The sequence below is a fragment of the Lissotriton helveticus genome, chromosome 11 (assembly GCF_964261635.1).
Source record: "Lissotriton helveticus chromosome 11, aLisHel1.1, whole genome shotgun sequence".
Lineage (NCBI taxonomy): Eukaryota > Metazoa > Chordata > Amphibia > Caudata > Salamandridae > Lissotriton > Lissotriton helveticus.
Genome location: NC_136072.1, coordinates 1172942999 through 1173231356, shown reverse-complemented (window position 1 = coordinate 1173231356; position 288358 = coordinate 1172942999).

The following is a 288358-nucleotide window of genomic DNA, read 5'->3' as shown; positions in this document are numbered from 1 at the left end:
GGGGCATTCCTAGATTTACTAAAGCTAGTAAACCTTGAGGATGTGCCAAAATACTATGCCTTCCCCAGTGAGAGAGGCGTAACAAGGATAAATACCTTTATTTCTCCTCATTATTTGCTCTTTTTGCGTTTGTTGTATTCTGCCTCACACATAGAAGATGAAAGGGGCTCTAAGCATTGTTTTTCAGTTATACTCAGCTGAGACAGGATGTTAGTATTTTTTTTATGCAGGAGGTATCCCTTCCTGCACAGAAACAATCCAGCCTGTAACACAAGCGCCCTTGCACTACGGTGCACTATAGGCTGCCCAGAGTGTGACAGTGCTAGGTGGGGGCAGAAATGCTCCATATCTTTGTAAATATGGAGCATTTCTGCTCTCACCCTTTCACGCAACGCATCACAGTAACTTTGCATTATCAAGTCTAATGTTCGTGGGAGACCCATGTCCTTGTGTTCTGCATTGTCGTGACATCTTTCTTCATATGACGTTGACTCCTGTGGGAGGCCTGACTGCTGCCACATCTGGACGGTCAACCAAGCTCCACATACCAAGGCTGGCCACAGACGTCTCACTGGACCCTCAGACTGTGACTTCTTTACCAGTCTCCAGCCTCAGGATCAGCAGTGTGGTTCCTGTGCAGGGCCCTGGGAGCTGTGCAGGAGGTGATCCAAGAGAAATGAACCAAGCACTGACCTATGCTGACAGAGATGCTGACAGGGCAGATGCTCTGCTTGCTACAGAGTAGGATCAGCTCAGTGACTGCATTCCCTGATCACTGTGTGCAGACAACACACACCGAGAAGTCACAGAGCTACAGAGATGGACTTTCAGGAGGATTGTTAAACCATAAAACTCACTACATTTACGGAGCATCGACCAGAAGTGTCAAAGGGATACCCCATTCTGTGTATTGGGAATTGAGTTAATGCATAAGGGCCATCGTACTTTGAAGATAATACATTGTTAAATCAGTTTTTTTTAAGGAATATATTTCTTAGACATTGTGGTTTGTGACAGATCCATGTTTTGCCTGAAAGTTATTCCACAATTAAATAATATATGTGCATAACACGGAGTTGTGGCAATTCTTATGATGTTCTTTAATATCTTCTTCTGGTTTAGACTAAACTATGCCCCAGTTAGGCCTGGACTTCATTTCTTAAAATATTCCTGCAATTTCATAACGTTCATTCCGTGTTTATAGTTCTTGAAGAAACCACAGAGGAATCCTTTCTCTTACCTTCCAAGGCTCTTCCTGTTAGCCCTGTGTATCTCATTCATTCATTGTTGATGTAACTTATTTTGTTCTAACACCTCCAGTTGACATCAGGTCAGATGGGGCGAATCAATCTCATGTAGTGGGTTATTGTTAAGGTGGGAGGGATATATGACATTTAGGACTATTGCAATGCGATTTAATGAAATAATTATGCTTTTGCTCACAGGATGCTGACATTGCAGTTTTCATCATTTTCTATGGTGAAATTGGCTATATAAACTCTCACATTTGGGGGTAAGCCAGAGGCTTTGGTTTTCTACTAGGGTTGGTGGAACATTCTCTATTGAGTTACTATACATTTGAGACTTGGGGGCTGATTTAAATCGACGAAGTATCCTTACCGCAAAGATAATGGTCCGCCCACTCAGTTTAAAAGTGGGCGGGGCTAAGGCAAGACGACTGTACCTCCACAGTGTTTACAGTCATTCAACAGCCTGATTGAGTGAGGGCCATTGGAGGTTGGCCTCTATGGCCCCCACCTAATTTAGATGGGTGGACATACCGGTCAGTTTTCACTGCCCGTCACCGCCAGGAAAACCTTGGCGTGAAAGGTCAGTGAAAACGGTCAAATGACTCCATCGCTGTGGGAGGTAACTCCCGTGGCGAGGGAGGAATTTATTAAAATTTAAAAATAGAAAATCCTTCTTTGGAATTTTCTTTTTGAAAATATATAAAATACATTTTAATGGATGGCATCATCATGCCTACAGAGCTGTGCATCAAACTTAAAAAAGCATTGACAGGAACAGCTGATACGGTGGTTCCTGCCAATGCTTTAGAAGTGACCGCCAGCTGGGTAGTCATTTCTAAATGCTTGCAGCCGGGGACTTCGTGATGGAGTAAAAGCCTGTCCACCAAATTATAAACCTGGCCCTTAGTCTATTTTTCTGATTATGTTCATTATTGAATTATTCCGGCAACGGATGGCCTTCATGGCAATTGATTTCTATGTCCTTTAACTGATTTAATGAGCTTGCTGCTGAATTTCCATTCTTTTTTTTCTGTAATGCACTTAGGTTTTATAAACCTTCCTGGTTTTTCTAATTCTTGGTATTGAACTCCCTTTTAGAGTCAGGATTTTCAAGCTGACTGTATTTTGAAATGCTGTTTTGAATCTTGCTTCCAGGGGCAAATTAGCTCATAGTTCTTCAGGTCAACACCATCCCCAACTCCCAAGATGGGAGCCACTATTATGCAGATTATCTAAGCGATAGTGTGCACCCAATGTTCTAAACCACACCTCTAAGAGTAGACCTTGAATGTTTGTCTATTTCAACCCACAACATTTAAAGCCTAAAAAGGAGATCGGTGGCACTTGAGGGAGCTCACAGCAGCACCTGCTTTCTTTGTTCCAAAGAACAGTGGCAAAGCTCGATACCAGGACTTCCTACGGGACATGGCGGACCAGCTTGGCACTTCCGCCTCCACATTTATAGCTCACTGAGCTGCCTTGCACACTTCAACAGCAGAAAGAAGCTTAGAATGCACCACTTTGATTGGCTTGCTGTTGGATCATATGTGGATCTGTGGGTATTTCATGAAATATCATGCAGGTGCTTGCTGTGGCAGCTGCTGGTGGAGGGACCTGCTACCCTGCATACATATCTTATCAGCATTCCAGTGGTGTTTTTCCTCCAGATGAATCAGAGAGCCTTACAGCCTGGTGGCAGTCTTGCCCTAATCTTAGGGCCTATCAGGGGCTGGGGGGGGGGGGGGGGGGGGTGGAGCCTCAGATGAGACAATAGAACCAATGTTTGCTCCACAGGTCCAACCAAAGCCTGTGACAGCGCTGGGTGAGGGAGCAGCCGGATAAGGAGAGGAAGCAGGAAGCAAGGTAGATAGGGATGGGGGGCCCGATTCACAGAACTAACTTAAGACAAAATACTAAACTTACTACCATTTTGTTATTCACATAAGGCACTTACTCATTTTGGTATTCACAGAGGACCCTTACTCATTTTGGTATTCACAGAGGACACTTACTCATTTCAGTATTCACAGAAGTTAGGAGTCTTAACTTTAGGACTCCTAAATGCCTTCTGAGAATATCGAAAGTCCTAAAGTTAGGATTTTTCTCAGTTTAGGAGTCCTAAAGTTAGGAGTCCTAATTTAACTAATCCTAAACTGATTAAAATCCTAACTTTAAGACTTTTGGTATTCACAGAAGGCATTTAGTAGTCCTAAAGTTAGGAGTCCTAACTTTACTACTCCTAAACTAAGAAAATTCCTAACTTTAAGACTTTTAGTATTCACAGAAGGCATTTAGGAGTCTTAAAGTTAGGACTCCTAACTTTACTACTCCTGAACTGAGAAAAATCCTAACTTCTGTGAATACCAAAATGAGTAAGTGCCTTCTGTGAATACCAAAATGAGTAAGTGCCTTCTGTGAATACCAAAATAGTAGTAAGTTTAGGATTGTGTCTTAAGTTAGTCCAGTGAATCAGGCCCCATGAGACAGAAGCAAATCTGAGAAGTGCAAGAATGGGGAGGAGGAAGAAGGGGCAGAGGAAGAGGTGGAGCCTCAGAGGACACAGCAGAGTCAGTGGGGGTTCCTGAGCAGCTAAAGACCAAGGAAGAAGCAGGAAGCCAGGTCGACCAGGACCATGAAACATGAGTAAGTCTGAGAAGTGCAGGAATGGAAGAGGAGGAGGGGGGTGAGGAGGAGGAGGTGCAATAGCCTCAGAGGGCAAAGCGGAACCAATGAGGGTACAGGCGGAGACAAAGAAGAAGGAAGAAGCAGGAGGGAAGATAGACAAAGACCATGTGACAGCAGCAGGTCTGATAAGTGTGGGCATGGAGGGGAAGGAGGACCCTCAGAGGAAACAACTGAACCAATGAGGGCACCGGAGGAGCCAAAGAAGAAGGGGTGGTAAAACAGCAGGGGATGCCCACAAGAAGGAAGTAGTTATGGTGAGTGTGGCAAGGAAGGGGGATGGGCCTTAAACAAAGAACAAATGAATCTTTATTTTAGAATCTTCATAGCTAGGTAATGTACAGCTCATCAGCCGGGGCATGATGTATTGTCGCCAACTAGCGCTTCCCCACTATCACATTCCAGTACCATGGGTCTGACCAGGAATGGCAGGATCACCACGCATGTTGCTATGTAAGCAAAATAAATGGGCATGAAGAGTAAACTGACCTGCAGAGAGATCAGTAGATGTAATGTGGGTGAGGGAGGAGCCTGGAGGAGGGGCAGGGAAACAAGAGCTGAATGTGGACATTCCATGTCCACATATGGGGGGAGTGGGAGAAACAAGAGGGACCAGTGGAAGAGGCTGGAAGAACAGAAAGCTGCCTAGGCTCTTGCTGCAGGAAAAAGGTGAGCTTGAGCAGAGTTAGTCGGGAAAGAAGGGAAAGAACGGAAAGAACACAGCAGAACCAGCAGGGGTGGAGGAGGAGGGGTTTAATGGTGTCAGGTGGGTCTACACTGCAAAGATTACAACTCTCATTGGTGGAATATGTAGAGTTCTTTCTAGTAGAATGTATATAGGTTGCAAGGCAAGCTAGAATGTTATGATTGAAGCACTGAGAGAGAGAGCTGATAACTGATAGGAGATGAAGCTGAATGTACCTGCTCTCAACTTTTAATAAAGGACTTTTCCTGGACACTTTGCCTGGACAGCATCTTTACATTGGCGACGAGGATGGGATCCAGAAGTTTATCTGCGCAAGGGGCAGATTGCCAGAGTACCTTCACCCTTGGCTGACATTTAAAATGAAAATCATCTCCACAATGTGAGTAAGCTCTCGTCTAAAATTGATTAAATATAATATTAATTACATAAATATGTAAGGGGAAGATGTGTAGAGTTCTCTCTATTAGAATGTATATAGGTTGCTAGGCAAGCTAGAATGTTATGATTGAAGCACTGAGACTTTTCCTGGACACTTTGCCTGGACAGAATCCTTACAGCATACATGTGCATGAAAGGGTGGTCAGGTAACATAGCACAGGGGGCTAATGCACATGGTAAGTGATCCATGTAACATTTTACCTGAGGGTTACGGGTTGGTACTGCAGTGACCTCAACTCAACTTTTCATATTTCTGAGGTCAGACATGTGAGTACCAGTCAGTTGTACAATTTTAATATCTGCTATATACACAAAATAACATGAATGTTTGGTAGCAAGCACTATATATAACTGAACAAGCTCCATATAAAATGATACATACAGTGTTATTATCTTCAGAAACAGAGGTCATTTTGGAGCAAAAGGTGACAGAATAACTAAGAGATTGTAGAGCTGCCCACAGACATAGACACGTGGGCATAAATAACACATTTGGTACTCTTACCTTCACAGAGTATCCACCAGGGCCTCCTCAGTGGAGGGGCTGAGATGGCTGACATCTGCAGAGCTGAGCAGAATGCTGCACAGGCAAAATAGTGAAGACAAAGGATTGACAGGTGGCTCAACAGGGCAGCAGCTGGCGCAGGCCACAAACACAGCTACAGGTGGCCCACAAGGCACTCAGGAAACAAGCCCTGCATTACAAGGCGAAACAACAATAAAACAAACAGTACACAGACTCTGGACCGAACCCAGAAACAGGGAGTGCTGAGGAGAACAAGTGTCATCTGCAACAGCCCTGAGTGCACCACAAGCAGACCCAGGTGCTGCAACAAATAGAAGTTGGCAGGAGTTGAGCAGAAACTGAGAGCACATAACTACAGAGGGGGAACAAGAGGCAAAGCAAGGGGACGTATGGGTGAGAACAACAATGTAATCCCATCAAATGCTGAGTACTGACCCAGCATCAGAGCAGACTATGCACAGAACATCTAATGATAGCTGTAAAGAACAGGAGGCAGAGCTATCATTGGTGCAGCAGTTGCAGCGACACCGGGACTCAGGAGTGTGGGGGGCACATTGTCCCAACTATTTTTTTTTGTTTTTACTGCTCAAGGTGCAGGTCACTCTCCCTCCCTTTACCTGTTGGCTTAGTAGAACTAGTTCTAGGGACTAAATCAACAAATCCATCCACTCCAGGAATCTCTGTTTTACCTCATGATCAGAGGTTCGAATCCCAGTTAATTCACTCAGGCTTTCAACCTTTCATTAATAATAAAATGAGTTCCACTCAGTTGGCTAAAAATAGGCATATTTTATTCATCATAACAATGCCTGAAAGAGCAAACCTATGCTCTACACATATATATATTAAGCCCTTCTTTTTCTCTCTACTAACCTCCTACTCTTATAACACCTTTTCCTTGCTGCCTCCTTCCAAACCATTTTTTCCATGTTTGTTTTCTTCCTTCCTCTCTTCTTTTCCTTTCTTGTACTCTTCCTTGCTTTCATACCTCTTTAACTTTTTGCCTTTCATTTTTCCTTTCTTCCTTTCTTTCTCTCACCCTTCTTTATCATTTGCACCTTCTTTCTTTCCTTCCTTGCCTCTCTTTTTTCTTGTTTTGAGCCTTCCTTTCTTTCTCCCTTTCTTCTTTCCTTTCTTAGTTCCTTTCTTCTCCCCATCACCCATCAACTTTCTGTCTTGCAGCCGATTTTTCTATTCTTGCCTCTACTTTTCCTTTCTTTCCTCCCTTGCACTATGTGTCTCCATGTATGTTTGTTTCCCCTTTCCTTCCTAGTTGTGTAATTGCATCCATTCTCTCACTAGGTCCCTCCTTAACCCTGTCATGCTCATCTTTACTGTAAAATATATAAGTTCTTCCTAAGTGGACTGAGCCCTTTTTGAAAGTTGTGTATGATTTATAGCAGTGAGCAGGCAGGCTGACAAATTCAGGCCCCTCTTAGCCTTATAAACATCAGGGTATTAATTGATATTTCCATTATGCACTTTACAATACAACACTGGAGCAAATAACCTGACAGCACTTTGTTACAAGGCACTTATAAGCAATAGATTGAGTTTTGATATTTCGCAAAAGGCATTAATTGACCTTTTCGGGCATTAAAAATATTAAAGCGCATTCCTTAAGAGAAATCCATTCAATAGCACTTCACCCTAAAGTATTTCAATGTGAGATCATGATATTTCCATTTTTCTAGAGGTAATAAACATGTGGTTGAGGATGGTTAAGCATTGTTGCACTTTATAATGTATTCCTTGTATACTTTATGCTGATGAATTCATGGGATCTACTTTTTTCTTCTTTTGATGCTAACAGGCTTAAAAATGGCCTGAAGCAAAGAGCTAGTGAGGTCTGGAATCTTTGGCATAACCCTGCAATCACTGTTTGCAAGAACACATACATTTCAAATAGTTTGCAAAATTTTAACATGTTCAAATGTTTCCTTCACCTGTGCAGGGCACTGAGGGGTAGCAACTTACTTTTCCAAATATTTGGATCTAATAATATATAATGTTCTAACAGAAAGAGAAGGTAATTGTACTACCCGTATTTTCCGGCATATAAGACGACTGGGCGTATAAGACGACCCCCCTACTTTTCTTGTTAAAATATAGGGTTTGGGCTATACTCGCCATATATGACTACCCCTCTTCAATGGGTCAATGGGTATTGATATTAATGACCCATCCAACCTCAAATATGTTCAAAAGGCCTATCCATCCTCTATTGTGTTGTGATTCACTCACCCAATAAGCTAATAAAAGGCAGCGTAGGTCCCTTAGTTCTTTAAAATCAATTAATAATCCCAGCTGCTCTATTCAGGGAGTGAATGTATCCAATCTGTAAGGAAACAGAATTCAATTGTACACTGTACCAATGCTGTGCACTGTAACGTTGCACATTATTTGAAGGACAAAATTTACAGATCAACACACGCTCATTTCACTTGACACTGGGACACTGGCAATTACGACACCCGGCGTATAAGACGACCCCCGACTTTCAAGAAGATTTTCAAGGGTTAAAAAGTCATCTTATGCGCCAGAAAATATGGTATATGTGTCTAAACAGTTAATTTGAGTAAACATATACACTCTCCTAACAATGAAAATCCTGCCTCTCTCAACAATCTTTTTTTATGCCTCATGCTATTAAAAGGTGAAATTATTATGGGAGGAGATTTTATTTTGATTCAGGGTCCATTGATGGATTCATCCAGTTCAAAGAGGAAGCAAAATCAATCCAAAGTATCAAGTCTGACTGATCCACGAAGAAGCAAACATCGAGGTATAATCAAGTGCGCATGTTGTGGAAAAGTAAATTTTGCCGTGTTCTGTGTCCCTACGTGTCATCCATCATATGTTATCTGTGCATGATTAAATATGCATATGCATTCCCTATGTTCGATTAATGACGCAATTACAGTTGTGTCCATCTCTAGTATGTCAGTTTCCAGTTCTCGTGAATACTACGAATATCAGGCCTATGTAAAGTTACGTTGCCACGTTTCTCAGTGTGCACGTTATTCCATTGTAAAGTCCCCGTTTCTAGGCCTCAGAAGGGCCTGGACACCAGATTCAGCTCTTGTCTCCTGTCTCCTGAAGCCTCGCTGAGGAGCGATACAGCCCCCACCTGTATCCTCGACCCTTCACTTACTTCCTGCCTCGCAGTGCCCGGCTCAGCCTGGCTCTGCCTCTGAGTCTGCCAAGAGTATGTTATGATTCCAGTTATCAGTTCAGTCCTCCTTCTCTGCATTCCTAAAGCTACTGAATCGCATCAATAGTTTCCGTCATTGTCTAGCCTTTACGTCTCCATGTAAGAGAAATACTGCATTTAATGGTCATTTAATATTCTTCATCACGCACTACATGTAGAATAATGCATGCTCCAGTCTTAGAGTCCGTTAGCCTCTCCCCTCCTGACTCTTAGTTCATATCAACATGTTCTCTAAACATCAGATACTAGATACTGCTTAGGTACATGTCGCCCTGACTCTCCAGACTTCAGTCTCTGCTCCTAGCACAGAGTTCGAAGCCCCCAGCTTCTCCTAGTAATACGTCATTGCCAGTTTGCGCGCACCATCAGGTTAGAGGTCCCGGCTCCTCAGGTAGCCCCCTCCATGGTTTCCGCCCCATTCATGACATATTCTGTTACGTTTGCATCACATGTCTATGTATACGCCTCTGTTACACCCACTTTTCACCCTTATCTTTTGCGACTGCTATTGACCACACCCACTGCTCCGCCTATCGTATGTATTGTAATGCAACTGTTTTAGTATATATGATCGTGTATTGTTATTAAATGCGAGCGCGCTCATCCCAGATCCAGCCCCAGCAGCTGCTGGGCTCTGCCATCCTATTCCTATGCAGGTTGTCCTGTTCCTGTCCTTATGCTGTATTAAACCTGCAAAACTCCTACTACCTCGAATCTTGACTCTTATTTATTGAGCTATCTGTTATTCATTTATTCATCCAAAAATAGAGGTATTATTTATTTATTTACCACATAATGGCGCCCGAACAGGGACTTGCCCTTTCCCCACGAGCCGGTGAAGCCACGCCGGCCCCCTGACCCTCTGCAGCCGTGACGGAACCATACCGTGCACGTGCAGATATTTCTGCTTCAAGTATCCCTCAGGCCCACGGAGGAGACGGAGGAGGCGGTCCAGCATCCAGACGAGGCGGTGGAGGAACGCGGCGAGTCCCGACCAGAGCCCAAGCCGAGAGTCCAAGGTCCGAGGTATCCGGAGGCCCACCCGTAACAGAAGTCCGAAGTTCGTCCGTCCGACGTCGAAGCAGTCCAGTCCAGTCCGAGGCCTTCCGTTCTTGCTGCCCGGTGAGTACCGTTGCTGGGGTAGTATCTAGACAGGGTCAATCTGATTGACTCTGGTCCGTGGGTTGGTGGTACACAGACCCACAAACGAAGTGTTCACTTCGGTGGATGCGGGTCCTGACGTGTCTCTGTATGAGACCGGTAAGTTTCGTACTGTTTCAGCAGTGCATCTAGTTTCTGTTCCAGTCAGTTCTGCTCCCGAGAAAATTCATGTATTTTGTTTTCCGTATTCCAGGTAGTATTCTGTTCGAACTGTTATTCTGAATGTTATTCATGTATTTTAATGTCGTGGTATGAATGGGGAATAAGTATCGTGTTCATTGTGTATTGTATTGTGTCTAGATTACAGTCCAGTCATGCCCTTGTTTTCTAAGTTACGTCAGTTAAAAACTAGAAAGGGTCTGCTGGAAGCAGCAGTTCCAGTTCCGCCTAGGGACAGTCCAGGTCATTTTATGTATCAGAAGCATGGCATAAGTGCCATATTATATCTAGATTTATGGGTAGAGTATACCAAACAGTTAGAAGAAAAGTATAGATGGCCCGTATCGGGTACATGGGATGCCGAGTGCATCGTGCGAGTAGAAGAAGCAATATGGAAAAAGAAAGCCAGACAGTCACAGAAAGATGCCATCGAGTTATGGCGCAAAGAAGCTCATAAAAGAACCGAAAAAGAAATCAGAAAGTCAGAATTAAGTAGAGAATCCTTGGAACGAGCCCAAGAAAGGGAATTAATCGAGATTGGTGAACGAGTTAAAACCGAACAGTCAGACAGACAGAGGCATGCTCTTATTAAGGGTATGTATCCTCTTCTTGCCGAGGGCCTGCCAAAAGCGACCCCAGAGGCATCCAGTAATTTCCCGCCACCATTAGTTCCGACCAAGCTACGTCACAAACCGACCGCAGCTGATATTTTTATTTCGTCCTATTTGGACGACACAGTTCCAGAATATGCAAATCCTGTTCGCGCTCCGCCAGTCCCTGTAAATCAGGCACTTCCCGTTCCTCCAGACACCGGGGTACCCCTTGCAGTACCTGTTACGGTCCCCCCGGTCCAGCCCGCCATACCAGTTCAGCCCGCATTTCAATTTCCTGCCACACTAGTACGGAGAGGATCAGTCGACGATTCTAGTTTAGGGGCCGCAGGAGGAGGTACTCCTCAAACCCCGCCGCCACATAAGCGTTTAACGTCAGCCGAATTACATGCACAAGCGTCACAGCGTACGCCCAGGTATCAGTCTGTTGCAGAAATAAGAAAAGCCCTTAACGAATGTGGCTATGATCCAGTCCCAGGCGAGGATAGTATGGTTTTATATTCATTACGCGTAAGAAAGGTGACCGAGTATCTAGTCACCCTACCAGATATGAAAGAAGATCTAGACAGAATATATCGTTTCATCCGTACAGGGAATGATCCAGAAAGTATTAGTGATGTCATGTGCCAAAGAAAAGCTGAAGTCCAGCTCATGCTATTAAAGTTTTTGATTAATTGTCTAATACGAGAACAAGATTATCCGACCAAAGATCAAGCCGAAATGAGAACTCTGACAAAGTGGAGTGATAATATAGCCGAGGGTAAGCACAAGACTATCGGTGCTATAGAGAGTATGTATAAGAAGATTCGTAAAGAAATAATAAGGATACACGAACAACGTAAAGCAGCACAAGTAAGCGAGAAAGAAAGTAACTCTGATACTGAAGAGGTAGAGGACGAGAATCCCGACAGAATAGCGTATGTAGGAAAATCTAGATTTCCAGATCGCCATTTACGCCTAGAACACAAGTCTATTTTTCATCATCCAGCACCAGAACAAGGTTCTCTAGAACAAGTATTTCAAGCTACCGATCACATTCTGAAATCACGAATCGGTTATAGTGAGTTAAGTACTATGCATGAACAAGAACTGGTCCGATCAGCAGTCCGATGGATTACTGATTCTACCACTTTTCCAGACGAAATAGTGGCACAAATGTTTCTGAAAATGCCCCCAGCCGAGCAACGACTGGCGGGTATGTATATGATCCAGCACCTCATTACATTGTATGAGGGTCAGCACTCTGATCCAGGCCTGTTACATGATATCCTGAACGAGTTACTCCAGTATAGATGGAAAGGTTTAGGTACCGATTTAATCAGTGTCATTCTAGAACAGCGTCACAAATATAGAACGTTTTTGAACCCGCATTTTGTTCATGTCTCACCCCCAGAAAGTAAACCATTTTACATAGAGAGACAGAATCCGTTACGAGAAGTCCACCCAGTTAGAGGAACGGGTGGCGAACTAGAACGAGTGTTTGTTTACACCCCGATCACAAAGATGGAACTCTTAGAAATGAAAAAATTAATCCCCTGTCATGATAAAGATCCAGCAGGGTTCCATCGAGAATTAAAAGACATGCTCCGTATGGGAGAATACACGTATCCAGATATAATTAAAATGTTAAAGGTTCTGCTGCCCGCAGGGGTGTATGAAAAGCTCAAGGAAAAAGAATGGGAGGTGGGAGAGAAAAAGATCGATTGGGCAGTTCTAGAAGCTGAAGACAAGGCACGAGTACCAGGTACCGGTCTTGGAGCAAAATGTAAAGAATTACCTGAATTATTGATTCAAGTTTTACCCAGATTGTTGACAACGAGAAAGGAAGACTGGGATGCAATCTCAGCCTGTAAACAGAAACAAGACGAAGATATTAGTGATTATTATTCCAGATTTGAGAAATGTTTTACCATAAACAGTGGCCTCAAGACAAGTAGTGAGTCATACCCTCATCTTTTTGTTACTAAATTAGTCGAGAATTCAAGTCCACAAATTAAGAATCGAGTTTTGAAAGTCGAAAGTACCTGGCAAGCTAATACCCCGTCCCAGATGTTACAGATGCTCCAATACCACCAGAATAGAATCAGGGAAGAACAAGAACACGAGAGGAAGCGTATGAAAGACACGAAAATGAAAGTACTAGTTGCACAATCTGTTCCTCAAGACAGTCAGAAGAGGGGTCCGAATCAAGCCAGTCATCCTGCAGCTCCCGTTAAAGGGAACTGCAATTATTGTAAACAGCCAGGTCATTTTATAAACGAGTGTGCAGTTCTGAAACACAACATAGCCACTGGTAAGACTAAAGAAAGACCACGTCCGCCTAGACAAGAACAAGTTTCACAGATTCCTCAGCCACAGAATGCACCACAGACAGTTACAGCACCGCAGCCCATCGCTGCAACACAGCATGTTACACAGCAGATGTACCAGTATGCACAGTCTGAGTATCCAGAGTATCAGCCATATTCATGAAACAGCCTAGAGAGGGAGGTAGGCTTGCCTCTCATCGAGATACCTGTAGATCAAGAAGGTCCCTATGTTCACAGTCAAGTATTAGGGAAAGACAGAAAGTTTTTGATTGATACAGGGGCAAGTAGGACCACAATTAGCCACGCCGAAGTTCCAGGGGCTCCGCTCTCAGGCTCAAGAAATGTTTCCCTTGGATTTTCAGGAAAACCTGTCGTAAAAGAAATATCAAAGCCAGTTACTCTAGAAGTAGGTCCATTGTCCCGCACTACTGATCTGTTACTTACTAAGTCATGTCCAGAAAATCTGTTAGGCATTAAAACACTGAAAGAATTAGGTGCAGTTATATGCTGTTCCCCAGAGGGAATACGATTGTTCCTACGTGACTTCAAGGGTCACTATGTATTACGAGATTTTGATCCCAGATTGTCTAATGTTCTGCAGCATCTATGGGCGCAAGGTCCAACTGATGTTGGTTATATGCAAATCACACCCCATCGTGTGACTCTCAAGCCAGGTGTAGTGTTACCACGAATCAGACAGTACAGATTGCCACCTGAGGCTGTAGCAGCCTTATCCAAAATTATTGACGAGCTCATGGCTCAAGGAGTGGTTGTAGAAACTGACTCCAATGTATGCAATTCTCCGATCATTCCAGTCATGAAACGTACTGATCCAAATGCACCTCCAGTATATCGATTAGTGATTGACCTACGAGAGCTTAATAAATGTATTATTCCTCAGTACCCAGTTGTCCCAGACATCTCTTCCCTATTGACAGCCATCAATTCCGAAGCCACGTTCTTTACTGTAATTGACCTCAAGAACGCGTTTTTCAGTGTTCCCATTCATCCAGACAGCCAGTTTCTTTTTGGATTTTGTTTGAATGGAAGGAGCTATATGTTCACACGAGCTCCTCAAGGTTTCACAGAAAGTCCTAGTATTTACAGTCAAGCACTTAAGAGACAACTAGACAACATTCACATGCCAACTGACACTGCCCTGCTCCAGTATGTCGATGATCTACTGATCACAGCCCGTTCTGAACGTGCTTGCGAGCGAGCATCCCTTACAGTCTTGTATTTCCTAGCCGAGATGGGACACAAGGTGTCCCCTTCGAAGCTTCAATTCTGTGTCCAGCAAGTGGTCTACTTAGGACACTTACTGTCCAAGAGGGGTAGGCAGTTGACACCTGACCGTATTCAATTAATAGCGAGTCTTCCTCAGCCCAAGACCCAGAAGGAGGTACGTGCTTTTATTGGCCTTACTTCTTATTGCAGACAATGGATTCCTCAGTATGCATTTCTAGCCAAGCCACTGATACAGTTAACGACACAGGAGGCAGCCGTATCGACTGTCCTCCCTTGGACATCTGAACATACACTCAGTTTCAATGAGTCAAAGAAAGCCCTATGTCAAGCTCCAGTTCTAGCTACACCGAACTACAGTAAGCCTTTTACACTTTTCGTCACTGAACGCGAAGGTACAGCATTATCTGTTCTCACACAAGATCAAGCAGGACAATACAAGCCCTGTGCTTATTTTTCGAGCACATTAGATCCTGTAGCCCAGGCTCTGCCTGCGTGCCTCAAGTCAGTTGCAGCCACAGCACTAGCTATCAGACAAAGTGATTCCATAGTATTAGGACACTCCCTGACAGTACAGGTTCCACACTCCGTGGAAGTTCTTTTAAACCGAACACAAACTCAGCACTTGACAATTGCACGTTTAACAGGTTATGAATTGACACTGTTCCAGCCACACATAGAAATCAGACGCTGCAACGTTTTAAATCCTGCTACATTGTTACCATCAATTACTTCGAATTCTGCCACACACGACTGTGTGGAAGTAGTTAACATTATGACCAAGCCAAGACAAGATCTGACAGATATTCCACTACCAGATCCCGACCTGACACTTTATGTGGATGGTTCATGCATGAGGACTAGTACAGGAGAACTAGTAGCCGCGTATGCAGTGACTACTGACACTGAAGTTATTAAGACACACCGTATTGACACCCTGTCCGCTCAAGCAGCAGAGCTAGTTGCTCTGACACAAGCCTGCATACACGCTAAGAACCGGAAAGTTAATGTTTACACAGATTCACGCTACGCATTTGGAGTCGTACACGACTTTGGAGTGCTCTGGCAGGAGAGAGGTTTCATGACTTCTCATGGAACCAAGATTCAGCATGGTCTCCTTATTCAGGCTCTGTTAGATGCCATACATTTACCGACATCTATCGCTATCATGAAGTGCAAAGCACATACGAAAGTTACTGACATTATTTCCCAGGGTAATGATCTAGCAGATCGCACAGCCAAGCTTACAGCTCAGACACCAGACATTCCAGTAAATAAGACACCAACACACACTCCAGATCAGACTACATGTATGACAGTTAAAGACCCTACTCAAGATGTCATAGATATCCAGTTACATGCTACTCCCGATGAAATCAAGAAATGGTCTGAACAAGGAGGGGTACAGACAGATCAGGGATGGGTAACGAAAGGAAAAGCCACTTGGTTTCTCCCCGACTCTATGGTTCAAGTCATTATTAATACCGCACATAGTCCAGCACATTTAGGAGAAAAAGCTATGTTAGATAGTATCCAGAACATTTGGTTCAACAAGCATTTACGAGCTGCAGCCAAGCAGAAAGTCCGTACCTGTATGATATGTTGTCAGTTTAATCCAGGTAAAAGTGTCCCGGTGGAACAAGGTGGATTCCAACCTCCTGACCACCCTTTTGAAGTCCTCCAGATGGATTATATTCAGATGGAGCGATGTCGAGGTTTCAAGTATGTCCTTGTAGTTGTATGCGCTTTGTCCAGGTGGACAGAGGCATATCCAGTTCCAGATTACACAGCCGCGACCACTGCCAAGCAGTTGGTTCGTGAGTTCTTCCCCCGTTATGGACTCCCTAGGGTCGTATATTCTGACAACGGCCAGCCATTCTCCTCAGAGTTAATGAAACATGTTTCCCTTTTGTTAGGGTACCAGTGGAAGTTCCATTGTGTACGCCATCCTGAAGCAGCCGGTCTCGTAGAGAGACATAACCAGACTTTGAAAATCCGTATCGCAAAAGTTTGTCAAGAGAAAGGTGTAGACTGGCTAGTAGCTCTGCCAGTTGCTCTGTTCTACATGCGCATGGTCGCACATTCCAGATCAGGTCTGTCCCCGTATGAGGTCGTATTCGGCCGCCCCCCTAACATGTGGGGTACACCTAGACCCCGAAGTATTACCGATGTTTCAAGTAATATGCTGACAGATTACCTAGCTTCCTTGATGTCTGCCCTCAACTCTTGTCGTTCACAGGTTGCTGCCGCATTTCCAGACAATACCGAGGTGGCACCGCATGAAATCGTTCCAGGATCCATGGTCCTGGTGCGTAATTTCGATCGCTCAAGTCCGTTGGAGCCTCGCTGGAAGGAGCCCCGACAGGTCCTCCTCGCCACCCGTACAGCCGTGAAGTTGGAGGGACGCAAAGGCTGGGTGCACCTTTCGCACGTAAAGAAATTTTATGGACTGAAACCCGTCTCAAAGACCATTTCCCAGGATTTGAAGGATTGCCAAAGTACTATTCTCAAGGACTGTCCCGCAAAGAACAATGATACTGCACCCTCCCCGTTAGAGAAAACTCCGCAACAGGAGTATAAGTTGAAACTCCGGTCTAGTAAAATAAGTCAGCCAGTTTGATTGTCTAAGTCCTCCCCTAGGTGAAACGGTTAGACTGTTTCTGACATGTATAAAATAGACCCCCATAGTGAGAGAGTTAGTCAAAACTCAATCCGATGTATCGTTTTTCTATGTTTCATATTATTTCTCAGCATTATGATTTCCTGCACCAGTTATGCATTTTATCTGTATTTTTCAGTTTCTCATGTAAATAAGACTGCTAATGCTACAGTAGAACACACGTTTAGTGATCTGCCTCCTCATGAACTCTCTTACCGCCTCGCTATGCGTAATAATTCTTTCATCCGCATGTTACATTATTCACACCAGACCAGCAATGCCACAAATTGTTGGGTGTGTGGTCGACTCCCCCCTTTCCAGACACCGAAGGGAGTTCTGCCACTCTTTCCTTATCCATTTTCGCATAATGGTTCGTGTGGAGCATGGTCCACGTTAACGTCATCCTCAACAGATATGTCTTTTCTTAACAGTACATGTTTCCCAGACAAGCAAGGTCTTCCCCACAGAACAGGGTTAGATCTAGAAAACGAAGTTTACAATTTAGGTAATTATTCTTCGAATTTTATGGTCCTCAATGTTCAGTCTGATTGTACTCCAGACTTACCTGCTATTTCAGTACTACCAGTCAAAGGCGAATTATGTGTTAGAAATAATGGTTCCGTACATGTAGGACATAGCGATTGTACTACTATTGTCAAGTATAGTGACAGTGGGAAATCTATTTTCAAAGCTTCACGCCATTCTTATTTTATTTGTGGTCAAACTGCATATATTCGTCTGCCCCTCGATTGGGAGGGAACCTGTTACATTGCCTTCCTACTGCCACCAGTTTTCCTAGCCCCATCTGATTATCATAGAAATACACATCTAGTACACATTAGACATAGAAGGGAGTCCCCCATTGTCGATTATACTGAAACTGCCCTAGAACAGTATACAGATTTCAACAGAGGTTTCTTTTTCTTTATAGGACCTATCCAGAATAGTAAGCTAATCCGTAGGTTAACCAGAACCCTTGAAGCTGTAGTCAATGAGACTGCCTCTGCTCTAGGTAACTTAACCGAAGAGCAATCTGCTATGAGATTTGTCGTTTTACAGAATCGTCTCGTCCTTGACGTCATATTGGCCGATAGGGGCGGGGCCTGTAGAGTCATCGGATCTAGTTGCTGCATTTTCATTCCAAATAACGCGCCGTCTGTTTATTCAGCTATAACCAGACTCCATAAAATTGCCCATCTGTTACACCAAGATCCAGGCACCTGGACATGGTCCGGTTGGTTCTGGAACATAGTTTCCGCTTGGGGATGGAAAGTCTTGTCCTTTCTAGGTATTGCAGTAGCGATCATATTCAGCTGCTGCCTCTGTATACAATGTGGCCCTGCGATTTGCGGCATTTGTGCTACCTCTTGTATTCCTAGTCCCATGCCCCGTTCTAAATCCCGTTCCCAGAAAATTCGAGACGAGCAAATGATACTGTATGAAATGATAGATGGTATCATGAATATTGATGTTTCCTGATGGAAACGTAGTGACAAGGAGGGAATGTGGAAAAGTAAATTTTGCCGTGTTCTGTGTCCCTACGTGTCATCCATCATATGTTATCTGTGCATGATTAAATATGCATATGCATTCCCTATGTTCGATTAATGACGCAATTACAGTTGTGTCCATCTCTAGTATGTCAGTTTCCAGTTCTCGTGAATACTACGAATATCAGGCCTATGTAAAGTTACGTTGCCACGTTTCTCAGTGTGCACGTTATTCCATTGTAAAGTCCCCGTTTCTAGGCCTCAGAAGGGCCTGGACACCAGATTCAGCTCTTGTCTCCTGTCTCCTGAAGCCTCGCTGAGGAGCGATACAGCCCCCACCTGTATCCTCGACCCTTCACTTACTTCCTGCCTCGCAGTGCCCGGCTCAGCCTGGCTCTGCCTCTGAGTCTGCCAAGAGTATGTTATGATTCCAGTTATCAGTTCAGTCCTCCTTCTCTGCATTCCCAAAGCTACTGAATCGCATCAATAGTTTCCGTCATTGTCTAGCCTTTACGTCTCCATGTAAGAGAAATACTGCATTTAATGGTCATTTAATATTCTTCATCACGCACTACATGTAGAATAATGCATGCTCCAGTCTTAGAGTCCGTTAGCCTCTCCCCTCCTGACTCTTAGTTCATATCAACATGTTCTCTAAACATCAGATACTAGATACTGCTTAGGTACATGTCGCCCTGACTCTCCAGACTTCAGTCTCTGCTCCTAGCACAGAGTTCGAAGCCCCCAGCTTCTCCTAGTAATACGTCATTGCCAGTTTGCGCGCACCATCAGGTTAGAGGTCCCGGCTCCTCAGGTAGCCCCCTCCATGGTTTCCGCCCCATTCATGACATATTCTGTTACGTTTGCATCACATGTCTATGTATACGCCTCTGTTACACACACTTTTCACCCTTATCTTTTGCGACTGCTATTGACCACACCCACTGCTCCGCCTATCGTATGTATTGTAATGCAACTGTTTTAGTATATATGATCGTGTATTGTTATTAAATGCGAGCGCGCTCATCCCAGATCCAGCCCCAGCAGCTGCTGGGCTCTGCCATCCTATTCCTATGCAGGTTGTCCTGTTCCTGTCCTTATGCTGTATTAAACCTGCAAAACTCCCACTACCTCGAATCTTGACTCTTATTTATTGAGCTATCTGTTATTCATTTATTCATCCAAAAATAGAGGTATTATTTATTTATTTACCACAATGTCTATCCCAAACGCATAATTTAGCAGCTGGTTGTATTTCCTTTTATTTCATGAACTGTAGAATCCACGCAATAAAATGTTTATTGAAATGTTTTTCCTGATCCTTCTACCATAGAATTACACGTTCATTTTCCATCCAAATTCCAACTGCTTTCATGATGGACTTCAACAAAATATTATTGGAAGATGATAATTGGCTATGGCAGACAACTGGGTTCTGTAAAGACTATTTTGATAGAAACCAAAGGCCTGCCAATCTTTTCATGGACTGGGATGCCTTCAAGGCAATCCTGAAAGTACAAATACTTGGCTACAAATCTGCCAAATGGTCCATAATAAATGAATATAAAATTAATTTGAAAGCCTGGGCTCACCACTTCTGAGCCAAATATATTATCCATAACACTGCACAGGATAGGGCTAATTGGGAAAAATCTAAGTGGGAATTGCAAGATTATTAGTTTAATAAAACATAAAGAAACCTACCTTAAAGAATTCTATGTAGAGATTTGAGACCCCGATTCATAAAGCAAGGCAAAACAAAGGCTTAAATCAGATTTACAAAGCCATGCAAGGGGCGATTTGCACTGCCTTGTGAGTCTATCTAAAAAAAATGTAAGGCAATGTGGGGGCTTACGTTGCATTGCATTGCATTTCAAGGTGGTAGGCATTCCATGGGTGGTCCCATGCATTAACCTATGGCTCTGATGTAATTCCAGATTTATACCTGGGATTGCGTCAAAGCGGTATGCCTCCCAGAGGATGGCATAACAAGGCAAAAAATATGTTTTTCCTCCCTACTTCCTCTGTAGATTGTTTATGGGCAGAAAGGCATGCCTTCCTACACAAAGGCAACCCTGCCCATAAAGCATAACACAGTCACCATTGCACCAAGGGGTCAGGCTGCCTGCATTGGTGCTAGTCCGCGCACAGTCGCCAGCTCAAGGAGAGAGAAGAAATGATCTGTATCTCATGAAGGACTTTTTCTCCCTCCCTTTCCTGCCAGGCAGCACAGTAAGTAGGAAACTTTGCATTGCGTGGAATAGTAAATGTGCCCCTGAATTCACTGCTGCATTTTAAGCTCAGGTAATAATTGAAAAAGTGAAGTGGAATGCAGAAAGTTCCTTCAGGTGCCAACTTTCAGAGGACAGAACAACTGACATTAATGCTATAAACGAGATTTTTAAAGACCTCTTAAAAATATGCATTACACACATCTGTGTAGTATGTAGGAGGTAGTGTGTGGAAGACATTGTGATATGAAAGAGTTATTCAGCTCTGTGTTGATAAGTGAAAATGCTGCAAAACGCCACGTACTGCAGAGAAATATTGAATGGCTTTGCTTTACACTAACTTTGGTGCATGAATAGATTGAGCCAAATATACAAAGCTTTTTGAACCACCAAGAATTTGCAATCAATATATTCAACCGAGATCTGCGGATAGAGGGAGGCGTAAAGCTTAGTTTATGTTGACTAGAACCAATGTGAAAAATTCCAAGACAAGACTAAGGACACCAGAAGGATGCTTGGGACCTCATTATGAGTTTGGCGCTGGAACCCGACTTCCCTTGTTGTAATGGGGCGGTGGGAAGACTGCCAACACTGCGCACCTGAAAGTCAGGTGGTCCGTGGACCGCCACACTCATAAAAAAGCCCTTGGTCAGAGGGGTCAAAGCCACTACTGAGAAGCAGCTGGCATACAAGAAAGGACAATGGTGGTCAGTAAAAGCCACGTTATTGTGTATAAAAAGGAAGGGTGTGGATTAATCTGGTCGAACCTTGGCTTCTATTGGAATTCTCTACGGCATATTATCAAGCCCATTATTGCCGTTTTAGCGGCAGTTTCCTGCCACTAAAGTGGCGATAATTTTAACGCCGTTCCTTAATAATATGCCCCTGAGTTGTACAGGTCTGCCATCGCCCACAGCCGCTTTCCCTCTGCATGGCACCCACCGTGTGTTTGGTTTTGCAGACAGCACCGGTAAATCTGTTCCAAAGTTGAGTAGTGAAGTGTGTCCTTTTCTCTCATTTTATCTTGTTTAGCAAGAATGACATGTTTGTGATTTCCTGCATTCTATTGTGAGCCATCATTGACAAGATGTGTGACTTATTGTTCTCATTAAAGACATACAGTTTCAGCCAAGGGTGCTGCTCCTCACTTGATGTTGTTATTGATTTGGCATGGTGTGGTTGCTGGTAGCCAGACTGGTACAGCAGCAGACTGGTCATATGTATCACCTAGAATACTTTCATACCGCTCTACTTATCCCGAGGTTACTGCCACAGGTGCTTTTCAACTGACTACTAGGCCTGGGCACAATTTCAATTACGCCGGAGTAATCAAAGTAATTTGGGTAATTCAGCTTTACTCTTTGATGCGGAATTACCGATAATTATGCAATTACTCCTGCTTTTGTAATTATTGGTAATTTGGGGGACCTCCTACCACAAGGGTACATTTAGTGAGCCTGGATGTCCGCTCGCGCTTACTATTTGTGTTTTACTGCATTCAGCGCTATTTCTTAACACATAAGCCATCTTTGCATCCATTCAGCGCTAAACAAATAGCATTATTTCTACGAGTAAGTTTGGGGAAAATCTTACCCCAAGAGAATTTTTTGCGATCAACTGCTAGTCCCCGCTATTTGTGTTCTGCAAAATGCATTCTCGCGCCCATAATAGCATCAAGGAGGCATTTGTGTGCTACAAAATAGCGCTAAACACAGAATTACACTGCTCTCGTAATTCAGAATAATCTTTCAGAATTCACGGGTAATTCCACGTGATGGTGCTACACTGAATTACACAAGTTTTGTCCGCCCCTACGGATTCCCCCTTTTAACTCGGAAGATGTTTAATAGGTAACTCAATGTATGTCAAGAGGAAAGGCTAGTGCTATGGAGGATACCCCACTGGATTTTTATTAAATGTTCAAGTCGATTTGAAGTAATTATTCAATCAATTTACTGAATCATAGTTTAACCTTCTATCAATGTGAGTGTAATAATCCATTTGTTTTTTTGTTTTGTTTTTTAAGTTTGATTTTATTAAACAGTAAAGAAATACAAAGTAAATGAGAGCAGGGAAGAAACAGTCAATGCATGAAAATCAAAACGATTATACCAGAAATGGGTAAAGGGGAGTGAGGAATCATACAAATACATCAATAATCAAATACCTGAAATAATGACAATACCTGGAATAATGACAATACCTGGAATAATGACAATACCTGAAATAATGACAAGCAAGCAGTAAAAACTATAAAACAGATACATAAGTTAAATAAGAAAAGATAATTCAAGGTGGTTTGCATACTTCAGTAGAGTGAACATTGTGTGTGACGGAGGAAGGGGCAGAGGAGGAGATGTAATTCACTAAAGGAAGCCAAAGGAGATCTCGCTTAATTGCTAGAGAGACAGGGGAAACAAAATTAGTATCCAACCTGTGGTGAAAGCATATTGTATACCACCAGGACCGGAAGGAGACATTAGCGGCTTGTTTCCGATTGGAGGTGATATGGTGAAATGCAATGGCGATAAAGAGATCCATTACGAGATAGTGATTATGTGTTTGGGGAAGTGCAGGGGACAAAGAGCCCAAAAATATGTGAGTGGGAGAAAAGGGAATGTTGAAATGGAAATTTTTCTTAAGCTGAGACCAAACATTGGGCCCGATTCACAGAACTAACTTAAGACAAAATCCTAAACTTACTACTTTTGGTATTCACAGAAGTTAGGATTTTGTCTTAAGTCTGTCTTAAGACAAACTTAAGACAGACTTAAGACAGACTTAAGATAGGATTTTGTCTTAAGTATATCTTAAGTCTGTCTTAAGTTTGTCTTAAGACAAACTTAAGACAAAATCCTAACTTCTGTGAATACCAAAAGTAGTAAGTTTAGGATTTTGTCTTAAGTTAGTTCTGTGAATCGGCCCCCAAGTTCCAGAATTGAGAAATGGGAGGGCATTCAAAAAGCATGTGTTGTAAATTTGCTGATGGACAGGGACAAGACCAAAAGATAGGGAGAACATCTGCCGAGAAAGAGGACAAAACAGTGGGAGTAAAATGGGTGCAATTATAAATAAAGTAAAGAGTTTGGGTCGTGTTGGCAGCTCTAGAAGTCTTATGAAGTTTGAGCCAGATTTTGTCCCATAAAGCAATCGGCCAAGCTGAAGAGAAATCCTGTTCCCATGCTAGTTCAACCTTTGATTTGGGTCTGTCAGATTTGTTTTTTTTTAAATAGGGATACATACTGAGAATCCAACTTCATATTGCCTGCTCACCTTATTGAACACTGTTGATTACAAGATCATTATTAAATTATTAACTGACACAATTATTAAAAATGGGCCTTTCTTGAGCCACAAGACCGAAATGAATCTATTGAAGGATGACAATTTTTCTTCAATACAAATAATTTGATTTAAAGTATATATATATTTATACTCATAATAAACTTGTAGCAGCTACAATGGTTCTCAGTGTGGAGAACGCATTTGACCTCATGAGCTGGAAGGGATAGTGCGAGGAGCAGTGCCTGCCAGATCTAACGCTTAGAGGCGGCGACAGAGAGATGCATTACCAGACTCCTCTAGAATTCAGAGGTCTATAGAGAGTTGTGCCCTGCCAGGTAACTCTACAACTCAAAGACTTGTACTGGTGAGGATTGTTAGACCAGAGCACTACACAATGTTTACTCATAGGTAGACAAGAACAGCCAGGAAGCTCTACAACTCAAGAAGACCTGTGTATGTTAGCCCCCTTTAGGCAGCTGTACAAGCCAAGAAGGCGCGGTTATGTTAGGCCTGCCAGGCAGGTCTATAATTCCAGGCAAAATAGGGAGTTGTATACTACCAGCCCTAAAATTTACAAGCATAGGGAGGTGAGCATAGCCAGGCAGCCGTAAAACTGAAAGGCATAGGGAAGGAAGCACTGACAGGTAGCCGTGGACCTTAGATGCTTAGGGAGGTAAACAGTTCCAGTCAGATCTTCAACTGAAAGGCATAGGGAGATGAGAAGTTTTCCCAGCCATTAAAGGGAAGATCTTCTGGTGGATCCCCACCGAAACCAGGAAGATGGTCACCCAGGCCCTTGTCACCAGCTGACTGGCCGACGGGAACACCCTCTATGCTGGAACCACAGCCAAACTCCAGAAAAGACTCCAGCGCATACTGAACGCTTCTGCATGACTCATCCTGGACATCCCCCTTCACGGCCATATCTCTGACCACCTGAGAGACCTGCACTGGCTCCCCGTCAGCAAGAGGATCAAGTTCCGACTCCTCACCCACGCACACAAAGCTCTCCACAACACGGGCCCCAAATACCTTGTAGTATGTTTATCTAGGGACCTGTATCGATACTCCTATTTCTGACCCTTGTCCGGTTATAATTCACTAATATCCATACAACGGCACAGAAACCCGTTTCCAGATTAGTCATAGCGCATGCGGTCACATTGAGCAAGCACTATTCCTCCAGCCCCCTAGAAAGCACACCGAGTTCTCTAAACAAACCAAGCCTCCAGCAAACCTGGGAAATCCCCGCTGCTATTGTTTTGATTTCGTACGAGAACTCCTGTAAAGAATGTAAGAACGACCAATTCTTAATGACATCCTTATTGACGTCTTATGTCCATCCTTACGTCAAACCCGGCACCTTACAGGTATAAATATACCGACGCTGCCCTAAGTAAAGACACGGTGGTGTGAGCTTGGAGCAGCGACTACTTGCCGGAGAGCCCAGCCGATGCAGAGAGCCCACGGACGCTGACCCTCCCTTTTTGACGCGCTGAGGAAGACGCTGCCTTTCCTCTTGCCGAGGAATCCAGCCTCCAGCGTTTCCAGCTTGCCCTCGCGGGTAACTGGGATACAGAGTCCTGAGAAAGAGATACCAGCCCTCCTGCCTTCTAAAATCCCAGGTACTGAACTGACTAACCCCTTACAGAGAATTCTTGAGTCAGATTCTTGGCAAAACAAACTTAACTTAAACTGCTACTTACTTACTCCCTCCCATGTATTAGGCTTAGGTCAGGTACACCGGGGTAGGGGTAGTTAGAAGCACCAGTTAAGTACGATTAGTCAATGTATATATGTATGTATATCTTTTATCCATTTTAAAGTATCATATGGCTAAGAAACCATATCAATGCTTTTACAGTATTATTTTATAATCCTGCTTTTACTGTAGGCACTTTACTTAACTATAAGTATTGCAATTGTAGCGATTCATTTCTCTTGTATGAGAAAAGAGACTGATCAATAAATAACACCTTTTATTGAAAACGCCCTTCTCTTCTTTTCTCTACAATCTGGTGAAACTAAGTATGCACGTATTGACTGAGTAAAATAGCTGTCTTTTGTTTTCACACGACTCTAGAGATATACTCTTGATCAGGGAGAGCAAAGTTGTCATGTTCTATGGTTGTCAGAAACTAAATCCCTTCTTGTCTATCCAGGGAGGTTAAACTCCTCCTCGCCTATTCGAGAAAGTTTCTAGTGAACTCTGAGCTAGCTGGCACACAAAACTTAAGTCTAATATCGTCAGTAGAAGACCTAGTTAACCTCTGTCCTACGTCTATACTATTGAAGATATTATTCCAATGCGCAGAGCCTATTGGGATAATAGGAACTACACTACATGGCGCCCAACGGTTTGGTAAGGCGATAAATCTAACGCAAGGCATTAGAGTAACTCAGTCGTGCTTTTTCACACAGACCCTTTCTCCCATAAATACTCCAAAGACGTCTGGAGTGGGTCAAAGGTTAAAAATCCGCCAAACTTAGACTCCTATGCATGGTTTTTTGGTTTATTCAACGTTGAAGGATACAGTGTTCCAAAATATTGTGCACCTAATCTTTGTTTCCTTGAAAACCTGATCTGCAACAAAAAACCTTCCTGTCAGTAAAATGTCAGACAGCGAAGGAGAAAGGGAGGCGGCTAGAATAGCAGCTCAACTCCTAGCAGATGACACAAGTCTCCTGCAAACTGACCCGGACGCAATACTCATCCCGGTCAACATAAGAAAAACTATAACTCTTAAACTAATAGAAAATGGACTGACATCGAGAGGTGGTACAGTCATATTCGTAATTGAGGCACATGAATATCGGCAGACAGAGGTATTCTATTCAGCTTTCCAGCAGCAAACGCTGTAACAAAGGAATTCCACTATTACAAAATAGAGGAACCTCCGGAAGAGTACACTCCTTTCGAGGAGGTGGAAATACCACTAAAATACCAAGAGCACCTGCTCTGGTTTAAAGGCGCCCTAAAACATAATACCCACATCACCAGGCTCGGTCCACTAGGTAGACCAGGAGCAACGTGGCCGGTTCTAGCCAGCTACACACCACATCCAGACATTGAGAAAATGTCTATACCAGAACTTTTAACACAGCTTAAAATACTGTTTAAAATACATAGACAACTAGTCCAATATGTAATGCGGACTTCAACAGTCCAACCAACTATTAATGTTACACAGCTGACCCCTCACCAGGGGAACACAAATAAAATCACACCACAGAACATACAATCCTGTCTAGGCAAAGTACCCATTAAACAGAACAAATTCCATTCTGGTTAGCACAAAAAATCACTCAAATAGAGGCAGTATTTCCGGATACTACCCCTGTTGAGAAACACAGAATTCTGACTATCTGTCTTCCAATGGGGATCGCACCACATGTGGAGGACTGTGACACTTGAGGCACAGTCTTTGCTTCCATTTACACAAAAACACATGGTGTTCCGTCTATGGCGGTAATACCAGATGTGCTAAAACAGATTCAAAATGAATACGGTCCAGAGCCTGCTTTAACTCTGGGTATGAAATTACTGAAAGACTTCAAGCAGGTCTCAGCTTTATTGTTATCCAACATAAAAGGAGAAGCAGCATCTGTGGCGATCCGCCAGAAGTTGAAAGAAACAGATATAGCAGAACAACCATTTGAACTTGCCAGAATCATAGAAAAATCCTATGAAGAACTAGGAAGAGATAGTTTGGGTGGGAAACCAGTGAAACCCCAACTAACTGAAAATCCTGAAAAGGTATTTATTAAAAATAATCTGAACACTCCAAAAAAGAGCTGGGATGGAAACAAACAATCCACTCCCAAAGAAAAAAGATTCCAGTCCAGAGGAAGGTCTCCTCGGCGGAGAGAAAGATCTCCGGACCAAGGACACAAGTCTCCCCAAAGGGAGCCCTCTGAGAAAAGATACAACCTTAGAAATAGGGATAATTTGAAGAAACCTGATAGATATCAAGATATTGATACACGTCCCTCTCGATCTTTTCAGACTTCCTCGCAGAAATCGGAAAGAAGAGGACGGTCAGAACACAGTGAAGAGCACGTCAAGTCCAAAGACAAAGAACCTGCTCATCAAAGTAAAAAGTTACAATTTCCAAAGAAGAAGGTAGCCAGTATTAAAGTAATCAAACATGCCGAGGATACTGAGGACACAGCTGAAAAACGGAGAGTGGGCACAGACAATGCTAGACAGCGCAGCAGAAGTGAGCATAGCTCGCAAGATCCTGATGAATCATCTGGAGACAGTGGACACGAATGAATACATTCAGGTGGAAACTGCAGATACCAGAGTTAGCAAACCTCATAAAATATATGAAATAACATTGCATATAGAAGGAGATAAGACTAGGAAAATAAGGGGTCTATTTTGGGATAATCTCTCCAAAGGCTATGACATCCTTTTAGCTGAAAAAGACTGGCCACCGGAGTTTGTCAGGGAGTGCCCTCATTGCGAAGAAATGATTATGCCTGCCTTCTCAAATTACATTCCAATTCATAAAAAATATACACTTGCAAGAAAGTGGGCAGTAGCCCAAGCTCCTGCATTATATAAAAACCATGTGGGATGGGATGAGGACTCTCCTCCTCACAAAATCCAGTTAAAATCTCAACCAACTGCACAGAGGCAGTACCCAATTAAGCAAGAAGCTAAAAAACAGGTCAGGGAGATCTTAGATCAACTTGAATACCAGGGGGTGATTGAAACTTGCACCTCACAAATGAACAATCCTTTGTTTCCTGTCTCCAAACCAGATGATTCATATCGTCTAGTTTTGGACTACAGACACCTAAACTCATGTTGCAAAACTTTTGCAGTACAAAACTCACACAGTGCAGCACTAATGAATAGCATAGTGCGCAAAAAAAACAAAACAACATTAGACATCTCTAATGGATTCTTTTGTCAAAATATAGCACCTGAAAGCAGATATTTGACCGCTTTCTCAATAAATGGCTCACAGAAAAATTTCTGTCGTTTGCCACAGGGGTTCAAGAACAGCCCAGGATTATTCTCAGCAAGAGTAACAGAGTTACTACAAATATATGATGGTGAGGCATTATCTTATGTCGATGACATCTATCTAACAGATGATGACTTGGATACTCACTTGAAAAGAGTGAACACCATAATACTTGGGTTCGCAGCAGAGGGTTACAAATTCAACTTCAAAAAGTCAAGAATTGCCCATCTAATTGTCCTGTTTTTAGGATATGAATTATCAAGTGAAGGCAAAAGCCTGGCTGACAATTTCCTAGAGAAATGTGCTGTAATCCAAGCACCAAGAACGCTGAAAAACTTACAATCAATTCTAGGTTTCCTGAATTTCGGAAGAACTTACATTCTAAATTATGCAGAGAGAGTTAAACCTCTCTATGACCTAATAAAACCAGATTTTAAAGGAATCAATTGGACTCAAAAACACACAGAAATTTTGAGATCTTTACAAACAGACATGTTAGTTAAAACAAAACTGCAAACGCGCGATAACACACGCAACCTTGTTAAGTCAAAAAGAAACTTTATTTCGATTGATTTTACAATCATAAAAGTACATTATAGAAAATATTTGCAACAATTTTATAAAAATTTTCATAAGTACAATATTAACTAATACATAAGGAAAACATTAAATTAATCTTTAAACAGAATCGTCTGTACAATGGTGCCATAATTAGCAGTTGGATAAAAGCTGTATACATAGAAATTATGCACATAAAATTTACAATGCAGAAACCGCTAATTGAGATCGAATTTTCAGACATGCCTTTAAGAAGCAAGCTATACATTTTGCGACAAATTGGGTGTCTAAAAACTGTAGTGCCAAAAGAGCAGGTCTGCATCTTCTCAGTCCTGTTTGTCGGAGAAGTGGGACCAGCCAGTGTTTACGCGGGGTCTCGTAGAAACTACAGAATAAAATTGCGTGCAATGTAGACTGAGGGGTACAGTCATCACAGGGACATCTAATTAATTCACGTTGCCAGTCTAAGGGCTCAGGAAACGAGACAAGACGATAAAAAGAATCAAAACGAAATCTTGTTAAAACATATCTGTCATAATTTGACAAATAAAAAGTCAGATAGGGTTGTATGCCAGGGAAGGATTGAATCGCCATTAATTGGGTATTTGATTGTTTACCAATTTCTGAGCACATGCGAAGGTCTCTTAAATGGGTGACACATAGATTCTTCAAGGTCTTTCTGGGTATGTCCATTAGTGAGGGAGGATTGGTGAAAAAAGCTAGACAGTTCAAATCATTCAGAAAATTAAAAACATAAAATAGCCATGGAATCTTTTTCCAGTAGGTCAATGACAGACAGTCGGTTATTAGCGACCGGGAAAGACGACATTGCTCCTTGGTCCATATACGGTGCCAAAGGAGGATCGGTTGGTATCTAATGGTGTCAGATAGATAATCCAATCCGAGCTCGATATGACTGCCGTAATTAGGAGCACTTCGAGGGAGAGCTAATACATATTTCAAGAAGTCGTTTTCGGTTACTTGGAGCTCTCCAGCAGGAGCATAGCCCCATACGCCGCTCCATAAGTAGCCACACTTAAGCATTTGGCTTGGTAGATTTTAAGTATCTCAGCAGGAGCGGGCTTACCCAACTTCCTGGAAAAAGAAGTCAACGCTGCTGTTGTGCGCTGAAACTGCATTTTTTTACTGGTAATGGCAGGTTTCCAGGAGATCTGATCATCGATAAGGATTCCCAAGTAAGGGTATTTCCTGGCGTTTTCTAGTCTAGTATTGTCAATATAGAGAGGTTTGCATTTCTGAGCTTTCTTGCCAATATGCATAACGAAAGTCTTGGATTTACTTTTAAGCCAAGAGAAAGCAACCTTGTAATCCTTGTCATCCCAGGAAGATGCGGATTCACATACCTAACCTCTAATGAGGGAGAAACTGTACCAATAGCATACAAATCACATTTGTACACAAAAGCTGAAATGAAATTCAGCCCAACGGAAAAAATTCTAACCGCGGTACAGACTGCTGTAGCGAAAGAAAGAGCCCTAGCACAAGGTAAACGAATAATCATCGTGACACCAGTACCAGCCCCGGAGGCGGTAACAAAGGCAAGCATTCCGAATGCTAAAGCACTACATCCGAGATGGATACAGTGGGCTAATTCTCTTGCTGCAACAGACGTGATATACGAATTTGATCCTAATTTAAAAACACAAGAATTTCTCCAATATGAATTTGAATGTCCTCTGACGACCGAGATCCTGCCTCTTGAAGATTACGGCTGTATAATGTATACGGACGGATCAGCACAACCCGCAGTTGGGGGTAAACAAGCTTACAGTGCTGCGTGCGCGATTGTTAAAGGTCGCTGGCACGGAGGAAAATTTAGACCACTGGTCACTAAAACGCAATCTCTAGGAGATTGTACAGCTCAGCGAGCTGAACTACTAGCATTTAAGATGGCGCTTGAAAATACCGATCGCGAATTCCCCACACTCATAGTGTGCGATTCATATTATTGCGTTCAGTCTTACAATGAATACTTGCAAATCTGGGTTCGGAACGGCTTTAAAGATGCAAAAGGTGGCACAATCAAGCATAAAACACTTTGGGAACAAGTAGTTCTTTTACAAAAAGAACTACAAAAGACTCACGTGATACATACACTGAGTCATCAACGTGATGGCGTTCACGTTGCAGGGAATTCATTGGCTGATGAAGCAGCGAAGGCAGCTGTCCAAACGGCTTCCGTAGCTGCAATCACCCGGTCAAAAACAAAAATAGACAGCGAAATATTACAGGCTGTCACCGCTACGGTAAAAGATGTGATAGAAACACTCCCGAAAGGCTTTCCAGTAAAGTACTCATACATAACTGATGCGAATAACGTTCCATTTGCTCGAATCCCTGGAGTGGGGGATAGGGCAATTCCAAACATGGAATACAGGTTAGGGCTCATTATAGCGGCACACGAAGGGCTTGCTTCTGTACATGCTGGCGTTTCAGCCAGAGTATCGTTATTAAAACAGAGATACTGGTGGCCACAAATGAGAAGACAAACCAGGAACTATGTTCTAGAATGTGAAATATGTCAAAGAATGAAGGTATCAACAGTGAAACGACCAGCACAGACGCCCCTTCTAATCTCAGATAAACCATTAGCATGTGTTTACCTGGACCACTGCGGTCCCTTAGAAAGGGACGGCAACTATAAATATATCATGGTCGCAGTGGATTCATGCACGAGATTCATATGGATGTTGCCCCAGCGCTCGGCTGACGCCAGAACTGTTATAAAAGATTTGCGAGTCTTTATCGGCACATACGCAATTGGCATGCTACATTCTGATCAGGGTCCTGCTTTTAGTTCTCGAGCTTATAAGGAGGCCATGACCAGCATGGGCATTGCATTGCGGTACTCTTGTCCTTTTCATCCTGAGGGAAACGGAATTGTGGAAAGAAAAAACCGTGACATAAAGCAATCTATAACGGCAAAGGTATTAGGTTCAGACGCTGGGTGGGTCAAACATTTAATAAGTGTCCAACGTAGTCTTAATAATCTGCCAAGAAATTCTCTGAGAGGTCTCAGTCTGTACGAACTATTGTTTGGGACTAGAATGTTGATCCAGGACCTCAATAGTCAAACTTCAGTGGTTAAAGAAAAATGCTTTGATATCAAAGATCGTTTGGCTATTTTACAGGACTTAAACGAAAAAAGAAAAGACCTGAGCAACATAAAGTTGAAACAACAGCCAGCAACCACTGAAGAAAAACCACCTGTCCCAGCAAGGCCTGTCTGGATTCCAAAAATCGGGGATCTGGTCAGAGAGAAGATCGCGGTAAAGAAGGAATTTGGGCCTTCTTACAGAAAAGCAGTACCTGTCTTGGCTATCAACAGGACAAGATCAGTTGTATTACCGCCCCTTGCTGGTAAAAAGGAGAACCGAGTTGTATCCATCAACCTGGTTAAACCACAATCATGTGGCCGATAATAAGTAGTAGGCCAAGTGGACTCCCAAGAAGTAGTAGAACACCAAAGTTTGCTACAAACACAGAGGTTCAAACTGAAGGGCATATTACCAAGCAATAGCGATAATTATCGCTATTGCTTGCTTAGAGACAAAAATTTACCGCTGAGCTGCGGCGATTTTTATCGCAGATAAACCTTGGTATTACCAAGGTTTATCGCAAATGCGTTAAAAAACGGCCGCAATGCATGAATATCGCTGAAAAGTCAGCGATATTCATGCATTACCGAGCTAATGCTCTTAGCCATGTTATCCACCTCCCATTGGATAACATGGCTAAGAACTGCTCAGGGCAGGTGTTAGCTTTTGGAGATATTCGCGCTTAGCGCGAATATCTCCAAAAGTTGGTAATAGGAGATAGCGATGTTAGCGACTGTTTCCAGTCCCTAACATCTTGGCACGCCCACTTTGCATGTCATTAGTGATAATTATCACTGACATGCAAAGTGGGGCCCAAGATAGTCGCTATCTCCTACTAGCTGTCGCTAACTGGTGTTAGCGACAGCTAGGTAATAGGGAGATATTTTTATCTCCGCTTTCTTGGCTTTTAAACCCCCTTGATAATATGCCCCTGAGAGACTAATCACATTTGATAAACCTACAGTGAATCAACAAGGACTATGCAACAAAGCCATGGAACTTAAACCTCTTGAAACCCAAATCCAAACCTTACATCAAGAAACACCAATCTACAATGATGTAACCACTGACTATGCTAATGAAACAAAGCAAATTCCGAAAGCAAAAAGGAATCCAGAAGCAATTGAAACAATTGACAGAACAGCATCAGGCTACTTCATCAACTTCGATGATTTTTCTGAGAATCCAAGTGAACCTGAGGAACAGCCAACAACATCAAAAACTTTTAAAGACAAAGCAAAGGAACTCATTCATCAACTACAAGAAAACTATCTGATTTCTCCATGGATTGAATTTTGGGTGGCACAATGTATATTAGTCCTCATACTTTGGCTCATCATGGTACTATGCTTGGGACATTTTATTGAGGGAAAATATGTTACAATGGACACAGCAAGTCAGAAAATCAACTTGGTTCTGAAACCACACAAGTCTTCACACATCGAGAAAAGAGAACTTTCTTCAGTAAACTTCACAGCCAATTCTATACCCGGTGGGGTAGCATGGGACAAAACTGATTACGAAATATATGGCCCTGTCGAGCTCCTGAAGTATCCTCATCAATTCAAGATTTCATTAAGTGACTTTGTGAAACCAAGCACATTCGCTGATGATTGGGACTTTGAAAGTATTAATGATATGATGTCAGATCTAGTGATGTCAGCTAAATTTACAGAACATGATTATTTGCAAGGTTCATCTAATTATGACCAGATGTATTGTTACAACCACTATGGTAACCATTATCTGCATAAATCTGCTCAACCTAGAAATGTTTTTAATTTTAATCAATGGGAACATTGTGCAACTCCACCAAAAGGCAGTTCAAAAACATTTTATGATAAATTTTCATACTTCTCAGGGTTTAACACAAGTAATGCAGAAACATTTTATTTTAGAATGTTAAATAAAACAGGAATGAAAACCATGCTTATGAACACAAAATTAATCTATTCAGAGACATTTTTTGAAAAAATGAAAACATTTGGTTTTGATTTCTGGAACAATATTATTGAAACGAAAACAATCTGGGGTACAAAAGATTGGCAAGTGCAAGGTATAGAATCATTATTTAGAGCCTGCATGATCCCAGAACAAATTATATTTTTGAATGATACAATTCAACAGACTACCTGTCTTGGCCTAGCCAAAATTAAAGACTTAAACAAACCGTCTATTCCGAAACCAACACCAGACAGTAATCGCACTGAAGATGTTGAAATAGACGTTTCCCATATTTTAAACCAAAACAGAACACATCCTGATTGGAAAAAATGGTTGATCTGGCCCACAGACACAAATAACTGTCAAGATAGATTCCTGAACAAAATACAGGGGTTCAAATTGACCAGGCCAGACCCTAGATACTCCCAGAGACAACATCCAGGGATTATAACAACATACAGTGTAGGGAAACTCTGCCTCGAATGGCTACAGACATCCACACTGGTTGAAATTAAGCAACACTTGACTTTACTTAAAGAAGGTGCTGACTTGCGTGATTTCATTATGGGACCACGCAAACAGCGTCAAAAACGTTTCATAGCGGCCTCTATATATGCAGCTTACAACGAAGCTTGGAAAGAAACTCAAATTGAAACAGCAGAGAAAATACAGGAAATTGACCGTGTTAATTTGGAAAAATCACTTTCTGTTGTGGACAATGGGTTAATGACTCTGTCTTTCAGAATATATTCACTGGACAGTATTGTATCATCTGCAATCGATATAATAGAGCAAGACTTACTGATGTTGCAACACGGTCAGTCCCAATTGCGTTCTATTGTACAGCTTGGCTGGACGTTACAAAATCTGCGTTCAGGCTACGTGCCTTGTTGTTTAATCAACACAACGTCATTATTCAGTATCTTTAACCTTACTGATACACAAATCAGCTTGGCACAAAAGGGTGCAGAATATACAATTCTGAGCATTGAAAAACTTGAGAGATTACCATTGACAATGTCAGAACGACCTGTCATTGAATGGATAATACATGGAATCATAACTATTCCGATAACGACTTTCCAATTTCGATACTGCCAAAAATATATACCGGCAGGCCAGTATGAAAGGTTGGGTAAAGGATACATTAAGTCAACATGGAACTTACCTTATACACACACATGTTATAGTAATACAGGACAGAGTGTATTTCTTAGTGGTAATAATTGTGAAAAATCACTAAGTGGTATACTTCTGTGTCAGGGTATAAATTTACATGGGGCCTGTGAAGGGACTTCAAATAACCTTTCATGTCACCAGCTCGGCACACCTGCAACGCAAATAGAACCATTCTTTAGAAGACTTTCTAACGGGAGTTACATTCTAATTGTAGATCACAGATGTTGTGGCTTACTGCCAGGAAAACCTTATCTAGTAAGCGTGAGCTCCATGGTCACTTGCTGTGAGCGAGTATCATTTCCAAACGACACTCCAGACAGGGAGGGAAAAATTTGGCCCAGTTTGAATATCTCTTCTATTCGAATTGATACTTTAAGCAGAATGAAGACTGTGCTCCTACAGACGCCAGTACACTTGACGTCATCAAAAGAAACGTATGATCTCCAAGTTGCAAGGAGAACGGGAGAGATACATGCATTGTTATCAACAAATTGCCCCCTACACTTCGCAGAAATGCTAAGCAAAATCTTAAATATTTCTGATACAAATGGTATCGTGAGTGTATTTAAGACCGTTTTTTCGGGACTGTTAACTCCATTCAAAGCAGTCCTGGGAATATTTCCCAATTTTGTCCATAATGTCTTTGGCGGACTTCCACTCCTGTTGGGACTCGTAGCAGGCATCCTATTTTTGCTACTCTTGCTTCGTTATGGCAAGCCATGTCACAGACAAGACTCCAGCAACATTGGAAGAAACGATCCTAGCTATACGCTATCGGGACCGCATAACTAAAGTCCTTGGATTAGCCCGGCTAAGAGATCTGAATATGACCTGGTTTCTTTCGTTCAGACCCATATGGCAGGATTGTGTCTTACCTGTATTGAGATGCATGCTATGCGGCGAAGAATGCGTGTTGGACACCTGTCTTACACTACAATCAGAAGTACCATTGGATGCAAATACTTTGTTGGGTCCAGTAAAGGCTCATGCATTGTGCTGTCCCCAGCTGCTACCTATCCTGATGATGGCATTCGTGGAGACTTCACCACTACGATTGAAGGGTAGTGAAGTATAGGATGAGAGCAGCATCAACCAGGTACGACCTTCTGTAAGCAATGCTGACCGAAACATCACTGAAAGCGAACATGCGCACGACTGCATGATAGCGACATTTTCCAACTTGGTCGAACTTTCACCTGAGGCAGTAGACTGTTTTTTTGAGAGTCTGTCTGAAATGATGTTTTCACCAGAACAGAGAGAGTGACTTTAAGCAAACGTGCACACAGCGTTCCCTGAACTCTGAATTTGGCCTTCAGCTTTAAAAACAAAGCTACTGAGAACTTTTTTCCGTCTTCCCCTGAAAACGAAAACTTTTTTCCCAAATCCAAAATATTTACCTTTTTGGCACTTATCTTCTGCTTAAAGTAAAACTATTCTTAGAGAACAGAGCTTCTATTTTTAGGAACTCTAGAGACATTACATTACCTCAACCTCTAGCTTATTTACAAATAATTGTATTTATATGTGATGAAGTGGTCTCGCACTTTTTCTTCTGTATTAAGAGCCATTTCATGTGTTATTTTCGCAAATCATTCATGCTGATATAAATGTGCATCTTTTCTTGAATGATTACAATGCTTGAATGCATACAGTACCTATACTCATTTTCGTGTATTTCGCAATGCCATTTTTTCAAATGTAAAAAAATGTATTTTGGGGTGGTTCGGTATACACATGCACTATTAGTTATGTTTACTATTGCTTAGGTTAGTAAATATGGACATAAATGCATGGAGTGGGTGTAGTATGTTTATCTAGGGACCTGTATCGATACTCCTATTTCTGACCCTTGTCCGGTTATAATTCACTAATATCCGTACAACGGCACAGAAACCCGTTTCCAGATTAGTCATAGCGCATGCTGTCACATTGAGCAAGCACTATTCCTCCAGCCCCCTAGAAAGCACACCGAGTTCTCTAAACAAAACAAGCCTCCAGCAAACCTGGGAAATCCCCGCTGCTATTGTTTTGATTTCGTTCGAGAACTCCTGTAAAGAATGTAAGAACGACCAGTTCTTAATGACATCCTTATTGACGTCTTATGTCCATCCTTATGTCAAACCCGGCACCTTTCAGGTATAAATATACCGACGCTGCCCTAAATAAAGACACGGTGGTGATGAGCTTGGAGCAGCGACTACTTGCCGGAGAGCCCAGCTGATGCAGAGAGCCCACGGACGCTGCCCCTCCCTTTTTGACGCGCTGAGGAAGACGCTGCCTTTCCTCTTGCAGAGGAATCCAGCCTCCAGCGTTTCCAGCTTGCCCTCGCGGGTAACTGGGATACCGAGTCCTGAGAAAGAGATACCAGCCCTCCTGCCTTCTAAAATCCCAGGTACTGAACTGACTAACCCCTTACAGAGAATTCTTGAGTCAGATTCTTGGCAAAACAAACTTAACTTAAACTGCTACTTACTTACTCCCTCCCATGTATTAGGCTTAGGTCAGGTACACCGGGGTAGGCGTAGTTAGAAGCACCAGTTAAGTACGATTAGTCAATGTATATATGTATGTATATCTTTTATCCATTTTAAAGTATCATATGGCTAAGAAACAATATCAATGCTTTTACAGTATTATTTTATAATCCTGCTTTTACTGTATGCACTTTACTTAACTATAAGTATTGCAATTGTAGCGATTCATTTCTCTTGTATGAGAAAAGAGACTGATCAATAAATAACACCTTTTATTGAAAACGCCCTTCTCTTCTTTTCTCTACAATCTGGTGAAACTAAGTATGCACGTATTGACTGAGTAAAATAGCTGTCTTTTGTTTTCACACGACTCTAGAGATAGACTCTTGATCAGGGAGAGCAAAGTTGTCATGTTCTATGGTTGTCAGAAACTAAATCCCTTCTTGTCTATCCAGGGAGGTTAAACTCCTCCTCGCCTATTCGAGAAAGTTTCTAGTGAACTCTGAGCTAGCTGGCACACAAAACTTAAGTCTAATATCGTCAGTAGAAGACCTAGTTAACCTCTGTCCTACGTCTATACTATTGAAGATATTATTCCAATGCGCAGAGCCTATTGGGATATTAGGAACTACACTACAACCTCAACAGCCGCCTTGATTTCCACACACCCACCCGCCAGCTCCGATCCACCAGCCTCGCCCTCGCCACCGTCCCACGAATTCGCAGATCCACCGCCGGAGGAAGATCCTTCTCCTACCTGGCGGCCAAGACATGGAACTCCCTCCCCACTCACCTACGGCTGACCCAGGATCATCTCTCCTTCAGGAAACAACTCAAGACCTGGCTGTTCGAGCAGTAGCGACTCCCGCTCCCCCCAGCGCCTTGAGACCCTAGCGGGTGAGTAGCGCGCTCTACAAATTTGCTGATTGATTGATTGATTGAAAGGCACAGGGAGCTGAACAGCGGTGGTGGGGCAGGTCGCTGTGGTAGGAAGTCGACAGATAAAGGAATAGGTATTATTTATTTATTTAATTATACCTATTCTGTCGCCTGTTGACTCCCCCCACCCTGCCCTGTCCCCGCAACCTATTTACCTATGTTGGCCTCTGCTGGAGTTGAGCACTGATAGGCAGCTCTTCAATTGAAAGGCATAGGGTGCTGCACACTGCCAGAAGGTACTAAAATGGAATGCTGCTAGGCAACTGTTCAGCTGACAGGCATAAGGAGTTGATCAGCGTCAGGCAGCCGTAAAACTGAAAGGCATAGGGAGGTGGTCACTTCTGGTCAGCTGTAGAACTCAAAGGCATAGGGAGGTGGTCGCTTCTGGTCAGCTGTAGAACCGAAAGGCATAGAGAGGTGATCACTTCTGGTCAGCTGCAGAACTGAAAGGCATAGGGAGGTGGTCACTTCTGGTCAGCTGTAGAACTCAAAGGCATAGGGAGGTGGTCGCTTCTGGTCAGCTGTAGAACTGAAAGGCATAGGGAGGTGATCACTTCTGTTCAGCTGTAGAACTGAAAGGCATAGGGAGGTGGTCACTTCTGGTCAGCTGTAGAACTGAAAGGCATAGGGAGGTGATCACTTCTGGTCAGCTGCAGAACTGAAAGGCATAGACAGGTGATCACTTCTGGTCAGCTGCAGAACTGAAAGGCATAGGGAGGTGGTCACTTCAGGTCAGCTGTAGACCTGAAAGGCATAGGGAGGTGGTAACTTCTGGTCAGCTGCAGAACTGAAAGGCATAGGGAGGTGATCACTTCTGGTCAGCTGCAGAACTGAAAGGCATAGGGAGGTGATCACTTCTGGTCAGCTGTAGAACTGAAAGGCATAGGGTGGTGGTCACTTCTGGTCAGCTGCAGAACTGAAAGGCATAGGGAGGTGATCCCTTCTGGTCAGCTGCAGAACTCAAAGGCATAGGGAGGTGGTCACTTCTGGTCAGCTGTAGAACTGAAAGGCACAGGAAGGTGGTCACTTCTGGTCAGCTGTAGAACTGAAAGGCATAGGGAGGTGTTCACTTCTGGTCAGCTGCAGAACTTAAAGGCATAGGGAGGTGATCACTTCTGGTCAGCTGCAGAACTGAAAGGCATAGAGAGGTGATCACTTCTGGTCAGCTGCAGAACTGAAAGGCATAGGGAGGTGGTCACTTCTGGACAACTGTAGTACTGAAAGGCATAGAGAGGTGATCACTTCTGGTCAGCTGCAGAACTGAAAGGCATAGGGAGGTGGTCCCTTATGGTCAGCTGTAGAACTGAAAGGCATTGCGAGGTGGTCACTTCTGGTCAGCTGCAGAACTGAAAGGCATAGGGAGGTGATCACTTCTGGTCAGCTGTAGAACTGAAAGGCATAGGGAGGTGGTCACTTCTGGTCAGCTGTAGAACTGAAAGGCATAGGGAGGTGATCACTTCTGGTCAGCTGCAGAACTGAAAGGCATAGGGAGGTGATCACTTCTGGTCAGCTGCAGAACTGAAAGGCATAGAGAGGTGATCACTTCTGGTCAGCTGCAGAACTGAAAGGCATAGGGAGGTGGTCACTTCTGGTCAGCTGTAGAACTGAAAGGCATAGAGAGGTGATCACTTCTGGTCAGCTGCAGAACTGAAAGGCATAGGGAGGTGATCACTTCTGGTCAACTGCAGAACTGAAAGGCATAGAGAGGTGATCACTTCTGGTCAGCTGCAGAACTGAAAGGCATAGGGAGGTGGTCACTTCTGGTCAGCTGTAGAACTGAAAGGCATAGAGAGGTGATCACTTCTGGTCAGCTGCAGAACTGAAAGGCATAGGGAGGTGGTCACTTCTGGTCAGCTGTAGAACTGAAAGGCACAGCGAGGTGGTCACTTCTGGTCAGCTGCAGAACTGAAAGGCATAGGTAGGTGATCACTTCTGGTCAGCTGTAGAACTGAAAGGCATAGGGAGGTGGTCACTTCTGGTCAGCTGTAGAACTGAAAGGCATAGGGAGGTGATCACTTCTGGTCAGCTGCAGAACTGAAAGGCATAGGGAGGTGATCACTTCTGGTCAGCTGCAGAACTGAAAGGCATAGGGAGGTGATCACTTCTGGTCAGCTGCAGAACTGAAAGGCATAGGGAGGTGGTCACTTCTGGTCAGCTGTAGAACTGAAAGGCATAGGGAGGTGATCACTTCTGGTCAGCTGCAGAACTTAAAGGCATAGGGAGGTGATCACTTCTGGTCAGCTGCAGAACTGAAAGGCATAGAGAGGTGATCACTTCTGGTCAGCTGCAGAACTGAAAGGCATGGGGAGGTGGTCACTTCTGGTCAGCTGTAGAACTGAAAGGCATAGAGAGGTGATCACTTCTGGTCAGCTGCAGAACTGAAAGGCATAGGGAGGTGGTCACTTCTGGTCAGCTGTAGAACTGAAAGGCATAGGGAGGTGGTCACTTCTGGTCAGCTGCAGAACTGAAAGGCATAGGGAGGTGATCACTTCTGGTCAGCTGCAGAACTGAAAGGCATAGGGAGGTGGTCACTTCTGGTCAGCTGTAGAACTGAAAGGCATAGAGAGGTGATCACTTCTGGTCAGCTGCAAAACTGAAAGGCATAGGGAGGTGATCACTTCTGGTCAGCTGCAGAACTGAAAGGCATAGAGAGGTGATCACTTCTGGTCAGCTGCAGAACTGAAAGGCATAGGGAGGTGGTCACTTCTGGTCAGCTGTAGAACTGAAAGGCATAGGGAGGGGGTCACTTCTGCTCAGCTGCAGAACTGGAAGGCATAGGGAGGTGGTCACTTCTGGTCAGCTGTAGAACTGAAAGGCACAGCGAGGTGGTCACTTCTGGTCAGCTGCAGAACTGAAAGGCATAGGGAGGTGATCACTTCTGGTCAGCTGTAGAACTGAAAGGCATAGGGAGGCGATCACTTCTTGTCAGCTGCAGAACTGAAAGGCATAGAGAGGTGATCACTTCTGGTCAGCTGTAGAACTCAAAGGCATAGGGAGGTGGTCACTTCTGGTCAGTTGCAGAACTGAAAGGCATTGGAAGGTGAACGCTGCCAGCCAGGTGTTCAGCTGAAAGGCATAGGGAGATGACCAGTGTCAGGCAGCCATAAAACTGAAAGGCATAAGGAGGTGAGCACTGCAATCCCAGTCCCTGCGGATTGGCCACCCCAGGCAGGCCATTCATTTCAGTTGATTGCAGAGGGTGATGGCATTTCACCATCACACACTAACCCACTGCAAGGTGTGCATCTGGTAAAGGCGTGCCTTGTAAGAACTCTGGTAGGGACCATACATCACGAGCTGGAATCAGAGCTCCGTCACCCTCAGGGCTCAGAGGCAAGCCCTGGCTGCCAGAGATCACAGTCTCTGCAGACTGTGTCCACCGGCGACCTGTCCCCCCATTCAATCCCCCACTCCCTGCTTGTAAGTCAGTGGCCCTTAGACACGTCTCTCCTCCACCCTTCCCTGAGATATCGCCCTACAAAAGGGCTTATTTAGAGTGATGCGCAAGGTTTAAAAGCTGCCACAATCAAACTGTGTGCCCAATATCATACTTTCTGCTAGCCAAAGAAGGGAGTGGGCACTTCAAGGCCATCGCGACAGCTTTGGGTGGCCTGGCGTGGCCCACATTGTTAGTCTTGCAGGGGTAAGCTGGTAAATGCTTGTCTTGGTACTGACATTCCGCATTCCTGGCATGGGCAGTGTGTGGTGCAAGTTGTAGTGGTGTCCTGAGGTATGCCTTGGGCTCCGGCACATAGTTATTTATTTATTTATTTATGTATTTATTTATTTATTTATTTGTGTATTTATTTACAAATTAAGCACTGAAACTGTGGCTACTGTAACATCCCATTGCACTTGTTTATGCTGCAAGTACAACATGGAATCTAAAAGAGAAAGAATTACCAAGTGGTTTTAAAAGCAGAAAAAAACAGAGAAAGAACAAATCATTCATTTCTCTTATAACGTCCTGTAGTGTGACGTCACGGGAATCTACAGGGGTAAAGGTTACAGATTATCAGATAGGGTGTCACATTCTATAAATCTGGTTTATAAATATGCACTATGATGGGAGGGAGGTACTTTAAAATGAACCTATTTCATCAATCCCATGTGTGTCTTCTAAGCATTTTAAATGCCTGCCTTTTATGTAGAATTTAAGCTTCGGAACTCGTCCTTCTGGGTCAGGGAGTGAAAGCCTTCCAAAAACCGTTTCCATTATACCTTAAATCATCGGCTTCCCACATGAGGAGCTAACCAGGCCTGTCTCAGTGACTTTCCCCTTCATTTGCATTTTAATATGTTCATGATCCGTAGAGAAGGACGTACTTATGAATTATGACATCAAAGGCCATAAGAGTTAAATTTAATGCCCCGGTGACAGACGACGCGCCATTAAAACAGGGGCGAGGGGGGGCGGCAGCGCATTCTATGGGCCAACACTCCCCACCGCCACCTCCCACTCTGCTGTCAATCAGCCGCTGCATTTGCATTGGTGCCCATCACCCGTTCAACCAACCAGGCAATCAGCTACCTAGGAAATCCCTGCGTGAGCGGCACGCGCTCCCGGGGCAGCCGCCATTACTGGATGACACGCGCACTGCGCTCCGAGCGGCCTCACGTCTACGCTGGGGAAATAAGCAGAACTTAGCAACTGTGCAAGATACTTGTCCTCTAATCCCCCTCGCAGAGCTCAGATATTGAAACATGTTGTTGTGTCAGTGGCGGCTCTTCTGCTAAGGCGGAGGAGCGCCGCCCCACTGAACTAAAAGAAAAATTAAATGCTAATAACTATTGGTATTATCATTTTAGTTCTCCTATGTCAGTCAGTGCCTCTCAGGGCGGGGCTGGCAAGAATCAGGGGGAGGAGTGGTGTGCACTTCCTAAGTGAGCAGGACTGCTTGGCCAGCCCTCTTGGGTGAGACAAACAATCCTGTGCACTTTGGGGCAGATTTACAAGCCCTTTGCGACACTTTTACGCCGCTGTTGCATCACCTTTGTGACACAGCGGTGGCGTAAACAATGCACCACATTGCGACACATTTACAACATTAGGCATCTAGGGAGATGCGGCAAGTTGTAAAGCCCTGCGTCACATTATACCTGCGTCAGGTAAAATGTATGCAGGGTGGGTGTTCCGTCACAAGGAAGCCCCGTAAAAGTGGTGCAGTGAAATTGACAAGATTTCACGGAGTCACTTCTACGACACCACTGGATCAAAACCTTACGCCTGCTTGAAGCAGGCGTAAGGAGTGACACAAAACATTAGAAATAGACATTCCTGAGCATTGCTGGAGTTGTGTCGTGCTTGCGACACAACTCCAGCAATGCGTTACCGGTACGCCAACAGATGCGTGACGCATCTGTCAAACATTGCGCCACGGTGCACCGCATTGTAAATGCAATGCATCCATGGTAGCACAGGTTTTTTTTCGTGATGCACTTGAACTGACGCACCTCTGCTCATATGCAGAGATGCGCCAGTTCTTGTAAATCTGCCCCCTTGTATCTTCACCACCAGGCTACATTACACATCCTGGTGAGGAACATGCAACGCCTCCCATTCCCCTGTCTGAGCACGATCCACAGCACTCAGACCAATCACAACACTGCATTGCAGCATTGTGATTGGCCCAGGGGAGCTTGGGAGCCCTGATGCTCCCTGCTCCCCTCCAGGACTGCAGGAAGAAGGAAGATGACGGAGGAGAGGCGGCGGCCCGCCGTTACAGGAAAGTATTTTTTTTCTTCTTTTTTCGTAATCTTCTCCCCTCCCACCAGCCCCACCACCCAGGTCCGGTAGCAGCCACTACTGGTTGCATGCTAATGTTTTTCTCTATTGGAGTTCACTAATGCAGGTTTTCTCAACTTGGGTCCAAAGGACCCAAAGGTGGTACGTAACACTATTCACGACAAAAGTGATTGTTTTGAAAATTGAATGATACTGGCGGAATATTAAAATATGTATTCATAAAAAATAATAAAATGCTACTTAAATAATAAATAAATTTGAAATCGGATTCAGAAATTAAGTTGGTATCCTTAGATTTATTCATGAAATCACTAAGTTGAAGCACTTGTATGTATGCACCGTTAAAAAGAGAGCATGCATTAGGAGCAAATAAGGCAAAGTGATATGTTAGTCTCACTTTATCTTTCAGAAATATATTTCAAATTTCAAAACCCCAATTTACCAAGCTCCAACCTTCCCATTGACATTAAAATGTTGTTGTTTGACATATATATCAACATATAAGAAACGCAAGGCCTGGCTCTTCGACTGAGCTGTCACTCCCAAGGAGCCCAGATACCCCTCAAGGTGGCAGTGCTGCTCCTTACAAATGCTGTTTGAGTGATTGACTTATTTTTGTTTATGAATTTAATGAAATGTTTAACAATTCGTGTATTGATTTGATGTAAATGTAATTGTCTATTTTTGTGTATTATTTTGAAGTTGAAATTGTTGAAAGTGTTGAGGGCAGGTGTCCCCTACTTTCAGTAGTTGGTCATGTGGGGTCCAGAGAAGTCAAAAGGTTAAAAACTGCTGATCGAGTTGCGCTCCCTTTTAAACAAGCATTGGTAAAGCAAACATAACTCACTATTTCAGGTGTTTCTTATCTGTGGTTGTGGAGGTTTGTGAGAAGGTGGATGAGAAAAGGAGTCAAAGGGCAGATGGATAACTGGATTAGGGAATATATACAAGAAGGAGGTAGTGCATGAATGGATGTGTGAGTCCAAAATATAGGACTGTTGATCTCGGCGCGAACATGTTGGAACATGGAGTCGACTCCTTCTCTGAGTGGAGGGAAGCTAGGCATGGGGCAGAGGCAGACTTGGTTCCAGGGTCGGATTGGTAAGGCGGTCACTCGGGCAATGGGTGATGGGCCGGTATCTGGGTTGCATCTGTGGGACTTTTTCCGGACAGAGTGGCGGCAAATTTGGGCTGTGTCTTTGCTGTTCAGATGCACCAGCGGCACAGAGGGGAACTGAGCAGTCTTTCCGGATGCAGATGGGCCTCTATTTACCCTTTTACCAATGGGGTGGAGGTGTCATTCCCAGTCTCTTGCTGGACCGGCCCTTTAATGTAGGCAGATTGAGCAGGGGGCCTTGGCAGAAGTGGCCTCACTTACATTCAAGGGTGGTTCACCATTGTGAACTAAGCCATGAACAAAGAGTCCTGGCAGCATTTGCATTTTTTTTAAATCTAAGTGAAGTTAAGAAAAAATACCTCTTTTAGTGAACACCACCTTTCCTTCTTTTCATAATGCTTAAAACACTGAAGCAGTATTTTGCAAAAAAGCACAATCTACAAATATGGGCCAATTTTTTAGGGTGGCCATGCCTATTTTTTTTATCCCAATCCAACCCTGCTTGGTTCTGCAAGCAAGTTTGATATAACAAGGGCTCCTCATGGGAAACAGCATTTACAATACGGCAAGAACCATGCATGACTTTAAAGTCCAGCGCTTTCCCTACTGTTGCGCAGACTGGAGTTGGTATAGTAAATTTTTATTTTCTGAGGTCCAACGTTTTCCCCACTGTTGCAAAGACCCAAATTGGAATAGTAAATATTTTCTTTTCCAAGGTCCAACGCTTTCCCTACTGTTGCACAGACTGGATTTGGAATAGTAAATTGTACCTCTCCAAAGTCAACCGCTTTCCCTAAGGCATATCATTGTGACATTACGCGCGGTAAAGGAATGCATGGTAAAGACATATTTCTTGCAATGCCCGCGATGTAACGGCATGCGTGGTAAAGGCATGCGTGGTTTCAATGTACAACCGCTCCTTGCACCTCTGCAGCAGCAGTGAAAACAGAGTGGAAGTAGTAGGGGGGCTCGTTCTTGGTGAAAGGAATGAGGGATAATTCCTTTTATGGTCCAAAGGGAAGAAATAGATATCACGTATTGGGTTCAGCCGCATGTGGGTTTAATATGGAATCTGGAATTGCGTCTAGAACTCGATAGTTTGCATCAATTTTACTGTGAGGAAGGAGCAGTGCTTCCATAAAATACTTAAGAGATTTATGTCCAGATTTAGGCTGCTGCTGGTGCCAGAGGTCTTTGTTTTAATCTGAGCTCTATCAGTTGGTGCTTGGACCGCTTCCCTGCGCACTGTGGGATCTCCTTGTTTGTTACTTAAAAAATACACAGCCATCGGAACATCACTTTTTGTGACGCTCCGATGGCGCAAGAGCCACGTTTATGAGGCAGTAGTAAGCCACTTGTTTTGGCTTAATGCTGCCTCATAAATATTGTCCCCTTTCACGCAGTTTACTGCATGAAAGGAGCGTGCAATGAGTGTTGCTGGGGGCGGTCCCAGCACATCCATAGCATTTTGTTACTGCACCAGATTTACAAGAAATCGCAAATCTGAGGTAACGCCAAAAACTTTTGCCTTACCAAGGGAGGTGTAAGAGAGGCACAACGAGGAGAAATATCTTGATTTCTCCTCGTTTTTCCTTATTCTATGTGGGCTGCATTCTGCACACACGGGGGAATATTTATCATAGTGTGTCACAAGCAGCAAGGGGGCTCTATGTGTGCTGCATTCTACAGCACACATAGAAAGAGGGAAAAGCCTCTTGTGATTGTTTTTGTGAAGGCAGGTTTCCCTTCCTGCACAAAAACACTCATCCCCTCAACGCTGGCACCCTTGCACCATGGTGCAAAGGAGCCTGCGTTGGTGCACGGCAGGCTATTGTGCGCCGGGGCAGGAGAAAAGGACAGGAATGCGCCATATCTCATAGATTCAGCGCATAACTGTCCTTTTCTTCTGCTGTAGGGCAACGCAGCTGGAAGGCCTGCTGTGCTGCCCTGCGGCAAAATCCCATAAAGGAGGCCCAATTTTTAAGAAGAAACCTCTGCCTGCCAATTATTCATCCACCTTCCACAGTTTGGCGACGAGGGTTTCCTGTCTTCAGCTGCTGAAGAGAGTTCACCAGACTGTTTTATTTAAGCAGACTCTGCATGCACTTTTGACTTCTGTTAATTAATATCTTTTTGTGTCTATCTGCATGCATCATCGATTGATCATCTCGCCTGCAGAGAGTATTTAAAATCAATACGGTAAGTCCTTAAGCAGAACATATTTGAAAGGTACAAACAAAAAGACATTGTGAGTCAAGCATGTTTGACTGCTGACGTAAAGACGGTTACAATACAGTCATGTGTCCCACTGAAGGGCAGTGTCAAACATGAACTCTACCATAGCCTCACCTCATAAAGAGGAGTGTGCTTCAGTGTCACGCACCTAAAGTGCAGACAGGGACAGTGGCGGCTGGCAACTACGGAGAGTGGTAGAGCAGGAAAATGGGTTGTGGGTGGGTGCAATGCTTTCATGCTGTTAACTAGCATCAGGGTGGCGGCAGGATTGAAAGGAGTAGCCTATCTTGGCACTCGCAGGACACTGGAGGCCTGTGCTTGCTTTCAACCCGGCTGTCCGACACAGCTGGGTTGAGAGGCTTAAAGTGCGCATGTCTGTCTAGCTGTCACAAGACAGTTGGCCAAAGTGACATGCGCACTTTAAACTTAAGTGCACAGGCAGCGGGGAACGTCCTTTACAACGAAGTACCGTTACGACGCAGGTTTAACAACGAAAGTCATTACAACGACTTGCGCTGGAGGGCGCTGTAGGATAGGGAATAGTTTAATTTACTATCCAACACCTTCCCTACTATCCACGGGGACTGGAGTTGGAATAGTAAATTAAACTATTCACTATCCAGTGCCCCCCAACGCAAGTCGTTGTAACGACTTGCGTTGTAAAACCTGCGTCGTAACGGTACGCGCTGTAAAAGCACGCGTTGTTGTGTCATACATCCACAGGCAGCCCACCACTCCTCCCTGCTGCTGCCGCTCAGCAGGCCCCACCCCATCATGACACTCGGTTCGGGATGGGTTGATGAAAAATAAAATATTAATAAAATAACTTTATTACCATTTCATATTTCATCTGAGGGTCTTTTTGGGGGCATTCCCATTGGCGGGCGATGCTCCTCTGCTCTTATAGCGAAGCTGCCTCTGGACAGGGACAAGCTGCAGCACTTCTATTGAGCGCTGCAAGGCATATTTATCAATCGTTCACGCAACGCACCTAGCAAGACACCTTGCTGCACTGCGCTGCGTGAACGATCAGAAATATTCTGTATCTAAAATCATATGGTGCATTCCTGTTCTTTCCTTGCGCTGGACCACGTTTGGCTCACTAGCGCCAGGGCAGGCCCCCTTGAGTCATGGTGCAAGGGTGCGTGGCAACGCAGGTGGGCTTGTTTTTGTCCAGGAAAGGACGCCTTCCTGCACACAAAAAATCCTCTGTGGCATTTCCCTCTTTCTATGTGTGCTGCAGAATGAGGCACATGTAGGAAGAGGAAAATATGAGGAGAAATAAAGACATTCTCCTTGTTAAGTCTCCGTAGCATTTTGATGCATTCCCAGGTCTGCCACTAATGCTAAATCTTGCAATGCTAATTCAACAACAACAAGGGACCCCAATATTAGTCAGCAGGGACCTCGGGGAGCATACTTTTATCAAACAACATTGGTCCCCAACATTGGAAACTTTCAGCACAAAATGAAATATAGACAGAGTCAATCTATATTTTAGAAAGACATGTCCAGCCGGACAGTGGTCTTTCAGAGATTTTACTCAAGATTCATGTATTTAAATCACACGAAGTACCTTCCAACAATCAGCCAGTGTGGACCACAAGCCTGTGTCCAGTACTAACAGAGCAGGTACATAGGGTTGATGTAAACAGCAAAGAAGGGCTTTATAAGGCAAAGCAAGTTACTCTACCAACAATACAATTGTACAGAGTATCACAACTAAGCACTTCACATCCTATAGTAATCACAGTTTAGTTTTAGTGCTTATAAGGTCGACGGCGTTTCGGACCCTTAGTAAATCACAGGGTCCATCATCAGGACAAATACAATGAAAAGCCTTAAAGTTTTTTAGCCTCTAAATGCCGGAGTGCGTCAAGGGATAGAGGAGCACGCCAGGAAGAGAGATTCTTTACCGACTGATCCGGTCCCCTGGCAGCCGACGAACACCACAGATTACCGCGGCTCCCGCCGCCCGACTGTGGGTGGACGTGTCTGCATCCGCTACCCTCGGATCTAGCCTCTATCCCTTGAGGCACTCCGGCATTTAGAGGCTAAAAAACTTTAAGGCTTTTCATTGGTTCTGTGACAAACAGGTGTTTGAAAGTTGGTCTACAGTCGGCTATTGCTAATGGATTGGATGTGAAAGTCTACTCGAGGGGAAAGAGTTGGGGGCATAATAACAAGGGCTTTATTTCTGCTTTTTGTGGCTGTAAAAGCCCAAAAATAAGAGATAAAACTAGCGCCCTATCAGCAACAGGGTGCAAACACCCAAAATTGCATGTTAGTACCCTTTTACCGTACGCTTCCCCTTGCATCTCTGATTACAACGGGTGCTAGCCAGAGTAAAATAATAGGAGAAATGTCACTAAGCGACATTTCTCCTATTATCAAGGATATCGCTATCCCTGTTAGCGATAAAAAAAAGCAGCGCTAACCGCGGTTAACACTGCTTTTTTATGTCTCGTATTTTTCTAACTTAGCCATGATATCCTATGTATGATGGATATCATGGCTAAGTATGTCGATCCTTAACCTTGTGTGATTATCGCTGTATTTCCAGCGACAATCTCACAATTGGCAGCTGGCGCTCTGAATTTTATCGCTTTGGAGATAAGCGTTGCTGATAGCACACTATCTCCGCGATAAAATTCAGAGTTGGCCTGTTATCCTAGCGCTAAGAGTGCTTAGCGATAATTAGCGCCTGGCCTTGTTAATAGGCCCCTTGGTTTGTCTAAATACGCAAAATTCGACCACTGATGTTGCACCAGTTGCACTATTGCCAGAACTAAATTGGCAGCTGCGGCTGCTGTGGGATCCCAGGTCCCATCCCCCTCACTGTGTCCACACATCCTCTCTGCTCATAGGTTCAGCTTCAGGACTGTTAGTGACGCCTCTTCTACCACTCATTCCATCCGCTCACCCGTGTCCGCCATGCCGCATGTGGGCGCCCCAATAAGCTTGGCGCACCAACGAACATAAGGACTGGTCAGCCCAAGGAGAGCACAGCTGGGACTGCTGTGCCCTGTTCTGTGCTGCAGAATATGGAGAATATTTTTAACATCCACTTAATTGTGATATTTGGTTCAAATGACATATTTCTGAAAATACTTAAAGCACTAGAAATAATATGTGTAGTTCATGGGTTACAAATATGTCATGCTGTCAAACAGTATAGTCAACTACAGCTGAGTTCTGTTTTTTTAATTTAATATGTAAAACATAGTGGCTTTACCAGCCCGTTTCGAACACCTACCTTTAAACTCCTGCAACAAATATCCTGTCAGAGAGCCACAAGGCATGTGGGTAATTCTTCTGCATGACTGCCATGTTCAGTCTGTGGCAGTGCAGTGACCTGATCTTCCTGTGATATTTATATGACATGAATCCTGTGCAGCCTGTACGCAGAGGATAAGGGTGTGGGCTTCAAGTGTCGGCCACTGCTGCGGCTCAGTGGTGTGACAAAACCTCCTGAGGCCTCCCTGTGAGATGCTGTGAGGGGGACCCCAACATTCAATCACCCTGCCACCTGCTGTTTTCAAGCACCTCACTCACATATTCTGCATTCACCAAGGCACATCAAGAAATATTTTTGGTATAAAACACTCCTTGTGTAAATCTACAAGTCCTCCAAAAACATACATTCTTGGTGATGTGGGGGGATCCCAGGGCACAGACTCTCAAAGGGGAGAGGGAGAACAAATGTTCCCTTTGTGCTACTGATTAATTCATTCCCAGGGCACCAGTGGCTCTTGTATCTCATCCTTTACAGTTCTCACATTTCTCAAATCTATCTTTCTGGGTCTCATCTCTAGCTCTCATTCTTTCACCACCTTTTCTAATTCAAGCATATCAGCCAGTATTTCATTCTTCCACCATTTCTACTTCTCATCAACATATTACCCCCCTCTCACCTGCATCACTAGCATCTACTTCAGTACTTTCATTTCTGCCTCCCCACCCTGTTCTCTTCTCTCCTCTCGTTCCTATCTTGACTCCACAGTTGATTCCTCCATTTACATTTATTTCTTCCAGTTTCTCATTTACGTTCAATCTATGTCTTTCACTCTCATGGCTTTACCATGTTCTCTAACAGCCCCACTGTGTGTTCTTTCACATCTGTGACAGTTTTGTCCACTCCTGCTACTCAGAGTGACTTTGCACAGCCATCTCTTATTAGCTCAATCTAATGCTTAATTTATAAGAGAATTAGGCCTGATTCAGAAAGGTGATTTACACGTTTGTGTAATGTACACTTTTAAGCAAGTTTATAATTTTGGCTATTCACAAAATCGGAGTCTCTTTTACTACTACGAAATAAAGAATTCATTATGCCAACAATATAAACAGCCAACTGCTGATTTTTCATCATTCGACCACAGAAATAATGGAGGTAAAGGATAAAAATAAAACTTCAGAGGAAGTAATGCTAAATTAAATTACATTATTTTAAGTAGTAAAAAATATAAATAAATGTAATATCATATAAAAAAATTGCAGCAAGAGATCTCTCTTGCCATCAACTTTGGACCCAACCTGACCTACCCCCTTTATTACATCTTGAGAGCACTTTTTGAAAAATTGTTTTATTTACAGGAAAGTTTAAAGAACAGGCTTTCGATGTGGAATTTAAATGAATATGTGAAGTGGACATACGTTTTACACTGCCTCGGGCCACTACCAACCATAAGTGACCTCTGACTCAATGCCACGCCAGTGTACACATATAGGGCACATTATAACTCTCTGAATGCGCTCATGCCAATTTCAAAATATCATGCCTTTGAGACCTTTTGGCAGTGCCAATGGTTTTAGTCTTGTCATACTCCAGAGTGGCTGTTTTACAGCATGGCTAAAAGTATTAAACAATAAAAAGTGTTATGACGTGGCCAGCGCTAATGCACTTTAAAAATACAAGGTTATTGGTGCTTGCCATGTCCTACCACTTTTTAAAAATCTTTAGCTGCATGCTTCTCCCAGTCAACACAGAGGGGGGGCAAGAGAGAAACATGCAGGTGAGGGGGGGAGGGAAGATGAGAGAGTATGGGGAAGCACACAGACTACAGAGGGTGGGCTGGAGAGGCAGGGAGCACGTACATGGACAATGCAGTGTGGGCGGATAGGGGTTGGGTCAAGCACACCGAGAGCAGAGAGCGGGTGGCAGGGGCAGGATCAACCACACGGACAACTAAGACAGTGTACGGGAGGTGCGGGGACAAGAACACAGGCAGTGAAGGTGGGGGGAGGGGCTTGGGGAAGCACATGGATAACAGAGGGTGAGCAGGAGGGGTGGGAAGGCACACGAACAGCATATTCTGGAGGAAGCATCAAGATCATGGACAAGGGAAGGGGGCCGGGAGGGGTGGTAGAAGCACGCAGACAATGCAGGCTGTGTGCAGGGCTGGAGCAAGCACGCAGACAATGCAGGCTGTGTGCAGGGCTGGAGCAAGCACGCAGACAATGCAGGCTGTGTGCAGGGCTGGAGCAAGCACGCAGACAATGCAGGCTGTGTGCAGGGCTGGAGCAAGCACGCAGACAATGCAGGCTGTGTGCAGGGCTGGAGCAAGCACGCAGACAATGCAGGCTGTGTGCAGGGCTGGGGCAAGCACACAGACAGTGGCGGGAGGGTGATTGGCAGGGACTGTGAGGGAACATGGAGGAGGAAGAGTGAATGAATAGACAACCGAAAAATACACACTCTCTTGTAGAGTCCTTAAAAAAAAAGCAGCGTTTGAAAAAGACACTGTAATTTGTCTGTGCTCCATGGGAGGGTTACACAACAGGAAGGAATCCTAAAGAAGCTGACAAATAAGAAGCAAACAAATGAGAGTGACAGTGAAGCCAACCAATGGTAAGCAATGGGCGGCCTCTAAACCCTCTGTAAGGTAACAAAAAATCCTGCAGGAGACGGCTCATGCGCTTTCTTGGTCGAGACCTGAAAAGTACTGCACCCCTCCATCTGACATATTTACCCACTTTAAATGTTCTCAGAAGACATGTACATGTGAAAATACTGGAGGGGGATGAATGTAGTACAAGGTGGTCGATGTTGAGTCTCTAAGGGTTGGAGGAAAGGAGTGAATATTCCCAGTCTGTTGGGGGGGGGGGTCTGTTTTAGGTGGATATGAGAATGCAACAGGCCAATAGGGTCAGCAGACCTGCCTGAACAAAGTCATAGCAAGGGTGCCGGGAGCCATCATGCAAGCAAGCAAGGTTAATCGGTTCCTCAACTTATGATTCTTTGATAACCAACAGTTGCAATTAATACCCAGAGCAACTGCACTTAACAAATCAAAACGATTGTAAAGCAGGACATTTACATGATCTCATTGAGTCAGCATGTGGATTTTAAAAAATGTGGTGATTGGAACTTATGATATGATGTGCACTGTGTGAGTGTTTGCTGAAGAATAAAGTAATACTTAACCGCAGCTCCCATGTGGCAGATTCCTAACTAAAGTCTGCCTTAAGTCTGTCTTAAGACAAACGTAAGACAAAACCCTAACTTCTGTGAATACCAAAAGTAGTAAGTTTAGGATTTTGTCTTAAGTTAGTTCTGTGAATCGGGCCCTTAGTTTTAAACTGCTCCGTACCACCAGTGTTTTCCTGGTGATAACGGGCAGTGAAAAACAGCTAACTGTATGCCCATCTAAGTGGGCAGCAAACAAATATCCTTACTCCGTCCGTTGTTCAGTTTGGCTGTGGCTGAGACGGAGTAGGCTCCCCTATTTCCAAATTATGGTCCGCCTGCATCTCTGTTCGTCGGGCAGACCATTATATTGGCAGTAAGGAAGCCATTGCGACAAATAGTGCTCAACACCAATATATAGATCGGACTGTATATTTTTACCAGCTTCACCTTACACTTCAATTGCAAAATGTCCCTCAAAATGTACCACATAATCCTTAAGACTTTATAAAGCTGCCATAGAAATGAGAACATCATTTGTTCAAACTTTGTGCTTTTATGAAGAACACGGTCTTTTATTTGGATGCATCTTGAATCCAACATCAGACACTATCTCTTATCTTACTCCTTAACATTCTTTTCCGTCCCCTCTTTCTACCTTTGTGGCTGTTTTCTGTCTTTTTCTTCCTCGGGAGCCTTGGGACGAAGTTTGCCACCAGCAGCTACATTCTTTCTATACGGATGCTGGAGAGGCGGCCATCTTATTGCCATGTGGGTTCAAGTGTGGAATCAATCTTGCCCACTGTTCTCCACGCACTGCTCTTTGTCCAACTAGCAAACCCGACTGAACCTCACAGTTACTCCTACGCTACCCCATTCATGGTCGCGTGGCTTGAGAAGGGGCGGTGAGCTGCCACTCGGATCTCCACGACAATTTGCTTTCTAAGGCGATGCACTCTCTGAGAAAATAAGAGTAGGTGGGCTCTCAGTTCTATTTTCAAAAGTGAGCATGCAAGGAAGGGGAGGGCTGCTGTCTGTGTTTCCATAGCAACAGTGCTAAAGGTAGTCAAAGGCAAGTGCTACACATTTGCTTGATAATCTTCAAGCCATGCAGGGATGGCTATTTTCTATCTGCGTCAGTCTAGCAGGTGATATGTGGCACTTTTCAGGGTTAGGTATGTCTGCTGCCCAGTGGGCGGATCCAACATTTGAATGATACCCCACCCAGGCAATGAATGAAGGGGACTATCCCACACATTGACTGACACAGAAGAGTCCAAGGCACCTTTACAAATGCCAAAAAGTGCTTTTGTGAAAAAAATCGCAAATTACCACCAACTTGAAGTTGGTGGTAATTTGCGATTACTTAAGGTGAAATCACAAAACTTGAGTGCTTCTTGCATAGCATTTAAGGAATCACATTTTGAGATTTCTTAAATGCTTACACAAAGTTAAGGAATCGCAAATTTTGCGCTTCCTTAATTTTGCGATGCGATTTTCCTCATACATCCCGTTTTCCGAATTTTTTGTCGCAAGCGCTGCTTTTTTGCGATTTGCAGCGTTTGTGACTAAAAATTCTGTTGATACATATGCCCCCAAGTCACCTACAAACATTCTGCAAAAGCTTTAAGTGTAGTGATGGGCAAGACCAGGAATCATTTTACTTAGTCGATTCCAGCCCCAGATATCTGTTAATTATTACTAGAGCTCTCGGCTTTATGGTATTTATTTTTTGAACATTTCAGTCTGTATTTATCCATATTTACTTTTTTTGGCCATTTAATTTGTATCTATCCATATTTATTTTGTGTTTCTGAATAGATGAAGCAGTAACTCGTATATTTGCACATTTATTTAACCAATACATCTGGACTCGTACTTTGATGCCTGTCTGATTTTAGCACTTTTAGCAGCCAAAAATATAAAAAACTATAAAGCCACATAAAAATATTTGAAGAAGAGCAAAAACATGTGCTTAGATATGCAGTAAATCAAGTATATTTAATTGGTTTTTAACTTTACGTGCTCTCAATCTGCTCAACTATTGACTGGGAATTCATGAACTAGGAGAGTCACTGAGAAAAAGCTCAATTTTCTGTATTTTTCCACTTTCCAAAATAAATCCAGACTGGAAACACATTGTTTTCTGTCTATATTTATCTGTAAAAATCAGTAAAAATGGAAAATGTGGAGCCTTATTTATCACTAAATGTAAATCCTTTCCATCTGAACAACAAACACTTAAGGGGGGGGGTGCTTAATAATGACCACTAAACCATTGGCGTGGTGCCCAGTAAAGGTTATGGAAGCCTAGGTAAAGTGAGTTATCACCTGTATAGATATGAGGAGAAGGATACTATATCAGAATTTCAACTTGGGGGGTAAGGGGAGAGGAGCGAGTGGGGGGGGGCTAGATTGGCTCATGGGGGCTGTAATCATTTGAAAAGAGCCCCTCGTGTTCCTGCAGGAGCTCGTCCCAGAGGGACGGATTACTTCATTTTGTTAGATTGATGGAACTACAATATTGAAGCATCAACAGAATGAATGAATGAATGAGTTTATTCAACATCGATTACTTAAAATCATTACATGTAAGCAATAAAACACAGCATTTTCCTAAGAACACGTATAGGGAGAAATGGTCAAAGCAAGAGAAGCTGTCAACAGCACTTTAAAAAAAAGAATGACAATATGAAAAGACATTAACTTTAAAAAGAAATGGCCTGGTGATCGAGTGTGCATGTTGCCTCTTCTTGACTTGCATGCAGATTGTCCTGTGATAGAGTGTGATTAAATAAAATTAGGAGATGTAAAAGAAACGGCCAGAGAGTGTAAGGAGCTTTTAGAGCAAGAGTCAAAGTGGATTACAAGAAAGGGATGTATGACGTTACAACGCATACTTTTACAACGCATACCTTTACAACGCATTTTTTACAACGCAACCCATTACAACGAATTTTTAAAAACTACCTTTACAACGCATTCCATTACAACGCATACTACCTTTACAACGCATACCATTACAACACATAACATTACATTGCATGTATGGTAAGTATTGGATAGTGTAGGGGTAAAAATTACTATTCTAACTCCAGGGGGTGCAACAGTAGGGTAAGTGTTGGATAGTGTAGGGGTAAAATGGACTATTCTAACTCCAGGGGGTGCAACAGTAGGGTAAGTGTTGGGTAGTGTAGGGGTAAAAAATACTATTCTAACTCCAGGGGTTGCAACAGTAGGGTAAGTGTTGGATGGTAATGGTATGCGTTGTAATGGTATGTGTTGTAATGACTGCGTTGTAATGACATGCGTTGTAGTGGTATGCGTTATAGTGTCATGCGTTGTAATGGTTGCATTGTAATGGCATGCGATGTAATGGAGGTTGCGTTGTAAAAGTTTCGCTGTAATGGTAGTACATTGTAAAAGTTGCGTTGTAAAGGTTGTTTCCCCAAGAAAGGGGTCGACCAAGAAACAAGAGCATGGGGTAAGGAGGTGCCAAGCCAGAAATACACCTGGGTCCTGATTACTGGTTGGATGGAGTAGGGTGAGGTACATACTACGTGTAAATACCTACTATTCCCAGTCTTCAACCTAAAAATAAGACATAACAGGCAGGATTGTTTTAAATACACCTTTTTCCATGCCTCTTCTTCTGGTAGATGTCAAAAGGTTTCACCTGCCAAAGGGGGATCAGAGGAAAACAGAAAGGGGGGGTCACAATCACACAACACAGCTCCTGGTAATTCCAATCCCAGCCCAAGCTCCAGTTTCCACAGGGATCTGAATGTAGCTTTGAAATTGTAGTGAGGTCCAAATGACACAGGAGTGAAGATCAAGCTCTTGGAATTGGTGTCTACACAGCAAGAAGGCCAGTTTGACAGCCGCGGCCGGTAGTGGGAGTACCAGCCGGGCGGTGACGTGGGGAGGAGGAGGAGGGGCAGGGTGGGGGGTAGTAATGTATGGATTACGGACTTTAAAAGGTAAGTAAACATAAAAATAAATAAAACGAATTTCGTTGCACACACTGCATCACCAAATGCGATGCAGTGTGTGTAACAAAATTCGTTTTATTTATTTTTATGTTTACTTACCTTTTAAAGTCCGTAATCCATACATTACTACCCACCACCCTGCCCCTCCCCCTCCCCACGTCACCGCCCGGCCGGTACTCTCACTACCGGCCGCGGCTGCAGTTCGAACTCACCCCCAAGGACCCTGGCTGACTCCAGCTGAGGTTTATGTGTGAGGGAGAGCTGTCTACACCCTGACACTCTGAAGCTCTGGGCATTGGTTCTTCTCTGAAGAACAGAGATGGTGCCCAAGATCCTTTGAAATCAGAGTGTAAATAGACTTGGTAAATAGTCTAGTAAATATATATATTTTTTTTGTATGGAGTTTCATATAGCGCGAACTTGACCCGAAGGTATCGGGTATCAGAGCGCTTTACACAGCACCAGTTGCGTTACATCAGTTGCGTTACATGAGGACACATTTTTGTTAGGCACGGGGAGATTAAGTGATTTGCCAAGAATCACAGGGTTAGGCACGAGGAGATTAACCTATAGATTCATCAAGCATCCATTTTGCGATTCCTTATTAGCGAAAAATAAGGATTCGCTAATAAGGAATAGCAAAAGGCTATGCATGAAGAACTCGCTAAAAAAATAGCGATTTCTTAAAATTCCTTAATTGTGACCCGCAAATTGCGAGTCGCAATCAGGGAATACCTCCCCATTCATTCTTATGGGCCTAGAGGCCCATAGGAATGAATGGGAAGACTTTCTCAATTTGCGATTCTCAAATAGGGAATCGCAAATTGATATTGCAATTTCAAGGGTGCCAGGATGTCAAAAGGACACCCTATTGCACCCCTGAAATCTGCATATGGGTACATCTTGCACACACACATGCCCTAAGGGCATGTTTCTGTGTAAAATGAAACTTTGAAAAATGCACTAAAGTGCATTTTTCAAAGTTTTTGCAAATTACCATAAAGTTCAACTTCATGGTAATTTGCTCCCCGTATTAGCGAAATCGCTATTTTTTTTACTTTAATGCATAGCATTTAAGGAATCTCAATTAGAGATTCCTTAAATGCAATCGCAATTTAAGTAATCGCAATTTTGCGATTTCTTAAATTGCAATTTTTGCAAAAATACCAGTCGCAAAAAGGCAGATTCTGAGAATCTGCTCGTTTGCGACCGGTTTTTAGCTTGATGCATCTATGCCTAAGTGATTTGCCCAGAATCACAGGATGTTCCGCGTCATTGCCGAGACTCAAACCCGGTTCCCCAGATTCGAGGTAGACCGCCCTAACCGTTAGGCCAACTCCTCTCCCCCAGTTAAACACAATGAACACAAAATATGTTTTTTTCCATTTCCAAATCATCAGTAAATGATAAATTTCATGGCTATGAAATTTATTTCACCTATGTTTCATCAATTATTGATTTTGGAGCTCATATTTGTTTGTTTTTCAGCCTCTCAACTCAACATCATGGTTCCCCTGAAACTCCCCTCGCCCTCCAAGATTCACCCTCATCCTACTCTCATTCCCAGGCTCTTCTAGGCACTATCTCTGAGCGCACCTCTTTTGCTCATGCCCCTCATGCAAACCTTCACTATCAGTGAGAGACACCGCCTAAGCCCTGAATTAGAGCCAAACCACGAACTACGCCAGTTTTTGTGGGGCTCTTTCTGTTTGCGCTTTATCTGCTGATTTTCACTTCCAGAACTCTTTGGAAAACCTGTTTGCCATACCCTGAGTGTCCACCACCCTTTGCAACAAGACTTGGATAAATCTAGCAAAACAGCTGGGGGCATATTACCATGGGTGACGATAGGCAATTATCGCAGTTTTCGGCCACTAAGCGGCGATAATTCTATCGCTCTATTAGCAAGCTGTCGCTAACTGATGTTAGCAACAGCTTTTAGGCGATAGCGAGCAGTTTGGGGCCCGCTTTGCATGTCAGCGATATTTATCGCTAATGACATGCAAAGTGGGCGTACCCAACCTGTTAGCGACTGAAAGCAGTCGCTAACGTCGCTAGCGCCTATTAGCAAGGCAGGCGTAGCGATGGAAATATTCCCGCTATCGTCAAAAACCAACGTCTGCTCAGACCAGTTCTTAGCCATGTTATCCAATGGGAGGTGGATAACATGGCTAAGAGCATTTTGTCGCTAATGCGTGAATATTGCTGTATTCTCAGCGATATTCACGCATTTCGCCGCTATCGCTGGATATTTTAGCACAATGGAGAAAAACGTTGCTAATAGCATGTTTTCTCCGCTAACATATCCAGCAATAGGCAGCGATAAAAAAATCGTCGCTAAGCCTATTTAGCGATAATTATCGCTACTTGTTGGTAATATGCCCCCTGGTGCTTTAGTGTAAAAACTCCCCCAAGCATCCAAGTCTCAAAGGTTATTCATGAACGCGGCCACCTATGTTTGACACAACAGGTCTAGGATATTTGGCAGTTTTCACTCAAAGCTGAACACAAACTTAAGCGTTTGGGCACTTCAAGCAGTTAGGGAATGCAACAACAGAATGTTTCTGGTGTGCAATAGACAGCATCGGCATGAGGGATTCACTACATTTAACTGATCTTTTTTGACTCAGTGCAGGAATCATATCCCATTAACTCTTTCTGTGATTTATTCTCCCAGTTGATCAAGGCTCCTTACCTAATATCATCCACACTCATTGCTATTGGATTTACGTATTTTTACCCTTGAATCTTGGTGTTTAGCACTAATTTAGCAATTAATGGCAGTCTTGCACCTTGTGATACTATTTTGATGATTAGGCCCAGATGCATCAAGCTAAAAACCGCTCGCAAAGGGGCAGATTCTCAGAATCTGCCCCTTTGCGAGCGGTTTTTAGCTTGATGCATCTGGGCCTAAAATTGCTATTGCATTTAACTCCTTCCATGCTCATGACGGAGGCGCTCCGTCATGAGCCTCGGTTGAGCAGTGCTCATGACGAAGTGGTTCCGTCGTGGCCCACTCGGCGCGCCTGCGCGGTGCGAATTCCGCGCCTGCGCTGGACGTTCCATTGAGCGGGCGGGGCCATGACGGAACCGCTCCGTCATGAGCACAGCGCAACCGCGGCTCGTGACGGAGCGGCTCCGTCACGAGCATGCGAGCGCCGCTCGGCCCCCCCCCCCCTAGCGCTGCGGCGGAATTGCCGCCGCAGCGAAGGAGTTCAGGAATCTCAAATTGAGATTCCTTAAATGCAAAGCAATAAAAGTTAAAAAATTAGCGATTTCGCTAATAGGGGGCACAAATTACCCTGAACTTCATGGTAATTTGCAAAAACTTTTGAGTTAGGGCATGTGTGTGTGCAGGATGTACCCATATGCAGATTTCAGGGGTGCAACAGGGTGTCCTTTTGGCACCCGGGCACCCTTGAAATTGCAATCTCAATTTGCGATTCTCTAATTGAGAATCGCAAATAGAGATTGTCATCCCATTCATTCCTATGGGCCTCAAGGCCCATAGGAATGAATGGGGAGGTATTCCTTAATTGCGACTCGCAATTTGCAAGTCGCAATTAAGGAATTTTAAGAAATCGCTATTTTTTAAGTGAGATCTTCATGCATAGCCTTTTGCTATTCCTTATTAGCGAATCCTTATTTTTAGCTAATAAGGAATCGCAAAATGGATGCTTGATGCATCGGGGGGTAAGGTCGTAAACTGTGTAATCTTGAGTCACTATTTAGTCGTCACTATGTACCACTGTTTTTCACACACATGTATGTTTGTTTGCTGAGTTACACGTGTGTGCGTGATACCAAATTGTCAGACACCTTTTTGATAGCGAGGGGTACTATTGTTAACTTGTATCAATATATTTTGGTACTAGACTCATTTTTTGGGGGGGTCAACTTAAAAATCTCCTGTAACTATTACGGTCCTGAGGATGGCCTCACCTACGGCTGACATTATAGACGGAAATGTCGACGTCACATCCTCTTATTTTATATACATTTTGGATGATCGTCCTTGTGTGATTTGAAACATGCAGTGAACTAATTACATTAGGATAAAGAGTGGATTTTGTATGCACTGATCTATTGTTTCGAAAATGATATTTTATTCAGACATCTACATGATTGGTGTATTAAGTGCTTATTTGTTGATGTAGTCTATATTCCACAAGATTCATTTTGTAAAAATTGCTTAGTATTCATCATAGCAGGTTCTTTCTCGTGATTGATTTGCATGATGATATCAATCCCTTAGACTCATTCCTTTATGATTAGTCCGAATTGCCACCACTTGGGGAGACACAATTGTATATTTTTGAGAGGTGTGGCCAGGGCGGCTGACTCCAGAGCACGGGGCTCCGGTTAGATTCCCGGCGCCTGTGGCAGCTCCGCCCAGCATTATGTGACTCTGGGCGCTAGCTTGTTTAATCTTCCTGACGGTCCCCAGCACCTTGAGACCCTTAGGGATGATTGGTTAGCACTTTATAAATATCAGGTTTGTGTAGATGATTCCCTTGTCAGCAAATTGTCTTTTGTTTTACTATCATTAATAAAGTGGAAGATTTGCTAAAAAATCTGCAAATTAATTATGCCCAGGATCACAGGTCGGATCAGTGTGGTGCTTTGAGAATAATGGCTCTTCCTTTAGGACGGCGCTGACATCACCACAAAGGAGGTATAAGAAACAGTGCGTTTCTGGGCAGAGGAGGTCTTTTATAGACAGACATGTAGCTAAAAAGGGAAGGCTAAACTTTTTTATTTTTAGTAGGAGAGGGGTGCCCTTCTGCAAGATTTGGACTCGCCTCATATTGTGATGATGAGGAGGAAGAAGTGACCCAACTCAACTCCATAACAAACACTTAACACAGCTCAGGTGAGACGCTCACTCACAGCCCTCCACTAACTGACACTGTAGGCGCAAACCAGCCGGGGCAGATAAGCCACCAGTAGCCAGCACTAAATATTCCAGCGCTGTACATATGTAATTCATTACAACCACTCGCATCACAAGGCCTGATGAATCTTCATCGCTACAATTCAAATTCTTGAACCATCCAGAGTATGTTGGTAGTTGTAAATACTTGACAATGCTGTGTGTGCCAGAGGCCTCCGTGCATGTTAACAAGGTCACAGTGTGATTTAGGCCTCTACCAATGTGAGATTGTTGGCTTTATTCCAAAATCTATCCCCTCCATCTCCTAATCTATTAGGAGTACCTCAAGGCTCTACTTTAACCCCTGCGCGATTCAACCTCTATGTCGAACCCTTAACTGATTTACTACAGCAGGCGAATATCTCCTTCCTTCGGGACACGAATGACATACAGTTGTACATCGAGGTCACCTCCCTCAAAGGGATCAAGATGATGAATCAAGCCCTAGAAAAGACCGTCCACTGGCTAACCACAAACTACCTTAAGCTAAACTCGCAAACAACTGAGGGGCATATTATCAAGGACAGGCAATACATTATCGCCGCTTTTATCGGCAGGAAACTGCCGATAAAGCGGCGATAATGGCCTTGATAATATGCTCTATGAATTCCAATCGAAGCCCATGTTAGATGTGAACCTCAGCCATCTCAGAAAAATGAAACGATTCATCAAGGCTCCAGACCTCAAAACTACAGTTCAAGCGTTAGTCATCTCGAGGCTGGAATACGGATGCATAACGGTGTTGGGTCTTTCCAAGATCTCAAAAGCCCCTTTAAAAGCTTGCCTCCACGCAGTCGCAAGACTCTTAACAGGTTCTCGAAAATTTGACCACATCTCGCCACACCTGAAAGCACTCAACTGGCTGCCTTGTGAAGCAAGAATACAGCTAAAGATGGCCGGCATCACACATAAAGCCTTACACTACAAAACCCCCAATACCTAGCCCAGAAACGTACATTATCGGGTGGAAATAGACTCGCTAGGAGTTCGACAATCTGCTCTTAATACCTTCTTGCTTCAGCAAGTAAAAAACATATGATAGGGCATTCTCCGGAGCTGCACCCAGAATTTGGAACTTTCTCCCCCCGAGCTTCAGAAGAATCTCTTCAACGACAAAATTCAAATCGGAGGCTAAAACCTTTCTGATGAGCATATTTCACCCGTAAAATCCTCGGCATTCCTCACCCACCTTGACTGCTTAAACTTCAACAGCTATCCTGTCAACTTACCCCTCTCTTAGATTGACTCTCCCCACTTCTTCGATTACTAAATCTGTTCCCCGAGGAAGTTCCACCTCAATTACATCCCTGATAACATCTTACCTACTCCACTATTCTAAACTTGTCTCTGTGATTCCTTGTGTGGACTGCTCTGCCAAATAAGATGTGTTTGTTCTTAAACTTACCTAATGCACCGAACTGAAGTACCTATGTCTACTTAGCATGTTTTTATCGAATTGAACCTATCCGTTCTTCATACATGCCTGATCTCATTCTGTCTAGGACGCTACTAAACTGTCTAGAATTTGTTTTACTCATTACTGTCAAGCGCTTTGATACCCTATTTTGTGTCTTGTTTGTGCTATACAAAACTCCAAAAAAATACATTCCTGATGCAAGCTCACCTAGCTTCCATCTGCTGAATTGTCTCTTATGTATTTAGTATTTTGCACATTGTCTGCTGCACAGGACAGGAGAGCCAAAGATGGGTCTTAGTTTCCACTCCCTGCTGCACCTTCTCGAAAGATCTACTTACAGTTTGACCTTGTGCAACTACCGAGCCGGCGAAACTGGAAGGTTTGAACTGTTTGCGTCTTCAAAACCGTAAGACACATCTCGTCTATCATACGTAATACACACGGGTTCCATGTGCAAGGCGCCCCCGCCCCCCCGCTCCATTGACCTTAATGCATTGAAAAGTTGTAAACGATGCAAGTTATTGGGGCAGGGCAGCTGATTGGTTGGAGGGGAAGGACGCCAAAATCGGAACTCGAGTTTGATGCTTACTTGGATACAGGTAAGGGGGGTGGGGAGGGATGGTAAGGGGCGGCTTGTACTCGAAAATGTTTATTGCATGCACACGATCACCACAATTAGACAAGATTTTCTTTTTCGTTTCATGTTTTTGTTTTTATCGTTCAAGATTAAAATAAAGGCAGTCAAAAGAAGGAAACACCAAGACAGCTTTGCTTGGCTTTGCCAATGCTCCTTTAAAACTGTTTGTGGCATCTGGGTGTCATGGAAGCAGGAAGGAGGGCTGGGAGCAGAAGATTGTGGTACGTTGTTCGGGCTGTGGTGGGCACGGATAAAGGACTAGAAGCAGTATAGTGCATTATGGGAAGACTTTTTTCACAGCTTAATTTGAATTATTTGCACATAAAAACGAGACAATGCAGCTTCCGCAATAGATGATGCAGGGAAACGTGGGAGCAACATGACTGGAGCAACAAGCCCCAGGACTGGAGTACACACAAGGATTATTTTTGGAAAAATGTTGTGCTTTTTCTGCAGTATGGGTCATCAAACCTGCTTCAAAATAATTGTTGAAACATTCTAAGCCACTGAAAAACAACTGCTTATTTTAGAAAAGCGTTTTATCCTACACACATCTTTTCATTTGCATAAAAAACATAGGCCCATAATATTAGCCAGAAAGGTCATTTTCAGAGATCAACCCCCCAGCTGTGTTCTTTATTGCAGTATTTTCACAAGGAACCATTCTGGTTTCAAAGCATGAACTCGACATGGCCACAGGCAGGCAGAGTGGAGAGCAGGGACAGCAAAACGAGCTGCTTCAAACACACAAGAAAAGGGGACAAGCAGGCAGGATGGAGAACAGAAAAAACAAAACAAGGTGCTTCAAACACAAAAGAACTAGACACAGGCAGGCAGGGTAGAGGGCAGAAAAACAACACAAGCTGCTTCAAACAAATATGAAAGCAGAGCAGACAGGGCAGAGGGCAGAAACAATAAAACAAGCTGCTTCAGACACAAATGAAATAGACACAGGTAGGCAGGCAGGGTGGAGGCCAGAAACAACAAAACAAGCCGCTTCAAACACAAAAGAAATAGACACAGGCAGGCAGAGTGGAGGGCAGAAACAACACCCCAAGCTTATTCAAAAACACAATAAATGGCTGCAGGCAGAATGGAGGGCAGAAACAATAACACAAACTGCTTAAAACACACAAGAAATGGCCACAGGCAGGCAGGGCGGAGGGCAGAAAAAAACAAAACAAGCTGCTTCAAACACACACGAAATGACCACAGGCAAAATGGCCACAGGCAGGCAGGGTGGAGGTCAGAAACAACAAAATAAGCTGCTTCAGACCAGGGCCGGACAGGCTACCTGGCAGTTTGGAATGCTGCTTAGCTGGGGGCTGATTTCAGTGATGGGAACCTGCGTGTACTAAACAAAATTCGTTTTGCTTTCAGTATTTTGAAGCACACGTAGGTCTCCATGAACGAAATCAGCCCCCACTGCAATTAAATCATCCCCCAGCTCGGCAGCATTCCAATCTGCCCGGTAGTCAGTCCGGCCCTTCTTCAGACACACACAAAATGGACACAGGCAGGCAGAGTGGAGGGCAGAAACAACAGCACAAGCTTATTCAAACACACAATAAATGGCTGCAGGCAGGATGGAGGGCAGAACCAACAAAACATGCTGCTTTAAACACACAAGAAATGGCCACAGGCAGGATCTAGGACAGAAAAAAACAAGACAAGCTGCTTCAAATATAAAAGAAATAGATACAGGTAGGCAGGGTGGAGGCCAATAAAAAACAAAACAAACTGTTTCAAACACACAAGTAATGGCCAAAGGCAGGCAGGTTGGATGGCAGAAACAACAAAACAAGCTGATTCAAACACACAAGAAATGGCCACAGGCAGGCAGGATGGAGGCCAGAAAAAAACAAAACAAGCTGCTTCATACATAAAATAAATAAACACAGGTAGGCAGGGTGGAGGCCAGAAACAACAAACTAAGCTGCTTCACCCACACAAGAAATGGCCACAATGAGGCAGGGTGGAGGGCAGAATCAACAAAACTGTTTCAAACACACAAGAAATGGCCACAGGCAAGGTGGAAGGCAGAAACAACAACACAAGCTGCTTCAAACACGCAATAAATGGCCGTAGGCAGGGTGGAGGGCAGAAACAACAACACATGCTGCATCAAACACACAAGAAATGGTCACAGGCAGGCAGGATTGAGGACAGAAAAAACAAAACAAGCGGCTTCAAACACAAAATAAATAGACACAGGTAGGCAGGGTGGAAGCCAGAAAAAAAACTGTTTCAAACACACAAGTAATGGCCAAAGGCAGGAAGGTTGGAGGGCAGAAACAGCAAAACAAGCTGCTTCAAACACACAAGAAATGGCCACAGGCAGGCAGGATGAAGGACAGAAAAAACAAAACAAGCTGCTTCAAACATAAAGGAAATAGACACAGGTAGTCAGAGTGGAGGCCAGAAACAACAAACTAAGCTGCTTCACACACACAAGAAATGGCCACAATGAGGCAGGGTGGCGGACAAAAACACCAAAGCAAACAGCTTCAAACACACTAGAAATGGACACCAACAGGAAGAGTGGAGGGCAGAAACAACAAAACAAACTGCTTCAAACACACAAGAATCGGTTGCAGGCAGGCAGGGGAAAGGACAGAAACAACAAAATAAGCTGCTTAAAACACACAAGAAATGGCCACAGGCAGGCAGGGTGGAGGGCAGAAACAACAACACAAGCTGATTCAAACACACAATAAATGGCTGCAGGCAGGGTGGAGGACAGAAACAACAAAACAAGCTGCTTCAAACACACAAGAAATGGCCACAGGCAGGCTGGGTGGAGGGCAGAAACAACAACACAAGCTGATTTAAACGCAAAATAAATGGCTGCAGGCAAGCAGGGTGGTGGACAGAAACAACAAAGCAAACTTCTTCGAACACACTAGAAATGGACACCCACAGGAAGGGTGGAGGGCAGAAACACCAAAACAAACTGCTTCATACACACAAGAAACGGTTGCAGGCAGGCAGGGTGGAGGGCAGAAACAACAACACAAGCTGCCTCAAACAAAAGAAATTGCCACAGGTAGGCAGGGTGGAGGACAGAAACAACAACACAAGCTGATTCAAACACACAATAAATGGCTACAGGCAAGCAAGGTGGTGGACAGAAGCAACAAAGCAAACAGCTTCAAACACACAAGAAATGGCCACAGGCAGGCAGGGTGGAGGGCAGGAACAACAACACAAGCTGATTCAAGCACACAATAAATGACTGCAGGCAGGGTGGAGGACAGAAACAACATAATAAGCTGCTTCAAACACACAATAAATGGCCACAGGCAGGCTGGGTGGAGGGCAGAAACAACAACACAATCTGATTTAAACACACAATAAATGGCTGCAGGCAGGGTGGAGGGCAGAAACAACAAAACATGCTGTTTCAAACACACAAGAAATGGCCACAGGCAGGAAGGAGGACAGACACATGAACACAAGCTGCTTCAAACACACAAGAAATGGCCACAAGCAAGCAGGGTGGCGGACAGAAACAACAAAGCAAACAGCTTCAAACACACTAGAAATGGACACTGGCAGGCTGGTTGGAGGGCAGAAACAACAAAACAAACTACTTTAAAAACACAAGAAACGGCTACAGGCAGGCAGGGTTGAGGGCAGAAACAACTAAACAAGCAGCTTTAAACACAGTAAGAGAGGTGGCAAGAGTGGGGACTATAAAAGTGACAGTAAAAACTCCTATCATGGCAAGTGAGGGGGAAAACCACTGGATAGCTGCACAGCACACTGGTCATGGATATCCCTGCCAATTCAGCACAGGATCAATATTCTTGTAATGATCAAGGAATGGAAGGATTGGGTTGTAAAAAGGCACTGGCTACATAGATATTGCTGCACGTCAGACGGAGACATGCGAATATGTAAAAGGAGTAACTCAGCCACAATTAAACAAATGAGATTGAAGCAAACATGATACAGCATATGTATAGGACTACCCAGGCCGCTATATGATGAATTGAAGGAATCCCACTCGGCAAGCCAATCCATCAATGAATCAAGTATTTTTATAAGTAAAGTGTTGTAAATTGGCAGTGATCGGGTTAGCGTTAGCAGAAGCCATCCTGTATTTAGAGGCTATCTTGCCCGTTTTGTGGAATCCATTTTGTGTTTCTGTCAGCCATTTTGTATGCCATGTGTTACCTCGTGTTCACCATGTGCTCTGTCCTACCTTTCTGTTAACTGCTCTTGAAATCTGCCTAGAGACGAGATATATTTAGCATCTTCCACCTTCGCACATGCTCAGTGGATCTTGCAGCTGTCTTTGCAGCTACCACTAGAATGTAACTGTCAGGATGCGTTTGCCAAAACAGCCACTGTTAGCTCCTCCCACTTGTTGACTGTGCATTTTCTTTATGGCCATATATGTACCTAAAACCAGCATCTTGTACTTGTACCGCCTTCATTTGAGCCCCTGTGTGGGTATAAAAGGACCAAGCTCCTTCCATTCAGTGTGCCACTTCATACATTACCGAAGGGTGTTGTGTGAATGTAGTTCCACCTCATGAGGTTTAATAATAAATCTTGTATTTTCTATTCCAGTTTCTGTGCCAACTTCTATTCTATGGTCTGAGGACTCTGTGCAGAGAAGGGAGCACCCCTAGCACTGGTAGGCCTTGCTGAGGCCCACTACTACAAAACGATCACCTGCAGTGGTTTCTTGGCACTAAAAGAGGGAACTTGTTGAACAGATGAATTATTGAATGACCACAATATTATTTTTTAATCCCTTCTAAAATGAGGTTGAGTAGAAAGGGCTACAGGCGAAGTATCCCAGGTCTGTGCTGCACCTCCAGCTAGGGCTTTAGTGCCCTAGCTGGTTGTACCTAATTTGTGGACATGTAGGAGACATTGCTGGTTGGATCTCAGACTCCGTCGAAGATTTATATCTACAAAATCTTTTGGACATGAGATCAGGTGATTCAGAATAGATTGCTTTATACACCATGGTCATAGCCTTGGATGATTCTGGCATGAAATGGAAGTCAGCGCAGAGCCTCCCAGGCTCCTGATCCTGGTTAGATACTTAAAGAACACAGTTGAGACACACAGCTGGATTCTGAACCCCTTGGATATTTCTTAGGCACTGCCAGGAGGATGGAGTTACCACCATCTATTCACAATTGAAAAGCAACATTAACTACTGGCATCTTAGCAAGAGTTTCTGAAAATGAAAGCATCTGAAGCAAGATGAAACAAAAGCACAGGTGTACCACGCATCATTTTCAATGCAGAAAAGACAATTATGTAGTCTGTATCCAACACTGATGGTCTTCCAAATTTTTCTTTTTATTCCAGTTTCAATAGTTTTTAAAACGAGGTCACAAACATCACTTTTCACAACGATACAGCCGACGCGTTTCGTTCTTACAAAAGACTTCTTCAGGGCACTCAAAGTTTGACTGATTCAATCTCACCAAGAAGGAAGCCAGGACATAGCCGGATTCGTGGCCTATGAGTCGTTCCCCATCTTAATCAAGAATATTCAATATCAAGTATGTCCACTGAATTCATCAAAATCATGAAGAGGTAAGAAGATATGCTAATCCCGAGTGACGAGTAGGTCCGATACTGAGACACAGGTGGCTTGGATAATGCAAACAGGGGAACACGTCTCAGGTAGACGATAAAGCAATTAAATATTCACCTACCAAACGAAGATCATAGCGCTAGCGCTTGAATGTGACCAGGATTTCTGCAAGCTGCTATTTCGTTTTTAACAATTTTAAAAACCTATTGATGTGAGAATATGTGTTTTTAAAATTACACTTCTGCAAGCTGCTATTTCGTTTTAACAATTTTAAAAACCTATTGCTGTGAGAATATGTGTTTTTAAAATTACATTTCTGTGCTCTTACTTGTTTTCTGGTCGCTACTCCCCGGTCCACCACAGCCTGTGCTGATTGTGTGGAGGGAGGCTTAAGCGACACCACTTCCTGGTTGTCCCATCCTGGGCAGCCATCTTGGGGAGGTTGACGGGCTAGTCTCCACCCTCGCCTAATCTATATGACCTCTTCCCACCCCGCGCAGCGGTGACGCGCAGCGGTAGCGCCGTATACGCGCCGAAGAGGCGCCAAAGAGAAGCCAGTCTGCGCAAGTCCGCGTCCAGACGCTTCTCGCTGGCCCGGGTCTGGGGTGGTGACCGGCACCATGGTGGGTACTCGAATTGCCTATAACTCCACGAGGTTACACTCCTTACGTCCCCCGTCAGTCTTTCCTGTTGCCATTCTGTCTCCCCAGCTAATATCGACCATCACTGTAAACATTGTACATGGAGCACCTCCCGCCCATATAGCGACTCCCTCCCTTTGGGAGAGACTTGGAGAATGTATCTCCTTAATTGCCGGTCGCTACCCAAACATTTCACAGAGCTGCATCTGTTGATCGATGAGCTTAATCCTGACGCCCTATTTTTAACGGAAACTTGGCTTCAGATTGACAACGACCCGTCCTTAATATGGGCCACACCTCCAGGCTACACACTTAAGCGCCTCGACCGCCAATCGGGGAGAGGCGGAGGCCTAGCAATTATATACAGGGACAGCTTTAAGTGTCGGGTCACTCCTAATTCCCTGCTGACTTGCGAGAGCTTACACTTTGCACTTGATCTCTCCCCTACCACCACTTTTTCTGGTATTTTACTCTACCGCCCACCGGGTTCCCTGAATAATTGTATCACTCAAATTACTGATCTCACTGCCAACGCAGTCTTGACCTCATCTAACCTCACCCTGCTTGGGGATTTTAACATCCATTCAGATGACCCCCAGGATATGGCAGCTAATAACTTGCGTGCCAACATGCAAGCGTTAGACCTCTGCCAGAGAGGCCATCAGGCGACCCACAAGAAGGGACATCTCCTTGATCACATATACAGTAATACCAACCTTAATGTAGAGTCCCCTGTTCCACTGCCTTGGACTGATCATTTTTTGATACCGTTCACCTGGCTTTCTAACTCCTGTTCCCCCCGTGAGGCCTCTACCAAGTACATGGGCAGGAAATGGTCCTCACTTCCCCTCACCGACTGGACATTGGCTCTCACTCAAGACCCCCCGAGAAGGGCCTTGACCCCTGCCTCTGCTTCTAGCAACTTTGATCACTGGATCTCCAGCACCCTAGACCGAGTTCTTCCCAAACGCCCCTGTAAACTCATCAGAAGACCTAAAGTTGCACCCTGGTACACTCCTGCTCTGAGGTTATTAAAGCTTGACTGCCGCAAACTAGAGAGAGCGTGGAGGAAGGACCATTCTCTGTCTAGGAAAGATGATTATAGGTCCGCAATAAGGCTCTATAAATCAGAGATTAAATTGGCGCAAACCTCCTTCTACGAAGGGAAAATTAGTGCTGCAGCCAACGCGCCTAGGGAAATCTTTAGGATAGCCAAGTCCCTTATTTCACCCCCGGCTGAGCGTCCTACTGCTGAAGGGGCACAAGACCGCTGTAATGAGCTAGCTGCCTTCTTCTCCAAGAAAATTTCGACCATATACTCTTCTTTTAGTAATCCTACGGTCAACGCCCCCTCCGTCCCATCTAAGCCAGCTGATTCTCCGGCTCTCTGCAAACTGGATATAATTCCGCTTCTTGATGCCGGCAGCCTGGATAGATTAATTTCTAAAGTTTCTTCCGGGTCTCCCAATGACCCGGCACCCCCCCGGATCCTTGTCAAGGCACTGGACGTTATTCGTCCTGTCATCCTGGAAGCCTTAAACACCTCCATCGTGGCCAGGTCGGTCCCACTCCCCTGGAAGTGCGCCAACGTGAGGGCGCTTCTCAAGAAGCCCTCCCTGGACCAGAGCAACTTGTCCAACTATCGCCCCATTTCGTTGCTCCCCTGGCTGAGTAAACTGCTGGAGAGGCACGCCAACAATATCTTAACAGACTATTTGAAGTCCAACTGTCTGTTGCGTGCCTCCCAGACAGGTTTTCGCCCTCAACATGGCACAGAAACCGCTATGTTAGCGGTTACAGAGGAAGCAAGAACGACTTTGGATCGGGGAGGAAAGGTGGCCATTATCCTGTTAGACCTTAGCGCCGCGTTCGACACGGTGAACCATGCCACGCTATTACACCGACTGGCGGGCATGGGCGTGTCGGGCGCGGCTCTAGACTGGCTTACCTCCTTTCTGAGTGAGCGCTTTTTCCAGGTCTTCGAGGGTGAGATAGTCTCTCCCAAACACCCTCTCAGGTGTGGGGTCCCTCAGGGCTCCTCCCTGAGCCCGACCCTCTTTAACGCCTACATGGAACCTCTGGACAGGATAGTCCATCCCTTTGGTGTGCGTATAGTCACCTACGCGGATGACACGCAGCTTGTGGTCTCGTTAGACCACGCAGATGGATCATCCGACACCTTAGGCCCCTGTCTAGAGGCTGTTGCCAGATGGATGCAAGCCTCCTGTTTGAAGCTTAACGGGGAGAAGACAGACATCATTCTACTCGGAAATCCCTCCCCGTCTGCTCTTGCACCCGTCTGGCCACCATGTCTTGGCGCTCCTCCTGCCCCCAAGTCCCAGATAAAGAGCCTCGGGATCTGGCTTGACACCGCCCTTGATTTCTCGGTCCAGGCTACTAAGACTGCCGCCACTTGCTTTGGACTAATGAGGATGCTCCGGCGGGTGCTCCCTTTGCTCCCTTTCCAGGCGAGGAGGACCATGGTCCAGGCCCTGATTCTCTCTCGCCTGGATTATGGGAATGCTCTCTACCTAGGAGCACCGGCTTCGGTACTGCAGAGGCTTCAGGTCACACAAAACAGTGCGGCCCGCCTACTGTTCAATCTCTCCCGTCGGCAGTCGGCAAGGAAGGCTCTGAAAGACCTCCACTGGCTCCCAATGGCTGCCAGAGTGCAGTTTAAAGCTTTGTGCATTATGCACAAATCCTTTCACCGTGTAGGCCCAGCGATTCTGCACCCTTTGGTCACGCCTTATGTCCCAGCACGCCCCCTTCGGTCTGGTACCTTGCAGCTGGCCACCTCCTCTAAAATTAACAAAGCCCGTTGGGGTGGCCGCTCTTTTTCCCATTCGGCGACCAGACTTTGGAATGCCCTCCCCTTTGCCATCCGAGGAAATAGCAACCTCCTCTCATTCAGAAAGGCCTTGAAAACGCATTTGTTTGCTAAATCCTGCTGATCTGCCCCGAGCCTGCGCTAAACCATTTTATCTTCAAGCGCTGCGAGGCCCTAGGGCAGTTATGCGCTATACAAATGCAATTTTTCATTTCATTTCAAATATTAGTCAAAATACAGGTTCCTCGTCGTAAAAGGAATGTGCTAGAAGTATAAAAAGGAGCTCACGGATCGGGCAAGCATCAGCACGAGGCTCTTATAACCCTAGTTAATATCACCCTTGAAGGACTGGACTTTTTAACAGTACCAGCGGTGCCAGGGAACAACACCTATAACCTTCATGGGATACCTGTTTCGGCGCACAAACTACAGAGACACGGGACACTTCCTTCGGCGTCAAAGATTCAAGGTTTATTTACTGCAGGGAACACAGAAGTCACAACAAGTACAACACGTGCAACTTGGGGAGACTGCTTCAAATTGGTTCTGTGGAGCGCTCCTTTTATACAGAATTTACTCATAGGACAACATGCTACACAAAAGTTTACAACCTGGTTCCCATAATTATCCCCCAGAGGGGTCGCTTTTGTCACTTTGGTACACATAAGGTCCGGAACATAAGTGCGGAAACATTTGGCGGTTCCCAACTGTAAAAACCCATCTTCCCAACATTAGTGAATTCCAATCGGCAGTAAAACAGATCGAAATAGGGACAAAGACAGGTGCAGAGGAAGATGGAGACAGTGGGGAGATCGAAAAGGGTGTAAAAGGGGAGGTATCTGGAAACAAGAGATACAGGCATCAAAGGGACGTGCCTAATGAGATGCACGGCTGAGACAATAAACCGGCACGGCAGAAGCGGGGCCATCTGCCTTACAGTATCATCCCCCTCATCGTAAAAGATACTTACAAAGAACATGTGTCTTCCAAAAATATCTTGAGAGTCCCAAGGTAACGAAGCGGACAGTGTCCGTTCGCTGGCTACTTGAGGGCAAGAGACAAAATGGATGCCGTATCTAAGATGGAACCCGTGGGTACAGATGAAAAACCCACATATCAAACGAACGGTTTAAGTTAGCACAGCGAAACTGTGTATACTTACTAAACTCGTCATTTGCGGTTCTTAGATACCAGACTCGACCATATTCGTGCGAGTCGAAAACATCACTTACAATTGTCACGGAACCTCAGACGCTCCTTTTGCCCTCATGTAGGCAAGCACTAGTCGGAATCATATTCGATATTCATCAGACCCTCGAGATGTTGCTGTAGCATAGCTCTGTCCAACCGAGACCCTTTGGTAACAGGTGGCTGTCTCATACACGTTGTAGCACAGAGGCCACATAAGGCAGGACCGCACTGCACGCAAAGGCAACACGTGAACAGGAACGCTACAACGACTCCAATGATCATCAGAATCTTCCAACCCCAAGTCGACATCAGGCCCCAAAACCATCCAAGTAGCGTCCAATCCCCTACATCCACGTGTATGGATTCGGAGATCTTATGCAACTTCGAGATGGCTTGATAGACAGTCGGAGCGTTATCAGGAATGAAAATACAGCAGCTCGAATGGATCACCTTACATACCCCACCTCGATCTGCTAAGATCACGTCTAAAACCATACGGTTTTGTAACGTCATAAGTCTATCCGCCTGAAGTTCTGTGGTGATATTACCAAGGGCACTGGCAGTAATATTAGCTGTCGATTCTACCACTCGAGTCAACTGTCTCAGGTTCCTACTATTAACCATAGGTCCCCAAAATGGGAGGAAACCCTTGAAAAAGTCTCCTGCCTCTTGACCGGCAGTATCCTCTTCGCTAATTACGCCTCTCACAACTCTAGTTTTGTGATAATCTGCATCTACAGTAAACGTCGGAGGCAACAAGTTTGCGATAAAACATGAGCCCATGAAGTCAGAGGGCAACCATGCATACGCACGATCATGACAAATAAAGTATGTACCCTTGGCAGCCAAAAACACAGGGGACGAGACCATTGGCAAAATATAATTTTCAGTGCAAGCACTCTCTCCAAGTCGGGCTTTCGATCTACGGCCGCGACCTATTAAACAAAAGTTACCAATGTGGGGTACGACCCATATCGGAGGCGAGCTTCTAAGCTGTTTTTCACCAGTGAACACACTATATTCGCCTCTACTTAGGACCCTATAGGCTTGTACCTCTTCTTCAGGGATAAGCGAGGGATCATAGATATCGCTATCTAAATCCTCTATTGCTATAGACAAAGGTTTTTGGTACGAGGTAGGACCAGAGTAGGGGGAACGTGGTTCTCGAATGGGGTGGAAACCCAGTGCGCTTTGAAACATTGTTTGAAATGCTCGAGCAGACCCTTGGGAGCTATACGGTAACACCAGATATGGAATTCCCTTATCCGTAGTATGCGGCATCAACCCACACACCCAACAATTAGTAGTGTTAACCACTAACTGATGCTGATGAAGGAGCTGAATAAAGGAATTGTTGCGGAATTCTGCACGTCTAGCCTGCTCGTGTTCAGGTAAGATGTGAAAAGAATGGGGAGAATCAGTGGAGATGAGTTTAAGGTCAGGGGTAGGAGTAGGTATGATAGAAGGCAAGAAGTAAGACATCGTGTAATATACTCCACCCGCCAATAACGCAGAAACAGTCACAAACAGTACGAATATTTGGAACACAAAACATTTGGTACGACTGAGTTGCTGCATCTTGAATCTTTGTGCTTGAGCTCTTTCCAAGTCCATCAGCTTTGAAAATGCCATTCCCTATGACCGTCCGCAACGTTTCTTGACGCACTTCGTTCTGTGTAGCAATAGTCAATTCCTAGGAGTTCCCAGGAACCGACGGTCTTTAACCTAGCGTCAAGACCTACTAACCAGAAGGAAGTACGCGCGCGGCCCTACGGCCTTCATTTCACAAATATATATATATATGCGAAAACAATGTCTCTCAGCTGTGGAAACAAAAAGTGTAAGGAACGAAGCTCAATGAATATGTACAAAATAAAATAATTACAATAGTATGAGTGTTCAAACTGATCATGGAAAACGGGATAATGCACTTGTCAAGGGACAGAACGGGGTTTTTTATTAGTCTTTAGTGCTGGATCGCAAAAAATATCGGGTTTTCCCAGGACGTGTCTGTTCGTTAAACAAAAGATCCGTCGAAGGGACAACGCCCTGTTGATCAGCTGAATGTTCTGGTCTTGAGTCTTCTGATGACAAGTGTTCAACAATGCCTTTTTGCTGCACTGAGGATTCTCCGACAGGTTGTACGTCGCTGAAAGGTACAAACGCTGACAATCCTTCGGTTTCAGTTGATGCAATGCCTTTCCTCACCCACGAGTCTGCTGGCAACGGGATGGGGACTTTCTTGGTATGGGTGGCATGCACCCAATTCTTCCGCCCCTCGAGACGAACTGCAGTTCTCGTGGCAAGGAGGACCTGATAGGGTCCAGTGAATCTGGGATCCAAATTGTTCTTGCGCGAAAAATTTCGCGTTACCACCCAATCTCCAGGCTGGAGCTGGTGGCCTGGACCCTCCGTCTGCGTCGGCAATGCTTCGTGAACCTGTTGGTGAATTAACCTCAGTTTAGCAGTCAAGTCATGAAGATAATCGATCAACATTGGATACTCAAGATCACAAAAGGCACCCGGTCTAGGGACCCCCCAAACATTGGCAGGGCGACCGAACACTATTTCATAGGGACTGAGCCCTACTCGGGAGTGTACAGTTGCCCTTGTTGACAGTAATGCTAAGGGTAAAGCGTCAGGCCATGAAAGACCTGTCGTAGCCTGAATCTTTGCTAGTTTTAGTTTAAGGGTGCCATTGTACCCTTCAACCAAACCAGCTGACTGAGGATGATTGGCACTATGGAATTTCTGATTAATTCCAAGGCCTTTGCACACACTCTTCATCACACTCCCCACAAACTCACTTCCGTTGTCTGACCACACAATTCTAGGCATTCCATACCGAGGAAAGTATTCCTTCAGTAGGATTTTCGCAGTGGACAAAGCAGTATTGTCTTTGAGAGGATAGGCCTCAATCCATCGGGAGAATGCGCAAACAACAACTAAAACGTATTTCAAGTTATTGCATCGCTCCATATGGATGAAGTCCAATTGGATCACCTCAAAGGGACATGAAGGGGGAGCAAAACTACCAGGAGGAGTTGGGGTTCCCTTACCAGGATTGTACAACATACATACCATACAATTCTTAACCAGGCGTTCAGCACATTTCGTAATACCATCATTCTTCCACACAGGAAACAGCAATTTACAGATACCTTTCGCGCTAATATGTGCTAACCCATGTGCCATAGTCACAACAGCCAGCACATATGCATCAGGCAACATCCATCTTTTCTGTTCCGATAAGTCAATCCAACAACCATTCGCATCCAACTTTCCCTTACTTTCTTTCCACTTCGTCTTTTCAGTCTCGGTGGCCTCATTCTGAATTGCTTTCACACTCTCGATAGTGTTTTCACACATACTTGATTCTGCAGGCCACCTAACCGAACTCGTCACATACATTCGAGTGCTAAGGTTCCGGGCAGTCTCCTTAGCAGTCTCATCCGCAAACGCATTACCACGACCAACATCATCCGTCACCTTACGATGCGCACTACATTTAACAATCGCCACTTGCTTAGGCAACGTAAGTGCATCCAAAAGATCATTTACAAGCTGGCCATGCTGAATCTTCGTACCATGTGACGTAAGGAATCCTCTCTCTCTCCACAGTCGTCCAAAACTATGTGCCACACCAAACGCATATTGGCTATCTGTAAACACATTCACCCGTTTATCTTTAGACAACACACACGCTCTCGTCAAAGCAATTAACTCAGCAGCCTGAGCCGAATTCTGACTTAACCTTGCGTTTTCCACAATCGTTCTCAATGTAACTACAGCATACGCAGTTGTCACATCACCGTTCGGCAACTTGAAACAAGAACCATCCACATACAAAGTACCATCGGGATCTGTCAATGGAGTATCTTTTAGGTCAATGCGACCCTTGGTTTCCTCTTCAGTTCTGAGATAGCAGTCATGTACTGCTTCACCACTTGATTCTGTGTCGATCGGCAGCAATGTTGCTGGATTCAACACATTACATCGTTTTATCCGTATGTGACTGGCCAGCAACGTCAACTCATATCCAGACAATCTTGCACTTGTCAGATGTTGAGTTTTCGTTCGGTTCAATAGAGTGTCGACTGCATGCGGAACCATTACCGTGAGCATATTATCCATGACTAGACCTGCGGACTGTCGAATGGACGCCGCAGCTGCCGCTGTTGCCCTTAAGCATCTTGGCAAAGCTCTTGCTACTGGGTCTAAAGTCGAAGAAAAATAGGCACATTGGCGTTGCTTACCACCAAAAGGTTGTGTCAAAACACTCAACGCGCAACCATCCCTCTCGTGGACGTATAGTGTAAACGGCTTACTGTAGTCAGGAGTGCTCAACACAGGAGCCGAACACAACGCATCACGCAATTCAGAAAAACTTTTCTGACATTCTTCAGACCAAGGTACTGGGGATGAAACATCTTTGCACGTAAGGGCTATCAATGGTTTCGCCAACAATGAAAAATTTGGAATCCATTGTCTGCAGTAGGACGTAATACCTAAAAAGGCGCGAACATCTCTCTGGGTTTTTGGCACAGTCATTCGGGAAATCGCTGCAATTCTCTCTGGGGTCAACCTTCTCCCTTCTTTTGACAATAAGTGACCTAGATAGGTAACTTCTTGACAACAATACTGTAGCTTTGAAGGCGATGCCTTGTGGTGCAAGTCATGTAGATAGTGTAACAATGATACTGTAGCCGTTTTGCAAATAGTTTCTGTATCCGCTGCCACTAAAAGATCGTCAACGTATTGAATCAAAGCTGCACCCGTTGGTAATACAAAGTCATCAAGTTGACCTTTAAGTGCTTGGCTGTAGATTGACGGACTCTCACAGTAGCCCTGTGGAGCGCGTTTTAGCCTAAAACTGCGACCACCTAATGAAAATCCGAATAGGTCTCTGCTTTCCTCTGCAATTGGGATGCTAAAGAAAGCATTCTTTAAATCGATCACTGTGAACCAGGAGGCAGATGCCGGGATCATTGTTAATAAAGCCGTAATGTCAGGGACCACGGGGAATTGTGGAACCACTATTTTGTTTACCTCTCTCAAATCTATAACGAAACGGTACACAGGAGGTTTAGTTGGGTCAGTTTGTTTCAGAATTGGCAATACAGGGCTATTACATACATTTCCACGAGTTTCTTCAACAACACCCTTTCCAATGAGATCATAAACAATTGCTAACAGCGCTCGTTCGCCCTCGAGAGAAATACGATATTGAGGTAAACGCGGTAATCGCGCATTTGGTTTCAATTGAATCACATAGGGTGGAATGTCTAACAGGCCCACGTCATTGGGACCTGTGGCCCATAAGGACGCAGGGAGGGAACTCAACTCCGGTGGGAATTTATCGACTGACAAATACATGGGAGAGATCACTCTCTGTCCCAATGTAAGCTTCACTCCTTCGGGGGAACAATACAATGTTGCATATAATCGTTTCAACAAATCCAGACCCAAAAGATTTTCACCACAACCTGTAGATAGAATCAGTGGAGCGGTTAGCTCACGGGGTCCAATCATAAGAGGCAAAGGATTAGAGACTGGGTTTCTAACAGGGGCGCCAGAGAATCCAACGGAAACGTTCGTTAAGCCAGACAAAGGTGCGCCAGGGAGTTTTGAATGCATGATGGAACTTTTTGTCGCACCAGTGTCTAACAGAAAAGGCTCAACTACACCCGATGTAGCCACTGCAACGTAAGGCCCACTCTGATCGACCGGAACTGACACTACTCCCTCTCTTTGTCGTTGGCTGTCCTAGTAATGGTCATTTACAACAGTTTCATACTCTACATAATAATCATCAACATTATACTGTGCAGATCGAACTGACCCCGCATTTCGCTGATCAAAGTAATTATTTACATCCGATTGATTTTGATAACGATCACTCTGATTGTGGGATGAACCACGACCTCTACCACGAAGTGTCTGTTGAGGACCACCACCACGGTTTCCACGTGTCGACACACCATTCAGACGGTCCCGTAAGGCAAGACAATCATATTTTAGGTGTCCCTCTTTCCTACAATATGCGCACTGATTATACCCAAGTGAAGATCTGGAATCAAAGTTGTCAGAGCACGGCTGTGTTCTATCGAGCTGTGCTCGTGGTCGATACTGCTGTTGTGCATCATTTTGGTTTGATCGTGGAGGGTATGCTTGCTGCAACAAAACCTTCGTTTTGAGCTCCTTCGTTTTCTTTTCTACACGATCACTTTCTTCCTTTTCCCTATTCTCATAATACTGAGCCGTTGCTAGTATTTGCGCAGGGGTTGAAACTGCCCATGCACTTTCTGAATTCTTTAGTTTGTTGCTTAGTTCAGGCAACAAATTCGACACGAATTTGTCAACGAATAACCGCTGGCCTCCCTCAGCGCCCATGTCCTGGCCGCTGTGGTCGACAAACGCTTCCTCAAACCTTGTAAAGAAATCCGAGACACTCTCGTCTTTCTTTTGCTTACAAGCTGATAACTTATCCCAGTTCACCTTCATCGCTGGCATGAGAGTTTTCATGAGCGTAATGATTTTCTGAGGCAAATCCAAGATCAACTGTTCAGGCTTGGCCCCTCCGACTTGTAATGCATCAGCTGCTAGCAGTGCAGCCCAATCACCCCCTAATTCAGCTGCGTGATTGGCTTGACGAATTTTAGCCCAAACTGGTTGCGGTACAACGTTGCCAAACAACATGTCGATGTCGGCAAGGTTCATAATAGAAGCTTCTATCAGTTGTGATAACTCCTTATAATAACCAGCCGGATTTTTACGCGGATCGGGTAAGGATTGCTTCACTTGCAAAACTTCTGATCGTTTCCATGGAAGATGTATCCACACTCTTCGAAAATGCGGTAGCACCACAGGGTTACCCTGCGGATCTCCAGGCACCCACAGTGGCGGGACTTCTCTCATAGGATACTGACCAGGAACCGCTTTCCAGTTTTCAGTGGTATCATCTAATGATACCCGAGAATGTGCTGTGGGTCTGAATGCTAATAAGCGTTCCACGGCACGTCGTACATCGTCTCCTATAATCATACCGTTTGAAAAGTGACTCTGAAGTTCAATTATGTCGGACGGTACATTATCTACATCATCATTATACCATTCTTCTCTCAAAAAGTTACACATCTCCTCAAATACGAATCTCTGCGTAGGCTCATTAAACTGAGAAAACGTATCAAAGACTACACGTGGAGTGTAATTAGCAGGATGTCTTATCCACCTATGTGCCATTGTTACTAACGTCTCTTTCTCCCTACCACTAGGGATCTGACTCCGTCTCTGAGGAGTTTCAGATAAATTAGACGAAAATAACGGACCAGAAAGAGGTGAATAAAGGGTAGCAACAGAGTTAGGAACACGCTTACGAACAGAAGGAGAAAGAAAAACAGGGGCAACAACACTGGAGGTGAAGGAAGGCATAGTAGGAACGGACAAGATAGTTGGAGTGGCAGAAACAACAGTCTGCGAAGGTACAGGTACAGGAGCAGTAGGAACGAGGACAGGTGGTGAAACAAACGTAGGGTTAACAGCGGGCTGACCCGCAGCCGCTGGAGCAACAAGAGGTACAACAGGAGGTACTACAGGAGCAACTACAGGAGCAGTAGCACCCTGTACATAAGGAGGTGGTGATTTCATCAAGTATGACAGCAAGGAATCCTCCTTCAAATCTTCTTCTTTCTTTTCTGATTTATTCGGTAAAACTGGGTAACATTTATCTATTTTCATGTGATGCAATCTAGTAGCGATTTCCATGTCTTTTTCTTCTTTGTCTTGTCTACATTCTTTTATAGCTTGCATTACAGGAACGAACTCTTGCTTTTGATCCTTTTTAAGTTGTTTGATTTCTTTCTGCTTGGCCTCTTTACGCCATATCCGAAAAGAATCAAACATAGCTGGCCTAGCTTTCTTTGAAAATAATTTAGCCTCAAGATTATCTAAAATCGAAAGTTCAAAAGTTCCATGTGGTGGCCATCTAAGGTCACCGTCTTTCTTTGTATAACGGACCCAGTAATCATTATAGATTATAGGACCCACACCATGTCGACTATAAAGATCATGTATCGGAGTTCCAACTGGAGGTATCGGACATGAGTCCTCCAACCGGGAATCCATTGCGCAACATTTGAAAATACGAAACAAATCACTATGGCTAGGCATCGTGCACACTAACCTAGTATCAAACTTCAAGGATTACCGAAGCAATAAAACCTCGTGTAAGTCAAAACCCTCGGTTTTTGGCAATTGCAACTGTCAAATAATACTGAAAACCAATACTAAGAACCACAAATGCAATGGAACCATGCAATACAACAAAGCCTTAAGGCTATTACAAAGCTCGGAGAGCTAACCACAAAGCCTGAGGAGGCTATTACAAAGCTCAGTGAGCTATTACCACAAAGCCTTAAAGGCTAACCACAAAGCTTTCAAAAGCTAGAACAACCACTAAGGACTGGGAGCGACCCACAAATACTTAACTCAGAACTTCAATGGCGTCACCAGGAAGGCCCGTCTGTCGTCTCGCTTGTACATAAGGTCTACGCCGGGCGTCGAAGACAGGTCGACAGTCAGGGCATCGGTCCGTCGCAGCCGTCAGGAGGCGGGAATCTTCGCAGGGAAAAACTTCGGGCCACTTATTTCGACAACAGGATCGATGAAGCGGGGTGCACCTTCCCTCGGAGATTTCACACGAAGTTCCTCACGATCATCAGGCTTTGGACCGGTACCGCTGAAGTTGCCCCACATTGGGCGCCAACTGAAGGACTGGACTTTTTAACAGTACCAGCGGTGCCAGGGAACAATACCTATAACCTTCATGGGATACCTGTTTCGGCGCACAAACTACAGAGACACGGGACACTTCCTTCGGCGTCAAAGATTCAAGGTTTATTTACTGCAGGGAACACAGAAGTCACAACAAGTACAACACGTGCAACTTGGGGAGACTGCTTCAAATTGGTTCTGTGGAGCGCTCCTTTTATACAGAATTTACTCATAGGACAACATGGTACACAAAAGTTTACAACCTGGTTCCCATAATTATCCCCCAGAGGGGTCGCTTTGGTCACTTTGGTACACATAAGGTCCGGAACATAAGTGCGGAAACATTTGGCGGTTCCCAACTGTAAAAACCCATCTTCCCAACATTAGTGAATTCCAATCGGCAGTAAAACAGATCGAAATAGGGACAAAGACAGGTGCAGAGGAAGATGGAGACAGTGGGGAGATCGAAAAGGGTGTAAAAGGGGAGGTATCGGGAAACACGAGATACAGGCATCAAAGGGACGTGCCTAATCAGATGCACGGCTGAGACAATAAACCGGCACGGCAGAAGCGGGGCCATCTGCCTTACAGTATCATCCCCCTCATCGTAAAAGATACTTACAAAGAACATGTGTCTTCCAAAAATATCTTGAGAGTCCCAAGGTAACGAAGCGGACAGTGTCCGTTCGCTGGCTACTTGAGGGCAAGAGACAAAATGGATGCCGTATCTAAGATGGAACCCGTGGGTACAGATGAAAAACCCACATATCAAACGAACGGTTTAAGTTAGCACAGCGAAACTGTGTATACTTACTAAACTCGTCATTTGCGGTTCTTAGATACCAGACTCGACCATATTCGTGCGAGTCGAAAACATCACTTACAATTGTCACGGAACCTCACCCTGTAGAGTTACATGAAACATCTTATCATAAGACACAACCAAATAAGAGGCCGACCCAATCCGTGTCACTTCGATCAAGCTTTATTTTATGTGCTCAAGAAACCAGCAGCCGAAATGAGGCTGTTGCTGTGTCACAAAATGCCAAGCGTCACGGCGGGAGAACCGAAAAAGACGTCTTTTTCGGTTCTCCCGCCGTGACGCATGGCACGACAGCCGCATTTCAGCTGCTGGTTGTTAACTTACTCAAAAGTGCAAACTTACTCAAAAGTGTTAACTTACTCAAAAGTGTTAACTTACTCAAAAGTGCAAACTTACTCAAAAGTGTTAACTTACTCAAAAGTGTTAACTTACTCAAAAGTGCAAACTTACTCAAAAGTGTTAACTTACTCAAAAGTGCAAACTTACTCAAAAGTGTTAACTTACTCAAAAGTGTTAACTTACTCAAAAGTGTAAAAGGAACTCAAAAGTGTGAGTTACCATTGTGAATCAGGACCTGACACATGAATTAGGTATTAGTGATGATGTTTGATACAAGAGGTATGGATTTAGTACATCCTCTTATGTTGAGATAGCGCTGCGGTTTGAGCTCCTGCTGTGGAGAGCTGTCCGTAACCTGGAAGCCACTAGTAAAAATATTGGAAGGGCCTACTCTCACATTCATTGGTCAAAAGATAATTGAACTAGACGTGAGTGAAACATAAATTACGCCGCGTAATGGTGGGAATTTCATGTCACACTTGTTATACGACATTCCTGAGCTTATGCCATTATACTACTTCACGTAATTACGCCCCGTTCGTGGTACACATTTGCCACGAAACAAACCATTTGCAATACCAGGAGCAACAGAACGTGATCAGCTGCTGTTTACGATGCTTTGTTTAAATACATCAGTAATCATACACACTCCACACTAAAATGTTGCACAAATGAACAGATTTGTCTTTGACATAATCACATGCAATTGTGCTTCATTTGGCTGTATTTTTGTGTAATTACGCAGGAGCAAATTACGCAAATTTCACGCCGCACTAAATAGAGTGAGCACTGTTAATAACCAATTGCAAATTATCCCACATCGGTGGAAAGGGGATGGCCCAACCCGAGTTTTCATTTCCCAATACAATGCCTTCTGGGAGTCCAACATGGGTTCACTTCAACGGGCAACATTACCAATATTATAGTATTTTGCGGATGATAAATGTATGGTTTAAATTTCGAAATTTTGCATAAAAAATAAGCAGAAGGAAGTTTGATATTGTCCCCCCCGAGGAAGCAATGTCAGATGTCCTTCTACTTCAGTATTTATTCTGTAATAAAACACCAGCCATTCCCACCCCCCAAGCAGCTCAATGTCTTGTGTGAGTGACGTCTTCAGATAGTCTTGGCTGTTTTAAGGCTGTTATGTTCCATAAAAAGGTCAATTTTAAACATTTATCTTGTGAAATGAAAATAATTGCTTTGCTCAACCCACAATAAATGTGTCACTCAAAACGCCATATAAAAGGCATTGAAATGTCAGAGATAAGCGCATGTTTTGCGGTAATGTCACACATAATCTGAACATCTGGCAGCTGTCTCTTTGTGACCAAATATCAGGGGGTGAGGCCAGCAGGGCTGATGGCTCAGGGTCAAGAACCCTGCAGGCTGGCTGTTGTGCTCGAGCAAGAGGCTTAGTCAGTGCAGCTTTAGTGCTTCTAGGGGTTAAATCATTTAAATCATATTTGGCAAAGATACGGTCTAAAATAGTTTCAACCACTCTTAAAAACAAAACGTTGTTAGTCACATTACAACTGTTATTTCAACATATTAAGGACATTAACGTCGGTCTATAAGCATGTCCTAATAACATTTATATGCCAGGTGGTGTGGGGGTGTAGTGTGCATGCGCGTTCCTGCGCGCACCGTTGCACGCACACACACACATATATATATATATATATATATATATATATCTCCCCCCCAGGTAGATCCTACCTTTGGTGACACCCACAGAGCAGGTGACACCCCCAGAAAGTCATGACCAATAACTGCCTAGATACAATATGGTACTGTGCAATTAGAAAAAGACAGGCCTATTTGCTTTGTCACGTCAAGGTGTCACCCCAAGTATGAAAATAGAAATATGTAACTTGAGTTCATTGAAAATCATAATAATAACTTTTTCTGATGGTACAAACTTTCAAAGACATTCATCAATATGCACTAGAAGATTGGAATATTGGGAGCTCCATTGAAAACAACGACGTGCCCCGGGCTTCCAATGTCCGGTGGAAGCCTGGAGCTTCAGCATTCCAATGTTTGTTCACAGCTGTTGCACGTGACCTCGGAGTTCAATGACCTTATAAAGGAGCCGGGCCTTCCGCCTTGTTCCTCTTTGGGGTCAAGACACTCCTTGGTGGCTTGCAATATCCTTATAATGTACAGCAGGGGGTACTATCCCATATCTAATAGCTGGGAGTGCCAGCAGCGCGTCTGTGCAGCAGTCCAGGCACCATCACTGTTGCTATCATAATGTGTACCATGGCACCGTGCCACCGGTGCAGGAAAACAACTACACTCCCTGTCACATGCTGCGCAGCTGGGCAGCATCCAGGGTGTTACCACTGTAATACTGTGACTGTGCCCTGTGGCAAGGTGCAGCGGCACACGCCACAAACCAAGGCCTTCTATATGTAATAAAGACATGCCAACATTTTAGGGCAGGTAAGTGGGAGATTGAAAGAAAATAGTCAGGAGACTGCATTTTCCTCATTGAATTTTTGGGAAATAGAAGGCAATATGCCTGAATCAGGTCTAATGCAGTGGCATCTCCTCCGCTAAAGCGTCGTCCCACTTTTTTAGTGCAGTGTAAAAAAAGGAAAAATTAAATGATAATAACTCGCGGTTATGAGCAATTAATCTTTTCCCTTTGCGGCATCTTGGTGGGGCAAAGCTGGTCTCAGAGCAGGGGGGAGTGGTTTGCACTCCCTATGTGAGCATAAGTGATTGGTCGGCCCAAAACAGTCATGCGCACATTGCATGTTCTCCATGCAGCCTGCATTGCAGCCTGGGTGGAGAACATGCCCACCCCTCCAGCCCCTGGCTCAGCTCCTTGTCCAAGTGCTCAGCCCAATCACAACGCTGCCTAGGTGCTTCCTGTTTCCCCCAAGAAGCCAGGAAGTGGATGCAGTAGAAGCAGCAGTGGCCAGCCAGGCGGCCGGCTGGGAGGTAAGTGATTCTATTTTTTTGAGCCAATCCTCCCTTCCTTTCTACCCCACCCTGCCCCACTGCTGCTTCCAGGCAACAGCCGCCACTGGTCTATTGACTTTTCATATTTGGCAGCTAATAGCATAGCACAAACAAAAACAGTCAGAGTTCTAAACTCTGTTTTTGTATGCGCTATGCAAAGTGCCAAAAATAAAATGTTGAGACCTGTCACACGCTCTAATCTTCCATCAACAGTTAATGACTAAGCACTATCTTTTTATGTCAGAGGAAATTCTCTGATGGTGGGAATGGGGCTTGCATGACGGGCATCACCGTCTCACTTTTGAGTTGTTTCCAGCAGATCATGAATCAGGTTTGTGCATGCAGGAATCAGGAGGTGTCATCCCAGCCTTGGAATCTGTAGTCTCCCGCCTGAATCTGGCATGTATGGCAATGGACGGCCTTGTGATCCAGTTGAGTCATCCATGCAGCGCTCTTCAAGGAACTATCAAGTAGAGCTTTCTCTTACAAGGTCACGTGCACGATAAAAGCTCCGCCTTTTCTCCGCCCTCCATCTTACAGTCATCCACTGTGGGCGTGCTGTGAAGCTGCCACAAAGGTAATCGCGTTTAGATTCACTATCAGCGACAAGATCAGGGGTGCAACTAGACCCGAGCTCCGGGGGACTCACACTTCCAGCCAGGGTTGGCTCGAGCACTGGTGGCGGCTGTTACTACAGTCTATTTTGGCGCTCTCCTCCCTCATATTCTCAATGAATTTCCTCAATACCACTACCCAACAGTGCACCCCAGCTCTCCATAGCCGCTCTCTGACGTGCATTTCATTTTTGTTTTTAGTGCTACTCATAGTTGACACTCACAGTTATGTGATCTGCATGGTACGCATTCTTTGCAGCAAACACATTAACCCTTCGTGCTACTTTACAAGGAGCCAGGACTGCAACTTATCAAAATTCAGAATTCTCACTAGTAGGAACATTAATCACCACTGTTATCTTGATATTTCTACTGTTGCTTAATACTACCTGATGCTCAATAAAGTTCATGAGCTTTTAAACCAAAAATTATTCTTAAACACAGCGCCCGACCAAGTTCAACACCAGGTGCGGCTGCAGCAGTCGCACTGCCCTCAATTCAATCCTGCTATTAGCAGTGGGCAGCACAAGCATTTCCAGAAATGGGGTGAAAGCTCACCTCATACCCATTAGATTAGGAACAAGATCTATGTAAATGGAGGGGTGCGATACCTCCCCCAAATCCCAGCAAGCAAACCTAGTTAACAGATTTTGTGTAGATGATTTAAGGCGAGTAGACTTCTCCCCTGAGAATTTTTTGAAACTTTTAGGATCAAATTTGATAAAACGCTGCAGGCCCTGATGAGCATTCATGAAATATTCCAGTACTTTCATGGTACGCCAAGGGAGGCCTGGCCTTTCCCAGGAGTAGATCTGCTTTTTTTAAATGTCTTATGTCAGAAATTACTTTCACTATACCAAGGTCATTATTTTTTCATGGGTGACCCACCAACCACGCACGCAACCTGGGGTTCATCCTGGACTCATCACTCTCAGTGACCCAGCAAGTCAACGCTGTCTCCTCCTCCTGCTTTAACACCCTCCGAATGCTCCGTAAGATCTGCAGATGGATCCCGACTGAAACCAGAAAGACGGTCACCCAAGTCCTCGTCAGCAGCATGCTGTACTATGGTAACGCCCTCTATGCAGGAACCACGGCCAAACTCCAGAAATGGCTCCAACATATACAAAACACCACCGCATGCCTCATCCTCGGAATCCCTCGCCACAACCACATCACTGCCCACCTGAGAGACCTGCACTGGCTTCCAGTCAAAAAGAGGATCACCTTCAAGCTCCTCACCCACACGCACAAAGCACTGCATGACACCGGACCAGCATACCTCAACGAACGACTCACCTTCTACACCCCAAACAGCCAGCTTCGCTCCGCTGACCTCACCCTTGCCACCGTTTTACGCATCCGCTGAACGACGACCGGCGGCAGATCATTCTCCCACCTCGCCGTCAAGACATGGAACAGCCTCCCCACCCACCTGCGACAGACCCAGGACCTGCTGACCTTCAGGAGACTCCTCAAGACCTGGCTGTTTGATTAGTAGCTGCTTCCTCTGCCCCCTCCCCTCTAGCGCCTTGAGACCCTCACTGGTGAGTAGGGCACTCTACAAATGTTTGATTGATTGATTGATTACTTATGCCACCAAGAAGTACATTCAATATGACAGTGCCAAAAATTGTCCATTGATACTTCAGCCACAGCCATGGGTACCTCTAAAAAGTCCCTTCAGTATACGAGGGTCAGTATTTTGCGGTTGTACGGCATTACAACACGGGCTTTTACCCCGCATGCCATTACAATGCAGTTTTTACACCGCAAGTCGGTACAACGACTTGCGGTGGGGGGGGGGCTGGATAGTGGAATAGTTTAATTTTCTATTCCAACTCCATCCCACGTTGACAGTAGGGAAGGTGTTGGATAGAAAATTAAACTATTCCCTATCCTACAGTGCCCTCCAGCGCAAGTCGTTGTAACGACTTGCGTTGTAATAGCACCATTGTAATAGCAGTGTGGGGTAATGCCCGCGTTGTTATGGATGTTTCCCGTATTTTGCCATTGACACCCCATATTAAATGAGTACAGGAAATTTTATGACAAGAGTTACTTCAAATATCAGTACCAACATTTTGCTATGGATCCACCCCTTATGCTAAAAATTACATGCATCATGTCAGGGCCTTAAGCCAGGTGTGGTGGCACATGTTCTGTGTCAGTATGACTGGCCTAGAAGTAACACTTTGCACTTTGGGGTTTTTGAGACCCAACTTACAATGTAAAAAAAAAAAAATCTACAAGTTCCGGAATGAATCATTTTGGTGAATGGAAAGCCAGGAATGGCTGAAGGTGTCACAGGATCCTCAATCCGTCACCATACCCTAAAGCCTCAGGCCTCAAGCCTAGTCTCCCTTCTCGTACCATCCCACATTCTCAGTCCACTCTCCTCTCTTGCAAAAGAGCTGTTGTTGCTGATGGAATGAAGTAGACATTCAGAACTACAGAAAGACCAGGTATTTTGTGGGTGCCTGGAAAAATGTGTATCTTCATGAGAGTTTTGTAACTTTTATATTTGCAGATTTGCAGATTAAGAGGTGTGCTCATGTAAGTTTTCGGTGAGTGTGAAAAGTGTGAGTTAAGGCAGCATGACTGGTGCAAGTATAGGGTGAAAATGAGCTGATGTGAGTGTCGGGTGAGCTGTGTGAATGCAATGTGAGAGGAGGGCCCATGTGAGTGTCGGGTGAGAGGATTGTGTTTAGAGTGAAAGGAGTGAGTGCAGGGTGGTGTGGGTGGGTTAAAGGCAGGATGAGTGGTTTGCCTGTGTGTGGTGCAGGGTGAGCGGCGAGAGTGAAGGGTGATCTGAAAGAGTGACTGGTGAGTGGAGTTATTGCAGAGTGAGTAGTGTGTCCCTATGAGAGCTGAGCTCGTCATGAGCGTGGGAGGGGTTAAAGGAAATTTGACAGAAAAGTCATGTTACAAACGAATACATACCATTTTGTTTAAAGTCGTATTTAGTGTCATGTGAGGCCTTTGCAGGCTCTTCAAACAACAACAAATGGCTGTTTTTTTTAGGTCATGCATAGCGTTGCAGAGCAATGCACTGTTCGCTTTGTGAGGCATGCAGTGTACAATATAGCTGGGGGAAGCTCTGTCCACTTTCTGTCCATAATTTTCATTGGCTTTAATCTTAAATTTAGCATTGTGATTGGTTTGTAGCTTTTTATTCCCGCCTCCTGACAGCCATGTCGTCACGTTTGTCCTTTTGAGGTTATCAGCTCCTTTACTTTAAAAAACATTTTGTTCCCCTGCCTCTCCCCATTCCCTCCCACAGCCCGTAATGTTTTTGACCATAACCACCCCCAACCCCATCCCATTCATGCCTTCTTTAATGCCCGCACTTCTGTTTAAAATGCAATAAGGCTCGCATAAATACTAGTCCTATTGCATTTTTAATGCTTGTTTGTTTTATTATTGGTGGCTGGATTTGCACTTTTTGTCTCACATGCGCGCGATGCCGTACATCGTACGCATGCTTGACAAATCAGTGGCGTTTTTACAAATCACTGTGGGAGGCAGAGACAGCACAAGCAGCGAAGCGGCGGCCGGCCTGGCCAGTCACCGGTCGGCGCTCCTTGTTTTTCTGCTTCTGATCTGCTGCTACTGGAGACCTGGCGAGTGCAGGGCCTCTGAAGACAAAGTGGCCCGCTCTCCCAGCTCTGGGCTCAGGTATCCAGCGTAAATGAGCTTTGAAGGAGTTCCGACAACAGCTACAGCGGACGACAGGGTCAGCTCAAATATGAAGCCTCACAGGGAGACATTAAATAATCACAGTAGCAGTCAGTCGGGAATATGCAAATTTTCTGGGCGGAACTTGTTTCTCTTTCCGGCGGCGGATCTCAGGTGAGCTGCAAGGATGAAGGTGAGCAGCAGACTTGGCAGCCAAGACGCACACGGAAAACAGGAAATGTGTTGCTCAAAGGGTTGTGTTGATCTTGAGGGTGATATTCAAGGACCTCTGGGGACTTACAGCGCAGTCCAAGGCCCAGGCTGCAGACCGATCCCATGGCGGGAGCAGACGGTTCAACAGGAGGCCTCAGCATGGGACAGTAGAGCTAGGGGGCTGCAGATCGTGCGTCTAATGCAGCAAGGTGCATTGGTATCCTGCAATGTGCACACTTACCTTTAGGCAAGGCTTGTCGTAGATCCGATCTGCCACAGTGACAGCAACGTCTCATCCTGCGTTTTAAGTAGACGCCCGGCTTTTAGAACAGGAGCTTGTCCAGCGTTTGACTTGGTAATGTAGGGGCATATTAGCAAGGGCGATATCGCCGCTTTAGCGGGACTTTTTCCCGCTAAAGCGGCAATATCGCCCTATTAGCAAGCCGTCGCTAACAGCAGTTAGCGACAGCTTATAGGCGATAGCTACAGGTTTGGGGCCAGCTTTGCTTGTTAGCAATATTTATCGTTAATGACATGCAAAGTGGGCGTACCCAACCTGTTAGCGACTAAAAACAGTCGCTAACACAGCTATCGCCTATTAGCAAGGCAGGCAAAGCGATAAAAAAAATTGCTAGAATCTAACGCCTGCTAAAAAGACGACTTACCTATATAGTCAATAGGGGGTGGATTATCACATTAAGCCCCCCTTGGCGTTAATGCAAGAATATCGCTAGATTTCCAGCGATATTCTCACATTGAGCCACGATCGCCGGATATTTTATCGCATTGGAGATAAACGTTGCTAATAGCATGCGATAATATCTGGCGATAGGCAGCGATAAAAAAAATGCGCTAAACGCATTTAGCAATAATAAAATATCACTACTCCTTACTAATATGCCCCGTAGTATTTACAGAGCTGCTCTGTTGGATCGGTGACGAATGGCAACGTTAGGTCAAGTACCATATTATAGCATATAATAGTAGTGACAGCATCTTCGTTTTCCCATTGAGCTGTAAATTCAATGTTCCCTTCTTTGGTGTTCTGTTAAAGTATTAATCTTTTTAACATCCACATGCAAGGTGCCAGGCAAGAGTTTCTCTCTTCTGCAAAAGTTATTTGGCGTGTTATATACGCACGCTGGTGGTCTCTGCTAGACATGTGGACATATGTGACATGAACACACACCAGGGCGCTTTGGTATGCCACAACTTAAATATTGTCAACAATGGACGGCTTGTGTCTGTCATCTTGGCTGCAATGTGGGCATGTGGCAGTTGAATGCGACGTGTTTTGAAGCTTCGGACCAGACCGTCAAAACGCAAGCTTTCTGCCTAGTGAGACATCTATTTTTCTGTGACAAACTGGTGTGGGAGCACACTGCTTCACCTCCCAGCAGAGTCGCCCCTGGGCATCATGGTAGATGCAGTTCAGATCGACAAGCGAGTACACTTGGAAAGTCTTGAGTGTTTCACCAGGTGGGTGCAGATTAGTGCTGGCCATCTCTGGACACCTGTTTCTAGATTATTATCTGTCATCAGCAGAGATTAGGCATTATTTGGGGTTGCTGAGCAGGCTGCCGTATCCTTGGAACGTAGTATCTCTCCAGGCGCACAGGTGCCTCTCCACGAGCTCGTCAGCTCAAAGCGGCTCGAGGGAGCCTCTCTTCTGCAAAAGTTATTTGGCGTGTTATATACGCACTTTGGTGGTCTCGGCTAGACATGTGGACATATGTGACATGAACACACACCAGGGCGCTTTGGTATGCCACAACTTAAATATTGTCAACAATGGACGGCTTGTGTCTGTCATCTTGGCTGCAATGTGGGCAAGTGGCAGTTGAATACGACGTGTTTTTAAGCTTCGGACCAGACCGTCAAAACGCAAGCTTTCTGCCTAGTGAGACATCTATTTTTCTGTGACAGTTGTGACTGCAAGGTTTCGCGTTGGATTATGCTGAAGCTGCATGGGATGGACTGTCGTGGACTACGAGTAAGTGATCAAATTCAGTGAGTCTTTATTAATAATATGTCTTTTGTGTGCATTAGCGCATGGCCACCGAAGTTCCTGCTGATCCCATTGGGTGATGAGTAGAAGGTGAGGCGAAACTGTGTTTATGCGTTTTGTGGAGTTTTGCAAATGACCATCAGAATGCAAGGAAAAGGAACTTGGTGGGGGGGGGGGTTGCAGTTGAACATGTGTAACTTAATTCTTTTGGAAATGCAAGTGTTATTCATTTTCATTTTAGTATCGCTCCCATTTCCTATGCAGCATAAAAAGTAGTGAAGTGAAAACTTTGTATTAAGGTTCTCATCACTGCCTCCTGTGTTTGTAAAAATGTGCTTGTGTTGTGCCTATTACACGTCAAACATTTTGTTGACGGCTTATTCATCTGCGTTGTACTGCGCTTAACTTGCTATTGTTAGCTGATATTTTTGGAACCACTCGCATAAATCACGTAGGCTACAAGTTAATTGCTGTTGCTTTTAAAATACAGGTCCTTTGGGCTTAGTCATTATTTTAGTACTGGCGAGGGTTGAATAAAGCAGTAGATTACAGTACACGTTGAAGCCTGCTGTTATATTGGAATACTGTTGGGCCCTTCGCTGCTCTGATGGTTTTCAGAAAGGTATGGAAATGCTAATGTTATGTTAATGTGTTACTAACACACGCCTAAGCAATATATTGTTATATTTTACTTGGCTGGGGGTATGTGGTCTGCATCAGCAGTGCAATATTTCTCTCCATGTGTTCCCATGCCTGGCGTGTCACGCAGTTTAATGGTTACTTTCCCTCCATGTTAAAGAACAGTAGATGTTTCAGCACCCAGGCTAATGTGCTGCATAGCTAAATACATATAGGGTCCCAAAGGCTAGACCGATTGCATTGCCAATGCTTGTTCTAGGATAGGTTGCATCACTACTCGTGAGATACCTTTTCACGATATGCATTCTCCCACTGTGGCAGTAAAATTCAAATACAAATGTATGGAATAGGAAAAGTGGAGACCCAGGGGGTACTGGAACCAGTGAAAAAAACACAAAGCCTCATTAACCAGTTCACAAAAGTGTGTAAATGGTCTTTTAACCCGTTGCGTGCTTGTGACGGAACCGTTCCGTCACGGCCTGCTCTCCACACCTGCGGGGTGCGAATTTTGCGCCTGCACTTAGCGTTCTGATGAGCGGGCGGGGCCGTGACGGAACCATTCCGTCACAAGCACAGCCCACCCGAGGCTCGTGACGGAGTGGTTCCGTCACGAGTACGGGAGCGCCGCGAGGCCCCGCCTCCCCCTTAGTGCTGCAGCGGAATAGTAGCGCAGCTAAGGGGTTAAAGAACTGTGAAAAACTCGGGTGTGGCGGATATAAGACTCCAGACACTGCCCATCCAAGCTCACAGCAGCTCAAGCTGCTGCAGCCTGGGCTGAGACATATGATGGGGGTGCGGGTTGGTGGGGGGAGGCTAAAGTCCTTTTAATCCTATGGGTGATACGCGCCTGCACCGATAAACCTGTCCTCACAGCTGCAGGCCAAGGCAAAAGGTGGGATTAAAGAGTCCACCGAAGATAAAGTCACATCTTGTCCTTAAAAAGTACAGAATCCGAGGCTCCGACCAGCGCTGAATCACTACGAAGCTCCAGGTCAAGCTATAAGCCTGTAAAGCGTCCCCGAGGGACATGAAAAATGGACGCTGCTACCTGAGATATGAGAGCGCGGGCTCATTAAAAGCGCGCCAGCTCACAGTATTTCTGCAAGGAGGCTTGCCGCAGCAAAATGTGTTTTACTGTTCAATATAAGAAGATAATTTCTAGTTTAATATGTGCCCTTGGCCTGATTAAGCTTTCAATGTTTTGATTTTATCTGTTAAGAGCATGATTAGCATTCTGCTTTGTCCTTCTGTATACAGGTGGCCTTTTGCAAAGGGTGTCACTTATGCCACGGGTTACTTTATTGTGTGACAGCGTCTAGATACAAGTGCCTATTAAACGAAGAACTACCTGTAATATGACAGAGCCATCCTTTTACCAGAGTATCCCATATGCCAAGAACTGGCACCAGTCTGCCAGTTGCAAAAACAACAATTGATGGACGGAATGTTGCACAATGGCAAACATTCACCCCCAGTCACAGATCTGGGTTTAATCCATGTTATTTTGCTCACCACACCGCCCCAGTTCAGACATGGCCATATGCAAATCAGTCTTGACCCTGTGCCTCATGGGAACAGTCCAGACCGAACTGCCAAGCCATGTCTTCCCTGGACCGGAATCAAGCATCCTAGGACCGGTTTCTGGTGGCGTGGTGAGCAAAATAACGATGGATTAAACCCAGATCTGTGACTGGGGGAGAATGTTTGCCATTGTACAACATTCCATCCATCAATTGCTGTTTTTGCACCAGTCTGCCAGCACCAGTATTTTACCATGAGGTTACTCATATGTCAAGAATTATCTCAAGTGTACCTGGACCAGCTACCGACTCAGTCATTCTCCCTCACACTCACTCACTCACTCTCATTCATTATCAATAACATGCACACTCACTTTCTCTCAGAGCTACTTTTAATCACTCACTCTGGCTCGCTCATTGTCACTATTGTTTTTCATGGCCTGTCACTCATTCTCATTCATTTCTCCTGTCACTCACTTTTACTCACTGTTGGACTTGGCTCTTTTTTCAGGGTCATACCTGAACTTTTTGCCTTCGTTCTGTATTTTGTCTGACCTGTTTTTGTTGGTTTTATGACTCTGGTCACTTTACCACTGCTGACCAGTGCTAAAGTGTGTATGCTCTCCCTATTGTAAATTGATGTATGGTTTAGTGACTCAATGATTGGCTTATTTGATTTACTGTCAAGCCCTTGTACAGTGCACTGAGTATGCCCAGGACTTGTAAACCAAATGCTGCTGGTGGGCTTACAGCACTGGTTGTGCCACCCACAGAAGCAGCCTTGTAAAATGTGTCTCAGGTCTGCCATTGCAGAGTCTGTGGCCAGTCTGGTACTGCCACGTTGACTGGGCTGGTACAGTGGTTGTGTGACTGACAAAGAAAGGAGAGAGGAACTTTGGGTACTTTCATCAACTTGTAAGGATCTCCAAGGGCTTGAGAAAAGAGCTTGCCTCCTGCTGAAGTCTCAGGGACAACAGACTTCACCCACCAGCTCCCCAAGAGTTCTTTGGATATGTCTGCAGTTGTGCTGGTCTTTTTGAGGAACTGCACATCGCAAGGAGCTGGAAGCGCCACTCATGAGCAAGAAGCGTGACGCCGAACTGCAGCTGCAGCTGCAGCTTCACAACACGAGAGCACCTCGCATCGCCGGAGAAGAGGATCGACGTCGCAGCAGACGCCGCTGCATCACCGGGAAGCGTGATGCAGGGCCTGTTGCGGCCTCTAAGAACCGCTGAGTCATCGCAGGGCCCCCGAAGCGCCTCGCATCTCCGGAGAAGAGGATCAACGTCGCAGCAAACGCCGTCGCATCACCAGGAAGCGTGTCGCAGGGCCTGTCACGGCTTGCATCATTGTCGAAGCACCGTGCAATGCTGGAGAAGAGGATCGACGCCGCAGCGGATACCACCGCATCACCGAGAAGCATGTCGCAGGGCCTGTCGCTGCTCGCATCATTGTCAAAGCTCCACGCATTGCCAGAGAAGAGGATTAACGTCGCAGCACACGCCGCCGCATCACCGGGAAGCGTGTTGCAGGGCCTATCACGGCTTGCATCGTTGTCGAAGCAACGCGGAACGCTGGAGAAGAGGATCGATGTCGCAGCAGATGCCGCCACATCACCGGGAAGCGTGTCGCAGAGCCTGTCGCGGTCCACATCAAGAAGAAGACGACATCTTTATTTCTTTGCACCAAAACTTCATCCCATCACAGCGTTGTTTGCCGCATTGCCACTGAAGCGCAGTAAGAAACCGACGCATCACCGTCCCCTATACAGCAGTAGGGAACCGACGCAGCAACTTCCCTGCAACAATTTTGTTGTATTGCATTACGCATTTTAAGGTACATTGACTCAAAGTGTCGCCTTTTAAGATCTAAAGAGAACTTAGCTAATTCTACCATTTTAAGTACAGTATTGTGGATTTTTGTCGTTTGTGGTCTTGTGTTAAGTCTATATAAAAGATACTTATTTTTAATATACAACTTGTGTGGTGTCCATCTGTAGTTTTGTCACCGAGTTACTGTATGTGTTCACAAATGCTTTACATACTGCCTCTGAGATAAGCCTGTCTGCTTGTGCCGAGCTACCAAGGGGGGTGAGCAGGGGTTATTTTAGGAATGTACCCTCTTATTCTGAATAGACGCAATGGTCCCTATTTGTCACAGGTACCTACCCATGCCAACTAGAGACCCCCACATCTAACACTCACACATACATACACACAAACACATGCTATTTTTCTTGCATATTCACTCACTGTCAAGCTTACATACTCACACACTGTCTCATTCACATTGTCACTCTCATACACACTCATGCAAACAGTTTCATTCACACACTGAATTGTCGAGACATCACATTCTGTTTCCCTTGCATGGTTACTCATTGTCTCACTCACTCTCTAACCAGAAGGCTCACACTATCTCACTCATAGTCTTTCTCACACACTTTTTCATTCACATGCTCCACTCATTCTCATAATCACATATGGTCTCACTCACACTGTCTCACTCACATACTCAGAGGCTTTCTTAAATCTTGCCACTCACAGTCTCATTAACAATGTTCTTGCTCACACATCCCCATACTGTCTCATTTACATGTTCACTCACTTTCCCACTCACATTCTCTCTCAATCTCAAACTCACTGCCATTCATTCACTCACACACACATTCTCTCACCCCACAATTACACACTACATTTGAGAGTATTTTAGGTCTGGCATTATGAATGAATTAATAAAGCACCACAAAGGTTGAAGATATTCAGACTCAGTGTTTGACTAATTGCCCAAAAAATTCTCCTTCCAAAACTTTGCCAGCAAGGGACAGGTACTATGAAGTCAGCACCCATTAATATTCTCACACCTAAACAGGCAGGCAGAACATGTGGATGCATTCTAAGAACCAGTGGTGGAATATAGTGCAGCATGCAACTACCATAAAATGATTTTTTTCTTAAATTTAGCTGCACAAATGACCTTGGCACTCAGCTGGTTATGGGGTCTCCATCGGTGGGCCCCATTTCTACACCCAGTCAAAGACAAAGTTTTATTCAAAAAGTTTGGCACCAATTCCTCATAGATCTTTTGATGCAATACTCTATACCGGTTACCTGTGTCTTTTAAACTGGTTAGATCCGCTACCGGCTTTTCTTGCACTTTATACCCTCTACATATAATTCTAACTAGAATAAAACTAAATCGCATTTTAAGGCTTATTTGAGGGTGAAAACCAACGACCTGTTGCCAATGTATGAATGCATTATTTTCAGGAAACAAAACCCTAAATTAGCCCACTGCATAATCAAGTGCACACTTAACGGAAGCCCAAAAGGGGTACAATGGACTCATTTTGGATATGGGTGAAATCTGGGCACATCAAACTCTTGCCAGGTCTAATTAGATCCATGCAGAAAAATAAAAGGCATCTTATACCTGGTTCTCTTCGGAAGTTTAGCATTTTTTAGCAATAAGGAAACCTTAGAGCTGGTTTCCTCTAACATTCTGCTCGGTTAAAATTGTTTTTGCTCATAGAAGGGTAACGGGTCGAGGGAGCCAATCCATGAGAGCTGGCTGGTAAAGATTCTTCATTCTGGAGAGGGCCAACCCTCCTTCTTCCTGTACTAATTGCAATACCTGGAGCTGAATGCGAGGTTTCCTACCCTGACAAATAAAGTGCTTAATTTGTAAAATAGTAAGTGCCAGGGTTCTGACCAGGAGGCCACTCCAGCTTGCACCACCCATCGCCCCTGTCATCGCTGCCAAAACAGCTACTAACCATCTCTCTCGCATTTAAATGTGACAGTTCAGATTATTCCAGGTCCCCAAAGCTAAAGGAATGGCTGGGGAGGCAGGTATTAGCAATTTTTTAATGTATATTGTTTTTCTAAACAACTGTTATACTGCTCATTTCTAAATTACATGAGCAGCACCACCTTGTGGCAGAATTCCTTAAGTGTGGTATTGACAATTAGGTGCCGGTGCTCAGCACCAGAAAGCACTGGCTCAAATTAAGCACTTACATCAAAAAAACGATTGTTGTACCTTAATCATAACATTTGAAAAAAAAGGAATATATTCATTTTTACCAATGCAGCCCTGCCAATAATCACCATTGATAAATTCTGCTACTCAGCGAGTAGCTTCCCCATCTTCGTTAGAGTGGGAGCATAATTATACATAAACAAATCCCCAGAATTCGAAGTAACAAATATCCAGAGATTTCTAATTGGGGTAGGAGGGGGCAATGCGCCTGCATCGATACTGGTAGAACTTCTGAAGACGGTTGAACAGTAAGGCTTCTGACTTTGAATGGTTCATTTTATATAGCCCTATGTCCGTAAATTATTGAATTTTAGAAAATGCATTAGCAATATTATTTTCCTCTGCTGCCATATATACCATATCGTCTGCAAAAAGTTTAAATCGAGATTCTAAGATGCTAAGATGTTGACGAATAGAGCAGGCTAGAGGTTCTATAAAAAACAAAAATGTATAGGTTAGATGGGGCGTCCTTCACAGGTGACCCTGCTTGTAGTGAAATGTCCGACGGGTGGAGCATTGATCATGGGTGCTGCCCCGTCTTTATACAGATAGAAAAGTAAGTATCTAGTAAGAATGCTGTGGTTCAGATTAAGAGCTTCCTTAATTCTTTGAACTAAATAAAAATCAATTGCCGGAGGTAAATACTTGGCTTTGATAGAGATTAGCCTGCTTGGCAATAACCCATTTTGGTCACTATCAATGACGGTTTGACCAATTGGGGCAAATCGATTAGCCAAGAGCTTATAATCATTATTCAGTAAACTTATTGGACGATATGATTTCCGGTCAGTGCCCGATTTACCCTTCTTCAAATAACTAACTATGACGGATTCCGTAAATGGAGTTGGAGTATTTAGTGCCTGAGAGAAATGTATTGAAGATAGGACCAAAAACTTGCAGAATCGTTTTGTAAACGTCAGCTGGTACGCCATCCTTACTGCAGGCTTTTCCATTGGCTGAGAGTTGATCACATTTTCTACTTCAGCTAAGGTAATTGGTGCAATAATTGATGATTCCTCCCCTTTAGTCAAGGTTGGCAAGGAAATCTTTTACTCCACACATTTATTGCCTCTGGCCTGGACTCCCGTGGGTCAGAATATAATTTTGCATAATTTTTCGTAAAGACTTCTGCCACCGGCTGAGAAACTAATGCACCCGTGTAAGAATCAAAAATCAATTTTATGGAGTTAATTATATTTTTACGTTTAATTGACCAAGCCAGATATCTGCCCATATGCTCCCTTTCCTCATACCTCTTTGCACGCATGCATTTTGATTAAGAATTTCAGCTGAGGTAAAATGCTCTTTCAGGTTCTGTCTCACTTGATCTGACTCTAAAGGGCCCATTAGGATGGCGTGCGTATCGCCCCCGCCAGTAGCCACCGCTAGCCCGGCGGGGGCGATCTGCCCGCCATCCAATCCTGAATGACCCCCCACCATATTAGTATGGCTGGGGGGGTCTGCGGCGGACGGAAAGACCGTCCGCCACTTTACCGCCAGTCGACGTGACGACCGGGCAAAAAAGGGGCATGATATGCTGGTGGTGTTTGCAAGACACAACAATCCATATTATGATGCAGGCGGAGAGCAGCTTTTCCATGGCGGCTTTGCCGCCATGGATAGGCATGCGGTTTTTGCTGTTGAGGGGGCCCCCAGGGTGTTGGGGTGTGGGTGGTGCCTGTCACGTTGTGTATGCGATTGCACAACATTCTTTTTTTACATTGCGGCAGGTGTTGCTTCCAGCACTGCCTGCAACAATGTAAAAAATGCGGAATGCTCCTGCCAGTATGGTGGGCGTATCCTAATTTGAATGGCGGGATCGCCGCAACAACGGCGGTCGGTCCTCTGCACCGTTAAAGTCCGCCTGTCATCGTAATAGCCCCCTTTGTTTGTTACCAAAGTATTTCTTATATTGAAGGTCACGGTTTCCTGGTTTAGTGCCAATTGCAACTGGTGTAGCTTTGCTTTTTCTTGCTACATTTGCAGTACTTGAAAAGCAATCGCCTCGCCTCTAAAAAAAGCCTTCAGTGCCCCCCACACTGAGAACTCTGAGGCAGCCTTGAGACCACCATGGGTGAGTAGTGTGCTTTACAAACCCCTGATTGATTGATTGATTGATTGATTGATTGGCTTCAGGGAGGATTCTAGAGCTTGTCGCATATTATCGACTCAGCTTTCGTTCATTAACAAAGATTTATTAATCGTCCATCTGGACCTTGTGGGCTGCCATTCGAGGATGGAAAGTTCCGTTTGAATTGCCAAATGGCCTAATAAACCATTCGCCTAAATTCTGTCTGACCCCGGCAAAAAAAATATGAGATAAAAAAAGTCAATAAGCGAGGCTGAGTTGAATCATTCTGAGAAACATGTACACTGTCTGTCTTGATAATAGTTACTGCACCAAGGGACTAGCAATGCTGGATCTTATTCTAGCTGTTTTAAGAGATTAATAGTTTTAGGTTTGTTCTGATGTTTATTGCAACAAGAAGAATCAGATTAAAATCTCCTCCTATCATAACTAACCCTAATGACCTTTCGCAATATTATACATTTCCTCCAGAGCTGAGGGTGTGTCTTCGTCTCTTCGATAGGGCCATAATAGCCGTAATAGCTTACAAAATGGATTATCTGACTTTGCACCAGGGTTGTAACTCAAATCCATCTAGACTTTGGATCCCTAAACACCCCTTATATTATGTTGTCCCACTCTATGGCTATAAAGATTGACACACCTCTAACTCATGCACCTGAAGATGCGTAAAAGGCATGCATGATATATCCTGGGACCCTTAAGGGGGATTCGGTGGTTTTAAGGTGATTTCTTTAAAGAAGAAATCATTTGCATGTTATACTCTAAACTAAGCTAGCATTGCCCTAAACTTAGTCCTATTGTTTAAGTGATGAGATCACTTTCAGGGATCTAGAGGCCACAGCTTTTTTTTAACAAACTTAATCACACCAGTGAAAGTGACAACACTTTCAAAAAGTCTGACAGAACCTGCTACATCTTTAATCCTATGCACCTGTATCCTCCCTCCCCTTCTCTCCCCTTTCGAGCAAATCCCCCTCATCCCTACCTGGCCTAGGTCCTTGTGGAGGCCTTGCCCTTCCCACCTTTACTGCCCTCCCTCTTTTCCCAATGGCCCTGCCCACCTTCTTCCCTCCCCTCATTAAGAGCCTTGGAAATACACTTGAACCTGCATGAACACTGAAATCTACAAGATTTCACTGTGTGACTTTTAGGACGCCTGAAGCAGGCGTAAGGAGTGACGCAGTGTGTTGGGAATAAGCCGCAACACGCATTGCTGGAGTTGCGTTGTGCTTTCAACACGATTCCAGCAGTGCATGACTTTTCCGTCAACAGATGCATCAGAATTTCTGACACATCTGTCAATCCTTGCGCCATGGTGCACCGTATTGTAAATACAGCACACCCATGATGACGCAAGGGTTTTGCATGGTGGCGCAGGGAAAGTGACGCATCTCTACAGATGCGTCACTTTCTTGTAAATCTGCCCCAGGGTGTCTAGGAAAGTGGCCCCAGCATTAGAAATATCAAAGCCTTAGGAGCAGTTTTATATGTAGCAGAACTATGGAGTAGTGGGAACACTGATGGTCTTACTGTCACCAAACATCGATTTATAAGATCCCTTTTTATCTACCAGCCAGCACTCCCTTGACTCCAATTTACCTGGATCTGTCTCAAAGAAAACTGGCCCACAAGCTGACTATAAACATATAATATTCTGGCCTCGCCTATGGCCTTAGAGGAGCTTGCTACCTACCGAGCCGCGATTAAGGACCTTTTGGCACAGCCCAAGGTAAGCACGATTCCCTTAGTACCCTGAGAGAACTGTTGAGGAAATGAGGGCTGGAGGTCTATTGGTCAAGACCGGAGGAGTTGTGTTCGATCCCGAAGAGTAGGGTCAAAACCCTCTATTGGGAGTCTACCCTGGTGAACGTAAATCCCTAGTCCACTTGATATTTTTCTGCTCCTATTACAAGAACTTGAGGGGAAAGTGGATAATCCCTTTGTGTAGGCTTATAGAAGCTGCCCACTATCTCAATGTGCTGACAATTCTCTCTACAGACAACTGTAGAGTAATAGTTTTTGGTTTAGCAAACTTACTGTTAGCTTTATGGATCAAACGCTCAAAATATATTGTATAATAATTTTTAATGAATTTTAATTGTACAAATGGAAGAGGTGTATCTTTTTTATGTTTTTTCTGCTTTAATGATATTTTAACTGTCTTTTCTATGCACTTTTTAAGATCCTTGTGATCGAAATAAAGTTATGATGATGTGATTTAACGAAAAAACACTAACACAAAACACTATTGGTGGGTTTTAATACTAGGAATCTACAAAGTAGGAACTGTATTAATAGATTTTTGAGGTTTACTTCTTAGAACTGTGAGTTATTTTCCTCGATTATTAATACAATTTATTACTTTACATAATGAGGATAGATAAATAGATAGCTAGATAGCTAGATAGATAGCTAGAGAGATAGATAGATAGATAGATAGATAGATAGATAGAGAGATAGATAGATAGATAGATAGATAGATAGATAGATAGATAGATAGATAGATAGATAGATAGATAGATAGATAGATAGATAGATAGATAGATAGATAGATAGATAGATAGATAGATAGATAGATAGATAGATAGATAGATAGATAGATACATGACTTCATAAAAGATAAAACCTGAACATCTCAATTCCAATTTGTTCCCACTGTTCAGTGCACCATGAACAGAATAGCTTCACAAAGCTCTCTTTCTACATACAGAACGAGGGGGCATATTAGCCCTATCAGCAAGCTGTCGCTAACAGGCGTTAGCAACATCTTTCTGGTGATAGCGGCCGGTTTTCCTGTCGCCTTGCATGCAAGGAGGCTCTGTTTCTGTACACCGAGCATGTCCTCTTTAAAAGAGATGCGAGGAGACTCTGTTTGTGAACACTGTGCATGTCCTTTAAAAGAGATGCGAGGAGGCTCTGCTTATGTACACCGTGCATGTCCTTTAAAAGAGATGTGAGGAGGCTCTGCTTATGTGCACTGTGCATGTCCTCTTTAAAAGAGATGTAAGGATGCTCGGCTAATGTACACCGTGCATGTCCTCTTTAAAAGAGATGCAATGAGGATCTGCTCATGTACACTGTGCATGTCCTTTAAAAGAGATGCGAGGAGGCTCTGCTTATGTACACCGTGCATGTCCTCTTTAATAGAGATGCGAGGAGACTCTGTTTGTGAACACTGTGCATGTCCTCTTTAAAAGAGATGCGAGGAGGCTCTGCTTATGTACACCGTGCATGTCCTCTTTAAAAGAGATGTGAGGAGGCTCTGCTTATGTACACCGTGCATGTCCTCTTTAATAGAGATGCGAGGAGACTCTGTTTGTGAACACTGTGCATGTCCTCTTTAAAAGAGATGCGAGGAGGCTCTGCTTATGTGCACTGTGCATGTCCTCTTTAAAAGAGATGCGACGAGGCTCTGCTTATGTACACTGTGCATGTCCTCTTTAAAAGAGATGCGAGGAGGCTCTGCTTATGTGCACTGTGCATGTCCTCTTTAAAAGAGATGCGAGGAGGTTCTGCTTATGTACACTGTGCATGTCCTCTTTAAAAGAGATGTGAGGGGGCTCTGCTTATGTACACTGTGCATGTCCTCTTTAAAAGAGATGCGAGGAGGCTCTGCTTATGTGCACTGTGCATGTCCTCTTTAAAAGAGATGCGAGGAGGTTCTGCTTATGTACACTGTGCATGTCCTTTAAAAGAGATGCGAGGAGGCTCTGCTTATGTACACTGTGCATGTCCTCTTTAAAAAAGAGATGTGAGGAGGCTCAGCTTATCTACACCATGCATGTCCTCTTTAGCAGAGATGTGAGGAGGCTCTGCTTATGTACACTGTGCATGTCATCTTTAAAAGAGATTTGAGGAGGGCCTGCTTATGTACACTGTGCATGTTCTCTTTAAAAGAGATGCGAGAATACTCTGCTTATGTACACCGTGCAAATCCTCTTTAAAAGAGATGCAATGAGTCTCTGCTTATGTACACTGTGCATGTTCTCTTTAAAAGAGATGTGAGGGTGCTCTGCTTATGTACACCGTGCATGTCCTCTTTAAAAGAGATGCGAGGAGGCTCTGCTTATGTACACCGTGCATGTCCTCTTTAAAAGAGATGCGAGGAGGCTCTGCTTATGTACACCGTGCATGTCCTCTTTAAAAGAGATGCGAGGAGGCTCTGCTTATGTACACCGTGCATGTCCTCTTTAAAAGAGATGCTAGGAGGCTCTGCTTATGTACACCGTGCATGTCCTCTTCAAAAGAGATGCAAGGAGGCTCTGCTTATGTACACCGTGCATGTCCTCTTTAAAAGAGATGTGAGGAGGCTCTGCTTATAAACACCGTGCATGTCCTCTTTAAAAGAGATGCGAGGAGGCTCTGCTTATGTACACCGCGCATGTCCTCTTTAAAAGAGATGCAATGAGGCTCTGTTTATGTACACCGTGCATGTCCTCTTTAACAGAGATATGAGGAGGCTCTGCTTATGTACACTGTGCATGTCCTCTTTACAAGAGATGCTAGGAGGCTCTGCTTATGTACACTGTGCATGTCCTCTTTAACAGAGATGTGAGGAGGCTCTGCTTATGTACACCGTTCATGTCCTCTTTAAAAGAGATGTGAGGAGGCTCTGCTTATGTACACCGTGCATGTCCTCTTTAAAAGAGATATGAGGAGGCTCTGCTTATGTACACCGTGCATGTCCTCTTTAAAAGAGACTTGAGGTGGCTCTGCTTATGTACACCGTGCAAGTCCTCTTTAAAAGAGATGTGAGGAGGCTCTGCTTATGTACACCGTGCAAGTCCTCTTTAAAAGAGATGCGAAGAGGCTCTGCTTATGTACACCGTGCATGTCCTCTTTAAAAGAGACTTGAGGTGGCTCTGCTTATGTACACCGTGCAAGTCCTCTTTAAAAGAGATGTGAGGAGGCTCTGCTTATGTACACCGTGCAAGTCCTCTTTAAAAGAGATGCGAAGAGGCTCTGCTTATGTACACCGTGCATGTCCACTTTAACAGAGATGTGAGGAGGCTCTGCTTATGTACACCGTGCATGTCCTCTTTAACAGAGATATGAGGAGGCTCTGCTAATGTACACCGTGCATGTCCTCTTTAAAAGAGATGTGAGGAGGCTCTGCTAATGTACACACTGTATGTCCTCTTTAAAGGAGATGCTAGGAGGCTCTGCTTATGTACACCGTGCATGTCTTCTTTAAAAGAGATGCAAAGAGGCTCAGCTTATGTACACCGTGCATGTCCTCTTCAAAAGAGATGCTAGGAGGCTCTGCTTATGTACACCGTGCATGTCCTCTTTTAAAGAGATGTGAGGAGGCGGGGCGTGGCTTGCGCGCCGCAGCAGTATGGCGGGTCGCGCTTGAGCTCCGTGGCAAGTCTGGCCCGGTGAGCTTCTATCTTCTTCTTCAGCTGCCCCTACCGGCGGAAAAATCACCATTTAGCGCCGGAACATGAGGCGCGCTGCCTGAAGGGGTTTTCCTGTGCGTCTGGACACCTGCTGCATGTATATTGCTATTTTCCTCGGAGGCGCTCGTTTACCTCACGAGCGGACGCCATCTTCCCGCTCTCCGCGCTGATTTCTCTTCTCCTCAGAGGCGCCGCCTGGGCTACAATATTGCAATTTGTGGCGGATGTTCCTTTCCTCTACAATATGATGCCTGCACTTGGTAACATTTATATTTTTTTTTTCTCTAATGTATCTTGGCTGCCTGGCTGGTGATTAAGCTGTCCACGCGCTGTTTATCTCAGGGCAGCTCTCTCAAGTGTATGACTCTTCTTCCTACGAGCTTATTACTGTGCTCCCCTGCGTTTTTGTAGCTGTGTTACTTATTTTGGCTACTTGTCTTGCATATAAGTCCGCCGCTATTTATATTTTAGCGCTCATTCAGTTCAGTCTGCTATATCTATATTTTTTATGGTATAGTCTGCGCAGTTTTTCCTCTCTTTTTTCCTCAAAGTGGTTGTGCATTTTTTTATTTCTGGAGGCTGCTTCTTTATGGCTGCGAATATGGGGCGTTCTTCGACCACTAAAGACTCAAAAGATGTTGGCACGTCGTTGAAAAGGCTTAAGTCACTGTCTCCTACGCCTGACCCTCCTCAGTCAGAGGCCGCTTCAACGCTTGACACCATTTTGGCGCGCCTCAATGAAGTACATGATATTGCGCAGTCCACGAAAACGAACACGGATTTATTACAAGTGGAGGTGGCTGCTATCAGAAATGACTTTAAGGCCCTCTCTCTTCGTGTATCCGCTACTGAATCACGGATCAGTTGTACAGAGGATGGTGTCCAAAAACACTCCAGATCCCTCAACCACTTGGAGCGCTCCATGGCGGCATTGCGCAGAGACTTAACTGAGCAGGAGGACCGTAATCGTAGATCTAACCTACGCATTTTTGGTCTGCCGGAAGATTCAGAGAAGTCATCCTCATCTATGATAGAGTTCTTGTCTCATTGGATTCCAGATACCTTGCAAATTTCTTTCCACAGAGAATTTGAAATTGAAAGAGCACATCGTGTTCCTACGTTTCGGTCTAAGACAGCTACCCAGCCGAGAGCAATCATTTTTAAACCATTGCGGCATCAGCATACTGAACTGATTCTATCTCATATGCGGAAAGCTAAACAAGTTTTTTGGGATGGTCACAGGATCTCCATTTCTCAGGACTTTGCCAGGGATACGGTTATCAGGAGGAAAGGATTCCTGAATCTTCGAAAACGTCTTTCTGAGATGGGTATTCCCTTCTCGTTCTCTGGCCCATCGAAATTCCGCATCACTTATAAAGGACGTTCTAGAATCTTCGAGGAGCCGGCTGATCTAACTACCTTCTTGGACAACCAGCTGGAGATCGAGATGGAGATTCAAAAGGCGACTTCACAGGCTCCTGGTGCCTCGGGCACTTGAACTATCTCCTTCTTTCTCTCTGGCTGTATTTTTCTGTAGGAATGGTTTCCTCTTCTCTTCCGGTCGGTTTCTTGGCCGTCATTACCTTCCATGGCTGTTCATGATCTCTTTCTGTTTCTTGTGTTTCCACTTTTGTTTGTTCTATTCTTCTTTCTGACATCCACAATTGTTCGTTCCGTTTATAGCTCTCTTTCTCTTGGTACCTCTTAGTATATCTTTCCAGCTTTTCTTCTTATTCTATTTTCCTCTACTTCTCCAATTTGTTGTTCTTTATTCTTTCTCTTTTACTCAACTCATTTTGTATCTTTCACTTGTTATTTGACATACTTTTCTATTTTCTTGCTGCCTATCTCTTACCAGTTACGGTGTTTTTTTTTCATATGAAACATTCTCTACCCTTCTTTTTTATTTTTTTTCTCCTACTATTCTGCTCTCTTCCTATCCTCTTCTTGCACATATCTACTGTTATTTTATATAGTTGTAGTGTATTTACTGACCATGTAGTTATTTGTTTCGGATTTATATATTGCTTCTATTGCTTGTTTTGCATTAATCTAATGTTCATAGTTTTCCTCATGTTTTTCTTTTTTCTTATCAGTTTTCTACTAGTATTTAGGAATATAGTTATGTTTCTTGACATTGACTGTTCTTTTACTGTGGTTATACTATATTGTAGTTACAATAAGTATATTTACATTATTAAGCTGCTTTGCGGTACTGCTTTTGATTGTTACCAATTTGTTCTTTTTTTTTCCTGTTACCCGATTATTGTAGTTTTTGGGGCTATTGTTCTCAACTGTTTTTTGGGCTTGTTTGGGTACCTTGCTTGCCTTTCCACGTTCTCCCTAGTATGATGTGGGCCTTTTTTAGGCCTTCCCTCCTGCTTCTCCTCTCCTTCCTCTTTTCTCTCTTTTCTTCTCTTCTTTCTTTCTCTTTTTCTTGGATTCCCCACATGGACGCTCCCGTACTATTTCTTTTGTTTGCTGTCTGGCTCCTTGTATTCATGATGTTCGTCCTCTTTCTGTCATTCAGGTTCTCTTTTTTTCTATTTTTTGTTTCCCTATGCCTGGTTTAAATGTATTATCCCTTAATGTTAAGGGTTTAAATCACCCGGTGAAGAGGTCGAAAATCTTAGACTACTGTAAGTCTTTGTCTTCTGATTTGGTTCTTTTTCAAGAGACCAAGGTTACTAACAAAGAGGCGTTGTTTTTACGGAAGGAGTGGGTTTCGGATGTTTGTTGTTCTGATGCCCTTGGTAAACACAATGGAGTCATTACGCTGGTTTCAAAGAATTCTGGTTTATCGATACTGTCTTCCGATCATGATTCGGAGGGTCGCTGGCTGTTGTCTAAGTTGACGGATGGACAGCATGATTTGTATGTGATGAATATCTATGCTCCTAACGTTGATGATCCATCCTTCTGGAAATCGGTCACTACAAAATTAAATGACACCCCGCACTCTGGTAATCTCATTGTTGGTGGAGATTTCAACTTACCAATGGATCCTCTTTTAGACAGGAATTCTGCCTTTCAGTTTCGTCCTCCTAAATCTCACAAACAAATGATCAACATGTGCTCCATTATTCATCTTCAAGATATTTGGCGTCTTCATAATCCCACTGGTAGTGATTTTTCTTTCTTCTCCTCGCCTCACTCTTCCTTCTCTCGTATTAACTATCTCCTGGTTCATTCTTCCCTTGTTTCATCTTCCTCTTCTCCGCTTATACATCCTATTTTGATCTCCGATCATGCTGCGGTGACTTTTACGTTGTCATCCTTTGCCCCTAAATCACGTGCTCGTTCATGGAGATTAAATACCGAAGTATTGCATGATCCTTCTCAGGTTCATGAGTTTTCTGAAGCTATAGATACCTTTTTCCATGAAAACGAAGGTTCTGTTTCTTCCCCAATTGTTCTTTGGGACTCCTTTAAATGCACTTTCCGTGGTCAAGTTATTAAATGTATGTCCAAACGTAATGCAGATATTAAAAAGGAACTTACGGATTTGTCTTCTGATATTAAATCTCTGGAAGCTTCCTTTAGGCAATCTAAGGATCCTACTTGTTTACAACAAATAAAACTACTAAAATACAAATATAATACTATTGTTACTAAAAGAGCTTATATTGGGGTGCAAGCTCAAAAATCCAAGAAGCTGCTATTAAAAAATCGGGCTGGGAAACTTTTGGCGGCTACGTTAAAATTTCAGGATTTTTCTTTCAAATCTTCGCAAATTTCTTCCATTACTGACCACACAGGCTCTAAGAAATTCCAAACAGGGGAGATTCTTGAACTTTTTCGTGATTTTTATACTAAGTTATATACTCCTTCTACTCATTCTTCTTTTGAACAATGTCGAGATTTTTTAAATTCAGTTCCGATTCAATCGGTTTCTGATGATGATCGCTCTATTTTGAACCGGCCTATTTCTTCCGACGAAATCGTTTCTGCGATTCAAGCTACTCGTTCTGGCAAGGCTCCAGGCCCTGATGGTTATCCCATTTTATTTTATAAAACTTTTCTTCCTACGCTTGTCCCCAAATTGCAATCTGTTTTTGATTCCTTTGTTAAGAATGGAGCTGTTTCTGGTACGGCTGCCGAGGCTACCATAGTGGTGCTCCCGAAGGAAGGGAAGGATCATTCGGATCCTAAAAACTTCCGACCTATCTCTCTCCTTAACATGGAAGCTAAGATTTTTGCTAAAATCCTCGCCAGAAGGTTAGAATCCTTTATCCCTCATCTTGTGCACCCTTCCCAAACTGGTTTTGTGAAAGGACGTCTTGCGCGAGATAATGTCCGCACATTCTGTCATATTCTCGGGGCGGCTAAACGATCTCATCTTCCCGCCGCGGCTGTGGCCCTGGATGCGGAAAAGGCCTTTGATAAGGTTTCTTGGCCTTTTCTTCGTGCTGTTTTGTGTGCGCATAACCTAGGCGAATCTTTCATTAATATGGTGATGTCCTTATATTCTCATCCTAAAGCTAACATTAGAGTCAATGGTGCTACATCTTCGTTTTTCAATCTTAATCAGGGTACCAGACAGGGATGTCCTTTATCCCCACTTTTATTCCTACTTTCTATTGATCCCCTTCTTCGTTTGATTGAGTTACACCCTGATATCAAAGGTTTTTCTTTTGGGCCTCACTGTATTAAAACTGCTGCGTACGCAGATGATGTTCTCATCTTTTCAGACGATATCGCTTTGGCAATCCCTGCTATTTCTGATACCATTTCCTTATTCTCTTCGGTTTCAGGGTACACCCTCAATAAAGATAAGACGGAAATGTTCCCTTTGAATGCATATTGTTTCCCTTCCCATATGGGCTCAGCGGGCTTTAAATGGCAATCTACACACCTGAAGTACTTAGGAATTTATTTTTGTTCTACACTGTCTGCCACCGCTGCCTATAATGAATCCCAGACTATCCTTAAAGTGCGTCGTCTTCTGGATACATGGTCTCCGAAACATATCTCATGGTGGGGTCGCCTTCAGACTCTCAAAATGATGATTACGCCGATTATTAACTTTGTTTCATCCATGATTCCCCTCAAATTGTCAGATTCCTTCTTTCGCGAAATTGATACTATGACTTCTAAATTTTTGTGGAATGACAAACGTGCTCGCCTTGCTTATAAATTTTTGCGTCGTCCTTGTGATATGGGAGGGTGTAATTTTCCTGACTGGGAACGATACCAAATTGCCTTTTTGGCCTCTCAAGGTGCTTTATGGTTCTCTACGCCGGCTCTTCATGTTCCCTCTTGGCTGCTCATAGAACAGGAACTAGCCTCCCCTTTGCCTCCCGCCTCTTTTTGCACCACTTCTACTTTCCATATCCTGTTTTCTCGTACTATCATTCTCGATACAATTGCTGCGATCAGGAAAGTAGATAAGAAGGTGGCGATTCCTTTGCATAAAACTAGGTGGTCATCGATCTGGCGAAACTCCAAAATTAAGCTTCTCATCACTCCTACTCTCATGTCCTATTGGGCACGTAAAGGGATTTCTCTTGTCCACCATCTCTATGGTGTTTCTGATGAACCATTACCCTTTTCTACCTTGGCTCAAAAGCATTCTTTATCAAACCTGGATTTTTATACTTTTCTTAAAATTAAGGTAGCCATTGCTAAAGTGCGCCTTCATCCTACTTCTTCTACAATCTCACTCTTTCAGTTATGGATTAAATCTGGTCATGTCGCCTCCAAAATTTATAAATTTTTGTCTTCTGCTTCACTTCCTGCACAGACCGTTGCTCAACAAAAATGGCTACATCATTTTGACCATGCTATTACGGAGCATATTTCCCCTGATACTTGGCAATCCATTGGTAAATTTTCTCTCCGTAATAAGATCGCGCCTTCTTTAATGCAGTCTAAGTTTTTCTCTATTAATCTTCTCCATTGGACACCTGTACGTCTTCATTCGCTTAACCTTAAAGATGACAACTTATGTTGGAGCTGTGGTTTGGTGGCGGGCGACTTTCCTCATATGTTTTTCCATTGCTCCTTGCTTCAACCTTTCTGGAACCTCATCCAGAAGCATCTCTCTCTTATCTTTGATTGTGAGCTCCAACTCTCCTTCCCCTTAATCTTACTAGGTCCACTGGCGGCCCCTACTCCTCTCCCGTTAGATCCATTGGAGTTGCAGTTGTTAGATCTTCTCCTGTCTGTTGCGGTGAAAATTATTCTTATGGAGTGGAAATCCTTTTCATCGGTTTCTTATCATACGTGGTGGGCCTGGGTCTCCTTTTTACGCAGTGCACAAACTTCTGTTGATCAAGCTCACCTCTCTCCTTCTATTTCTAGTGGAGTGTGGCAGGCTTTGGATGATTATATGGAGTTGTCTTCCAAAGGGTTGGTTCCTCAATTTCCTTTTGATGTATTGGCATAATTATTGTTTTTTTTTTATTTTTTTTTATTGGTCTTTGGGCGGGGGTTGTCCTGTGGGAATCCGCCTTTTTTCTCTTACCTCCTCTCTTTTTTCTTTCCTGTCTTCTTTTCCCATTCATCCTCTCTTCACTCTTTCTTTTTTCTCCTCTCTTTTTCTTTTCTGTTCCCTCCCCTATCCCCTTCTCCTCATTTTGATAAGTGATACGTTTGTTTTATTACCTTGATAGAGGCTTTTCCTTAAATGCAATTTATATATCTCATGGGCTAATGTCCCTTGTGCATATTTATTCTCTTAGTTTACCTATTGATTTTAGCCTTTATTGCATATGTCTCTTGCATTGAGTGTATCACTTGTATTGTATTTCCTATTCATTATCATTACCGTTATTCTCATTAATAAAAATTTTCTTGAAATCAAAAAAAGAGATGTGAGGAGGCTCTGCTTATAAACACCGTGCATGTCCTCTTTAAAAGAGATGCGAGGAGGCTCTGCTTATGTACACCGCGCATGTCCTCTTTAAAAGAGATGCAATGAGGCTCTGTTTATGTACACCGTGCATGTCCTCTTTACAAGAGATGCTAGGAGGCTCTGCTTATGTACACTGTGCATGTCCTCTTTAAAAGAGATGTGAGGAGGCTCTGCTTATGTACACCGTGCATGTCCACTTTAACAGAGATGTGAGGAGGCTCTGCTTATGTACACGGTGCATGTCCTCTTTAACAGAGATATGAGGAGGCTCTGCTTATGTACACCGTTCATGTCCTCTTTAAAAGAGATGTGAGGAGGCTCTGCTTATGTACACCGTGCATGTCCTCTTTAAAAGGATGTGAGGAGGCTCTGCTTATGTACACCGAGCATGTCCTCTTTAAAAGAGATGCAATGAGGCTCTGTTTATGTACACCGTGCATGTCCTCTTTACAAGAGATGCTAGGAGGCTCTGCTTATGTACACTGTGCATGTCCTCTTTAAAAGAGATGTGAGGAGGCTCTGCTTATGTACACCGTGCATGTCCACTTTAACAGAGATGTGAGGAGGCTCTGCTTATGTACACGGTGCATGTCCTCTTTAAAAGAGATGTGAGGAGGCTCTGCTAATGTACACACTGTATGTCCTCTTTAAAAGAGATGCTAGGAGGCTCTGCTTATGTACACCGTGCATGTCCTCTTTAAAAGAGATGCAAAGAGGCTCTGCTTATGTACACCGTGCATGTCCTCTTTAAATGAGATGCAAGGAGGCTCTGCTTATGTGCACCATGCATGTCTCCTTTAAAAGAGATGCGAGGAGGCTCTGCTTATGTACACCGTGCATGTCCTCTTTAAAAGAGATGCAAGGAGGCTCTGCTTATGTGCACCATGCATGTCTCCTTTAAAAGAGATGCGAGGAGGCTCTGCTTATGTACACTGTGCATGTCCTCTTTAAAAGGATGCGAGGAGGCTCTTCTTATGTACACCGTGCATGTCCTCTTTAAAAGGATGCGAGGAGGCTCTGCTTATGTGCACCATGCATATCTCCTTTAAAAGAGATGCGAGGAGGCTCTGCTTATGTACACCTTGCATGTCCTCTTTAAAAGGATGCGAGGAGGCTCTTCTTATGTACACCGTGCATGTCCTCTTTAAAAGGATGCGAGGAGGCTCTGCTTATGAACACCGTGCATGTCCTCTTTAATAGGATGCGAGGAGGCTCTGCTTATGTACACCGTGCATGTCCTCTTTAAAAGGATGCGACGAGGCTCTGCTTATGTACACTGTGCATGTCCTCTTTAAAAGAGATGTGAGGAGGCTCTGCTTATGTACACTCTGCATGTCCTCTTTAAAGAGATGTGAGGAGGCTCTGCTAATGTACACCGTGCATGTCCTCTTTAAAAGAGATGCGAGGAGACTCTGCTTATGTACACTGTGCATGTCCTTTAAAAGAGATGTGAGGGTGCTCTGCTTATGTACACCGTGCATGTCCTCTTTAAAAGAGATGCAATGAGGATCTGCTCATGTACACTGTGCATGTCCTTTAAAAGAGATGTGAGGGTGCTTTGCTTATGTACACCGTGCATGTCCTCTTTAAAAGGATGCGAGGAGGCTCTGCTTATGTACACTGTGCATGTCCTCTTTAACAGAGATGTGAAGAGGCTCTGCTTATGTACACCGTGCATGTCCTCTTTAAAAGAGATGTGAGGAGGCTCGGCTTATGTACACCGTGCATGTCCTCTTTAACAGAGATGCTAGGAGGCTCTGCTTATGTACACCGTGCATGTCCTCTTTAAAAGAGACGCGAGGTGGCTCTGCTTATGTGCACCGTGCAAGTCCTCTTTAAAAGAGATGTGAGGAGCCTCTTCTTATGTACACCGTGCATGTCCTCTTTAAAAGAGATGTGAGGAGGCTCTGCTAATGTACGTCCTCTTTAAAAGGATGCGAGGAGGCTCTGCTTATGTACACCGTGCATGTCCTCTTTAAAAGAGATGCTAGGAGGCTCTTCTTATGTACACCGTGCAGGTCCTCTTTAAAAGGTTGCGAGGAGGCTCTGCTTATGTACACAGTGCATGTCCTCTTTAAAAGGATGCGAGGAGGCTCTACTTATGTACACTGTGCATGTCCTCTTTAAAAGAGATGTGAGGAGGCTCTGCTTATGTACACTGTGCATGTCCTCTTTAAAAGAGATGTGAGGTGGCTCTGCTTATGTGCACCGTGCAAGTCCTCTTTAAAAGAGATGTGAGGAGCCTCTTCTTATGTACACCGTGCATGTCCTCTTTAAAAGAGATGTGAGGAGGCTCTGCTTATGTACGTCCTCTTTAAAAGGATGCGAGGAGGCTCTGCTTATGTACACCGTGCATGTCCTCTTTAAAAGAGATGCTAGGAGGCTCTTCTTATGTACACCGTGCAGGTCCTCTTTAAAAGGTTGCGAGGAGGCTCTGCTTATGTACACAGTGCATGTCCTCTTTAAAAGGATGCGAGGAGGCTCTACTTATGTACACTGTGCATGTCCTCTTTAAAAGAGATGTGAGGTGGCTCTGCTTATGTGCACCGTGCAAGTCCTCTTTAAAAGAGATGTGAGGAGCCTCTTCTTATGTACACCGTGCATGTCCTCTTTAAAAGAGATGTGAGGAGGCTCTGCTAATGTACGTCCTCTTTAAAAGGATGCGAGGAGGCTCTGCTTATGTACACCGTGCATGTCCTCTTTAAAAGAGATGCTAGGAGGCTCTTCTTATGTACACCGTGCAGGTCCTCTTTAAAAGGTTGCGAGGAGGCTCTGCTTATGTACACAGTGCATGTCCTCTTTAAAAGGATGCGAGGAGGCTCTACTTATGTACACTGTGCATGTCCTCTTTAAAAGAGATGTGAGGAGGCTCTGCTTATGTACACTGTGCATGTCCTCTTTAAAAGAGAGTTGAGGAGGCTCTGCTTATGTACACTGTGCATGTCCTCTTTAAAAGAGATGTGAGGAGGCTCTGCTTATGTACACCATGCATGTCCTCTTTAAAAGAGATGTGAGGAGGCTCTGCTTATGTACACCATGCATGTCCTCTTTAAAGAGATGTGAGGAGGCTCTGCTAATGTACACCGTGCATGTCCTCTTTAAAAGAGATGCGAGGAGACTCTGTTTGTGAACACTGTGCATGTACTCTTTAAAAGAGATGCAATGAGGATCTGCTTATGTACCCTGTGCATGTCCTTTAATAGAGATGTGAGGGTGCTCTGCTTATGTACACCGTGCATGTCCTCTTTAACAGAGATGTGAGGAGGCTCTGCTTATGTACACCGTGCATGTCCTCTTTAACAGAGATATGAGGAGGCTCTGCTAATGTACACCCTGCATGTCCTCTTTAAAAGAGATGTGAGGAGGCTCTGTTAATGTACACAGTGCATGTCCTCTTTAGAAAAGATGCTAGGAGGCTCTGCTTATGTACACCTTGCATGTCTTCTTTAAAAGAGATGCGAGGACGCTCTGCTTATGTACACCGTGCATGTCCTCTTTAAAAGAAATATGAGGAGGCTCTGCTAATGTACACCGTGCATGTCCTCTTTAAAAGAGATGCTAGGAGGCTCTGTTTATGTACACCGTGCATGTCCTCTTTAAAAGGATGCGAGGAGGCTCTGCTTCTGTACACCGTGCATGTCCCCTTTAAAAGAGATGCGAGGAGGCTCTGCTTATGTACACCGTGCATGTCCTCTTTAAAAGAGATGCTAGGAGGCTCTTCTTATGTACACCGTGCATGTCCTCTTTAATAGGATGCGAGGAGGCTCTGCTTATGTACACCGTGCATGTCCTCTTTAAAAGGATGCGAGGAGGCTCTGCTTATGAACACTGTGCATGTCCTCTTTAAAGAGATGTGAGGAGGCTCTGCTAATGTACACCGTGCATGTCCTCTTTAAAGGATGCGAGGAGGCTCTGCTTTTGTACACCGTGCATGTCCCCTTTAAAAGAGATGCGAGGAGGCACTGCTTATGTACACTGTGCATGTCCTCTTTAAAAGAGATGCTAGGAGGCTCTGTTTATGTACACCGTGCATGTCCTCTTTAAAAGGATGCGAGGAGGCTCTGCTTCTGTACACCGTGCATGTCCCCTTTAAAAGAGATGCGAGGAGGCTCTGCTTATGTACACCGTGCATGTCCTCTTTAAAAGAGATGCTAGGAGGCTCTTCTTATGTACACCGTGCATGTCCTCTTTAATAGGATGCGAGGAGGCTCTGCTTATGTACACCGTGCATGTCCTCTTTAAAAGAGATGTGAGGAGGCTCTGCTAATGTACACCGTGCATGTCCTCTTTAAAAGAGATGCGAGGAGACTCTGCTTATGTACACTGTACATGTCCTCTTTAAAAGAGATGCAATGAGGATCTGCTCATGTACACCGTGCATGTCCTCTTTAACAGAGATGTGAAGAGGCTCTGCTTATGTACACCGTGCATGTCCTCTTTAAAAGGATGCGAGGAGGCTCTGCTTATGTACACTGTGCATGTCCTCTTTAACAGAGATGTGAGGAGGCTCTTCTTATGTACACCGTGCATGTCCACTTTAACAGAGATGTGAGGAGGCTCTGCTTATGTACACCGTGCATGTCCTCTTTAAAAGAGGTGTGAGGAGGCTCTGCTTATGTAAACCGTGCATGTCCTCTTTAACAGAGATGTGAGGAGGCTCTGCTAATGTACACTGTGCATGTCCTCTTTAAAAGAGATGCTAGGAGGCTCTGCTTATGTACACCGTGCATGTCCTCTTTAAAAGAGATGTGAGGAGGCTCTGCTAATGTACACTGTGCATGTCCTCTTTAAAAGAGATGCAAGGAGGCTCTGCTTATGTACACCGTGCATGTCCTCTTTAAAAGAGATGCAAGGAGGCTCTGCTTTTGTGCGTTATGCATGTCTTCTTTAAAAGAGATGCGAGGAGGCTCTGCTTATGTACACTGTGCATGTCCTCTTTAAAAGAGACTTGAGGTGGCTCTGCTTATGTACACCGTGCAAGTCCTCTTTAAAAGAGATGTGAGGTGGCTCTGCTTATGTACACCGTGCAAGTCCTCTTTAAAAGGATGCGAGGAGGCTCTGCTAATGAACACCGTGCATGTCCTCTTTAAAAGGATGCGAGGACGCTCTGCTTATGTACACCGTGCATGTTCTCTTTAAAAGGATGCGAGGAGGTTCTGCCTATGTACACTGTGCATGTCCTCTTAAAAGAGATGTGAGGAGGCTCTGCTTATGTACACTGTGCATGTCCTCTTTAAAAGAGATGTGAGGAGGCTCTGCTCATGTACACCATGCATGTCCTCTTTAAAAGAGATGTGAGGAGGCTCTGCTTATGTACACCGTGCATGTCCTCTTTAAAAGAGATGTGAGGAGGCTCTGCTTATGTACACCGTGCATGTCCTCTTTAAAAGAGATGTGAGGAGGCTCTGCTTATGTACACCGTGCATGTCCACTTTAACAGAGATGTGAGGAGGCTCTGCTAATGTACACGGTGCATGTCCTCTTTAACAGAGATATGAGGAGGCTCTGCTAATGTACACGGTGCATGTCCTCTTTAACAGAGATGTGAGGAGGCTCTGCGTATGTACACCGTGCATGTCTTCTTTAAAAGAGATGCAAAGAGGCTCTGCTTATGTACACCGTGCATGTCCTCTTTAAATGAGATGCAAGGAGGCTCTGCTTATGTGCACCATGCATGTCTCCTTTAAAAGAGATGCGAGGAGGCTCTGCTTATGTACACCGTGCATGTCCTCTTTAAAAGAAATGTGAGGAGGCTCTGCTTATGTACACCATGCATGTCCTCTTTAAAAGGATGCGAGGAGGCTCTTCTTATGTACACCGTGCATGTCCTCTTTAAAAGGATGCGAGGAGGCTCTGCTTATGAACACCGTGCATGTCCTCTTTAAAAGGATGCGAGGAGGCTCTGCTTATGTACACCGTGCATGTCCTCTTTAAAAGGATGCGACGAGGCTCTGCTTATGTACACTGTGCATGTCCTCTTTAAAAGAGATGTGAGGAGGCTCTGCTTATGTACACTCTGCATGTCCTCTTTAAAGAGATGTGAGGAGGCTCTGCTAATGTACACCGTGCATGTCCTCTTTAAAAGAGATGCGAGGAGACACTGCTTATGTACACTGTGCATGTCCTCTTTAAAAGGATGCCAGGAGGCTCTGCTTATGTACACTGTGCATGTCTTCTTTAACAGAGATGTGAAGAGGCTCTGCTTATGTACACCGTGCAAGTCCTCTTTAAAAGAGATGCGAGGAGGCTCTGCTTATGTACACCGTGCATGTCCTCTTTAAAAGAGATGTGAGGAGGCTCGGCTTATGTACACCGTGCATGTCCTCTTTAACAGAGATGTGAGGAGGCTCTGCTCATGTACACCGTGCATGTCCTCTTTAAAAGAGATGCAAGGAGGCTCTGCTTATGTGCACTGTGCATGTCCTCTTTAAAAGAGATGCAAGGAGGCTCTGCTTATGTGCACTAGGCATGTCTTCTTTAAAGAGATGCGAGGAGGCTCTGCTTATGTGCACCGTGCAAGTCCTCTTTAAAAGAGATGCGAGGAGCCTCTTCTTATGTACACCGTGCATGTCCTCTTTAAAAGAGATGTGAGGAGACTCTGCTAATGTACGTCCTCTTTAAAAGGATGCGAGGAGGCTCTGCTTATGTACACCGTGCATGTCCTCTTTAAAAGAGATGCTAGGAGGCTCTTCTTATGTACACCGTGCAGGTCCTCTTTAAAAGGTTGCGAGGAGGCTCTGCTTATGTACACAGTGCATGTCCTCTTTAAAAGGATGCGAGGAGGCTCTACTTATGTACACTGTGCATGTCCTCTTTAAAAGGATGTGAGGAGGCTCTGCTTATGTACACTGTGCATGTCCTCTTTAAAAGGATGTGAGGAGGCTCTGCTTATGTACACTGTGCATGTCCTCTTTAAAAGAGATTTGAGGAGGCTCTGCTTATGTACACTGTGCATGTCCTCTTTAAAATAGATGTGAGGAGGCTCTGCTTATGTACACCATGCATGTCCTCTTTAAAGAGATGTGAGGAGGCTCTGCTAATGTACACTGTGCATGTCCTCTTTAAAATAGATGTGAGGAGGCTCTGCTTATGTACACCATGCATGTCCTCTTTAAAGAGATGTGAGGAGACTCTGCTAATGTACGTCCTCTTTAAAAGGATGCGAGGAGGCTCTGCTTATGTACACCGTGCATGTCCTCTTTAAAAGAGATGCTAGGAGGCTCTTCTTATGTACACCGTGCAGGTCCTCTTTAAAAGGTTGCGAGGAGGCTCTGCTTATGTACACAGTGCATGTCCTCTTTAAAATAGATGTGAGGAGGCTCTGCTTATGTACACCATGCATGTCCTCTTTAAAGAGATGTGAGGAGACTCTGCTAATGTACGTCCTCTTTAAAAGGATGCGAGGAGGCTCTGCTTATGTACACCGTGCATGTCCTCTTTAAAAGAGATGCTAGGAGGCTCTTCTTATGTACACCGTGCAGGTCCTCTTTAAAAGGTTGCGAGGAGGCTCTGCTTATGTACACAGTGCATGTCCTCTTTAAAAGGATGCGAGGAGGCTCTACTTATGTACACTGTGCATGTCCTCTTTAAAAGGATGTGAGGAGGCTCTGCTTATGTACACTGTGCATGTCCTCTTTAAAAGGATGTGAGGAGGCTCTGCTTATGTACACTGTGCATGTCCTCTTTAAAATAGATGTGAGGAGGCTCTGCTTATGTACACCATGCATGTCCTCTTTAAAAGAGATTTGAGGAGGCTCTGCTTATGTACACTGTGCATGTCCTCTTTAAAATAGATGTGAGGAGGCTCTGCTTATGTACACCATGCATGTCCTCTTTAAAGAGATGTGAGGAGACTCTGCTAATGTACGTCCTCTTTAAAAGGATGCGAGGAGGCTCTGCTTATGTACACCGTGCATGTCCTCTTTAAAAGAGATGCTAGGAGGCTCTTCTTATGTACACCGTGCAGGTCCTCTTTAAAAGGTTGCGAGGAGGCTCTGCTTATGTACACAGTGCATGTCCTCTTTAAAAGGATGCGAGGAGGCTCTACTTATGTACACTGTGCATGTCCTCTTTAAAAGGATGTGAGGAGGCTCTGCTTATGTACACTGTGCATGTCCTCTTTAAAAGGATGTGAGGAGGCTCTGCTTATGTACACTGTGCATGTCCTCTTTAAAAGAGATTTGAGGAGGCTCTGCTTATGTACACTGTGCATGTCCTCTTTAAAATAGATGTGAGGAGGCTCTGCTTATGTACACCGTGCATGTCCTCTTTAAAAGAGATGCGAGGAGACTCTGTTTGTGAACACTGTGCATGTACTCTTTAAAAGAGATGCAATGAGGATCTGCTTATGTACCCTGTGCATGTCCTTTAATAGAGATGTGAGGGTGCTCTGCTTATGTACACCGTGCATGTCCTCTTTAACAGAGATATGAGGATGCTCAGCTTATGTATATTGTGCATGTCCTCTTTAACAGAGATATGAGGAGGCTCTGCTAATGTACACCCTGCATGTCCTCTTTAAAAGAGATGTGAGGAGGCTCTGTTAATGTACACAGTGCATGTCCTCTTTAGAAAAGATGCTAGGAGGCTCTGCTTATGTACACCGTGCATGTCCTCCTTAAAAGAGATGCAAGGAGGCTCTGCTTATGTGCACCTTGCATGTCTTCTTTAAAAGAGATGCGAGGACGCTCTGCTTATGTACACCGTGAGTGTCCTCTTTAAAAGAAATATGAGGAGGCTCTGCTAATGTACACCGTGCATGTCCTCTTTAAAAGGATGCGAGGAGGCTCTGCTTTTGTACACCGTGCATGTCCCCTTTAAAAGAGATGCGAGGAGGCACTGCTTATGTACACTGTGCATGTCCTCTTTAAAAGAGATGCTAGGAGGCTCTGTTTATGTACACCGTGCATGTCCTCTTTAAAAGGATGCGAGGAGGCTCTGCTTATGTACACCGTGCATGTCCCCTTTAAAAGAGATGCGAGGAGGCTCTGCTTATGTACACCGTGCATGTCCTCTTTAAAAGAGATGCTAGGAGGCTCTTCTTATGTACACCGTGCATGTCCTCTTTAAAAGGATGCGAGGAGGCTCTGCTTTTGAACACCATGCATGTCTTTTTAAAAAGATGCGAGGCTCTGCTTATGTACACCGTGCATGTCCTCTTTAATAGGATGCGAGGAGGCTCTGCTTATGTACACCGTGCATGTCCTCTTTAATAGGATGCGAGGAGGCTCTGCTTATGTACACCGTGCATGTCCTCTTTAAAAGGATGCGAGGAGGCTCTGCTTATGTACACTGTGCATGTCCTCTTCAAAAGAGATGTGAGGAGGCTCTGCTTATGTACACTGTGCATGTCCTCTTTAAAGAGATGTGAGGAGGCTCTGCTAATGTACACCGTGCATGTCCTCTTTAAAGGAGATGCGAGGAGACTCTGCTTATGTACACTGTACATGTCCTCTTTAAAAGAGATGCAATGAGGATCTGCTCATGTACACTGTGCATGTCCTTTAAAAGAGATGTGAGGGTGCTCTGCTTATGTACACCGTGCATGTCCTCTTTAAAAGGATGCGAGGAGGCTCTGCTTATGTACACTGTGCATGTCCTCTTTAACAGAGATGTGAGGAGGCTCTTCTTATGTACACCGTGCATGTCCTCTTTAACAGAGATGTGAGGAGGCTCTGCTTATGTACACCGTGCATGTCCTCTTTAAAAGAGGTGTGAGGAGGCTCTGCTTATGTACACCGTGCATGTCCTCTTTAAAAGAGATGTGAGGAGGCTCTGCTAATGTACACTGTGCATGTCCTCTTTAAAAGAGATGTGAGGAGGCTCTGCTAATGTACACTGTGCATGTCCTCTTTAAAAGAGATGCAAGGAGGCTCTGCTTATGTACACCGTGCATGTCCTCTTTAAAAGAGATGCAAGGAGGCTCTGCTTTTGTGCGTTATGCATGTCTTCTTTAAAAGAGATGCGAGGAGGCTCTGCTTATGTACACTGTGCATGTCCTCTTTAAAAGAGACTTGAGGTGGCTCTGCTTATGTACACCGTGCAAGTCCTCTTTAAAAGAGATGCGAGGAGGCTCTGCTTATGTACACCGTGCATGTCCTCTTTAAAAGAGATGCAAGGAGGCTCTGCTTTTGTGCGTTATGCATGTCTTCTTTAAAAGAGATGCGAGGAGGCTCTGCTTATGTACACTGTGCATGTCCTCTTTAAAAGAGACTTGAGGTGGCTCTGCTTATGTACACCGTGCAAGTCCTCTTTAAAAGAGATGCGAGGAGGCTCTGCTTATGTACACCGTGCATGTCCTCTTTAAAAGAGATGTGAGGAGACTCTGCTAATGTACGTCCTCTTTAAAAGGATGCGAGGAGGCTCTGCTTATGTACACCGTGCATGTCCTCTTTAAAAGAGATGCTAGGAGGCTCTTCTTATGTACACCATGCATGTCCTCTTTAAAAGGATGTGAGGAGTCTCTGCTAATGAACACCGTGCATGTCCTCTTTAAAAGGATGCGAGGACGCTCTGCTTATGTACACCGTGCATGTTCTCTTTAAAAGGATGCGAGGAGGTTCTGCCTATGTACACTGTGCATGTTCTCTTAAAAGAGATGTGAGGAGGCTCTGCTTATGTACACTGTGCATGTCCTCTTTAAAAGAGATGTGAGGAGGCTCTGCTCATGTACACCATGCATGTCCTCTTTAAAAGAGATGTGAGGAGGCTCTGCTTATGTACACCGTGCATGTCCTCTTTAAAGAGATGTGAGGAGGCTCTGCTAATGTACACCGTGCATGTCCGCTTTAAAAGTAATGCGAGAGACTCTGATTATGTACACTGTGCATGTCCTCTTTAAAAGAGATGCAATGAGGATCTGCTTATGTACACTGTGCATGTCCTTTAAAAGAGATGTGAGGGTGCTCTGCTTATGTACACTGTGCATGTCCTCATTAAAAGAGATGCGAGGAGGCTCTGCTTATGTACAATGTGCATGTCCTCTGTAAAAATACATGTGAGGAGGCTCTGCTTATGTACACCGTGCTTGTCCTCTGTAAAAAGAGATGTGAGGAGGCTCTGCTTATGTACACCTGTCATGTCCTCTTTAAAAGAGATGTGAGGAGGCTCTGCTTATGTACACCGTGCATGTCCTCTTTAAAAGAGATGCTAGGAGGCTCTGCTTATGTATATTGTGCATGTCCTCTTTAAAAGAGATGTGAGGAGACTCTGCTTATGTACACTATGCATGTACTCTTTAACAGACATGTGAGGAGGCTCTGCTTATGTACACCGTGCATGTCCTCTTTAAAAGAGATGTGAGGGGGCTCTGCTTATGTACACCATGCATGTCCTCTTTAAAAGAGATGTGAAGAGGCTCTTCTTATGTACACCGTGCATGTCCTCTTTAAAAGAGATGCTAGGAGGCTCTGCTTATGTACACCGTGCATGTCCTCTTTTAAAGGATGTGAAGACGCTTTTCTTATGTACACTGTGCATGTCCTTTAAAAGAGATGCGAGGAGGCTCTGCTTATGTACACCGTGCATGTCCTCTTTAAAAGAGATGCAAGGAGGCTCTGCTTATGTACACTGTGCATGTCCTATTTAAATGAGATGCAATGAGGATCTGCTTATGTACACCATGCATGTTCTCTTTAAAAGAGATGCGAGAATACTCTGCTTATGTACACCGTGCAAATCCTCTTTAAAAGAGATGCAATGAGTCTCTGTTTATGTACACTGTGCATGTTCTCTTTAAAAGAGATGCGAGGATGCTCTGCTTATGTACACCGTGCATGTCCCCTTTAAAAGAGATGTGAGGAGGCTCTGCTTATGTACACCGTGCATGTCCTCTTTAAAAGAGATGTGAGGAGGCTCTGCTTATAAACACCGTGCATGTCCTCTTTAAAAGAGATGCGAGGAGGCTCTGCTTATGTACACCGTGCATGTCCTCTTCAAAAGAGATGCTAGGAGGCTCTGCTTATGTACACCGTGCATGTCCTCTTTAAAAGAGATGTGAGGAGGCTCTGCTTATAAACACCGTGCATGTGCTCTTAAAAAGAGATGCTAGGAGGCTCTGCTTATGTACACCGTGCATGTCCTCTTCAAAAGAGATGCTAGGAGGCTCTGCTTATGTACACCGTGCATGTCCTCTTTAAAAGAGATGTGAGGAGGCTCTGCTTATAAACACCGTGCATGTCCTCTTTAAAAGAGATGCGAGGAGGCTCTGCTTATGTACACCACGCATGTCCTCTTTAAAAGAGATGCAATGAGGCTCTGTTTATGTACACCGTGCATGTCCTCTTTACAAGAGATGCTAGGAGGCTCTGCTTATGTACACTGTGCATGTCCTCTTTAACAGAGATCTGAGGAGGCTCTGCTTATGTACACTGTGCATGTCCTCTTTACAAGAGATGCTAGGAGGCTCTGCTTATGTACACTGTGCATGTCCTCTTTAACAGAGATCTGAGGAGGCTCTGCTTATGTACACCGTTCATGTCCTCTTTAAAAGAGATGTGAGGAGGCTCTGCTTATGTACACTGTGCATGTCCTCTTTAAAAGAGATGCAATGAGGATCTGCTCATGTACACCGTGCATGTCCTCTTTAAAAGAGATGCTAGGAGGCTCTGCTTATGTACACCATGCATGTCCTTTAATAGAGATGTGAGGAGGCTCTGTTAATGTGCACTGTGCATGTCCTCTTTAACAGAGATGTGAGGAGGCTCTGCTTATGTGCACTGTGCATGTCCTCTTTAACAGAGATGTGAGGAGGCTCTGCTTATGTACACCGTGCATGTCCTCTTTAAAAGAGATGAAAGGAGGCTCTGCTTATGTGCACTGTGCATGTCCTCTTTAAAAGAGATGCAAGGAGGCTCTGCTTATGTGCACTAGGCATGTCTTCTTTAAAAGAGATGCGAGGAGGCTCTGCTTATGTACATTGTGCATGTCCTCTTTAAAAGAGACGCGAGGTGGCTCTGCTTATGTGCACCGTGCAAGTCCTCTTTAAAAGAGATGTGAGGAGCCTCTTCTTATGTACACCATGCATGTCCTCTTTAAAAGAGATGCTAGGAGGCTCTTCTTATGTACACCGTGCAGGTCCTCTTTAAAAGGATGTGAGGAGGCTCTGCTTATGTACACAGTGCATGTCCTCTTTAAAAGGATGCGAGGAGGCTCTACTTATGTACACTGTGCATGTCCTCTTTACAAGAGATTTGAGGAGGCTCTGCTTATGTACACTGTGCATGTCCTCTTTAACAGAGATTTGAGGAGGCTCTACTTATGTACACTGTGCATGTCCTCTTTAAAAGAGATGTGAGGAGGCTCTGCTTATGTACACAGTGCATGTCCTCTTTAAAAGGATGCGAGGAGGCTCTACTTATGTACACTGTGCATGTCCTCTTTACAAGAGATTTGAGGAGGCTCTGCTTATGTACACTGTGCATGTCCTCTTTAACAGAGATTTGAGGAGGCTCTACTTATGTACACTGTGCATGTCCTCTTTAAAAGAGATGTGAGGAGGCTCTGCTTATGTACACCGTGCATGTTCTCTTTAAAAGAGATGTGAGGAGGCTCTGCTAATGTACACCATGCATGTCCTCTTTAAAAGGATGCGAGGAGGCTCTACTTATGTACACTGTGCATGTCCTCTTTACAAGAGATTTGAGGAGGCTCTGCTTATGTACACTGTGCATGTCCTCTTTAAAAGAGATGTGAGGAGGCTCTGCTTATGTACACCGTGCATGTTCTCTTTAAAAGAGATGTGAGGAGGCTCTGCTAATGTACACCGTGCATGTCCTCTTTAAAAGAGATGCGAGGAGACTCTGTTTGTTAACACTGTGCATGTCCTCTTTAAAAGAGATGCAATGAGGATCTGCTTATGTACCCTGTGCATGTCCTTTAATAGAGATGTGAGGAGGCTCTGCTTATGTACACCGTGCATGTCCTCTTTAAAAGAGGTGTGAGGAGGCTCTGCTTATGTACACCGTGCATGTTCTCTTTAAAAGAGATGTGAGGAGGCTCTGCTAATGTACACTGTGCATGTCCTCTTTAGAAAAGATGCTAGGAGGCTCTGCTTATGTACACTGTGCATGTCTTCTTTAAAAGAGATGCAAAGAGGCTCTGCTTATGTACACTGTGCATGTCCTCTTTAAAAGAGATGCTAGGAGGCTCTGCGTATGTACACCGTGCATGTCTTCTTTAAAAGAGATGCAAAGAGGCTCTGCTTATGTACACTGTGCATGTCCTCTTTAAAAGAGATGCAAGGAGGCTCTGCTTATGTACACCGTGCATGTCCTCTTTAAAAGAGATGCGAGGAGGCTCTGCTTATGTACACCATGCATGTCCTCCTTAAAAGAGATGCAAGGAGGCTCTGCTTATGTGCACCTTGCATGTCTTCTTTAAAAGAGATGCGAGGACGCTCTGCTTATGTACACCGTGCATGTCCTCTTTAAAAGAAATATGAGGAGGCTCTGCTAATGTACACCGTGCATGTCCTCTTTAAAAGGATGCGAGGAGCCTCTGCTTTTGTACACCGTGCATGTCCCCTTTAAAAGAGATGCGAGGAGGCACTGCTTATGTACACTGTGCATATCCTCTTTAAAAGAGATGCTAGGAAGCTCTGTTTATGTACACCGTGCATGTCCTCTTTAAAAGGATGCGAGGAGGCTCTGCTTATGTACACCGTGCATGTCCTCTTTAAAAGAGATGCTAGGAGGCTCTTCTTATGTACACCGTGCATGTCCTCTTTAAAAGGATGCGAGGAGGCTCTGCTTATGAACACCATGCATGTCTTTTTAAAAAGATGCGAGGCTCTGCTTATGTACACCGTGCATGTCCTCTTTAATAGGATGCGAGGAGGCTCTGCTTATGTACACTGTGCATGTCCTCTTTAAAAGAGATGTGAGGGGGCTCTGCTTATGTACACTGTGCATGTCCTCTTTAAAAGAGATGTGAGGGGGCTCTGCTTATGTACACTGTGCATGTCCTCTTTAAAAGAGATGCTAGGAGGCTCTGCTTATGTACACCGTGCATGTCCTCTTTAATAGGATGCGAGGAGGCTCTGCTTATGTACACCGTGCATGTCCTCTTTAAAAGGATGCGAGGAGGCTCTGCTTATGTACACTGTGCATGTCCTCTTTAAAGAGATGTGAGGAGGCTCTGCTAATGTACACCGTGCATGTCCTCTTTAAAGGAGATGCGAGGAGACTCTGCTTACGTACACTGTACATGTCCTCTTTAAAAGAGATGCAATGAGGTTCTGCTTATGTACACCGTGCATGTCCTCTTTAAAAGAGATGTGAGGAGGCTCTGCTAATGTACACTGTGTATGTCCTCTTTAAAAGAGATGCTAGGAGGCTCTGCTTATGTACACCGTGCATGTCCTCTTTAAAAGGATGCGAGAAGGCTCTGCTTATGTACACCGTGCATGTCCTCTTTAAAAGAGATGTGAGGAGGCTCTGCTAATGTACACTGTGCATGTCCTCTTTAAAAGAGATGCAAGGAGGCTCTGCTTATGTACACTGTGCATGTCCTCTTTAAAAGAGATGTGAGGAGGCTCTGCTTATGTACACTGTGCATGTCCTCTTTAAAAGAGATGTGAGGAGGCTCTGCTAATGTACACTGTGCATGTCCTCTTTAAAAGAGATGCAAGGAGGCTCTGCTTATGTACACCGTGCATGTCCTCTTTAAAAGAGACTTGAGGTGGCTCTGCTTATGTACACCGTGCAAGTCCTCTTTAAAAGAGATGCGAGGAGGCTCTGCTTATGTACACCGTGCATGTCCTCTTTAAAAGAGATGTGAGGAGACTCTGCTAATGTACGTCCTCTTTAAAAGGATGCGAGGAGGCTCTGCTTATGTACACCATGCATGTCCTCTTTAAAAGAGATGCTAGGAGGCTCTTCTTATGTACACCGTGCATGTCCTCTTTAAAAGAGATGTGAGGAGGCTCTGCTTATGTACACCGTGCATGTCCTCTTTAAAAGGATGTGAGGAGTCTGTGCCAATGAACACCGTGCATGTCCTCTTTAAAAGGATGCGAGGACGCTCTGCTTATGTACACCGTGCATGTTCTCTTTAAAAGGATGCGAGGAGGTTCTGCTTATGTACACTGTGCATGTCCTCTTAAAAGAGATGTGAGGAGGCTCTGCTTATGTACACTGTGCATGTCCTCTTTAAAAGAGATGCGAAGAGGCTCTGCTTATGTACACCGTGCATGTCTTCTTTAAAGAGATGTGAGGAGGCTCTGCTAATGTACACCGTGCATGTCCGCTTTAAAAGTAATGCGAGAGACTCTGATTATGTACACTGTGCATGTCCTCTTTAAAAGAGATGCAATGAGGATCTGCTTATGTACACTGTGCATGTCCTTTAAAAGAGATGTGAGGGTGCTCTGCTTATGTACACTGTGCATGTCCTCTTTAAAAGAGATGTGAGGAGGCTCTGCTTATGTACACAGTGTGTGTCCTCTTTAAAAAAGATGTGAGGAGGCTCTGCTTATGTACACCGTGCATGTCCTCATTAAAAGAGATGTGAGGGTGCTCTGCTTATGTACAATGTGCATGTCCTCTGTAAAAATACATGTGAGGAGGCTCTGCTTATGTACACCGTGCTTGTCCTCTGTAAAAAGAGATGTGAGGAGGCTCTGCTTATGTACACCTGTCATGTCCTCTTTAAAAGAGATGTGAGGAGGCTCTGCTTATGTACACCGTGCATGTCCTCTTTAAAAGAGATGTGAGGAGACTCTGCTTATGTACACTATGCATGTACTCTTTAACAGACATGTGAGGAGGCTCTGCTTATGTACACCGTGCATGTCCTCTTTAAAAGAGATGTGAGGGGGCTCTGCTTATGTACACTGTGCATGTCCTCTTTAAAAGAGATGTGAGGAGGCTCTGCTAATGTACACCGTGCATGTCCTCTTTAAAAGAGATGTGAGGGGGCTCTGCTTACGTACACCGTGCATGTCCTCTTTAAAAGAGATGTGAAGAGGCTCTTCTTATGTACACCGTGCATGTCCTCTTTAACAGAGATGTGAGGAGAATCTGCTTATGTACACCGTGCATGTCCTCTTTAAAAGAGGTGTGAGGAGGCTCTGCTTATGTACACTGTGCATGTCCTCTTTAAAAAAGATGTGAGGAGGCTCTGCTAATGTACACTGTGCATGTCCTCTTTAAAAGAGATGCAAGGAGGCTCTGCTTATGTACACCGTGCATGTCCTCTTTAAAAGAGATGCTAGGAGGCTCTGCTTATGTATATTGTGCATGTCCTCTTTAAAAGAGATATGAGGAGACTCTGCTTATGTACACTATGCATGTACTCTTTAACAGACATGTGAGGAGGCTCTGCTTATGTACACCGTGCATGTCCTCTTTAAAAGAGATGTGAGGGGGCTCTGCTTATGTACACCGTGCATGTCCTCTTTAAAAGAGATGTGAGGGGGCTCTGCTTATGTACACCGTGCATGTCCTCTTTAAAAGAGATGTGAAGAGGCTCTTCTTATGTACACCGTGCATGTCCTCTTTAAAAGAGATGTGAGGGGGCTCTGCTTATGTACACCGTGCATGTCCTCTTTAAAAGAGATGCGAGGAGGCTCTGCTTATGTACTCCGTGCATGTGCTCTTAAAAAGAGATGCTAGGAGGCTCTGCTTATGTACACCGTGCATGTCCTCTTCAAAAGAGATGCTAGGAGGCTCTGCTTATGTACACCATGCATGTCCTCTTTAAAAGAGATGTGAGGAGGCTCTGCTTATAAACACCGTGCATGTCCTCTTTAAAAGAGATGCGAGGAGGCTCTGCTTATGTACACCACGCATGTCCTCTTTAAAAGAGATGCAATGAGGCTCTGCTTATGTACACCACGCATGTCCTCTTCAAAAGAGATGCTAGGAGGCTCTGCTTATGTACACCGTGCATGTCCTCTTTAACAGAGATATGAGGAGGCTCTGCTTATGTACACTGTGCATGTCCTCTTTACAAGAGATGCTAGGAGGCTCTGCTTATGTACACTGTGCATGTCCTCTTTAACAGAGATCTGAGGAGGCTCTGCTTATGTACACCGTTCATGTCCTCTTTAAAAGAGATGTGAGGAGGCTCTGCTTATGTACACTGTGCATGTCCTCTTTAAAAGAGATGCAATGAGGATCTGCTCATGTACACCGTGCATGTCCTCTTTAAAAGAGATGCTAGGAGGCTCTGCTTATGTACACCATGCATGTCCTTTAATAGAGATGTGAGGAGGCTCTGTTAATGTGCACTGTGCATGTCCTCTTTAACAGAGATGTGAGGAGGCTCTGCTTATGTGCACTGTGCATGTCCTCTTTAACAGAGATGTGAGGAGGCTCTGCTTATGTACACCGTGCATGTCCTCTTTAAAAGAGATGAAAGGAGGCTCTGCTTATGTGCACTGTGCATGTCCTCTTTAAAAGAGATGCAAGGAGGCTCTGCTTATGTGCACTAGGCATGTCTTCTTTAAAAGAGATGCGAGGAGGCTCTGCTTATGTACATTGTGCATGTCCTCTTTAAAAGAGACGCGAGGTGGCTCTGCTTATGTGCACCGTGCAAGTCCTCTTTAAAAGAGATGTGAGGAGGCTCTGCTTATGTACACCGTGCATGTCCTCTTTAAAAGAGATGCTAGGAGGCTCTTCTTATGTACACCGTGCAGGTCCTCTTTAAATGGTTGCGAGGAGGCTCTGCTTATGTACACAGTGCATGTCCTCTTTAAAAGGATGCGAGGAGGCTCTACTTATGTACACTGTGCATGTCCTCTTTACAAGAGATTTGAGGAGGCTCTGCTTATGTACACTGTGCATGTCCTCTTTAACAGAGATTTGAGGAGGCTCTACTTATGTACACTGTGCATGTCCTCTTTAAAAGGATGCGAGGAGGCTCTACTTATGTACACTGTGCATGTCCTCTTTACAAGAGATTTGAGGAGGCTCTGCTTATGTACACTGTGCATGTCCTCTTTAAAAGAGATGTGAGGAGGCTCTGCTTATGTGCACTGTGCATGTCCTCTTTAACAGAGATGTGAGGAGGCTCTGCTTATGTACACCGTGCATGTCCTCTTTAAAAGAGATGAAAGGAGGCTCTGCTTATGTGCACTGTGCATGTCCTCTTTAAAAGAGATGCAAGGAGGCTCTGCTTATGTGCACTAGGCATGTCTTCTTTAAAAGAGATGCGAGGAGGCTCTGCTTATGTACATTGTGCATGTCCTCTTTAAAAGAGACGCGAGGTGGCTCTGCTTATGTGCACCGTGCAAGTCCTCTTTAAAAGAGATGTGAGGAGGCTCTGCTTATGTACACCGTGCATGTCCTCTTTAAAAGAGATGCTAGGAGGCTCTTCTTATGTACACCGTGCAGGTCCTCTTTAAATGGTTGCGAGGAGGCTCTGCTTATGTACACAGTGCATGTCCTCTTTAAAAGGATGCGAGGAGGCTCTACTTATGTACACTGTGCATGTCCTCTTTACAAGAGATTTGAGGAGGCTCTGCTTATGTACACTGTGCATGTCCTCTTTAACAGAGATTTGAGGAGGCTCTACTTATGTACACTGTGCATGTCCTCTTTAAAAGGATGCGAGGAGGCTCTACTTATGTACACTGTGCATGTCCTCTTTACAAGAGATTTGAGGAGGCTCTGCTTATGTACACTGTGCATGTCCTCTTTAAAAGAGATGTGAGGAGGCTCTGCTTATGTACACCGTGCATGTTCTCTTTAAAAGAGATGTGAGGAGGCTCTGCTTATGTACACCGTGCATGTCCTCTTTAATAGGATGCGAGGAGGCTCTGCTTATGTACACCGTGCATGTCCTCTTTAAAAGGATGCGAGGAGGCTCTGCTTATGTACACCGTGCATGTTCTCTTTAAAAGAGATGTGAGGAGGCTCTGCTAATGTACACCGTGCATGTCCTCTTTAAAAGAGATGCGAGGAGACTCTGTTTGTTAACACTGTGCATGTCCTCTTTAAAAGAGATGCAATGAGGATCTGCTTATGTACCCTGTGCATGTCCTTTAATAGAGATGTGAGGAGGCTCTGCTTATGTACACCGTGCATGTCCTCTTTAAAAGAGGTGTGAGGAGGCTCTGCTTATGTACACCGTGCATGTTCTCTTTAAAAGAGATGTGAGGAGGCTCTGCTAATGTACACTGTGCATGTCCTCTTTAGAAAAGATGCTAGGAGGCTCTGCTTATGTACACTGTGCATGTCTTCTTTAAAAGAGATGCAAAGAGGCTCTGCTTATGTACACTGTGCATGTCCTCTTTAAAAGAGATGCTAGGAGGCTCTGCGTATGTACACCGTGCATGTCTTCTTTAAAAGAGATGCAAAGAGGCTCTGCTTATGTACACTGTGCATGTCCTCTTTAAAAGAGATGCAAGGAGGCTCTGCTTATGTACACCGTGCATGTCCTCTTTAAAAGAGATGCGAGGAGGCTCTGCTTATGTACACCATGCATGTCCTCCTTAAAAGAGATGCAAGGAGGCTCTGCTTATGTGCACCGTGCATGTCCTCTTTAAAAGAAATATGAGGAGGCTCTGCTAATGTACACCGTGCATGTCCTCTTTAAAAGGATGCGAGGAGCCTCTGCTTTTGTACACCGTGCATGTCCCCTTTAAAAGAGATGCGAGGAGGCACTGCTTATGTACACTGTGCATATCCTCTTTAAAAGAGATGCTAGGAAGCTCTGTTTATGTACACCGTGCATGTCCTCTTTAAAAGGATGCGAGGAGGCTCTGCTTATGTACACCGTGCATGTCCTCTTTAAAAGAGATGCTAGGAGGCTCTTCTTATGTACACCGTGCATGTCCTCTTTAAAAGGATGCGAGGAGGCTCTGCTTATGAACACCATGCATGTCTTTTTAAAAAGATGCGAGGCTCTGCTTATGTACACCGTGCATGTCCTCTTTAATAGGATGCGAGGAGGCTCTGCTTATGTACACCGTGCATGTCCTCTTTAAAAGGATGCGAGGAGGCTCTGCTTATGTACACTGTGCATGTCCTCTTTAAAGAGATGTGAGGAGGCTCTGCTAATGTACACCGTGCATGTCCTCTTTAAAGGAGATGCGAGGAGACTCTGCTTACGTACACTGTACATGTCCTCTTTAAAAGAGATGCAATGAGGATCTGCTCATGTACACTGTGCATGTCCTTTAAAAGAGATGTGAGGGTGCTCTGCTTATGTACACCGTGCATGTCCTCTTTAAAAGGATGCGAGGAGGCTCTGCTTATGTACACTGTGCATGTCCTCTTTAACAGAGATGTGAGGAGGCTCTTCTTATGTACACCGTGCATGTCCTCTTTAAAAGAGATGTGAGGAGGCTCTGCTAATGTACACTGTGCATGTCCTCTTTAAAAGAGATGCAAGGAGGCTCTGCTTATGTACACCGTGCATGTCCTCTTTAAAAGAGACTTGAGGTGGCTCTGCTTATGTACACCATGCATGTCCTCTTTAAAAGAGATGTGAGGAGACTCTGCTAATGTACGTCCTCTTTAAAAGGATGCGAGGAGGCTCTGCTTATGTACACCATGCATGTCCTCTTTAAAAGAGATGCTAGGAGGCTCTTCTTATGTACACCGTGCATGTCCTCTTTAAAAGAGATGTGAGGAGGCTCTGCTTATGTACACCGTGCATGTCCTCTTTAAAAGGATGTGAGGAGTCTGTGCCAATGAACACCGTGCATGTCCTCTTTAAAAGGATGCGAGGACGCTCTGCTTATGTACACCGTGCATGTTCTCTTTAAAAGAGATGTGAGGAGGCTCTGCTAATGTACACTGTGCATGTCCTCTTTAAAAGAGATGCAAGGAGGCTCTGCTTATGTACACCGTGCATGTCCTCTTTAAAAGAGACTTGAGGTGGCTCTGCTTATGTACACCGTGCAAGTCCTCTTTAAAAGAGATGCGAGGAGGCTCTGCTTATGTACACCGTGCATGTCCTCTTTAAAAGAGATGTGAGGAGACTCTGCTAATGTACGTCCTCTTTAAAAGGATGCGAGGAGGCTCTGCTTATGTACACCATGCATGTCCTCTTTAAAAGAGATGCTAGGAGGCTCTTCTTATGTACACCGTGCATGTCCTCTTTAAAAGAGATGTGAGGAGGCTCTGCTTATGTACACCGTGCATGTCCTCTTTAAAAGGATGTGAGGAGTCTGTGCCAATGAACACCGTGCATGTCCTCTTTAAAAGGATGCGAGGACGCTCTGCTTATGTACACCGTGCATGTTCTCTTTAAAAGGATGCGAGGAGGTTCTGCTTATGTACACTGTGCATGTCCTCTTAAAAGAGATGTGAGGAGGCTCTGCTTATGTACACTGTGCATGTCCTCTTTAAAAGAGATGCGAAGAGGCTCTGCTTATGTACACCGTGCATGTCCTCTGTAAAAGAGATGCAATGAGGATCTGCTTATGTACACTGTGCATGTCCTTTAAAAGAGATGTGAGGGTGCTCTGCTTATGTACACTGTGCATGTCCTCTTTAAAAGAGATGTGAGGAGGCTCTGCTTATGTACACAGTGTGTGTCCTCTTTAAAAAAGATGTGAGGAGGCTCTGCTTATGTACACCGTGCATGTCCTCATTAAAAGAGATGTGAGGGTGCTCTGCTTATGTACAATGTGCATGTCCTCTGTAAAAATACATGTGAGGAGGCTCTGCTTATGTACACCGTGCTTGTCCTCTGTAAAAAGAGATGTGAGGAGGCTCTGCTTATGTACACCTGTCATGTCCTCTTTAAAAGAGATGTGAGGAGGCTCTGCTTATGTACACCGTGCATGTCCTCTTTAAAAGAGATGTGAGGAGACTCTGCTTATGTACACTATGCATGTACTCTTTAACAGACATGTGAGGAGGCTCTGCTTATGTACACCGTGCATGTCCTCTTTAAAAGAGATGTGAGGGGGCTCTGCTTATGTACACCGTGCATGTCCTCTTTAAAAGAGATGTGAGGGGGCTCTGCTTACGTACACCGTGCATGTCCTCTTTAAAAGAGATGTGAAGAGGCTCTTCTTATGTACACCGTGCATGTCCTCTTTAACAGAGATGTGAGGAGAATCTGCTTATGTACACCGTGCATGTCCTCTTTAAAAGAGGTGTGAGGAGGCTCTGCTTATGTACACTGTGCATGTCCTCTTTAAAAGAGATGTGAGGAGGCTCTGCTAATGTACACTGTGCATGTCCTCTTTAAAAGAGATGCTAGGAGGCTCTGCTTATGTACACCGTGCATGTCCTCTTTAAAAGAGATGTGAGGAGGCTCTGCTAATGTACACTGTGCATGTCCTCTTTAAAAGGATGCGAGGAGGCTCTGCTTATGTACACTGTGCATGTCCTCTTTAAAAGAGATGCAAGGAGGCTCTGCTTATGTACACCGTGCATGTCCTCTTTAAAAGAGATGTGAGGGGGCTCTGCTTATGTACACCGTGCATGTCCTCTTTAAAAGAGATGTGAGGGGGCTCTGCTTATGTACACCGTGCATGTCCTCTTTAAAAGAGATGTGAAGAGGCTCTTCTTATGTACACCGTGCATGTCCTCTTTAAAAGAGATGTGAGGGGGCTCTGCTTATGTACACCGTGCATGTCCTCTTTAAAAGAGATGCGAGGAGGCTCTGCTTATGTACACTGTGCATGTCCTCTTTAAAAGAGATGCAAGGAGGCTCTGCTTATGTACACCGTGCATGTCCTCTTTAAAAGAGATGTGAGGGGGCTCTGCTTATGTACACCGTGCATGTCCTCTTTAAAAGAGATGTGAGGGGGCTCTGCTTATGTACACCGTGCATGTCCTCTTTAAAAGAGATGTGAGGGGGCTCTGCTTATGTACACCGTGCATGTCCTCTTTAAAAGAGATGTGAAGAGGCTCTTCTTATGTACACCGTGCATGTCCTCTTTAAAAGAGATGTGAGGGGGCTCTGCTTATGTACACCGTGCATGTCCTCTTTAAAAGAGATGCGAGGAGGCTCTGCTTATGTACACCGTGCATGTCCTCTTTAAAAGAGATGCTAGGAGGCTCTGCTTATGTACACCGTGCATGTCCTCTTTTAAAGGATGTGAAGACGCTTTTCTTATGTACACCGTGCATGTCCTCTTTAAAAGAGATGCTAGGAGGCTCTGCTTATGTACACCGTGCATGTCCTATTTAAATGAGATGCAATGAGGATCTGCTTATGTACAGTGTGCATGTCCTCTTTAAAAGAGATGCAAGGAGGCTCTGCTTATTGACACCGTGCATGTCTTTTTAAAAAGATGTGAGGCTCTGCTTATGTACACCGTGCGTGTCAGTGTTGATTGACATGCTTGAAGGCACAATCTGTAATGGCAGCCGTCAGCTTCAATGATGCATATTCCATTTAAAATGCTCACTCAGTCACGAAAATTGATTAATGTCTATTCTTGTGTGCCTGTGCAGCTGTTTTTATAATGCAACTGCTGAATATTTTCTGTTGCTCTGAACTCTGGTGACCCTTCCAAGGGGAAGGAGGGATTTCTCAGAGTCATTATGATTCTAGAATAGTACTTGATGTGTAAAAAAATAATTATCCTCACATAAATGTATATAAATGACCCAATTTACACATGCCAAAAATGGCCATTTCTGTTAAAGACGTTTTTCCGCCACTTTTTGCTTTCCTCCTCCACATTTTCTGACCATCTTTTTTGCTGGCTTAGGACTTTGTTCACTTTACCAATGCTAATCAGTGCTAAAGGGCTTGAACTCTCTCTCCTAAACATGGTAACATTGGTTAAGCACCAATTAGCATATTTAATTTACGTATCGGTCACTAGTAAAATGCAATACATGTGCCCTGGGCCTGTAAATTAAGTGCTACTAGTGGACCTGCAGCACTTATTGTGCCACCGACTTAAGTAGCCTTCTAACCTCTGATGTCTGTGTTCTACCATTACCACGTTTGGTCTATCACGTTCTACAAGTAATCTGCATTATTATCCACCCTCCCGCTTTCAAGACGGCACGTGGCTCACGTCTGTCCATTATTGTTGGCGATTATTGCTGACTACATTTTCCCACCATATGATTGGTGGTTCCCTTGTTTTACTGATCCACTCACTGCCTACATCCTAGTCAGCTTGGAAACTTACCTTCTTTCCAGAGTAAAATGTATCATGGCAGCACAGAAAGGGATCCAGCCCCATTAGGAACCAGACTACTCTAATTGCTGCTTCTACATAGGCATTTTCTGTCACAGACATGATCAATTATGTCCTCATGATGATCCCCAAATGTTATGGAGGGATCGAAACGTCCTCGACAATAAGTAACAGGACTACTGAAATTGTTGTGCAAAGAAGTTATGGTAGCATTGGTACTCTAAATTGATATGTGACATAATTTGTTTATTATTTCTACCTTCCCTCTAAAATGTCGTAGCTTTGAAATTCCTTTTCCACGGTTCATTGCTCCCCATTTTTATTTTTTCCGTTACATGTAAGAATAAATATATTTATATATCCATTGAGCTTTATCTGCATAGGCCTTATTTTATCTCTTATGTTTCATGCTTGATCATTCTATAGTAAGGGGCCAATTGTTTCTTTAGAATACCATTGGCCCTACAGCACTCATTATGCCACCCACTTTAGTAGCATTCTTACCATAGTTCAGGTCTGCCGTTGCAGAGACTTTATGTGCATTTTACACTGACACTTCACCCAGGCAAGATCAACCTCTTGCCAGGCCCAAACATTCCCTTTATATACATATAATTCACCCCTAACGTAGGCCTGTATGTCCCACAGAGCACAGTGCAATGAATTTATAAGGCAGGACGTGTGTTTTTAAGTTTTATATGTCTTGTTAGTGGAAAACTCTCATTTCCATTTTTCACCACTGCAAGGCCTATCACTCCTATAGGATAACATTTGGAATACCGTATTACTTCTTTTAATTGTAATTCCCAATTGGAAAGAGATAGACTTTTAGAGTTTGATGTCAGTGGATGCACAATTTCAAACCACAACTTATGGTGAAGTTGGAGTTTAAATAACAGTTTGGCAAGTGCCACTTTTAGAAAGTTAATCCATTCTCTTTGGGCTTTTGCAATTCTTCTGGTCTACAGAGAGTTGAAAATATGTTTTTGAAACAATTGTTAACAGTGCATAAAAGTACTGCCGTTACTACTTGTCATAATGAATTAGGTGTAACCCCACTATCTTTTCATCTCCAGTTATCACCACTTCTGTTATGGCGTAGTATTTGGGTGAAAGAAGAGACTGTCCTAAATCGTGCTATAATCACTGATTGTTTGAAATTGGACTGTGTCAAGAAAATTCCCTGGATCATGTATATACACAAGCGACTAGGGAAGCTGGGGCTACCAGACTGTATTGACACTCCCGGTCATATAGTCAAAATTCCAAGAGTCAAATTGAAAAGAATGTTTATGACATATAGCTATGAAGTCAGAGATCGTGTAGAATATAGCAAGAAAAGAGTTGTCAAACACTCATTGCTGGTTTGTTCTTTAGGTACTGAACCCTATCTCTCTTTCTATTTTAATCACCCTAAGATGTTTTATCTTATAAGATTCAGGATGGGTATTGCCCACTTATCAGTTTCCTATCCGCGTGATGCACATTCTGACGCAAAATTGGATTTGTGTCCTTGTGACTCACAATCAGCACAGAGCACTTTACATTTTATGTTTTTCTGTGGACTCTATACTACTCCTAGATGCGCTTTTTTAAAACCACTGTTAAGATTTTTAAATATAAGAAAGTGCAGGGCTGCGTTACAATATTTGCTCCTCTTGAAAGATGGATTTATTTGCCTAATGATTTATAAATACATTTTCACCACAATGCGGCTTCGGAACATGGTGGGTAAATGATTTTACATTGCTTAAAACAATATTTTAACATAAATATGAGTGTTTTAATTCTCTGAAATGTTTTTATTATGTAATTGTTTATGGTTGATTTGCAGCCGACTAAAGATTTATTGAAACTGAAACTAAACTATTAACAACAAAAGGTGGCTGTAAAGTTCATGCCTTTACTTCAACATAGAGGACATTTTATTAAATGAACTTGGCCTCTGGTTCATTTTATACATTTAGTTTATACCTATTCAAAACGTAGACATTGATACAAGAGAGAAAGAGAAACCCCCAGTCACATCACAAATATGAACATTTGTCTAAAAACATTGTGCTCAATAGGAAACCAATTATGTGCTCAAATGTGAACATTATATTTAGAAAAACATACAAAGAGATCTGTAACAATTCCGTGTTCACCCGTCCTATAGTAGAAAAAAACAGAGCAAAAGATTCACAGCTATCACTCTTGGAATACTGTGGGGGGGTCCAGAAAAATTTAATGTGGGCTTCAAAACAATATAGTTCTTTACACAATCTTAATTTGAGTCCTCCACATTGATGTTTATAAGACTGAGATCCCCCTTGAGTGAAGGTGAACGCGTTTCGAACCCCACATTTCTTTGCAGGTTCTCCTCAGGACCAGGGCTGAGTGAATTCTGAAAAGTGAAAGGGATATGTTTTGCCTAAAATATGAATAGGCTGCACTCTCCATTCTCCTTCACTAACTCAAAAGCATCAAAGAATGGTTACTTTTGGTCACACAATTTAGAATTCTCAAATTCCTAGAACATGGTGCAGCTCATCAGAGTTTGTTGATAAAAGAGCTTGTTTGTCTTGAGCAGGATAACCAATAACCTGACATTAGTATTGTAAAGGAAAGGGCTGTCCACCGAACATATCAAGTAGGTTCGGTGGACAGTCAAAAGAAGGAACGGTCAATGTTAATTACCTTAAATCTTTAAGGCATTTGTCTCTGGTTACAGGTGCTGGGCAAGAGAACCACTTGAGTGCCTCTGATTTATCGCCGGTTGTTAATACATCATTTTGTTGCTGTTTGGGTGGAAGGAGATTTTTTTTTGGGTGGCTGGGTACCTTGCTCAAAATTTAAAAATATGGACCGCATCAAGCTAAGTAATCAGGATTGCAAAGCGTTTATAAAGGAAAGGCTTGCGGCACGTTTAAACAACTTGTTGCTTTCGTTTTTGTCAATAACATGCGATATCAATCTGCTCGCGTCTACTATGTTGCAACAATGTAGCTTTCACGCTAATGAGAAGTTTCTCTTCGAGCTGCCGCTCACGTTCGGTAATGGATTAGAAGTGTCTATTATTCCCTCTGGTTGACATGCTTCTGGATGCGCAGGCTGCGCGGAGGGCATGACAACGGGGACACACTTGAAAGGCATGAATGCCTGCAAAAGTCTTATGGCTGAACAGCCAGTGAAACATGAACTTCACTCCACTTACTTCCAACAAATTCAGTCTCAATAAAAGCGGCTCACAATGCTTCGTTGAACTCATAAGGAAGGTCAATCAATCAATCAATCAATCAGGGGTTTATATAGCGCGCTACTCACCTGTGAGGGTCCCAAGGTGCTGTAGGGGAGGGGGCAGTTCCGGATCATTCGCAGAGCCAGGTCTTGGGGTCCTTTCTGAATGCCTGCAGGGTCCGGGAGCGTCTGATGTCCACCGGGAGCTTGTTCCAGGTTTTGGCTGTGATGTGGGAAAAAGCTCTCCTGCCAGTTCTGTGGGCTGGTTCAGTGACTTATGGCTCCAGTTAAGCTTAATCGAGCACAGAGCATTTCCCACAGAATTATGGGAGTTGTAGTGTGAACTAATATGTATTCATAAACTGTATTTTAAACATAATGCTTGAACATTGGAGGTGTATATCCTAAGTGGTGGGACAGATTCTTTATTGCAGCCTGTTCGCCTCTGACATTTTGTTTAGCCCCCAGACACAACATTGAATTTCATAACCAGGTATGCTTCCCTGGGTAAAAGTCTGCTATCTAGATCTCCTCTGGAGTCTGCTTGCAATACACTTAACACTGTCCAATGGAGGTCTTTTTCTGTGTGGGCCATTTGTTTGAAGTGGTTTACCATCAATGCTGTGACAGTATTCATCTTGATTCTGGACTTGTGTTGCACAATACGTTGTCTCACTTCTTGGGTAATCTTGCCAATGTAGATTTTGTTGCGCGGGCCGGTTACAGCATAAACCGCATTCTTGGTTTTGGAATTCGAGAAATCATCGTGAAACCACTTCATTTTGCCATCAGTAAAGATGCGACCTTCCATAGACTGAAGAGATGCCCTTTGTGTCTACTGGTTTGGCAGCGCAGCAACGATACATGGGCAGGAGAAAAGAGTCCTCTGGCTGTCCACAAGGGGTTCGGGCAGAGCCACATCTGCTAGAACCGATGACTGCTGCGCACCTAGGTGGACCCCTCAACGTGCCCCTGTGACCTGGCTGGGATGGATATTGGCCTCCAGAGGGTGGACTTCGTGACCCTAGGTGCTGGGGCATGGACGGATTTGAGCTCCCTGGTGACATTGTGCCTCAGGCCTGCGGTGGGGCAGCCACTTTGGTTTGAGAGGATAAGTTCCAGAGAGGCCCCTCCTCTTTTTCCTCTGTGCGTCTCTGCTGCCTCAGAAGTCCTCCTTCACAGTCCTCGGGTACCTAAAACACAGACACAACCTGCTTGCATGAAAACTGGGCCTCGTTCTGAGATTGTAATGCCCGGGTGCTAGCAGGTTGGGACCCAGCTGACATCATTTCCAGCTCTGCCTGGCCTATAACAGGGAACTGAACGAACTGAACTCTACGTAGAACTCTGGCCACAGTTGGAGAATGACTGTCAGCAGGTGTCTAAGAAGAATTCAGGAACGAAGGGCGACATATGTGACTCGCTTTCCCGGTGATTTGGACATGGGAGCTCAAAAGAGCTAGGTACACTTTGGTCTTAAGCCTCTGCTTGGCAGCATCCTTCTAGGGGAGGAGGAGTGAGAGGTCATCAATCAACCTGAACTCGACCTTAGGGAGATCTGGGGAGAGACACAGACTGAGGGCTGACTGCTTGTGCTGCCTAACTTAGCCCACCTCTCTTTGATACTGTAATTTCTCACTGGGTCACGTAGGTAATGCCATGGGGCCTCAAGAGATGCCCACCCCTGGGCCACCACTGGGGTCCACCATACAACTGATATGGAAGAGTATGGAGCTGTTAGCTGGGGCCATGCATGCCTTCCTGCCCAGGCTTTAGAGACCCAGGGGTGTAGAAGGGGAAGAACGTATCCCTGATGGTGCTGCTCTGTGCAAACGGCCAACTGCTCGTGCTGCCCCCCCTTATAACTGCAACTCTGTGTTGGGGCAAATGGGTCCATATCAAGCCAGAGAACTGGACCTCCACTCGGACACATCACTTGTCACCCTGACAGACACCCCTTCACTGCAGCAGACAGTGCCAACTTGATTGCAAACCAGAGAGGATAAATGACTGGGCAAAGATAAAGGAGAGTTGGTCCAAGCCCAGATTAAAATAGACATATTCACCACTCCTCAAATAGGCACTGGTGGAACACCGATGGATAGGCCACCGGGGCACCCCGATTGGCAAATACATCTGAAACTGGAGCCATTCTGCAGGCAATTTAGGCCTTGAGTGAATCTGTGGAAATGAAAACCTGAGAGGTGTGGATGGATGTGACCCTACTTACAAAAAGACCTCTGAAATGTCGAGAACCGTGACAGAAGCTGAATGTCGAGTCTTCGCTGTGGAAGAAGAAGTGACCTCCCTTACGGTCTTCATTCAATGAAACAACTCGAAGCTAGTTCAAGGAACATGAAAAATAGATCCCACCGGAATAACCTCCGGTTCATAGTGTTCCCTGAAGGTACAGAAAGCCAGGATCCTGAGAAATTCCTGGGGACCTGGCTGAAATCCTTGATCCTGACTGACCTACTTTCTCCAGAGTTTGCACTCGAGCGCACCAATAGATCTCTGGTACTGACCACACCACCAGGAGCCGCCTCACGACCAATGATAGCCTGCATCTTAAACTTCTTTGACCTGGACATAATACTTTGTGAAGCATGGGAAGCCAGAGAACTCATGTACCAAGCTACATGGATCATGATGTTTCCTGACTACTCAGGACTGGTCCAGCAGAAACAGAAATCTTTTGGGAAGCTAAACAATAACTGAAGCCACAAACCTCCAATACATGTTGATGTTTCATGCCACCCTATGCACAATTATCAAGCTCACTTCTTCAGCACTCTAAAGGAGCCTAGAGTAGGGCAATGGAATGAAAGAATCTCATCCATGCTACTGGATCCAAGGTCTCAGTAGACACAAGGGGACGTCCTCCAGTCAAACATCCCCCACCTTCAATCAAGTAGAAAGACCAGGTCTCACAGGCAGAGCAGCTTACCCTGAGGACCCCTCGACTCCTCTGGAGATGAGATGGGCCCACAGCAGCCTTACACACAGGAACACATCACTAGACCTTCAACCCAGGACCACTCAATTGAGTTTCTGGTGAATCTCAGATGAGCCACCCCTCAAGCAATCCTAAGTGCAGCACTCTAGACAGGGGATGACCCATAGACTCTGTATACAAACTATTCCTGGGGCACTGGGCCTAAGCTGTAACTTTTGTTCCCTCTTCGGCCCCGTACCACTCCAAGAACCTGGAGGTCCTTGATTGAGAGCCCAATGCATTAAAGACAATGTTGGATTTTCATGGAAGTTTAGGGGAGACAGATGGAAGTGAAATATGGGAAGGGGGAGTTGAAGTTTTATTTGGTTTATATTGAGATACCTATGACCTGGCCCAAGCACAATATCCATGATCCACTTGCCCTGCACCATCTATTTGATCAGACCCATTCCGTGCCTCGTGGTTGCCTGGCTATTCACCCAAAGAACACCACACATCCACAGTCTACAACCCAGCTGAGTCATAATGGTTAACTTCTCAACACTCTTGTGGAATGTTAATGGTCTTCTAGACCATATTAAAAGGTCAGCCATCTTTTGATTCACAAAGAAGAACTTCCAGCAGTCCTCCAGAAGACTCACTTACTGGGCACTCCATACCTTTTTCTTCACTGCTTTGGCTATGACCGAGTTTTCCATGCTAGAGGTGAGAGAGGAGTGGCAAAACTCCCACAAAGGTCCTTTCCCCTGACGTACAGAGGGAGACATGCTGGCCCACTGGGCAGATTCATGTGTGTTGAAGGTACTCAGGAAATCCACGGAGGGGGCACCCTGGATGATTATCATGTGCTTGCTCTGAGGTCTCCCCAACAAAGGACTACCATAATTGGAGGAGAGGACTTGAACATGGACCCTAACCCTGAACGTGACTGCACAGCATACCACACGACACATAGGCAGGTGTAAGTGCTTGATGTCCTGAATGCACTACTTGGGCCTCTATGATTTGTGGAGAGTATGGCTCCCACACGATAACAAATTTGCAGATATACGGCAGTAGCCCACAAAGCCCTTTCCGGGATTAAACTGCTGGTGCTCCATTCCATGGACATCCTATATACTACAACAGTGTAGATTATCCCTCGAGGAACCTATGATCACTCCCTAGTCCACTTCCAAGTGGGGTCCCCAGCAGTAAACCGTAGTCCATTTTGGCGTCTTAACGCCTAGATCTTAGCTGATAACCATTACTCAGACCTCCTCATAGAAGATTATGGTGTACTTTGAGGACAACCAGGGCTCCATATCTTCAGCAAGCACTCTCTGGGCAGTAGGTAAAGCCACGGTGCAAGGCTGGACATAGTCCCTGCTTCCCAATCAACAGAAAGAGAGGTACAGACAACAGACTGCCTAAGTGACCCAGATCCTACAGCTTGAAAAAGCCTCTCTTCCTGGCCATTTGCAGCAGTTGGAACTGGCCAAGACCACCCTCCACCAGTTTGCCTTGGATGAGGCCAATGCTCGCCCGCTTCTCTTCACCGAGTCTACGAACACCCCACGTCTACACTGGTGGAAATTCCCTGCATCAAACAAATGAAAGGGACTCTCCTTCACACTAGAAGTAGGTAAAGCCATATCTGACATGGACTCAGGCAAACCCTGAACCCGGATAGCTTTCCTGTTGAATTTCATCATTAATACTGGAACCTCATCACACCCGAGTTGCTAGAACTGCACTCAGATGCAGAGGCCACAGGGACATTCCTAAGTGGTCCTGAAAAAACTTCATTAATTAACATTAAAATTGAAGCATCCGTGAAGGCTTTTGCCCACAGACACCTCAGAGTCATTACAGAGCTGATCCACTCCAATTAGCGTGGCTTTATGCTGTGTCACATAAAGCCACAGAACAAGGCACTGTATCAGATGCTTACATATGGCACTGGCATGGTGCACTGAGAACAGGGAGCCCTGCCCTCTCCTGCTTATTGATTTTGAGAAGGATTTTTAACTAGATCTTGTATCAGGTATTGGAGTACATGGGCTCCGACTAAGATTTTGCTGATGCGTAAAATTACCAAATTATTCACCATGTGCACTGGTGTTCATCAATGGGACATTCTCCTGCCCCTTTCCCATCTAAAGAGGAATTTGGAAGAGCTATCCACTATCAAGCTTACTCTTTGCCCTGGCAATTGAGCCACTAGCTTGAGTTCTTAAATGTGCTGCACAGGGGCAGGGTTTGCAATAGTGAGAAAAAGATTTGGACAGAATAGCACTGTTGGCTGATGGTGTTCTCCTTTACTTAAGGAACACACACAAATTGGGACCCCTTGTGAAAAGGATTCTATCCCTCTATGGAGAGGAATCTGGACTCCATACCAACTGTAACAAGTCTCTACGGATTCCACTTATAAGAGGGTCCGAGGCTCTTAACTGGCAAACAAAGAGCCCAATAAAAAGACATATTCCTTTATCTACTAGGTATACATGTTTCAGTGGAACTAACCCTACCTAGTCTCTCCAAATCTCCCTGCTTATGCCCAAAATGAAACAAGACTTTCATTCCTAGGCGCTTCTTCCACTTTAGACACTCAGCAAAGTGACTTTGTTTAAAATGATGATTATGTCAAGGTTTCTCTATGACCTCCAATATTTCCCACTGCACATCCCTACACCCTGGATTTGCGACATCACAGCCTCGATCGAGCCTTCTCTGGGCTGGTTGTCCTCTTCATATTGTCTGAATTAGATGCTGCCAATCAACATACGATAATGGCATGGGTGTAGCGGATATTTACCTCTAATATTGGGCATCCCAAATATTAGTTATGAATGACTGGCTGTGCGGGGGCTGAGACCCAACTTACAAACTGGAGTTATCTCTTCTGGGCCTGGACGATATACTTCATGTGCTGTACGGGGGCCTTTTTCCACTGCCATACCCATGAGCCCACCAAGGTGGTGATTTCTATGTGGCCCTTATTATGGCTTTGGCATCATCCAGCAGCGCCGCCATCATGCTGTCTGCTGGAGGACCGTCAAAGCTGTGCTGAGCCCGCCCGGCAGATTCAAGTGTAATCATGGTCATGTGGGTGGTGCTGAGGCAGTCTCATGGCAGTGGTCTGTTAGGTTCATAGGAGAGCCTAGCATGCACACCGTCACTGTGAGAGCATCTGCAGCATGTTTCTGTGAGGTATGGCACTGCATGCCTCACCATGCAGAAACAGGGGTGCAATTCAGGCCCAGGAGTCGGAAGGGACCCTGCTAGGGCTCTCTTAGTGGCCTCTCTAGCACCTTTTTCATGGAAGGTTCACCAACATGAAAAGGGTGGTTGACTTGGAACTCAGACAATGCTTGACGGTACATTAGCGGCACCTCCATCATATTCCTGCTCCTGACCCCTGTGCAACCAACAAGGGATCTGGATCCCTGGTGGTCGCAGCAGTCATGTGGCAGTTCAACTGTCAAACTCTGAATACTGGAGGTGGGCCCGCAGTGTGGTGTGGTCAGACCGCCACAGTAAGTACAGTGGTCCTATGGACTGCCGTTCTTGTAATAAGCCCCTAAAAACAACTTGGCTGTGAGAAATTAATCACACAACAGATGTCATTTTGGAGGAGAGAGGGGTGACTGCTCGTTCTGGTATCACATCTAGAAGAATTCCATAAGTGGGACAAAAGAGGGATCACTTATCTAGGAGACATTTGGCAGGGCTCATTCATAAAGTCCTTCAAGAGTATGTGCACTAAGTCTCCGGGACCTATTTTAAAAAATGTATGGCCTGATTATGATGTCGATCAGAAACTAAACCTCCCGAATCCTTGTCGGATTTGGTTCAACCGACCGATTATGATGCTTCCGAACACTGTTCGGAAAGTTTCCCATTGACTGGGAGCCTGTGTTTCAACCGACAATACAGGCTCCCATTGAAAAAAGAGGTATTGCGAAAAACCTTGCACTCTGTGGCGGGCACCCCATGGTGCCTGTCACACTGTGCATGGTTCTACAGGGGGTCCCTTGGGTACACCCACGGCCCCCAACCGGAGGCCTCAGGATAAAAGGGAGTTTCCGAATGCCGGTCTGAACCAAGTCGGAATGACCGAACGGTTACCTAACAACGTAATCGGGTGGTTGGAAACATGGATTACGACACGGGTTAGGAAAATCCAAATGCCATTCGGAGCCTTTCCGACCAACATCGTAATGAGTCCCTTAGTTTGTTCAGCGTTACTGAGTACATGACCAATCTATGTAATCTAACCAATTTTTAAGGAGGGTGATTGCTCCCAGCCTGGTTGCTACATGCCCATTTCTTTGATAGACATCACAGTGAAAATCCTGGGTAGTGTCCTCTACAAGAAGATTGAAGACTGGGCTGAGGAGAATTCCATCCTGCACCCCTGTCAACATGGCTTTAGAAACAATGTGGGCACAATAGAACAGAGTCTCAATCTAAACTTAATAGTTGGGAAATATACTATTGCCCAAGCTCCCCGGTTACCTGCCGTTCATGGATTTGACCTCAATGTTTGACTATGTCATTCAATCACACCTGTGTTCTATCCTTTTAGAGAGCGGAACGGATGAGACACTAGTGCATTTTTACCCTATTTACATAGAGACACGAAGGCCAGGATTAGAATTAACACACACAAGGAAGTTTTAATTGATATTTGAGATTTCAGAGGGGTAAGACAAGGATGTGTTAAGCCCCATTACTTTTTATTTTGTACATTAACAATTAACATGCATTTTTAACAACTCTTGCCAAAGATGACCCAAGAATTAATGGCTCTATCCTCCCATCCCTATTATAAGCAGATGATGCAGTCTTAATGGGCCCACTTCAAAAGCTTTGCGCCTTTTAGTCTAGTGCTTTGTGGATTTTATGGCCTCCTTAAGGGCCAGATGTAGATAGCCAAATACCGGTCGGTAACGGCCGAATTCGGCCGTTACCGACCGGTATTTGGCTACCGAGATGTAGGGGCAGGTAAACAGGGAAAATCGGTAATTTTACCGATTCGGTAAATATACCGGTCGGTAAATTTACCGACCGGTATATTTACCGAATCGGTAAAATTGATATGTAGGTGGGACTCTTCTGAGTCCCACAAGGCCTACAAAATCGGTATTTTACCATCAAATTGTATTTGATGTTAAAATACCGATTCAGGTGTGCATGCACATGTGTGCATGCACACCTGTGCCATATGACAGGCAGACCTGCCCTTAGGGCAGGTCTGCCTGCCATATGGCCCCCGAACCTTTTTTGGGGGTGCTAGAGGGTGTCAAAGTGACACCCCCTGCACCCTTGTCAAATTCGGTATTTACCGATTCGGTAAATACCGACCGGTAATGCCCCATTCATTCCTATGGGCTTCAAAGCCCATAGGAATGAATGGGGCATTACCGGTCGGTATTTACCGAATCGGTAAATACCGACTTTTAACGATTCGGTAAATCCACATCTGGATTTACCTACATCTCGGTACTTCTATTTTACCGATTCATAAATACCGAATCTGTAAAATTCGGTATTTATGAGTCGGTAAAATAGAATTACCTACATCTGGCCCTAGATTTTTTATGCACTAATTTTACTAAATCTTTTGTTATGGCCTGTGGACCGAAAAAGCGCATGATAAATGCCCTTTCTATCAGTAATCAAAGTGTACAGTGCACAAGCACTTTTCCTTATTTCGGACTGCTTTTTGCTGCTAACAGTGTGTGGACGGACCATACTGTCTATTACAGGACTAAGGGCCAGATGTAGGTAGCCCAATACCGGTCGGTAACGGCCAAAATTACCGAATTTCGGCCGTTACCGACCCGTATTGGGCTTTTGAGATGTAGGAGCCCAAAAAAGACCGATTCGGTAAATATGAATCGGTAAATTCTGAATCGGATGTTACCAAATCGGTATTTACCGATTTGGAAAATACCGAATTCTTATTTTCCGAATCGGTAAATAGGAAATGGTAAAAAATGAGAGTAGAGATGTAGGTAACTTCTAAAATACTGAATTTCATGAAATTCGGTATTTAAGATTCGGTAATTACCATGGATTGAAAGCAGGTGGTAACCAGGGTCAGACTATAAAAAAGGCCCCAAAATGCAACAGTGTGACCAGAATGGCGGCATTCTATGTGATAGCAAGGCGGCTACGGCTACAGGCAGCAGGAGAGAGGATCTGGAGACGGGTGGAGCAAGTCTACAGACAGCGGATCACGCTCTTCCAACTTACTGAGGCAGAGATCTTGCAAAGGCTACACCCCATACCATCCTGGAATTGATTAGGAACCTGCACCCACTCCTGGAGCACCCAACACAAAGGGTGCATGCCATCCCACCTCATGTGCTTGTGCTCTGTAGCTTACACCTGCTTGCATCTGGGAGTTACCAGGGTGTGATAGCTGCGGTAGGTGGGGTGTCCCAGAGCTGCCTGTCCGGTTTCTTCCGGAAGTTCCTGGAGGCCATGATGCAGAGAATGCATCATTGCATCAGCTTCCCTGACACACATGCGGAACTGCTAAAGACCAAGACTGACTTCTATCAACTGGCACAGTTCCCACATGTCATCGGCTGTATTGATGGGACACACATCCCAATCTGCCCACCTGCAGCCACAGAGTACATTTACAGAAACAGAAAGTCAACCCACTCTATCAATGTGCAGGTAATCTGTGATGCCAACAACATAATCACAGACATTGTGGCCAAATTCCCAGGAAGAACCCACGACTCCTACATCGTTCACAACAGTGGGATGTACACACGCCTGACAGTGGGGGAATTCGGAGAAGGATACCTGCTAGGTAAAACACTGTGACACACCCTGATAGAAATTGCAAATGTACGTGTTGTTGCGCATGTGATTAATGGCTCTCTCATTTCCACATAGGTGATAGCGCATATGCCGTCCGCTCGTTCATCCTGACACCCTACCTGAGCCCATCAACCCCGAGCGAGAGACGATACAAGGTGGCACTCAAATCTACTAGGAATGTTGTGGAGCGCACCTTTGGGCTGTTAAAAAGCAGGTTCCGCTGCCTCCACAAAAGCGGAGGAGCACGGCAGTACTCACCACTCATCTGCTGTAAGATCATTGCAACATTTCCAATGTTGCAAACCTTGCTACAAAGAAAGGTACAGAAGTGGAATTAAGTGAGTATGAGGACCACGATGATGAATGTGCACAGCCTGAACTCAACACAGCAGGAGTGGCACCAGCAATGGATGGGAGACAGAGACGGGCAGAGATCACACGCAACTACTTTTAAGTAAGTAAAGAGACACAGCCAGGTGGAGTATGTACCCAACGTAATTACACTTTTTGGCACTACACCAGTACACAAAGGAACAAATGTGCAACACAAATTGTATCCATCCATACTGGGAGGCCTGGGTTACTTCCCCATTCCAGGTCAGGGAGTGTGGGCAGCATTAGTTATTTGCGGCCACGCCTACCGGTGCCAGATGAAATTGTCTGGCTGTCCTCACTGGGTGTGTGGGCAGTGGCAGCCCCAGGGAGCCTGCTGCTCCTCCGTGTGTCAGCAATAGGGGGGGTTGTCATGCTGCTCCTACTGGTGCTCTCCTCACTCTCACCCACATCCAGAGCAACAGTATGTGCTAACTGCGCATTAAGCAGCACCTCAACAGCACCTGTCACCCTCACAAGGCCCCTGGAGACTTCACTACTGCTGTGTGCCAGTCCCTCCTGCATATTTATGCATCTTCTGAAAAGCAGGGAAGTGTCAGTGGTCAGGCGGTTGACTGCGTTAGTGAGTTGTTGTGCTTGCTGCCTGTCCTTCTGCCTTGTTGCCCTGTCCTGGTTCAGCTTAGTGCATAAGAGCAGCACGGACTGGGACATGTACCGCATCCCCGCAGCCATCTCTCTCATGCCTGCTGCCATATCTCTGTTTTATCCACCAATGAGCTGATGCCCTTTCCTATGTTTGCCATGTTCTCATTCAGGTGCCTCATCTGGCGTTGCACCGACTGGATGGCCTTCCCCTGCATGCGCTGTATTTTCACCATGCTACCCTCCAGTCTACGGAAGACACTGGGACCCTCAACATGTTGCGAATCACTGCTGTCTCTGGGCCTGCGGCGTCTGGTACCTGTGGGGGCACCCTTGGCCTTGGACTGCTGACTGGCAGTGCTTTCTTCACCAGCCACGGTTGGTGTGTCACCCCCCACCGTGTCACGTGCTGATGGCTCCATTTCAGCTAGTGTGGCAACTACATGCCTCTTGCTTTTTTGGACTGCAGATGTTGTGTTAGCCGGTGACGCAAGCAGTTCAGGTGAAGACAGGAGTAGAGGGGAGCCAAAACGCTCTGGGGAGACCTGCAGATGTGGTGACGTTTGAAGGTCTTGGGAGGCTGGCTGTCCCATAGGAATGAATGGGAATTACCGAATCGGTAAATACCGATTTGAAAAATACCGAATGGATGATACCGAATATTACCGAATCGGTAATATTTACCAAATTTTTATCTACATCCCATTTAGAATACATAATCGGTAAAATTTGGTGTTTTAGAATCGGTAAATTGGAATTATCTACATCTGGCCCTGTGTTCTCCAAGTCAATTAATGCTGTACTTAGTTTACCCCAACCAAGCAGTGGGCGGCCATCTTACCTATTTTACAAAACTTTAAAGCTTGGTGTACACACACAGCAACCTATTGGGAAGAGAGCTTTGGGGTATCTCCAATTACTGCAATATTCAGAAGAAAGACAACAGGTTCTGCCTTAAGCTCCTAGACACCCCAATCTCACTTCCTACGCTCCTGAGGCGGAAAGCCGGGAGACTGTCTGTGCCAGCATCGCTATTTTCCTGCAACTGTATTTTAAACAATTTATGTTGATTTGCGCCGCGTTAAACAAACGTTTTAATTTTGCACATACCAGGCTCTCGCTCCTGAATGCCACGCACTCAGACGATTTAGGTACTGAGTGGTAACGTGGTAGGATCGAGCCCAAAACCGGCGGCCATATTAAGGGTAGACCCAGGACCAGCGCTCTAGCGCTTGAGAAAAACAGTATAAAATCAGATGGCCACTCCTCCGCGTAGCGGACGCGATCTGCGGGCTTGCCGCGGTCGCGCCGAAGTCAAGCCAAAATCCTGCCCGTCTGCGCCCGTCCGCGGGCTTAGGGCTAAATACTCTACCCCATTAATTACATGGTCAAGAGATGAGTTATTATCCCTTAACAACCATTCCGAATATTATCAGAATACCATCAGGGTGGACACTTGCCGAGATTCGACACTCTGTCCGATTTGTAAACTTACACTCCTACCATACTGCAAACCCAAATGTAATGCCAAATCCATATCCATAAAAGGGGGATTAATAAACGCACGTTCTATGTGCAAAAATGCACTTCACATCTATGACCTTATCACGGAACACGCCCTGGACTGTCTATTCATCACAGAGACATGGCTAAGTGATTGGTCGAACCCTGATATAGCCCAGGCCCTTCCCATCAGCTACTCAATTCAAAGGCAAGACAGGCCAGTCCACCGTGGTGGTGGTTTGGCAATTATATACAGGGATACGTTTAAATGCACTACGACAGAGCTGACTGACATTTTAGGAGCAGAAAGCTTAAGCTTCTGCATTAAAATAGGAGACTCTTTCTCCTTTGTGGGTGTACTACTGTATAGGCCCCCAGGACCTGCCAAGCAATTTCTAGAAACTATAGGGGAATCACTTAGTGGCCATGCTCTCAGGTTCGCTAACCTTACTGTGCTAGGAGATCTAAACCTCCATCTTGACGACCCCAATGATAAACATGCAGCGGATTTCTATGAAATCATGCAGGTTCTAGGTCTAACGATGCACATTTCGGAACCCACTCACTCTGCAGGACACATACTCGACTATATTGGTACCAATATTGAGCTGATGGACGTAAAATCTCCAGTACAACAATTATGGACAGATCACAAATTCATAGAATTTAACGTCAGTACTAATGAAATTGAACAAAGGAAGAAGGTTTTAGACATTACTAATAAACGGGTACCCTGCTGGGGCAAAATCATCGAACATCCTGACTTGAGAAACTGGGCTAAAGACAATAAACCTGTCTTTACAGGAAACATACACACCGACAACCAGAATTTTGAAGGTTGGATAAATACGATAGGAAATAAGATCACTACCTCAGGAACAGGCTCTACATCTAACAAAGGAAAGTTTTCGGCACCATGGTTCACTAGCCAGCTCAAAGACATGCTAACCAAGGTCAGAACTCTAGAAAGGAAGTGGCGTCGCCACTATGAACCAGAGGATCAAAGACTCTATAAGACAGAACGGAAACATTACCATGCCGCTATAAAAAATGCTAAAGCTGCATATTATACGGCACAGATTGAAGCAACAGGAAATAAACAAAAAGAAATATTTAAAATTGTGAACAGCTTCAGAAATCCCAAGGCACTAACGCAAGATATCCCACCGTCGCAAAATCTATGCGATAAGATAGCTGATTACTTCTCCCAGAAAATAGACACTATTACGAAAGATTTCCCAATCTTCCAACAAGAGAAAGCTGAGATTAATACTAGCTCTCAAATACACAGCTGGTGCACTTTTGAACATATCACCCTAGAAGATACACATAAGGCAATATCAACTATGACATCCGGATCCCCTTTCGATCCTTGTCCCCCTACACTGCTGCAAGCAATCGTAAATGAAATAAACCCTGGAATAAACTCCATCATTAATACCTCTCTCTCCTCAGGCGGGATCCCGTCCAATTGGAAAGTAGCAGCAGTTAGACCCCTACAAAAGAAAGCTATGAAAGATCCAGCTACTCTTACCAACCTACGCCCCATCTCGCTCCTTCCAATCTTATGTAAACTAGCTGAATCTTGCGTAAATAAACAACTGATGACTTATCTGGAGGAGAATGAAATCCTCCACCCACGTCAAGCAGGCTTCAGGACTAACCACTCGACAGAAACAGCCCTACTTTCCACCACTGAAACCATCCGTGCTGAATTGGATCAGGGCAAAAGGGCTGTCCTGATCCTCTTAGATCTCTCTGCAGCATTCGACACGGTTTCCCATGCTATCCTTTTACATCGCCTAGCCAATGCTGGCATAGCAGGAACCGAGCTCGAGTGGTTCAGAAGCTTTCTGGCACACAGGCGTCAGGTTATTATGCTAGGTCGATTCCGCTCCACCGAGAGAAAGCTGACTACAGGGGTCCCGCAGGGCTCAAGTTTGAGCCCTACATTGTTTAACCTTTATATGGCCCCCCTGATCAAACTTATCTCCACGTTTGGTATTGACTCGATAGCTTACGCTGACGACACCCAGCTAATCCTAACATTGGATAAAAACACGACGAATGCAGAAAACATCTTGAAAGAATGCCTATCGGCAGTATTCGCATGGATGACTGATAATCATCTTAAATGTAATTCTGCCAAAACAGAAATAATACCTTTCGCCTTAACAACTGCTTCTCCCCTCAATCCTGCTGGCCTAAGGAGGCAGAGGCTCCACCTAATACCATCAATACTGCAAGAAATATAGGAGTTAAATTTGACAATACTTTGTCTTTTAACCAACACACCAGAGAGGTAGCTGGAAATTGTTTCAATATTATCAGAGGCCTAAGAAAATTCCTCAAACTGCTCCCCCTAAGTGCCAGACGGACTGTTGCAGTGGCACTGATTACATCTCGGATAGACTACTGCAACAGTCTGTATGCAGGGCTCAATAAATCTGCCCTCCATAGACTGCAGATGGTACAACATGCCACAGCTAGACTTGTTCTAGGCTGGGCAAGAACATCGTCAGCCTCTGCTGCGCTAGATACATTACACTGGCTTCCAATACCAAAGCGCATTCTGTTCAAAATCTTGATAATTGCCTTCAAAGCTTTTCACCACCAAGGCCCAGCATATCTCCAAAAATATTTTAAACAATACCATCCTGCACGCGAACTGAGATCATCTTCACTAAATTTGCTCACCGTCCCAAAGTTCAGGTTGACGACAAAAGGTGGTAAATCCTTATCTGTGATTGGATCGAGAGCATGGAACAAACTTCCCCAATCTCTCTGTGCTGCCAACACAGAAATAAGCTTCAGGAAACAACTCAAAACCTGGATTTACTCACTACCAGACACAGCATGTCGAACCCTCATATGATCGTCTACATCTCTTGACCGGTCTAGATTATGTCATCTACTAGACACAGGAAGTTAAGCGCCAAGATACTCTTCGGAGTGATAGCGCGCTCTATAAGAACCCAATCACAATCACAATCACAATCTCTTCACCCCAATACGTGTGTCATAGTGAACTAAAATTACACTACATTGAAGATTACATTGGAGCCCGCCCGCTTTCTTTTGGCTAGCTATATGGAAAAATAAGGAGGCGGCCCTCACCAGAGATATAATAGCAGATTGGCTTAAATGTGAGAAAGGTATGGATTTTCCATGGTTAGCAGAGGTGAGTACTAGTTTACGCAGGATTAGCCATGGACATGTTTTTGACAAACCTCATGATCTTGACAAGTAAAAAGGAGCTGCCGGTGGCTCTATACAAGCGCTATCATGAGGAGAGACTGGCCAGAGAGACCAGTGAACTGAGCGTGGCCTTGTTTCTGAACATTGAGTATGACCATATACTAGCTGGCTGGCTAACTAAACCTATGGGCTGCTGGGAGTGTGGCTTCCTTTTTCCTTTAAGGGCAGGTACTGTCAAGTACTTATTATGTTTCCCCCTGGGTTTCGGAGCTAACTTTGACCTCTCTCCCTGTCTATGTGATGGGCATTCAGGTCAAACCCAATTACACTTTTTATTTTTTTGCAAGTATAATATGCAATACACAAGATTGTTCCTACTTCCTTATTTTAAGAGGCGTTTCTATGTAGATTATAGAGAAGCGAATAGGACTCTTCGTAAATTTGAAGAGGACGAGCAAATAACTCATGTGGGGGCCTTTCTGAAAACTGTTGTTTATTTATTTGTTTATTTATAAAGTTTTATATAGCGCGAACAAGATCCCGAAGAATATCAGAGCGCTTTACAAAAGGATGGAAGGAAGGACAAATGCAATATTGACATCAAGTAATAATACAAAACAGGAATAATCGCATAATTACAGGACAACTGGTGATTGTATTTTAATAGCTTGCATTGTGCTGAACTTTCTATGTTCTTTTAAACATATTATAATTTTATAATAATATAATTCTGTATGTTTTTTATTATTCCAATGAGTTTGTTCTTTTTATGGATATATTTTTATCCAAATAAAGTAATGGAATGAAAATTGATGAGTTACAAAACCAATTCTTGCTTTCTTCCATGCAGTTTCATAAATAGCACAACTGAGATGTGCACTCTTCTCCCACTGAGAAAAACCTAGAAACCCATATTGTGAGGCCATACTTCTCCTGGGTGCCCTGGTAAAAGGAGAGATTTCACAAATATTTAAATTGTTAATAATGAACCCCCTGATAAATTTGACCTCATCAAAAAAATGGGAAGCACTGGAGGGATGTATGAATGGCCCCCAGAGGTCTGGCAATCTCTTCCAACCTGTGGCTTATCCCACTACACTACTTACATGTCTCATAACTCACTCCCACATGTCTGTGGAAGACAGGCAGGGGACCCGCATCAGACTGCGCTCATGTGATATGGTCCTGTCCAGCGGTATCAAACTACAGGCCAGCATTTGGAAACGCGACACACATCAGTGGGCATGGACTCGTTAGTGGCCAAATGGGACATACATTGGAACACAACCTCCCAGGATGTCTCAATGGCACTCAGCAATGGACCGGTGCTCCAGGTGAAAGAGCCCATTTACTTGGCATTAGGCTGGACTTATCTGGGCTTAGTACAACATTCATAGTGGTTGATGAAACAGATTTTGTAACTGACCCCTCCCCCATACTGTGGGGATAGGATGTGGAAATCAGGCAAGATATGGTTGTTTGTGGTGGTTTTAAGTAAAAAAAAAAAAATGTGATCATATAAAAAGTGTTTAGCAGAGACCCAGGGACCTGGCTGCACTTCAGATCAGCTCACTGCTCATTATAGCACCATCTCATGCTAGAACCAGGGAACCTTGTTTCAGTTGTCATTTCTTTCCTGCTGCAGGTATAAGTATTGTTACTGTATGCCCTTGGATTTCCAGCAGGTCACAGCGTGGTGCCATCCCTGGAAACAGACAAAACCTCAGATAGTACATGGCTTTTCTGTCTCACTCCCTTCCCTGTTTTGTCAGATTTCTGTGCTGATACATTCTGTCTTCTTCAATACTACACATATTCAGGATTGGATGGGACTTTCAGTGGGTTCACAAAACCAAAATATGACAGTTTGGTAGATCTGAAAACACTTTTGTCATTTTTCATTGTGTAATTGCAAGTTAAAATTCTGCTATGTATTTTCCACACGGTTTATTGACTCTGCTGCAGGCATTGTATTGTCACAACTCAACTATAATAATAAATTATTACAGCAGATTAGCTGTGTCATTTTATTATTTCAGGTGACTAGCGCTGTTACAACTCCACTGTAAATAGAAAACTAAAGGCAGGTTTTATGCAGACTTAAATAACATCAGAATTATTCACCTAGAATGTGATGCAAAGATTGCAAATTTATTTCTACAGCAAACAACCAAAAAAACTGAAATTCCAGGGCCTTATTCAAAGGTAATTGCATATTTGAGCTGTTTACACATTTGAGTAATACGGCTTATGCACAAAATCTTACTACTAAAATAAACACAGTAGAAAGTGCAGCACCACACATTCCAACCACTGGTACTGCAACACCCTCCCATAGAAAATAATATAGGTGGGGGCTTAGAATAAAACTCCATAGGAAATCATGTTAAATTAAACTAAATTATTTAAATGGTAAAACACATAAATACATATAATTTAATGTTAAAAGTATGTAAAAATGGCAAATATTTATTATATATTTATTTCAATTTTTTTTAATAGCATCATTTGAATTCGAAATAATGTAACAATACATTTATGAAAATATATATAAGCTAATTTTAATTCATTGTTTTCAACACTTTTAGTCATTATTGATGTATATTATTTCATTGTGTGTGTGTGTGTGTGTGTGTGTGTTTGTGTGTGCGTGTATATATATAAATATACATATATTATTTATATATAGTTTACAGGGACATTCTAGTTAGGAAATAGAATGAAACCTTAGAAATTCACAGTAAAAACAAGGGACATTATAGTTGGGCTCACATAACACTTGTAACTGTTGATTTCCCTGGTTTTGTCCAAGTGAAATGTGAGCCTAATTATAGTGCCCCTGAATCCTTTGTTTTATATAGGGACATTCCAAGTTTTTTAAAATTCTATTTCCTAACTAGAACATCCCTGTAACCTTTGTTTTTTTCAGTACGTTTCTGTTAGACCTGGCACCTTGGCGTGAGTCTCCCTTCCACTTTTTGCTGAAGTGCCTCAGATGTTTTGCTGGTGTTCGATGCTCAGGGCACTGCGCCACGGCCAATCCGTGCCGCAGTGCAAGTGCTCCCAATGTAAAGGATATATGTAATTGATTTCCACAATTGGCTTATTTGGTTTACTGTCAGTCCCCACTAAAGGGCACGAGGAGTGCCGGGGCTTGTAGATACAAATGCTGCTAGTGGGCCTGCAGCGCTGGTTGCGCCACCCACAGAAGCGGCCTCGTAAGATGTGTCTCGGGTCCGCCATTGCAGAACCCGCGTACAGTCCCGTACTGTCACGCTGACTGCACAAGTGCCCACACTTGCCAGCCCCTGAACCTTCCCTAACCTTCATATCAGCCACCCCTATAGTAGGCCTACGGGCAGGGTGCATTGAAGCGTAAGTTAGGACAAGCCTAGAGTGTGGCATGTCCTCGTAGTGAATTACCGCCCTTTTCGTTCTTCACTATGGAAGGGCTACCGGTTCTCTTAGGCCAACATGAGCTGTGGGAACTATTACACGCTATAGCCCCGGCAGGCTCAGGGAACACGGTAGCACGTCCAGTTTAGTATGCCTGAACTCAGAATAATAAAATACTTCCTTTAGTAAGGTTTATTTTAATATCCTGTGTTTGCAAATGCTACTTTTAGTAAGTTAGCCTTTGCTGGCCTAACCATTTCAGCCCGCCTCTGCCAGGATGTGTATCTGCTGTCTGGTTTCTGTGAGTGACAGGGCTGGGAGATTTCCGGGGACAGTCTGGGCCCCCAGGTGGTGAATAGGGTGCTTACACCAGGATGGGTGGGCGGAGTAGTCCTTGACTCTGAGTAGGGTTGTGCTCCACCACCACAATGCTGGCTCCACCTCCTGCGGAGCATCTGATATCTCTGCCCTGCACTCATAAGGTATCATAAAGATCAACGCATCCCAAGAGGCTTGAGAATTGCTTTAAAGTCTACTCTCTGCAGGAATAATCCAAAATTCACGGAACGATGGTACGCCATCCTCAACCGTTGCTCATTAGACCTAATTCTACTAATAGTAGAGGAACTTTCGAAAGTCATCGAAGATTTGGAGAAGGAAATCTCTCAAATTCATCAGAACTTGGATAAAAATATGTCTAAAGATGAACTTGACAAATCGCTGGCTGACATTACCATACAGTTGGATAAGTATACCAAGGAAATAAACGACCGTAAAATCAGGAAGTACAAACGAGACACCACGGATTACAAATTAGGGTAGGTCTACAGTTGGGTGGAGGTCTACGCTCAACGCAGACAACAAAGACCCTACAACAATCCATCATCTGATGAAGGTAGTTCAACTGATGGCTCAACATCTTTAAGAGGGGGAACACCTTACACAAGATCTCCCAGGAACGCTTCATCCTCTAGAACCACTGAAAACATCCCTGCGACCACCGCCTCAACATCTGGTGTCTCTTTTTTAGAGAAAGGCACCGTCATCGTCGTCGAACCCGGAGGAGCAGAAGCCACAAAAGATCCAGTAACATACATAGCCCAGGCAACCAGGAGCAAAAGACCCTAGCAATCAACATCTCTATGGTGGCCTTAACCAACTCTCAGATGAACATTCTTGAACGAGGCACATCATTTGTTCCCACCTACAACCCTACCGAATTGGAAACTGAGGTGAGCCTATACAAATTCATGCGAACCTTGAGACTTCGTCACTTCTTTTCCAACGTCAATCCTCCCACCGGTCCCCCGGTGGTTCACACATGCAAGGATCTCAAAACAAAAAGCAACTTCCTGGCTCCAGTCAGCCATAAGATTTTTGATTCCTTTGAGACCATCACTTTGAACGCTATCAAGGACCAGTTTAGTAAACCAGCCCCCAAACGCAACAATCTCAACCATAAGGAAGCTAGAGGCTTGAACCAAATCGCTTGTAATCAGAACATTGTCTGCTGTAAAGCCGACAAGGGGGGGTTGTTATCCTGCACGTTCTTATTTTTTTAACATACGATGCACACCTTACATTTTGGCTTTTTAGCTTAATACTACACATTATGTTTCCGGTTTGTTTCTACTATCCTGGATCGGCATCCTATACTCACTTTGTTGTCGTACCTTTACTGAGCCTCACTACCCTGGTTTTAGGTTATTTGAATTATTCTAGTTTAATTTTACTGTATGTTCATTACTTTCCCGTGTTGGGTTGCTCTATTCCTGACTCAGTGAATTTTTATTCACAGATTGCCCAATGTCCTCTGATGAAGGGACTATGTCCCGAAATGCATAGGGATTACTTCATTACAATTGGTTAACGTGTGGCATGATGAACCTTCACTTTAATGGATTCAAGATCACTATGAATGCAATATGTGACCATCCAAAATAAAACCTATCCACATGAACAGTCCATGAAGTGTGATTTCTTACAAACCTTTGGATTATTGTATAGAACTTCGAAGGAGACATTCTCTCCATCTGGAGTGCCAGTGGGAATTGTGTAGGTGGTTCCTTCACACCCCCCTAATTGTTGCTCTGAAAGAAGACGGCAGCTTCCTGTAAACAGAGTACTCCAAAACCGGGTTGAACCAGGCTCAGGCCCCCTGGCCTGCAAAGACAAAAGAAACGCAGTATAAATATAGGAGCTCCGCTCCTTACAAATCAGATCCAGTTTTGACCACGACGAACCTCTGTCTGACTAGAAGGACCAAGAGAAGCTGAAGGACGGAAACCAGTCTGTATCCTGTAAGACTGGCCTGCAGTGGTGCCTTGCTGAGAATGGAGAGTAAAAGACCAGAGAGGACTTTGTAGACTTGTGCCTGAAACGATCTCCAAGGGCTTGATCGAGAGCTTGCCCCCTGAACGGAACCCCAGGACCATTGGGTTCTATCTGCTTGTGCCCGTCTGCTGTTGGGCCTTAGTTCTTATTCCCTCGCCAGAGTTGTGACTCGGGTGCCTTCGCCCCCTCCCAGGTCGTGACAGCTCGAAGCCTGGTCGCCCCGCCGTAGAGAGCCCCGCTCATCCCTGAGTCGCTCTCCGCTTCAGTGCCGAGCTGCCCGCTCTCCTGTGACCTCGCCGCTAACGGAGCGCGTTGTTCACCTCTCATCTTCTCCCGCCGGAATCTGCACAGAGCTCATTCCATAGCCTCGGACGGTCCGTACGTCGTAACGTACCCGACTGTCTCGCTTTGCCCTCCTGCATACCAAGGCTTGTGCCGCACCTCAAAAAAGGCCTCCCCGTACCGTGGTACCGGAAGCCTGGTGCTGCACCCGTCTGCCCGAGAACGCGACGCCCCTCACAGATCCACGAGTACGACCCGGCGTGCTAAGAAGTAGTACGTCCCGCAGGCCTGAACGGCGCCTCGCCCCGTGAGCTGCATCGACCCCGGATCGCCACAACCCTCCACAGTCCTACTCCTCCACCTCGCACCTCAAGGGGGTCCCGAGCCGGAGAGATCCTCTGGAGAACCGTTGGCCTCGTCCTGAGTCCGCCCTCACCAAGACGCGCCTGAAACGCCTCAAACTTCCACGAGCAAGGTACACTTGAGCTCCGTCCAGAGTTCATATCGGATCCAGGGTCCGCAATGTTCTTATTTCCCTGTCATCGTACCTTGCTGAACAACGAACATTCAAAGACTAATCTTGCCTATTGAAATCTGGTGGCCTCTAATCGCTAAACGTTATTTGGTCTTGTGATAATCCTGCTTGAATCTATCTTTTATATAAAGTATACGTATTTTTGATACAACCATACGACTGGTGTCCATTTGTGGTGGGTCAGTGGGTTTACTGTGTGTGATCATAAATGCTTAACTTACTATCGCCCTGAGGATTAGCCTTGTCTGCTCACGCCACACTACCTAGAGGGTGAGCAGGGGTTATTCGAAGGAGTAGTTCCCTTGCCCTGACTGGAAGTGAGGGTTCCTGCTTGTCACAAGTGCATACCTGTGCCAACCAGAGACCTCCGGTTCCAACAGTTTCTATGTTTTTTAATGTTGTTTTCTAACTATAACTTCCCTGTATCCTTTAGATTTTTTAAATAAATTTCTAAGGTTTTAAAAAAAAATCGAATTCCTAATGATAACGTCCCTGTAACCTTTACTTTTTTCAGTGAATTTTGAAGTTTTTCTTAATGTTGTTTCCTTACTCTAACGTCCCTGTAACTATTGATTTTTATGTGAATTTCCACTTTATTAAAATTGTATTTCCTAACTGTAACCTCTAATATCATGTTATGTTACGCTCGATTACCATTAAGGCGTCTTGGCGCTAGCTGAGACCCAAACATAATGATGCCCTGCACTGTGACGGTTATTGTGCAGAGAAAAGCCAAGTTTTCAAGACCTTCTGGAAAGCTAATAAATTGGCCATGATTTTAATGCATAATGGAAGCACATTCCAGGCCTTATAAGCTCCCAGCACATAGCCCTTTGCTGCCCCAGGACATGCGATAAAACCTAGACTGTGTTACCAGCAGTCGTGGGCCGTGCAGGTAATAGCGGTGGGACGGTAAGGCTGCGTGGGGGTGATTTCGAGGGACGATGCGGAGGGAAAAATAATTATTTATTTAAATTTCCCTCTGCATCGTCCCTCAAAATCCCTTCCACGTGGCCCCACCACCCCACCGCTGTTACCTGCAAGGACCGCAGCTGGTCACCCGTTTGGAAGAGGCTGAGTGAATAGACCTACCTGGCATGTACCAATTAAAACTTTTCCACAGAAAAGTTGGTCCTTGGCCATGCAGTGCTTTGAACGCAATGCAAAGCGTTTTAAAAACAATTCTCTATCTGACCAGGAGCCAGTGCAGTGCTCTAACTAATCCAGAGGTGGACTGATATTTGAGAATTTTGAACAAAAGCTGAGCTGCAGCATTTTGTTGCACCTGCAGCTTATTTATAACACACTTATTGGCATTAAGATATAGCCCATTGCAGCAATTGATCTTTGCCATCACCAAAGCAATGACAGCGAGTTTCTGCAATTGGGCGGAGATGAATGGCAAAATCATCTTCAGTAGCCTAAGCGTATAAAACGTCACTGACGTGACTGCATTAGCCTGATCAGAAAATGTCAGCGTGTCATTAAACATCACTCCCAGATGTTTTAGCTGTCCTGACAGAAATAGGAGGTGAGCCAAGCTCGTACGGCCACAAAGATGGAGACCAAATGGATGCTTTGGCGATCAACACCTCAGTTTTAGCTGAGTTAAGTTTAATTCAATTTATGGCCATCCACTGAAAGACAGACAGCATACAGTAATTGAATCTCAGGTCACTGCCCAAAACCCCTGGGCCTAGAAATACAACAATTTGTGTATTGTCTGCCTATGATGTGAGGGAGAAAATCAAAAGATCTTACAAGCTCTATAATATATTTTAAAAAGTGTAAGGCTAAGCAATGATCCTTGCTGAACCACACTGTAGCTTCGGCGAGGGAGGCAGAGCACAGGTGGTTGGAGGGTTCGGGAAAATCAGGCGGCGGTTGATGCATGCTGGTCCTTGGTAACGGAGGGCCATGTAGGCGTGTGTCACAATCTTGAAGTGGCATCTTTTCTGGATGGGAAGCAAGTGGAGGTTCCTTGGGGAGGGAGTAATGTGGGTCCATTTGAGGAGGTTGAGGGATGGGTCTGGCAGCTGTGTCCGAATGGTCTGGAGTCTCTTCAGGAGTTGGGTGGTGATTCCTGCATAGAGCGTGTTGCCGCAGTCCAACCGGCTGGTAATAAGGGCTTGAGTGACAGTTTTCCTGATATTGATGGGGAGCCATCTGAAGATCTTTTGGAGCAAGCTGAGGGTGTAGAAGCAGACAGAGAAGACAATGTTAATCTGGCATTTCATGGTGATTTTGCTGACCAGGATGATTGTGAGGTTGCGGTCATGACCTGTAGGTGTGGGTGTGGGTCCGAGTTCGGAGAGCCACCAGATGTCATTCTACGGAGAGGTGTTGTTACTTAAGATCAGCACTTCTGTCTTGTCTGTGTTGAGCTTTAGTCAGTTGGTCTTCATCCAGTCGACAACACTCGTCATGCAGTTGTGGAAGATGGCCTAGTGGTGAAGGGGTCGTCTGAGAGTGAGAGGATGAGATGTGTGTCATCTGCAAAGCATATGGTGTTCAGGCCATGGGTTCCGACCATGTTGGCTAGTGACTTCATGTACGTGTTGAACAAGATGGCACTTGAGAGATGCTGCAGATGACGCTTTGGGATTTTTTCAGTGAATTTCTGAGTTGTTTTTTTTTAAACAAAAACATATTTTTTTATCACACCCAACTATAAAGTTACTTTAACCTTTGTTTTTTTAGTGAACTAGGATTTTTTTAAACGTAAAGTCCTGTTTTATTACCATACGTAAAGTCAAGTGCCTTTGGCTGTGTGCAGTAGGGAGTTGCCCACTGGGCTTGGCCTGCTGCCAGGCCCTGTACCAAACCCCCACAGGGAGCTAACCCATTGATGCGCTTGGCCTTTGGCCGTGCTCATCGGAGGGTTGACCACAGGGCCTGTGGCCAACCCGCCCGGAGGCAGTCGACCCCACTGCTGCGCAGGGCCTTTCTTTGCTCATGGCGTGGGGTTGGCCAGGCCCTGCGTCCAACTCCCTTCTACCAGCCACCCTGAGTCAGCCAACCCCATGCCTTTCCTAGCCTTTGTTTGTGCATGGTGTGGAGCCGCAGGGCCTGTGTTGCAGCTGTGTTGCAGCCAGGTCCTGCTTTCAACTCTCCGCAGGCAGCCAACCCCAAGCTGTGCATAGCCTCTAGCCATGAACAGCTGGGCCTGTGGCCAAACCCCCAGCAGGTTGCCAAACTTCCACAATGCACAGCCTTTGCCGTGGCCTTCAGGCCCTGGGAACACCATCCCCAGGGACCAAAATATATATATTCAGGGGGGGGGGGGCATGCAGCCTCTTTCCACGACCCTTCCTTAGTAAGCCCTGGGGACCATATTCACCAGGGCAAAATACAATAAAATGGAAGGCTGATTGGCACCTCTCCCCAAGCCTTCCTATGCCCTGAGGACCCCATTTCAAAGGGCCAAAATCGAAGCGGAGAGGGGCATGCAGCCCACCTCCTCTAGCCTAATTAGGTCACAGCAACTCCATCTCCCAGGGCCAAATATAATAAAAAAGGGGAGTGGGTCACACAGCCACTCTCCTCAAGCCTAATTAGGCACCAGGCATCCCATCCCCTGAGACCAAACAAATAAAAAAAGGGAAGGGAGGCCAGGTGGTCCCCCTCCCTGAGTCTTATTAGGCCCTGGGACTCCATCCCCCAGGGGTGTAATTTTTTTTTAAGGAGGTGGCCATGCGGCCCCCATATATGAGCCTATTTTGACTCCTGGGTGCCTTGAAAACACACTCAGGGCACCAATCATGCAAACGTTGGGGTTTGTGGGAGAGCCCCAGGGGCCTGCTGCCCCAGGCAGCTCCCCATACAGCCCCCCTCCGCTTATTAAATACATTGCACCCTGGGGGATGAGGTCCCGAGGGCTAAAATGGCTTGGGGAGAAGGGTCTCCTTGCCTTAATTAAAGAATGCTGACAGGGTCACCATTTTGGGTGTTGTTTTGTGATCCTGTGGGAGTCCCGCAGGGTTGCGACAAAAATTGCTATTTTTGTTTTTCAATTTTGGCCCAGGAGGGTCCTCTGGGTCCCCCCCCCTGGGGAGTGAGAGAGTAGGGTATCCTTACAATGCCTCTTTATATTGTTTTTTTGATATCTACAGGACGGGGGAGGAAGTCCACGAGTCCTGTAATGTCTGCCAGCAACATGTTTCTCATGTTGACGGCAGCCAATCAGAGAGCTCTCTCCTGTGGGAGTTGGACTCCAGTGGGAGTGATGTGTCCTAAGGGAGAAAATGCTCCCTGGGAGAATCAGAACGCTCTATTATTTAAAACTGGGTGGAGGAACACTTGTGAGAGTCTCTCAAGCCCAATCTTCCAGATATACAAATATTTCTGAGTCTTAATTTCTCAAAACCCACTGAACGGATTTTCACCAAATCACAAAAAGCACAATCTGTGGTCCAAGATGCAACTTCCTGCCAAATTTGGTGTATTTCCATTCCCCAGTTTTTGCTGTAGCCCTGCCTAAAGAAGTCTATGGAAAATGCATTGGGATTTTACGTATTGGGACACCCTTTTTTCTCAACCCCTGCTTGACAAAATAGAGTATCACCATTCATTTTTCTAAAGGAAAATTGTACAGCGATACCACAAAAGCTGCTGAATGGATTTAAACCAAATTTGACAGAAAGGTAGATCTTGGTCTAGAAAGTGTGCTTTCTGTGATGCACTGTACATCTGTTTAATAGTTTTTGAGCAATTAATGCTCAAAACATTCTATATATCATGCTGCAGAGGATCCATGGACCCAACAGGTCTCAAGCTGAGGTCTGATTGGCTACCATCACATCAACATCAATGTGGCCGCAGTCATCCTAGGACTCCAGACTCAATCCTAAGTCCTAGAATTTTTATAGGTTTATGGGGGCAGGGATACCCTAACCCTCTAGGACGGATGGGGTGTGGGGGTTCAGAGAGACCTATGCTGGGGCCAAAAACATGTTTTTTTCCATTTCCTGTAAAATTGTGGAGCATTCACAAATCCCTAGCAAAATTTAAAAAATAAATGCTGGGGCTCGCACTACAAAGATGAACTCCCCCTCCCTGGGTGGGCTTTAGTCCGGGTGGTGATGCATTATAATATGTAGCGAGGGGGCATGAGGCACTACACCCCAAGCATCTGGGATGCCCTGGAGCCCCATTTCCCCAGGGGCGACATCATTTCAAAGGGAAGGTGGATACGACCCCCCTCTGAACCTGTAAATGCCCCGGGACCCCATCCTCCAGGACTGAATCTTTCATATAAAGGGGAATGGGCACACACTCGCCTCCCAGAGCTTGCAATGGCCCTGGTGACCCCATGCCCCAGGGCTGGCATCAATATTAAAGGTGAGGGATGCAAGTGGCCCCCACCTTCCAGATCCTCTTAAGGCTCTGTGGACCCCAGGTCTGGCTCACTGACTGTGTACCAGGGAGCTCACATCCAGGGCCCAGTAGCCATAGTACATTGACTTTTACTCACACGTTCCCCGTGCACAGCTTCATATTACATCAGTTTTAGCATTTTTAATCACAGCATTGATAAAAACAGCCATGCCATCTGAAATTACATTATGTATGCAAGAGTGTGCATGATAGAGGGCTGAGTTATAGTTGATCTAGTGTGGCTAGCGAGTTCACAACACTGTGCAAGGAGGTGCACAAGTCATAGTAAGACTAGGTTGGGGCACAAAGTATAACTTTAGAATTCTTGAATGTTTGTGTAGTTTACATGGGTTCTGTAAAGAAAAAAAACTGATTTTTCCTAACTATAAATAATCATTAACATTTGTTTTTTCAATGAATGTCAATTATGTTTTAAATAAAAATGGGTTTGAAATCACAGAGTGGAGTGTTGTCAAGTGAAGCATCGTAAGAGTACAGTGGAGGAGAGTGTGGTAGAGTGTAATGTTGTAGAGAACAGTGTCTTAGAGTGGAGTATAGTGGCATAGAGAGAAGTACTATCGAGTAAAGAGTGGTAGTGTCATGACATAGAATGCCCTGGCATAGAGAGGAGTGGCATAAAGTGGAGTGGCGTAGAGTGGGATGGTGTGTTATAGAATAGAGTGTAGTGGCATTCACTGTAGTGGCGTGTAGTATAGTAGAGTGGAGTGGCGTATCATAGAGTGGCATGTTGTAGCATGTCTTAGAGTGGAGGGGCATAAAGTGTATTGCTGTAGATGGGAGTGGCATATCACAGAGTGCCATAGAGGGGAGTGGTGTGTCGTTCAGCGAAGTGGCATGTTGTAGAGTGGACTGGCGTGGAGTCTCATAGAGTGATGTGTCATAGAGTGGAGTGGCATGCTGTACAATGGAGTGGAGTGGCGGGGCAAAGAGTAAAGTGGCATAGAGTGCAGTGTCTTACAGTGTTGTGGCAAAGAGTGTCATGGTGAAGAGTGTTATGGCTTTGAGTGGAGATGCGTAGAGTAGTGTGGCATAGAATAGAATGGCATAGAGTCGAATGGCTGGAGTGAAGTGGTGTAAAGTGGGAGTCTGTGTTGTAGAGTAGACTGGAATTGTGTAGAGTGGAATGGCATGTTGTAGAGTACAATGGAGTGTTGTGTAATAGAGTGGGATATCTAGTGTTTGAGAGTGAAGAGACGTAAAGTGAAATGCTGCAGAGTGAAGTGGCATGTCATAGAGTGGAGTGGCATGTCGTAGTGTGGAGACGTATATCATACACTGGAGTGGCGTGTCGCAGACTGGAGTGGCGTTTCGCAGAGTGGAATGGCGTGGAGTGTTGTAGAGTGGAGTGGAGTTTGGTACAATGGAGCTACATGTTGTAGAGTTGAGTGCCGTTTCATAGAGTGGAGTTTTGTGGTGCATAATTTAATACAGTGGAGTGGCATAGAGTGGAGTGGTAAGTGGGGAGTGTCATACAATGTTGTGTAATAGTATCATGGTGTTGAGTGTTGTGGTTTACAGTGTCCTGGACTACAGTGTTGTGGAGTTGTGCAGAGTAGAGTGGCATAGACTGGATTAGTGTATAGTGGAATGGTGAAGAATAGAGTGTCATAGACTGGAGTGGCGTAGAGTGGAGTTGTGTGTCATACGGTGGAGTGGGGTGTCATAGAGTAGAGTGGTGTGTCATACGTTAGTTTCACTCTCCATGCAGTTGTGACATGAAGTAAACAATATGGAACCCACCGGGCATTAAAATTAATTAATAAAAACTAGATTTTGTTTTTGGATTTGCAAATCCTTGGCCTTATTCTTGGCTCCTGGACCCTCACTGGAGGTCTTTGAATCAATCAATCATTCAGTCGTACTTATAAAGTGCGGCTTGTCACCCGTGAGGGAGATCCAGGCGCTTGCTGGAGGGCTCAGTCGAAAACAGCTCGGGGAGCAGCTCTCTTCAGTGACATTTTGTTTTACTATTGCATTGCATTCTGGGTTTGGTTCCAGCCCTTTCAAAACAAACAACTCATGAATAGCCTATATCCAGAGGTGTAGAGTGTAATATGCCATTTATTACCATTATTGAGGGTGGGCAGGGGGCTTCACGCACGAGCCACTTTTGGCATCTCCTTTTAGGAGTCAGGGCCCCGCCCAATGGCTAGCAATGGAACCCTGTGACATACTGCACTCGGCACGTGTGCACATACAGCATGTGTGTAGCATGTTCGTCGTGCTCGTAGTAGAAGCGTGTTTTTCAGGTTGGGGCTCACAGAGTTGACCCACGTACACAATAGTTCTTCTTATTTTGCAAACAAGAAAGATGGTGTGCATTCCCTGGGGAGGAAAACAATCTCCATTATTTGATAAAAAATAAGTTTGATTCTTTTCCTGGTGTACAAAGTGTGGCTCCAGACACCACAAAAACACAGAGGGGAGCAGAGACTAACGAGGCTCGGTGGGTGCATATATTTATCCCGCTGTCGTGTAGATTAATAACAGGCTTTATAATGTAATCATCTGAGGGGTGGAATATGCTAAACATGCATTGTATGTGGAGCAGTTACGCCTGATTAATGGAATAATGTAGCAATCTTTTCACACGTGACGCAGCATTCGATGCATTTTACTTTCTTTCTTCTGAACAGTAATCGATGCTAAAGCCATGTATCACCATTCCAGCTCCGAGGGCTGCACAATTAATTACTTTCTTTAGCTGCAGAATTTCACTGTCCGGGATCATATTATCGGATATAAATATTATTAATGAAAGTGCGGATCGGACACTTGGTCATGTGCAGCAGACTCAGTTTCAATCTTAAGGTCACTTGAAGGTAAAATGCGTTGTTTACATTAAAAGTGCATCTCGAGAAGTAAGAAAGTCTTTCGTGAGTATCTCTAGATGAAATGAGAAGTCCTCGGGAGAACTAGCATTTACTGAGGAGTTTAAACTCACAGGTGATTACACTGCATGTAGGCACTGCAAGGAGCTGGACAGCTGCACTGCTCCCCCGTGCGACAGCTAGGCACTGCAAGGAGCTGGACAGCTGCACTGCTCCCACGTGCGACAGCTAGGCACTGCAAGGAGCTGGACAGCTGCACTGCTCCCACGTGCGACAGCTCGGCACTGCAGGGAGCTGGACAGCTGCACTGCTCCCACGTGCGACAGCTAGGCACTGCATGGAGCTGGTCAGCTGCACTGCTCCCACGTGCGACAGCTAGGCGCTGCATGGAGCTGGACAGCTGCACTGCTCCCACGTGCGACAGCTCATCACTGCAAGGAGCCGGACAGCTGCACTGCTCCCACTTGCGACAGCTCGTCACTGCAAGGAGCTGGTCAGCTGCACTGCTCCCACATGCGACAGCTCGGCACTGCATGGAGCTGGTCAGCTGCACTGCTCCCACGTGGACAGCTCGGCACTGCAAGGAGCTGGAAAGCTGCACTGCTCCCACGTGCGACAGCTCGACACTGCATGGAGCTGGTCAGCTGCACTGCTCCCACGGGCGAGAGCTCTGCACTGCATGGAGCTGGTCAGCTGCACTGCTCTAACATGCGACAGCTAGGCACTGCTTGGAGCTGGACAGCTGCACTGCTCCCACGTGCGACAGCTCGGCACTGCATGGAGCTGGTCAGCTGCACTGCTCCCACATGCGACAGCTCGGCACTGCATGGAGCCGGACAGCTGCACTGCTCCCACATGCGACAGCTCGGCACTGCATGGAGCCGGACAGCTGCACTGCTCCCACATGCGACAGCTCGGCACTGCATGGAGCTGGTCAGGTGCACTGCTCCCACGTGCAACAGCAAGGCACTGCAAGGAGCCGGACAGCTGCACTGCTCCCACGTGCAACAGCTAGGCACTGCAAGGAGCTGGACAGCTGCACTGCTCCCACATGCGACAGCTCGGCACTGCATGGAGCTGGACAGCTGCATTGCTCCCACGTGCGACAGCTAGGCACTGCATGGAGCTGGTCAGCTGCACTGCTCCCACATGCAATAGCTCGGCACTGCATGGAGCTGGTCTGCTGCACTGCTCCCACGTGCGACAGCTCGGCACTGCAAGGAGCTGGACAGCTGCACTGCTTCCACGTGCGACAGCTAGGCACTGCATGGAGCTGATCAGCTGCACTGCTCCCACATGCGGCAGCTCGGCACTGCAAGGAGCTGGACAGCTGCGCTGCTCCCATGTGCGACAGCTAGGCACTGCATGTAGCTGGTCAGCTGAACTGCTCCCACGTGCGACAGCTCAGCACTGCATGGAGCTGGTCAGCTGCACTGCTCCCATGTGCGACAGCTAGGCACTGCTTGGAGCTGGTCAGCTGCACTGCTCTCACGTGCGACAGCTCGGCACTGCATGGAGCTGGACAGCTGCACTGCTCCCAGGTGCGACAGCTAGGCACTGCTTGGAGCTGGTCAGCTGCACTGCTCCCACGTGCGACAGCTCAGCCCTGCATGGAGCTGGACAGCTGCACTGCTCCCACATGCGACAGCTCGGCACTGCATGGAGTTGGACAGCTGCACTGCTCCCACGTGTGACAGCTAGGCACTGCATGGAGCTGGTCAGCTGCACTGCTCCCACGTGCGACAGCTCGACACTTCATGGAGCTGGACAGCTGCACTGCTCCCACGTGCAAGCTATGCACTGCAAGGAGCTGGACAGCTGCACTGTTTCCACGTGCAACAGCTAGGCACTGCAAGGAGCTGGACAGCTGCACTGCTTCCATGTGCAACAGCTAGGCACTGCAAGGAGCTGGACAGCTGCACTGCTTCCACGTGCGAGAGCTAGGCACTGCAAGGAGCTGGATAGCTGCACTGCTCCCCGTGCGACAGCTAGGCACTGTAAGGAGCTGGACAGCTGCACTGCTCCCACGTGTGACAGCTAGGCACTGCAAGGAGCTGGACAGCTGCACTGCTCCCCCGTGCGACATCTCGGCACTGCATGGAGCTGGTCAGCTGCACTGCTCCCACATGCGACAGCTCGACACTGCATGGAGCTGGACAGCTGCACTGCTCCCACGTGCGACAGCTCGGCACTGCATGGAGCTGGTCAGCTGCACTGCTCCCACATGCGACAGCTCAGCACTGCATGAGCTGGACAGCTGCACTGCTCCCACGTGCGACAGCTCGGCACTGCAGGGAGCTGGACAGCTGCACTGCTCCCACGTGCGACAGCTAGGCACTGCAAGGAGCTGGACAGCTGCACTGCTCCCACGTTAGACAGCTAGGCACTGCAAGGAGCTGGAGCGCTGCACTGCTCCCACATTCGACAGCTTGGCACTGCATGGAGACAGACAGCTGCATTGCTCCCACGTGCGACAGCTAGGCACTGCATGGATCTGGTCAGCTGCACTGCTCCCACGTGCAGCAGATCGTCACTGCAAGGAGCTGGACAGCTGCACTGCTCCCACGTGCGACAGCTCGGCACTGCATGGAGCTGGTCAGCTGCACTGCTCCCACGTGCGACAGCTCGGCACTGCATGGAGCTGGTCAGCTGCACTGCTCCCACGTGCGACAGCTAGGCACTGCAAGGAGCTGGACAGCTGCACTGCTCCCACAGGCGACATCCCGTACTGCATGGAGCTGGTCAGCTGCACTGCTCTCACATGCGACAGCTCGGCACTGCATGGAGCTGGACAGCTGCAATGCTCCCACGGGCGACAGCTCGGCACTGCATGGAGCTGGTCAGCTGCACTGCTCCCACATGCGACAGCTCGGCACTGCATGGAGCTGGACAGCTGCACTGCTCCCACGTGCGACAGCTCAGCACTGCAGGGAGCTGGACAGCTGCACTGCTCCCACGTGCGACAGCTAGGCACTGCAAGGAGCTGGTCAGCTGCACTGCTCCCATGTGCGACAGCTCGGCACTGCATGGAGCTGGACAGCTGCACTGCTCCCACGTGCGACAGCTAGGAACTGCATGGAGCTGGTCAGCTGCACTGCTCCCACATGCAAGAGCTCGGCACTGCATGGAGCTTGTCAGCTGCACTGCTCCCACGTGCGACAGCTCGGCACTGCAATGAGCTGGACAGATGCACTGCTCCCACGTGCGACAGCTAGGCACTGGATGGAGCTGATCAGCTGCACTGGTCCCACATGCGACAGCTCGGCACTGCAAGGAGCTGGACAGCTGCACTGCTCCCATGTGCGACAGCTAGGCACTGCATGGAGCTGGTCAGCTGCACTGTTCCCACGTGCGATAGCTCGGCACTGCATGGAGCTGGTCAGCTGCACTGCTCCCACGTGCGACAGCTAGGCACTGCATGGAGCAGGTCAGCTGCACTGCTCCCACGTGTGACAGCTCGGCATTGCATGGAGTTGGACAGCTGCACTGCTCCCACATGCGACAGCTCGGCACTGCATGGAGCTGGTCAGCTGCACTGCTCCCACGTGCGACAGCTCAGCACTGCATGGAGATGGTCAGCTGCACTGCTCCCACGTGCGACAGCTCGGCACTGCATGGAGCTGGACAGCTGCACTCCTCCCACGTGTGACAGCTAGGCACTGCAAGGAGCTGGACAGCTGCACTGCTCCCACGTGCGACAGCTAGGCACTGCATGGAGCTGGTCAGCTGCACTGCCCCCACGTGCGACAGATAGGCGCTGCATGGAGCTGGACAGCTGCACTGCTCCCACGTGCGACAGCTCATCACTGCAAGGAGCCGGACAGCTGCACTGCTCCCACTTGCGACAGCTCGTCACTGCAAGGAGCTGGTCAGCTGCACTGCTCCCACATGCGACAGCTCGGCACTGCATGGAGCTGGTCAGCTGCACTGCTCCCACGTGCGACAGCTCGGCACTGCAAGGAGCTGGAAAGCTGCACTGCTCCCACGTGCGACAGCTCGACACTGCATGGAGCTGGTCAGCTGCACTGCTCCCAAGGGAGAGAGCTCCGCACTGCATGGAGCTGGTCAGCTGCACTGCTCCCACGTGCGACAGCTCGGCACTGCATGGAGCTGATCAGCTGCACTGCTCCCACGTGCAACAGCTCGGCACTGCATGGAGCTGGACAGCTGCACTGCTCCCACATGCAAGCTATGCACTGCAAGGAGCTGGACAGCTGCACTGCTTCCACGTGCGACAGCTACGCACTGCAAGGAGCTGGACAGGTGCACTGCTTCCAGGGGCGACAGCTCGGCACTGCATGGAGCTGGTCAGCTGCACTGCTCCCACATGCGACAGCTCGGCACTGCATGGAGCTGGACAGCTGCACTGCTCCCACGTGCGACAGCTCGGCACTGCAGGCAGCTGGACAGCTGCACTGCTCCCACGTGCGACAGCTAGGCACTGCAAGGAGCTGGACAGCTGCACTGCTCCCATGTGTGACAGCTAGGCACTGCATGGAGCTGGTCAGCTGCAGTGCTCCCACGTGCGACAGCTCAGCACTGCATGGAGCTGGACAGCTGCACTGCTCCCACATGCGGCAGCTAGGCACTGCAAGGAGCTGAACAGCTGCACTGCTCCCACGGGCGAGAGCTCCGTACTGCATGGAGCTGGTCAGCTGCACTGCTCCCACATGCGACAGCTCGGCACTGCATGGAGCTGGACAGCTGCACTGCTCCCACGTGCGACAGCTAGGCACTGCAAGGAGCTGGACAGCTGCACTGCTCCCACGTGCAACAGCTAGGCACTGCAAGGAGCTGGACAGCTGCACTGCTCCCACATGCGACAGCTCGGCACTGCAGGGAGCTGGACAGCTGCACTGCTCCCACGTGGGACAGCTAGGCACTGCATGGAGCTGGTCAGCTGCATTGCTCCCACATGCAACAGCTCGGCACTGCATGGAGCTGGTCAGCTGCACTGCTCCCACGTGCGACAACTCGGCACTGCAAGGAGCTGGACAGCTGCACTGCTCCCACGTGCGACAGCTAGGCACTGCATGGAGCTGATCAGCTGCACTGCTCCCACATGCGACAGTTCGGCACTGCAAAGAGCTGGACAGCTGCACTGCTCTCGTGTGCGACAGCTAGGCACTGCATGGAGCTGGTCAGCTGCACTGCTCCCACGTGCGACAGCTCGGCACTGCATGGAGCTGATCAGCTGCACTGCTCCCACATGCGACAGCTCGGCACTGCAAGGAGCTGGACAGCTGCAATGCTCCCATGTGCGACAGCTCGGCACTGCATGGAGCTGGACAGCTGCACTGCTCCCACATGCGACAGCTCGGCACTGCATGGAGCTGGTCAGCTGCACTGCTCCCACGTGTGACAGCTCAGCACTGCATGCAGCAGGACAGCTGCACTGCTCTCAAGTGCGACAGCTCGGCACTGCATGGAGCTGGACAGCTGCAATGCTCCCACGTGCGACAGCTAGGCACTGCATGGAGCTGGTCAGCTGCACTGCTCCCACGTGTGATAGCTCGGCACTGCATGGAGCTGGACAGCTGCACTGCTCCCACGTGCGACAGCTCGGCACTGCATGCAGCTGGACAGCTGCACTGCTCCCACGTGCGACAGCTAGGCACTGCAAGGAGCTGGACAGCTGCACTGCTTCCACGTGCGACAGCTAGGCACTGCAAGGAGCTGGACAGCTGCACTGCTTCCACGTGCAACAGCTAGGCACTGCAAGGAGCTGGATAGCTGCACTGCTCCCCAGTGCGACAGCTAGGCACTGCAAGGAGCTGGACAGCTGCACTGCTCCCACGTGTGACAGCTCGACACTGCAAGGAGCTGGACAGCTGCATTGCTCCCACGTGCGACAGCTAGGCACTGCATGGAGCTGTTCAGCTGCACTGCTCCCACATGCGACAGCTAGGCACTGCAAGGAGCTGGACAGCTGCACTGCTCCCACGTGCGACAGCTCGGCACTGCAGGGAGCTGGACAGCTGCACTGCTCCCACGTGCGACAGCTAGGCACTGCATGGAGCTGGTCAGCTGCACTGCTCCCACGTGCGACAGCTAGGCGCTGCATGGAGCTGGACAGCTGCACTGCTCCCACGTGCGACAGCTCATCACTGCAAGGAGCCGGACAGCTGCACTGCTCCCACTTGCGACAGCTCGTCACTGCAAGGAGCTGGTCAGCTGCACTGCTCCCACATGCGACAGCTCGGCACTGCATGGAGCTGGTCAGCTGCACTGCTCCCACGTGGACAGCTCGGCACTGCAAGGAGCTGGAAAGCTGCACTGCTCCCACGTGCGACAGCTCGACACTGCATGGAGCTGGTCAGCTGCACTGCTCCCACGGGCGAGAGCTCCGCACTGCATGGAGCTGGTCAGCTGCACTGCTCTAACATGCGACAGCTAGGCACTGCTTGGAGCTGGACAGCTGCACTGCTCCCACGTGCGACAGCTCGGCACTGCATGGAGCTGGTCAGCTGCACTGCTCCCACATGCGACAGCTCGGCACTGCATGGAGCCGGACAGCTGCACTGCTCCCACATGCGACAGCTCGGCACTGCATGGAGCCGGACAGCTGCACTGCTCCCACATGCGACAGCTCGGCACTGCATGGAGCTGGTCAGGTGCACTGCTCCCACGTGCAACAGCAAGGCACTGCAAGGAGCCGGACAGCTGCACTGCTCCCACGTGCAACAGCTAGGCACTGCAAGGAGCTGGACAGCTGCACTGCTCCCACATGCGACAGCTCGGCACTGCATGGAGCTGGACAGCTGCATTGCTCCCACGTGCGACAGCTAGGCACTGCATGGAGCTGGTCAGCTGCACTGCTCCCACATGCAATAGCTCGGCACTGCATGGAGCTGGTCTGCTGCACTGCTCCCACGTGCGACAGCTCGGCACTGCAAGGAGCTGGACAGCTGCACTGCTTCCACGTGCGACAGCTAGGCACTGCATGGAGCTGATCAGCTGCACTGCTCCCACATGCGGCAGCTCGGCACTGCAAGGAGCTGGACAGCTGCGCTGCTCCCATGTGCGACAGCTAGGCACTGCATGTAGCTGGTCAGCTGAACTGCTCCCACGTGCGACAGCTCAGCACTGCATGGAGCTGGTCAGCTGCACTGCTCCCATGTGCGACAGCTAGGCACTGCTTGGAGCTGGTCAGCTGCACTGCTCTCACGTGCGACAGCTCGGCACTGCATGGAGCTGGACAGCTGCACTGCTCCCATGTGCGACAGCTAGGCACTGCTTGGAGCTGGTCAGCTGCACTGCTCCCACGTGCGACAGCTCAGCCCTGCATGGAGCTGGACAGCTGCACTGCTCCCACATGCGACAGCTCGGCACTGCATGGAGCTGGACAGCTGCACTGCTCCCACGTGTGACAGCTAGGCACTGCATGGAGCTGGTCAGCTGCACTGCTCCCACGTGCGACAGCTCGACACTGCATGGAGCTGGACAGCTGCACTGCTCCCACGTGCAAGCTATGCACTGCAAGGAGCTGGACAGCTGCATTGTTTCCACGTGCAACAGCTAGGCACTGCAAGGAGCTGGACAGCTGCACTGCTTCCATGTGCAACAGCTAGGCACTGCAAGGAGCTGGACAGCTGCACTGCTTCCACGTGCGAGAGCTAGGCACTGCAAGGAGCTGGATAGCTGCACTGCTCCCCGTGCGACAGCTAGGCACTGTAAGGAGCTGGACAGCTGCACTGCTCCCACGTGTGACAGCTAGGCACTGCAAGGAGCTGGACAGCTGCACTGCTCCCCCGTGCGACATCTCGGCACTGCATGGAGCTGGTCAGCTGCACTGCTCCCACATGCGACAGCTCGACACTGCATGGAGCTGGACAGCTGCACTGCTCCCACGTGCGACAGCTCGGCACTGCATGGAGCTGGTCAGCTGCACTGCTCCCTCGTGCGACAGCTCGGCACTGCAAGGAGCTGGTCAGCTGCACTGCTCCCACGTGCAACAGCTAGGCACTGCAAGGAGCTGGACAGCTGCACTGCTCCCACGGGCGACAGCTCGGCACTGCATGGAGCTGGTCAGCTGCACTGCTCTCACATGCGACAGCTCGGCACTGCATGGAGCTGGTCAGCTACACTGCTCCCAAGTGCGACAGCTCGGCACTGCATGGAGCTGGTCAGCTGTACTGATCCAATGTGCGACAGCTCGGCACTGCATGGAGCTGGACAGCTGCACTGCTCCCACGTGCAAGCTATGCACTGCAAGGAGCTGGACAGCTGCACTGCTTCCACGTGCGACACCTAGGCACTGCAAGGAACTGGACAGCTGCACTGCTTCCACGTGCGACAGCTAGGCACTGCAAGGAGCTGGATAGTTGCACTGCTCCCACGTGCAACAGCTAGGCACTGCAAGGAACTGGATAGCTGTACTGCTCCCCCGTGCGACAGCTAGCCACTGCAGGAGCTGGACAGCTGCACTGCTCCCACGTGTGACAGCTCGACACTGCAAGGAGCTGGACAGCTGCACTGCTCCCACATGCGACAGCTAGGCACTACAAGGAGCTCGACAGCTGCACTGCTTCCTCGTGCAACAGCTAGGCACTGCAAGAAGCTGGACAGCTGCACTGCTCCCACGTGCAACAGCTAGGCACTGCAAGGAGCTGGACAGCTGCAGTGCTCCCACGTGCGACAGCTAGGCACTGCAAGGAGCTGGACAGCTGCATTGCTTCCACGTGCGACAGCTAGGCACTGCAAGGAGCTGGACAGCTGCACCACTCCCACGTGCGACAGCTCGGCACTGCAAGGAGCTGGACAGCTGCACTGCTCCCACGTGCGACAGCTAGGCACTGCATGGAGCTGGTTAGCTGCACTGCTCCCACGTGCGACAGCTCGGCACTGCATTGGAGCAGGACAGCTGCACTGCTCCAACGTGCGACAGCTAGGCACTGCAAGCAGCTGGACAGCTGCACTGCTCCCACGTATGACAGCTCGACACTGCAAGGAGCTAGACAGCTGCACTGCTCCCACGTGTGACAGCTAGGCACTGCAAGGAGCTGGACAGCTGCACTGCTCCCACGTGTGACAGCTAGGCACTGCAAGGAGCTGGACAGCTGCACTGCTCCCACGTGCGACAGCTAGGCACTGCAAGGAGCTGGACAGCTGAACTGCTCCCACGTGCGACAGCTCGACACTGCAAGGAGCTGGACAGCTGCACTGCTCCCACGTGCGACAGCTAGGCACTGCAAGGAGCTGGACAGCTGCACTGCTCCCACGTGCGACAGCTAGGCACTGCAAGGAGCTGGACAGCTGAACTGCTCCCACGTGCGACAGCTAGGCACTGCAATGAGCTGGACAGCTGCACTGCTCCCACGTGCAACAGCTAGGCACTGCAAGGAGCTGGACAGCTGCTGTGCTCCCACGTACAACAGCTAGGCACTGCATGGAGCTGGACAGCTGCACTGCTCCCACATGCGACAGCTCGGCACTGCATGGAGCTGGTCAGCTGCACTGCTCCCACGTGTGACAGCTCAGCACTGCATGGAGCAGGACAGCTGCACTGCTCTCACGTGCGACAGCTCGGCACTGCATGGAGCTGGACAGCTGCACTGCTCCCACGTGCGACAGCTAGGAACTGCATGGAGCTGGTCAGCTGCACTGCTCCCACGTGTGATAGCTCGGCACTGCATGGAGCTGGACAGCTGCACTGCTCCCACGTGCGACAGCTCGGCACTGCATGCAGCTGGACAGCTGCACTGCTCCCACGTGCGACAGCTAGGCACTGCAAGGAGCTGGACAGCTGCACTGCTTCCACGTGCGACAGCTAGGCACTGCAAGGAGCTGGACAGCTGCACTGCTTTCACGTGCGACAGCTAGGCACTGCAAGGAGCTGGATAGCTGCACTGCTCCCCAGTGCGACAGCTAGGCACTGCAAGGAGCTGGACAGCTGCACTGCTCCCACGTGTGACAGCTCGACACTGCAAGGAGCTGGACAGCTGCATTGCTCCCACGTGCGACAGCTAGGCACTGCATGGAGCTGTTCAGCTGCACTGCTCCCACATGCGACAGCTAGGCACTGCAAGGAGCTGGACAGCTGCACTGCTCCCACGTGTGACAGCTCGGCACTGCATGGAGATGGTCAGCTGCACTGCTCCCACATGCCACAGCTCGGCACTGCATGGAGCTGGATAGCTGCACTGCTCCCACGTGCGACAGCTCGGCACTGCAGGGAGCTGGACAGCTGCACTGCTCCCACGTGCGACAGCTAGGCACTGCAAGGAGCTGGACAGCTGCACTGCTCCCACATGCGATAGCTAGGCACTGCAAGGAGCTGGACAGCTGCACTGCTCCCACGTGCGACAGCTCGGCACTGCATGGAGCTGGACAGCTGCACTGCTCCCACGTGGGACAGCTAGGCACTGCATGGAGCTGGTCAGCTGCACTGCTCCCACGTGCGACAGCTCGTCACTGCAAGGAGCTGGACAGCTGAACTGCTCCCACGTGCGACAGCTCGGCACTGCATGGAGCTGGTCAGCTGCACTGCTCCCTCGTGCGACAGCTCGGCACTGCAAGGAGCTGGTCAGCTGCACTGCTCACACGTGCAACAGCTAGGCACTGCAAGGAGCTGGACAGCTGCACTGCTCCCACGGGCGACAGCTCAGCACTGCATGGAGCTGGTCAGCTGCACTGCTCTCACATGCGACAGCTCGGTACTGCATGGAGCTGGTCAGCTACACTGCTCCCACGTGCGACAGCTCGGCACTGCATGGAGCTGGTCAGCTGCACTGCTCCCACATGCGACAGCTCGGCACTGCAAGGAGCTGGACAGCTGCACTGCTCCCACGTGTGACAGCTAGGCACTGCAAGGAGCTGGACAGCTGCACTGCTCCCACGTGTGACAGCTAGGCACTGCATGGAGCTGGTCAGCTGTACTGGTCCAATGTGCGACAGCTCGGCACTGCATGGAGCTGGACAGCTGCACTGCTTCCACGTGCGACACCTAGGCACTGCAAGGAACTGGATAGCTGCACTGCTCCCCCGTGCGACAGCTAGGCACTGCAGGAGCTGGACAGCTGCACTGCTCCCACGTGTGACAGCTCGACACTGCAAGGAGCTGGACAGCTGCACTGCTCCCACGTGCGACAGCTAGGCACTACAAGGAGCTGGACAGCTGCACTGCTTCCTCGTGCTAGGCACTGCAAGGAGCTGGACAGCTGCATTGCTTCCACGTGCGACAGCTAGGCACTGCAAGGAGCTGGACAGCTGCACCACTCCCACGTGCGACAGCTCGGCACTGCAAGGAGCTGGACAGCTGCACTGCTCCCACGTGCGACAGCTAGGCACTGCATGGAGCTGGTTAGCTGCACTGCTCCCACGTGCGACAGCTCGGCACTGCATTGGAGCAGGACAGCTGCACTGCTCCAACGTGCGACAGCTAGGCACTGCAAGCAGCTGGACAGCTGCACTGCTCCCACGTATGACAGCTCGACACTGCAAGGAGCTGGACAGCTGCACTGCTCCCACGTGTGACAGCTAGGCACTGCAAGGAGCTGGACAGCTGCACTGCTCCCACGTGCGACAGCTAGGCACTGCAAGGAGCTGGACAGCTGCACTGCTCCCACGTGCGACAGCTAGGCACTGCAAGGAGCTGGACAGCTGAACTGCTCCCACGTGCGACAGATCGACACTGCAAGGAGCTGGACAGCTGCACTGCTCCCACGTGCGACAGCTAGGCACTGCAAGGAGCTGGACAGCTGCACTGCTCCCATGTGCGACAGCTAGGCACTGCAAGGAGCTGGACAGCTGAACTGCTCCCACGTGCGACAGCTAGGCACTGCAATGAGCTGGACAGCTGCACTGCTCCCACGTGCAACAGCTAGGCACTGCAAGGAGCTGGACAGCTGCTGTGCTCCCACGTACAACAGCTAGGCACTGCATGGAGCTGGACAGCTGCACTGCTCCCACATGCGACAGCTCGGCACTGCATGGAGCTGGTCAGCTGCACTGCTCCCACGTGTGACAGCTCAGCACTGCATGGAGCAGGACAGCTGCACTGCTCTCACGTGCGACAGCTTGGCACTGCATGGAGCTGGACAGCTGCACTGCTCCCACGTGCGACAGCTAGGCACTGCATGGAGCTGGTCAGCTGCACTGCTCCCACGTGTGATAGCTCGGCACTGCATGGAGCTGGACAGCTGCACTGCTCCCACGTGCGACAGCTCGGCACTGCATGCAGCTGGACAGCTGCACTGCTCCCACGTGCGACAGCTAGGCACTACAAGGAGCTGGACAGCTGCACTGCTTCCTCGTGCTAGGCACTGCAAGGAGCTGGACAGCTGCATTGCTTCCACGTGCGACAGCTAGGCACTGCAAGGAGCTGGACAGCTGCACCACTCCCACGTGCGACAGCTCGGCACTGCAAGGAGCTGGACAGCTGCACTGCTCCCACGTGCGACAGCTAGGCACTGCATGGAGCTGGTTAGCTGCACTGCTCCCACGTGCGACAGCTCGGCACTGCATTGGAGCAGGACAGCTGCACTGCTCCAACGTGCGACAGCTAGGCACTGCAAGCAGCTGGACAGCTGCACTGCTCCCACGTATGACAGCTCGACACTGCAAGGAGCTGGACAGCTGCACTGCTCCCACGTGTGACAGCTAGGCACTGCAAGGAGCTGGACAGCTGCACTGCTCCCACGTGCGACAGCTAGGCACTGCAAGGAGCTGGACAGCTGCACTGCTCCCACGTGCGACAGCTAGGCACTGCAAGGAGCTGGACAGCTGAACTGCTCCCACGTGCGACAGATCGACACTGCAAGGAGCTGGACAGCTGCACTGCTCCCACGTGCGACAGCTAGGCACTGCAAGGAGCTGGACAGCTGCACTGCTCCCATGTGCGACAGCTAGGCACTGCAAGGAGCTGGACAGCTGAACTGCTCCCACGTGCGACAGCTAGGCACTGCAATGAGCTGGACAGCTGCACTGCTCCCACGTGCAACAGCTAGGCACTGCAAGGAGCTGGACAGCTGCTGTGCTCCCACGTACAACAGCTAGGCACTGCATGGAGCTGGACAGCTGCACTGCTCCCACATGCGACAGCTCGGCACTGCATGGAGCTGGTCAGCTGCACTGCTCCCACGTGTGACAGCTCAGCACTGCATGGAGCAGGACAGCTGCACTGCTCTCACGTGCGACAGCTTGGCACTGCATGGAGCTGGACAGCTGCACTGCTCCCACGTGCGACAGCTAGGCACTGCATGGAGCTGGTCAGCTGCACTGCTCCCACGTGTGATAGCTCGGCACTGCATGGAGCTGGACAGCTGCACTGCTCCCACGTGCGACAGCTCGGCACTGCATGCAGCTGGACAGCTGCACTGCTCCCACGTGCGACAGCTAGGCACTGCAAGGAGCTGGACAGCTGCACTGCGTCCACGTGCGACAGCTAGGCACTGCAAGGAGCTGGACAGCTGCACTGCTTCCACGTGCGACAGCTAGGCACTGCAAGGAGCTGGATAGCTGCACTGCTCCCCAGTGCGACAGCTAGGCACTGCAAGGAGCTGGACAGCTGCACTGCTCCCACGTGTGACAGCTCGACACTGCAAGGAGCTGGACAGCTGCATTGCTCCCACGTGCGACAGCTAGGCACTGCATGGAGCTGTTCAGCTGCACTGCTCCCACATGCGACAGCTAGGCACTGCAAGGAGCTGGACAGCTGCACTGCTCCCACGTGTGACAGCTCGGCACTGCATGGAGCTGGTCAGCTGCACTGCTCCCACATGCGACAGCTCGGCACTGCATGGAGCTGGATAGCTGCACTGCTCCCACGTGCGACAGCTCGGCACTGCAGGGAGCTGGACAGCTGCACTGCTCCCACGTGCGACAGCTAGGCACTGCAAGGAGCTGGACAGCTGCACTGCTCCCACATGCGATAGCTAGGCACTGCAAGGAGCTGGACAGCTGCACTGCTCCCACGTGCGACAGCTCGGCACTGCATGGAGCTAGACAGCTGCACTGCTCCCACGTGGGACAGCTAGGCACTGCATGGAGCTGGTCAGCTGCACTGCTCCCACGTGCGACAGCTCGTCACTGCAAGGAGCTGGACAGCTGAACTGCTCCCACGTGCGACAGCTCGGCACTGCATGGAGCTGGTCAGCTGCACTGCTCCCACGTGCGACAGCTCGGCACTGCAAGGAGCTGGTCAGCTGCACTGCTCCCACGTGCAACAGCTAGGCACTGCAAGGAGCTGGACAGCTGCACTGCTCCCACGGGCGACAGCTCGGCACTGCATGGAGCTGGTCAGCTGCACTGCTCTCACATGCGACAGCTCGGCACTGCATGGAGCTGGTCAGCTACACTGCTCCCACGTGCGACAGCTCGGCACTGCATGGAGCTGGTCAGCTGCACTGCTCCCACATGCGACAGCTCGGCACTGCAAGGAGCTGGACAGCTGCACTGCTCCCACGTGTGACAGCTAGGCACTGCAAGGAGCTGGACAGCTGCACTGCTCCCACGTGCGACAGCTAGGCACTGCATGGAGCTGGTCAGCTGTACTGGTCCAACGTGCGACAGCTCGGCACTGCATGGAGCTGGACAGCTGCACTGCTCCCACGTGCAAGCTATGCACTGCAAGGAGCTGGACAGCTGCACTACTTCCACGTGCGACACCTAGGCACTGCAAGGAACTGGACAGCTGCACTGCTTCCACGTGTGACAGCTAGGCACTGCAAGGAGCTGGATAGCTGCACTGCTCCCCCGTGCGACAGCTAGGCACTGCAGGAGCTGGACAGCTGCACTGCTCCCACGTGTGACAGCTCGACACTGCAAGGAGCTGGACAGCTGCACTGCTCCCACGTGCGACAGCTAGGCACTACAAGGAGCTGAACAGCTGCACTGCTGCCTCGTGCAACAGCTAGGCACTGCAAGAAGCTGGACAGCTGCACTGCTCCCACGTGCAACAGCTAGGCACTGCAAGGAGCTGGACAGCTGCAGTGCTCCCACGTGCGACAGCTAGGCACTGCAAGGAGCTGGACAGCTGTATTGCTCCCACGTGCGACAGCTAGGCACTGCAAGGAGCTGGACAGCTGCACCACTCCCATGTGCGACAGCTCGGCACTGCATGGAGCTGGACAGCTGCACTGCTCCCACGTGCGACAGCTAGGCACTGCAAGGAGCTGGACAGCTGCACTGCTCCCACGTGCGACAGCTAGGCACTGCATGGAGCTGGTTAGCTGCACTGCTCCCACGTGCGACAGCTCGGCACTGCATTGGAGCAGGACAGCTGCACTGCTCCCACGTGCGACAGCTAGGCACTGCAAGCAGCTGGACAGCTGCACTGCTCCCACGTATGACAGCTCGACACTGCAAGGAGCTGGACAGCTGCACTGCTCCCACGTGTGACAGCTAGGCACTGCAAGGAGCTGGACAGCTGCACTGCTCCCACGTGCGACAGCTAGGCACTGCAAGGAGCTGGACAGCTGCACTGCTCCCACGTGCGACAGCTAGGCACTGCAAGGAGCTGGACAGCTGAACTGCTCCCACGTGCGACAGCTCGACACTGCAAGGAGCTGGACAGCTGCACTGCTCCCACGTGCGACAGCTAGGCACTGCAAGGAGCTGGACAGCTGCACTGCTCCCACGTGCGACAGCTAGGCACTGCAAGGAGCTGGACAGCTGAACTGCTCCCACGTGCGACAGCTAGGCACTGCAATGAGCTGGACAGCTGCACTGCTCCCACGTGCAACAGCTAGGCACTGCAAGGAGCTGGACAGCTGCAGTGCTCCCACGTACAACAGCTAGGCACTGCAAGGAGCTGGACAGCTGCAGTGCTCCCACGTGCGACAGCTCGGCACTGCAAGGAGCTGGACAGCTGCACTGCTCCCACGTGCGACAGCTAGGCACTGCATGGAGCTGGTCAGCTGTACTGGTCCAACGTGCGTCAGCTCGGCACTGCATGGAGCTGGACAGCTGCACTGCTCCCACGTGCAAGCTATGCACTGCAAGGAGCTGGACAGCTGCACTGCTTCCACGTGCGACACCTAGGCACTGCAAGGAACTGGACAGCTGCACTGCTTCCACGTGCGACAGCTAGGCACTGCAAGGAGCTGGATAGCTGCACTGCTCCCCTTGCGACAGCTAGGCACTGCAGGAGCTGGACAGCTGCACTGCTCCCACGTGTGACAGCTCGACACTGCAAGGAGCTGGACAGCTGCACTGCTCCCACGTGTGACAGCTAGGCATTACAAGGAGCTGGACAGCTGCACTGCTTCCTCGTGCAACAGCTAGGCACTGCAAGAAGCTGGACAGCTGCACTGCTCCCACGTGCAACAGCTAGGCACTGCAAGGAGCTGGACAGCTGCAGTGCTCCCACGTGCGACAGCTAGGCACTGCAAGGAGCTGGACAGCTGCATTGCTCCCACGTGCGACAGCTAGGTACTGCAAGGAGCTGGACAGCTGCACCACTCCCACGTGCGACAGCTCGGCACTGCATGGAGCTGGACAGCTGCACTGCTCCCACGTGCGACAGCTAGGCACTGCAAGGAGCTGGACAGCTGCACTGCTCCCACGTGCGACAGCTAGGCACTGCATGGAGCTGGTTAGCTGCACTGCTCCCACGTGCGACAGCTCGGCACTGCATTGGAGCAGGACAGCTGCACTGCTCCCACGTGCGACAGCTAGGCACTGCAAGGAGCTGGACAGCTGCACTGCTCCCACGTATGACAGCTCGACACTGCAAGGAGCTGGACAGCTGCACTGCTCCCACGTGTGACAGCTAGGCACTGCAAGGAGCTGGACAGCTGCACTGCTCCCACGTGCGACAGCTAGGCACTGCAAGGAGCTGGACAGCTGCACTGCTCCCACGTGCGACATCTAGGCACTGCAAGGAGCTGGACAGCTGAACTGCTCCCACGTGCGACAGCTCAACACTGCAAGGAGCTGGACAGCTGCACTGCTCCCACGTGCGACAGCTAGGAACTGCAAGGAGCTGGACAGCTGCACTGCTCCCACGTGCGACAGCTAGGCACTGCAAGGAGCTGGACAGCTGAACTGCTCCCACGTGCGACAGCTAGGCACTGCAATGAGCTGGACAGCTGCACTGCTTCCACGTGCAACAGCTAGGCACTGCAAGGAGCTGGACAGCTGCAGTGCTCCCACGTACAACAGCTAGGCACTGCAAGGAGCTGGACAGCTGCAGTGCTCCCACGTGTGACAGCTAGGCACTGCAAGGAGCTGGACAGCTGCACTGCTCCCACGTGCGACAGCTAGGCACTGCAAGGAGCTGGACAGCTGCACTGCTCCCACGTGCGACAGCTAGGCACTGCATGGAGCTGGTCAGCTGCACTGCTCCCACGTGCAACAGCTCGGCACTGCAAGGAGCTGGACAGCTGCACTGCTCCCACGTGCGACAGCTAGGCACTGCAAGGAGCTGGACAGCTGCACTGCTCCCACCTGTGACAGCTCGACACTGCAAGGAGCTGGACAGCTGCACTGCTCCCACGTGCGACAGCTAGGAACTGCAAGGAGCTGGACAGCTGCACTGCTCCCACATGCCACAGCTAGGCACTGCAAGGAGCTGGACAGCTGCACTGCTCCCACGTGCGACAGCTAGGCACTGCAAGGAGCTGGACAGCTGCACTGCTCCCACGTGCGACAGCTCGACACTGCAAGGAGCTGGACAGCTGCACTGCTCCCACGTGCGACAGCTAGGCACTGCAAGGAGCTGTACAGCTGCACTGCTCCCACGTGCGACAGCTAGGCACTGCAAGGAGCTGGACAGCTGCGCTGCTCCCACGTGCGACAGCTAGGCACTGCATGGAGCTGGTCAATTGCACTGCTCCCATGTGCGACAGCTCGGCACTGCATGGAGCTGGACAGCTCCACTGCTCCCACATGCAAGCAATGCACTGCAAGGAGCTGGACAGCTGCACTGCTCCCACGTGCGATAGCTAGGTACTGCAATAGGTAGTACAGCTGTAGTACTTCCATGTGGGACAGCTACTCACTGCAATCAATTAGGTTACTTGTAAAGCGTGACTCATCAGCCAAAAGGGTCTACAGATGCTGGGAGGGGGGTCTGTTGAAGAGCCAGGTCTTAAGGTCCTTCCTCGTTTGAGGCAGCGACGCTGATTGCCTGAGGTTGAGAGTCAGGGTGTTCAGGTCTTTGCTGCGAGGTAGGAGAAGGATCTTCCTCCAGCCGTGGTCTTGCGGATATGTGGAATGGGAGCCAGGGCCTGTTGGGAGGAGCTCTCTGGTTGGTGCGTGGAATGTGAGGCTGTGGTTAAGGTACGCAGGTCCCAAGTCCTGTAAAGCTTTGTAGGCCTGGGTGAAGATCTTGAAGGAGATTCTTTTGTTGACTGGGAGCCAGTCAATCAATCAATCAATCAATCAAGAATTTGTAGAGTGCACTACTTACCTGTGAGGGTCTCAAGGCACTGGGGGAAAAAAGGGGGGGCGCTACTGGTCGAACAGCCAGGTCTTGAGTAGCCTCCTGAAGGTCAGCAGGTCTGGGGTCTGTCGTAGGCTCAGTGGGAGGGTGTTCCATGTCTTGGCGGCGAGGTGGGAGAAGGATGTCCCTCCGGTGGTTGTTCTTCGGATGCGAGGGACGGTGACGAGGGCGAGGTCAGCGGAACGGAGCTGGTGGTTGGGGATGTAGAAGAAGACTCGTCTGTTGAGGTAGGCTGGGCCGTTCTTGTGGAGTGCCTTGTGTGCATGGATGAGGAGCTAGAAGGAAATCCTCTTGTTGATGGGGAGCCAGTGCAGGTTTCTCAGGTGGGGGATGATGTGGCTGTGGCGTGGTATGTCGAGGATCAGGCGTGCAGAGGCGTTTTGAATGCATTGCAGTTGTTTGATGAGCTTGGCTGGGGCTCCCGCGTAGAGGGCTTTTCCGTAGTCGAATCTGCTACTGACGAGGGCCTGGGTGACTGTTCTTCTTGTATCTGTCAGGATCCACCTGTAGATCTTGCGGAGCATGGGGAGGGTGTTGAAGCAGGAGGAGGAGACTGCGTTGACTTGCTTGGTCATGGAGAGTGTTGAGTCGAGGATGACTCCCAGGTTGCGTGCGTGGTTGGTGGGTGTAGGGGCTGCTCCCAGTGCCGTAGGCCACCAGTAGTCACCCCAGGCTGAAGGGTTGGAGCCGAGGATGAGGACCTCCGTCTTGTCCGAGTTCTGCTTCAGTTGGCTGATCTTCATCCAGTCGGCGACGGCCTTCATTCCTTCGTTGCGGTTGGAATCGGCGGTAAGTGGGGCCTTAGTGAGGGAGAGGATCAGTTGAGTGTCGTCAGCGTAGGAGATTATGTTGAGGTTGTGCTGTGGGGCGACGTGTGCGAGCGGGGCCATGTAGATGTTGAACAGTGTCGAGCTGAGGGATGATCCCTGGGGTACGCTGCAGATGATCTTGGAGGCTTCGGATCAGAATGGGGGGAGGCAGACGCTCTGGGTTCTGCCGGAGAGGAAGAAGGTGGTCCATTCAAGGGCCTTGTCTTGGATCCCTGCGTCGTGGAGGCGTGTGCTTAGTGTGCAGTTCCAAGTGCTGTTGGTCACCAGGAGTCGTCCCAGGCAGAGGAGGTCGAGCCCGTGATGAGGACTTCGGTCTTCCCTGAGTTGAGCTCAAGTCAGCTGTTTTTCATCCATTTGGCAACAGCCTTCATCCCGTCATGGAAGTTGGTCTTGGCGACTGTGGGTTCATTGGTGAGGGAGAGAATCAGATGGGTGTTTTCAGCGTAGGAGACGATGTTGAGTCTGGGGTTCCTGACGATGGCAGCAAGCGGGCCATGCAGATGTTGAAGAGAGGGGGGCTCAGGGAGGAGCCCTGATGCACACCACAGCTGATCTTTGTAGGTTCAGAGAGGAACGGTGGTAGTCTGACTCTGCGTTCCGCCAGTGAGGAAGGAGCGGATCCATTCTAGGGCTTTGTCGGGGATGCCGGCGACATGGAGTCTTGCACATATGGTGCAATGAGAGATGGTATTGAAGGCAGTTGAGAGGTCCAGGAGGATAATAACTGCAGTTTTGCCTCAGTCAAGGAGGGTGCGGATGTTGTTAGTGGTGGCAAGGAGGGCTGTCTTGGTGCTGTGGTTGTTTCGGAAGCCGCATTGGGAAAGGTCCAGGATGTGATTTGCTATGATGAACTCAACTGATGAAGGCGTTGATGGCCTTCTTGACAATCTTGGCTAGGAAGGGGAGAAGAGAGATGGGTCTGAAGTTCTTAAGGTTCATTGGGTTGGCAGAGGGTTTCTTCGGCAAGAGGTTGATCTGTGCATGTTTCCAGTCTTCCGGGAAGATGATAAAGGTGATGGATCAGTTGATGGTGAGGTAGAGCTCCAGGTCAATGGTGGTGCCGGCTCTGTTGTGAGTTGTACAGCCGTAGTACTTCTACATGGGATAGCTTGGCCCTTCTAATGAATTGGACAGCGGCACTACTTTCACATTGGACTGCTAGGCACAGCGATGAGTTAGGCAGCAGTACTGTTTCAAATTGGGACATCTAGCAACTGGAATGAGCTGGACAGCTGCACCGCTTCTAAATATGACTGTAATGAGTTGGACAGCTACACTGCTTCCAAGTGCGAAAGCTAGGCACTGCGATGAGTCAAACAGCTGCAGTTCTTCCAAGTGGAATAGCTAGACACTGTGATGCGTTGGACAGCTGCACTGCTACCAAGTGGAATAGCTAGACACTATGATGAGTTGGACAGCTGCACTGCTTCTAAATGTGACAGCTAGGTACTGTGATGAGTTGGACAGCTGTACTGCTGCTAAGTGTGACTTCTAGGCACTGTGATGAGTTGGACAGCTGCACTACTTTCACATTGGACAACTAGGCACTATAATGAGTGGGACAGCTACGCTGCTGCTAATTGGGACATCTAGGCACTACAATGAGCTAGACAACTGCACTGCACCTAAATGTGACTGTAATGAGTTACACAGCTGCACTACTTCCAAGTGAGACAGCAAGGCACTGCCATGAGTTGGACAGCTGTGTTGATTTTAAGTGTCACAGCTGTGCACTGCAATGAGTTGGACAGCTGCATTGCTTCTAAGTGTGACAGCTAGGCACTTTGATGAGTAGGGCAGTTGCACTGCTTCTAAGTATGACAGCTAGGTGCTGTGACGAGTTAAACAGCTGCACTGCTTACAAGTGGGACACCTAGGGACTGCAATATGTTCAACAGCTGCACCGTTTCAAAGTGGGACAGCTAGGGACAGCTAGATAATGCCATATGGACAGGTTGACATTTCTAATGTGGCGGACAACTTAACACTGCTAATGACTTCTAGAGCTTGACACTACTAATGCATTGGATAGATGGGCACTGCTGATGAGTTGGAGTACGAGACACTACTGATGACGTGAAAACTAGACACTGCTGATGAGTTGGAGTACGAGACACTACTGATGACGTGAAAACTAGACACTGCTGATGAGTTGGAGTACGAGACACTGCTGATGACGTGAAAACTAGACACTGCTGATGAGTTGGAGTACAAGACACTACTGATGACGTGAAAACTAGACACTGCTGATGAGTTGGAGTACGAGACACTACTGATAACGTGAAAACTAGACACTGCTGATGAGTTGGAGTACGAGACACTGCTGATGACGTGAAAACTAGACACTGCTGATGAGTTGGAGTACAAGACACTACTGATGACGTGAAAACTAGACACTGCTGATGAGTTGGAGTACGAGACACTACTGATGACGTGAAAACTAGACACTGCTGATGAGTTGGAGTACAAGACACTACTAATGACGTGAAAACTAGACACTGCTGATGAGTTGGAGTACGAGGCACTGCCGATGACGTGAAAACTAGACACATTGACGAGTTAGATGACAAGACATTGCTGATGAGTTGTTGTTTAAGACACTGCCAATGATTTGAAAACAAGACATTGCTGATGAATTGGAGTATGAGATGCTGCAGATGACGTGAAAACTAGACATGTTGATGAGTTGGGCCACAAGACACTGCAGATGAGTTTGAGTATGAACAGTGCCAATAAAGTGAAAACTAGACATGTTGAGCAGTACGATCACAAGACATTGCTGATGAGTTGAGTTATGAGACACTACCAATGGCGTGAAAACTAGACATGTTGATTAGTACGATCATAAGACAATGCTTATGAGGTGGAGTCTGAGACACTGCCAATGATGTGAAAACTAGGCATGTTGATTAGTTCAATCATAAGTAGGGGTAGGCGGACATCTCCGATCCGCCCTGGGAATGTGTGGAGATTTGCCCCTTCCACCTTTCGCAAAGAAGGCGGAGAAACGGGGCAAATCTCCGCACACTCGGGGGCGGAACAGAACTTGGCCGCCCGCCTCCCGCCTGCCTCCAGCCCGCCTCCCGCCCACCATATTAAACAACATTAAAACCTAAAATAACGATTTAAAAAATGTACCTTATCGCGGGGTCATCTTCCTTGTCTGTATAGCCTTCTTCTTGAAACTGCGCATGCGCGGGAACCTGCGCATGCACATTCAGGGTGAGGAATGCACATGCGCAGGCTCCCGCGCATGCGCAGTTCCAAGAAGAAGGCTATACAGACAAGAAAGATGACCCCGCGATAAGGTACCTTTTTAAAATCGTTATTTTAGGCTTTACTGTTGTTTAATAGGGGGGTCAGGCGGGAGGCGGGCAGGTGCCGCTTAACGGAAATATGCAGAGAGGCACGGAGATTGGTTCAATCTCTGTGCCTCTCCGCGAAAGTCAATTACACGACTTCAACCCACCCCTAATCACAAGCCATTGCTGATGAGTTGTTTTACGAGACACTGCCAATGATGTGAAAGAAAACTAGACACTACTGATGAGTTGAAGTATGAGACACTACCAATGGCCTGAAAACTAGACATGTTAAGAAGTTGGATCACAACCCATTGCTGATCAGAAACTAGACATGTTGATCACTACGATCACAAGACATTGCTGATGAGCTGGAGTATCAGACACTGGCAATGACATGAAAACTAGACATGTTGATGAGTTAGATCACAAGACCCTGCTGATGAGTTGGAGTATGAGACACTGCTGCTGACATGAAAGCTAGACACTGCTGATGAGTTGGAGTATGAGACACTGCCGATGACGTGAAAACTACACATGTTGATGAGTTAGATCACAAGACACTGCTGATTAGTTGGAGTATGAGACACTACAGATGACATGAAAACTAGATATGTTGATGATTTGAAATGAGAGACACTACTGATGAGCTGGATAGCTGGACAGGACAAAAACCCTGAAACAAACAGTTGCAGTCGCCCCGCCTGTAAAACCATTTGTTGAAGGCACAAACGTTGCATCTATTGTGATGGGATTGAAGAGCGGATCCAAATGCTAAACCTGCATGGATCAACTGTGTCAGAAGACTTCAAGAGAGGCAGAACCTGTGAATCTCACACAAGCACAACCTTTTACGAAGGTCCTGGATTACCCTGCATCACACAAACAAAGCAAAACTAATGCTAAGATGAATTTTGCCTTCACTCAGCATTGCAGGCATGCAGTGAAAAAGCTGAAGGAATACAAATATTTTTTCAAGATGGGTGAACATCCAGTACTGACTGGGCACTACCAGTCAACAACAAATTGGGTCACGGGAGGATGATGAATAAGACTCTCTTCCAATCTCACCTTCCTTGGTTGCACTAAGTTTCAAAGCACCCCTTAAATGAACAAAAGTTGCCTTTCCCCGTAGGAACAAGCTACATGTATTATTACTAGTCAAGCTAAAACTGATGAGAGGTCTTTCTCCAATGCTGACTCAACAGGTGACACACTGTGAGTTTGGCTAGAGTTTGTGGTTCTAAATACTTCGGGCCTCATTTATGAGGCTGTGCGTCACTTTTACGCCGCTGGTGCGTCACTTTTTGTGACGCACCATTGGTGTACAAAAATGCGCCTTGTTGCGTCATATTTACAAAGTGATGCATCTAGGTAGATGCGTGACTTTGTAAACCCCTGCGCCACATTATACCTGCGCCAGGTATAATGTATGCAAGGGGGGCGTATTGACGCAAGAAAGGGTCGTAAAAGTGACGCAGTGAAATCTATAAGATTTCACTGCGCCACTTCTAGGATGCACATGCAACAATATCTTATGCCTGCCTCACAACAGGCGTAAGACTGACGCAGGCCCTATTGTGAAAGGACACATTGCTGGAGTTGCGTCACTTTTGTGACTCACTCCAGCAATGCGTCACTTTTGCGCCATACAGATACGTCAGAAATACTGACGTATCTGTAACTCCTTGCGACATGATACGTCATACTGTAAATATGACGCATCAGTCACGTCGCAAGGAGGGCGCACTGAGAAGTGACGCATCGCTGCTTACAATCAGCGATGTGTCACTTCCCATAAATGAGGCCCTTCAGGAGTACCTGGATCCACAGAGAGGGGGTGAACTAAGGGGAACACTCCATTGCACTCTTTGACTGGACACAGGAAGGGGAAAGAAGCATTCCCGCAATGGCACACTTTACTCGCCCGTTCACCAGCCCCTCCTGTGCCCCTTGCTTCCATTACTTGCTTTTGACTAGTAGTGGGCGAAACTCAACCAATTGTGTTTTTCATAAGTAAAAGAATTTATTTCAAAATTACACAAAATGATGCAGAATTATTAGAGATGTGTCTTGCACTCAAAACATTTACTGAATCTTCTGTTCGGGTAAAAATTCAACTAAACATTTTCAATGCAAGTGATTTCTGGTTACTGGCACTCAAAACACTGCTGCCTATGTTCGGAGTTGTATTGTTTGCACTCAAAAAAATTACCTGAACTGTTCGCTTGGGTAAAAAATCTATCTGACATGTTTGTTGCATGCCCACATTAAAGGAACTGCTGTGGGCATTCAAATTTGTAGATTCAAATAAAAAAAATGACCTGAACACTCCATTTGGGTATAAAATCTACCTGAAATGTCGCTCACACAAAAAATTACCTGAATGGTACATCCCACATTAACCTTTTTCCCCAAAAGTATGCTATTTGGTGTAAAGCCGCAATCTTGAGAATTTAGTGGAAATGTTGTTATGCAAAATTACTCAAATTATGCTAATAACTTTAGTGTAATTACATTTTCAACCAGGCCTGGTGTTTCTTAACAACCTAATCAAGGTATGATGTCCTAAAGTATTATGGGGCATACTACCAAGGGCGATATTGCCGCTTTAGCGGGACTTTTTCCCGCGAAAGCGGCGATATTTTTATTGCCCTATTAGCAAGCTGTTGCTAACAGCAGTTAGCGAGAGCTTGTAGGCGATAGCTACAGGTTTGGGGCCCGCTTTGCATGTCAGCGATATTTATCGCTAATGACATGCAAAGTGGGCATACCCAACCTGTTAGCGACTGAAAGCAGTCGCTAACATCGCTATCGCCTATTAGCAAGACAGGCGAAGCGAGAAAAAAAATTGCTCTAAGCTCGAATATCGCTAGAAACTAACGCCTGCTCAGACCAGTTCTTAGCCTGTATATCCAATGGGAGGTGGATATTCAGGTTGAGTCCCCATTAGCGATAATGCCTGAATATCGCTGGATTTCCAGCGATAATAACGCATTGAGCCGCTATTGCCGAATATTTTATTGCTTTGGAGATAAACGCTGCTAACAGCACGTTATCTCTGCAATAATATCCGGCAATAGCCGGCGATTAAAAAAAATGCGCTAAGCGCATTTAGCAATAACTATCGCTACTCCTTGCTAATATGCCTCTATTTTTTTCTCTGGCCCACTTTATTACCTTGCACAATCATAGGTCTTCATTGCAAGTTGCACGGTACTGGCGGGGTGTAAAATTCATGCACAAAATTAAGGTTATCATGTGGTGTGCATGTGGGAAACAACTGTGTATACTCAGGTTTACCAAGCAGAATTCTGCACGTTTTTAATCTTCGAGGGGGGTTAACGGTCCCATTTCCCACCCGCTCTAAGCAGTTGGTAAATGTGAGCTGGAGGCAGCTGCAGGATGGGTGGGGAGGGAGGGAAGTGAAACAGGTAGGGTAGGGAAGGGTGGAGATGCGTTGCATACTCCCTTCCTTACAAAAAAGAAATACTTGGGCAGGGCAGTGGACAGAGGATTATCTTCTGTTGCAGCCAAAGCCTCATTTGATTTTGCTACCATATTTACTAGCTTTAAAATTCAGTCCAGTGCTCCCACACCCAGGACATCTGGGTGTAGGAGCACCAGGCTAGTCATGATCAGATGGGACCTAGTCCCACTTTGAGATACCTCTGCATCTGATTGATCACGAAGCCCCATATCTTCTTGTTCAGCCTGGCTGCAACCTTCAGAAATAAATCAAATGTCCTTCCCAGAAAAATGCAATTAAAGCGACATGGGGAACGTGCCACCACCCACAACCAGGCACCCAATGGGCGCTTCCATGGGACAAGGCTGGAGTGGAGGCCGGGAGACACACTTTCATTTCCCTACTGAGGATGTAGTACTTTTCAACAAATCATGACATCCCTGTTGAGAGGTGTATCCAATAGAGACATGGTACCCTCCTGACGAGTGGATGTTGCCCAGGAAAGGTATGAAGCCTCAGTGAGATCTGTTGGCTCAGCCAATAGAAGAGCATGGAAGGGCTACAGAGACATGTCTCTGCATATAGCTATATATGTATGTACGTATGTATATATGTATGTATGTATTTATCTATGTCTGTGTGTATGTATGTATGCATGTATGTATGTGTGTATGTATGTATGTATATATGCATGTATATGTGTGTATGTATGCATGTATGCATGTATATATCTATGTATCTATGTATATATGTTTGTGTGTGTATGTATATATGTATTTTGTTTATACCAGAGAGAGAGTAAGGGAATTTTTTAGGTAACTACTCCTTAGACCCCTAAATTATCTTTCAAAAAACAAAGGAAGGAGTAGTCACCAGGACAGAAAATACTAGCAATCCAGAATGGAGATGAGTGAAGAAAAAAGAAAAAAAGATTTTTTTTCTTTTTTAAGAAACCCCTCACTCACCGACCTGGTCGGTGACATGCTTCATCATCGGGGCGCACCCAAGTGGCCGAGTGCCACTTAGGTGTGCTGCGACGCATGCGATTGCAGCGGAGCTGGTTTTTTTGTGTAGTGAGGGGGTGAAAAATAAATGAAATGGTGTGGTTTTAAAAAGTGTACATCATGTGCTCATCAAATAAATTTATTCTGGACCCAGTGCAACACAATTAAAAAGCTGGTGGGATACTTCTCATGGTTCTATTGGCCACGTAGTATCAAAATGTGAATTAAAAGGTGGTCGACATGTTTCAATCTTACGTGATTATAGGATTTCTTCAGGACCAAAGTTGGGGGGACGGGAGGTCTGCACACGCTGAGGTGCACCCTTCCCAGACCCTCCAATGCGATTACCGCGTACTCACGGTTGTATCTTTCTATTTTACAGTGTTCTGTGTAAGGACCTGAAACAAAAAGACATAACACAGTAGTAGTAATGCTCTGTTCAGGTAATCATTCATCTCTGTTCGTTTGTTAAATGCGCCATATTTAGCATGCATTGGTTATGGCCAACATTGGGGTTAAAAGCCCAGGTCGAAACTTATGACCGGGTTCCATTGTTATTTATCGTTTCCCTTATTTTAAACAATGGGTCATAAGCGTACCTTAACTATTTATAAGGACACTCGTGTGACTTGTATTAGGTCACCATGAATATGTAGTCACTCATATTTCATGGACTCACGTATATTAAATATGGCGAGCGGTCAGGTCGTCCGTAAATCATGGTTGCCAGTAATGCTAAAAATACACATATATCCATTGTGCCCAACATACAAACGAGTAGATCGTGAACTTACTTATGTAAGGTACTAAAGTAGCGTCATGGACATCATGGGGGGGCAGCCTTCGAGCTTTCTGTTGGAAATTTAAGAAAACGCCCAATTCGATCGTTATAGATACCGGGAATGCGTAAGTGAGAGCGCCCGGTTATTGGGAAGAGTGGGCAAGAGTTCGCTGTTCCTAATCACTTACTTGTCGGTCGGCATGGGCCCGCTAGAAACCTATCCTTCCTGCACGGTGTCCCGGGGATAATGTTTCCTCGACTTCCGTGTATTTAAACATAGCCCTGTTCATTGGACTACGGGGGCACGTGTTGTTTGAACTCGTGATTGCTCCCTAACGGATTGTGTGAAAAGAGGCAATAATTTGTAATGTAAGGGAATACCAAATTTTTTGGTGGAGTCGGAAAACTTTATTGACATCATTTCGGTTCCAATACGTGAGCATTTTTATGTGCATATTAGGGAAAAAGGTCACAAAAGACGTCAGTACAAACTTAAAAGAGATAGCGATTAGTGGTCGTTATTTACTCAGGGACCAAGATGTTTGGTCGCTATCTGTGATTTTTGTGAAATGTTTATAAAATTACAACTCGATGGACATTCAACTCAGCGCCCTGAGGTGTCTGTTCTTATATTAGGGAAGAAGGACAATTAAAACGACAGTGGAAGACTAAAGAGAGATGGCAGTTATTTACTCAGGGACCCAAATATTAGATCGATATCTGTGGTTTTTATGAGATGCTTATAAAGTTACAGCTCGGTGGACTACGATGTCTTTTTTCGTCGAATCAAGAGAGCATGATATTCATTGTCTATTCCTCACAGTGGACTATGGTATATTATCGTTCAATCCAGATGTATGAGTCGATAAACGATATATCCACCTTTGTTCTTTTTCGAATAGACGATGGGTTATGTTGTCACCTGATCGTATTTGCTCAATTATTGTCCACCTGAGGTCGTTTGTGGTGTGATTAACTGTCAAAAAATGTTCTGTGAGTTTTGTAGCTACTTTTTTACACCTGATGGAGCTTCTATGCTCACAGATGCGTTGCTTACCCTTTCTTCCAGTCATGCCCACATACTGTAGTCCACATGGACAAGTGATCAGATACACCACGTTTATACTGTTATACATACAAACTGTAACAGTATAAACGTGGTGTATCCGATCGCTTGCCCATGTGGACTACAGTATGTGGGCATGACTGGAAGAAAGGTTAAGCAACGCATCTGTGAGCATAGAAGCTCCGTCAGGTGTAAAAAAGTCGCTACAAAACTCACAGAACATTTTTTGACAGTCAATTACACCACAAACGACCTCAGGTGGACGATAATTGAGCAAATACGATCGGGTGACAACATAACCCATCGTCTATTCGAAAAAGAACAACGCTGGATATATCGTTTATCGACTCATACATCTGGATTGAACGATAATATACCATAGTCCACTGTGAGGAATAGACAATGAATATCATGCTCTCTTGATTCGACGAAAAAAGACATCTTAGGCCACCGAGCTGTAACTTCATAAACATCTCATAAAAACCACAGATATCGATCTAATATTTGGGTCCCTGAGTAAATAATTGCCATCTCTCTTTAGTCTTCCACTGTCGTTTTAATTGTCCTTCTTCCCTAATATAAGAACAGACACCTCAGGGCGCTGAGTTGAATGTCCATCGAGTTGTAATTTTATAAACATTGCACAAAAATCACAGATAGCGACCAAACATCTTGGTCCCTGAGTAAATAACGACCACTAATCGCTATCTCTTTTAAGTTTGTACTGACGTCTTTTGTGACCTTTTTCCCTAATATGCACATAAAAATGCTCACGTATTGGAACCTGCAAACACAACAATGATGGACAGAATGTGGATCAATGTCACACATTCACCCCAGTCCAAAGATCTGGGCCCAAATCCATCGTTTTTCCACTCCACACCACCCTGGGTTAGACAATGGCGATATGCAAATCAGCGCTGACCCTGTGCCCCATGGGAACAGTCCAGTCCGAACTACAAAAGCCATGTCCTTCCCAGAACGGAAACAAGCATCCGAGGACCGGCCCGGTTTCGAGGTAACACCTCTCTTCAGCCCGGCTAGCTTGATTCCAGTGGTGTGGAGTGCCTGGGACTCACGTCTGAGCATCCCCAGTACACTTAGAGCGGTAACTGCAAACACAACAATGATGGACAAAATGTGGATCAATGTCACACAAAATTCACACGTATTGGAACCGACATGATGTCAATAAAGTTTTCCGACTCCACCAAAAAATTCGGTATTCCCTTACATTACAAATTATTGCCTCTTTTCACACAATCCGTTATGGAGCAATCACGAGTTCAAACAACACGTGCCCCCGTAGTCCAATGAACAGGGCTATGTTTAAATACACGGAATTCGAGGAAACATTATCCCCGGGACACTGTGCAGGAAGGATAGGTTTCTAGCGGGCCCATGCCGACCGACAAGTAAGTGATTAGGAACAGCGAACTCTTGCCCACTCTTCCCAATAACCGGGCGCTCTCACTTACGCATTCCCGGTATCTATAATGATCGAATTGGGCGTTTTCTTAATTTTCCAACAGAAAGCTCGAAGGCTGCCCCCCATGATGTCCATGAGGCTACTTTAGTACCTTACATGAGTAAGTTCACGATCTACTCGTTTGTTTGTTGGGCACAATGGATATATGTGTATTTTTAGCATCACTGGCAACCATGATTTACGGACGACCTGACCTCTCGCCATATTTAATATACGTGAGTCCATGAAATATGAGTGACTACATATTCATGGTGACCTAATACAAGTCACACGAGTGTCCTTATAAATAGTTAAGGTACGCTTATGACCCATTGTTTAAAATAAGGGAAACAATAAATAACAATGGAACCTGGTCATAAGTTTCGACCTGGGCTTTTAACCCCAATATTGGCCATAACCAATGCATGCTAAATATGGCGCATTTAACAAACGAACAGAGATGAATGATTACCTGAACAGAGCATTACTACTACTGTGTTATGTCGTTTTGTTTCAGGTCCTTACACAGAACGCTGTAAAATAGAAAGATACAACCATGAGTACGCGATAATCGCATTGGAGGGTCTGGGAAGGGTGCACCTTAGCGTGTGCAGACCTCTCGTCCCCCCAACTTTGGTCCTGAAGAAAACCTTGAATCACGTAAGGTTGAAACATGTCGACCACCTTTTAATTCACATTTTGATACTACGTGGCCAATAGAACCATGAGAAGTATCCCACCAGATTTTTAATTGTGTTGCACTGGCTCCAGAATAAATTTATTTGATGAGCACATGATGTACACCTTTTAAAACCACACAATTTCATTTATTTTTCACCCCCTCACTACACAAAAAACCCAGCTCTGCTGCAATCGCATGCGTCGCAGCACACCTAAGTGGCACTCGGCCACTTGGGTGCGCCCCGATGATGAAGCATGTCACCGACCAGGTCGGTGAGTGAGGGGTTTCTTATAAAAGAAAAAAAAATCTTTTTTTCTTTTTTCTTCACTCTTCTCCGTTCTGGATTGCTAGTATTTTCTGTCCTGGTGACTACTCCTTCCTTTGTTTTATGTATATATGTATGCATGTATGTACGTATGTAGATATGCATGTATGTGTGTATGTATATATGTTTGTATGTGTGTGTGTATGTATGTATGATTGCATATATGTACGTATATATGTATGCATGTATGCATATATGTATGTATGTATGTATATATGTATTTATGTATGTATGTATGTATGTGTTGGCATTTCTATAGCATTGAACTAACTGGGAAGCAGTGGTGTGCTGAACAGTGAGGGGAGTATGGCCAAGCACAGGGGATTTTCAAGACTGTGCAAAACGAGAGGGATCTGGGGTGTCCAAAAGAATCCAAGAGGGACAGCGCCGAGGAGAGGCCACTGTAGGTCCTGATGATTGCAGGGTAATTGAGGCAAGCCTGATGTTGGCGGGATGTGGGTGCTGTTGTTCCAGTCCTGCTTTGCATAGAATGAAGAAGCTTGAGTTCTAGCTGCGCCTTCAAACCTGACCATGTCTGGACCTCTTCGCAGTGTATGTTTGGAGAAGGGGGGGTGTTAGAAATGGGATCTCTGGCTGGCCAAGGCTTGCGCCAAAGTCAGTCAGAGACCACCACTCTAAGTCAGGGCAAGGGAGTTACACGCCAAGATAACCCCTGCTCACCCCCTTGGTAACGTGACACGAACAGTAAGGCTAAACTCGGAGGCAATGTGAGTTAAGTGTTTGCGCACGTACCCCCAGCAACAACACCCAAGGCTCACCACAAAGGAAACTCCACACAAGGTTCTATATGAAAATAGCCTTTGTATTACACCAAAACACATTAGATAAAAACACACACTTTACAATGTGCCAACAGGCACCGGCAGAATTTACAGGGGATATGTACAGGACAGGGCCACATGGGCCACTGTCAGGAATATGCACTTTTAAAACTAGAATAATAATCACTGTAGGACAAAAATGAAACATAGAGCACACAACCAGTAACTACTGGTAACAGGTAAATACCACCTACGCCACCCTAACCACCTTAGGAGAATGTCACGCAGGGAACCAAGACCTCACTAGCAACACCTGTACTAGGAGAAAACAACCACCTAAGTATCATCATACATGTAGGGGTATAAGCATGAACACTTTACACATGATGCTTCACAATATTCAGAGGTGTAGGGAAGGAAGACACATGAGGCATAAACATACATTCAGCGGTGTAAGAACAAGGCACATGACGCATCAAAACACATTCAGAGGTGCAGGGAAGGAAAACACATGATGCATAGACATACATTCAGCGGTGTAAGAACAAGGCACATGACGTATCAAAAACGCATTCAGAGGTGCAGCATAGAATAATTTGCAGAAATTACGTAAGCCACCACCTGTGGCTGTCCCTAGGCCAACTGACCTCTCAGGGGGCTAGGACGCCCTGTGTCCCAATGTCAGGGGGGCCTAAATGTAGCAGCTGCCCTCTAAGTGCTGGGCAGCTGGAAATCTCCTCTGGGCTCCTAAAATGAACAATAGCGCCAAAACGATGTGGGAGCCTTGCAGGCTCTAAAGTAACCAGCTGGGCCCCCAGGAGCCCCTCGTGGGCTTAGACAAATGACTGGGCCCTCAGAAGAGCCTTGCAGGCTCCAAGTAAACAAATTCCCCCTGAGTCTCTCTGGGCTCTAATGGAACAAATATGCCCCCGGAGCCTCTCTGGGCTCTTTAAGAAATGCGGCCGGTCGTTGGAGTCCCTCGCTGGGGGACTCGAACTCAAGTGAGGCCCCACGGGCCTCCCAACACTCCGGGCCTCGCACTGGCGGGGTGGGGCGGGCACCGGCAATGTGCCCCAATGCCCCCCCTCTCCCTTTGCGGCGGCTGGGGCTGGAGAGCTCCCGCTCCTCAGGACTCTCCAGCGTCACGGCCTCCTCTCGCTCTCCGGGGCTCTCCCTCGCTCTAGGGAGCCCCGGGGGGGACGGCAGCTTTACTTGGGCCACGCAGGAGCACGGAGTAGGCTCCCGCCGCTTCCTGCTTCTTCTCGCTCTGCGGCGGGGGCGGGACTTCCGGATCTCCTTGGGCCCGCAGCCAATCACGGCGCGGCCCGGGGAAAGACGTCATGGGGGTATCCCGGGCCGGCAGCCAATCCCAGTGCGGCCCAGGGAGGACGTCACGAGGGGTCCCGGGCCAGCGGCGGTGAACTCGGTGATACAACGCGGAGTAGGCTCCCTCAAAATCAATAATAAAGTGAGGTGGGCACTCGCTGGGGGTCAAGCTAACAGCAGCAACCCGGCAATATGCGGCATGGGCAGCCGCGCAAATGGAACAAAAGCGCTACCAAGCGCTTAGGGGCAAAATCAAGCACTTCCAGGCGCGAGTGTAAAATAAAGCGCTCTCCAGCGCTAGGGGCCAAAAGAAAGCGCTCCCAGGTGCTAGTGGCCCAAAAGTCAGCAACAAAGTCCTTCAGGAGTCCAGGACATCAGCAGTCCAGGGGCTGGGCAGGGCCCAGGGAGGCAAGCCTTCCCCTGGGCCCCAGCAGCAGCATGCCCCTGGTATATTTGAGTTGGAAACAAGAACATTTTGTAAGGAGACACAGCCCCTTTTTATACAGTGAATTCCTTTGTCTCAGGGTGCAGGGTGGGGGAAAAATCAGTCGCAGCTGGTTTTGGAGCCCTGTGATGTGCTCAACCACCCTTTCCTTTCACTGGCCAGGCTAGGGACATTAGACGCACCACAGGGGTCGGAGCCAGGATTGTGTGGGGAAAGCCCAGCGCTATTCAGGTCCCAGGTGCACCACTCCTTCACATCACACATGCTAATCTCAACACTCACCACCGGGGCATACCCATCATGACTCATGGAGCCTGGCACACCAGCCAGCACATTCACTGCACAGACAGGCACACTTCTAGAAGTGGTACTTCCATATTAGACACCAACACGCTGCACGCATCATTGTGCAGCATTCAATCACACGAGTCCGCACATACCAAACTCGCACCTGCACTCCCCACGCATCAGGAACTACCAGGGACACACACATTCCCCATGCATTCCTATGGGAGGGCAGGCAAATCTCACACACGCACTCAGAGCGCACACACTTTACACTGTGCCACAGTGTCAAAGTGCGCAAAGACCAGAAATCACCATCATTATTTAATAATACCAGGCAAAAGTTCAGGGGTGAACCTGCCAGAAGGGTCAAGTCCAACAGGGGGGGTCAGTGAGGAGGATACACTGGGGGACCTGGCACTGGTGGTGGGTCCAGGTGTTGTCCTTTGCATCAATGACCTGCAGAAACGCAGCCTTCGGTTTGGTCTCGAGGAGGGCGTTCTTCATAAGTGGCAGGCATGTCTTCAGCCATGCAGAGGAATTAGCAGCTGACATTTTCAAGGTGAGCTGTGTGACCTTGGTGCGCTGATGTCTACCGATGACGTCATCTCAGGAATGCTCCAAGGGCTTCCTTCCAGGGTTGAAGGTGAGGCGGGTGAGGCTCCTTGGGGCAGTCTGCAGGTGACTGCGGTCGACCCCTGTGGAGGTGGAGTCTTCTCAAGCCTCACATGCCTCTCGGAGGCACTGGCCTGTAAGGGAACCCCGCAGATCTCTGTATGCCATATAATATTAATACGGTACAAAAGGGGGTGGTGATGGACGGAGCATCAGAACCAAACACTCACACCCAGTCAACAGATCTGGGTTTAATCCATCACCGTTCTTTAGCCCACTCTGCCACCCCGGTTCAAACATGGCCATGTGCAAATCAGTCTGACCCTGTGCCTCATGGGAACAGTCCAGCCCGAACTGCCAAGCCATGTCTTACCTGGACCGGAAACAAGCTTCCTAGGACCGGTTTCTGGCATTTCAGCCATCTTCAGCCAGGCTTGCTTGAATCCAGTGGCAAAGTGAGCAAGGGACTCACGTCTGAGCATACCCTACCAACTTATGGCGAACAAAGCGGTAGAAAAGGGGGTGGTGATGGACGGAGCATCTGAACCAATCAAACACTCACACCCAGTCAATAGATCTTGGTTTAATCCATCACCGTTCTTTAGCCCACTCTGCCACCCCAGTTCAGACATGGCCATATGCAAATCAGTCTGACCCTGTGTCTCACGGGAACAGTCCAGCCCGAACTGCCAAGCCATGTCTTCCCTGGACCGGAAACAAGCTACCTAGGACCGGTTTCTGGCATTTCAGCCATCTTCAGCCAGGCTTGCTTGAATCCAGTGGCAAAGTGAGCAAGGGACTCATGTCTGCGCATACCCTGCCAACTTATGGTGAACAAAGCGGTAGAAAAGGGGGTGGTGATGGACTGAGCATCTGAACCAATCGCACACTCACAACCAGTCAACAGATCTGGGTATAATCCATCACCGTTCTTTATCCCACTCTGCCACCCCAGGTCAGACATGGCCATATGCAAATCAGTCTGACCCTATGCCTCATGGGAACAGTCCAGCCTGAACTGCCAAGCCATGTCTTCCCTGGACCGGAAGCAAGCTTCCTAGGACCGGTTTCTGGCATTTCAGCCATCTTCAGCCAGGCTTGCTTGAATCCAGTGGCAAGGTGAGCAAGGGACTCACGTCTGAGCATACCCTGCCAACTTATGGCGAACAAAGCAGTACAAAAGGGGGTGGTGATGGACGGAGCATATGAACCAATCAAACACTCACACCCAGTCAACAGATCTGGGTATAATCCATCACCGTTCTTTATCCCAATCTGCCACCCCAGTTCAGACATGGCCATATGCAAATCAGTCTGACCCTATGCCTCATGGGAACAGTCCAGCCTGAACTGCCAAGCCATGTCTTCCCTGGACCGGAAGCAAGCTGCCTAGGATGAGTTTCTGGCATTTCAGCCAGGCTTGCTTGAATCCAGTGGCAAAGTGAGCAAGGGACTCAAGTCTGAGCATACCCTGCCAACTTATGGCGAACAAAGCGGTTCAAAAGGGGGTGGTGATGGACGGACCATCTGAACCAATCAAACACTCACACCCAGTCAACAGATCTGGATTTAATCCCATCACCGTTCTTTAGCCCACTCTGCCACCCCAGTTCAGACATGGCCATATGCAAATTAGTCTGACCCTGTGCCTCATGGGAACACTCCAGCCCGAACTGCCAAGCCATGTCTTCCCTGGACCGGAAACAAGCTTCCTAGGACCGGTTTCTGGCATTTCAGCCGTCTTCAGCCAGGCTTGCTTGAATCCAGTGGCAAAGTGAGCAAGGGATTCACGTCTGAGCATAACCTGCCAACTTATGGCAAACAAAGCGGTACAAAAGAGGGTGGTGATGGACGGAGCATCTGAACCAATCAAACACTCAATCCAAGTCAACAGATCTGGGTTTAATCCATCACCGTTGTTTAGCCCACTCTGCCACCTCAGTTCAGACATAGCCACATGCAAATCAGTCTGACTCTGTGACTCATGGGAACAGTCCAGCCTGAGCTGCCAAGCCATGTTTTCCCTGGACCGGAAACAAGCTTCCTAGGACCGGTTTCTGGCATTTCAGCCGTCTTCAGCCAGGCATGCTTGAATCCAGTGGCAAAGTGAGCAAGGGACTCATGTCTGAGCATACCCTGCCAACTTATGGCGAATAAAGCGGTTCAAAAGGGGGTGGTGATGGACGGAGCATCTGAACCAATCGCGCACTCACAACCAGTCAACAGATCTGGATTTAATCCATCACCGTTCTTTAGCCCACTCTGCCACCCCAGTACAGACATGGCCATATGCAAATCAGTCTGACCCTGTGCCTCATGGGAACAGTCCAGCCCGAACTGCCAAACCATGTCTTCCCTGGACCGGAAACAAGCTTCCTAGGACCGGTTTTTGGCATTTCAGCCATCTTCAGCCAGGCTTGCTTGAATCCAGTGGCAAAGAGAGCAAGGGACTCACGTCTGAGCATACCCTGCCAACTTATGGCGATCAAAGTGGTACAAAAGGGGGGTTTATGAATCCGAAACCGGTCCCAGGATGCTTGTTTCTGGTCCAAGGAAGACATGGCTTGGCAGTTCGGGCTGGACTGTTCCCATGAGGCACAGTGTCAGACTGATTTGCATATGGCCATGTCTGAACTGGGGTGGCTGAGTGAGCTAAAGAATGGTGATGGATTAAACCCAGATCAGTTCACTGGGGGTGAGTGTTTGACTTGCTCAAACACTCCGTCCATCATCCCCTTTTGTATCGCTTTGTTCGTCCTAAGTTGGCAGGGTATGCTCAGACGTAAGTCCCTTGCTCACTTGGCCCCTGGATTCAAGATAGCCTGGCTGATGAGGATTATGAATCCAAAACCGGTCCCAGGATTCTTGTTTCCGGTCCATGGAAGACATGGCTTGACCGTTCAGGTTGGACTGTTCCTATGAGGCACAGGGTCAGACTGATTTGCATATGGCCATGTCTGAACTGGGGTGGCAGAGTGAGCTAAAGAATGGTGATGGATTAAACCCAGATCAGTTGACTGGGGGTGAGTGTTTGATTTGCTCAAACGCTCCGTCCGTCATCCCTTTTTGTATCACATAATATTAATAACGCCACATATGGTTTTTAGGAAGCATGGAATTGTTTCGCCTTCCACTGCTGTGTTTTCTTTTCTCCCCTTGTTTTTTAATAGCACACGCAGCTCTGAAAAGGAAGGGTGCCCAGGCGTCCTGGATTTGCCAGAACAGCCCCGGTGCTTCAGCGTCTGTCCCAGGAGATTTCATTAAATGTAACTTATGCCCCAATTTTCTGAGAATCAACTAAATGCAGAGGCGGGCAAGTTTCCATCTGTCCCAGTGCTGGATTGATTAGCTATCCCTACAGAAACCAATTTAGTTACTGTTGATGACAAAGTGTTTAAAAGTTGCATTTCATTCCCTTTAGAGCCTCTCTATCTGTGTACTACGAGTGCTGTAAAATAAGTGATGCTATCCCCTACGTCGATACAAAATCGTAGCCTTACTTCTATGCTTGTGGAATGGTCCAGTTTTTGGTTTTAAGGTTCTGGTCACACTACTGAAAGGTTACCTTGTTTGCGAGATATTCTTGTAAACAGATGCCTTTTCGAACGCCCTGTCCTTCTGCCCTGTCAGAGGACCCTGACATGTTACCTGAACTTGGCCCAACCCTTCCGTCCATTCAGAGTCACTGACAACATAAAACATGTCTCCCCCTTTCCTAACATTTCTTCAAAGGTTAGGCTGACATTTTGCTTGATTCAGCCCAGCCTTCCTGCCACTGTCCTACTTCTGTTGGCCTTTCGAAGGTGAGACTTCCCACAGCCCTCTGGTCCTTTCATAGACACTGACTGACACTGACTTACACTGACTGACACTGAGTGCTTTTAAGTACGTCTCAACTCTTTCGTAACCCTGGCAGTCTTTTATGTTGAGCACAACACATCACTTCACCCTTCACTCTTGTCCTCTGCTGAGCATTTCCACAGATTCTGTGGGCCTCATTTATGAAAAGTGACGCATCGCTGCGTGAAAACAGCGATGCGTCACTTTTCACTGCGCCTTCCTTGCGAGACCAATGATGCGTCATATTTACAGTGATAGAGCGCGCGAGGTCACCCAGCCAATAATTTCGCCGTTTCCGGCTTCGGGCCCATATACTTTCAATTCACAATATTCATTGACAGGGCGACTTCACGGGCTGCTACCAATTTGTGTGAATTCCCTACTGTTATTACTCAGCGTACCCGACTTACCATCCACCGACACGGGTACCTATGACCTCAACGGATCAGGGAGCTAGCTGTAAAGGAAAGGCAGCAAAATACCAACCCAAAATTGACATTCAATACTGTTTGTAAATGACCACGGACAACTGGAAGTTTTAAAATCTTTATCTAAAGTTCGTTTTCTTCTAGCATGAAATTTACAAGAATAAGGCAATCAATAATCAAGATAACGACAAGTACATAACTATAGAGAAATAAAGTCAGGGTAACCATGGGAATGCTAGTATGAAATGAAACAGGAAACGCTATGCATTCAGGGTAACAGTTCTTTGGACAGTTTAAGTAAGGCCGTTCTAGACCATATCAGGAAATGACAAACTGCAATGCAAAATATGATTTCTAATAGGCAGGGTAACATGAGAACACGTTATGAAAATAATGCAAATGACTTTATGATTCAATAGTTTGCGGCAAAGCATGGAAAAATCAACATGTGCAAAGGTGTGTCTTTATTAAAGCAAAAGACCGAAAAATAGAAAGGTGCTAGTTCAAAGAACTTAGAGCAATATTTACCTAGACTGGTGTGGAAACCAAACCCTGGCCACAGGTCAGTTAAGGACAGGAAACCCTCAAGGAAGGATAACCCTCAATGGACAGCAGGAGCAGAATGGACACCCAGGACAGGACAGGACACCCTCAGCTTAGGAATCAGGATAGGACTTCAGGAGAGGACAGCAAACCCTCAGGACAGGACCGCTCAGGACAGGACCGCACCCGCAGTTTGGAAGCAACGCCTGCGCTCCACCCTCTCTGCAGCTATCGATCAAGACCCCGATTGGGTCAGCGAACTCCCAGCAAAGTGCTTCGCCAGCACTTTAAGGTTCAGTAGAACCTTAGTCTATGGTCAATTTCGGACAGAGTGCTTCGCAGCGCTCTGTATCTTCAGTCACCTATTGAGTACGATGGGTCAGTGACAGGTCAGCTAAACCAGACAAGTCGGACAATTTCCCTAGGTGAACCCAGGGTAGATATACTGTTTGGGGACGGTGTACCACCCCCCAATGTTGCAAAGTGTCAGAATCCATCAATTTGGATTGGTCCTAAGATAGGATTTGGGTAACACACCAATCAGAATACACTATTTGGAGGCCTTATTTACATCTCAGGGTACCGCCTAGCAAGATTGGGGTTCCCATGAGAAACTGCGCAGAATACAGGCAAAGAATACATTTTTGCAACATAATAGAACAATATCGAGATGCTGCAGGGCTAAGGTGCTGCTTCCCAGGGTGGCTTCTGGCATCAACCTTCCTTGGCAGCGATTCAATGCCGACATGACTTTCGGCGAGTCTGCGCACAAGTACCCTCCAAGATGGCTTTCCGTTCAGTCAGACCCACATTTCCCGCAGTACATGAAAAGTAAGCGAGAACAAATTAATACATAGAAATAACGTTATGAAAACACATCACAGGGCTTGTACTTTCAACTTATCACTAAGAAATATACCTATACAGTGTAAATGTTAGCTACATATAAACAAGCACAAGAGCAGTGGCACGAGCAGTACCACGTTATTGGCACAGCTATGCATTACGCATGCGCAACTATTTCCCTCCAATTCTGCAAACACATCAGAACACGTGAGTGTGACTGACGCATGCGCAGACACTATTTCAAAGCAACGGCCATTTTTAAGACTCGAGTTAATTATTTTTGTAAAACACATAGGCAAGCGTCGGGCAACTTTGTTTAAACATAAAATAAACGTTAGTAAGACGTACACTTATTATTTGGTTATACATGGACGAGGTTCATGACAATAGCAAGTCGCAAATGCGAAGCTTTGCTTCATCAATCCCCTCTTTGATGATATTTACTATCATCACAAAATATATGGAACCAGATGCCAACTTTGTCACACCTTATACATCTCTATCTCTTCCAGCAAGCTATCCAGCTTTTCTCTCTCATTTTTAGTAGGGTGAGAATTCTTCACCCTTTTATATATCTGATTATTCATTTCCTCTAATTCTAGTTCATCCACACTTCGTTTCACTCCTCTCGCATTCACTTGATACTTTCCAGTGTGTTTGCGACATTTGCAACAGGCAAATATGAAAAATAGGATAAGACCTATAATTCCAATTGGCATCAGTATCTTAAACAATAAGCTTTTACCTAAGCTAGCAAACCAATGACCTACATTTGAGAGACCATCTACCAGTCTCTTCCAGGCACTGTCAACCTCGAGTGGTTTGAGGTACCTTCCCAAATTAGTAATGTTTTTCACATATCTTTTGAGCTGCACACTTTTGTCCGGAATATAAGTGCAACAATGTTGCGCCTTCAACATCCGGCAGACTCCGCCCTCTTTTGCTAATAAGGTGTCAAGAGCAAGTCTGTTCTGCAAAACCATTGATCTGATCGCAACCATTTCGGTATTGACCAGCAGAAATCCATGAGCTGTGTCAGTAGACAACGCATCCACTATAGTGGACAATTTGCAAATTCTGTGAGTGTTCAGAACCACTCCCACTCCAGGTATCAGTGCACTGAAAATACTACCCATTATTTCACCTATGCTTTCTCTTTTACTACGCACTAAGCCATTAGTATTTTCACTGCTTCCAGCAACTTTGTTCACATGGTATATTTTCGGGAAGACAATGCCAAAGTAGCAGCTTCCATACCAGTGATCCGGCAATTTGAAATAAGCCTTGTCCCCACAAATATAATAAATTCCAGGAAACACAGGCTCTGACCCATTTTTGAAACCCCAACCTCCAATTACCTTGTAATTATGTTCGCATTCACTGGAACCAATGAAAATGTTATTATAATAGCTAGTCTTCTCGCGGTGAAGACATAGCTTGCCTTTCTTTTCAAAATCCAGCAACAGAGCAGGACCCGCTCCACCATTTGAGGTGCCTTCCATGTTCTCTGCCCACCTTGGTCTTTTCTGACTTTCGTCATTTGCCTTCTTTTGTATTTTAATTCTCCTTTTCTCTGCCATGTTCAGGAACATCTTTTCCTGCTCACGCAAAGAACAAGTCAAGTTATCTCTGTGTGCGTCAGCTATGTCTATATTGCCTATAGTCAGAAAGTAGTCTCCCATATATCGTATTACGTCACTTTTGGTATGTACAGGATTCAGATTTCCACGAATGGGAAGTTCAGAAAAGATCACGTCATTGTTAGAGTAATAGTACTGTAACGGTCCTCTTTTGTAAAATAAACTAGCTAAAATGCTACAGGAAATTCCATAGGTCAAGGGCAGGTGATGGTATGTCACGCCTTCAGCTACAGAGGTAGGTAGCTTCATGCAGACGTAGCAATCTTCAATTTCCATAGTCTCTACATAGTGTATTAACAAGTTTGCGAAAACGTTTAAATGCGTCCTATTCTTAATTCCATGATAATGTAGTTCTCCCTCATCTGATGCTTCTAAGTCTTCTTTTGTTTGTCTCAGTGCTCTCTCATGTATTGCTACACTTTGTGTTGTCAGCTCCTCACTGTCAGTATTTACAATTTCAGTAGGGACAATATTGGTATTTTTGCTCACCGCAAAAGGAATGAAAACTGTTAGTCCTATCCAGAGTAATATCAGTATAACTATACTACATACACATACCTTGCAGCATGTTTTGCAACGACTGTAACTAGGTCTACCATTCACGTTTGAATCAGACATTTTGGCTCAGAAGAAGTTTCTCGACCCCTCTTTGTGTCTTTACACCAGTAGCTTACTTTTGTGCAAATTCACGGCGGCTCGTCTTCTTCTTCGGCAGAGTACTCAGGGACGCGTTCTCCGTCGCTTTCGTCAGTTAGATCAAGATCTTCAAATTCTTCCAACACAAGTGTCCATTCAGGTGACTTGTACTTTTTATTTTGTCTTTTTATTCGATCACTCCTTCTCTTGGAAGTATCTTTGAGTTGTTCTGCTATGCGAGCACTTCTCCTTTCTTCTGCACGTTTTTCTTCTACTGTTTTTATTCTCAACCTCAATTTCTTTATGTATCCAGGCTCAATGTGCTTTCTTTTCTTAAGTCTTTTAGTTGGTACTTGGACTTCGTTTTCTTTTCTTGCCCTCTTGTTTTCATTAGTTTGTGGCAATTCTGCTTCAGTTTCTCCCTCTCCTATCTGACTGTTTCCAGGGCTAGCATCTATTTCTTCTGCCTGGTTACTAATCTGGCCTTGTTCAGGACAGTTTTGCGTTTGATTTTCAAATGTCTCTGTTTCTGTTTCCTGAACACGTTCTTCTAATCCTATCTGATCCTGTTCAAGCACTTCGATCTCTGGACTTTCTTCTGCTCGAACTATTACGCTATGTCTAGCCTGTCCCTTCCCGACATCAGGAGTCAGTGGAGGAGTATCAATCACTTGCTCTGTATCCTTCACTTGTTCTGTATTAATCACTTGCTCTGTATCCTTCACTTGTTCTGTATTAATCACTTGCTCTGTCCCTGTCTGACCTTCTCCTTCCTCAGTTTTGATGTGAATCTCAAGATCCTGAGGTTCTTCGCCTGTGCCTTCCTTTTCCTCTCTATTCCACTCTCTACCTTCACAAAGTCGCTCACTTGTTCGAATGGGGTCTTCAGTGAGATCAATCAATGGTATCCACTCCTCTGGCCATATGCTCGGCAGCTCGTCTTCAGCTACTTCTGGCTCAGCTTCTTGGACCCCTTCAGCAGGCTGGACTTTTGGCAGTTTGTCATCAACTACTCCTGGGCCAACGTCTGCTGATTCTGCAGCTCAACTGGTACTGGGCTGTACGTCGTCAGCTACTTCTGGTCTGGCTCCTGCAGAGTCCTCTGCTGGATGCCCTTCTTCTTCAGGCTCTCCGTCTGGTAATACCTTCTGGGTGTGGCTGGCGTGTACCCAATGTGGAACCCCTGCACACTTTACTGCTGTGGTAGTTACCAGGATCACCTGACGCTTCTCTCCCCACCTTGGCTCCAGACAGTTCTTCCGAGTATGCTTCTTTATTTTTACCCAGTCTCCGGGAACCAGTTTGTGGAGAGGAGTCGTTGGATTGAGGATGGCGTCTTCTCCGATCTGGCGAGAGATAGAACGCACTTGGTCACCTAATCTCTTGCAGTATTCAAGTACCAAATCATCAGTAATACTCAACAGTTTGCTTCCCGGTACCCATGCTTGTCTCATCACTCTTCCCATAATGATTTCATGGGGACTTAGGCCTGTCTTGCGGTCAGGAACACTTCTGAGTCCCATCAGGACCAGGGGCAGGGCCTTCACCCAGGTCATTTTAGTTGCATCACACAGTTTTGCTAGTCTGTTTTTGATAGTTCCATTTACTTGTTCCACTATTCCAGAAGCCTCTGGACGGTATGCACAGTGAAGCTTTTGTGATATTTCAAAGGCCTTACAGAGTTCGTCGATCACCTCATTCTGAAAATGTCGGCCTCTATCTGATTCAATAGTGACTGGAACCCCGAACCTAGGTATCAGTTCCTTCAGTAAACACTTAGCTACTGTCATTGCGTCATTTTGGGGAGTAGGGAAGGCTTCCACCCACTTTGAAAATAAACAGACCATGACAAGGACATATCGTTTCCCTTCACAACGGGGCATGGTGATGAAATCAACCTGTATTCTCACAAAGGGACCCCCGGACCTCCCATTTTTTCCCAGTTCCACCACAGTTTTCTTCCCTGCGTTCATCCTTTGACATGGCAGGCACCTCTGGCAGAGGGACTCTGCTACTTTCCTGAACTTTTTACTGTACCAAGTCTGTTGGAACACTAGAATCATGGCGTCCCTACCAATGTGTGATCCTTCATGTATCAATCTCGCCATTGTGCTAAGTAAATGTCTAGGTAACACAGGCATACCAGTTGGGCCTAAGATGACACCATCCACACGTCTTGGTCTACACCCATCTTCCTTCCACTTCTCTCTCTCTTGCCAAGGTGCCGCCTGCTGCCACTCTTTCACTTCATCCCATGTAGGCACTTCTTCAAACACCTGAAGTTGGCAGCTGGTTCCTGGCCCCCCTCGTTTTGGATTTACGATATACCGATCTCTGGCGCACCATTGGGCCACTCGATCAGCAAAATCATTTCCCAGTGATACAGTGCCATGTCCTTCTTATGAGCGACACACTTTACCACTGCCAGTTCCTTTGGTAACTGGATTGCCTCTAAAAGGTCTTGAACAACTTTTCCATTTCGAATAGGGGTACCTGATGAAGTCAGGAACTCCCTTTGTAGCCATAATTGGCCAAAGTCATGCACAACCCCATAACAGTACTGACTGTCAGTATACACTGTTATGCGTAGGTTTTTCCCAATTTTGCAAGCTTTTATCATAGCAATCAATTCGGCTACTTGTGCAGACTTTATATCAAATAGATAACCTGCTTCTTCAATTTTGGTTAAGGAGACTACCGCATAGGCAGCACTCAGGCCTCCTAATTCATGTCTTAGACATGAGCCATCTACAAATAATTCCTTGTCATGCACAGGCAATGGAGTTTCTTTAATGTCTGGACGTGGCTTGGTATTGAATTCTGTTAAATCAATGCAATCATGCTCATCATCCACCCCACCTTCCATATCCGTTGGGTCGGGGAGTAACGTGGCAGGGTTCAGAATACTGCACCTAACAATATTTACATTTGCAGCACCCACAAGAATCCTCTCGTATTTAGTCAGCCGACTAGGGGTGAGATACTGAGTCTTTGTTCTGGTCAGTAAAATTACCACTCCATGTGGAACATACACAGTTACAGGATGTCCCATGACAATGGACTCACTCTGCTCTAAACTTGCGCAGGTAGCAGCTACTGCTTTCAGACATCCCGGTAATCCAGCAGCCACTGGATCCAGGGTGGCAGAGAAATATGCCACAGGCCTTCTGGTTGTACCATGATCTTGTGTCAGGACTGACAACGCGCAATTATCGCGAGTGTCACAGAATAGGGCAAATTCTTTGGTATAGTCTGGCATTCCTAACGCAGGGGCTGTACACAGACAATCTCGCAATTTTGTGAAGGCTGTTAAGCTTTCATCATTCCACTCTACAACATCTGGTGTTCCTCTCTTGGTCATTTTTATCAAGGGCCTAGCTAAGACTGCAAATCCCAGAATCCACTGCCTGCAGTATCCTATCACTCCCAGGAACATTCTGATCTCTTTCTGAGTACGGGGTAACTGCATCTTTTGAATTATTCTCACCCTTTCTGATGTTACTTTCCTGACACCTTTCTCTATCTGGTGCCCCAGATATTTCACTGATTTTGTACAGAACTGTAATTTGTCAGGGGCCACTTTATGTCCCTTCTCACTCAGGTGATTCAGTAGGGCAATGGTGTCAATCACACAATCCCTATGACTTTTAGACGCCACCAAGAGGTCGTCTATGTATTGCACTAAGACAGAGTTTCCAGGTAAGACCAAAGTTTCCAAACATTTTTTCAAGATCTGATTAAAGATAGAGGGGCTCTCGGTGTACCCTTGAGGGACCCTGTTCCAGACATACACGTGACCATTGAAGGCAAATGAGAAAAGAAATTTGCTATCTGGATGCAAGGGAATGGAAAAGAATGCATGACATAGGTCTATCACAGTGAACCACTCGGCATCCCAGGGAATCTGATACAGAATCACTGCTGGGTTCGGGACAATAGGGCAGCAGGGGACTACTATCTTGTTGACCTTTCGTAGATCCTGCACTACTCTGTACTTGCCACTAGGCTTCTTGATGCCCATAATCGGTGAGTTACATGGGCTACCCATTACTTCCTGTATGATGTTTCCTTCTAGCAATTTCTGTATTTCCAGGGTAACACCTGCTCTCACTTCTGCATTCATTCTGTAGGGTTTAGTATTGGGGTATACTGCATTGTCCTTGATTGCTATCTGTATGGGGTCCACGTTTTTCATTAACCCTACATCTTTCCCAGTAAAGTCCCATACTTCTGGCTTCACTGCTTCTTGGAGTTCTTTGGGCAAATCCTGCATGGTCATTCGTTTAATTTCTGAGTCAGGTCTAATTAACATTAATTTATAAATGCCGTCTTCATCTGGGGTCTGAATTTCAACACCCTTTGGTGTGCAAAAGATGGTACAGTTCATTTTGCACAGCAAATCACGTCCCAGTAAGTTCACTGGACTGGTGTCGCAAACGACAAATCTATGCATTTCCTTAAAGTTTCCAATTGAGATCTCCATGGGCTCGGTAACAGGAGTACTAATCAGTTGATTAGATACACCCACTACTTGGATGGCTTCTCCCAAGAGGGGTAGGTTTGGAACGTCAACTGTTCTCACAGTAGAACGGGTAGCACCAGTGTCCAACAGAAAAGTGACATCATTTCCGTCAACCTTTCCTTCAATGTATGGTCCGGACTGGTCTACCGGCAAGGAGGCGCCAAGTACGCACTCCTCGTCCTCCCCTCTCAGGCCCCGTCAGTACTGGTCATCACAAAGGAAGGTATCGTTCAACAGATACTGCGAAGTTGCTGCATTTCTGTTCTCATTACTTTCCCAGACTTCTATCTCATCACCCTCTGTCACTTTTCCCCTAGGTACTTGCTTTGGAGCCCGGGGCACCTGAACCGTTTTTACCTGTGGTTGAGTCTGTCTTGGTCTTTCTTTCTGCGTCTGTGGAGTTAAATCAGGTGTTTTGGGGTTATCGTCAGGCAAATAAGGACACTCGTTACGCCAGTGTCCAATTTCTCCGCACTGGTGACAGGGAAATTTCTTCATAGCCTCTTCCCTGCTCATTTTGGGCCGGGGCTTGCCTCCTCCCCCACTCCCAGGACCTTTGTTCTGTGTGTTTTTGGCCATATTACTCAACTGCTTTTCCTGCTGTTCTGCGAGCTTCACTTGAGCCCACATGACCTTTTCCTTGAGCGCCTTTTTCTTTTCTGCCATCTCGTCCTCGCAGTACTTTGCGTACCGCAGGACCTCGTCTATCTTTTTGGTATGCCAACAGATCTTATTATCCTTTATCCACTGACAAATTTCGGGTCTTAAACCGTTTACAAACCTGTAAATGAAATGCGTCATATCCTTCATCTCGATGTTATCTATACCACTGTATGTTTTAAACACCTGCAACAGCCTTTCATAATAGGAGTGCACTGTCTCGTCTCTCTCCTGCGTTGTTCTATCTATCCTGGTCCAATCAGTTTCCTTTGCGGGCACCTTATTTTTCAAATGCAGCATTACTTGTTCGTATTTTTTCATCACTTCAATCGACGGCTCCCCTGTGTTAGAGTCCCTCGGGTACTCCTCACTAGGCCAGCCTATGGCTATTTTACACTCGGTCCATAGATCTACCGGGACCACAATATCAAAAAATCCATTCAGGTCTTACCACAAGCATTTTTGCACCTTTACGAACGTTTCCACCTGCCGGTACTAGTCCACTGGCTTTTCGCGCAGTTTCGGGAAATCGTTAGTAAAAGACACAATATCCTGTCTGGACCATGGAACGTGCACATACCTCCCACCTGGTACTTCACGCATGGGGCATAATGTTTCGGGCTTGTCTACTTCTCTCAAAGGGAACTCAGGGGTGGCTTGTCTGGATCGAGCCTCATCTTTCTTTCGTGCCCACCTGCTTCTCCATTTTTCCACGTCTCCCCATTTTTGCAAAACTGCAAGCAATTCTTTAATCTGCAACTTCTTCCCTGACACATTCAAGTTCTCTATATCCTTGTCCGAGAATTCAGCTCTGTAAGGCTTTTGCAAGGGCTTGGATCGGGAAATATCTACCCCCATACTAGCTGCAGTGTCTGTCAGCTTTTCGTGGAGCACTCTGGTACTTCGGGTAAGGCTTTTACACATAAACAGCAACTCTTCTTCAGAATAGGTATTTAATCTGTCTAATCCCACATTTCCAGGAACAGACTAATTTGCATATAGCCAGGTTCTGAGCTGGGATGGTGCAGTGAGCTAAAAAACGGTGATGGATTAAAACCATGATCTCTTGACTTGGTAAGAGTATTCTGCATCATTCAGAAACTCTGTCCATCACCACCCCCCTTTTCCAAAATCGTTTTTATCCACACTATGTGTGGGAGGGTATACTCAGACGTGAGTCCCTTGCTCATTGCACCATCAGGATTCAAGCAAACCGGGCCGAAGAAGGCTGTGATGCCAGAAACCGGTCCCCGGGAGCTTGTTTCCTTCCCAGTATAAGAATTGGCTTGGTAGTTTGGTTTGCCCTGTTCCCATCATGCACTGGGACAGGAACAGACTAATTTGCATATAGCCAGGTTCTGAGCTGGGATGGTGCAGTGAGCTAAAAAACGGTGATGGATTAAAACCATGATCTCTTGACTTGGTAAGAGTATTCTGCATCATTCAGAAACTCTGTCCATCACCACCCCCCTTTTCCAAAATCGTTTTTATCCACACTATGTGTGGGAGGGTATACTCAGACGTGAGTCCCTTGCTCATTGCACCATCAGGATTCAAGCAAACCGGGCCGAAGAAGGCTGTGATGCCAGAAACCGGTCCCCGGGAGCTTGTTTCCTTCCCAGTATAAGAATTGGCTTGGTAGTTTGGTTTGCCCTGTTCCCATCATGCACTGGGACAGGAACAGACTAATTTGCATATAGCCAGGTTCTGAGCTGGGATGGTGCAGTGAGCTAAAAAACGGTGATGGATTAAAAACATGATCTCTTGACTTGGTAAGAGTATTCTGCATCATTCAGAAACTCTGTCCATCACCACCCCCCTTTTCCAAAATCGTTTTTATCCACACTATGTGTGGGAGGGTATACTCAGACGTGAGTCCCTTGCTCATTGCACCATCAGGATTCAAGCAAACCGGGCCGAAGAAGGCTGTGATGCCAGAAACCGGTCCCGGGAGCTTGTTTCCTTCCCAGTATAAGAATTGGCTTGGTAGTTTGGTTTGCCCTGTTCCCATCATGCACTGGGACAGGAACAGACTAATTTGCATATAGCCAGGTTCTGAGCTGGGATGGTGCAGTGAGCTAAAAAACGGTGATGGATTAAAACCATGATCTCTTGACTTGGTAAGAGTATTCTGCATCATTCAGAAACTCTGTCCATCACCACCCCCCTTTTCCAAAATCGTTTTTATCCACACTATGTGTGGGAGGGTATACTCAGACGTGAGTCCCTTGCTCATTGCACCATCAGGATTCAAGCAAACCGGGCCGAAGAAGGCTGTGATGCCAGAAACCGGTCCCCGGGAGCTTGTTTCCTTCCCAGTATAAGAATTGGCTTGGTAGTTTGGTTTGCCCTGTTCCCATCATGCACTGGGACAGGAACAGACTAATTTGCATATAGCCAGGTTCTGAGCTGGGATGGTGCAGTGAGCTAAAAAACGGTGATGGATTAAAACCATGATCTCTTGACTTGGTAAGAGTATTCTGCATCATTCAGAAACTCTGTCCATCACCACCCCCCTTTTCCAAAATCGTTTTTATCCACACTATGTGTGGGAGGGTATACTCAGACGTGAGTCCCTTGCTCATTGCACCATCAGGATTCAAGCAAACCGGGCCGAAGAAGGCTGTGATGCCAGAAACCGGTCCCCGGGAGCTTGTTTCCTTCCCAGTATAAGAATTGGCTTGGTAGTTTGGTTTGCCCTGTTCCCATCATGCACTGGAACAGGAACAGACTAATTTGCATATAGCCAGGTTCTGAGCTGGGATGGTGCAGTGAGCTAAAAAACGGTGATGGATTAAAACCATGATCTCTTGACTTGGTAAGAGTATTCTGCATCATTCAGAAACTCTGTCCATCACCACCCCCCTTTTCCAAAATCGTTTTTATCCACACTATGTGTGGGAGGGTATACTCAGACGTGAGTCCCTTGCTCATTGCACCATCAGGATTCAAGCAAACCGGGCCGAAGAAGGCTGTGATGCCAGAAACCGGTCCCCGGGAGCTTGTTTCCTTCCCAGTATAAGAATTGGCTTGGTAGTTTGGTTTGCCCTGTTCCCATCATGCACTGGGACAGGAACAGACTAATTTGCATATAGCCAGGTTCTGAGCTGGGATGGCGCAGTGAGCTAAAAAACGGTGATGGATTAAAACCATGATCTCTTGACTTGGTAAGAGTATTCTGCATCATTCAGAAACTCTGTCCATCACCACCCCCCTTTTCCAAAATCGTTTTTATCCACACTATGTGTGGGAGGGTATACTCAGACGTGAGTCCCTTGCTCATTGCACCATCAGGATTCAAGCAAACCGGGCCGAAGAAGGCTGTGATGCCAGAAACCGGTCCCCGGGAGCTTGTTTCCTTCCCAGTATAAGAATTGGCTTGGTAGTTTGGTTTGCCCTGTTCCCATCATGCACTGGGACAGGAACAGACTAATTTGCATATAGCCAGGTTCTGAGCTGGGATGGTGCAGTGAGCTAAAAAACGGTGATGGATTAAAACCATGATCTCTTGACTTGGTAAGAGTATTCTGCATCATTCAGAAACTCTGTCCATCACCACCCCCCTTTTCCAAAATCGTTTTTATCCACACTATGTGTGGGAGGGTATACTCAGACGTGAGTCCCTTGCTCATTGCACCATCAGGATTCAAGCAAACCGGGCCGAAGAAGGCTGTGATGCCAGAAACCGGTCCCCGGGAGCTTGTTTCCTTCCCAGTATAAGAATTGGCTTGGTAGTTTGGTTTGCCCTGTTCCCATCATGCACTGGGACAGGAACAGACTAATTTGCATATAGCCAGGTTCTGAGCTGGGATGGTGCAGTGAGCTAAAAAACGGTGATGGATTAAAACCATGATCTCTTGACTTGGTAAGAGTATTCTGCATCATTCAGAAACTCTGTCCATCACCACCCCCCTTTTCCAAAATCGTTTTTATCCACACTATGTGTGAGAGGGTATACTCAGACGTGAGTCCCTTGCTCATTGCACCATCAGGATTCAAGCAAACCGGGCCGAAGAAGGCTGTGATGCCAGAAACCGGTCCCCGGGAGCTTGTTTCCTTCCCAGTATAAGAATTGGCTTGGTAGTTTGGTTTGCCCTGTTCCCATCATGCACTGGGACAGGAACAGACTAATTTGCATATAGCCAGGTTCTGAGCTGGGATGGTGCAGTGAGCTAAAAAACGGTGATGGATTAAAACCATGATCTCTTGACTTGGTAAGAGTATTCTGCATCATTCAGAAACTCTGTCCATCACCACCCCCCTTTTCCAAAATCGTTTTTATCCACACTATGTGTGGGAGGGTATACTCAGACGTGAGTCCCTTGCTCATTGCACCATCAGGATTCAAGCAAACCGGGCCGAAGAAGGCTGTGATGCCAGAAACCGGTCCCCGGGAGCTTGTTTCCTTCCCAGTATAAGAATTGGCTTGGTAGTTTGGTTTGCCCTGTTCCCATCATGCACTGGGACAGGAACAGACTAATTTGCATATAGCCAGGTTCTGAGCTGGGATGGTGCAGTGAGCTAAAAAACGGTGATGGATTAAAACCATGATCTCTTGACTTGGTAAGAGTATTCTGCATCATTCAGAAACTCTGTCCATCACCACCCCCCTTTTCCAAAATCGTTTTTATCCACACTATGTGTGGGAGGGTATACTCAGACGTGAGTCCCTTGCTCATTGCACCATCAGGATTCAAGCAAACCGGGCCGAAGAAGGCTGTGATGCCAGAAACCGGTCCCCGGGAGCTTGTTTCCTTCCCAGTATAAGAATTGGCTTGGTAGTTTGGTTTGCCCTGTTCCCATCATGCACTGGGACAGGAACAGACTAATTTGCATATAGCCAGGTTCTGAGCTGGGATGGTGCAGTGAGCTAAAAAACGGTGATGGATTAAAACCATGATCTCTTGACTTGGTAAGAGTATTCTGCATCATTCAGAAACTCTGTCCATCACCACCCCCCTTTTCCAAAATCGTTTTTATCCACACTATGTGTGGGAGGGTATACTCAGACGTGAGTCCCTTGCTCATTGCACCATCAGGATTCAAGCAAACCGGGCCGAAGAAGGCTGTGATGCCAGAAACCGGTCCCCGGGAGCTTGTTTCCTTCCCAGTATAAGAATTGGCTTGGTAGTTTGGTTTGCCCTGTTCCCATCATGCACTGGGACAGGAACAGACTAATTTGCATATAGCCAGGTTCTGAGCTGGGATGGTGCAGTGAGCTAAAAAACGGTGATGGATTAAAACCATGATCTCTTGACTTGGTAAGAGTATTCTGCATCATTCAGAAACTCTGTCCATCACCACCCCCCTTTTCCAAAATCGTAATCCCACATTTCCTGCCATTAATTCCTCTATTTCTACCCTCAACTTGTAGAGGTCTAAAGGTTTCGTTTGCGGAGCCTGTTTTTCTAATTCACGACTCCAATTTTCAATTTCTTCCGGAGTTACCAGAGAGACACTCCTAGTACCTGACGTTGATTCTAATTTAATTTCTTTCGCATTAAAAGGATTATGCCTCTTCTGCACTCCCTTCCCTGTCTGTTTGTTTGGCAGGTCCAAAAACACAACTTCGGACTCGCACTCACTGGACTGATCGTCTATCAGTAGGGGCTCCTGCCTCGGCGGAGCCATGATTGGGTTCATGACTGGAGGGTTTGAACTTCCTTGATTATTCCCATACAATGGAACCACTGGTCCAATGGTTACCGGAATAGTCAAAGCCTCAGGACTGGCATTTAACTGGGAGATTTTCTGAATTATTTCTGTTCTCTGTCTAGCTAGGGCCTCTTGCTCTCTTTCATCTAGTACTCTTCCTAATGTCCGGTCAGGTATCATCTGTGGGGTCAGGTGAGGGGTAAGACTCGGGGCAGTAGGATGCGTTTCACTTGGTCCCCCACCATAATTTGGTTTTGGGAACAAAGTTCCTGTGCCAAATGACCTGCGCTCTTCCCCATAGGGAGGCTGTAAAAAGGGCTTTCCTGAACTTAATGGTTTCTCTTCGTTTTCATAAAGAGGTCCGGGGAAAAAGGCTCTTTCACGGGAATATTTTTCCTCCGGGCTCACGGGCACTCTAGGATATATCTCTCGTACCTCCGCGGGTCCGGGATTCTCAAAATAGGGCAGTACCTGACCACCTCCCCCCCTACTTAGGGATCTGTCCTCCTCCTTAATAGATGGACGCTGGGGATTTCCTCCAGTACTGGAAAGTCGGGCTCCCTCATTATAAGGGGGCGGACTTCTCGTAAAGATGTCATCTAATAATTCATCGTCTGACTCCCCAAGAGCTCCCCAATGCTTACACTTTTCTGTCTTTTTCTCTTCCCCTGAAGGGGTACCTGCTGGCATCATGGGAAACAGACCCTCAACAATCATGCTCTGTCTCCACTGTTTCATCTTTTTATCCCTGGTCTCTTGTTTCAGCCTTGGGTACCACTTGGTCAGACCTTTGTCCATTCGGGGTTTCTCTCTTTCGAAAGCCTTAATCTCCCATTCCTCTAATGCCTCATACTGCGTTAGTCTCGGTCTGGGATGCAATTCATTCATTCTGGTTCTCAAATTAAATAAAATCCTACCGTTGAAGGTACCGTCTAACGGAAAGGCCAATATTCCGTCATCTTTTGTGTACTTTACCCAATTTTCCAGCCACACACAGGTATTGTACCCTCGGTCAAACATCATGAACGAGGCGGGAGTATTCGGTGGCGGGACAATAACGCCCTCTCTAGATTTAATCGGTTTGTCCGTTTTGAAAAAATTCTTTACCCTATTTACAAGGGACATCTTTCTCTTAGTCCCGTACATAATATCGTATCTATTGGCTTTCCACTGATCCCTTTCAAACCCTTGGCTTCTTGGATCAGGTCTAGTCTCTGGACAATACGAGTGCCACATACGATTTCTACGCTTAACTCTGTTTACAAAGTTACCTCCAATCAGAACGCGTCTTACAATTCCGTGCGACCAATGGGGTGCACGCGTTCAAATAATTTCGGCCAATGGGTGCGCGGCCCCTTCGTGAGACTGTCCTCACGCTCCGGCGCTTCACCCCTCCTTTACAATTCCAGCCCCGCTACCCGCCCGCTGTTTCTACCAATCCCAGCGCGGCCCGGAGTGACGTCAGAGACGCTTCGCGGCTGACTCCCTCCCTTCACAAGGTAACGGAAACTTTCTTTCTTTCTAAAGTGCTTGGTTATTTTACAACGAATACACATTCGCCACAGTGCTCAAGTGTCTAGACAGGAATGATTTCTGTTACTGCAAGTAAACTACTTCCATTTACTTTTCACGCGCTGCGGGTAGATCTCTTCCGCCTACCCTTCACTCTAGCATCGGTGAACCTGTTATTCCCCTAACCTCATCCACTTCTCCGGGATATATCTGAGTCTAAGGTTTCCCAGCGGACCCCTCTGCTTTCACCCAAGCTCCGATGAACCTGCTACTCTTCCAATGTGACCCTTACTAGGTTACGCCACTATGGGAATTTTGCCTATGAACCTCGTTACTGACATTTATTCACACATGTATTCAGAAAACCCTAGTTAGTGCTTCACGGTTATCCTAACCTGCACCTAACTTTCCTTAAGCCTGTGACCTCAAGGCAATGGATTCTATTCACCACTTGCCTTTTCAATTCCCCGGGGAGTTCGGACAACAATGAACGATACGGTTTACAAACGCATGGATTAGTACATATAAAAATATAAGAGCGAGAACAATAATGATAAAACAATTCATGAATTTCAAAAAACAACACCTTTCAAGAGAGTGATCAGTCCTCCCGAAGTGCTTATTCTTATAGCAGCAATAATGTTTAGCAGCTACCGACTTAACTAGCCTAACTAGCCCTACCTAACCTTCAACTAGTCCCTAACCATCCTCTGCTAGCCAGAAAAACTGATAGAGCTCGCAAGGTCACCCAGCCAATAATTTCGCCGTTTCCGGCTTCGGGCCCATATACTTTCAATTCACAATATTCATTGACAGGGCGACTTCACGGGCTGCTACCAATTTGTGTGAATTCCCTACTGTTATTACTCAGCGTACCCGACTTACCATCCTCCGACACGGGTACCTATGACCTCAACGGATCAGGGAGCTAGCTGTAAAGGAAAGGCAGCAAAATACCAACCCAAAATTGACATTCAATACTGTTTGTAAATGACCACGGACAACTGGAAGTTTTAAAATCTTTATCTAAAGTTCGTTTTCTTCTAGCATGAAATTTACAAGAATAAGGCAATCAATAATCAAGATAATGACAAGTACATAACTATAGAGAAATAAAGTCAGGGTAACCATGGGAATGCTAGTATGAAATGAAACAGGAAACGCTATGCATTCAGGGTAACAGTTCTTTGGACAGTTTAAGTAAGGCCGTTCTAGACCATATCAGGAAATGACAAACTGCAATGCAAAATATGATTTCTAATAGGCAGGGTAACATGAGAACACGTTATGAAAATAATGCAAATGACTTTATGATTCAATAGTTTGCGGTAAAGCATGGAAAAATCAACATGTGCAAAGGTGTGTCTTTATTAAAGCAAAAGACCGAAAAATAGAAAGGTGCAAGTTCAAAGAACTTAGAGCAATATTTACCTAGACTGGTGTGGAAACCAAACCCTGGCCACGGGTCAGTTAAGGACAGGAAACCCTCAAGGAAGGATAACCCTCAATGGACAGCAGGAGCAGAATGGACACCCAGGACAGGACAGGACACCCTCAGCTTAGGAATCAGGATAGGACTTCAGGAGAGGACAGCAAACCCTCAGGACAGGACCGCTCAGGACAGGACCGCACCCGCAGTTTGGAAGCAACGCCTGCGCTCCACCCTCTCTGCAGCTATCGATCAAGACCCCGATTGGGTCAGCGAACTCCCAGCAAAGTGCTTCGCCAGCACTTTAAGGTTCAGTAGAACCTTAGTCTATGGTCAATTTCGGACAGAGTGCTTCGCAGCGCTCTGTATCTTCAGTCACCTATTGAGTACGATGGGTCAGTGACAGGTCAGCTAAACCAGACAAGTCGGACAATTTCCCTAGGTGAACCCAGGGTAGATATACTGTTTGGGGACGGTGTACCACCCCCCAATGTTGCAAAGTGGCAGAATCCCTCAATTTGGATTGGTCCTAAGATAGGATTTGGGTAACACACCAATCAGAATACACTATTTGGAGGCCTTATTTACATCTCAGGGTACCGCCTAGCAATATTGGGGTTCCCATGAGAAACTGCGCAGAATACAGGCAAAGAATACATTTTTGCAACATAATAGAACAATATCGAGATGCTGCAGGGCTAAGGTGCTGCTTCCCAGGGTGGCTTCTGGCATCAACCTTCCTTGGCAGCGATTCAATGCCGACATGACTTTCGGCGAGTCTGCGCACAAGTACCCTCCAAGATGGCTTTCCGTTCAGTCAGACCCACATTTCCCGCGGTACATGAAAAGTAAGCGAGAACAAATTAATACATAGAAATAACGTTATGAAAACACATCACAGGGCTTGTACTTTCAACTTATCACTAAGAAATATACCTATACAGTGTAAATGTTAGCTACATTTAAACAAGCACAAGAGCAGTGGCACGAGCAGTACCACGTTATTGGCACAGCTATGCATTACGCATGCGCAACTATTTCCCTCCAATTCTGCAAACACATCAGGACACGTGAGTGTGACTGACGCATGCGCAGACACTATTTCAAAGCAACGGCCATTTTTAAGACTCGAGTTAATTATTTTAGTAAAACACATAGGCAAGCGTCGGGCAACTTCGTTTAAACATAAAATAAACGTTAGTAAGACGTACACTTATTATTTGGTTATACATGGACGAGGTTCATGACAATAGCAAGTCGCAAATGCGAAGCTTTGCTTCATCAACAGTATGACGCATCATGGCGCAAGGAGTTACAGATACGTCAGTATTTCTGACGTATCTGTAAGCGCAAAAGTCACGCATTGCTGGGGTGTGTCACAAAAGTGACGCAACTCCAGCAATGCGTCCTTTCACATGGGGAAAGCCCCATGTGCAAGGGCTTGCGGAGTCTTACGCCTGCTGTGAGGCAGGCGCAAGATTTTGACGCAACAGAGTCCTAAAAGTGACGCGGTGAAATCTCATAGATTTCACTGCGTCACTATTACGGGGCCTTTTGCGGGGGAACGCCCGCTCTGCATACATTATACCTGACGCAGGTATAATGTAGCGCAGGGGTTTACAAAGTGACGCATCTGCTTAGATGCGTCACTTTGTAAATAGTGCGCAACAGGGGGCATGTTTTACGCCGCCGATGCGTCACAAAAAGTGACGCATCGGAAGCGCAAAACTGACGCAAGGCCTCATAAATGAGGACCTGTACTTCTTGGTCCATCACTGAGGAAGGAAGATTAAAAAGCGTAACTGAGCTCTCGTAAAGCGCCCTCAGTGGGTTTTTCTGCTCTTACAGTTGTAGGTGCATTTTCATCCCTACGCTAAGTGTTGCCGAGGAGAAATATCTATGTCATTTTCTTCACGAGAAAGTGAGATTTATTCTCAAAAGGGAATTCAGTCACTCAGTAGGGGCCATATTATCAAGCAAGGGCGATACATTATCGCCGCTTTTATCGGCAGGAAACTGCAGCTAAAGCGATGATAAAGCGACGATAATGGGCTTCATAATAGGCCCTTGTGAATTCCCATAGAAGCCCAGGTTAACACCAGAACCTGGGCTGCTATGGGAATTCACAAGGGCATATTATCAAGCTCATTAGCGTCACTTTAGCGGCAGTTTCCTGACGATAAAAGCGGCGATAATGTATCGCCCTTTCTTGATAATATGGCCCTAGATTCTTCCCACATCCCTGCTCTAAGGCGGCAGGTTCGACAAGAGCTAGATCTATCGCCAAAATAAGTTTGTGGCAGAGAACAACTTGTGATGGAAGTTGTCATGTGAGAGGGCTCCCGGCTGCCCCCTTTGAGCCCTCTGAGCTGTGGCTGGCAGCGTTGGGAAGAGTCCGGCTGACTCACAAAGACAGGAGTACATCGTAAAAGTACTCCTGACACCCGGTGAAGATTCACTTCATTTCCTAATTCACAGACATTGCCAGTCACGGGTCTCCATGACATGTTACTGGAAAGGAATTGTCATGTAGTTCCTATTAACCTATGTAGGATCTACACGTTTAGACAACATACACTGTGGGATTGGTGTCCAGACTTATTCCAGACACCCCCACAGGGTATGTTTGCCTGTATAACAGCCTGCTCACAGCGCCACTAGACACTCCTCTTACCCAGGAGAGAATAGTTCTTTGGCAACAATTGAACATTATAACTCAGTCCCATCATGGATCGTGGAAACAGTACATTACTTTTCGCTCAGTCACTCGTGCTCACTTCGTCTCAGAGAGATACACAGAATAAACGGTGGGGACGTTTTTCAATAAGTATTTATCGAACCAGCGTCATTCTAGTGTAAAATAGGTGTGCTGAAACAACCATAAGACAGAAAAAGATAATACATGATAATAAGCACCAATAGAGTAAAAGGATGGTAGATTTCTAACACAGTGCTAAAACAATAAATGCAGGCAGGTAAAAAATACATGACAGTAATAATTTGTGCTCCTACGATGCAACCCTAACTACTTGTACCCAAGTGTACCTAGCATGTATGTAGGTGTAAAAGCCGAGAATCCCTCTAGGATAAAGTCAACCCCGTTACCTGAAGTGAGAGACTGTGGGACCCCATCTTGGTCTCGAGAGAGACACCCTGTAAGGGATGTCAGACCACTGCGAGCTGGAGTGTCGGAATGCGGGAGCCTCAGCATCTTGCGTCAGTGTGTCAGCATGGAAGTACTTTTTCACCTCTGTCAGCCTCAGCAAATATATGGTGTTTATATACCCAAAGTGGTATCCTCTGGGGATCTACCTTTCTGTGTCATCTCGGACTGAGGATGACGGAAGGAATGACCATTATACATAGTTATTATGCAGGAGATGGTAGGCCTGCTGTCCTGCTGAGATTCCAAGAATTCTCATGCATAATGAATGAGGCTAGTTTTCAGGGAAAACCCCATGTCCTGTTAGCAGTACCGTAACTAGGTAAAAGGTCAGGCCCAAGAACCGTTATGTACTGTAATGCCAGGGGAAATATAGGTGAGAGGTTAGGTTGCTACTTGAGCCAATATCGGGGTGCCTATATGAAACATAACAGCATATCAAGGCACTTATAAATGTTTGCAAGTTTCCCAGGACAGAATTGTACAATTCTGCAGTAGCAATTTTTTAAATATTTTTCCGTGGGGAAAAATGTTTTCCCGGTTTCCCTCCTTCACCCCCCATGATGTTCGAGGGTCTGCTAGCCCCTTCACATCTTTGAAAACACTGAAAGACGGCTTTGTGAATTGCCTCGAGCCTAGTTCCGCTGACTTCCCACCCTTTGCATGGGCTGTTCTACTGGGTAAATGGACAGCTGGGTTGGCAGTTCGGTCTGGACTGTTCCCATGAGGCACAGGGTCAAGACTGATTTACATATGGTTGGGTCTGAACTGGGGTGGCGAAGTGAGCTAAAGAATGATGATGGATTCAACCCAGATCTGTGACGGGGGGTGAGTATCTGAAAAGTTTCAGCGCTCCGTCCATCATCTCTTAGTGTTTGCTTTGTTTGCTCTAATTTTGCAGGGCATGCCCAGATGTGGGTCCTTTTCTCCCTTTGCCTCTGGATTCAAGCTAGCCTGGCTGAAGAGGGGTGTTACCTCGAAACAGCGCCCAGAAGGAATCTACTGTGTAATTGAACACCTTGTTCTGCTAACGTCTCACCCCTTGCATGGGGTGTTCTACAGTGTAAATATAAAACTTGATCCGCCGGCATCCCTTGCATGGGGTGTTGTACTGTGTAAATGCACACCTTGACCTGCTACCTCATCACCCCTTGCATGGGGTATTCTACTGTGTATATGTAAAACTTGATTACCCGGCACATTGCCCCTTGCATGGGGTGTTCTACTATGTAAATGTACACCTTTATCCGCTGACTCATCACCCCTGCCATGGGTTGCTCTACTGTGTAAATGTCCACCTTAATCCAGTGACTTACCACCCCGTGCATGGGGTGTTCTATTTTGTAAATGCACACCATGATCCACTGACTCATCACCCCTTGCATAGGGTGTTCCAATGTGTTAATGCCCACCTTGATCTGCTGACTTCCCACCCCATGCATGGGGTGTTTTAATGTGTAAATGTACATCTTGATCCACTGTATCATCACCCTGTGCATGGGGTCTTCTACTGTGTAAATGCACCCCTTGATTGGCTGACTCATCACCCCTTGCATGAGGTATTCCACTGGTTCTATTTTGTAAATGTACACCTTGAACCCCTGACTTTCCACCCCCTGCATGGGGTGTTCCACTGTGTAAATGTACGATTTGATCTGGTGACTCGTCGCCCCATGCATGGGGTGTTCTAATGCTTAAATGGACACCTTGACCTGCTGACTTCCCACCCCTTGCATGGGGTGTTATACTGTGCAAATATACACTTTGATCCACTGGCTCTTCACCCCTTGCATGAGGTATTCCACTGGTTCTATTTTGTAAATGTACACCTTGAACCCCTGACTTTCCACCCCTTGCATGGGGTGTTCCACTGTGTAAATGTACGCTTTGATCTGCTGACTCGTCGCCCCATGCATGAGGTGTTCTAATGCTTAAATGGACACCTTGAAAGGCTGACTTCCCACCCCTTGCATGGGGTGTTATACTGTGCAAATATAAACGTTGATCCACTGGCTCTTCATCCCTTGCATGAGGTATTACACTGGTTCTATTTTGCAAATGTACACCTTGATTTGCTGACTTCCCACCCCTTGCATGGGGTGTTCCACTGTGTAAATGTACGCTTTGATCTGCTGACTCATCGCCCCATGCATGGGGTGTTCTAATGCTTAAATGGACACCTTGATAGGCTGACTTCCCACCCCTTGCATGGGGTGTTCCACTGTGTAAATGGACACCTTGATCTGCTGACTCATCGCCCCTTGCATGAGGTGTTCTACTATGTACATGTCCACCTTAATCTGCTGGTTCATCACCCCGTGCATGGGGTGTTCTATTTTGTAAATGTACACCTTGATCTGCTGACTCATCGCCCCTTGCATGGGGTGTTCTCATGCTTAAATGGACACCTTGACCTGCTGACTTCCCACCCCTTGCATGGGGTGTTATACTGTGCAAATATACACTTTGATCCACTGGCTCTTCACCCCTTGCATGGGATATTGCAATGTGTAAATGGTCTCCTTGATTGGCTGATTCATCACCCCTTCCATGGAGTGTTCCTCTGCATAATTGTACACCTTGATCAGCTGACTCATCACCTCTTGGATGGGATGTTCTACTGCGTCATTTTATGCCTTTTTCATCTTACTCCCCACCCCTTGCATGGGGCGTACTTCTGTGTACGACCTGATCTGCTGGCTACCCACCCCTTGCATGCGATGTACTGCTGTGAAATTGTACCCTTGATCTGCTGATTCCGCACCCCTTTCCATGGGATGCAAAACTGTGTCATTTCATCCTTGTACTGCTGACTCACCACCCCTGGCATGGGGTATACTACTGTGTAATTGTACCCTTGGTCCTCTGACTCCCACCCTTGCACGGTGTGTTATACTGCAAAATGTACGCCTTGATCAATTGACTTCCACCCCTTGCATGGGATGTGCTACTGTGTACTTATATATTTTGATCCATTGACTCCCCACCCATTCCATGGAGTGCACTATAGCATAATTGTATACCTTGATTCCCTGGCTCCCCGCGCTTGCATGGTGTGTTCTGCTATGTAATTGTATGCCTTGATCCGCTGACTCTCCACCCCTTTCCATAGGATGCACTACTGCGTAATGGTATGCCTTAATCTGCTGACTCATCACCCGTTGCATGGGGTTTACTATTGCGTACTTGTACGCTTCAAAATTACACCTCTAAGTCCTGTTTGGCAGTGTTCTTTCTATGTATCCGCTGGTGTTGTCGGTGGTCAAATCAGGCTTGTACCACTTTTAATGACTGAGGAAATGTTTTCCTTTGCTAGACCACAGACAAAGGAGCTATGCTGTGATTACATGTGGGTAAAAATATTAATTGAAAGGAAAATATGGCTGAATCTGGTTATTTCTACTCCTGCACAGACGCATTTCCCTCCCAGGCAGCATCCACAACCTTCTTCAGAAGATAGAAGTAGCATTATTGATAATATAACAGGATGTGACATCACTTGACCTTTCCCCGGATGATGTTACAGGAAGTGATGTATCAGAACCTTTAAAATGATTTACACTACAGGAAGGTGGTGAAAGTTGATGGAGTGAGAATAGATATAGATGAGTGTGTCAAATGAGAGACAGGGTTGGTTGACATTGTGTGGTAGCGGATGCTAGAGTGAGTGTAAGGATGAGGAATGGAAGCTGGTGAGAGGGGGCAGGGGCGGCCTTAGGCTTGTGCAAGCTGTGCACCGGCACAGGGCCGCCAAACCCCAGGGGCCGCCACGGCAATATATATCCTCAATGTAATAAGCCTCTGAAGATAGATACATATTTGCATGGCGGCCCCTGGCAGGGATTTGGCGGCCTCTGGCTCTGTTCCACTTCCAAACACCCTGACCCCCCCTTACACTGGCCTCCACGCCTGCGTTCCTCCACGGGCCCCCTACCCACGCTCCCTGCCCAGGGCGCCATGAGCCCAGAGCCACCCCTGGAGGGGGTTTGGAAGCAGGGAGGAGTTTGAATGGTTAAAAGAGTGTCTTTAGGAGGCCAGAGGATGTATGGTAGTGAGAAAATGGATGAAAGTCAGGAGGTTGATTGGCAAAAATTGATATTTTCTTGCTTTGAAAATTTCATTACTTACATTTGGACATAAGTCATTGCTTCTGGCTTCCTAATAGGAAAGAACACACTGCATCATAACATCAACAAATACATAACTGAACAATATGTTTTCAAGTGCATGCCTCCTGCTGACTATCATAGAGGTAAAGCAGTTGCCTTGGAAACATGTTGTGTTTCTGGTCAAAAAAACAAACTTGAGTGAGCGATGGCTGATGGCACCCATTAGCGGATGCAATCTGACGCCCACTACTAAAGTCACCTTCTTTTCCACGCATGCATTAGCAGCATCTAGAGAAGGCATTCATAAGAGATAATATAGCTCAGTGGGATCAGAACATAATGCGCCTCTTGAGTCTTTGTGGGCGCCCACTAACCTGTGCAGAACTCTTAAGAGAACCATCAACGCATGATGCTTTAGTTGTACAAATCCATAGAGCAGAAGTGCACTATAACAGGTGATATATGTTCCTTCACTCCTGTGAAAGAATACGAGTATGGTAAAGTCCTATCAATAGACAATATACAAGCAAAAACACTAATGCATGCATTCATTTCCAAGCGAAGAGACACATTCAAAAACATGTCGGAACATCAAGCAGCGTATACCGATTTGAGGTACTCAGCCGGAATCAGACAAGTCAAGTCACATAACTTTATTTCGCCGATAAACAACCGGCGTAAAAAGTATTCTACACAAACAAATTCATCAACACGTAGCACCGAATATTTAAAAAAATTAGATAAGAGATGTGCTCAGGTTAAAAAAATTAAAAGGTGAGAGGATAAAAATTACAAGATGAAAACAGTCATATCCTAAGAACCATTAATTCATACAAACATACACAGATTTTAAGCATGAAAGCCCCTTTATTTGCATCTAAGAGGTCTCATTAGGGAGTTAGTCTCCACCTATTAAGGGCCGATAAATAAAACAAGGCCAAACAGAAGCATACCAAAGGACCCGGTAATGACTTGAGGTAATATAGTGCTAAGCGACATTGTCTAAAATTCAACTTACGCATTAGAGGAAGAATGAATCGGGTTCTTTCATAAATATAAAATTAGCAAAAAATATAGGGGCTGATTCACAGACCTAATCTGAGACAAAATCCTAAACATACTACTTTTGGTATTCACAGAAGGCACTTACGATTTTTGTTATTCACAGAAATCACTTACGACTCCTAACTTTACGTCCGTACTCGGGTTGGAAATTCCACACTGGAGCCAGAATTTCCACACCGCAGCGGAATTTCCGCACCAGGAGCGAAAATCCTGCACTTGTGCTGGAATATCCACATTTGGGTCTGATGATCATTTCAAGTGCCTACCTTCCCCCACCATGCTCCAGCTGAAGTCAATTAACACTAACTGTAAAACAAGACCAGCACCACAAACAACATAAAAGCAGCACGCATTCAAGAAACAGGTTTGGCCACAGAGAGATCCTGTTTTCATTTGCTGTTCATCGCTACTGGAAAATGTTCAAAATGAGGAGGAAGAAGAACTTCACAACTGAGGAGACCACCATGATTGTGGAGTTCATTGTGTGGCACCACAAATACCTATATGGCCTCCCACCTTTCTGCACCAGTTGCACACAGAAGTCAGCTCTATGGCAGCTTTTACCCACTGCTGTCACAGCATTGGGGGAGGATGTGGGCACAGTCATTGACATTAGGAAGAAGTGGCAGGACGGAAAGGCGAGGGTGAAGGAGAAATACTCCAGGATTGAGTTGAACAGGATTCTCACTGCCCCACAATCTGGAACCCACCTATGTCTCACCTCACTTGAGGAGGATGTCCTCACTACAATCCACCCCCACATGCTCAATGGCTGCCTGTGAGTGATGTCCGCAATGTGGTACCAGGTAAATGGAGTGACAAGAACAAATATATAAAATGACTCTGTTGCACTGCCAATGTGAGCAAGGAAGTTGTCCAAAGTTTTTATAAAAATATAGTCAGTCACAGGCTCATGAGTTTCCCTCTGCATGTTGCACCACAAGTCCCAGAATCCTTTGTATTAGAAATGGCAAATCCCTTTCCCACTATTTAAAACATGGGCCCAGTACTGCTGCCGTATATACCTACCACTGTTAAATAGCAATTGTCAAAGTTCCCCTTCCACTTATCCAGACGCGGCTGGGTCAGTGAAGAACGTAAGGGGCAGGGGGTGCGGTGCAGATTAAAATCACCGCCCAACAGAATGGGGAAAATAAATACAAATTATCCTAAAAGTTACTCACCTTGTGCGTACCAAATCACAAAGCAGAAGGTGAGAGAATCCTTATTTTAAAACATTTGATTCCCATATTCCGTTGTCTATTTCCCACCTTGCCACGCCATTACATCCCCAATGTCCCTACCTGCACCGGCCGTGGCAGTACTTCACAATACTACTAGCCTGCAGAAGATATGAGGAAATGTCTGACAAGTTCCACATGTACATTTTCCATTTGGTGATTTTTTTCTCTTCTCACCTATTGACACATTCAGCCAGAGTACAGACAACCACAGTAGCAGAGGTTCCTGCATCTTATGAGAGGAAACAACATCATCTAGAGCAAGGCATACCACCCTCACTAACTGGTAAGTCAAACTGGTCAGGAGATGGTCAAAATGCATACATTGTCAGCAAACAGAGGGACATATAGGGCCTGAATCTCAAAATTAACCGGAGAGAAACAACTAGCTTAACAACTAATGGAATTCTTAAAGGACATTTACCTTTAGCAAATAACATTTGTGAATAGCGAAAGACATAACATAATATATCTAGGCTCATCATACTTTGTGATTTCTGCACATTACATGTATTCCACCAACAGTTCCAGAACTATGAACACAATCCTGCCTGTGCCTCATGGGAACAGTCCAGCCCGAACTGCCAAGCCATGCCTTCCCTGGACCGGAGACAAACATCCTGAGACCGGTTTCGGGCTAACAGCCCTCATCAGCCAGGCTAGCTTGAATCCAGTGGCAAAGTGAGCAAGGGACCCACGTCTGGGCATAACCTGTTAACTTAGGGTGAACAATGCAAACACAAGGGGATGACGGACAGAGCGCTGAAACTTTTCAGACACTCACCCCGGTCACAGATATGGGTTGAATCCATCATCATTCGTTAGCTCACTTCACCAATACAGTTCAGACACAGCTATATGCAAATCAGTCTTGACCCAGTGCCTCATGGGAACAGTCCAGCCCGAAATGGCAAGCCACGTCTTCCCTGGACTGGAGACAAGCATCCTGGGACCGGTTTCGGGTTAACAGCCCTCATCAGCCAGGCTAGCTTGAATCCAGTGGCAAAGTCAGCCACCTCCCGGGGGCACATCTATTAAATACTTTTTTTAAAACACAATGCTTAGGGGGCCTTCATGGTTCCCTCACTGTCCTGAACGTAGAGGCCTGGCCCCAGGGGATGGACTCCCCGGGTCCGAAAATGGCCCTGGAGGGAGCCTGCTTGGCCTCCTCCCATGAAAGTAAATATATTTAAAAAAAGGAAAAGGCCTGCCCCCGAAGGATAGGGTCCCCTGGGCCGAAATTGGGAGGGGGCCATGCAGCCTCCTTCCCCTTCAGTAAAAAAAAAAAATAGATTTAAAAAAAAGAAACACTGGCCCTTGGGGAGGGGGTCTTTGGGGACGTAATTGCCCCGGGGAGAGGTAACCGCATGACCCCCTCCCCATTTCATAAAAGACAGGCCCCAAGGAATGAGGTGCTAGGGACCATAATCGCCGCAGGGAAGGGCGGGCTAGGCAGCCCTCCTTCCTTGAAAAACAAAACCTCTTCCAAATTGCCGGAGGCCACTCCCCCTTTACCACCACTCTGCAAACTAGCCTCCTTGCGCAGTGGTGGTTTGGGAATGAAGTCTTCTTAAATACTCAGGGCCTGATTCACAAAAGTAATCGGAGACAAAATCTTAACTTTACAACTTTCGTTATTCACAGAAGGCATCTAGGAGTACTAAAGTTAAGATTTTGTCTCAGTTAATCTTAAATTTTGGTCTTAAGTTAAACTTAAGACAAACTTAAGTTTAACTGGGAGTTTATGTTTTTAATGAGATGTGATGTCCCTGACCATGTCATGAGTGATTTTATATGTGAAGTCATAAGCAGTGCATTGCGGGGGCGCAAGGTATAGTTAGCTCAGCTAACTATAACTGCTGAATTTCACTGGTTTTGTGTGATTGAAACTTCAGCCTAACTATAACGTCCCTGTAACCTTTGCTTTTTTTCAATGAATATATATATATATCATCTGTATACATATCTGTGAGCATCTATTTGATTTAGATATATATCTGCGATTATCCATCTCGATTCTTCAGTTTTAACTGTTTTTTTTTTTTTTTTTTTTAAATCAAAAACTTTTATTGCATCATTCAATTACACTGCCTAATGCCTACAACCCGATGGGCTGGCCGGTATAGCACAGTTATACTCTCAATGTATCACCATATAGACTTTGGAGGATTATTCAACAATATATAGTGCTTTTCATTTGACACAAGAACGAGGTGCCGTATGTACCGCAGTTGTGCAGAAAAGAATGGTTTTTGATTTCCCATTTTTACAACAAAAAACAAACAAACTAACCGTTGGGAACAATAATGTGGTCATTCATAGTGCAATACTACTCATCCGTAAGTATCTCGCCCAGGTGCCCCATGACAGATTCTTCTATAGTCGCGCCATACCCCATGAGGATCAAATCTGTGTCCAAGCATTTAGGCCCCTAAAGTGGAGCTCCATGCACTTCCGGTCCGGCAGTTTTGCGAGGCAATGTAGAAAAAGTTCCCTCCCCCAATCCCCGGCTCCCTTGCGCTCACAGAATACTCATTCCGCTATCCCTCCTCCCCTTCTTCATCCGACTCATCCAGTTCATCGTCCGGCAAGGGGTCACAAATCTCGCCTCTGTATATATTCCATTTGGACCAAATTTATTCCATTTCCCCGGGCAGGCACGGTTAGAATACACCGCCCTTTCTGTCACCATTACCTTATCCATATGTAAACACCATTGCGACTTGGTCGGCACTTCCGGCACCCCCCAACGCTGTGCGACATCTCTCTTTGCTACCATCAGTCCTACCGTAACCCAAAGTCGTCCATGTCTGGAGAGATCTGTAGGTTCCCATACATTTAGAAGGCACCTCCTCGGGTCATGTAATAGTGTTATTTCTAGTGTTTGTGAGATTGTGCGTAGTACCTGTCTCCAATATTCCTGAATTCGGGGGCAATCCCATATGGTGTGAAAGAATGTACCCTCCTCCCCGCATCCACGAAGGCAGTAAGGGTGTTCTATCCTGTGAATACGGTGTAACATTGTTCTTGTATAGTATACTCTGTGTAGTATTTTCAACTGCACTAGTCGTAGTCTTGCAGAGATGCCGACCTCCCTAGGTGACGCCAGCGCCTCATTCCACTCATGTTCATCCATCTCACTACTGTCCCCCTCCCACTTCGTCTTTAATGTCAGTGTTGGGTCTGGTAAATTGTTGAGTAATTTGCGATAGGTAAGGGATGTTGCGCGTTCAACCATGAATTCAGTAAGAAGGCGATCCTCCAATGGGGAGGACTCAGGCAAGTCTGTGTCTACGGGCAGAACCGCTAGCAATGCATGTCGTATCTGGATATATCTGTAAAGTTCCCTGTCACTGAGGTCATATAATTCTTTCAGCCTATTGAAGGGTATCACTTCTCCCCTCTCCCAAAGATCTCCTACCGTGGAGATCCCTATAGTGTCCCAGTGTGAAATGTCCTTGCTGTTCCTCATGTGGCCGAGGACTCGAGAGTCCCACAGTGGAGTCAGCTTGGTGATTTTCCCTTTCCATCCCAGAGCAGCTGTCGCCGCATGCCAGAGCGTGACTGTTAATTTGGTGGGTCCCACTAAAGCGCGAACTTTACGGCGGTCGTAGAGCGGAGCTAGCAAGCTGTCAGTGCCCAGTTGTCCCCTGTCGGCCTGGAACGCTGGTTCGGCTTGGGAAGCGTGGAGCCAGTGGTTGATGGGTTTAAGGTGCGCCGCCCAGTAGTATAATTTTAAGTTGGGTAGGGCAATACCACCATCAACCCAACCTCTATGTAGTTTTGATTGGGCGATGCGTGCGGGGTGATTCCCCCATAGAAGGTTAGAGACCAATGCAGCGACCGTTTGAAAGAATTTAGGGGCAACCGGGTAAGGCGTGTTCTCGAGGACATACAAAAATCTGGGCAGGGCCATCATTTTATAAAGTGCAGCTTGCCCCAAGAGCGTTAGCGGGAGTTCTGACCAAAATTTGACATCCTGCCTGAGCCTATCTAAGTGGGGCTTCAGATTTTTGTCAATGAACTCTGCGGGGTCTCTAGTAACATGAATGCCTAAGTACTTGAATGACGAGCCCGCTATCTGCAGAGGGCAGCCCGCGTCGAGGGCCGGAACCTGCCCCTTCAGAACATATAATTCTGATTTATTCCAATTAAGTGTATATCCGGATATCCTGCCATGGGCGTCACAAAGCTGTAACAGGGCTGGCACTCCATCATCAGGATTAGTTAGGTATATCAGCATGTCGTCCGCATATAGAGACAGCCGGTCCTCCCAGCCCTCCCTCCAGCAGAAGCCCTTAAGTAGGGGCGAGGTTCTAATAAGCGTGGCGAGGGGTTCCAGCGAGATCGCAAACAACAAGGGTGAGAGGGGACAGCCTTGTCTCGTACCCCTCCCCAATGCAAACATCCGCGAGATATGGCCATTGGCCACCACTCTGGCCACCGGGTCAGTGTACAACAGCCTGACCCAGGCAATAAAGCGGGGCCCAAATCCCAGGCGCGACAGCGCCTCAAACAAGTACGTCCACTCTACCAGGTCAAAAGCCATCTTAGCATCAAGGGCTAATATCACTGCCTGGGACGTTACCGAATCCGCCCTGGCCAGCACCCCGTGTAGGCGGCGCAGATTTAACGCTGTATTTCTGTGTGGCATAAACCCGGACTGATCCGGGTGTATAAGAGATGATAAATGGGGCAAGACCCTCATCGCCAGGAGTTTAGCGAGTATTTTAGCTTCTGCGTTAAGCAGCGAGATGGGGCGGTACGAGGAACAGTCTTCAGGTGGTTTGCCTGGTTTGGAGATAGCCACTATAGTTGCTGCTCTTTGGTCTGGTGGGAGTGTACCCTTCTCCAGACATTCTTTAAACATTTCCAGCAGATGTAAACTGAGGGTCTCAGGCATTGCTTGATACCATTCTACAGGTATCCCATTAGGCCCCATAGCCTTACCCGGGTTTAAAGCACGAATAGCCAGTTGTATTTCATCAGTGGTGATATCTGCCTCTAACTCACAGGACACCTCTGAGGACAGTGTCTGGACCTCGATCGGCGCTAGTACTTCTCTGGCCATTTCCGAGGTTACTACATGGTCAGGGGTGTACACCCGTTCAAAGTGGGCCGCAAGCAGTTCCACTATTTGCTCCGGGTTAGTACGCAGCACTCCATTTTCGTCCCTCAGACATTGGATTCCCCTAGAACTCCCTTCCCGCTTGTCAAGCCACGCCAGTAGTTTCCCCGCCTTATCACCCACCTCGTAGATCCTATTCCGAGTGTCCGTTAGATGCCCTTTTACATGTATACGTAGGTGGTTGTTATATAGCTGCTGTTGCAGTGTCAGTGCGTGCAGGGCGGAAGGAGTGGGGCGTCGTTCGTGCGCCGTCGTTAACTCCTGCAAAGTCAAGTCCAGACCATCTAGTTCCTGAGAACGTTCACGTTTGTAACCTGTGATGGTGTTTATGGCTTGTCCCGCAGGACCGTTTTATATGCCTCCCATATTACCTCGGAGGAGCATACGGAGTGTATATTTTCGGTAAAATACTGTGTTGTTGCCTTTTTGAGAGCTTTACGGACCTGGGGAATTTTGAGATAAGAAGCCTGTAAGGGATACATGCGTCTGTGCGTTCGTGTCTGAGAAGTGAGTGTGAGAGTAAGTGGGGAGTGATCTGAGATCCCACGAGGGTGAATTGTCATTTCCTCTACATGCTGGAGACCGTCTCCCAGGGTCAGAAAGTGGTCTATTCTCGACAAACTCCCATGTACTGTGGAATGGAAGGTGTATTGTTTTGTGCTGGGGTGGAGGTACCTCCAGATATCAGTCAGGCCCATGGCTGTTAAGAAGCGTTGGAGGCGGGGGATCCCTCCCTTGGGGGCTGGTATTGGGAACCTGTCTAGTTGTGTATCTAGTATTGCGTTAAAGTCCCCTCCAAGGATAACCTCCCCCTCAGGGAGAGTCAGAATAAAATCACCCAGTTTAGGGAGGTGTACCGAGTGCAATGCCGGTGGAATGTATACTGAAACTAAGTTGAGAAGCTTCCCCTCCCACTGCCCCTGTAGGGCTGCGAAACAGCCTTGGTCATCAGTTTTAGTAATTAGGGGGATAAATCGTGTGTTTTTCTGTATCAGGATTCCGGTCCCTCTGGAGCCGGACGTGAAATCCGAGTGGACTATCATCTTGTAGCCTCGTCTATCCAAGGCTTTGGTAGCTCCCCCTGTTAAATGCGTTTCCTGCAGTAGTGCTATGGTGGGTTTCTGTCTCCTAAGCGCGGTGAGGACCAACCCCCGCTTAACCTTGTCCCCAAGCCCTCTCACGTTCCAGGTCATGATGCGCAAGGCAGGGCACTGTGTCTCAACCTCTACATTATTCCTACCAGGAATTGAAACGCCTGCCATTGGATACTCTGGAGTTAATGGTGTAGCGACGGGAAAGTGTGGCATGGGTACCGGGTGCATAGTTGCATATGAAAGATCCGGAGGACCTCATGGGGGCTCTACATTCCCGCCCTCTCCTCCCGCCTAGAATTGACTCATGTGGAAGACTAGGCTTCGTCTGTGACCGTACAAGTGTGTTCCCAACTCTAAAAAAACAATCCCGTCCCCAACCCCCCCGCCCTGCATCCCTGCCTAACGGACTTCCAACTGCCCGCCCCCCCAACTGAGAAGAGTGCTTTACCCATCCCACAACCAGAGTACTTGCGTGTAGGGGGGAGAGTGTCTCTCCGAGCAGGCGGCATCCCTGCGTGCTTCCGGGGTAGTTACGCCAGAGTCCACTTGCAACCCCGGAACGGTGCGCCAACTGTCAGCGACCGCCACCGAAGTCGTTCTCAGTGTAGGGGTCATTCTTCTTCGCCGGGGTCTGTGAAACCATGTGCTGGTGAGCCCTCCGCTCCACCTCGACCGGATGCTTGTGAGCCTGTCCCGCTGGTTCCTCCACGGTCTTGGGTCTGTCGGTGTGTTTTCCGCTGCCGGTCTACGGTGCGCCACCCCTCAAGCCAGTCCCGGGCAGCGTCCGGGGTATCGAAGAACCACACCTTCCTGTCCGCCACAACCCTCAGCCGGGCCGGAAATATCATCGAGTATGGCAGTTCCTTCTCCCTCAACGTCCTTTTGACCTCCAGAAACGTCCTCCTTTTCCTAGCTACTTCCGCCGTATAATCCGGGAAAAACGCTATTTTCGAGTTTTGGATCTGGATGGCCGGCGCCACTCTTGCGGCCTGTAGGATGGCGTCACGGTCCCTAAAATTGAATAGCCTCGCTAGTATTGGTCGAGGCGGGCCTCCTGTTTTAGGCTTTCCCCCCGGCACCCTGTGGGCTCTCTCCACCGAAAAGAAATTCGACAGTCCCTTAGGCTGGAGTCTAGTTTTGATTATGTCCTCCACATAGAGGTCCATCGCTCCCGTATCTTCCGATTCTGGTACGCCTATAATTCGGACGTTGTTGCGCCGGGAGCGGCCTTCCTGGTCGTCCAGTTTGTCTCGAAGCAGTTTGTTGTCCGCTTGCAGTCGTTCCATTGCCGTTTGTAGGTCAGAGACATCTTCGACCAACGATTTGGTGACAACTTCTACCTGCTTGTCCCTTTCAGACATTTTTTGGAGGTCCGCCCGTATCAAGGTGACCTCGGTGGCCGTGGCTCCCACCGTCGCTTGTACCTGGGCCAATGCCGCCAGGACATCTTCAATTGTGGTCTTTTTTGTCCCTTCAGTCTCTGTCGTTTTCCCGGCCGTCTTGCGTTGCTCTTGTGGAGGCGACTGCCGGTCATAGGCGAATTTGTCCAGCTTGGCCTGGGTAGCGCTTTGTCTGGGGCCCCTGTGTGCCATGATGCAGTGTGTATTGGCATAGCAGCCCGCTCCCGAGGAGTGGTGTTCGGGCCAAGGAGGGCCGGTCCTTCGCCGATCCGCAATGGAGTTCACAGGGAGGGAGAGCGATAACCCTCCGTGTGCCCTTGATTACTGGGTCCGTCCACAATCACCACGCGGGGCCAGGCAGGGCGTCATGCATACGTGTAGGAGTAGATATGGTTGCTCGCCCTGCTGCGGTGAAACTCAGGCTGTCCGTCGAGCCTATACCAGGTGGGGCGCAGCAGGTCCAGTCAAGATCCTGATCGTGCCCCTTTGACTGTTGAGAAGCTGTGTCCCCTCGGCGTGTGCGCTGCCAGTATCCCACCAGCCCTCCAGAAAGTCTTAGTAGGAGGGGGGAGGAGGGGGGGCATCTGCCGCACCGTCTTCGCCGTTTGCGGCCACTTCCTGCCCGACCGCCACCGAAGGCAAGAGTGCCAAGGCCGCTGACCTCCGTGCGTGGTCCCGGGAGGTCGGTCTGATCTACGCACCACCAGGGCTGCCTCTGCAGGGACGCGATGCTCCCAGCGTGCAAGATGGCGGCTCCGAGTATTGGATCCACGGCGTTTTCTGCACCTCCGGGCCCGATCCCACAGTCGCTCCGGCCACTTCTGGACGTCGCGGTGCCCCGCCTCTGCCACCGGGCTCCCGGGGGGTATTTCACGGATGGTCGGGCAGCGGGCCCGCCAGGCCGGGACTTCCGGCCGATCACAGCCGCCACGGATCAACTTCCGGTCGACTTTAGGCCGTCTGCCACTCCGCTGCTTTCAGTCTGACGCTGGGCCCCACCTCTCTCCGTGCTCTGTCAGGTGCTTCGGGTCTGCAGTCTGGCCGTCGCCGATCCCAAAACACCGCGCCGGGTGCCGCAAGGACCCCGGGACCGTTCCACCCCTTCTGGCACCTTCAAAGACAGGATAAATACGTTGGATATTGGTGGGAAGCCGCTTTTGCTCGGGAGCCTCTCTAAGCTGCGGCTGCCATCATAGGCTGCTAGCCACGCCCCTTCAGTTTTAACTGTTTTTAATATCATGCACAATTCACAATTGACACTAGGGTGGGAAAGACAGCTCAGGAGGATGTATTACTACACATTTTATTTAGGAGTGCATGTTACCATGCCCACTGGGGCGATATCAGGTATGGAGTAAGGTTCAAAGCACACTAGCGCAGAACCAGAATGTCATGCACAATATGTACCATGCGGTAGTTTAGCGCAAAATAATGTATTTTAATATGAGACTCCTGGCCCACAAGGGCTTACCAGTGATACAGGGGAAAGCGGCAATGATTGATTCATAGATACAGAAAAATATTATTGCAAGTTCTGATGCTTTCTGTACTGTCTAAAGTATTTAAATTTAAAAATATAAATTTAAATTAATCTTTACTAATTGTGACAGGATAATTTACGTTCATGGAATTGTATAGATCACAAATACAGATGATTATGAGCCGCATGGTTTTTTAACCTTGTCTAAAATAATGAATAATGTTTTAGGCAAAGTAAATATTGAAGCGTAGCAACATTTGATTAATGAAATGTTTTGAATTGCAAAAACTTTAAGTATGTCTTCACTCTTTATTGTTTGTAGTTTCACACGTGACACGGAACTTATCACAGTTAAATTGACAAAAAACTTTATTCAAGTTGTTAGTGAGCAAGCCTGCTGGGCAGGCGAAACGTGTCTGACACTTTACAGCTGACAATAAAGAATTAACGAAAACAATACGGCGTCGACTTTCCGTTCTTTGGAAGAGTGAGCATATCTAGGACCCAGTTTCGGAGGTTCTTTAACGCCGACGCTCCTTTCGTTCAGGTGGTGATGGGCTACCGAAGCACACGTGAAGCCCATATACATATATATTAGAAGAGGTGGAACCGCCGGTAAAGAGACAAGTAAGAAATGCAATGACAGTTATTAATTGAACAGATATGCATTTGAGCCCGGGATAAATGAACACACTGTCACTAGGTTTAACATACTGCCCACCCAGTAATTTCAATTATGCGCGAACAAGGATGGATTTGCTTAAGTACATTAGAAAATTAAAATTGAGAAAACGTTACCTTCTGAATAAAAACAAAACTCGAAAAACACCCACTAATAGCATCGCAGGGGGAGCCGACTCGCAGACAATATCAGCGGGGGAATATGAGCAACACTGTGACCTACAGGAACTATACAGGGAAGGTAGCACGGATGACACCATTGATGCTGATATACCATTGAGAACTAATGCCCCGGGGGCAACACACTTCAGACCAAAGTCAACGTTTAATCCAGTGCTAGTTCATGATAACATTGATGTTTTTAATGAATTGGTAACGTCAGAAATTAAGAATCTACACAGGGTATCAATGACCAATGACAATAAAAACCAGAAGCGGAACAGTGCCTATGGGAGTCTGATGAAAAAACTACAGAGTGAGAGCAAGGTGATCATCAGACAATCGGACAAAGGCGGCAATATCGTCCTTTGGCCCAGGCACCTATATATGGAAGAGGCTTTAAAACACCTAACCGATAGACAGTGTTATGGCAGAAGTGATTGGCCAACCGTAAAGTCAGCATGGAATAATTTCAACTCCAAATTACATGCTTGTAAGAGCGAAGGGCTTCTGAGTGGGGATGAGCTCAAGTTCCTGAAAACCAATTACCCGGTGATTTCGGTATTCTACCTGATCCCCAAAGTACATAAAGATCTGACCAAACCACCGGGGAGGCCGATCATTTCGGCCAGACAGGGGATGTTTGAAAATACTTCCCGGTACATCGACCATTTTCTTCAAGAACATGTCAAAGCTTTGCCCTCATATTTGAGGGACACGGGGGACTTTCTGGAGAAGATCAAAACAGTAGTATGGCAGGACAACTATTTACTGATCACACTCGATGTGACCGCACTATATACCAGTATTAACCATGGTGACGGCTTGCGGGCAGTAGGACACTTTCTGCGTAGCAGACCGTCTTCTATGTTAGAGCATAATGCAATGATCAGTGAAATAAATGATAGAGATTTGCCTTACCAACAATTATTTCCTGTTTCAAAGTCAAATATTCCAGCAGTTGAGAGGAGTGGCGATGGGGGCCTGCTTCTCCCCTAGCTATGCGTGCTTGCACATGGGGCTATGGGAGGAGCAGGTCCTAGGGACCTTCTTCGCGGATGTGATGTTAAACAACATAATAACATGGCACAGGTTTATTGACGACCTCTTCATAGTGTGGAGGGGATCAGAAATTGAGGCAGAGAAATTCATTGCTGATGTAAATGTTAATAATTTGAACTTAAGCTTCACTGGTCAGATTAGCAAAAACATGGTTATTTTCTTGGACGTTGAGGTGTACATTGAGGGAGGCAAACTGGAGACTAGGTTGAACCGCAAGGAAACAGCGGGCAAGCTGAGCTACGCGAGTAGATAAGGTTTGAGAAATAAGAGGCAAGAAACTGAGAAAAGGAGTCATCGTAGCATGAGATTGTCTTTTTAAAACAATAAATATAAATATGTAGGATCTTTAAGATCACTCACGAGGTGGTAGGGAAAACACAATTTTTGTTTTTTTTCCTCCTATTTTTGTTTACTCCGATTAAATTGCACTAGGGTTCTACCACGTTGTAAGGGCAGTCAGGACGCAGTTATTTTGATATCGTATGAAGAGAGCCCACTTGGGCAGAATTGAAACTACCACCCACAACCCCGCATCCTTTGAACACGCATGCACTTATCTCAATGCGAAGTTTGCACATAGAAGCAGATTTGCACAAATAATGAATTGAATATACAATATCAAATAAGTATCTTAAATTTTAGATATATATGAATAGTTATTGTTTTTAATGATATTTATTTATTTGCGGGTATTTGCACATATTGTGTTGTTGTATACAGAGGAACCCAGCTGAAATAGCATAAAAGATGTGGTTTATGTGGGGGGTGGGATTGGTGGTAAGATGTTTTGAGGGGAAACAGTTTTTTAAACAACATTGCTTGTGTAAATAATTAATTGGTGTGCTAACCCTCGTAGCTGACGATACTGAAATTAGGCAGCAGTATGTTTTCTATGTCCTTATGCCCGGTGGTCAGAGGTTCCGGCAATGCACTTTAAAAATCTGGTGATTGGCTAACTACGTCATGTGATCAAGGGCTCAAGGGCCCGAAACGCGTCATGGCGGAGAGAGAAATGCAGAAATAAATATCTGGCAAAATTACCTGACTGGGTCCGGTTCGTTTTTTATCCTGACTACAGCGGGGGATACAACGAAGTTCCTGGAATATATATATATATATATATATATATATATATATATATATATATATATATATATATATATATATTGCTTTTGCATTGTCCGCGGTGTATTGTAATAATGAATTATGAAAAGTTTTTACAATTATTGAATTTTTAAACACATGGATTCATCCTTGAAGTGACATTAATTGCTATAGTGTGTTCTCTATGTTTATGGATTGGTAACGCCCCCAATTGTCAATTGTGCACAGTATTTAAACACTAGTATTGGTTCCTATGGTCATGTGATCAAGGCTACTATGACGTAGCCGAAACGCGTCATGCTGGCGACAAGGGGTCAATAAACCACCTTTGAATTTAATCACAGCGCTGTGGAGTGGTCTGTACCTGTCTTTCTTTGTTGGAATCCATATCCGAGAGGGAGGTGTATATATATATATTCAACCAGACCTGCTCCTCAGCCCAGAAGCAGCCCAGAAGCAGGCGCCGACACAGTGGATGATTTGGACACCCAAAAAGGTTATGCACTAGAAACGCGTTTCGACGGCAAAACCACCTTGCTTACAACATCGGGCGCCATTACAGTAAGTAATTTTGTACTGCATCACTCTCCTTGGTTGCCCCAGCAACCAGACAACATCATAGACATAAAAGATGAGTGAAATAATAATATTGCATATGCGTCAATATAAAAATGAAATAAGATTAAAGGACTTAATTTCAGTCATTATGTTGTGCTTGCAAACAAAATCAAACTTGTAGTATTGGTGGTGAATGCCCATAAAGCTTCACATTTCGAATGATAAGGGTGAAAGAGAGAATATACTACCCACAGGCTTAAAGAGAGTAGTCTCTGCACCTCTCTGTTCAGATGTCCAAACAATGCCCACTCAATTCCACTAGTGTGGAAACTAAAACTATATTTAAGCCATGTCGGTTAAGTTACTGCACTGAGTGGATTCAGTACTGGTCCTGCCCTAGTAGGCTGGTTCTAGATAGACATGATTAGCATCTATATAATACATAGAGTGTATTGCGATTGTCCACACTTCACCCTTAAACTAATCAAGAGCAGTGGCCAAAAGCGATGCAGCGCGCACTACGACATTCGTTTTATTTATTTGTTTGTCTACTTACCTCTGTGTGGCCATATTCCGCAGTTTATTACCCCCCACCCTGCCCCTCCCCCACCCCACATCAGTGCCCGGCAGCAATCCCAACACGGGCCGCTACTGATTAAGAGAAAAGACTATATATCAAACCTACTCTATACTATACCAAAATAAAATTCTAATGAAACAAAGTGTATTCGGAAGAGTGTGAAACTCTGTGTATAAAATTAAGTTGAACACCCGGGTACTGGGAGAAAAAGAGAGCTAAAGGCGAACTCATAGTGCTTTGTCTGAATTCAACCCCTGTGGGATCTGTGTGTTCAACATGAGTATGTACCTAGTGTCTAATGGCCTGAGCAAGAGCTGCCTATTGCCTCCCCCAGGACTCTTGGGGATGGTATCAATAACAAATTAGTTTAGATCTTTCGCATTGCCTCCATGACATTGATTGATGTGTCTGGCTATGAGGTAACTTGGTTTGTAATTTGATATAGCCCTTAGATGTTGCAGTATCCTCATGTGAACCATGTATATGGTACTGCCTATGTATCTTTTCTTGCAAGTGTACTCTAGCACATTTACCGCAAATTTACTCTCACAATTAAATGTACCTTTGATTTCAAAAGGTGTGCATCTAAGGGTTGTCTGTATGGATTTCACATTACAGCCATGTTGACACGCTTTGCATTTGGAGCATTTTTGAAACCCTCTGTGAATTCTGAGCCAGTCAGAACCTCTCTTGGCCTGGGGTCAATTGCAGACCAGCTTGTCACACATGGATTTGGCCTTCCTGAATGATATGAGAGGAACTCTTGTTACATCAGGGCCAATAATGAGATCACTGTTCACGATGCTCCAATTCCTGTATAGAATGTTACGTAATCTCGCATGGTACGCATAATAACCTGTGATGAGACCAGGTATGCCTGGGTGTGCGGCTTTCTTCTTATTTTTGCTAGGGCCAAACAGCATGTCTTCCCTCTTTATATGTATGGTTTTAGCTTGCGCTAATCTCAGAACTTCCGGATTGTACCCTTGTGATCTTAATCTCCTAAAGAGATGTTCTGTCGCCCCATTCAAAGCTTCTTCATTGCTGCAGTTACATTTCATATGTAAACATGCTGCATAGGGAATGCTTTGTTGGAGTTTGGTTGGGTGGAAACTACTTGCAAGTAAGATGGAATTGCCAGAGGTAGGCTTTCTGTATGTTCTGGATTGCAGTTTGTTGTCTTCTACAAATACCTCCCGGTCTAAAAAGTATATTTGCTTATTATTAATGTCAAATGTTAATGTGAGGTTTAGATCATTGCCGTTAATCTCATGAGCAAATCTGTGTGGTGACTCAGATGTGCCTTTCCATAGGACAAACAGATCGTCGATGTATCTGGTCCAGTAAATAATATTCTCTGACCATTCCCTGGCATAGTTGGTCTTTAGTGTCTGCCCCTCCCACCAGCCCATATGCAAATGTTCATAGCTCGGGGCAAAGCAGGTACCCTTGGCTGTTCCTTGTGTTTTTTTGTATGTGAGTTGGTCATACATAAACAGATTATTGTTCAGACACCATTCTGCCACGCGGAGTAGCATTTGGGCATGCTGCTACAGGTACAAAGGTCTAGATCCTAAATATTAAGCCAAAGCCCTCTTCCCACCAGTATGCTTGATACTTGTATAGTGGGCTGCGACACGTATTGGTCATTCCAAGACACATTGTATATCTTCTTAAGGAAGTCTCCAGTATATTTGATGTATGAAGGTAGTTTACATACGTGTTCCTGTAAGAAGTATTCTCAAACAACCCCCTATGGCAGAGATTATGGGTCTACCAGGTGGGTTGCTGGTGTTTTTGTGCACCTTAGGGATGAGGTATAATATGGGCATGACCGTGTAGTCTATTTTTAAGAAATCAAATTCTCCCTTGGAAATTAGTCCTAAACCTCTCCCCTTGTACATCGCTGTATGGAATTTCTCTTTGATGCCTTGGATGCTCAAGGGGCCAACCCTGCAATAGCATGCCCTGTCCTGCAGTTGTCTGTGTACTTCCTTATTATACATCTCAAGTGGCCAGAGTACTACATTTCTTCCTCTTTCGTCAGACCACCTAATGACAATATCCTGTCTCTCCTTTATTTTGTTGATAACCGACATGTATTGCAATCTGCGATTGTGTTCGTTGTGTAAAAATTCCTTACTGGATTCAGATACTAATTGCTTTAATTCTTTGATCACATTTTCAGCAAAAATGTCTAAACAGTCTCTTGGCATGATGAGCAAAAAGATAGATATGGGTGTGAATGGAGTCCGTATACTGCCTTAGATGTCCATGCCCATGAAGTTCCATACCCTGCTCGATGGTTGGCGTGCTCTGTGTAGGGGTGGGCGGAATTTGCGTAAAGGCGTTACGCAAATCTCCGCGAAACGGTAAAAAATCTTCCCGAATATGCAGAAATTCCGCAAACACGCGGAATTGCTTGTCCGCGATGCTTTTTTCCTGTTTGCGATCACTGTTTGCATGCTCGGGGGTAAATATCTTGCGAACACGCCTTTTGAGAACGCGAACAAGCAAACAATTTCGCGAAGTCGCGGAACGCAGAATTTTGGGCAATTTTGCGTTCTCCACGGAACGCAAAATTACCCAAATTACCCAAATTCTGAAAATTCCCCGAGCGGAACGGAATTTACCGCCTAGGCCTAGCTCTGTGCAGTGTTCAAATTGTTGTTAAAATATTTCTGTCGTTTTAATTTCCTAACAAAGTGGAAAAGATCTATTTGAGTTTGCACATACTCAAAATTTGTTTTTGAGCAAAAAGTTAGTCCCAATGATAAAATCCCTTCTTCTTGTTGATTGAGCTCCATATGTGTAAGATTTATGACTGTGTTATCAAGATGTGCATGACTTGCTATTTCTTCTGTGACTGCTTGGCTGTGGATTTTGTATTTGTATTTGCCTCCCCAGCATTTCCTTTTCCTGCTGTTTTTCCTCTTCCTCTCCCCCCCCCATCTCCTTGCACTGCGGTCGAGTTGTAGGTTCATGGTCAGTCTAGCCATAAAACACGCAATTCCTGAATGACTGACGGTGCTCATCTGCTCATCGCACCCGTTAAATTATAATCTTCTAGATCAATGTCCACTTCGGAGCTTTGGGCCAGATGTAGGTAAACCCGAAATTCGGTAAATTTCAGGTTTACCGACCGGTATTGAGTCATTTGCTATGTAGGGGAGATTCGGTAAATACCTGTAATGGGGCGGCCCGGCCGCCTCGACCCGTTACTGTGGAAGACTATGTGCCGAACACTGGAACACTTTGTGAACTGTCTGTCACTCCCCCCTCCTCCTCTTGTCTCCCATAGCAGTCGGACTACCTGGAGTACGAAGGCGGGATGGACCCACGCATGGAGAGTGAGGTTGACTGGCCCTTTAAATCAGACCCGGAGTCGGAGTGGGCGGGAGACCTGGAAGAGGCGTTCCCTTCAAATACAGAAGCGATGGTAAACCAGGTGTGCTTGTACACCCGGTGTGGAGAGGACGAAGGGGAGCGGAGAGGAGAGAGCGGAGGAAAGACGGCAAAGAGAGGACCGGAGGAGCCGGAGCCCGAAGGCGAGAGACCGAGTAAAGAGGAGACGCCTGGAGGCCCACGTCACCACGAGCCGCCCAGCCACTCACCCGGGGGAGGTGTGTGGCTAGCCCAGGTGCGTAGCAAACTCAGGGGCTGGGTTGGAAGAAGGGGCGACCCCCTGGAAAAGTAGCTGATATCCGTTGGTCCTGAAACCCCCCCTCACCCGAGCACACCCGTCCCAGTCCCGTCTATAATACCTGTAGGCAATTCACGGGTTGGTGCACCTCCTCACTCCCTTTCTCGAAGTGGTTCTGCATAGGACGCTGAACTCACGTACTGCTTTCTTTTGTTTTATTGTTTATCCTTTCTGGGTCCGGAGTGCCGAGTGCCGAAAGCAAAGACGGACAACGTGGACTGCCGGCCCCGCCGAAGCCCGGATGGCTATCGTCGGACAGAGACTGCCAAGCCCCAAAGCCGGAAAAGCACCCGGAGTCATTCCCCAAGGAGACCTGTCACCCATAGAAAGACTTGTACCGATTTCTTGTTGGAGACATTAAAACCCCCTTTAACCAAAACACGTCTGTTGCCTCTCCCTCCTGCGCCACGCAAGCCCGCTACAATACCTAATCAGTATTTACCGATTCTGTATTTACCGAATCATCATTTACCGATTCGGTATTTACCGAATCGGTAAATGACATGTAGGAAGCACTTTGAAGAGTGCTTCTGTGCTTTAAGGATTCGTTATTTACCACCAACTATTAGTTGGTGGTAAATAACGAATATCTCTGTAAATGCAAATCTTTGCATTTACACCAGTTCCATGTGGCAGACAGGGCATGTATGTGTGCCACATGTGTACACAAGCACTATTCAGGGGTGCAACAGGGTGTCAATGTGACACCCTGCCACCCTTGACTCTTTCCCTATTTTTTTTCAGAACAAAATTTTATTGAGTTATTGCAAAGTTGACATAGGACATACAGCGTTCTGACGACCCGGAAAACTGTGAGCATGTAAAGCTACAATCACATTGCAAGCAATTCAGTCAGTTGTTTAAAAGTAGAAACTAACCCCAAGGCCGCCCTCCCTGCATCCCCAACTTCTTCCACCCTGAACCCCCCCAGCCCCCCCTCAGCACAGTGCCTAAACAGTCCATAGATAAAGATACAGCATAATACAATGTGTGTGTAGTCCCCTTTTCCACACTCCCAATAAGGGGGCTCTGGGATCTTTCCAGGCCCGGGCCACGTCACTCTTGGCCACCATGAGACCCAGCAACAACAAGTGGCGTTTATATAGGTTTCCTCCCACCTGTTCCAGGATATGAAGGAGGCCTAGTTGTGGTGTGCGGGGTAAGTCCCAACCCAGCACTTCCGACAAACAGTCCCACACTCCCGTCCAGAACCTCCGTAGACCATCACACGCCCAAACTGTATGCAGAAACGTGCCCACCTCTCTGCCACACCTCAGACAATCAGGAGACGCAATCAAGCCTGCCTTCCACAGTCGTTCCCTAGTATAATATGCCCTGTGTAGATATATGAACTGAATAAACCGCAGTCGTACCGCAATGGCCGCCCCTCTGGGAGTCTCAAGCGCCTCTCTCCAGTCCTCTTCCTCAAAAGCCCCCAGTTCAGTTTCCCATTCAGTCCTCAGTGTATCCAGGGAAGTAGAGCAATGTGTGACTAGTGTTTGGTAGATTGCCGAGATCTTCTTGCTTTCCAATTCCCCCATGAACACCTTAGCCTCCAGGGGACTAAACTGGGGCAACGAGTCAAGGTTTCTCAGGGCAGGAGCAATGGCGTGTCGGACCTGTAGATATCTGTAAAATTGGGTTTGGGGCATGTAATACTCCTCGCGGAGCTCTTGGAACGATTTAAGGGCCGTGCCCTTGACCACGTGTCCAACGGCCGAGATGCGGATCATGTCCCAGCCACGGAAGCCCTGTAGGGACTGCAACTCCGGCAGTTGCCCATTCTGCCACAATGGGGTCTCCCTCGTCAGTCTATTCCACCACCCAATTCGACGAAGTGCACCATGCCATATCTGGAAGACTACCTGCGTGACCACCAGAAGCCTCCTCTTTTTAGCAGCCGAATATAGTAAAGTGTGCAACGTGTCAGGATCCATCATGTAACGCTCCAGGGCGTCGGCTGGATCACTTCGATCCCCATACCACCATTCATTCAGAACCAACAGATGGGAGGCCTGGTAGTAGGACTGAATGTCTGACGCTGCCAGGCCGCCACAGTACGCGGAAAGAAAGCACGTGCGGAGCGCCACTCTTGCTACCCCCCCGGCCCAAAGGAAATTACTAAGCGCCGAGTCCACCTGCCGGAACCACTGTGGCGATATAGGATATGGATGGTTTTGTAACTGGTATAGGAGGCGCGGGAGGGCCACCATTTTAAAGATGGCGGAGTGACCATATACGTTGAAGGGCATACGGGACCACGCAGTCATGTCCGAGCGGACTCGCTCGCATACGGGTACGACATTGCGCATCCAGGAGACCCAGCGCAGGTCTGTCAGGAAGATTCCTAAGTACTTAATGCCTCCCGTCGCTTCCTGTAGCGCCCCGGCCCAGGACCCTAAGGTCCAGTCGCTCCCCCAGCACCCACAACACCGATTTGCGCAGGTTGAGGTGAAGGCCCGAAACCTCCCCAAAAGTCCGCATAATGTCAAGGACCCGCGGTCCAGATCTATTCAAGTCCGTCAGGAAAAACAGGACGTCGTCCGCATAGAGTGCTATTCTGTCGGACGGTCTCGCTTTCCACTCAATGCCCCGCAGCTGTGCGTCCATCCGGACCCACGCCGCCAGTGGTTCCATGGCCAAGGCGAATAAATAAGTTGACAGGGGGCATCCCTGTCTGGTGCCCCTACCTATGGGGAAGGAATCCGACACCGCCCTAGCCACCCTCACCGATGCCGTGAGGTCAGTGTATAGCAGTTGTAGGTACGATAGGAAGTGTGGCCCTAAATTCAGATGGGACAGGAGCGCACGAAGGTAGACCCAGCTTACCGAGTCAAAGGCCCTATCTATGTCGGCCAGTAAAAGGGCCGCAGGGATCCCCGCTGCGCGGGCCGCCTCCACCACCACCTGCGCGCGTCTGATATTGTGCCTGGTTGCCCTGCAAGGCATAAACCCGGCCTGGTCCGGGTGGACGAGGTCACTGATGTACGGGAGAAGGCGATTAGCTAGCGCCTTCGCCAACATTTTTGCTTCGGTATTTAGTAATGAGATTGGCCGGTAGGACTCGGGTTGGTCTGGAGGCCTACCAGGTTTGCAGAATACCACAATTTCAGCGTGCTGCCAGTCTCTTGGAAGCCGGCCACATTCCCTGGCTGCCTCTAATGCTCTGCTATAGTAAGAACCCAATTGGAGGTGAAACTTCTTGAAGAATTCGCAAGGGAATCCGTTGGGCCCGGGGGCCTTGCCTGTGTTCAATTCCCCGAGGGCCGTACTCAGTTCCTCCGCCGACAAGGGGAGCTCAAGTTGAGCCCGCCCATCATCTGAAATCGATCTCAGCGGGAGGTCGGCCAGAAACTTATCAATGTCGCCGGGCGAGAGAAGCTCCCGGGGGGCGTATTGTGACTCGTAGTATCGTGCAAAGCTGGCCGCCAAATCTGTCGGGGTCGTCATAGGTTCCCCAGCCTCATCTCGAAGACATGGCAAAGACTGCGCGTGGAAAGTACTCTGGCAGAGTCTGTAGAGCATCGAGCTGGATTTATCGCCCCACTGGTAGATCCTACTCTGGGTCGCCAGCCACAGTTGGCGAGCCTCGTCTAGCTGCAGGGAGGCATAAGACTGCTGCGTGAGCAGAAGTTGTCGTACCTCTTCCTCACTCCCGCCAGCGCTACATCTGTGTTCCAGTTCCCTAATGTCGTCCGCTGCCCTTACGAGGTCCTCCCTGCGCGTCCTGCGGGCGGCAGCGCACCAAGCCACATCCACCCCACGAAGTGTGGGTTTCAGCGCCTCCCAGAGGGTCATGGCATCTATGTCGGGGTGGTCGTTCTCACTCCAATAGTGAGCAATGGCTTCCCTCATGTGGGACTGATATGGTTCTTGCTGTAGGTGCCATGTGGAGAGGCGCCATCGAAACGGTTGCCGTCTCCTGTCAAGAAGGAGGTCGAGTACCACCGGGGAGTGGTCCGACAGGCCGCGTGGCAGTATCACTGTGGCAACCACCCTTCCAACCCAAGCTTGGGGGACAAATAAATAATCAATTCTAGAGAAGGACTTGTGTACTGCGGAGACGTATGTGTATTCACGGTGTTGGGCGTGTTGGTGCCGCCACGTGTCAACCCACCCCAAACCCCTGACCATGCCATTCAGTTTAGTATGTGTGGCCGGTGGCACCTCACCCCCCAGTCTATGTCTGTCCATTCGTGCATTCATAACATCGTTCCAGTCTCCACCAACGACTGCCATAACATTAGGGATTTCAGCCCAGACACCAAACAGTTTTTCTATAAGGGCACCCTGCAGCGGGGGCAGAGCATAGACACTTCCAAAGACAATCTGCTCAGTGCCTATTCTGCCTTGAATGAACACGTATCTGCCCTGGGTATCAATCCACTGAGTCTCATGAGTATAGGGCAGCCTGCGATGCACCAGAATAGCCACCCCCCGGGATCCCCTCACAAACCCCGCATGAAACACCTGCTGGTAACCATATCTCTGTAGGCTAAGGGTCTTGGAGCCCATGAGATGGGTCTCCTGCAACAGCAATACGTCCGCTCCATCCCTTTTCCCCTGCCGCAGGAATGCCCCTCTCTTAATTTTGTCCAGCATCCCCCGCACATTCCAACTCATAACACGCATAACTGCCCTCTGCAGGCCTGACTCAGAAGCCTCAACCGCCATTCATAGTTAGGAGATCGGATATCCCGCATGTTAGAGGCCACACACATCCATCTCGCGTCGATAGGACCCAGTAAAGCACTGTGCAAACATCCCCAAACCCCCTTGCAGTTCCCTCGCCCCACTCCCACCCCACCCCAACAACACCCCCGCCCCACCAACACCTCTGTACAGATCTGAAACACCCCGACCACCCCCCCACCTCATACCTCACAAACATGGAAGTACCTGTCGCGGAATAGGGTATCGCCAGCCCCAACGGGAGGCCAGGTACCTACTATGCCAATGGATCCCCACCCAACACCCCCTTTAAGTTCTACTTACCCCCTACCCAACTAACCTAAGAACTCCGTGGGTACGTCCGCCCACATTTAGGCATCTCCCAACCCACATCACCCCCTTGCACATACAGTACGGCACAGACAGTTCAGCCGAAAAGTCTCATGCAGAAACTTCACACCAAAGCAACCATACGCCATCAATAAATTCCGAGCCCCATGTCAAGGATCAATGAAGTGTCTCGGGGCCTCAGGACGCCGACGTCGGGTCATCCGCCTCACTGGTTGCCTCCGCCGTCTCAGAATGGGAGGGTTGGCTCTTCTGCGAGCGTGATCGCCAGTTACTCCTGCTACGTGACCTTCGGGGAGGCCTCGAGGGTCCGCCTGTAGAAGATGAATCAGAGTCCCGACCCGGGGGGGTATGCACCCTGATGCGAACCGTTTCATCCGTCCAAGCAAAGACCTCTTCTGGCGAATTGAAGAACTGTGTCCGGGACTGAAAGACTACTCTGAGGCGAGCCGGGTACAGCAGGGCATACTGAATTTTCAGTTCTCGGAGGCGCGCCTTTGCCGCTGTGAAGGATTGCCGTTGTTGCTGCACCAGCTTAGTATAGTCAGGGAAAATGAGAATCTTGTGATTGTCATACATTAAGGGTTCCTTCGCGCGAGCCTGTCGCAGAATAACATCTTGGTCGTGGTAATTGAGCAGCTTGGCAATCACCGGTCGAGGGCGAGCTCCCACAGGTGGCTTCGGGAGAAGTGCTCGGTGTGCCCTCTTCACCACGAAGCAACGCGACAGGGACTCCGGGGGGAGCCACCCCTCCAACCAACGGGTCAGGAACGTCACCATATCGCCTTTCTCGCTGTCCTCCGGAAATCCCACAAAGCGGAGGTTATTTCTCCTGGCACGTCCTTCGGCGTCCTCAACTCTGAGCGCAAGGCCCTTCTGAATCCCCTCCATGGCCGCCACTTTCTTGGTAAGGATCACCACGTCATCTTCGACCCCCGTGATCCTGGTCTCGGCTTCAGTGATGCGGGCCACCGCATTGCGTAGATCCTGCCGGAGTAGGGTGACATCAGCCCCAACAGCCCCAATTTTTGCATCGAGCATATCTCGGGATTGCGTGATAGCTGCCATGAGGGCCGCGTTGTCCGGACCTGGTCCCTGCGAGCCTCCCGCCGCTCCGGCCCCGCCACTCGGCCCCGTGAACGTATCTATTGGGCCTTGTTTCGCCGTGTTGCCACTATTGCCGCCCCTCGTCATGGTGAGTCGCTGGTTGAAGGATTCGGCGCACGTCAGCTGCAGGGGCACTGGATCAGCGTTTCCTTAACTCCGGGAGCGGGCTCCCGCCCCACCGTCTCTACTAGACGCCACAGAGGTACAATCGAGCTACGGAGGGGGCACGGTCACAGCACTGCCACGGCAAACCTCGTCTCTGGTCAAGGCAGGAGTCCGCAGAGAATGGCTACCAGCGTCTCTTACATACGGCTAGGGGGCAGAGGCGCCAGCCCCCACCAAATCACACCCCTCGGCGGACTCCGCTCAGTCGTGGTCGGGGGTCAGCCACTCAGGCCTGGCCCGCTATTCGCTTCCACGCTCAGAGTCAGCAGGCCTCTCCCCGGCTCTCAGGTCTCCGACAGGGGGAGAGGGGGGGAGGGGGACAGTTTACGATGTCCGGGGGGGCCCCAGGGACAGAGCTCCCCACTACACCCGGGTCGCCGGGCTCCTGCGGTCCGAACAGGCCGCCGAGTGGGAGCAGTCCGGCCGAGGGTGTTGCCCCTCTCCCCGCAGCGTCGCCCGCCCGAAACGGCGGCTTACCCGGCCTCCAACGATGAGCAGGTCGCAAGGCAGCGCCGGGAACCTCCGCAGCTGTCGCACACTGGTCTCCAGGTCTTTCAAGGGCTAGGCATGGAGGTCGGCGCACTCCGCTCCGCAACACGCCGCGTCGGCCCTCTGCCGGCCAGGCGCAGGCAGACTCGAGGTCCCGGCTTCCCTCAGGCGATATAGGCCTCCCAGGCGCGGGACACCGAAGTCCGGGGCTCGCACCGCAGAGCTGCCAAACTCGCCACCGGAGCCTCCGCCGCACCCTCCGCACTCAGGCTCCCCACCAGGGTTGATGTGAGTAGGGGCGATGCAGGATTAAGGTGAGGATATTTCGGCGGCGGGACGGAGCTCTCTAGAGTGCGTCCGCCATGTTCGCCGTCTCGGCCACGCCCGACTCTTTCCCTATTTTACCGAATCGGTATTTACCGATTCGGTAATTGACATTCATTCCTATAGGCCTCCAGGCCCATAGGAATGAATGGCAATTACCGAATCGGTAAATACCGATTCCGTAAATACCGAATCTTAACGATTCTGTAATTTTTACCGAATTATTTGCTACATAGCATTTAATCGGTAAAATTCGGTATTTTAGAATCGGTAAATACTATTTACCTACATCTGGCCCTTAGTTCGGAGCTGCTGTGGCCGCTGGCTTTCATGGATGGTTCCACAGCTACTGAAAGTTGTTGACGTCTAATATTATCAAATATCTTGCAGAACGTAAACATCCTCCCTCTCTGATAATCTAATTTGTCACACACAAATTAGGTTGCCTTTCGCTCTTTAATTGACTGTTCATATTTCTGTAGTCTGTTGCTCATTTCTGCTTGGGATTTTGTAATTTCGTCTTTGTTTGCAAATTGGTCCAATTCTTTTAGCATGGTATCAATTTTCTTTAGTAATGTTTCTCGATCGCTCGTTGCATATTTTATGACTATGCACAGTATGTGCTGTGATGAATCAGCGCCGTTTTCCGCCCATTCCTTGAGCATGTTTGGGTGCGGATTTTCAAACGTTGGGGCCTAAAAATCTCAAACTCCCGGGGATGCAACCTACATCGAGGTATGGCGTTGGAGTGACTTGCACTCTCACCACTTGGAGATTTCTTGTTTCTGCAATTTTTCCAATTGAAACATGTGTCTTTTGAGGTCTGTGCCATGAGATTGTGGTCTGTCATCACTTCTCGCCTCCTCAGTTAGGCTGGTACTGTCATCATTAAAGATATCCACCAATGCTCGCTCTCTCTCTAGTACCCATTCTTTGGGCATCTTAGTCAATTATAAGTTATGGTTTCCTCCACTCCCTGCAATGTCTTTTGCAGGACTACCTCTCCCATCAGCCACCTTACTTTACTGGCTCAGCCGTGTCCCAAGTCAGAGGGGCTTACTTGATGTCTCGATCGCCCTCCGGCCACCTGGAAACCAGCAACTCTACCGTCATTAGTTTGATTTGTTCTGTCATTCCGTCCATCATTTGTGTGTTTTTTGGCTTTGTATCCCTAAGTGGGAAGGGTATGCCCAGACATGAGTTCCGTGCTCACAATACCACTGAATTCAAGCGAGCCTTGCTGATGAGGTGTAATAACCTGAAACCAGTCCCAGGATGTTTGTTTTCTGGTCCAGAGAGGACCTGGCTTGGCAGTTCGGACTGGATTGTTCCAATGGGGAGCAGGGTCAAGACTGATTTGCATATGGCTGAGTCCAAACTGATATCTGACTGGGGGTGAATGTTTGATTTGTTCTGCATTCTGTATATGATTTGTGTGTTTTTCTGCTTTGTAACCCCAGACATCTAGTCACACATGTCTGTATCAAAGTAACAAAATATGACTGAACACCATGAAGCATGATTCACATACAAAAAGTAGATTGGGCCAGGTCGGCACTTACCTTTGGACTTAGAACAAATTTCTGATCAAGTTGCTTGAGAAGGTAAAGTACAGCAGGGCAAAGCTACAAGTAGTGTTCGAGGAAGAAGGCTCACCATGGGGAAGCTACTGGATGAAGCTGTGGTGAAGATTTCTTCATTTGGACTTAACCTATACTTTGGAAGTCAAAAATCTCCAGCGAGACAAGGCTGTAGCCAACAAGAGTTCCACGAGGCAGGATACCCTTCTGTCGAAGGACTGCTGAAGAGGATGTGCTGCAGCAGAGAAAAGCATAGCCAGAGCTGCCACAATGTCAGTCTGACTGGCAATGCACTGTTGGCGGAGAGATGAGCAGGTTAGTCCCAAAATCTTCTCGGTTCTCAGAGCAGTTTTTAGCCAACACTTTTCTAAGTCCCAAGTTTTGGCTTTTGGCTATCTGGGCACCTTTAACACCACAACTAAGAGTTCAAGAGTGGAGAGACACCACTTTGGGGGTTTAGGACTCACTAATGCTGGGACATCTTGAGGGTTCAAGGTGGTTGGAGCTGTTTCTGTACCTGAGGCTCTGAGCAAGACTAACCATCTAGCCCTTAGAGTCACTCTGGTAGTCCTAGGTTCAAGCAATGTAACAGGGCTCAAGCAACGGGGCATGCCTTGGAGTGTTCAAGGCATGCTCTAGGCAGCAAAGCCATCCTTCCAGATGCAGCAGCGCAGGCTTATGTACTATGCATCAGGCCACAGCAGCAGGAAGTCCTCTAAGAGTCCTTCTACAGGTCCTGAAAGTAAGCTGAAGAGTGGGTCTGGGGTTCCAATTTTTATACCTGGTGTCTGGTTTGATGTACAAGAAGTTTCTAGAGAATTCTCTTTGAAGTGCTTGAAGTTTCCTGTTTCTTCTGACCTGGCTGTCTGCATGAACAAATTCAGGAGTGACAAGTCATTAGGGTGAAGGCCGGGTACAGCCTGTTCAGTTGCAAGTTGGTCTGTACCCAACTTCCCCCATCCTGCCAGTGATGGTCAATCCAGGCACACCTAATCCGTCTATTGTGTGGCTGTCTGGGTGGAATAAAAAAAGTCCAGTCACCAACTAGACCAAGTCATGTGACCAGGGAGCAGGTTGCAGGCACCAAATAGTCAGGACAGGAAAATGCCAACTTTCTAAAGGTGTTACACCAAACAAATGATGGACAGAATGCTGACAATGCAAACATTCTCCCCAGTCAAAAGATCTTGGTTAAATTCATAATTCTTTTTCCCACTATGCCACCCCAGTTTGGACTCAGACATATGCAAATCAGTCTTGACCCTGTGCCTCATGCGAACAGTCAAGACCGAACTGCCTGGCCAGGCCCTCTTTGGACCGGAAACAAGCATCCTGGGACTGGTGTCAGGGTATGTCACCCTTCTTCAGCCAGGCTAGCTTGAATCCAGTGGCACAGTGAGCAAGGGACCCTCGCCTGGGCATACCCATACCACTTAGGATGAAAAATGTTACAGCAAACAAATGATGGACGGAATGCTGACAATGCAAACATTCTCCCCCAGTCAAAAGATCTGGGTTAGATTGGTTCCAGGACCTTGCCTGGCAGTTTGGTCTGGACGGTTCCCATGCTGTAACAACTTTCTAAAAGTGGGAGGAGCCTAGCTCGCGACCGAGATGGCCGCGCTTTAGCTCGGCTCCGTTCGCCCGCCTGGGTTTTCACATTTATCCTGCTGTAATCCTGCCCCGGACAGCCCTGCTTGCTGAGTGGTGGTGCTACGACGCCTTGCAGGCACTTACCTCTTGTTCCGGTTATCCTGGCTGCTGTGGATCCGGTGCAGTGCCCCCGATTGTGTTGGGGTATCGGAGGCGGACTGGCCTGGATCTTCTTGCCGGCTCCCGGGCCAGACGGAGCCTGCGGATCTGCCCTCCGGGGCGTGGAGGAGGTGGTCGGAGGGCCGTTGTTCGTGTGGGCCGGAGGTCCTTCCTGGCCGATTCCTGTGGGGAGGAGGCCTATGGTGGAGGCGCTGCCTTCCGTGGTCGGAGCTCCTCGTGTGTCCGGCTTGCTCTCCCTTTGTTCTCCGGTCCGGCCATTTTGATTTTGCCGCCCGGACTCGGAGAGCGGGACCGGCGGCGTTGGGTGGCCGGCGAATCCCTTTCTTCTGGTGGCCCCCCTTCCTGCCCGGGGTGCTCTGTTGCCGGTCAGCGGGACTTTGTTTGCCTTACTGCCGCCCCGGCGGAGATTTAAAGCCGCGCTGCCTTGTCGGACTCTCAAAATGGCGACCGACCCCGAGTGTCTTGACCGGGCCTGGGCGAGCGCTGGGGGCCCGCCGCATGGCCCGGGTGCCGGATACTGTGAAGGTTTTCCTACACTTAAGGAGTTACTGGACACCCTGCTCTCCTGGCGGCTCTGTGTGACCGCGCCTATCCTAGCTTCGGAGATGGTTCCTCACGGCGGGCCTCCTGGGCCCCCACGGCCAGATGTGCTTGTGCCGCCGCGGGGTGCGGCTGGAATTATCCTGGCGGAATTGGCTCCGGCTCCGACCGCGTCTGCTGCTGTATGGAACTTGATGGCGCCCCCTCCTCCTGCGCTACCTTCTTTTTCTCGGGCCCGGGAGCTGGATTTTACTTGGCCTGGCCTTCATGACTCTCCCGCTTCCTTTCGGTCGCTGCTGCCCGGCGATGTCTCCTGTGCTGGCCCAGATGGGTCGGTTCTTCTGGACATATCCTTGGACTTGTGCCTGCATCGTTTGCTACACTTCGTGACTTTCCTGGGTCGTCCGTGTTCCACTTTACGTGCCTTTTCCGGACTGCCGTTGGATCTTCCTGTTGTCTATCTCCTGTTCTTCGTAACCTGGTCCTTGCTGGATCGGACCGTTTCCACTTTGGACAAACAAGGACAGGGCTGATGTATATTGGCATCTGTGTGCGGTAGTCTTGCACTGGTTTGGATGGTCACCCTGTCCCGGTATGGTTCTGTGTGATTGACTGGTGCCCCTAGACTTTAACCCGATGTTCTTTGGCTTCCCGGGGACTCGCCTCCTCGACTCAGGCGGGTGGCTGGGTGCGTTTACTCCTGTTTCCCGGCCCTCCCCCGTGTATGTCTGTGTGTGTTTCCCATCCCTCGTTTCCTTCTCTTCCCTTCCCATTTTTGTCTTTGTTTCCGACTTAACTTTGCTCCGCTATATTTCGGGTTCTAATTAGGGCGACAGGCACGCTGCGGGGGGGTAGGCCGTAGCCTTCTGCAGGGGTGCAGGGTGGGCTTTAGGGGTGGGTTGGGGGGGGTCTGTCCGTATTGGGGGGTCTTTTTCCTCCCTTATTTCCTCTTTTTCTGTTCTATGGCTCTTGTGTGTTCACTTTTTCCGGGACTCCGTCTCCTCCTGTATCCCCCTGGGGAGTTTCTGTGTCTTTCGTATTCCGGTATGTATCTGATTGTAGCTCGCTGGGTAATTTGGTATCGATTTTTGCTATGTCGCTTGCCGGACTCTATTATCCTGCTTTCACTCCTGGGGGTGCGTGGTTTGGTGGGAGTCCCTTCTTTCGTTCCCCTTTTTCCCTCTCCCCTTTTTTCCTCCTTTATGGGGGTTCTTTTATTTTGTTGGGATGCGTATCGTATTGTCTTTTATTATGTGGGCCTTTTTGATCATGTCTCCTCAATTTGGGTGGGGGCGGCGACGGGTGGGTGCGGTTTGATTGACGCCATTGTCGTTTCTTTATATTCCGATTACGTTTATACTCTTTGATAGCTATGTTGGTATGGCCTCTTTTGTCATTCTGTGATCGTAAGATGGCGGCTTGCCGCGGCCCCTCCCTGGTTGTTGTTTGCACGGCCCATGATTCTTCTGTTTCCCCACCCCGCATTAGAAAATTAACCTTTTATTGTCCTGTTCTTGCTGATTGCTCGATGCTCTTATTGTTTCTCCTGTGCTCCTGGTGATATATCCTGTTGTAAATTTGTTTTTTCGTTTATTACGTTATCTACCATGTGGTGGCCAGCCCTCGTGGGTTGTAGGCCCGTATTTGTGAGCTTTCTTTGTACAATAAAGGTTTTCAAAAAAAAAAAAAAAAAAAAAACTTTCTAAAAGTGGCATTTTTAATTTATAACTTGAAATCTGACTTTGCCATTAAAGAAGGGTTTAAATTACAATTTCTCAGACACCAAAAATGAAGTGTCAACCTGTTCCCCTTTAAAAGCTAGAGCTTATTAAATGTAATAAGGCCACCCAGTGTTATCCTATGAGAGAGGTAGGCCGCACAGTAGTGAACAACAAATGTAGGAGTTTTTTACTACCAGGACATGTAAAATTTCAAAGTACATATCCAACCTTTAATTACAATGCACCCAGCCTGATGGCCTTGGAGTTTAAGGCTTGTCAAGAAGGTTATATTGCAAGTCGAATTGGCTATTTAAAAACTGCTTGCAGGCTGCAACAGCTGATATGGGTCATGTTTTAAATGGGTACTTAAGTGAGTAGTACAATAAGTGCTGCAGTTCCCCTAGTAGCATTTAATGTATAGTTCCTGGGTGTATCTAGTATACCACTTTACTAGGGGCTTACAAGTAAATGAAATATGCCAGTCAGGTGTAAGCCAATGTTCCCATGTTTTAGTGCGTGAGTGCAAGCACTCCAGCACTGGGTAGCATTGGTAAAGTGCACAGAGTCCTGAGCCCAACAAAAATAAATGCAGCAAAAATAGGCGGGGTGAAGGCAAACAGTTTGAAGGTGACCCGGCAGAAAAGGCCAAGTCCAACATTATTATTGAAACCGACAACTATTATTTGTTATTTAATATCGTCTTCAGTTCTCAAGCTAAAAGGTATTCAATCTTACCCCCGCATTTAATTTCAATATAGGTGCAGTAATTTACGACTGCACACTCCCAGTTGCCTACGACCAGACCTCAAAATATAGTCTGTTTAAGTCAACTCATAGACTCCCTCGATTAATTTGTTGAGCAATTCAATAGCCGCGGGAGCTCAGGTTTCTGATAAATGGAAAAAAGGCAATCAACATGAACCTAGTAAATATATACCTACTAACCTCTTGGATAGTCTCCAAAAAGGTTTTGGATAAGCTCAATGAGTGGATGGAGGACGTGAGAGTCCTTTCATCATATCTAGCTGACTTTAGGTTGAAGGCTAAGACTATAGGACAGGTGTTCAGGCTCATCATTAGAATGTGAAAGTCCATGAAAATGTGGGAAGGACACCTAGATATAACATTTGTCAATTTCAGGTCATTGTTTGATCTAGACACAAGGGATTTGTTATGGAAATCCCTCAGGTCACTAGGAGTCCCTGAAGATCTGCTTATCCAAGTAATAAGACTGCGCCACGAGAATCACGCCCAAGCATGTTGGGGACCCCAGGGTGAGCTCACTGTTCACCCTATCCCAATTTGGTAGGGTAGAGCATGGGGCAGCTCTAAGAACCCTACTCTAATGGGTGAGTATTTGAACTGTACAGGGCCTAACTCCATTCAGGGAGGGTACAAAGGAGGTGCTGGAGATTGGTTACACCATCGTCTTTCTGTCGTTTCCGCATGTCGAAACCTGGTTTGCCACTAGAGATCTAAGATCTTCTTGGACCGCTCACCGCTCACTGACAATGGCTTTGAAGCAGCGATTGAAATTGATCTATTGAGAGCATGTCACTACCAGATGACATCAAAGCTCCAGGTTGGAGAGATGTCTTCGCAGGTTTTGGATGTTAAACCTCAATCGCATTTTTTCATATTTTTGGATGTAATACAACCTCACTTTGCCAAGATACTTTATATAAAAGTTTGTTGTGATATTTTAGAAATCAGATCATTTATCAAAATGGAAAAGGGGCAAAGGTAAACCTGAAGATTTCAGTTCCACTTTGCACTTTGTGCCTCCCCTATGCCAAAGAAGATGCAACACATGTATTGTTCTTGTGTCCAGCTTATATAAAGCCCAGGAAGAAGCGGTTGTGCCCTCTATATCTTACTTTTCGGTCTAGACAATATCTGCAAGTGTTAAGGGACTTAAAAAGTGGCACATCTATGCATTTAAGGGCATATGTATGAGATTTTTCAAATAGTGCAGCACAGCAAGTCACCTTCTGCACTGCAGTGTGTAACATGCAAAGGGCAGGAAAGCACCATATTTAAAAGAATACAACACATTCCTGCCTTTTCCCCTGAGCTGGCACCGTTTTGCCGCCTAGCGCCAACGCAGGCACCCTTGCAGCATGGTGCAAGGGGTGCCTGTGTTGCATGCAGGATTGTCTTTGTGAAGGGAAAAAGCATCTTCCTGCACAAAAACAATCCTGAGGAACATATTCCTCTATCTGCGGGTGCTGCAGAATGCAGAAGAGGAAAGAGGAAGTAACAAAGAGAAATAATTCTATTTTTTCTTGTTGCACCTCTCCTAGGGAGGCATATCTTTTTGGCACATTCCCAGGGTTACCAGTTCTGGTAAATTTGAGAATGCATCAAAAACCATGGGAGTTGCGTGGAAACACCCACCGCAAGGCCCATGGAACGCCTCCCTTGTGGAGAGAAAGGCAATGCAGCGATTCGAGATTTATGCAGCCAGTCAGGGCCTCGCAAGGTGCGTGGCTTCATATATCTCATTTTGGAGTTGCGTTGCTCTTGCACCACGGTTGAACCATTAGCTGATTGCAGTAGGGCTTCTGCAGAGGGAACAGAACTTTTAAATGTCCCTTTACTTTCAAAGGTGATATTGAGAAGAGAATGTTTTACGCTGTAATATTTGTCACGCGTCAGTATTCATTTCAAAGATAATTGAATCTCAAGATTTTATTGATAATTTGTAATGGCTGAAATAATGCACTTGCACCTTAGTTTTTTGCACTTCTAATCAGAATGGACCCTAGCACTTTAGGTGCATGAATTATGCTGAACTCTCTGTAAACAGAAGGGTTGTTTAACCAAGTTTTTAATGAAACAATGAATTATTTTTGTAATTATTGATTATTGGTTATGATCTTTTTCACTTTTGAACTATCATAACATGAATAATGTGTGTATTAGGTTCTAATATGTTGTATAAATTCTTTATATTGTATTGCATTTTTAAGGAAAATAATTTTCCAAAATGTACTATTTTGATGATGATGATGATGATGATGATGATGATGATGATGATGATGCTGAAAGTCAACTCAGGCACATGACCGATAGGAGTGTCCAAGACAGTGGCCCTAGAAGATTGCATCGACCACGGCTAATGACAGACACTCCCTGCTTCCCAGATCCAGTCCAGGCTGTGAAAGAAAGCTGCAGATGCAAGTACAACCCAAGTCAAATAGAGAGTCAAATAGAGAGTCAGTTTGAACTCTCCTTGGAGAGAACAGCCTAGAAATATCTAGTGGCAGCTAAGAGTCCCTCTACTAGAGTCTTTATAAAAGGTGGCAGGCAACCCCTCCTGAGGTGTCGCGACTTGGGGAAAGTCCATAACATCAATGAACAATAGTTAGTTCAGGAATCAGTTTCATGTAAGATCTCTGACCAACAGGAGTGAAGAGAAGAGAAGTTGCCTAAATGCCATCAACATAGAAATGGACTCTACGTCACAACGGTGCATATGCACTTTCTACCTTCTCCACTTTTCTCAATTGAAGGTACCTTTTGGTGATGCAAGTGTTGGTTGTATGACTTTAAGTCAAGTGGAAATAAAGCTGTAGGGCTTACATTTGTAAGATGCTCCACACCCCTACCTGCCGATGTCCGTGCAGGTAAAAGCAGTGGAGCGGTGGAGCCAGGTGGGGGGATTTTGAAAGATGAGGACGTGGGAAAAATAATTATTTATTTAATTTTCCCTCGTGGTCATCTGTCGCATCCCTCCCCAACCGGGCCCTACCGCTCTTATCCGCTCCTGACCTCAACTCTCTGCCAATGACCACATCCAAGCCAGTGGATCAATCCTGATGGATCTCTCTGTAGGATCTGATACAGATGATCAGGGGATAAGCCTGCAAAGCTTTCCTTTGTTTGCTGATCCAGGGTTCTTCCATCTCCTCATTCCCATCCTCTTCTACCAACCAAACCAAGCAAGTAAACTGGATTCCTTCCTTTCTCAGATCCAGCTTATGAAGCTGCACAGACGGACCAGACGCGTCCTCGTTCACAACGTCTTCAATTCCTATATGGTCCAATATCCTTTTCTTGGAATACGGTAGGCTTTTCGTTAGTCAGAGACCTACATACTGTGAAAAGAATAAACTGTGCTTAAATCAGACTTTAAATTCCAGAGGGCTTCCTCAGCACCACATTGTTTTTGCTGTTCTGTTAGTGATACGCAGCTGCGGCTCATGCAGGTAAGAGTGGTGGGATCTTGATGGAAAACGTAATTATTTATTTCATTTTAGCTCGTCATCGTCTGTCGAAATCCTACTCACCGACTCTTACCTGCACGGGCCACAGATGGTGATATTCGAGGCGCAATAATGATTGAAACATGCTTCCCTCAAACTATGAGCTTCACACATTGAGGGAGCTGAGCTCCACTCATTGCAAACAGCTACAATGTGAGGAGAGGCCCCTATGGAGAAGCAGGCCACCTTGCATAGGTGACACAAAGGTCTCTCAATGTGGGGTTATCACAGCAGGATGCTGTTTGCTGAGGGTCATTGGTGTTTGACACTTCATGTTAGCCTGATATGATCTCTGTTTGCAAGCACTTGTTGGGTTATTGAGTATGGAGAGTGGAAACAGACCCCATTCCTTCATTGTTTACATTTCCCAAAATATTAACTGCCTTAAATGTATATGCATACTATACAAACATTTACATTAATGCATCCTATATAGCAGTTATTCTATGTCAGCTGTGATTGTAAAGTATGTCCATTCTTTTAAAGTGAAGAATATAACAGGGCTCTGACATCACCACCTGTGACATCATATTAGTCCCTCCCCATTTCTTAAGGCGTATTCCCTGATCTGATAGTCCTAGTTAAAAAGTATTGGATGCTGTACTATTGTTCTCAGATTGTGCAAGACTCTTTCTCTGGATCTCAGAGCACAAACCGTCTAGATTGTCCCTGTGTTCTAACACAATTTGATAAAATCTGGTCCCTGCTAGGCGAACTGGCCACAGAGGAACAGAAATAAAGATCTAGGGGCTGTATTATGGTAAGGGTGCACTTTCCCAGTCTGCCACACAGCACACTTTTAACAGAGTGCACCACATAGCAGTGAGCCTTCTTACCATCATTGTGCGGCCGACAGGGAGGTGTGGAAGCCATTAGTGAAAGATGAAGCGACGGCTGGAAGCAGCAGCACTGTGTTTTACTGGGCATGTGGCACTTGCCTGCACTTTAGGGGCGGCTAGCAGGGTTGGACAGGGAACCGAAACCGGCCCTGGCAAACTGCTTGGCCGGCCGGCCCCCGTGGGTGTGGAGAGGGATGTGGCCGAGCTGTTTGCCAGGGCCAGTTTCGGACGATTTTGTTACAGGGGGCCGATATTGCTGTCCCCTGGTAACAAAAACAGCCCCCAGGGACCCAAAACCGCCCCCCACGCTAGCAGCCGACTGGGGAAATGCCCGGTGCCCGCTACGGCCAGCAGGGCCGGACTGGCTACCGGGCAGTTTGGAATGCTGCAGAGCTGGGGGCTGATTACGTTGATGGGGACCTGCGTGTACTAAACGAAATTCGTTTTGTCTTCATTATTTCGAAGCTCACGCAGGTCTCCATGAACGAAATCAGCCCCCACTGCAATTAAATCAGCCCCCAGCTCGGCAGCATTCCAAACTGCCCGGTAGTCAGTCCGGCCCAGACGGCAAGTACGGCCCTGGGGGGTCAGAGATTCCCATGCAGGCGGGTGTAATGGGTGGCTGTACCCGCCGTCACAGGGATGTCTATGCGGAGTTCCTGGGGCTCCTTTTACCCCCTTCAGAGGGCTGCCCTGAGTGTATGCTGCCGTTTTGTTCCCCCCAGTCAGTGCGTCTCCTAACAGCCTCTTTGCCTGTGCTCCTGTTAACGCGGGGTTTCTGGTCTCTAGTTACCTTACCAGATCCCAAATCATTTCGACTGAATCGTTGGTACCCGTCATTGAGTAAAAGACAATCTACTACTAGGTTAGTCAATTAAGAACTTACACCACTCTAAATAACCACTGACTACAGATGAAGTTTTAAGATTTAATATAAAGTCAAAGATAACTGAAGATACAAACTTCTAAAGATGAGGTTTAAAAGGTATACTGGTATCACTACAAATATATAATCTTTAAATGCTCTAAGTCTACAAAACAAAATGATGAGTACAAGTTCGAAGATCATCAGAGTTGCAAGAATAGATACAAGTTGCAACTTAAGTGTCATTACAGAAAGAAAATTCAGGTTAGTCTGTCCCTACACTAGACTAAGTGACATCCCTACTTAACAAGATCTTTACCCCTCTAGGTGTCAGCCGTGGTGACTTCTCTTAGTCTCTTCTGTAAATCGGTCTCTTGTGATCAGCCTATCTGCCTACCCAACCGCTTTCTTAGGCTCCCAAAATCATCTGCTCTACTCTCCCCCGGGTCGCTTTCCCTAATACAAAATCACATTTCCAATAGGAACGCCCCTCGGGACGCCCCCTCACGTGGTATCGAATTTGGCGGCAGACTCCATGATGGGACTCTTCGGGACCCTCGTTAAAGTTGACCTTGGTTCCCAGGCTTCTTCTCCAGTTCGCTGGTACCCCCTGAAATTCCTGAAACCTCCTACAGGCCTGCGCCAGGCGCCACTGAACAAAGCCCCATTCATTACGACTGATTAGGACCCCTCGCACCTGCATTCAGACCATCCTACAGTGGGCCTCAAATTCCAGATTCCACCATATCTATAGGCCATAAAACATGTGTAAAACTCTGTACTTGGTGCCTCTCAGCCTCTTCTCTAACGAGCACATTGCAGATCAAAGAAACTACATTATCTGTTCAGGCCTACTTGATTTACATGAAGCGGGTCCCTGCACTCTGAAAACATTTAACTTGATTTAAACAGTATTCTTAACTAGCACACGTTTCTATAATGCAACACATCTATAAAACATATATTTCAGTACTAAATTCGATAATACATTTTGGAAGAACAATGTTAACCCCACCTCACATTATTTTAGCAGCACTTTTATATTTACTGTGAATTGCCATGAGGCCTACACAATTTAACTGGTTTGCAAGGTTTCACTTTTCTCTTACATGATCACTTAACATGAGAACGTGAGGTTTTCATATTCATTCTAACATTTCTACATTAGTCTTCACATTGCTATGGTTATTGTTACTCTACTTAAACACTCTATACATTTCACTTCTGGGTATAAGACACTCTTGTGCAAAGTATATTTAAACTAACTACGTGCTTGTAAATATGGTGCACTTATACATTTTTCAGATTTGTGCTCTCTCAGTCCCCCCTTTGATGACTTTCAGGAGTCATCACCATCAAAACACCATCTCTAAAATGTAGGACCCTTCAAAGTGAAGTCATGGCAGTACCACTTCTTTTCATTGTCTCCAATGCCTTCAGACTCTTATATTGTGTATCTTGCATCGCCGTTAGTCTTCTCTCCTGTTCTCTCATAGATCTCTGTAACCTGTTTGCTCTATACCACTGATACAGACGCACCAATCCCCACAAAGTGATTACACAAATCACAATTATGATGATGGGTTTCAGTATGTACCAAACGATACCCTTTCCTAGGTTGGCAAACCAACCTCCAACTTTACCCATTCCATGACCTACTTTTTCCCACACATTTACTTTTGTCAGATCCTCAATTTCGTGGTGAATTGCAGTAATGTTTCGTATGTACTTCTCTAGAGGTTTTGAATTGTCCGGAATGTAAGTGCAGCATTCCTGGACCTTCAAAGCCTTACAAACTCCTCCCTCTTTGGCTAACAGAACGTCTAGAGCAAGTCGGTTCTGAAGAACCATTGCCCTTATCGATTGCATCTCGCCCTCCACCAGCATTAATGATCTAGCAGTACTGGCAGACAACCTATCTACGACTGTAGCCAATCTCCTAAGCTTGATGTCATTCAATATCAATCCCAAAAAGGGAAATACCACACCAAATACATCCCCAACCACTTCTTCAGCGCCTAGATCTCTTCTTCCTCTAGCTTGTTTTCCTCTCTTTGTTGTCTCTAAATTCTCGGCATGGTATATTTTGGGAAAGACAATCGCTAAATAGCATGATCCGTACCAATTATCTGGTAACTTCACATAAGCATTTCTTCCACATACAAAATATACATTTGGTATTGCTTGCATTTCTTTCAAGAAATCCTTGGAGTAATACTCCAATTGGAAAGCATGTTCACAACTGACTTCCCCTACAAACAAATTCTCATAATAGGAGTGACTTCTATGAATACATAGTTTCCCCCTTTTCTCTTTATCTAAGGCAATTGGACCCTTGCTACCCTTCCTTTGGTGTTCCCTTTCTTCCTTGGTCCAATCTGTTTCCCATTGTCCTGAAGCTTTTTGAATATTTTGCCTTCTGTATCGAGTATCCACCTGCCCTATAAACTTTTTCTCAATCTCTGACACATGACAAGTCAAATTGTTTCTTCGGGCATGTGATGTATCTAAAGTTTTCCATGGAATGAAAAATGTCTGTAACCTGTCTTCGCTCTTGTAATAGTCCCACGTATTCAGATGCTTATAATTTGGGACCTCGGGTAACACCGAGTCAAAATTCGAGAAATAATACTCAAACCCATCTCGTCCATAAAATATGCTCAACAACAAACTACATGTGATTCCATATGTCAATGGAAGATGATGGTATCTGATACCCTCATCCACAGAAGCTGGTAATTGCATACAAACGTAGCAATTCTTCACCTCCATGACATCAATGTACTCATAAAGTAATTTGGCATAAGCATTTGACCTAAAATTCCCCAGTGATTCATCTGTATGTAACCTTTTTATTTCCGCATCCAACAAAACTTTGTCTTTATCATTGATGTTTCCCTTATAATTAACAGTAGTTGTTCTCTGTGTTGACATTCCCTTGACTTCCTTGACTGCAGTTGCATCCCTCTCGTGTCCCACTATGTATGAGACAGTAACCACTAAAACTATAAGAGAAATCACTACCCCTAAAAGTGTGCCAACTATACATTTTGCCCTGCGGTTCGGGTTGCCGGCCTCCATGTTCTCAAACAGTGTAGTTTTGGGTGTTCTTCTAGCACCAGTTTCTCCTTCTCTCCGAACAAAGTCTCTCTTTCGAACAGTGTTTCTCTTTTGAACACCTGGAAGCTGACAGTTTACTCCGCAAACAGCCTTAGAGTCCTGTAGAAATAGACAACCCTAGCCCTTCTCCGTCCGCTAAAAGGAAGTCCCTACCATTTTTTCTTCTTCCACTCGGCGCTAGGTTATCTTGCAGCAATATTTACAAAGTTCTTTTCAAAAGTCTTTTATCAATCTGAAACTATACGTGTTCCAAGAAGTGCCACCACATCCTCATAAATGTCCATACGAAGAAGGATTCCCTCAAGTATTGGGCATTTCGTACAACAACATGGAAATTCGACCGTCTCTAGGATTATTCTTCTTATTTCACTCAGGACAAGAGGACAAACGAAATTAAGAGTTAATAGTTTTTCAATCTCCACTCCTGGTACTATCAACTCTACATCCACAGTTACAAAAGGGTCTGTTCTGATCAGGGTTACTTTCTTCACCTTCCCAGTTCTGCGCCCCTTTGAAGACATCCGCAACAAGGTATTAATCCAAGACAATGAGTGTTCCAAGAACTTCCACTACTCGCTCAAGCATTTCCAAACGAAGAAGAGTTCCCTCCAATATTGGATATTGTGAACAACAAACCGGAAAGTCAACTGTCTCTAAAATCAATTTTCTGATTCCGCTCAGGAGAGGAGGATAGACGATGTTGAGTGTCAGCAATCTTTCGGCCTCCACTCCTGGTAGCAGGAACCTTAATTGCACTGTGATAATTGGTTCAATTCTGATCAGGCTCACTTCCCTGACCCTCCCGGTTCTGTGACCCACGGACATCTGCGACGAGGTAGGTCCAATCAGGAGTAGAGTATCTTCTGTTAGGCACTCGCACCCTCCTTGATCTTCTTGGACCTTCCTGGACTTGATCCTGGGTATCTTCTTCCGGATCCGAGTCTTCGGATATAGGAGCAAGCGTTTCTTCCCGAGCTGACCTCAAGCTTAGCCTCCTCCTTCTTTCCGGCCAGGTGGCTGCTTCACGCCTTGTTCTCCTATTTCTCGTCCTCACACTCGGTTCTTGATCGCTCTGGTACTGATCTGTGTCTGAGTCGTATTCACTGCAGCTCTCTCCTTCAGTTGCGTCTTCGGTCTCACTGCCGTCCTGCCTTCCTTCCTCTTCTGGATCAGATGCGTTCCCAACTCCTTCCGACACCCCCACAGCTGATCTGGTCCCCTCTTGGGATTCTTCTTCCACGACTGGACTTTCGTCTGGGAGAGGAGCTGTTTCTTCTAGAGGTGCTGGAACTCTTCGAGTATGGGATGCATGGATCCAATTTGGCAGCCCTCCGCACTTCACCGCGGTATTCGTGATCAGGATTACCTGAAAGGGCCCAAGGCCAACGTACATCTAGGCAGTTCTTCCGGACGTGCTTCTTGATCAGCACCCAGTCCCCTGGGCACAGATCATGACACAGGTTCCTTGATGATGGAACTTCAGCCGCCTGCACCTGAAGGGACACAGAATGGATGGCGTCAGACAGTCCCTTACAATAATCCAAGATCAGATCATCTGTAATGTTCAATAGGGCAGCAGTTGGAACAGTGGGAAGTCTCATGGCCCTCCCCATCAGAACCTCGTGTGGAGAGAGACCTGTCCTCCTGTCAGGTGTGCTACGCATGCTCATGAGTACTAAAGGAAGAGCATCTGGCCAACTCAAAGATGTGGATGAACAGACTTTAGCTAGTCGACTCTTCAGGGTGCCATTTACTTGTTCCACAATCCCTGAGGCTTCTGGTCGATAACTACAATGCAGTTTTTGATCGATCTTTAATGCAGAGCACAACATCTTCACAATTTCGCTGTTAAAATGTGTTCCTCTGTCCGATTCCAGAGAGGCAGGCACCCCGAAGCGTGGTATCAACTCCCTGAGCAATAGTTTGGCTACTGTGAGTGTATCGCACCTGCGTGTAGGGTATGCTTCAACCCATCTGGAAAATATGCATACAACCACCAAAACATACCTAAGGCGGTTGATTTTTGGCATTTCAATAAAGTCTAATTGCATTCTATTGAAAGGCCCCCCAGACCTCCCAATGTGACTCAGTGTAACTGGTGTTCTTTTCCCTATGTTTAACTGTTGGCAGGTAACACATCGCTTGCATACTGACTCCGCTGCTATTCTAAACTTAGGGCAATACCAAGTCTGCCTGAACACTCTCAGCATGGCATCCCTTCCTAAGTGTACTGGACCATGTATTTGTCTGGCCATTGGATTCGCTAGTTCCTCAGGTAACACAGCCCTCCCATCTGCTGAAATCCAAAAATGCATTTCACTTCGCACACAACCTGCTATCTCCCATGCCTTTTTCTCAGTTTCAGGTGCGTTCTCCTGCATTACTCTTAAATCCTCCCAAGTATCGACTGTTTCCAACATCATGCTTAATTCTGTCTTTTTTTCAGCCCCATCGATTTCCACTTTTGTGAAAGAATAATCTGGCTCCGCACAATAGCGAGCGACTTCATCAGCATATCGGTTACCTTGTGACACAAAATCTGTATTCTTAGTATGAGCTACACATTTTACTATAGCAATGGCGACTGGACCTTGTAATGCTTCTAACAACAACCGCACAAATTCTCCATTTCGAATGGGCGAACCAGAAGAGGTCATGTAACCTCTCTGAGACCACAATTGCCCGAAATCGTGAACTACACCGAAACCATATTGGCTGTCAGTGTATATGGTGACTCTTTTTCCATTACCTGCTATACAGGCACGAGTTAATGCAATGATTTCTGCTACCTGTGCGGAATGTACTCCTTCCAGGCAAGCGGCTTCCACAACTCCAGCAATGGTGCAAACAGCATAAGCTGCTCTCAACCGACCAGTATCGTCTCTTAAACATGAGCCATCGACGAAGTAAATCTCATCAGGGTCAGACAACGGCTCATCCACAATATCTGGTCTGGGCTTCGTGCATAGTTCAGTCACATCAAGGCAATCGTGATCTTCACATTCTTCGCCCTCTATTACACTAGGAAGTGGCATCAATGTAGCAGGATTCAAAACAGAGCATCTCTTGAGGGTCACGTTCTCCGCAGCAAGGATAACTTGCTCGTAGCGCGTGAGCCTGCTATTGGTCAGATGCTGCGTCTTCGTCCTGGTCATTAACAATTCTACAGAATGTGGTACATACACCACCAACTGGTGTCCCATGACAATACTCTCACACCTCTCAATGCTGACACCCGTTGCAGCAACGGATTTGAGACATCCGGGCAACGCTGCGGCTACCGGATCTAATGTAGCCGAAAAGTAGGCAACTGGTCTACGGCCATTTCCATGGGTCTGTGCCAAGACTGACAAAGCACATCCCTCTCTCGCACAGCAATAAAGTGAAAAAGACTTCTCGTAGTCGGGCATCCCCAGAGCCGGAGCACGACACAAGTCGTCTCTCAGCTGCAGGAATGCCACTAGGCATTCATCGTCCCATGGTACCGGATCACTCACCTCCTTGTGCGTCAGTTTCTGTAAGGGTTTTGCTTTCAGTGAAAAGTTAACTATCCACTGTCGACAATAACCAACCATTCCTAGAAACATCCTAACTTCTCTCTGAGTCGTAGGCGCATTCATTTTCATTATCGCCTCAATCCTATCTGGAGACACCTTACGTTTTCCCTTTTCTAACCGGTGTCCCAAATACTGCACTTCGGTCAGACAGTACTGTAACTTGCTCGGAGATACCTTATGTCCATTTTGAGCTAAATGGTTCAATAAGGCAATGGAATCTGTTTTACAAGCTTCCTCGGTCTCTGACGCAACAAGTAGGTCATCTATGTACTGGACCAGAACCGAATTCTGCGGCAGTACTAGATTTTCGAGATTCTTCTTCAACAACTGGTTGAAGATGGATGGGCTGTTTGTGAATCCTTGTGGGATTCGACACCATGTTAAAATACGATTTTCCATTTTAAAAGCGAAAAGGTACCTGCTTTCTTCATCCAATGGGATTGAAAAGAAGGCCTGGCAAAGATCTATCACTGTGAACCATTCTGCTTGGCATGGTACCTGAAACAGTATCACTGATGGATTCGGTACCACTGGACAACATGAAACAACTATATTGTTAATTTTTCGAAGGTCCTGTACTATCCTGAATTTCCCACTAGGTTTCTGCAACCCCATAATCAGGGAGTTACAAGGACTTCCCACGATTTCTTTTAGTATTCCCTGCTGAATCATTGACTCGATCACAGGTTTTATTCCTGCAATCGTTTCCTGGGACAATTTGTATTGAGGGGTTCTTGGAAACTCGGCATTTGGCTTTACCATTATTTTTACTGGTTCTACCCCTTTAATCAATCCTATTTCTTCACCCGTGAAATCCCATACCTCTGACGCCACTGCATCTCGTAAGTCCTGGGGAAGATCTTCTACCGTCAGAGTAGGATATAGTTCTATGCAAGATTTTGAATTGGCTACCTTGAAAGTAGCGTCATCATCTGTAGTCTGTACCTCCACTCCTTGCGGTGTGCAGTATATTGTGCAGTTCAATTTGCACAACGAATCCCTTCCTAACAGACATACCGGACTCGAATCACATACCACAAACTGATGTTCATTTATATGGTTTCCTATTTTCACGGACACTGGTTCAGTCAAAGGACTAGTCATCCTTTTGTTTGCAACTCCTACCACCTGAATTGTTTCCCCTGACATCGGCAAGTCTGGAACTACTGCTGATCTCAGAGTTGATCGAGTAGCTCCCGTATCCACCAAGAATGTTGTAGGACACCCTGCCACTTCAGCCTCAACAAACGGCCCTCTTTGATCCACCTCTAGGACTGCCCCGAGGGTACAGTCCTCTTCCCTACTCACACGTTGTCCTGTTAATGGATCAATATAGTAACATTTTCCTTCCTCGATAAAGAGAGGCATTTGTTTAAAGACCTTTCCCCCTGTCGCTATTTTCGGTGGCTGTGGGAACTGGGCTCGTGGAGCCGAAGTCCCCCCTTTGACCACCTTGCTTCCTGGAACTGTCACCTTTGGAGCTGGAACCTCTTGAACTTGCTCTTCTAATTCTAGCTCTCCATTTTCAGTGTTAAAGGGACACTCGCGTCTCCAATGTCCCACCTGGTGACACAAATGGCACTTTGTCGTTTTCTTTAAAGTGGCAAAGTCTATTCTAGGTCTCTGGCTTTCTTCATTATCCTTGTTTTGACCATTTGACTTTCGTCCCATTCCCTGTTTCTGTTGTCCACCCTTCCCTGCTGACTGCATCTGCACTACCATCAACTTCTCCTTTAGATTCTTTGCTTTAGAATCTATTTCGTCACTGCAGTATCTCGCATATCGCAGGATCTCATCTAGTGGTTTGTTTTGCCAACAAATTAAATGTTGCTGGATCATCAAACAAATATCAGGTCTCATCCCCAAAACAAATTTTGACACAAACTGTCCTATGTCTTTGGGATCCATTACATCGAGTCCACTGTACTGTTTGAATATTTTCAGTAATCTCTCATAAAACTCGTGAACTGCCTCCTTGGGTTCCTGTCTTGTTCGATCTATTTTTACCCTATCTATATCTTGTGGAGGCACTTTATCCTTTAACCAGGCTATTACTCTTTCGTACTTCTCCATGACGCTGTCCGACGGTCCATTAGTCCTAGCATTCCTCTCAGGTTCTTCATTTGGCCACTGGACACTAATCTTGCATGTTACCCACAAATCCCCTGGAACCACAATATCAAACAAGGTGTTCAAATCAATCCATAATACCTTAGAGATCTTTACAAACCTCTCTACTTGCTTATACCACTCAACTGGATTCTCCCTTAACTTCGGAAATGAGTTGGTAAATGCAGCTAAATCTCCTCTACTCCAGGGTACATGTACATAATTCCCGTTCGATATCTCTCTCAAAGGAAATGCCTCCATCTGCATTATCTTTCCTGCAGGAGACATCTCTCTCATACTTCGCCTGACAGTGCCCTTTTTCGACCATCTTTCTTCCCATTTGTCCAATTCTCTCCACACTCTTATTCCTGATACCAATTCTCTTATGTGTGTTTTTAATCCGGTAGTTCTCTTCTCATCTAGGTCTTGGTCTGAGTACTGTAATCTGTGGTTACTCTGCAATGCCCTTGTTCTAGATAAATCTACGACGTACCTGTGTGCCAAATTAGTCAGTTTCTCATGAATTGCTCTAGCCTTCCTAGTAACATCCTTTGCCATGAACAGCAGCTCATCTTGTTCATACAATTCTATCCTTTCTAAAGGCAGCGTACCATCTATTATCTCATCCACATCAGATTTTAAACTGGTGACATCAAGTCTCTTTGCCTTTATTGCAGCTTTTAACACACTAGATTTAGGTACTCCATCCACATCTTTCCCATCCCAGCTCCGAGTTCTACGTTTAGGCTCCGGTGAGTTATGCGGAGTCTTCCCATGCTCCCACCTCTCCAGATCCCATGCTTTTCCATCTTCTCGGGGTGGATGGTGAAACACTCCATTGCGTCTCATATTCCCACCTTCCCCGTCCTGCCTGCTTTCTCTGGATGTATAGTAAGGCATTCCATTACTCCCCCTTTTCTCACTGTTCCCCTGTGATTCTTGATTACTCGAGGCATGGCGGGACCTATCACTGTTCTCCTTTCTCCAATGTTGAACGTCTTCTCCGAGTTTATGATGAAGGCACCTAAATCTATTCTGGAATGCTTGTACCATTTGGTCTCCCCCTTTCTCCCAGAGACGGGACATCTCCTCACACTCCACACTCCTACTATTTTGCTCCTGCTGTTCCCTCTCATCTATAGGACGTGTAACTCCTCTATTCTCCTGACTTTGGCCTTCTCGCCCCTGACTGCTTTCGCTGGCCCCACAATGAGATACAGTCCCGTTACCTCGGTTTTCCCACTCGGGTTCTGTTCTTGACCTATTACTCGGGGTTACTGCGGACCCATCCCATTCCCTCAAATCAGCTCTTAATTCTGTATAGGACTTCGGCCGCGGTCCCCTCAGGTCCATCTGTCCTCTCTGACCTCCCTGTCCTGTGTTGGGACCCACAGTTGTATCTAATGGGGTGTTCCATATTACCGATCCTGGCAATTGCTTCCATGCATTTGTCATGTTATTCCTCCTTTCCATCTCAATCCTTTCTCTATCTAATCGCCTCTGTTCTTCCTCTCTATCTCTCTCAGGGTTATAGATCGATACTATAGGTCCTATGGTAACAGGCACTTGAAGAGCGTCTGGCAATCCAAAAGACTCAACCCTTTCGGTGGTTGGCGTCTTCTGTACCACAAACCTTCCCACTACACTCTGTACAGTGTTGTTTTGAGGTGTCTCCTCGCCTTTGATAGGTGTCCATTCCGATATAGGGAGTGGTGTAAACCCCTCTATGGCAGCCCCATCTTCCCTTGCAAGTCCTCTATCTTCAATTTCCTCAACTCTCGGAGGTGGTCTGTCTATCAACAATCTGTTTATCACATTGTCCTCCGAATCGCTCTCCTCATCCTCTTCCATGAGGTTCCTCCCTCCTACCACCTCCCTCATTGGATACAACTTCTCTACCTCAATAGCCTGTACCCTCCATCTCTTTGCCTCCTCGTCCCATTTAGAATCTCGCACTGCTCTTACCGATCGAGTCAATCTTTGTTGACGCCTGTTCAAATTCCTGTTGTGCGCCGCCCTAATCCATGCATTAAGGGCCTCAAACTGAGTTGGTCTAGGCGGGGGTTTCAATGAGGACATGGTTGCTTTTAACCGATGTAACACTTCTAACTTAAACGTCCCATACTTTGGGAACTGCATTTCTTCATTTCCTTCCGTAAGCTTTTTCCAAGCCCCAATCCATAATATTGTATGCAGCCCCACATTCGCTGCCATATAATGAGCTGGTGTACCCTCCGGCGGTGCCTCTTCCCCGTAATAATGTTCACTTCTTTTTCTTTTAAAAATCCCTTTCAAACACTTAAAGCACTTCATGATTTCTCTTTTCTCCGCGTTTGTTTACTTCCTGATGACAATCTACCAATCACCGCGCTGTTCTCGCTAACTGGCCTATCCGATCGCGGCTTTCCTCCGACGTCACTCTAGCCGCCCAACCAGAGCGTGGCTCTAGCTAACGTCACACCAACCGCTCAATCACAGCGCGGCTCTAACCGACGTCACCCGTCCCCCTTTGCAGCAGTTCCCCTCCTTTTTCAGCTCGTCTCCTCGGTCATGCATGCATCCCATTCATACTCTGAAAAATGATTACTTCCGTCCAAGCGATCACCTTTCTTGACTGTACGCCCACAGTCTTTCTGTAGTTGTCACCTTAACTTGACGAAATGTATTTCCGTTTACTTCCAGAAAATCGCCTTCTCTGATAGGTTACTCACACACAGTAACTTCCGACCAGCGTCCGTTACTCATACGCTCACTCTTACACTCCCCCTATCTCGGTCCCACGGCGGTCAATGGTACCTCATGACTTCCGTACTATGGTCGACAACTACTCTGGATGTTCGATACACCCAAAACCACTTAAGCTCTGGCCTGAACTTAAGATTCACCAGTTCACCTGTTTACCAGGTAACCAGTTTACCAGGTTGCGCGCGCTCACAACCTTCTCTCAATCACACTACAGGCATTCAACTCCGCAAGACATTACAATCCAACTACCACACAAAACACCGCAATCTGTTCACGCATGACCCTTGTTATACTCACTCTCCTCCGATACTGCTGCTTTTCTCGCACCGTCTGCACCTTCGGCGCATGATTCTTCCGCTGCTCGTCTCTCGATGTCTAGGGGCCTTGGGGTAAACTAACCTATCTAGATTACCTTCCTCAAGAAGATAACCATCCTAAACTGCTACCAACTGTTAACGCGGGGTTTCTGGTCTCTAGTTACCTTACCAGATCCCAAATCATTTCGACTGAATCGTTGGTACCTGTCATTGAGTAAAAGACAATCTACTACTAGGTTAGTCAATTAAGAACTTACACCACTCTAAATAACCACTGACTACAGATGAAGTTTTAAGATTTAATATAAAGTCAAAGATAACTGAAGATACAAACTTCTCAAGATGAGGTTTAAAAGGTATACTGGTATCACTACAAACATATATTCTTTAAATGCTCTAAGTCTACAAAACAAAATGATGAGTACAAGTTCGAAGATCATCAGAGTTGCAAGAATAGATAC